General features: G+C 44.4%; 5 protein-coding genes, 1 long non-coding RNA gene and 1 other non-coding gene across 11 annotated transcripts; 1 reads left to right on the top strand and 6 right to left on the bottom strand.

The window, feature by feature from the left end:
• Positions 1-6,981: 6,981 nt before the first annotated feature.
• LOC121581285 (cell adhesion molecule 3) lies at positions 6,982-80,049 on the bottom strand. Of its 3 annotated transcripts, XM_041896803.2 has the most exons (12): positions 79,785-80,049; positions 77,312-77,495; positions 33,339-33,488; positions 31,213-31,365; positions 29,737-29,874; positions 25,060-25,230; positions 19,413-19,503; positions 13,629-13,801; positions 12,711-13,259; positions 12,127-12,147; positions 8,677-8,802; positions 6,982-7,919 (listed from the first exon to the last, which is right to left on the bottom strand). In XM_041896803.2, the coding sequence occupies exons 2-12, from the start codon at positions 77,403-77,405 to the stop codon at positions 7,801-7,803; spliced, it is 1,785 nt and encodes a 594-aa protein (XP_041752737.1). In that variant the 5' UTR covers positions 77,406-77,495; positions 79,785-80,049; the 3' UTR covers positions 6,982-7,800. The 3 variants fall into 3 exon arrangements, with proteins under 3 accessions (XP_041752737.1, XP_041752738.1, XP_041752740.1); XM_041896804.2 differs by lacking the exon at positions 12,711-13,259 and having other exon boundaries at positions 79,785-80,042; XM_041896806.2 differs by lacking the exons at positions 12,127-12,147; positions 12,711-13,259 and having other exon boundaries at positions 79,785-80,038.
• Positions 80,050-81,704: 1,655 nt separating this feature from the next.
• Positions 81,705-81,778, bottom strand: trnar-ucu. Its single transcript has one exon. It is a non-coding gene; the product is annotated as a tRNA-Arg (tRNA).
• A 4,980-nt stretch (positions 81,779-86,758) lies between these two features.
• Positions 86,759-90,804, bottom strand: LOC121581611 (succinate dehydrogenase cytochrome b560 subunit, mitochondrial-like). The gene is made up of 6 exons (XM_041897104.2): positions 90,579-90,804; positions 88,214-88,273; positions 87,977-88,078; positions 87,419-87,480; positions 87,104-87,267; positions 86,759-86,999 (listed from the first exon to the last, which is right to left on the bottom strand). Exons 1-6 carry the CDS (start codon positions 90,593-90,595, stop codon positions 86,892-86,894), a joined length of 513 nt encoding a protein of 170 aa, XP_041753038.1. The 5' UTR covers positions 90,596-90,804; the 3' UTR covers positions 86,759-86,891.
• A 1,857-nt stretch (positions 90,805-92,661) lies between these two features.
• Positions 92,662-124,887, bottom strand: LOC121581286 (sodium/potassium-transporting ATPase subunit alpha-2-like). The gene is made up of 24 exons (XM_045224746.1): positions 124,764-124,887; positions 123,491-123,568; positions 123,176-123,235; positions 122,085-122,288; positions 119,270-119,383; positions 118,660-118,794; positions 118,366-118,483; positions 117,871-118,139; positions 116,870-117,068; positions 116,362-116,471; positions 115,245-115,379; positions 114,936-115,015; positions 113,072-113,181; positions 112,659-112,834; positions 112,066-112,202; positions 111,783-111,933; positions 111,321-111,489; positions 111,068-111,222; positions 108,826-108,949; positions 107,794-107,939; positions 107,323-107,453; positions 106,964-107,065; positions 95,007-95,098; positions 92,662-93,385 (listed from the first exon to the last, which is right to left on the bottom strand). The coding sequence occupies exons 1-24, from the start codon at positions 124,773-124,775 to the stop codon at positions 93,357-93,359; spliced, it is 3,036 nt and encodes a 1,011-aa protein (XP_045080681.1). The 5' UTR covers positions 124,776-124,887; the 3' UTR covers positions 92,662-93,356.
• Positions 124,888-125,255: 368 nt separating this feature from the next.
• On the bottom strand, positions 125,256-137,440 carry mpz (myelin protein zero). Of its 3 annotated transcripts, none has more exons than XM_045224743.1 (6): positions 137,250-137,439; positions 135,242-135,408; positions 134,244-134,457; positions 133,776-133,905; positions 133,140-133,188; positions 125,256-128,877 (listed from the first exon to the last, which is right to left on the bottom strand). In XM_045224743.1, the coding sequence occupies exons 1-6, from the start codon at positions 137,293-137,295 to the stop codon at positions 128,788-128,790; spliced, it is 696 nt and encodes a 231-aa protein (XP_045080678.1). In that variant the 5' UTR covers positions 137,296-137,439; the 3' UTR covers positions 125,256-128,787. The 3 variants fall into 3 exon arrangements, with proteins under 3 accessions (XP_045080678.1, XP_045080680.1, XP_045080679.1); XM_045224745.1 differs by having other exon boundaries at positions 125,256-126,530; XM_045224744.1 differs by lacking the exon at positions 125,256-128,877 and adding an exon at positions 128,930-129,171 and having other exon boundaries at positions 137,250-137,440.
• Positions 137,441-150,098: 12,658 nt separating this feature from the next.
• On the bottom strand, positions 150,099-199,206 carry lig1 (ligase I, DNA, ATP-dependent). Its single transcript, XM_045224940.1, has 27 exons — positions 199,115-199,206; positions 188,706-188,780; positions 187,832-188,015; positions 184,001-184,058; positions 183,424-183,546; positions 183,023-183,334; positions 182,575-182,707; positions 170,739-170,822; positions 170,447-170,503; positions 170,285-170,343; positions 169,841-169,954; positions 169,548-169,723; positions 166,585-166,661; positions 166,010-166,101; positions 165,632-165,731; positions 165,229-165,314; positions 165,035-165,150; positions 160,236-160,331; positions 159,765-159,875; positions 159,297-159,368; positions 156,027-156,171; positions 155,698-155,780; positions 153,296-153,448; positions 153,031-153,084; positions 152,787-152,930; positions 151,796-151,888; positions 150,099-150,445 (listed from the first exon to the last, which is right to left on the bottom strand). The coding sequence occupies exons 1-27, from the start codon at positions 199,204-199,206 to the stop codon at positions 150,371-150,373; spliced, it is 2,964 nt and encodes a 987-aa protein (XP_045080875.1). The 3' UTR covers positions 150,099-150,370.
• Positions 199,207-199,736: 530 nt separating this feature from the next.
• On the top strand, positions 199,737-200,509 carry LOC123492379. Its single transcript, XR_006661753.1, has 3 exons — positions 199,737-199,869; positions 199,984-200,055; positions 200,237-200,509. It is a non-coding gene; the product is annotated as an uncharacterized LOC123492379 (long non-coding RNA).
• Positions 200,510-205,292: the final 4,783 nt, after the last annotated feature.

The raw sequence follows: 205,292 nt of genomic DNA, 5'->3' as shown, positions 1-205,292 counted from the left end.
GTCTGCTTATACAGTGGGGAGAACAAGTATTTGATACACTGCCTATTTTGCAGGTTTTCCTACTTACAAAGCATGTAGAGGTCTGTAATTTTTATCATAGGTACACTTCAACTGTGAGAGACTGAATCTAAAACAAAAATCCAGAAAATCATATTGTATGATTTTTAAGTAATTCATTTGCATTTTATTGCATGACATAAGTTTTTGATACATCAGAAAAGCAGAACTTAATATTTGATACAGAAACCTTTGTTTGCAATTACAGAGATCATACGTTTCCTGTAGGTCTTGACCAGGTTTGCACACACTGCAGAAGGGATTTTGGCCCACTCCTCCATACAGACCTTCTCCAGATCCTTCAGGTTTCGGGGCTGTCGCTGGGCAATACGGACTTTCAGCTCCCTCCAAAGATGTTCTATTGGGTTCAGGTCTGGAGACTGGCTAGGCCACTCCAAGACCTTAAAATGCTTCTTACGGAGCCACTCATTAGTTGCCCTGGCTTTGTGTTTCGGGTCGTTGTCATGCTGGAAGACCCAGCCACGACCCATCATCAATGCTCTTACTGAGGGAAGGAGGTTGTTGGCCAAGATCTCGCAATACATGGCCCCATCCATCCTCCCCTCAATACGGTGCAGTCGTCCTGTCCCCTTTGCAGAAAAGCATCCCCAAAGAATGATGTTTCCACCTCCATGCTTCACGGTTGGGATGGTGTTCTTGGGGTTGTACTCATCCTTCTTCTTCCTCCAAACATGGCGAGTGGAGTTTAGACCAAAAAGCTCTATTTTTGTCTCATCAGACCACATGACCTTCTCCCATTCCTCCTCTGGATCATCCAGATGGTCATTGGCAAACTTCAGACAGGCCTGGACATGCGCTGGCTTGAGCAAGGGGACCTTGCGTGCGCTGCAGGATTTTAATCCATGACGGCGTAGTGTGTTACTAATGGTTTTCTTTGAGACTGTGGTCCCAGCTCTCTTCAGGTCATTGACCAGGTCCTGCCGTGTAGTTCTGGGCTGATCCCTCACCTTCCTCATGATCATTGATGCCCCACGAGGTGAGATCTTGCATGGAGCCCCAGACCGAGGGTGATTAACCGTCATCTTGAACTTCTTCCATTTTCTAATAATTGCACCAACAGTTGTTGCCTTCTCACCAAGCTGCTTGCCTATTGTCCTGTAGCCCATCCCAGCCTTGTGCAGGTCTACAATTTTATCCCTGATGTCCTTACACAGCTCTCTGGTCTTGGCCATTGTGGAGAGGTTGGAGTCTGTTTGATTGAGTGTGTGGACAGGTGTCTTTTAAACAGGTAACGAGTTCAAACAGGTCCAGTTAATACAGGTAATGAGGGGAGAACAGGAGGGCTTCTTAAAGAAAAACTAACAGGTCTGTGAGAGCCGGAATTCTTACTGGTTGGTAGGTGATCAAATACTTATGTCATGCAATAAAATGCAAATTAATTACTTAAAAATCATACAATGTGATTTTCTGGATTTTTGTTTGATTCCGTCTCTCACAGTTGAAGTGTACCTATGATAAAAATTACAGACCTCTACATGCTTTGTAAGTAGGAAAACCTGCAAAATCGGCAGTGTATCAAATACTTGTTCTCCCCACTGTATGCCCCCTTTATTTATCCAACGGTTCTGACTTGGTGTACAAGGAGAATACTGTAAGAACGACGCATGTTTTGAATTATTTCGCTGTACATTTCAAAAGTGCTGAATAAATCGTTATATTGACTACGTCTGTCCTTGCTCGCTCATTGTCTTAATCGAAATTACGGATTGCCTCTTTTATACGCTCGTCGTCCCCTTATGCCATAGTTTGTACATCTCAGTTGTCAGTAGAAACCACATTTGTTTAAGCAAGTCAGCCATATCAGCTATGTTTTTAAAAAGGCAGTAAATGAGGCTGAATGCACTGTTTCACTGCCAGACAAGGCTCCGCTGATAGTCAGGTGTAGCGGTGGTAAGGATTCACTCCATGGTGCTGAAAAGAGAGCTCTGCTGTTGGGACTCCTTTATGTAGGCCCTAACAGAGTGTGGGCACCGTTTGTCAACATTATAGTGCAATTAATGTATTGTTTAGTGTTGTGTTGTGTAGTGGCTTTGCTGGCATGCATCAACATTTTGAGAGACGGAGGGACAGAGAGAAAGATTGAGAGGGGTAGAGGGAGAGTGAATCACTCGGTGGGTGCTTTAATGAACAATACTGCCCTCTGTTGGTTTCTTTCCTACATTCCATACATACAATATATTGGCATATGTACTATAGGTAGGCCCATACCATAGAGAATGATAGAGGCCTCTAGTGGTCAAAAGGCCATTTTAACATGGGCAGAGCCATGGAGGGCTTCCACCATTTTAAAGTAGTCAACTGGGTGGGGATTCTTATGGGCTGTAGCCTCAATTTGCGCTGCCCATGCTGTCACAGACGCTATAACGGCACAGATACAAAGATAAGTCCTCTATCTATCTAAATGGCCCATTCATTCAAGGGCATGTGTAGGTAGGTAGGCCAACATGTACAATTGCATGTTTACATCATTTAGCAGACACTCTTATCCAGAGCGACATAGGGTTAAGTGCTTTGCTGAAGGGCTCGTCAACAGATTTTTCCCCTAGTCGGCTCAGGGATTCAAACCAGGAACCTTTTAGTTACTGGCCCAACGCTCTTAACCGCTAGGCTAACTGCCATCCGTGTAGGTGTGTGTAGGTCAAACCATCCATACAAGACATTGGCATGTGTGGTTGAGCAGCCCATAAATACAATACATTGGAATGTGTAGTTAGGTAAGCCCTGTTTGTCAGTCATCCTCTGCACTACCAATCGTCACAGGAAATCGGTCTATAAATAGATGTTGTTCAGGTGAATATTCATTGTGAAACAAAGGAGACAGAGGGGCCTGTCCCAAATGACACCTTATAGTGAGTGCACTACATTTGGAGAGAGCCCAATAGGCTCTGGTCAGAAGTAGTGCACTATATAGGGAATAGGGTGTCATTTGGGACACACAGAATGTACATAATGCAACATCAATTGTGAGGATTGTGACTGACAGACACAGCCATTGGTTACACAACAAGTGTGATAGGAGGATAGATAATAATTATAATGACAAAATGAAGTTAACCCAAATGCATGTTTATTTGAAGTCAACAACTGAATCGGTATAGTAACAAAAATGCTAATACTGTATGAACAGATTAGAACAGCCAACGGAGACAGAACTCAGCATTATGACATCATCACCCTAGTGCAGTCCTGCCTTGATGACATCATTAGCCATAGTACAAATTAGGTAACATCCATGACAGCACTATTCCCATGTGATATGGATAGTTATTCAAAAGGAAGACTTATCATCCAAAAAGAACGCTAACAAAGTAGACTCGTCATTGAAATAATAACATTTTGTGGAAAATAACACAGATAGTGTCTACGTCCCCAAATGGCACCCTATTTTCTATATAGTGCACTACTTTTTACCAGAGTCCTATGGGAAGGGCTATGAGGCCTGGTCAAAAGTAGTGCAGTACATAGGGAATAGGGTGCCATTTGGGACGCATCCAGTGTCTCCGAAGTCTGTTTGGGTCAATCATTATACACACCTCACACTCATACACAAACACACACACACACACAGGCACGCACCAACACACTGTAGTCACAGACCACATGTACCCCATGCATATGTGTGTGCGTGTATCAGTGTGCTTGTAAAAATAACTAGTAAAGGCAACACTATATACATGAAATTATATAGAAATGGCGGATGTCGAAACAATAAGATACGCCAAACTACTCTCTAACCTTCAAATATTGAACATCTATTCATAAAAAAAGAAAAAAATGATTATCAATTGAATTGAAAGTAATACATTTAAAAGTATGCACACCTTTCTTTAAAAAATAAACATAATTTTTAAATCTATTCTTGAAGATAACATACTACAAAATAAGAAGAGAGAGAGCAGTGGAGAAAGAGATTTCCCCCACCACTGGTACAGGAAAGAGATCAGAAAGGTGGACAGGTGATAGATACCTCCCGAGTGGCGCAGTGGTCTAAGGCACTGCATCGCAGTGCTAGCTGTGCCACTAGAGATCCTGGTTCGAATCCAGGCTCTGTCGTAGCCGGCCGCGACCGGGAGACCCATGGGGCGGTGCACAACAGCGTCGTCCAGAGTAGGGGAGGGAATGGCCGGCAGGGATGTAGCTCAGTTGGTAGAGCATGGCGTTTGCAATGCCAGGGTTGTGGGTTCAATTCCCACGTATGAAAAATAAAAAAACATGGATAAGAGCATCTGCTAAATGACTAAAATGTAAATAGGGGTAAGACAGCGTGGTCCAAAGCAAGAAAAACAGATGCTTGTCACTGACACCTGGTGGCAGAAAGCTGTAACTGCACACATATGCAGTTGTGGAGTGTTCTAGAATATAATAGATGTCTGCAGACTGGGGAGTAGGGAAAGCCCATATGACTAGAATGATTCTAATTCTATGGACAAGCCATCAAACACCTCCATCAGTCGGTTGGTCGTCTCATATAGGGGCTTGTCAACAACGGTTCTCATGGTTGGTCAAAGCTATAGTATGCTCCACCTTTTCTCATGCAGCCTTTTCATGCGATCACATAACTTATACAGCTAGGACAGGACGCTAGATATGAGCAAATACAGGTCCAGTTCGAAACATACAGTAAGTAGGCCTACTATTATCCTTCGTTCAGACATTCCTGGTTCCACCTCGTCATCAGTTAAAAGGTCAAAGGTTACGTAAAATTGGGATTACCTAGAAAATGCAACTCATCAAATGGAAAAAGTGAGCGAGCCAAATAAACGCATTGTGAGTGACTGACACAATGCCCCCATTTCGGTCTGCAGACATCTCTTTCTCTCCCCAGAGGCTGTATACTGTAGTTTATTATGACAAAAGACTCACTAGACTAGCTATTCCCATAGAGATCGCATAGAAATGGATAGAGGGCTCAATGGTGCTGCCCATGCTGTCACAGAAGAGGCCATGGTATAGATAGGATGTGGCTCTATTATCTCTATGGCTATTCCCATTCACAACAGCCCAGTGGCAAAATGGCAATGGGGGATGAGATGGAAGCAATCCCTGATCATTCCCTAGGTGTACAAAACGACCACAGATGGAATTAACTGTCTACTGGTATGACAATTCTATAACAACAGCAACAGAACGGACCCCTGGTGTCCAGCCAGACGTCAGGCTAGCGCGTTGGCAGGCCGCATTGGACAATAGCTCACTGAGCGAGCAAATCTAGTAATGCTCTAGCTAGTTATGACATTATTTAAATGAGTGTGTGTGGGAGACTGGTAAATAAAATTAAGAGAAAGCTCAGAGAGAGAGAGAGAGAGAGAAAGCTCCAGAGAGAGAGAGAGAGAGAGAGAGAGAGAGAGAGAGAGAGAGAGAGAGAGAGAGATGAAGTTCAGTGTCAGTATGTATGCCTGAAGCAGAGAGTGCCCTGCCCACTGAACTGTACCCTGGTTAACTGCTGCCTGCAAACCTGGCTGGCCTCTTTAATTAGATTGCAGGGAATGATGTCATTTTAAAAGGTGCAGTGACTGTATTAGCCTCTTACATTAAGTGATGTCATTACAGCATGAGTTTACTAGCTGGTGGTTGGCCAGAGAGAGCATTCCAGAATGCAGCAGCAGGATAGAAGCGATGTGGTATAATTATATTCATTAGAGCTACTACAGTACCACTCAGTGATAACAACCGAAATAAAGAAAACAGATAGCAGAAGATAGTCATAATCATAATTAAATCATAACAATATGAACTCCTGGACTGACCAACAGACACTGAAAACAGTTAACACTGACAGTAAGTAAACACCAGAACAAAATAATCAAAACAGAAGGATCAAAACAGAATTCATCCAAATATTTGTAGTACTTTTAAGTTTTCATTGCAACATAAATTTTCTGAGATATTGATATTTTTCACTCAGTATTAGTAAAAACAGGCAGGCTTTAGATTATATACTGTACTGCAGTTAGTAACAGAAGGAGGGACATGTAGGGTAGGAGGGGGAGGAGATAGAGCGAGAGAGAAAGAGAGAGAGGAGGGGTGAGAAAGAGAGAGAGAGGAAATTATAGTGTATTTACAGAACACCAAACCTTTTTTTGTTTTCTGAGTAAAAAGAATGCTATATAATTATATATATATATTTATATATTTATATCGGAATCCCGCACTGTGACCGTACAGGGATGCTGTTTTTGCATGGGGTGTGTTGTGTGGTACTGTGTAGGGGTTGTATTGTATTGTATCCAGGGACCCCTTTTGTGATAGCAAATTCATAATCAGAACACAACTCGAGTTAGATAAATTTAGCATACAATTAGTTTTACTATGACTTCGGCAGTGCATGACTGGACGAATCATGTCTCAGGCCCTGGAAAGCAACATTTTAAAGGCCCGCCTCTTGGCATCGGAGAGAAAACATAGCAGTTTTCATGCTCATTTCCTGCAATTCTACACATTTCATCATGGGGCAGAGAGAGTTCTTGCTGTTGCAGCTTTAAATGTAATATCCTGCAATTCTACAAATGTTGACATGAGGCAGAGAGAACTTAGCAGTTTTACAGCTTAAATTACAGTGCATTTATGTAAAAAAAAAAAAAAAAAAAAACATTGGGTGAATACAAGAACTATTTTTGTAGATTCATGAATTGTAGATTCATAATATTACATTGTATTGTATTACACCCTCTAAACTTATTCCACGGATCCCTTGGCCAAAATTAGTTTAATCTGTTGTTGTTAGTAATATTCATACTTTGAGAACCCCTGTTGCATTGTATTGTGATGTGTTTAGATTCTGTTGCCCTCATGTTACAATGGGCCCTGGTCAAAAGTAATGCACTATGTAGGGAATAGGGCTTGTATTTGTCTGCTTGCTTGTTTGTTTGTTTGTTTGTTTGTGTGTGTGTGTGGTAGTGTGTGTGTTTGGGTAGTGTGTGTGTGTGTGTGTGTGTGTGTATATATGTGACAGAGAGAGACGGGAAAGAGAGAGAGGTTATGTACAGCAGTTGTTGATTGATTTTAGACAGATTTCTGAATTCTGAATAGAAGAATGTCGTATAGTGTGTGTCCTGGTCTGTAGGAGTCTATGTGGGGAGTGATAGAATAGAGAGAACGAAAAAGGGAAAATGAAAGACAGATGAGTGGGAGGAGTGGTATGGATAAATGGATGGGGGACAGTGTTTGGGGATCTGAAACTGTATTTCAGCATGACATGCTTGAATGTCAATTACAATTTTGCAATAATATGTGGAGCACAATTTTGCATTTGTGTCACTGACAGTTGAATGTTAATGAAACATGTATATGTACTGTATGTATAAAAAAAATGTTTTTCCTCTTCAATCAAGAAATCGAACATTACTATGCATTACTATGATCATGTTACATGTGTAGGTTTGGATGTTCATGTGTGCATGAATAGGACGTGTGTCTCGTAACAGTGTGTCAGTGAAACGTAACGCGTAGTGTGTGTGTGTGTCAGTGGACATGAGGTCATGTATATAAATGCAAATAATCGCACTTCCCTGTTTTCAATACAGGCCTACCGGGTGAAGCTTTTCTGTTTTTCTTGTCAGTCTCAGTACTTCTGAATCTTATATTTCCTTCCATTTCCCCATTGCCCTGTCTGTCTGTCTGTCTGTCTGTCTGTCCCCTACTCCTCCCCCTCTGGCTGCTGTGAAGAACTGAAGCTTGTGAAGACAAATGGAGGCGCTCCTCTCCCCCCTCCCCAACCCCTCCCTAGATGAAGTACTCTTTCTTGTCCTCCGCTCCGGAATGGCCGCCCTCGGCATTGATGATAGCCGTGTCGGCATCGGGAGCATCGTCGGAGCCCTTTGCCTCATGGGTAAGATATGTCCCTGTGGACACAGACAGACCGTGGGTCAGAGGTGTGTGCGTGTGCGTGCCTGCGGGTGTCCGTGCGTGTGTGTTTGTGGGTGTGCCAAGGGTAAGATATGTCCCTGTGGATACAGACACAGACAGACCCTAGGGTCAGAGGTTACAGAATAAGTGATGTAGGAGTGGAGAGATGTAGCGTATCACAATGGGCTTGGAGTGGAGTGATAACAACCACAGAATTACATATAGAATCTCTGTAATGATGACACTGGGTTTGGAATCAATGGAAGTAGAGTAGCAGTAGCCTGAAATACAGACCAGTTTTCTGCTAACATTCCACTCCTTGTACTCTGTGTCATATGCCAAACATACATGGCAAACATGTTTGCCATGACATGGAGTGGCAAGGAGCAGAATGTTAGCACAAACAGACTGGTGCCCATCCTAGAGTAGCAGTGGAGAGGAAATTGAACTATGGAGAAATAGTGAAATAACTACAATGACTACATTTGAATTAGAAAAGCAATGGTCTTGGAGGGGAATGAGAAGTGATTATGAGTGGGGCAGTGGAGGCTGGTGGCAGGAGCTATAGGAGGATGGGCTCATCATAATGGCTGGAATGGAATAAATGGAACGAAGTCAAATGTGGTTTCCATATGTTTGATACTGTTGCATTGATTCAATTCCAGCCATTACAATGAGCCCGTCCTCCTATAGCTCCTCCCAAGAGCCTCCTCTTGAGTGGGGGTATATGTTAAGGTAAGGGTCAAGGGTCACCTTTGTGTCTGATGAGGTATCTGCCCAAGACGATGAGAAGACAGAGCAGGATGAAGACGATGACCGCCACCACTCCTCCAATCACAGCATGGTCCACTCCTGAAGAGGTAGACATGGCAGTGGGGTCTGAGCGAGAGAGAGCGAGAGAGAGGGAGAAAGACAAGAGGGGGAGAGAGAGAGAGAGAGAGAGAGAACGAGAGAGACAGAATAGGGAGAGAGCAAGAGAGAGAGAGAGAGGGGACGAGAGAGGAAAGAGAGGGACAGAAGGGAGAGAGACAGATATATATAGAGAGAGTGAGACAGAGAGAGAGAAAGGGAGAGGGACAGAAGAGAGAGAAAGGGAGAGAGAAAGGGAGAGAGAAAGGGAGAGAGAAAGGCAGAGAGAAAGGGAGAGAGAAAGGGAGAGAGAAAGGGAGAGAGAAAGGCAGAGAGAAAGGGAGAGAGAAAGGGAGAGAGAAAGGGAGAGAGAAAAGGAGAGAGAAGGGGAGAGAGAAGGGGAGAGAGAAAGGGAGAGAGAAAGGCAGAGAGAAAGGCAGAGAGAAAGGGAGAGAGAAAGGGAGAGAGAAAAGGAGAGAGAAAGGCAGAGAGAAAGGCAGAGAGAAAGGCAGAGAGAAAGGGAGAGAGAGGAGAGATAAGAGGGAAAGACACAGCATTAGTCTAAAAACGGAAACATTACAAACTAAACTAAACCCAAAGAAAGGGATGAGAAAGCCATGCAAAATAAAAAAACGCATGAATACACCAGATGCATTAAACCGAATGGAACATAAAAAAGTCATTAAAAGTATAAAGCACATTCCTTTATGCATCCATGGGGACCTTTGCTAGAAGTTTTCCTCATGTGGGTGATGTGTAATGTAGGCTGCGTCTTAAATGGCACACTATTCCCAACATAGTACACTACTTTTGACCAGGGCCCACTACATAGGGAATTCGGTGCCATTTGGGACGATCCCATAATCTACCAGGCGGAGTGCTTAGCGTATGTTAGGGGCTTATCATCAAACTACACCACTCTCTCTTCCACAGAAAATATGATATTAATTGTATCTGGTAGCTCACTAAACACCTCTTTAACTTTGCATGGCTTTGGTTCAAACCCTCTATCAAACCCACTGTCACGTTGACAGACAGTCACCCTGATGTAGCTATAGAACTGTAAGACCAAAGACTATAACACATAAAGCACAGAGAGACTGAGATACAAAAGGACGATACAGAGGATTCTAGTAAATTGAGTGGCACCACCACACGATGCCTTGATAAGAAACCAAGGGAGAGAGATAAGAGGGACACAGCCAACAGTCTGTGTCACAAATGTCATCCTATTCCCTATGTAGTGCACTGCTTTTGACCAGAGCCCTATGGTGATCCTTATGGGCTCTGGTCCAAAGTAGTGCACTACACAGGCAATAGGATGACATTTGGGACGCAGCCACAGCCAACCAAGAGCCAAACACATGGGAGGAGAGGAGGAGAGAGGGAGGCCCCTGACTGGTAGCGTCCGTCAGAGAGAAGAGAGAGAAGCACGGCAGGGGGGAGACCAGTGAGGAGGTGAAAGAGAGAGAGAGTCCTTGCTGAGGAGGCAGTATTGTGAATTAACACATAAATCCTGCTGTCAGCACCACCAGGGAAATGAGACAGGGACGGTGTCCCAAATGGAACCATATTTCCTACATAATGCACTACTTTTGAGAAGGGCCCATAGGGAAACCCATAGGCATCTGGTCACAAGTAGTGCACGTATCTAGGAAATAGGGTGCCATTTGGAACGCAGCCAGGAACCATGAGACAAGACAGCAACCTCTGAGCCTGGCCCTTGCATATTACACACACACACAGTGTTACAGACTCAGACCACTTAAAGGTGCATGTTTATGTATGTACGGGGTACTATAGAGGGGTGTGTGTGTGTGTGTGTGTGTGTGAGAGAGAGCTGGAGAGCAGGTCAGAGAAAGAAAACAATATGTACAGTGCATTCGGAAAGTATTCAGACGCATTTACTTTTTGAATTTGGGGTGTTTCTCCCATTCTTCTCTGCAGATCCTCTCAAGCTCCGTCAGGTTGGATGGGGAGCGTCGCTGCACAGCTATTTTCAGGTCTCTCCAGAGATGTTCGATCAGGTTCAAGTCAGGGCTCTGGCTGGGCCACTCAAGGACATTCAGAGACTTGTCCCTAAGCCACTCCTGCGTTGGCTTGGCTGTGTGCTTAGGGTCGTTGTTCTGTTGGAAGGTGAACCTTCCCAGTCTGAGGTCCTGAGCACTCTGGAGCAGGTCTCTCTGTACTTTGCGCAGTTCATCTTTCCCTCGATCCTGACTAGTCTCCCAGTCCCTGCTGCCACCACCATGCTTCACCGTAGGGATGGTGCCAAGTTTCCTCCAGATGTGATGCTTGGCATTCAGGCCAAAGAGTTCAATCTTGTTTTCATCAGACCAGAGAATCTTGTTTCTCATGGTCTGAGAGTCTTTAGGTCCCTTTTAGCAAACTCCAAGCGGGCTGTCATGTGCCTTTTACTGAGGAGTGGCTTCCGTCTGGCCACTCTACCATAAAGGCCTGATTGGTGGAGTGCTGCAGAGATGGTTGTCTTTCTGGAAGATTCTCCCATCTCCACAGAGGAACTCTAGAGCTCTGTCAGAGTGACCATCCGGTTCTTGGTCACCTCCCTGACCAAGGTCCTTCTCCCCCGATTGCTCAGTTTGGCCGGGCGGCCAGCTCTACGAAGATTATTGGAAGTTCCAAACTTCTTCCATTTAAGAATGATGGAGGCCACTGTGTTCTTGGGGACCTTCAATGCTGCAGGCATTTTTTGGTACCCTTCCCCAGTTCTGTGCCTTGACACAATCCTGTCTCAGAGCTCTACGGACAATTCCTTTGACCTCATGGCTTGGTTTTAGCTCTGACATGCACTGTCAACTGTGGGACCTTATATAGACAGGTGTGTGCCTTTACAAATCATGTCCAATCAATTGAATATACCACAGGTGGACTCCAATCAACTTGTAGAAACATCTCAATGATGATCAATGGAAACAGGATTCACCTGAGCTCAATTTCGAGTCTCATAGCAAAGGGTCTGAATCTTTATGTAAATATATATATATTTTTTCTTTTCTTAAAACCTGTTTTCGCTTTGGCATTATGGGGTATTGTGTGCACATTGAAGAGGAAAATGTTTTATTTAATCAATTTTAGAATAAGTAACAAAATGTGGAAAAAGTCAAGGGGTCTGAATACTTTCCGAATGCATTGTATGTGGGGGAAGAAGAGTATGAAAGCATTTATTAGAGAGTTCAGTTCACACTGTCCCCACACTACTACTTTCTTTATTTGAGGCAGAGGAAAATGGACAGACAGACAGACAGACAGACAGACAGACAGACAGACAGACAGACAGACAGACAGACAAATTGAGACAGAGACAGACAGACAGGTGACTGTGAAAAAAAATACCTGCAATATTGTCTGGACCATCTCCTCAATAGATGGAGGTGGATGGATGGATGGATGGATGGATGGATGGATGGTTAGACGAGTGAGACATGGACACGCGAGTGTAAGGGGGTCAGAATGAAGGAGGACAAAAACAGGAGAAAAATGAAAAAATAGAAAATATGAAAACAGTGAAGGGGTGAGTGTTGTTGAAAATGAAATGCCTGCTCCGGGGTAAAGTTTCCCCTAGGTACAGATCTAGGATCAGCTTTCCCTTCCCAATCCTAACCTTAGTGGGGGAAAAGTGAAACTGACCCAAGATCAGTGTCTAGGGGGAACTTCACCCTACTCCCAAATGCCCTTTGATGAGAAGTCCTGGTCACATGCAATGTCTACACCTTCCTCAGTAAAGTGTACCTGGTCAATGTTGATGTAGACTCTACAAACTGCATTTCTTGTTTACCCACAGTGCAATTATGATACTATTAGGATCTCTGAGAGTCTATGAATGTGTTTGTTCGTGACGGTACAACTGTTAATGCCAGTGTGTGTGTGTGTGTGTGTGTGTATACATACTGTCTGAGTGTGTAACTGAGATAATTTACCTGTGAAACTGTAAACTCCATTCAGCTGTATGGGAACTGAGGAGGGAGTGAGGGAGACCGAGGAGGGGGGAGCGACAGAGGGAGTAATGCTGGTAGGACGAGGGGAAGAAGAGGAGGAAGAAGAAGAGGGGGAGGAGGAGGAGGAGGAGGAGGATGTGGGGGGAAGGGGTTCCTGAGACAGTGGAAGATCAGGGAAGAGAGAGTTGGAAAGAGAGGTAGATGGAACATTGACAGGAGGAGGAGAGGGAGAGAGAGAGGGAGAGAGAGAAGAGGTAGAGGGGGATGAAGAGGAGGAAGAAGGGGAAGAAGGGGTGATAGTGAGGTCAGATGGGTAAGGGATAGAGAAGGAGAAGATAGCAGGAGGAGAAGTGGCAGGTAGGGACACAGAGTCAGACAACCCAGACCCAGAGCCAGACATTGTTGGCATAAGAGATGGGGATTGAGAGAAAGAATCGTGAAAAAGAGAGGGAGGGGGGGAGTCAGAGGTCGGAGAAGAGGAGGGTAGATAGAAAGAGGTAGGGAAGAGGTAGTTTGAATCATCTGTCAGGTCTTGGATAAAGGAGAAGACATGAAGGGAATATGGAGAGGTAGTTAGAGCGGAGGAGTAGATAGAGAGAAAGAAAGGCGAGACATTGGCACGGTGTACAGGATGGATGTGTAGCAAAAAAGCGAAGGAGTGAAGCGCGAGGTGGATGGTGTGGTGGATAAAGAGAAATAAACAGAAAAGAAATGTAAATAAAATCAGAAAAGAAACGTGAAAGTAAAAGTAGTAGTAGAAACCACACAGCAACAGAAATAAATAAAAAATGATGAAGGAAGAAGAAATATAACATTCTGCCCTGGACAAGCTGCTTTTCTACCATCACCCTCTCTCTCTCCCTTTTTCTCTCTCTCCTCCTCTCTTTCTATGGTCAGTACCTTGCACCAACAGTGTGTACTGTCCCTGCACATTCCCGATGCCATTGTCGGCCTGACAAAGGTACACGCCGTTGTCTGATTTGTTGAGCATCTCAAAGCGCAGGACACTACCATCCACCTTGGCCAGCGGAGGGAGCTCTCCATCCTTCTTCTGCCACACGTACGAGATAGGCCTGAGAGAGAGAGAGGGCGAGATAGAGAGATAGAGAGAGAGAGAGAGAAAGAGACAGACAGACACGACAGACAGAACGAGAGTGGACAAAGAGAAAAGAGATTAGAATTTAAAAAATGGACTGTGGGCAACATACATGCAGCAGAACTGACTGTTTACCAGTCAGAACAAGTGTGATACAGGAATCAATTATGTAATATGAGTATTGTATTACTGGATTTGTTGATGTGATGAATCCATTTTAGGGGCATATGAATATCTACAGAGTTAATCTTTCCCTTATACTTACAGATGTGGTATCTTAATTTGATCACTCTGTTGTTGCTGAGAATTTTCCTGCACCGCAGGAAATTCAAATGAGCCTCATGATTTACATAAATTCATTGAAAACCCGCAGTTCTCTTTCTCTCTCGCTCAAATGCTAAAGCACCAGACAGAATAAATGTCCTTCTACTGTAGGTCCTACTACTGTGACATTGAAATGTACCAGAATGTATCTGAAATGCAGCCATACACATCAACAACCGTTATTTTATATAGCTTAATAACAAAATATATTGGTCTCCCCTACGACATACAAGTGTATCCGAAATGCACCCGTAGGGAACACCTAAACTATTGCCTACCGTAGCCTATCAAAACAAATTTCCTGTTTAAAAAGTATCACTTTTTTTTTTGAATAATCAAATCCTCCTGCTGCAGGATTATTTTACAACTGTGAAGAAACTGGTCAAATTATGATTCCACACCTGTATATGTTGGTACATACAGTGCCTTTAGAAAATATTCACACCCCTTGACTTTTTCCACATTTTGTTGTGTTACAGCCTGAATTTAAAATTGATTAAATTGAGATTTTGTGTCATTGGCCTACACACAATACCCCATAATGTCAAAGTGGAATTATGTTTCTATAATTTTTTTAAAAAACAAATAAAAAATTAAAAGCTGAAATCTTTTGAGTCAATAAGTATTCAATCCATTTCTTATCCACTACTCAGTAAAAGGCACATGACAGCCCACTTGGAGTTTGCCAAAAGGCACCTAAAGGATGATGAAACCAAGATTGAACTCTATGCCCTGAATGCCAAGCGTTACGTCAAGAGGAACCCTGGCACATTTACATTTACATTTTAGTCATTTAGCAGACGCTCTTATCCAGAGCGACTTACAGTTAGTGAATATATATATATATTATTTTTTTCATACTGGCCCCCCGTGGGATGGCACCATCCCTACAGTGAAGCATGGTGGTGGCAGCGTCATGCTGAGGGGATGTCTTTCAGCGGCAGGGACTGGGAGACTAGTCAGGATCGAGGGAAAGATGAATGGAGCAAAGTACAGAGAGATCCTTGATGAAATCCTGCTCCAGAGCACTCAGGACCTCAGACTGGGTTGAAGGTTCACCTTCCAACAGGACAACGATCCTGGCTTCAGGACAACGCAGGAGTGGCTTCGGGACAAGTCTCTGAATGTCCTTGAGTGGCCCAGCCAGAGCCCGGACTTGAACACGATCGAACATCTATAATATAATAATAATATAATATGCCATTTAGCAGACGCTTTTATCCAAAAGCGACTTACAGTCATGTGTGCATACATTATTTAATTTTTTTGGGTGGTCCCGAGGATCGAACCCACTACCTTGGCGTTACAAGCGCCATGCTCTACCAGCTGACCTACAGAGACCTGAAAATAGCTGTGCAGCGACGCTTCCCATCCAACCTGACAGAGCTTGAGAGGATCTGCAGAGAAAAATGGGAGAAACTCCCCAAATACAGGTGTGCCAAGCTTGTAGTGTCATAACCAAGAAGGCTCGAGGCCTTAATCGCTGCCAAAGGTGCTTCAACAAAGTACTGAGTAAAGGGTCTGAATACTTATGTAAATGTATACAGGTGTGTGCCTCTCCAAATCATGTCCAATCAATTGAATTTACCACAGGTGGACTCCAATCAAGTTGTAGAAACATCTCAAGGATGATCAATGGAAACAGGATGCACCTGAGCTCAATTTCGAGTCTCATAGCAAAGGGTCTGAATACTTATGTAAATAAGGTATTTTTTTAATAAACTAGGGAGTTTTTTGGGGATAAAAATAAACGGAATAGATCTAAGCACAGGCAAAATCCTAGAGTTCAACCTGGTTCAGTCTGCTTTCCAACAGTCACTGGGAGACAAATTCACCTTTCAGCAGGACAATAACCTAAAACACAAGGCCAAATATGCACATGAGTTGCTTACCAAGACGATACTGAATGTTCCTGAGTGGCCTAGTTACAGTTTTGCCTTAAATCAGCTTGAAAATCTATGACAAGACTTGAAAATAGCTGTCTAGCAATGATCAACAACTAACTTGACAGAGCGTTTTTTTTTCTCAAGAATAACGTGCAAATATTGTACAATACAGGTGTGCAAAGCTCTTAGAGACTTATCCAGAAAGACTCACAGCTGTAATTGTTGCCAAAGGTGATTTTAACATGTATTGACTCAGGGGTGTGAATACTTATGTAAATGAGATATTTCTGAATTTCATTTCTAAAACATGTTTTCACTTTGTGCAGATGGGTGAGAAAAAATAGCAATTTTTGAATTCAGGCTGTAACACAACAAAATGTGGAATAAGTCAAGGGGTATGAATACTTTCCCTTAGGCACTGTTTGTTCATTACATAGAGTGAATAGTGTGTATGGTTATGTTTCATGTGTGTATATGGATTGAGTGCCAAGTGTGCAATAATGTGCTAAGGCTACACCATGTAAAGCTATCATCTGGGTATAACTGTGTTACAGAATGGACTGAGGTTTATAACTGACTACTAATACGGAAATGGTATGCAATTGCAAGCACTTCAGGGTCTGCTGATCAAATAGATAGGACTGGAACGGAATGTTATGTAATGTAATTGAATGGAATGGAATTCAGCGCGATAGTCCTCCAGTAGAGGGGGTACATTCCATTTTATTTAATTAGAGCGTCTTGAAATAGCTCTTGTTCATCACGTCAAGACATTCTCAGAAACAAGCCGTATCGTTGTAATAAAACGTTTTCTGATTATATTATGCAGTTAAATGTGAAACTTCATCAGCGTCAGTTTGTCTGCGAGAAACGGTGGGTCAGATTTAGAGCAGCAGATATGTTGCCATGGTGATTGTATTTGATTGACAGCTGAGACCCAGACTGTATCTGACTGGTCATTAGTCCTTCGGCCCAAGGAGCTGTGCATGTTCCCTCTTCCTCTACCTCTACCTCTCCCTCTCCCTCTTCCTCTCCCTCTCCCTCTCCCTCTCCCTCTCCAATTCAAAAGGGATTTATTGGCATGGGAAACATACATTAACATTGCCAAAGCAAGTGAAATAAACAATCACAAATGTACAGTTAACATTAAACAAACAAAAGTTTCAAAAGAGAAATACTATTTTCCCCTCCCCCATCCCTCTATCCCTGCCTTCTATGCCGGCCTGTTAGATATTCTGATGTTGTGCGGCCTCTTAGGGATATGCATGTGCTGAGCTCTTCTCCCCTCTCTCTATCTGTTCCCCTGCCACTCACACACCGGCTGTCTATTCAGACAGACTATCCGAAGTACTCTGGGTGCATCCTAAATGGCACCCTATTCCCTAAATAGTGCACTACTTTTGACCAGAGCCCTATGGACCCTGGTCAAGTGTAGTGCATTTTATAGGGAATGGGTTGCCATTTGGGACGCATTCTGTGACTGGAGAGGCTGTGACAGGCTGACGCATAACCTTAAAGGAGAGCAAAGAGAGGAGGGATGGGGGAGGATGGGGGCGGAAAAGGTGCAAAGCAAGATAGAAGAGAATTATTGGTGAGGACGAGAAGGAAGACGGGAAGATTCGACGAGGCTGTGACAGAAAAGACATTGGGTTGAGTGAGTGTGAGTGACAGGGTGAGAGAGAGATCAGTGATGGGGAGATAGAGGGAGACATACAGTGCATTTGGAAAGTATTCAGACCCCTTCACTTTTTCCACATTTTGTTACGTTACAGCCTTATTCTAAAATTGATTACATTAAAAATGTTCCTCATCAATCTACACACAATACCCCATAATGTCAAAGTGAAAACAGGTTTTTAGAAACAGAAAATACCTTATTTACATAAGTATTCAGACCCTTTGCTATGAGACTCGAAAATTGAGCTCAGGTGCATCCTGTTTCCATTGATCATCCTTGAGATGTTTCTACAACTTCATTGGAGTCTATCTGTGGTAAATTAAATTGATTGGACATGATTTGGAAAGGCACACACCTGTCTATATAAGGTCCCACAGTTGCCAGTGCATGTCAGAGCAAAAACTAAGCCATTAGGTCGAAGACATTGTCCTTAGAGCTCAGAGACAGGTTTGAGTCGAGGCACAGATCTGGTGAAGGGTACCAAAACATGTATGCAGCATTGAAGGTTCCCAAGAACACAGTGGCCTCCATCATTCTTGCCAAACTGAGCAATCGGGGGAGAAGGGCCTTGGTCAGGCCTTGGTCAGGCCTTTATGGTAGAGTGGCCAGACGGAAGCCACTCCTCAGTAAAAGGCACATGACAGCCCGCTTGGAGTTTACCAAAAGGGATCTAAAGACTCTCAGACCATGAGAAACAAGATTCTCTGGTCTGATGAAACCAAGATTGAACTCTTTGGCCTGAATGCCAAGTGTCACGTCTGGAGGAAACCTGGCACCATCCCTACGGTGAAGCATGGTGGTGTCAGCATCATGCTTTGGGGATGTTTTTCAGTGGCAGGGACTGGGAGACTAGTCAGGATCGAGGGAAAGATGAACGGAGCAAAGTATAGAGAGATCCTTGATGAAAACCTGCTCCAGAGCGCACTGGACCTCAAACTGGGGCGAAGGTTCACCTTCCAACAGGACAACGACCCTAAGCACACAGCCAAGACAACACAGGAGTGGCTTCGGGACAAGTCTCTGAATTCCCTTGAGTGGTCCAGCCAGAGCCCGGACTTGATCCCGATCAAACATCTCTGGAGAGACCTGAAAACAACGCTCCCCATCCAACCTGACAGAGCTTGAGAGGATCTGCAGAGAAGAATGGGAGAAACTCCCCCAAAAAAGGTGTGCCAAGCTTGTAGCGTCATACCCAAGAAGACTCGAGGCTGTAATCGCTGCCAAAGATTCTTCAACAAGGTACTGAGTAAAGGGTCTGAATACTTAATTTTTTATAAATTGACAAACATTTCTAAAAACCTGTTTTTGCTTTTTTATATGGGGTATTGTGTGTAGATTGATGAGGGATTTTTTTTTTTTAATCCATTTGAATGTGGAAAAAGTAAAGGGGTCTGAATACTTTCCGAATGCACTGTAGGGTGCATCCCAAATGGCACCCTATTCTCTAGATAGTGTACTACTTCTGACCAGAGCCTTATGGGGAATAGGGTGCCATTTGGGATGCAGGGGGGAGAGAGAGAATGAGAGGGGGAGAAAGGGGTAGACAGGAGGACGAGAGGAGAGGAGCCGATCAATAGACTGACTGGTCCAAGGCAGGTTCATCTATAATGCAGCACAGAACCTGCAGTGTATGTTTGTGTATGTGTTGTTCATGAGAGTATGTGTAGGGGTGTTTGCTTGTGTGTGTGTGTGTGTCTTACTCAGGGTTTCCGTTGGCAATGCACTGCAGGTGGAACTTCCCTCCCTCTCTGGGCAGATCACTCTCAGGCTGGATAGTGACATCTGGGGTGACTGGAAAAACAATAATACATCACTGTCACATACACTACCGGTCCAAAGTTTTAGAACACCTACTCATTAAAGGGTTTTTCATTATTTTTTACTATTTTCTGCATTGTAGAATAATAGTGAAGACTTCAAACCTATGAAAAAACACATATGGAATCATGTAATAACCCAAAAAGTGTTAAACAAATCAAAATATATTTTATATTTGAGATTCTTCAAATAGCCACCCTTTGCTTTGATGACAGCTTTGCACACTTGGCATTCTCTCAACCAGCTTCACCTGGAATGCTTTTCCAACAGTCTTGAAGGAGTTCACACATATGCTGAGCAATTGTTGGCTGCTTTTCCTTCACTCTGCGTTTCGACTCATCCCAAACCATCACAATTTGGTTGAGGTCGGGGGATTGTGGAGGCCAGGTCATCTGATGCAGGACTCCATCACTCTCCTTCTTGGTAAAATAGCCCTTACACAGCCTGGAGGTGTGTTGGGTCATTGTCCTGTCGAAAAACAAATGATAGTCCCACTAAGCCCAAACCAGATGGGATGGCGTATTGCTGCAGAATGCTGCTGTAGCCATGCTGGTTAAGTGTTCCTTGAATTCTAAATAAATCACAGACAGTGTCACCAGCAAAGCACCCCCACACCATAACACCTCCTCCTCCATGCTTTACGGTGGGAAATCCGTTCACCCACATCGCGTCTCACAAAGACACGGCGGTTGGAACTAAAAATATCAAATTTGGACTCCAGACCAAAGGACACATTTCCACCGGTCTAATGTCCATTGCTCGTGTTTCTTGGCCCAAGCAAGTCTCTTCTTCTTACTGGTTTCCTTTAGTAGTGGTTTCTTTGCAGCAATTCGACCATGAAGGCCTGATTCACGCAGTCTCTTCTGAACAGTTGATGTTGAGATGTGTCTGTTACTTGGGCTGCAATTTCTGAGGCTGGTAACTCTAATGAACTTATCCACTGCAGCAGAGGTAACTCTGGGTCTTCCATTCCTGTGGCGGTCCTCATGAGAGCCAGTTTCATCATAGCGCTTGATGGTTTTTGTGACTGCACTTGAAGAAACGTTCAAAGTTCTTGAAATGTTCCGTATTGACTGACATTCATGTCTTAAAGTAATGATGGACTGTCGTTTCTCTTTGCTTATTTCAGCTGTTATTGCCATAATATGGACTTGGTCTTTTACCAAATAGGGCTATCTTCTGTATACCCCCCTACCTTGTCACAGCACAACTGATTGGCTTAAACGCATTAAAAAGGAAAGAAATTCCACAAATTAACTTTTTAAGAAGGCACACCTGTTAATTGAAATGCATTCCAGGTGACTACCTCATGAAGCTGGTTGAGAGAATGCAAAGAGTGTGCAAAGCTGTCATCAAGGCAAAGGGTGGCTATTTGAAGAATCTGAAATATAAAATATATTTTGATTTGTTTAACACTTTTTTGGTTACTACATGATTCCATATGTGTTATTTCATAGTTGTGATGTCTTCACTATTATTCTACAATGTAGAAAATAGTAAAAATAAAGAAAAACCATTGAATGAGTAGGTGTTCTTAAACTTTGGACCGGTAGTGTATACTGGAGACGATACATACGTACATTGCACATACACTACCAGTCAAAAGTTTGGACACACCTACTCATTTAAGGGTTTTTCTTTATTTGTACTATTTTTTACATTGTAGAATAATAGTGAAGGCATCAAAACGATGAAATAACACATGGAATCATTCATGTTCTTCATCACTCTTGGCATTCTCTCAACTAGCTTCATGATTTAGTGACCTGGAATGCATTTCAATTAACAGGTGTGCCTTCTCAAAAGTTAATTTGTGGAATTTCTTTCCTTCTTAATGCGTTTGAGCCAATCAGTTGAGTTGTGACAAGGTAGGGGTGGTATACAGAAGATAGCCCTATTTGGTAAAATACCAAGTCCATATTATGGCAAGAACAGCTCAAATAAGCAAATAGAAACGACAGTCCATCATTACTTTAAGACATGAAGGTCAGTCAATACGGAACATTTCAAGAACTTTGAACGTTTCTTCAAGTGCAATCGCAAAAACCATCAAGCGCTATGATGAAACTGGCTCTCATGAGGACCATCATAGGAATGGAAGACCCAGAGTTACCTCTGCTGCAGAGGATAAGTTAATTAGAGTTACCAGCCTCAGAAATTGCAGCCCAAATAAATGCTTCACAGAGTTCAAGAAACAGACACATCTCAACATCTACTGTTCAGAGGAGACTGTGTGAATCAGGCCTTCATGGTCGAATTGCTGCAAAGAAACCACTACTAAAGGACACCAATAAGAAGAAGAGACTTGCTTGGATCAAGAAACACGAGCAATGGACATTAGACCAGTGGAAATATGTCCAAATTGGAGATTTTTGGTTCCAACCGCTGTGTCTTTGTGAGACGCGGTGTGGGTGAACGGATGATCTCCGCATGTGTATTTCCCACTGTATCATGGAGGAGGTGTTATGGTGTGGGGGTGCTTTGCTGGTGAGACTGTCTGTGATTTATTTAGAATTCAAGGCACACTTAACCAGCATGGCTACCACAGCATTCTGCAGCGATACGCCATCCCATCTGGTTTGGGCTTAGTGGGAGAATAATTTGTTTTTCAACAGGACAATGACCCAACACACCTCCAGGCTGTGTAAGGGCTATTTTACAAAGAATGAGAGTGATGGAGTGCTGCATCAGATGACCTGGCCTCCACAATCCCCCGACCTCAAGTCAATTGAGATGGTTTGGGATGAGTCGGACAGCAGAGTGAAGGAAATGCAGCCAACAAGTGCTCAGCATATGTGGGAACTCCTTCAAGACTGTCGGAAAAGCATTCCAGGTGAAGCTGGTTGAGAGAATGCCAAGAGTGTGCAAAGCTGTCATCAAGGCAAAGGGTGGCTATTTGAATCTCAAATATAAAATATATTCTGATTTGTTTAACACTTTCTTGGTTACTACATGATTCCATATGTGTTATTTTATAGTTTTGATGTCTTCACTATTATTCTACAATGTAGAAAATAGTGAAAATAAAGAAAAACCCTTGAATGAGTAGGTGTTCTAAAACTTTTGACTGGTACTGTATGTCCCCTGCAGGTGGCAGTATAGGTATGACCAGCAGTAGGAAAGGCATATGGGTAGGGTTGCCAAGGCAGAAGCTACTCTTCCTGGGGTCCAGCAGATTTCACAACACATTAAGTGTGTACCCTCAGTCCACTACTCTACTACCACATATCTACAACACAAAATCCATGTGTACGTGTGTGTATCGTGCGTATGTTATCATGTATCATTGCTCAGAATTTTTTTTATGTTGTTTAAGTAATAATAAATATCTAAAAAAGACAGGGGTCAAAATTATTGGCAACCCTGTTGTCAATATTACAGCACCCTCCCCTTGCGAGGATAACGACACTGAGCCTTTTTCTAAAATGTTTTATAAGATTGGAGAACATGTTGGGAGGGATCTTAGACCATTCCTCCATTTCCAGATCCTTGATATCCTTCTTGATATCCAACTCCTGGTGTGCATGGTCAAAGAGCTCTATTTTCATGTAATCTGACCATAGCACTGGTTCCAATCCAAGTGACAATGCCGTTTATCAACTCCTGGCGGTGCTATGTTCAGACGACAGAGCTCGTTGGCTACGCACACCAGTGGTGGGTTTGGCATTGAAAAACAGAAGCATAGCCTCCCGAGTTGCGCAGCGGTCTAAGGCACTGCATCACAGCGCTTGAGGCGTCACTACGGACCCAGGTTCGATCACAGGCTGTGTCACAACCGGCCGTGACCGGGAATCCCATAGGGCGGCACACAATTGGCCCAGCGTCGTCCGAGTTAGGGGAGGGTTTGGCCAGGGGGGCTTTACTTGGCTCATCGCGCTATAGCGACTCCTTGTGGTGGGCCAGGCGCCTGCAGGATGACTTCGGTCGTCAGTTGGGCAGTGTTTTCTCCGACAAATTGGTGCAGCTGGCTTCTGGGTTAAGCGGGCGGGTGTTAAGAAGCGCAGTTTGGCGGGTCATGTTTCGGAGGACGCATGACTCAACCTTCGCCTCTCCCGAGCCCATTGGGGAGTTGCAGCGATGAGACTGGATCGCAATTGGATATTACGAAATTGGGGAGAAAAAGGGGGTAAAATACCACAAAAACATTTTATACAAATAAAACAGAAGTATATGCAGAAAGTTATCTCATACCAACGGTAAAATATGGTTGTAGATCTTTGATGTTATGGGGCTATTTTGCTTCCACTGGTCCTGGGGACCTTGCTAATCCAATGAGTCCCACCGTAACGCAGGCTCATTTGGGTTTCTAACCTCTTTTAAACATTGTGTGTTTGAGCTACATTCATTAGTCTGTGTGATTAACGGGGGCTGAGCTAGAGCAGTGTTTGTGAGACAAGGGCGGATCCCAAAGGAGCCCGGGGCCGGGTCTTTTTACAAAAATGTCTGTAGAGTCAGAATGGTTTGAGCTATAAACTATTACAATCTATCTATGAAAAGCTGAGACTCTTACAAGCTACACAAGAGTTGTTAGAAGGTAAGGAGTTCTTCTACATAGAAGATCATAGAAGATCATAGGAAATCCCAGGACATAGTGTCTATAATACTGTAATAAGCTCACATAGTTGCTGTCACAAACTCCAAACTCCACACAGTTGTCACTGACTAATTGGATATTAATTTCCCAGTGAGCAAACCATTTCTGTACTTACTGCATTCATATAAATTCTTTTCTTTGGGACATTTGTCAATAAAACTCATGAATGCAACTGTTTATGTCTAATTTGTGATCTAGTTGTAGCCCTGGTTGTCCTGAAAATAAAATGGTAAAACACTTGGTTGTGAGTCTAAATATAAGAACTGGACATGCAGATAAATGAAAGTCAGATAAATGAAAAGCAGATTTTTGCTGGGATCTCAGGACTAGGGTTAAGGTCAACGGCATCTTTACCAGGACATTTTAGCCCAAAACCTTGACCGCAAGTGAATCTTCCAGCAAGACGACAACCCCAAGCACTAATCAAAATCCACAAAGAAATAGTTAATTGACCAGAAAATCAACATTTTGCAATGGCCATCTCAGTCACCGGACTTGAACCCCATTGAAAACTTGTGGTTTGATTTGAAGAGGGCAGTCCATAAGAGCAGACGAAGGATATCAAGGATCTGGAAAGATTCTGTACGGAGGAATAGTCTAAGATCCCTTCCAATGTTCTAGAAAAAGTCTCAGTGTCGTTATGCTCGCAAAGGAAGGGTGCTAGCGTGTTAAAAACAGAGGTGGCAATAATTTTGACCCCAATCTTTTAGAGATTTGTTTCTGTTATTTGTTAAAATCTCTTTCTCTGAGTAATTGTATAATTATAAAATAATATAATTTCCCACTTTTATTTAGCAAACTATGTAGCTCAGTGTTTATATGATGTATTATTTACAGTCTTTTTTGCTCATCTTTATCAAGGGTGCCAATAATTATGGACCTGAAAGTACATGTGGTTGCAGTGGCAGGCCTTGGCGAGTGGGGGCAGCACTTACACAGGACTCTAATGGGTTGCTCGCTCCTCTTGTCCCCAGGGGCCAGAGAAGGGTGGTCTACAGCACAGGCAATCAGAGCATTGTCGTCGCTTCGGCCCACCGTCAGAGTCAGCTCACTGATCACTGTGTAGGTCGGCTCGTCAGGGTTAGACTCCACCACATCAGGGCGACCTGGATGCACATATGCAGGCACACACAGATAGAGAGATGCACACACACACCACACACACGTAGGGACGCAGATGCACACAAATGAGGACAGACACACACAGATAGAGAGATGCACACACACACACACGATGCAGACACACACATATTGTCACCATGGGTACTCGTTTTAACTGTCATTGCATATAATAATGATGTACTACTTACTACCACTGTATGAAAAGCAATGAGTTTACATTCGAGATACAGTAAATATCACTGGCTGACTGAGTAATATTTCTGTAATATGGAGAATATTTCTCTTTATCTCTTTCTCATTCACCCACGCAGGGAACATTTAGAATCTGTGGATCCACCATAATGATACATTACATTTTAGTCATTTAGCGGACGCTCTTATCCAGAGCGACTTACAGTTAGCGAATACATATTTTTTTTATACTGGCCCCCTGTGGGAATCGAACCCACAACCCTGGCGTTGCAAACGCCATGCTCTATCAACTGAGCTACATCCCTGCCGGCCATTCCCTCCCCTACCCTGGGCCAATTGTGCGCCGCCCATGAGTCTCCCGGTCGCGGCCGGCGGCGACAGAGCCTGGATTCGAACCAGGATCTCTAGTGGCACAGTTAGCACTGCGATGCAGTGCCTTAGACCACTGCGCCACTCAGGAGTACAAACATGTAGATTATGTCTGCATCCCAAATGGCACCCTATTCCCTATATAGTGCGCTACTTTTGACCAGGGCTACATCCAATTCAATGCAGACAAATTGATCCCATCAGCTGATCAATAGCCCTTACACTTACACTACCGGTCAAAAGTTTTAGAACACCTACTCATTCAAGGGTTTTTCTTTATTTTTACTATTTTCTACATTGTAGAATAATAGTGAAGACATCAAAACTATGAAATAACACATATGGAATCATGTAGTAACCAAAAAAGTGTTAAACTAATCAAAATATATTTTACATTTGAGATTCTTCAAAGCAGCCACCCATTGCCTTCATGACAGCTTTGCACACTCTTGGCATTCTTTCAACCAGCTTCACCTGGAATGTTTTTCCAACAGTTTTGAAAGAGTTCCCACATATGCTGAGCACTTGTTGGCTGCTTTTCCTTCACTCTGCCTTCTGACTCATCCCAAACCATCTCAATTGGGTTGAGGTCGGGGGATTGTGGAGGCCAGCTCATCTGATGCAGCACTCCATCACTCTCCTTCTTGGTCAAATAGCCCTTACAAAGCCTGGAGGTGTGTTGGGTCATTGTCCTGTTGAAAAACAAATGATAGTCCCACTAAGCCCAAACCAGATGGGATGGCGTATCGCTGCAGAATGCTGTGGTAGCCATGCTGATTAAGTGTGCATTGAATTCTAAATAAATCACAGACAGTGTCACCAGCAAAGGACCCCCACAGCATAACACCTCCTCCTCCATTCTTTACGGTGGGAAATACACATGCAGAGATCATCCGTTCACCCACACCGTGTCTCACAAAGACACGGCGGTTGGAACCAAAAATCTCAAATTTGGACTCCAGACTAAAGGACATATTTCCACCGGTCTAAAGTCCATTGCTCGTGTTTCTTGGCCCAAGCAAGTCTCTTCTTCTTATTGGTGTCCTTTAGTAGTGGTTTCTTTGCAGCAATTCGACCATGAAGGCCTGATTCACGCCGTCTCTTCTGAACAGTTGATGTTGAGATTTCTGTTACTTCAACTCTGTGAAGCATTTATTTGGGCTGCAATTTCTGAGGCTGGTAACTCTAATGAACTTATCCTCTGCAGCAGAGGTAACTCTGGGTCTTCCATTCCTGTGGCGGTCCTCATGAGAGCCTGTTTAATCATAGCGCTTGATCGGTTTTGAGACTGCACTTAAAGAAACTTTCAAAGTTCTTGAAATGTTCCGTATTGACTGACCTTCATGTCTTAAAGTAATGATGGACTGTCAATTCTCTTTGCTTATTTCAGCTGTTATTGCCATAATATGGACTTGGTCTTTTACCAAATAGGACTATCTTCTGTATACCCCCCTACCTTGTCACAACACAACTGATTGGCTCAAACGCATTTAGAAGGAAAGAAATTCCACAAATTAACTTTTAAGAAGGCAGACCTGTTAATTGAAATGCATTCCAGGTGACTACCTCATGAAGCTGGTTGAGAGAATGCCAAGAGTGTGCAAAGCTGTCATCAAGGCAAAGGGTGGCTATTTGAATAATCACAAATATAAAATATAGTTGGATTTGTTTAACACTTTTTTGGTTACTACATGATTCCATATGTGTTATTTCATAGTTTTGATATCTTCACTAATATTCTACAATGTAGAAAATAGTAGAAAATAAAGAAAAACCCTTGAATGAGTATGTGTTCTAAAACTTTTGACTGGTAGTGTACATACTGTAGTGTACAAGAACATTCATATTTAAAGCCTCTTCACAGCACTTAGCCAGCCATTCTTCTCAATTAAACCCTCTTCAACTACACTCTTTCTACATCTCCCAACCATTTCATCATCCTTCATCCTTTTCCTCCACTGACCCTTCCCTAATATCCCATTTTCTCTCTCTCAGCATCCAAAATGCATTCCATATGGCACCCTATTCCCTATACTGTATAGTGCATTACTTTTGACCAGGGACCATCACCCTATTCCCTGGTCTATGGTCCTGGACAAAAGTAGCACACTATGAAGGGAATAGGATGCCATTTGGGATGCAGACATTTTCTTTTTATCTCTTCTCCTTCATATTTCCTCTCATGACTCTCTCCTAGTATAGCCCTGCCCCTCTCTCTCTCCCCCTCTTCCTCCCTCCATCCCTGTTGAGCCTCTCTAACCTCTGTAAGCCCATCAAAGCAGCAGAAGTGAGTAGCGGGCTATGTGCTCATCTCTCTCAGCTAGCTACTTACAGCACAGCGCTCTATGCCACCCTATAGGCTAGGGTCAATGGTAGTGCACTACATGGGGAAAAGGGTGCTAATTGGAACACAAACTCTGTATGAGAGGGTGTCATAATAACACTTTGACCCATGATGCTCCTCTCCTCGGCCTCTCCTCGCTCTCTTTCTTCAGCCATAATACTGACTGAAGAGCCCAGAATGAGTGTGTGTGTGTGTGAGAGAGAGAGAGAGAGAGAGAGAGAGAGAGAGAGAGAGAGAGAGAGAGAGAGAGAGAGAGAGAGAGAGAGAGAGAGAGAGAGAGAGAGAGAGAGAGAGTGTGTGTCTGTGAGAGTGTGGGTTTTTGGTTTTACTATCTTTATGAGAAGTCCTCACAAGGATAGTAAAACAAGTTTTCGCCGGTCCCCACAAGGAAAAAGGCTATTTTAGGCTTAGGGGTTAGGTTTAGGGTTAGGGTTACAATTAGCGTTAGGAGTTAGGTTTAGGGTTGGGGGTTAAGGTTAGGGTTAGGTTTAGGGTTGGGGGTTAAGGTTAGGGTTAGGTTAAGGGTTAGGGTTGAGGTAAATAGGATTTTGAATGGGAATCAATTGTTTGGTCCCCACAAGAATAGTAACACACACTATATGTCACACAGGGTTGAGTCTCCAACGCGACTGGGATGCTCTCCACTCACTATCTGCGGCTCTCCCTCAGTCTTCTCATGGTTCATCAGGAACCAAGGTCGCTCAATCTATCCTAATAGAACATCCTGGATGCATCCCAAATGGCACCCTTTTGGTATAGGTTATAGGGACGCTTTTGGTATAGGGTACAGGGTTCCATTTGGGACGCAGACCCTCTCTCGCTCGTTTACAGCTTCCTCTGTGTTCTGCCTCATCCCCCCGTGTCCTCGCTTTCAGCTCCTAGCTTTACCATTTATCCCCTCGATCCTTTCTATCTTATTTACTTTTAATCTTTCTATTTCTCTCTCCCTCCCTCCCTCCCTCTCTCTGAATCCCGTCTACACACCCTCTCTCTCCCATCTTCCCTCTCCTCTCCCTCCCTCCCATCTACCCCCCCTCTCTCTTCTCTCTTCCCTCTCCTCTCTCTCTCTCTCCCTCCCAACCACCCCCCCTCTCTCTCTGTTTAGTGTTCTGCTATGTTCTGCCTCATCACCTCCCCTCTAGTTTCTCTAGCTTGCAAATTTCCCTATTATCCTCTCTCTCTTCTTCTTTCTTTAACCTCCATTTCTTTTCTTCTCTCGCTCATTCACATTCTCTCCATCTCCCTCCCCTTCTCTCACACATACACACCTTTCTCTTTTTTTGTCTCTCATGAACTATCACACTCCCCTTCTCTCTCCCTCTCTCTCTCTCCCTCCCATCCTCTCTCCCTCCCCTTCTCTCTCCCTCCCATCCTCTCTCCCTTCCCTCCCTTCCCCTCCTCTCTCCCTCCCATCCCATCTCCCCTCTCTCCCTCCCCTTCTCTCTCCCTCCCATCCTCTCTCCCTTCCCTCCCTTCCCCTCCTCTCTCCCTCCCATCCTCTCTCCCCTCTCTCCCTCCCCTTCTCTCTCTTTCCCATCCTCTCTCCCTTCCCTCCCTTCCCCTCCTCTCTCCCTCCCACCTTTACCTGTGAGTTCCTCCTGGTCCCTGTACCAGCGTAGTTTGGCGGGGGGCTTGCTTCCGGAGCTGGTGCAGGTGAGGGTGACTTTGCCCCCCTCCTGCACGGCGTCCTCATAGCCAGAGATCTGGGGCTTACCAGGGACACCTGACAGAGAGAGAGAGAGAGAGAGAGAGAGAGAGAGAGAGAGAGAGAGAGAGAGAGAGAGAGAGAGAGAGAGAGAGAGAGAGAGAGAGAGAGAGAGAGAGAGAGAGAGAGAGAGAGAGAGAGAGAGAGAGAGAGAGAGAGAGAGAGAGAGAGAGAGAGAGAGAGAGAGAGAGAGAGAGAGAGAGAGAGAGAGAGAGAGAGAGAGAGAGAGAGAGAGAGAGAGAGAGAGAGAGAGAGAGAGAGAGAGAGAGAGAGAGAGAGAGAGAGAGAGAGAGAGAGAGAGAGAGAGAGAGAGAGAGAGAGAGAGAGAGAGAGAGAGAGAGAGAGAGAGAGAGAGCACATTTAACACACAGACACGATGTGCATCCCAAAACGACACCTATTCCCTATATACTGTAGTGCACTATGGTCTCTGGTCAAAAGTAGTGCACTATATAGGGAATAGGGTGCCATTTGGGACACTGCCACAGACTTATTGCAGACATGTATACAGTACAGAGAGAATGTAATACAGCCAGCGGACATACAAACAGAACATTATACAAACAACAGACAGAAAGCAATATTCTGCAATACAGCCTAATGCAATGCAGATTGCATACACATCCACATACTGCATGCTACCGACACTCTGTGGTGTAAAGTATTTAAGTATATATACTTTAAAGTACTACTTAAGTAGTTTTTGGGGGTATCTGTACTTTACTTTACTATTTATATTTTTGACAACTTTTACTTTTACTTCACTACATTCCTAAAGAAAATAATGTACTTTTTACCCCATACATTTTCCCTGACACCCAAAAGTACTCGTTACATTTTGAATGCTTAGCAGGACAGGAAAATGGTCCAATTCATGAACTTATCAAGAGAACATCCCTGGTCATCCCTACTGCCTCTGATCTGGCAAACTCACTAAACCCAAATGCTTAGTTTGTAAATTATGTCTGAGTGTTGGAGTGTGCCCCTATCTCTCCGTAAATAAAAAACAAGAAAATTGTGAATTTGAAATGATTGATACTTTTCCTTTTCCTTTCAATACTTAAGTATATTTTAGCAATTACATTACTTTTGATACTTAAGTATATTTAAAACCAAATACTTTTAGACTTTTACTAAGGTATCTTTACTTTTACTCAAGTATGACAATTGGGTACTCTTTCCACCACTGCCGACACTCAGACAAAGAAATCTACATACAGTACTCCACTACTGTATCTAGCACACAGACTGCATGAAGTTTTCTAATTGAATAAGTTAATACATAATACTGAATGTTAATACTTAATACAGAATAAAGCACGCACGCACACACACACACACACACCCCACACACACCTAGCACAGTGACGGTGGCGCGGGCTGTGCGGACGGGCATGGTGAAGATGGAGCAGGTGTACTCCCCCTCGTCTGACAGCTGGATGTCTCCGATTGTGATGGACAGCTCTGTGCCTGTCGACCGGTGGAGCTGGATACGGTTATCTCTCAGAGCTGGGTGAGAGAGAGGGATGGGAGGGAGAGGAAGAGTGGATGGGGGGAGAGAGAGGTGGTGGCGAGGGGGAGGGAAGGAGGGATAGAGAGAGAGGGAGGAGAGGGGGAGGGAGGGAGAGAATCAGGGGAAGGGGGGGAGAAATAGAGATAGAAAATTAGGGAGAGTGGGAAGGGGAAGGAGAGGGGAGGGGACAGACAGACAGACAGACAGGGAGGGAGGGAAATAGGAGGGGGCAAAAGAAGAAGAAGAGATATAAACGCTTTGTCATCATCGCGGCAGCTGGTAGGGAGGCGCACACACACACACACACAGCGTTTAGTGTAGGTTATGGGAGAATGATGAAATGGTAGGAAACACACGTCCTATCTACGTGATATCTTTGACCTCTATATGTATTCTGATCTGACTCTGTCTGGGCTCTTGGAACACACACACACACAAGCAAACAGACACATATAACCCCTATTCCCTACATAGTGCACTGCTTTTGACCAGGGCCCATTGTAACATGAAGGCAGCAGAACACACATTCACACACAGTCAGTCCTTGGGCCTGTTTATCTGTCTACAGACAGTCATGATCTCTGTCTGTGGCTACTGGGGTATAGTGCAGGACTGTCTCCATATACAATATGTCTCTCTGTCTGTCTTTGTGTATCTGTGTAAGGTGCAGACAAGTGTTTGTACATGTGTGTCTCTGTCCTTATCTGTCTGGATGACTCCCGCTTCTCTTTCTGTCTGTGTGTGTCTGTCTGGCTCAGTCTGTCTGTCTGTCGCTCTCTATCTGTCTGCCTCCCTTTCTGTCTGCCCGACTCCTTCTCTGTCGGTCTCTGCCAGTGCTTAGCATGCCTAACTCTGCCTGTGTCTGTGTCTCTGCCAGTGCTTTGCATGCCTAACTCTGCCTGTGTCTGTGTCTCTGCCAGTGCTTTGTCTTCATGGTTTATCAGTAACCAAGGTCAGTCCATTTGTCTTGATGTAGCTCCTGTGTGTGCTCCCCTGAGTCCCATGGACCCCTTGAAAACTATCTGTCTCCTTAAATGCACTTTTCCTTCCCCTTTTCGCATTCTTTTTTTCTTTCTTTCTCCCTCTCTCTTTCTTGAGTCCTCTATCTTGCTCTCTTTATCACTCTTTCTCTCTCTCTCCCTTTCTCAACCCCCCCATCATCTATCTCTCTTCATTTATCCTCCATTTACCCCTCCTTTCCAAGATATTGTTAACTGGGGGAAGCTTTATTGGGATGAATACAATTAGCAAAATATTGTATTTCAGAAACAATGCTATTTCTACTTACAGAGTAGTGTTATTGATCTAGATCTGAAAATAACATACGCTAAAGGTACATGCATGCACGCACCCCTGGCAAAAAAAGACATCAACATGTCAATACGCCATTAGGTTCACAGATAGTAGGGCAATAGATTACCAGACCTGGCTTCAAGTACTATTTGAAATCCTTCCAATACTTTGAGCGCCTGGACTGCCAGATAGGCGGGGTTTGCAGTTTTGGGATTATTCTATTGGTCCATTAAGCCATGCAACCCGAGTGTGTGTGTGCATGTGTGTGTGTATGTGCACATGTATGCGTGTGATGGGGATAGACTGTGGTCTGAGAGTCAGAGTGCTGGGTCAGGATCTGGTTCTGCTCTGCGGCCCTGGTTGAGACAAGATACCCTCAGAGGGTACTACTAGCACTAGCCAGCCACACCAGTTATTTTGGGCTCTTGATCTCTCTCTCCCTCTCTCTCTCACTTCTTCTCTTTCACACACATACACAAACATACACATCTCTCTCTCTCTCTCACAAACACACAACCCTTCCTTCCTTCCTTCCTTCCTTCCTTCCTTCCTTCCTTCCTTCCTTCCTTCCTTCCTTCCTCTTTTCCCTCCGTCCCTCCCTCTCCCTCTCTCCCTCCTTCTCCCTCCCTCTCTCTCGCTCAATCCCTCAATCACTCCCTCCCTTCCTCTCTCTCACCTCTCTTCTCTCCGAAGTACAGGGTCTGCTGGGCCGTGTTGGACCACTGCAGGGAGGAGTTGTCGCTCTCTGCCACCCGGCAGGTCAGGGTCACCGTGCCGCCCACCGACACCGTCTCGTCCTGGGTCACCGGCTGCAAGGGGTCATCGTCTAGGCAACACAGAGAAGGAGGTCGTCAGATGGAGATGGTCATTTCAGGTACTTTCTGTCAGAGTCCTGGACAGGTGTGTGTCCCAAATGGCACCCTATTCCCTATATAGTGCACTAAAAGTAGTGCACTAAATAGGGAACAGGGTGCCATTTGGGATGCAGACAGAGCCTGGACAGTTAGAGAGGGAAAACAGACAAGAAGATAAATGGTCTGGCAGCAGCCATGGAAGTATCTATGTAAGACTGATGAGTCTATAACCAGCCGGAACATTCACTGGCTGGTTCCCTATATAGTGCACTACTTTTGACCAGGGCCCTATATAGGGAATAGGGTGCCATTTGGGACGCATGCAATGAAGGAGAGGCGTGTTGAGAAGCACAATATGCTGTGTGTGTGTGTGTGTGTGTGGGGGGTGTGTGTGTAAGAGAGAGAGCGAGAGAGAGAGAGAGAGAGAGAGAGAGAGAGAGAGAGAGAGAGAGAGAGAGAGAGAGAGAGAGAGAGAGAGAGAGAGAGAGAGAGAGAGAGAGAGAGAGAGAGAGAGAGAGAGAGAGAGAGAGAGAAATGAAAAGGTCAAAGTGGCAATGGAGAGATGTTACACAGAGTTAATGTTACTGTGTGACCCCACAGTGTTTATAGCGGTGTAATTTGTAGGCATGCATATGTATTTCAGGTTTGAACAAACTCAAATGAGACAAATATTATGGAAATGAGGGTCAGGATGTGAGAATGAATGTGGCCAGCAATAATTACGGGTTTGGCACTGAATTTTGATACTAAAAACCTTAACTGAACTTGATCTGGCATGGTGTTACAGTACAACTCAAACAGTGTTATCCTAATTTGATGTCCCAAATGGCACCCTATACCCTATATAGTGCACTACTTTTGACCAGGGACCCCTTGGTCAAGTGCTATGTAGGGAATATTGGGCCATTTTAGGACGCATCCCATACACAACAGTGACCTTTGCTGATCTACTGTATGTGATTACGCAAATACACAGAAATGTACTTATGATAAGTTATTCTAATACCGTTGATGTGTTGTACATCTGTCTAACCAAATGTTCACTCTCTTTAAGGGGTATTTTATGTCCAGGAACATCAACAAACAGGAGACATGAATTACAGAGAAGGCTTAACTAGACAAAAAATGTATGTTCTGCATCCCAAATGGCACCCTATTCCCTTTATAGTGCACACATTTTGAGTAGGGCTTTCGTCAAAAGTAGTGCACTATGTAGGGAATAGGGTGCCATTTGGGACACATGCCATATATAGTACCAGACATGCCTCAAAGCAAGCTCCTCACCTCTGTAAATATGGCATTTATAAATAGTCTAATTGGAACAGAAATTGTCAGTGGTAGACAGTTTTAAATTCACAGTGTAGCGCTATCACATCCTTGCACCAGCGGTGATATTCCTTTTTTTTCTCACATCTGTGTGTTCTAAGTGTTCCGTAGCGGAACTCCGATCAGGACATGAAAAAGGAAATGCATGCAGGATGTGGCAGGAAGAACATTGGCACGACAACATAACTCAAACTAACCTGAAATGATACTACACTGAAACAACATTACACACTTTTAAGAACTCCTTTAGTATTGCTGTCGAAAACTCCCACTTCCCCCCTACCCTGGAAGAAAGACGTTCTTTTTTCAATTGCTATTATTTCCTCGTGAGTAGACTACGGGGTTGTGTCCCAATAATCTCTCCTTTATATCTCCCAAAGTATGCACTTGTTCACTTCCCTTGATTGATTAGAAAGGAAATTACTGGTGTACAGTACCAGTCAAAGGTTTGGACACACCTAATCATTCCAGGGTTTTTCTTTATTTTTACTATTTTCTAACACGAGCAATGGACATTAGAACGATGGAAATCTGTCCTTTGGTCTGATGAGTCCAAAATTGAGATTTTTGGTTCCAACCGTCGTGTCCTTGTGAGACGCAGAGTAGGTGAACGGTTGACCTCCCACCATGAATCATGGAGGAGGAGGTGTAATGGTGCTTTGCTGGTGACACTGTCGGTGGCACACTTAACCAGCATGGCTACCACAGCATTCTGCAGCGAAACACCATCCCATCTGGTTTGCGCTTAGTGGGACTATCATTTGTTTTTCAACAGGACAATGACCCAAAACACACCTCCAGGCTGTGTAAGGGCTATTTGACCAAGAAGGAGAGTGATGGTGCTGAGAATATTGGGACACACACACAGCTTTCTATCCATGGCTTCCATTGAGGCCCTGCTCACGCTCTTTGCCCCTCTCTCTCTCTGCCCCTCTCTCTGTCCCTCTCTCTCTCTGCCTGTCTCTCTCTCTGCCTGTCTCTCTCTCTGCCCCTCTCTCTCGCTCTGCTCCTCTCTCTCTCTCTTTGTCCCTCTCTCTCTCTCTCTCTGCCCCTCTCTCTCTCTCTCTCTGCCCCCCTCTCTCTCTCTGCCCCCCTCTCTCTCTCTCTGCCCCTCTCTCTCTCTGCTCCTCTCTCTCTCTGCCCCTCTGCCCCTCTCTCTCTCTGCCCCTCTCTCTCTCTCTGCCCCTCTCTCTCGCTCTGCTCCTCTCTGTCTCTCTCTCTCTCTCTCTCTCTCTCTCTCTCTCTCTCTCTCTCTCTCTCTCTCTCTCTCTCTCTCTCTCTCTCTCTCTCTCTCTCCCCCTCTCTCTCTCTCTCGCCCCTCTCTCTGCCCCTCTCTCTCTCTCTCTGCCCCTCTCTCTCTCTCTCTCTGCCCCTCTCTCGCTCTGCTCCTCTCTCTCTTTGCCTCTCTCTCTCTCTGTCCCTCTCTCTCTCTCTCTGCCCCTCTCTCTCTCTCTCTCTCTGCCTCTCTCTCTCTCTCTCTGCCCCTCTCTCTCTCTGCCCCTCTCTCACTCTGCTCCACTCTCGCTCTGCCCCTCGCTCTTTGAAATATTTGATTTTGACGGGGTGTTGTGCTTATTTGATATCTCTGTTTAGAATTTGGTAACATTCAAGTTTGTGATTAAAATGAAATTCGTTTTGCCAATAATTAGTGTATGAATTTTGTAAAGAGATTTCTATTTGTTAGAATTTAGTTATTGATGGTCGAATTGTTGAATTTAGCTGGTGCTTTTGGGCCAATCCTCTAAAGGGTCACTCTCTGGGTTGCGGTGTTTGTATAAGAAAAAAATGTGATGATAATATTCTGGATTACAGTGTGCTAGGGGGAGTGCTTTTGGGAATCTCCCAAGTTCTCGCTTACAGGCTAGGTTTGGGGCATTTATTTTAGCAAAATTCCAGGTGTACAATTTCAGTGGGGCTTTTATCCCATGATGTGTAGTTAAAATGTTAAAGGGCGCCCCAAGTTTTGCTGCCATATAAAAAGATTGGTTATAATTTTAGCCAAATTCTAATTGTAGAGTTAAATTTGTACAATGTTTTTGTAATTGCAAAATATGCTCTGGGTGCTTTATCTGTCAGAGACTTTATGGCCATGTCAAACCGCCCAGATGAACTTATACCAAGGTAAGTATACAGTGCATTCGGAAAGTATTCAGACCCCTTGACTTTTTCCACATTTTGTTCCGTTACAGCCTTATTCTAAAATTGATTAAACTGTTTTTTTTTCACTCATCAATGTACACACAATACCCCATAATGACAAAGCAAAAACATTTTGGGGGGGAATTTTTGCTAATTTATTAAAATAAAAAATATATCACATTTACGTAAATATTCAGGCCCTTTATAAGTATTCAGACACCTGTATTTGGAGAGTTTTTCCCATTCTTCCCTGCAGATCCTCTCAAACTCTGTCAGGTTGGATGGGGAGTGTCGCTGCACAGCTATTTTCAGGTCTCTCCAGATGTTCGATCGGGTTCAAGTCCGGGCTCTGGCTGGGCCACTCAAGCACATTCAGAGACTTGTCCAGAAGCCACTCCTGCAATGTCTTGGCTGTGTGCTTAGGGTCGTTGTCCTGTTGGAAGGTGAACCTTCGCCCCAGTCTGAGGTCCTGAGTGCTCTGGAGAAGGTTTTCATCAAGGATCTCTCTGTACTTTGCTCCGTTCATCTTTTGCTCGATCCTGACTAGTCTCCCAGTCCCTGCCGCTGAAAAACATCCCAACAGCATGATGCTGCCGGGGTTCTAGGAAGATTCTTGGTGGTTCCAAACTTCTTCCATTTAAGAATGATGGAGGCCAATGTGTTCTTGGGGACCTTCAACGCTGAATAAATGTTTTGGTACCCTTCCCCAGATCTGTGCCTCGACACAATCCTGCCTCGGAGCTCTATGGACAATTCCAATCGACCTCATGGCTTGGTTTTTGCTCGACATGCACTGTCAACTGTGGGACCTCATATAGACAGGTGTGTGCCTTTCCAAATCATGTCCAATCAATTGAATTTACCACAGGTGGACTCCAATCAAGTTGTAGAAACATCTCAAGGATGATAAATGGAAACAGGATGCACCTGACCTCAATTTCGAGTCGCATAGCAAAGGGTCTGAATACTTATGTAAATAAGGTAATTTGATTTTGAGTTTTTTTGCTGCCTCTAATGTACTAATACATTTGCGAAAATGTCTAAAAACCTGTTTTTGCTTTGTCATGATGGGATATTGTGTGTAGATTGCTGAGGATTTTTGTTTATTTAATTCATTTTAGAATAAGGCTGTAACGTAACAAAATGTGGAAAAAGTCAAGGGGTCTGAATACTTTCTGAAGGCACAGTAGCTGGTGGTGTATTTCAGGGTTGTTTCTCCTAGGGTGACATGGTATCTACTTTCCAGAGATCTGGACTTTTTCTGAAAGATCATTACTTGGTGACAAGATTGATGACAAGATTACTAAGCCATCGGCATATAAAATAAACATTATTTCTTTGTCTTCTAGGGTGAGTCCCGGAGATGTAGATTGTTCGAATATGGTAGCAAATTCATTTATATAAATATTGAATAAGGTCGGTATTACAACCTTGTCTCACTCCTCTGTACTGACTAAAGATCTTTATTCATTTATTTACTTTTACACAACATTCATTTTCCTTATAAATCACATTAATAATATCATACACCTTACCTCCTACACAACTTTGAAAGGGTTTTAAGAACATACAGTGGGGGAAAAAAGTATTTAGTCAGCCACCAATTGTGCAAGTTCTCCCACTTAAAAAGATGAGAGAGGCCTGTAATTTTCATCATAGGTACACGTCAACTATGACAGACAAATAGAGATTTTTTTTCTCCAGAAAATCACATTGTAGGATTTTTTATGAATTTATTTGCAAATTGTGGTGGAAAATAAGTATTTGGTCACCTACAAACAAGCAAGATTTCTGGCTCTCACAGACCTGTAACTTCTTCTTTAAGAGGCTCCTCTGTCCTCCACTCGTTACCTGTATTAATGGCACCTGTTTGAACTTATCAGTAGAAAAGACACCTGTCCACAACCTCAAACAGTTACACTCCAAACTCCACTATGACCAAGACCAAAGAGCTGTCAAAGGACACCAGAAACAAAATTGTAGACCTGCACCAAGCTGGGAAGACTGAATCTGCAATAGGTAAGCAGCTTGGTTTGAAGAAATCAACTGTGGGAGCAATTATTAGGAAATGGAAGATAGACAAGACCACTGATAATCTCCCTCGATCTGGGGCTCCACGCAAGATCTCACCCCGTGGGGTCAAAATGATCACAAGAACGGTGAGCAAAAATCCCAGAACCACACAGGGGGGACCTAGTGAATGACCTGCAGAGAGCTGGGACCAAAGTAACAAAGCCTACCATCAGTAACACACTACGCCGCCAGGGACTCAAATCCTGCAGTGCCAGACGTGTCCCCCTGCTTAAGCCAGTACATGTCCAGGCCCATCTGAAGTTTGCTAGAGTGCATTTGGATGATCCAGAAGAGGATTGGGAGAATGTCATATGGTCAGATGAAACCAAAATAGAACTTTTTGGTAAAAACTCAACTCGTCGTGTTTGGAGGACAAAGAATGCTGAGTTGCATCCAAAGAACACCATACCTACTGTGAAGCATGGGGGTGGAAACATCATGCTTTGGGGCTGTTTTTCTGCAAAGGGACCAGGACGACTGATCCGTGTAAAGGAAAGAATGATTGGGGCCATGTATCGTGAGATTTTGAGTGAAAACCTCATTCCATCAGCAAGGGCATTGAAGATGAAACGTGGCTGGGTCTTTCAGCATGACAATGATCCCAAACACACCGCCCGGGCAATGAAGGAGTAGCTTCGTAAGAAGCATTTCAAGGTCCTGGAGTGGCCTAGCCAGTCTCCAGATCTCAACCCCATAGAAAATGTTTGGAGGGTCGAAAGTCCGTGTTGCCCAGCGACAGCCCCAAAACATCACTGCTCTAGAGATCTGCATGGAGGAATGGGCCAAAATACCAGCAACAGTGTAGAAAACCTTGTGAAGACTTACAGAAAACGTTTGACCTGTGTCATTGCCAACAAAGGGTGTATAACAAAGTATTGAGAAACTTTTGTTATTGACCAAATACTTATTTTCCACCATAATTTGCAAATAAATTGATAAAAAATCCTACAATGTCATTTTCTGGATTTTTTTCTTCTAATTTTGTCTGTCATAGTTGACGTGTACCTATGATGAAAATTACAGGCCTCTCTCATCTTTTTAAGTGGGAGAACATGCACAATTGGTGGCTGACTAAATACTTTTTTTCCCCACTGTACCTTCATGCCAAAGGCTTTTTGAAAGTCTATAAAACAGGCAAATATTTTTCCTTTGTGAGTTTAGTGGACATGCTTCTTTATCAAGGTGTGGAGAGTATATATGTGATCTGTTGTTCAGTGTTTGGGGAGGAATCCAATTTGACTTTTAATTAAAATGTTGTGTTCACTTAGGAAGGCATGAATTCTGGCATTCATTATGCTACAGAAAACCTTTCCTAAATTACTACTAACAGAGATGCCTCGATAGTTATTAGGGTCAAATTTTTTAATATACAGTTGAAGTCGGAAGTTTACATACACTTAGGTCATTAAAACTCGTTTTTCAACCACTCCACACATTTCTTGTTAACAAACTATAGTTTTGGCAAGTGGGTTAGGACATCTACTTTGTGCATGACACAAGTAATTTTTCCAACAATTGTTTACAGACAGATTATTTCACTTATAATTCACTGTATCACAATTCCAGTGGGTCAGAAGTTTACATACACTAAGTTGACTCTGCCTTTAAACAGCTTGGAAAATTTTAGAAAACGATGTCATGGCTTTAGAAGCTTCTGATAGGCTAATTGACATCATTTGAGTCAATTGGAGGTGTAACTGTGGATGTATTTCAAGGCCTACCTTCAGACTCAGTGCCTATTTGCTTGACATCATGGGAAAATCAAAAGAAATCAGCCAAGACCTCAGAAAAAAATGGTAGACCTCCACAAGTCTGGTTCTTCCTTGGGAGAAATGTCCAAACACCTGAAGGTACCACGTTCATCTGTACAAACAATAGTACGCAAGTATAAACACCATGGGACCACGCAGCCATCATACCGCTCAGGAAGGAGACGCGTTCTGTCTCCTAGAGATGAACGTACTTCGGTGCGAAAAGTGCAAATCAATCCCAGAACAACAGCAAAGGACCTTGTGAAGATGCTGGAGGAAACAGGTACAAAAGTCTCTATATCCACAGTAAAACGAGTCCTATATCGACATAACCTGAAAGGCCGCTCAGCAAGGAAGAAGCCACTGCTCCAAAACCGCCATAGAAAAACCAGACTACAGTTTGCAACTGCACATGGGGACAAAGATCATACTTTTTGGAGAAATGTCCTCTGGTCTGATGAAACAAAAATATAACTGTTTGGCCATAATGACCATTGTTATGTTTGGAGGAAAAAAGAGGATGCTTGCAAGCCGAAGAACACCATCCCAAACGTGAAGCACAGGGGTGGCAGCATCATGCTGTGGGGGTGCTTTGCTGCAGGAGGGACTGGTGCACTTCACAAAATAGATGGCATCATGAGGAAGGAAAATTATGTGGATATATTGAAGCAACATCTCAAGACATCAGTCAGGAAGTTAAAGCTTGGTCGCAAATGGGTCTTCCAAATGGACAATGACCCCAAGCATACTTCCAAAGTTGTGGCAAAATGGCTTAAGGACAACAAAGTCAAGGTATTGGAGTGGCCATCACAAAGCCCTGACCTCAATCCTATAGAAAATGTGTGGGCATAACTGAAAAAGCGTGTGCAAGCAAGGAGGCCTACAAACCTGACTCAGTTACACCAGCTCTGTAAGGAGGAATGGGACAAAATTCACCCAACTTATTGTGGGAAGCTTGTGGAAGGCTACCCGAAACGTTTGACCCAAGTTAAACAATTTAAAGGCAATGCTACCAAATACTAATTGAGTGTATGTAAACTTCTGACCCATTGGGAATGTGATGAAATAAATAAAAGCTGAAATAAATAATTATCTCTACTATTATTCTGACATTTCACATTCTTAAAATAAAGTGGTGATCCTAACTGACCTAAAACAGGGAATTTTTACTAGGATTAAATGTCAGGAATTGTGAAAAACTGAGTTTAAATGTATTTAGCTTAGGTGTATGTAAACTTCCGACTTCAACTGTAGGTGTGATAAAGCCTTGGCTCCAGATCTCAGGAAAGTAGCCTAGAAAAGTCTTAGTTGTTGTCTTGCAATTGAACATTCATTGTCAAACCATATTTCCTTTGGAAGTTTTTTCTTTTTTGATGTTCCATTTTTCACCTTTTTTAAATTAGATTTTCTAGCCAGTTTGATGAATATGTCAATCAATTTATCAGTGGCTAAATTAATGCCATCTTTATCTTGTTAAATAAAATAAATCAAGTTTTCAATTTCAATGCTTTTTAATGCTGCCTCATATTCAACATGGCTAGTTTTTTCCCACTTGTATGTGGTTGGGAGGTGTTTAGGCTCTGGTTTAACATTTTGGGAAGGTTCATCTGATTATTTCAGATAAATTCAAATTTGGCAGTGGTCTGAGAAGGACAGTTGTGGTATGACCATAAAGGCATTAATTTTGTCTTGCTCCATATCTGTTATGGCATAGTCGACTACACTGTTTCCTAGTGCAGAGCCTTAAGTAAACCTACCCAGAGAATCCCCCTTCGTCCTGCCATTAACAATGTACAGACCCAGGCTTTTACAGAGCTGGAGCACTTGCTTCCCATTTTTGTTAACTATACTGTCATAGTTCTGTCTCTGTGTAGTCAGCTGTGATTCATACACAGATGTTTTACCATGCTCATGGGTGTTTCCCTCTAAATCTATGTAGTCTGCTTCTTTACCAGTTCTAGCATTTAGATACCCCATTAACAGAACTTTGCCTATTAACTGAAAATGAATTATATCAGAATAGAGTCTGAAAACAATCTTCATTAAAATATGACGAGTCAGATGTGGGCATATACATTGCACACTTCTAGATGTCTCGATCTGAGCTGACCATTTCTTTTTTGTATCTTAACACACATGTATGTTTTACCCGTCCTCTCTGCTTATATATAATTTGAAAGATCTTCTTTAAATCAGATTATAATCCCTCCCGACTCTCTGCCACATTTTACATGAGGATGTTTCACTGAAGGTACAGCAAACTCCCTGTAATTCATTAGAGAGGATGTTTGTCAATCTCCTCAGCTCCATGTCTCTAGAAGTATAACATGATCTGAACTATGTACAGTATTTACAAAGTATGGGTCTGTGCTTTTCACCGTAAAGGTTGATGAGCACGAACCCTGACTGTTATAGCTGCTAATACCTAAGGATGCTATGTTTGAAATGTTCCTTTAGGATGTGTTTAACCATTTGCTTGATCTGTGAACCAATATGTTATCATTGTGTTATCGTGCATCATGTTATGGAGATAAAACAAATAAACAGTATATAAATATGCATTAATAATAGTAGTTATGTTATCAAATATATAGAAGATCATTTCTCTAGCGTCATTATCTAGGTTACATATGCATACATTGGTGGTTTACCATGGATGTCATCTGTAGTGCATGGATGTTTCTAGTTCAGTATCTTAGAGCAGATTAGAGGCAACAGGTCTCTAATCTGTCTCTGTGCCAGGTGGTCCTGTGCTAGGGACCCTGTTGCAGTCACTGCTGCGTAGCTGTTCTCCTGTACTACCTGTTGCGGCTGGCAGGGTGCTCTGCCAGGGATGACTCGTGTGGGGGGGATGAGGACCAGGAGCGGCATGGTGACTGGGACCAGTGGGGATATGGGCTCTCTGTAGCTTGGGACTCCTTGGACGTTGAAGAGGGGCCCTGGGACTCTTGTAGTGCTGGGCTTGGTGTGGGTATTAGAGAGGGTCCGGTCCAGAGCAGTGTCTTTCAGGGCTTTTTCATAGAACCTGACTCCATTATTGCTGAGGTGCACGTGGTCATAGAAGTGGTTAGGCTGAATGTCCCAGTGATGCACCAGGTGCAGCTTTGTCAGAGGGGAACAGGCCTGTGATACCTCTGTGTTGATGGTGACGATGATTCGCTGGGGTACGTCTAGTCTGGTGAGAAGAGATGCTTCAGGTCAATGAACTTCCCGTTGGAATCACTCGAGTGCAATATCTGGGTTGTTCCTCTTTCTGTTCCCTGGGTCGGTGCTGGCTGGGTCAAGATGTGTGTCAGTGTGAGGGGAGAAGGTGTGGTGTGTGTGATGGGAGGGGGAGAGGGAGGGGGTGGCAGTTTGGTCGGGCTGGTGACTTATGACCTCTTCCTTCAGCTCCTGTAGGTCTTTCTGTAGCTGTCCAGGTGGCTGTGGTCGACAGTGGGGGCCAGCATCTCTCTCAGGTGACGTACTTCCATTCTGAGGGGCTGGTTGTCCTCCTCCAGTTCTCGCATGGCTGACCGTAGCTCCTGAATCTCACTCCACTGCTGTTTGACCTGAGTTACGAGACTGGTCTCCTCCGTTGGCTGCTGACTGCCTCTGCTCTCCTGTAGGCAGGTCAAGGATTTCTCTTTGAACTCAGCAATGTCTCTAACACAGACAGACTGTGTCTAAGCAATTTCATGTTGGAGGAGAGTCTTGGAGAGACCGGGCTGCTGTCAAGGCTTGGAGGGGTCACCTTCTCCTGGGTTTTGGTCTGTGGAGAGACTTTATGCTCCTTCAAATGTAAGGGGCTTTATTGGCATGGGAAACATATGTTTACATTACCCAAGAATTTAAAAAAGTGAAATAAACAATAGAAAATTAACAATATAAATTACACTCACAAATGTCATAATGTCTTTATACAGTGTTGTAATGATGTGCAAATATTTAAAGTTCAAAAGGGAAAATAAATCAACATAAATATGGGTTGTATTTACAATGGTGTTTGTTCTTCCATGGTTGCCCTTTTCTTGTTGCAACAGGTCACACATCTTGCTGCTGTGATTGCACACTGTGGTATTTCACCCATTAGATATGGGAGTTGATCAAAATTGGATTTGTTTTCGAATTCTTTGTTGGTCTGTGTAATCTGAAGGAAATCTGTGTCTCTAATATGGTCATACATTTGGCAGGAGGTTAGGAAGTGCAGCTCAGTTTCCACCTCATTTTGTGGGCTGTGAGCACATAGCCTGTCTTCTCTTGAGAGCCAGGTCTGCCTACGGCTGCCTTTCTCAATAGCAAGGCTATGCTCACTGAGTCTGTACATAGTCAAAGCGTTCCTTAATTTTGGGTCAGTCACTGTGGTCAGGTATTCTGCCACTGTGTAATCTCTGTTTAGCATTCTAGTTTGCGCTGTTTTTTCGTTAATTCTTTCCAATGTGTCAAGTAATTATCTTTTTGTTTTCTCATGATTTGGTTAGGTATAATTGTGTTGCTGTCCTGGGGCTCTGTGGGGTCTGTTTGTGTTTGTGAACAGAGCCCCAGGACCAGCTTTCTTAGGGGACTCTTCTCCAGGTTCAGCTCTCTGTATGTGATGGCTTTGTTATGGAAGGTTTGGAAATCGCTTCCTTTTCGGTGGTTGTAGAATTGAACAGCTCTTTTCTGGATTTTGATCAATAGTGGGTATCAGCCTAATTCTGCTGTGCATGCATTATTTGGTGTTTTACGTTGTACACTGAGGATATTTTTGCAGAATTCCGCATGCAGAGTCTCAATTTGGTGTTTGTCCCATTTTGTGAATTATTGGTTGGTGAGTGGACCCCAGATCTCACAACCATGAAGGGCAATGGGTTCTATAACTGATTCAAGTATTTTTTGCCAGATCCTAATTGGTATGTCGAATTTTATGTTCTTTTTGATGGCATAGAAGGCCCTTCTTGCCTTGTCTCTCAGATTGTTCACAGCTTTGTGGAAGTTACCTGTGGCGCTGATGTTTAGGCCGAGGTATGCATCATTTTTTGTGTGCTCTAGGTCAACGGCGTCTAGATGGAATTTGTATTTGTGATCCTGGCAACTGGACCTTTTTTGGAACACCATTATTTTTGTCTTACTGAGATTTACTGTCAGGGCCCAGGTCTGACAGAATACTGTGCAGAAGTTCTAGGTGCTGCTGTAGGCCCTCCTTGGTTGGGGACAGAAGCACCAGATCATCAGCAAACAGTAGACATTTGACTTCAGATTCTAGTAGGGTGAGGCCGGGTGCTGCAGACTGTTCTAGTGCCCTCGCCAATTCGCTGATATATATGTTGAAGAGGGTGGGGCTTAAGCTGCATCCCTGTCTCACCCCACGGCTCTGTGGAAAGAAATGTATGTGTTTTTTGCCCATTTTAAACGCACACTTGTTGTTTGTGTACATGGATTTGTCGTATGTCTTTCCCCCAACACCACTTTCCATCAATTTGTATAGCAGACCCTCATGCCAAATTGAGTCAAAAGCTTTTTTTTAAATCAACAAAGCATGAGAAGACTTTGCCTTTGTTTTGTTTTGTTAATTTGTCAATTAGGGTGTGCAGGGTGAGTACGTGGTCTGTCGTACGGTAATTTAGTAAAAACCCAATTTGACATTTGCTCAGTGCATTGTTTTCACTGAGGAAATGTACTGCTGTTAATGATAATGCAGAGGATTTTCCCAAGGTTGCAGTTGACGCATATCCCACTGTAGTTATTGGGGTCAACTTTGTCTCCACTTTTGTGGATTGGGGTGATTGGTCCTTGGTTCCAAATATTGGGAAAGATACCAGAGCTGAGGATGATGTTAAAGAGTTTAAGTATAGCCAATTGGAATTGATGGTCTTTATATTTTATCATTTCATTTAGGATACCATCAACACCCAGGGTTTGTATTTTGTCCTGTAGTTATGGAGAATCCAGTGGGTTCTGGTAGTCTTTAATAGTTGATTCTAAGATTTGTATTTTGTCATGTATATGTTTTTGCTGTTTGTTCTTTGTTATAGGGCCAAAAAAATAAATAAATGCACTCACTAACTGTAAGTCGCTCTGGATAAGAGCGTCTGCTAAATTACTAAAATGTAAAATGTAAAAAGATTGGAGAAGTGGTTTATCCATACATCTCCGTTTTGGATAGATAACTCTTGTTGTTGTTTGTTTAGTGTGTTCCAATTTTCCCAGAAGTCGTTAGATTATATGGATTCTTCAATTAAATTGAGCTGACTTCTGACGTGTTGTTCCTTCTTTTTCCGTAGTGTATTTCTGTATTGTTTTAGTGATTCTCCATAGTGAAGGCGTAGGCTCAGGTTTTCTGGGTCTCTATGTTTTTGTTTGGATAGGTTTTTTAATTTCTTTCTTAGGTTTTTGCATTCTTCATCAAACCATTTGTCATTGTTGTCAATTTTCTTAGGTTTTCTGCTTGATGTTTAGATTTGATAGGGAAGCTGAGAGGTTAAATATACTGTTTAGGTTTTCTACTGCCAAGTTTACACCTTCACTATTACAGTGAAACATTTTGTCCAGGAAGTTGTCTAAAAGGGATTTAATTAGTTGTTTCCTAATTGTGTTTTGATAGGTTTCCACACTACTTTCCTTCCATCTATAGAATTTCTTAATATTATTCAGTTCCTTTGGCTTTGATGCCTCATGATTGAGTATTGCTCTGTTCAAGTAGACTGCGATTTTGCTGTGATCTTGATAGGGGTGTCAGTGGGCTGACTGTGAACGCTCTGAGAGACTCTGGGTTGAGGTCGGTGATAAAGTAGTCTACAGTACTACTGCCAAGAGATTAGCTATAGGTGTACCTACCGTAGGTGTCACACCCTGACTCAGGGGACTCATATATGTTGAGTCAGGGTGTGTATGTTCTATGTTGTGTATTTCTATGTTGGTTTTCTAGTATGTGTATTTCTATGTTGGCCGGTGTGGTTCCCAATCAGAGGCAGCTGTCGCTCGTTGTCTCTGATTGGGGACCATACTTAGGCAGCCTATGGGCACTATTGAGTTGTGGGATCTTTTTCCGTGTGAGGTATGTTGTTTGTGTACCGTGGACTTCACGTTTCGTTTAGTTTGTTGTTTTGTCGCTTGTTTATTCGTTCCAAATAAACATGTATGCATATCACGCTGCGCCTTGGTCTGACCCGTCTGTAAACGAACGTGACAGTAGGAGTCCCCTCGAAGCCTACCATTGACTATGTACATCCCCAGCGTGTGACAGAGCGTAGTTGTGTGTAGGGGGCCATATGGGGGAGGGAATGCTGTCACCTCCAGGTAGGTGTTTGTCCCCCTTTGTGCTGAGGGTGTCAGGTACTTGTCCAGTTCTGGCATTTAGGTCGCCACATGCTAGTACATGTCCCTGGGCTTGGAAATGACTGATTTTCCCCTCTAGGATGTAGAAGTTGTCTTCATTAAAGTATGGGGATTCTAGTGCGGGATATACAGTGCATTCAGAAAGTATTCAAACCCCTTCACTTTTTCCACATTTTGTTACCTTACAGCCTTATTCTAAAATTGATTAAATTGTTTTTTAGAAGCAAAGCAAAAACTGTTTTTTAGAACATTTTGCACATTTATTAAGAGAAAAAACCCTGAAATATCACATTTACATAAGTATTCAGACCCTTTAATCAGTACTTTGTTGAAGCACCTTTGGCAGTGATTACAGCCTCGAGTCTTCTTGGGTATGACGCTACAAGCTTGGCACACCTGTATTTGGGGACTATCTCCTATTCTTCTCTGCAGATCCACTCAAGCTCTGTCAGGTTGGATGGGGAGCGTCAATGCACAGCTATTTTCAAGTCTCTCCAGAGATGTTCGATCGTGTTCAAGTCCGGGCTCTGGCTGGGCCACTCAAGGACATTCAGAGACTTGTCCCGAAGCCACTCCTGCATTGTCTTCGCTGTGTGCTTAGGGTCATTGTCCTGTTGGAAGGTTAACTGTTGCCCCAGTCTGAGGTCCTGAACGCTCTGGAGCAGGTTCTCATCAAGGATCTCTCTGTACTTTACTCCGTTCATCTTTCCCTCGATCCGGACTAGTCTCCCAGTCCCTGCCGCTGAAAAACATCCCCACAGCATGATGCTGCCACCACCATGCTTCACCATAGGGATGGTGGCAGGTTTCCTACAGACGTGACGCTTGGCATTCAGGCCAAAGAGTTCAATCTTGGTTTCATCAGACCAGAGAATCTTGTTTCTCTGAGAGTCCTTTAGGTGCCTTTCGGCAAACTGCAAGTGGGCTCTCATGTGCCATTTACTGAGGAGTGGCGTCTGGTCACTCTACCATAAAGGCCTGATTGGTGGAGTGCTGCAGAGATGGTTGCCCTTCTGGAAGGTTCTCCCATCTCCACAGAGGAACTCTGGAGCTCTGTCAGACTGACCATCTGGATCTTGGTCACCTCCCTGACCAAGGCCCTTCTCCCGCTCAGTTTGGCTGGGTGGCCAGCTCTAGGATGAGTCTTGGTGGTTCCAAACTTCTTCCATTTAAGAATGATGGAGGCCATTGTGTTCTTGGGGACCTTCAATGCTGCAGAAATGTTTTGGTACCCTTCCCGAAGTTATGAGATCACTATATTAGTCAAAGGCTATAGGGCTCCTCAAAAGACCCAATCACAAAACTATAGTGTAAGCGTATTTGATTCTGAGTTTGCACATAAAAGTTTGTATGTGAAAACTACTTCTAAGACGCAAACATTCAGTTGTTCCGAACTCACTTCACTCGAGCTATAGAGGGAGGCTCGCTCGGCTGGTGCTAGCACATGCAGATCAAATATACAGCTGGAACGCCATTTAAGGTGTTTACATGTCCTAATAATTCGAAAGATTGCTCAGAAAACCAGGTGTTTTAATCGGCGTAGGCTTACTTCGATTTTGACCTTACGCCGATTACGATAAGCAGAGTAAGGTGTTTACATGACTATTGCATAGTCTACCTACTGCCATATTCAGCTTAATATAAAATTAGTACTGTGCAATGTGTGAATGTAAACTCATTGTCTTATCTGAGTGAAAGGTTTGAGCTAGGCTTTATGGGCAATCCTGCTGATCAAAGTCTACTTCAACACTGAGCAAACAACACACATGCATGACAGGCAGGTAGCTTAGTGGTTAAGAGTGTTGTGCCAGTAACTGAAAGGTTGCTGGTTCTAATCCCTGAGCTGACTAGGTGAAAAATCTGTTGATGTGCCCTTGAGCAAGGCATTTAACCCTAATTGCTCCTGTAAGTTGCTCTGGATAAGAGTGTCTGCTAAATGACTTTAAGAAAACACAAACATGCGCAACCTGACTTTTTACAGGGCTTTCAAACACAACACATACGTATAGCACATGCACACCCTAGCCTAGTACAACGCTCTGGGCAAACGTACTTTAAGGATCTCTCTCTCTCTCTCTCTCTCTCTCTCTCTCTCTCTCTCTCTCTCTCTCTCTCTCTCTCTCTCTCTCTCTCTCGTAGACTAGGTTCTCTAAACCTGGCTGCCATTGAGGTTGGCCTGTTTCACAAGCACTCTTGGCATACCAAATGGCACCCTAGTCCCTATGTAGTGCAATACTTTTGACCAGGGGGAATAGGGTGCCATTTGAGATGCAGCCAGAGTTTGTGGTTGAGTGCTTGGCTCACTCCCCCTGGATTAGTGTTGTCTCTAATAACGTCTAGGGCTAATTCTAATTCTTGTGGCTGATTGTGAGATCTTCTTCTGCTCAGCATAAATGCTTTGGTAAATAGTCTGTCTGTTCCGTCGCCTCAGTTATCAAGCCAACCACAATGGCTGTTTCTATTGTTGAAGAATGGAACAGCTGTATCTAAATACAGAATATATTATATATGTATTCCTGAACAGAAACCTAACCTGTGTCTCTCCAGGAGCTGTACTGACCAATGTTAGTGTTGCAATGACATGAAAGAAGAGAGATTTATCCTTGGTAGACAGGAGTTAAATGCTGTTGCTTTCCTCTCTTCTCTCCGCCCCACAAACCCACACAGCTGTGAGCTTGAGGAAGACATGGGTATTTAAAGAAACACAATTTACACTTTCTCAAAGCAGCGTGAACGAAGTGAGAACCAGGAGGTAGAGAGAGGGGCAGAGAGAGAGAGAGAGAGAGAGAGAGAGAGAGACAGAGAGAGAGAGAGAGAGAGAGAGAGAGAGAGAGAGAGAGAGAGAGAGAGAGAGAGAGAGAGAGAGAGAGAGAGAGAGAGAAGGGGTGAGGTGAGAGGGCTTCAGGCTCAGATATAAAAGAGATAAACTTAATAGACACTGTCCCAAGACCAGACAGTGAAAAAAAAAACAGTTTTTGCTTCTAAAAAAACAATTTAATAAATTTTAGAATAAGGCTGTAAGGTAACAAAATGTGGAAAAAGTGAAGGGGTCTGAATACCTTCTGAATGCACTGTATATCCCGCGCTAGAATCCCCATACTTTAATGAAGACAACTTCTACATCCTAGAGGGGGTATTCAGTCATTTCCAAGCCCAGGGACATGTACTAGTCTGTGGCGACCTCCCTTTCATTTCTCCATTTTCATTTTCACCCATCTTCTCTCCATCCATCTGTCTCTTTCCATATTTTCTTCACCTTCCTCCATCTGTCTTTCTCTTCTCATATTTTCCCTCCAGTCCTCTTTCACCTCTCCACCCTTCTGTCAACCTTTCCTCCCAATCTTTTCGACCAGCCCCAGCCCCCTCGTCAGTTTTAAAACCGACTGTCTGTCTCTCCTTCCGTATCACCTTCGCCTCATCTCTCTAGGAATAATATCCACCATATGGAAAACACTCAAAGGCGAATCCTCATGCAGTAAATGATCACAGCACATTGAAGAGTATGATAAGACACAGTAGACCTGCTACAGTCTAAATGATACCATCCATGACAAAGTTGTCTTTCATGCTTGTGCTGATGCTTAGATTTGGGTCGGAAATACAGCTAAACAGTGTGGCTGTGACAACCTCGTCATATTTGATCCAGCATATAGCAACAATAGCAGCCACACTTCTCTGTCCACCCCCCTCCCCCCATCCCCCTGGGTGCCCATATGCCCTTCTGTCCACCCTCTGCCCTTTACAACCCTTTTTCTCGTGCTATGGTGCACTCCTCCATTCCTTCCATACTTCCCCTTTATTTTTCTGCTGCTCTGTCACCATTTTTCATTTCTACCAAATAGTTGAAAGAATGCCCAAATCAAGACAAGGTCCATCTGTAGTATAAAATAGACTTAATTCATCTTGTTGATTTACTGTATAAAAGAGATTTAGGGTTTCAAATAAAACATTCTGGGTTTGGTCTTTGAAGTCAATCCATTTGGATACTCTATCTGACCCTGGTATTTATAAGTTATATTCTTCAAGAGTCAATGGCTATATATCATTCATTGGATGTACCAAAAATGAACAGATTGCCCCTTTAAGAGTTTTTCATTGAATTTGGTTTGGACCAAAATACTGTACTGCAGTTTTTCCCAATCCTGATCCTGGGGACTGAATTACTTGTTGTCACTAGGGGCAAAAACCAAAATGTGCACCCCTTGGGGACCCCAGGACCAGGATTGGGAAACACTGCTCTACTGTATGTGGGCCCCACCCTGACTCCTATCACAAACAAACTGATTCTCTGTATATCTCTCAATCCCACCTTTTTCAATCCTCCAACCCCTGTGGTTGGCTGTTTCTGTAGCCGCGACCCCCCCCCCCCACCCCTCGCCCCTCGCCCTCTCTATGCCTGTCAAACATCATTAGCTCACAGCCCTGCCCCCCGAGTCTCAAGCATTATGGCGCCAAGCCACCCCACCCAGCAACTAGCACAACTGTGAGTAAGGCGGCAAAATATAGGAGAGGAGGGCGAGATGGAGGCGAGAGAGAGAGGGGAAGAGAGAGAGAGAGAGAGAGAGAGAGAGAGAGAGAGAGAGAGAGAGAGAGAGAGAGAGAGAGAGAGAGAGAGAGAGAGAGAGAGAGAGAGAGAGAGATCTTAATGCCTTGGCAAATATACTTACTGCTCCTGCCAATAAACCACTTACAGAAATAAGAAGTCAATTACTGAGGCTGGAGTTATGAGATCACTATATCAGTCAAAGGCCATAGGGCTCCTCAAAAGACCAAATCACAAAACTATAGTTCTCTCTCTCTCTCTCTCTCTCTCTCTCTCTCTCTCTCTCTCTCTCTCTCTCTCTCTCTCTCTCTCTCTCTCTCTCTCTCTCTCTCTCTCTCTCTCTCTCTCTCTCTCTCTCTCTCTCTCTCTCTCTCTCTCTCTCTCTCTCTCTCTCTCTCTCTCAGAAACATCACACTGATTTGAGGATGCACCAATGACAAGAGGGATGGCCCTATAGACGTCTGAGGAAGGATAGATGCAGACTAGAGGGAGAAACAGACCCTATACCCATAGTGAAGGAGAGACGGGAAATAGACCATATATACATATAGTGAAGGGGAGAGATGGAGTAAGACAGAGAGAGGGGATGACGGGAAGAAGTTAGCAGAAGAGGCAAGGGTAAAGGGGAAGATCCGCTGCAAATAAAATAATTTGGAACAAAAGGGAATTGTTGCCAGGCAACCAGCCAGAACAGGGTTACCAGGGCAACCACGGTGACCTAAAGCTTGACCCCTCCCTGTCAATTAGACCAATTCACACCAATATAAACTGGGTCCGGCTCGACTAGTCTGTAACTTCCGAAACTAAATGGTCAAAAACAACATGGTTAAAATCCCAGTGTTACATTCATAGAGATCTTATCAATCACTATTTCTATAAGAGTTATATATGTAGGCTTAATCATATGGTTACATGCTGTTGTTTGCTCATTAACATGGTTCAATGAATAGCAACATGTGTTACGAATGAATGTGTAACATAGTAGATATCTAGAGGCAATTAAGGTATTTATTTACAAAGAACATGAAACAATGTCAACGTTGATGATGACTACTGTATCCGTAATTATTTTTGCCTCATGTATGTCAGCTTGAATAGACATACGTAGACAGACATGGAACACGTTACAAACATTAGCATCCAGATTATAGGGACGAGACCACAGAAAGAATGCCTCACCATGGCCCATGAGTTATTGCACTCATATATAAAAAACGAAGGAATACCTTTTTCTGATGCCTTTTTAGGATAGGGCAAACCGTAATGTCCCCCAGAGGAAAATGTTCTTAGACACACTAATGCTCTACACAAATAAAAACAATACATACATTGCACGTAAGCCATGTCATGTACATTGCACGCGTTTGTTGAATTGTGTTTTTAATGTTCCAGTGACAATGCAGGTTGGTGTTCTCCAGCTGGAGTCCTCTGAGAATCCCTGGGTCTGACTATTCAGATACATGACACACAAAGGGACCGGAGAGTCCAAAGAGGCTCTGAATGTGTGTATCGGAATGTGTGCGTGCGCGTGAATGGGTGAGTGTGTCTTTGTGTGTTTCCAGACTACATGTAGCTGTGTGTGTGTGTATGTGAATGCATGTGTCTCCATACTCTGTGTGTGTGTGTGTGTGTGTGTGTGTGTGTGTGTGTGTGTGTGTGTGCGCATGTAATGACCTCCATGTTTCATAGAGATGTACCTCTAACAAACCCAACCTTCATGTTCCCCACTGTCTGTCAGAGCCAATCAACTGAGTGGAGATCAATTGGTGGAACATGAGGGGCACCCAGCGCAACAATGGAAATGGACAGGGACAGTAGAACAATAGAAGATGGACAGTGTCTTTCTCTCTTTCTGAGGTTTTGCTGGAATGTGTATGATAAAAACAAAGTAAATGCCTCGGTCGGACCGTGGGTCATCGTTACATTGTTAACGAACAACCTCCTCCTTGGCTAAGTTCCTAATCAGTGTATCAGTCCACATGTTCTTAACCGACATCATGGCCGTGGCCTGAATAGCCGGGTTAACTCTACATGTGCCATCTGGTGACCCAGTTGGGATGAAAACACATAGTCGCTGCTCTCTATACATGTAGATACAGTAACACACACTCCCATTCATTCACACACTTACTCATCTCACCACAGAATCAAATGTTATATTGGGAACCACAATTGCTTAAGAGGAAAGGAGGGGGGCTGAACCGCCGCTTCCTTATAAAAAGGCTGAAGTCATCTTTCTTTCTCACTCTCTCTCCCTCATCTATCTCTTTCTCTGCTCTCGCTGCTCTCTCTGTCTCACTCCCTCTCTTTCCTCTGCAGTGAGAGCATTCCCCAGAGTCTGACAGCAGGAGACTATTACACTCACAGACAGAATCTCTCTCCTCCAATTTCTCAGTCTCTCCCTGCTCTCTATTCTCTTCTTCCCTCCTTTCATCCACTCACCCTCAACAGTCTCCTTCTCTCCTCTCGGTTCCTCCCTCTCTCTTTTTCCCCCCTTTCATTGTCTCTTCTCTCATTCATTTTCTTCCCCCCTTCTTCTTTTCGCTGCCTCCCTTTTCTCTCCCTTTCACTAGGTCTTCTAAACCCCCTCCTCCCCTCCTTTCTCCAGTCAATATAATTGGCATCGCAGGAGCGCTCCCTGCAGAGTATGCTAAAACAGAAGCAAACCAACAGAAAGAGCAGACCCTGGCCACGGCAATCAGCAAAGCACAACCAGAACAAACCAGTCCAACACAGTACAGTGCACCCAGAACAGAGCACGCTGCTCACCCAGTAGAGAATCAGTTCTATACACATCCTTTCCAGTCGACAGCATCAAACCTAGATTACAGCAAAATACTTGCCTAGTACATAAAACCCATACTAGTATAATAGTACTAGTACACAATAAAAACATACTGTTCACCTAAACAACCCAACGAGAGTAAGAAAAGAGCCCATATTGATTTAAATCATACCAGGAGTGCTGATCTAGGATCAGGTTCCCCCTATACATCTTCCCCCTATACATAATCTTGTTCATCATGATCTAAAAGGCAAAACTGATCCTAGATCAGCCCACAACCAGAGGCCACAACCCAGTAAAGCAAAGCAAACCCTGACCATAAACGTCAAACTCCAAAATGTAGATCCTGAGTTAAATCGATAAAGCTATCACAGCTATCACAGACCCGGATGAGAATCCAGAGAAAAGTGAAGTCAGGTAATAAAGACTGAAATGTCAAAACATTTCAAAACAACATCGGCAGCAGCACATCGTAGCAGCAAACAACACAGCCAGAGTTAGGGCTGTCAGCTAGCTAGGCCCTGAGCAGACAGAAGACAACATCACATGGGTTAGACTATAGAACAACCAAGCACCCACAGACTGATCATAACAACATGAAAATAGCTTTGGAGATTGAAAAGTGAAACATGAATAAATCACTATTTTAAAAATAGGAAGAAAAAAATCCAACACAGATAAACTGTCTGCCTTCCTTTCATCAAAAACATCTGCCTAAAGGAAGAATGGTATGGTTGTATCATGGTTGACTTTGTCACGCTCTGGCTCCGGGACTTTGTATTTTGAGCCAGGGTGTGTTCGTTTTGGTTGTGTTTTTGTTTTGGTTGGGTGGTCATTGGTTTTGTGTTTCCCTTATTTGGTCAATGACTCCCAATCGGAGGTAACGAGTGTCAGCTGTCGGCTCGTTATCTCTGATTGGGAGCCATATTTAAACTGTCTGTGTTCACCTTGTGTTTGTGGGATTTTGTTCGTGTGGTTTCATGTTGTACCATAGACGTCACGTTTTCGTTGTTTTGTTCGTGTGTACGTTTAAATAATAAATATGTTCGCTCGTAACGCTGCGCCTTGGTCCTCTCTCATCGACGAGCGTGACAGAAAATCCCACCAAGACCAGACCAAGCAGCGTGTCCAAGAGCCATCGCTAATAGATCTCCGTGGCAGCTTCGATTGGGTCAAGCCCATGGAGGAGCTGAGTGAAGAGGGTTGGAGACAGAGGAGCGAGAGATGGGAGAGAATGTTGGAGGCCTGGAGAGACCCCCAGAAATTTTTTAGGGGGGGGCTCACAACGTCGGGGCAGCAGGAGGCCGCGATGGAGCAGTCCAGCGGGGTTGCAGAGGAGGCCGCCAGGTTACGGGGGCCACTGGTAGAAGAGGGGATGGTAGGTGTAGAGGCACGGCGAGAGGTACTGGCGTGTGTTGCCAGTCCGGTCCGGCCCGTTCCAGATCCCGGTGTAGAGCCAGTGGTGTGTGTCCCCAGTACGGTCCGGTCTATTCCTGCTCCCCGCACCAAACCTACGGTGTGCGTCGACAGCCCAGCCCGGTCCGTTCCTGCGCTCCGCACCGAGTCTGTGGTGCGCGTCGCCAGCCCAGCCCGGCACGTTCCTGCGCTCCGCACCGAGTCTGAGGTGCGCTTCGCCAGCCCAGCCCGGCCTCTTCCTGCTCCACGCACCAGACCTGCGGTGTGCGTCGCCAGCCCAGCCCGGCCTGTCCCTGCTCCACGCACAAAGCCTACGGTGTGCGTCGTCAGCCCGACCCGGCCTGTTCCTGCCACTCGCACCAAACCAGGGGTGCGAGTCGTCAGCCTGGTCCAGCCCGTTCCTGCTACTCGCACCAAACCAGGGAAGCGAGTCGTCGGCCTGGTCCAGCCCGTTCCTGCTACTCGCACTCAAGCCAAGGGTGCGAGTCGTCAGCCTGGTCCGGTCTGTTCCTGCTACTCGCACCAAGCCAAGGGTGCGAGTCGCCAGCCTGGTCCGGTCTGTTCCTGCTACTCGCACCAAGCCAAGGGTGCGAGTCGTCAGCCCGGTCCAGCCCATTCCTGCTACTCGCACCAAGCCAGGGGTGCGAGGCGTCAGCCTGGTGAGGTCCGTTCCGCTCCACGCACCAAGCCTAGGGTGCGTATCGTCAGCCAGGTCCGGTCCGTTCCTGCCTCACGCGCTAAGCCAGGGGTGCGCGTCGTCAGTCCTGATCCAGCCAGCTGGGTCAGATCGGATCGGGGCCGTTATGCGGGGATTGAAGTAGGGTGGTGGTCAAGCCCGAGCCGGAGCCGCCTCCGAGGAGCAACACCCACCCAGCCCTCCCCTATTTGGGGTTTTGAGGCGCGGTCGCAGTCCGCGCCTTTAGGGGGGGGTACTGTCACGCTCTGGCTCCGGGACTTTGTATTTTGAGCCAGGGTGTGTTCGTTTTGGTTGTGTTTTTGTTTTGGTTGGGTGGTCATTGGTTTTGTGTTTCCCTTATTTGGTCAATGACTCCCAATCGGAGGTAACGAGTGTCAGCTGTCGGCTCGTTATCTCTGATTGGGAGCCATATTTAAACTGTCTGTGTTCACCTTGTGTTTGTGGGATTTTGTTCGTGTGGTTTCATGTTGTACCATAGACGTCACATTTTCGTTGTTTTGTTCGTGTGTACGTTTAAATAATAAATATGTTCGCTCGTAACGCTGCGCCTTGGTCCTCTCTCATCGACGAGCGTGACAGACTTTCTGTTATTTAGATAACAAAGAGTACAGAATATAATACTGAAACTAGCTAAGGATACTCAAGCCAGTTCAAGATGATCAAATTAAATGACAGACGTAGAGTGAGTGAGTGAGTGATTAAGTAAGTGAGTGAGTGTCAACAGTAGTGCACTCCCTAGGGAATAGGGTGCCATTTGAGTGAGTGAGTTGAATATTTTGTTATTCACAAAGAGAGATAGTAACTACACAGAGACCAATTGACACTGTAATTAAGGGTTAGGATTTGGAAACCTAGTATCCATAGATTAGAAGCTCTCCTGTTATTAAGAAGAACAATCAAATTACACTTGACATGCTCAAATGGTCCTCTCAATGATTGGAGGCTGCACCTCATCTCACGCTAGTCAATCTTACGGGAGAGTAAATGTCATATTGACTCGTCTATTCAAGGAGTGCATCTGAGTTGAAAAATGAACATGTGAGAAGAAGAGTTGGTCACATTCCAATGAGGACCCGTCCTGCATGACTGTTAATAAAGTATTTGATGAATTCTCACTGTGTAATTTTCTTTGACCGGGTTTTCCTCATCCGACAGAGAGTCTGAAGAGCTTTTTAATTACAATGCACGTCGCGTTGCATCCCAAATGACATCCTAGTTCCTATTAAAATAAGTGCAATACTTTTAACTAGGGCCCATGCACTATATAGGGAATAGGGCGCCATTTGGGACAAAGACTCAGTCTGTAGGAAATGGAACGTCCTAGGACATCAGTTCATAAAAAAACGGACAAGCAAGCACTTCAGTAAATGTTACATATCAAATGTTCCAGTATTATGCACACAGACAGAGAGATGGCTGCCTTGCTTACTCCTGCCAGCCAACAGAAAAGCAGCTGGAATCACATGAGGAATTCTGTTTGAACAACAACAACAAAAAACTAGAGGGCCCGCTTCAAATAGGAAAGTGTGTGAGAACAAGTGTGTGTGTGTGTGTGAGTCTGAGTGTCTCTGTTTGTGTCTGTATAGGGCACACACATTTATGGAATAATGAGCATGTTTAAGCCATTGATACAGCAAGAGAGAGAGAAGGAAAGAGAGGGAGAGGGAGGGTGAGCAAGAGAGAGGGATTCAGATGGAACAAGATAGAGAGACTCAGTCCTTGTCTTTGTGTGCGAGCGAAGAGAGGATTTATAATAGTGTGCCTAGTAGGCTGTGCGAGTGAATAAAAAAGACGTGCGTGCGTGCCTGCATGCGTGCCTGCGTATGAGTGAGTGCTTGCATGTCTGTAGTAGATTCTCACGCAGGGGTATGAGGCTTACGGAAGGAGCATATTCTTTCTAAGTTAATCTCCTTCATTTTAAATAGCTGTATATTTAGTGTGTACACCTGGGATGGATGTAATGCCTTGTACTTTGTGTATATAGTAGGTAGATCAGGTAAGACGACTGGAGGGTGATTTTCACACAATGTCCCTTTTTAGATGGTGTCATACTCCAGAAGAAGATCATAGGAACAACACATACAGTGCATTCAGAAAAGTATTCAGACCCATTGACTTTTTCCACATTTAGTTACGTTACAGCCTTATTCTAAAATGGATTCAATTGTTTTTTCCCCCTCATCAATCTACACACGATACCCCATAATGGCAAAGCAAAAACAGTTTTTTTGGAATGTTTGCAAATGTATTAAAAAATTAAAAAATATATATATATATTTCAAATATCACATTTACATAAGCATTCAGACCGTTTACTCAGTACTTTGTTGAAGCACCTTTGGCAGCGATTACAGCCTTGAGTCTTCTTGAGTATGATGCTACAAGCTTGGCACACCTGTATTTGGGGAGTTTCTCCCATTATTCTCTGCAGATCCTCTCAAGCTCTGTCAGGTGTGCCAAGCTATTTTCAGGTCACTCCAGAGATGTTCGATCAGGTTCAAGTCCGGGCTCTGGCTCTGCCACTCAAGGACATTCAGAGACTTGTCCCGAAGACACTCCTGCATTGTCTTGGCTGTGTGCTTAGGGTCGGTGTTCTGTTGGAAGGTGAACCTTCGCCCCAGTCTGAGGTCTTGAGCACTCTGGAGCAGGTTTTTATCAAGGATCTCTCTGTAATTTGCTCCGTTCATGTTTCCCTCGATCCTGACTAGTCTCCCAGTCCCTGCCGCTGAAAAACATCCCCACTGCATGATGCTTCCACCAACATGCTTCACCGTAGGGATGGTGCCAGGTTTCCTCCAGACATGACGCTTGGCATTCAGGCCAAAGAGTTCAATATTGGTTTCATCAGACCTTTAGGTTCCTTTTAGCAAGCTCCAAGCAAGCTGTCCTGTGCCTTTTACTGAGGAGTGGCTTCCGTCTGGCCACTCTACCATAAAAGGCCTGATTGGTGGAGTGCTGCAGAGATGGTTGTCTTTCTGGAAGGTTCTCCCATCTCCACAGAGGAACTCTGGAGCTCTGTCAGAGTGACCATCGGGTTCTTAGACCATCGGGTTCTTCGTCACCTCTCTGTCCAAGGCCCTTCTCCACCGATTGCTCAGTTTGGCCGGGCGGCCAGCTCTAGGAAGAGTCTTGGTGGTTCCAAACTTCTTCCATTTCAGAATGATGGAGGCCACTGTGTTCTTGGGACCTTCAATGCTGCTGAAATGTTTTAGTACCCTTCCTCAGATCTGTGCCTTGACACAATCCTGTCTCGGAGCTCAACAGACAATTCCTTAGACCTCATGGCTTGGTTTTTGCTCTGACATGCACTGTCAACTTTGGGACCTTATATAGACAGGTGTGTGCCTTTCCAAATCATGTCCAATCAATTGAATGTACCGCAGGTGGACTCCAATCAAGTTGTTGAAACATCTCAAGGATGATCAATGGAAACAAGATGCACCTGAGCTCAATTTTGAGTCTCATAGCATAAGGTCTGAAAACGTATGTAAATATGGTATTTCTGTTTTTAATTTGTAATACATTTGCAAAAATTTCTAAAAACCTGTTTTCGCTTTGTAATTACGGGGTATTGTGTGTAGATTGATGAGGAAAACATTAATTTAATCAATTTTAGAAAAAGGCTGTAACGTGACAAAATGTGGAAAAAGTGAAGGGGTCTGAATACTTTCCGAATGCACTGTATTCAACACATATTCTCTCCAGTCTCTCATACTCACACTCTCTCTCTAAGACTATTCTTTCTTCTTTCATCTCGCTCTCTCTCTTTCCACCTCTCTCTCTTCCCCTCCCCTCCCCTCCCCCTCTGTCTGGGTAATCAGCTTATCCTCTCCTCTTTTGTTTCAGGTTCATTCAGCACAGAGATTAGAAACGCCTATTTGGCTCTTTTGTCTTTAGCAGCTGAGAGACAACGCTGAGTTACACCACACAGCGCTGGCTGTACGGCTGTATTCATCAACATGCACCTCACTGGGTTACAACATAGTGTAAACACGCCATCAAGACTCTCATCAGAGATGTACAATAGTGATGTAAACTACACATCGATGTTCTCATTGATGAGTTACACCATACAGTCATCAAGACTCTCATCAGAAACTATCATTGGTAATTTAAACTACACATTGATGCGCTCATCGGAAAGACATACTGGTGAGTTACACCATACAGTGATGCTTTCATTAAAAAAAGTTGATACATTGATGAGTTTCACCACAAAGCATTGCTTTCATCAGAAAAACATATTGATGAGTTTCACCACATATCACCGTCCTAATCAGAAAGACATATTTGGTGAGTTTATCCAAAAAGTGACGCTTTCATTGAAAAGGCACATTGGTGAGTTACAGCACAAAGCATTGGGTTTAAAAATATCCTGAAGAGTCTATTGACGCACCTGTGCGTCAATCTAGTTAACGTAATAAAAAAATCCCCATCAAAATCCCTCAGTTTATATAATTTGCGTCTCAATCCACCGCATCCGCCTATGTCGGCCTTCTGCATCTGCAGTGGAAAGTGACAGAGCTACAGCGCTGTTTGTCAGAACAAGAGACATCCCGAAAATCGGTATTCTCACGAAAATGTCTGTAGCATCCAAACGGTTTGGCCTACTAACTAATATGACCACTCTATGGAAAGATTAGATTCTCACGACGCCCACACGTGTCACAGGACTCGTGTGAAGGTAATCCGTACAAATGAATGGTATGGAGGTAATTTGACTAGAGCATAGACTTGGCGCCGACGAAGATGGCGGCCTCGCGACTAGCTCTTAGGAAACTTTGCGGTATTTTGTTTTGTAATGTATTATCTTTCGATTTAGGAAGCGCACACACCACCCACCGCTTCCAAGTATACTACTCGCTAATGTTCAGTCTTTGGATAACAAAGTCGACGAGCTCAGGGCAAGGATTTCTTTCCAGAGAGACATCAGGGCCTGTAACATACTTTGTTTCACGGAAACATGGCTCTCTGGGGATATTCTGTTGAAATCGGTCCAGCCAGATGGGTTTTCAGTTCATCACGCAGACAGAAATAAATAAAGCAGAAGGGCGGAGGTGTGTGTTTCATGATTAACATCTCATGGTGTAATTGCAGTAACATACAGGAACTCAAGTCCTTTTGTTTACCCGACCTAGAATACCTCACAATCAAATGCCGACCGTATTATCTCCCAAGATAATTTTCTTCAGTTATAGTCATGGCCGTGTATATCCCCCCTCAAGCCGATACCACGACGGCCCTCAAAGAACTTCACTGGACTTTATGCAAACTGAAAACCACATATCCTGAGGCTGCATTTATTGTAGCCAGGGATTTTAACAAAGCAAATTTGAGGACTAGGCTGCCGTAGTTCTATCAACATATCGACTGTTGTACACAGGCTGCTAAAATCCTCGACCATTGCTATACGAACTTGCGGGATGGTTATAAGGCCCTCCCCCGCCCTCCTTTCGGCAAATCTGACCACGACTCCATTTTGCTCCTCCCTTCCTATAGGCAGAAACTCAAACAGGAAGTACCCGTGGTAAAGACTATTCAACGCTGGTCTGACCAATCGGAAGCAACGCTTTAAGATTGTTTTGATCACGCGGACTGGGATATGTTCCGGGTAGCTTGCGAAAATAATTTAGACGAATACACTGAAACGGTGACTGAGTTTATCGGAAAGTGTATAGGAGATGTTGTGCCCACTGTGACCATTAAAACCTACCCTAACCAGAACCCGTGGATAGATGGCAGCATTCGCGCAAAACTGAAAGTTCGAACCACTGCATTTAACAATGGCAAGGTGACTGGGAATATGGCAGAATACAAACAGTGTAGCTACTCACTCCACAAGGCAATTAAACTGGCAAAACATCAGTATAGAGACAAAGTGGAGTTGCAATTCAACGGCTCAGACACGAGACATATGTGGCAGGGTCTACAGACAATCACGGACTACAAAAGGAAAACACTGACGTCTCGCTTCCAGACAAGCTAAACACATTCTTCGCCTGCTTTGAGGATAACACAGTGCCACCGACGCGGCCCACTACCAAGGACTGTGGGCTCTCCTTCTCTGTGGCCGACGTGAGTAAGACATTTAAGCATGTTAACCCCCGCAAGGCTGCCGGCCCAGACGGCATTCCTCGCCGCGTCCTCAGAGCATGCGCAGACCAGCTGGCTGGTGTGTTTAAGGACATATTCAATCTCTCCCTATCCCAGTCTGCTGTCCCCACATGCTTCAAAATGGTCACCATTGTTCCTGTACCCAAGAAAGCAAAGGTAACTGAACTAAATGACTATCGCCCCGTAGCACTCATCTCTGTCATCATGAAGTGCTTTGAGGGACTAGCCAAGGATCATATCACCTCTACCTTACCTGTCACCCTAGACCCACTTCAATTTGCTTACCGCCCCAATAGATCCACAGACGATGCAATCGCCATCACACTGCACACTGCCCTATCCCATCTGGACAAGAGGAATACCTATGTAAGAATGCTGTTCATTGGCTATAGCTCAGCATTCAACACCATAGTACCCTGCCAGGAAAATAACCTCTCACTCAACATCAACAAAACAAAGGAGATGATCGTGGACTTCAAAAAACAGCAGAGGGTGCACCCCCCTATCCACATCGACGGGACCGCAGTGGAGAAGGTGGAAAGCTTCAAGTTCCTTGGCGTACACATCACTGACAAACTTAAATGGTCCACCCACACAGACAATGTGGTGAAGAAGGCGCAACAGAGCCTCTTCAACCTCAGGAGGCTGAAGAAATTTGGCTTGGCACCTAAAACCCTCACAAACCTTTACAGATGCACAATTGAGAGCATCCTGTCGGGCTGTATCACCGCCTAGTACGGCAACTGCACCACCCGCAACCGTAGAGCTCTCCAGAGGGTGGTGCAGGCTGCCGAACGCATTACTGGGGGCAAACTACCCGCCCTCCAGGACACCTACAGCACCCAATGTCACAGGAAGGCCAAAAAGATCATCAAGGACATCAACCACCTGAGCCACTGCCTGTTCACCCCACTATCATCCAGAAGGCGAGGTCAGTACAGGTGCATCAAAGCTGAACCGAGAGACTGAAAAACAGCTTCTATCTCAAGGCCATTAGACTGTTAAATAGCCATCACTAGCACATTAGAGGCTGCTGCTGCCTATTGAAATCACTGGCCACTTTAAGAAATGGAACCCTAGTCACTGTAATAATGTTTACATATCCTACTCATCTCATATGTATATACTTTATTCTATAATATTCTACTGTATCTTAGTCCATGCCGCTCTGTCATTGCTTGTCCATATATGTATATATTCTTAATTCCATTCCTTACTTAGATTTGTGTGTATTGGGCATATGTTGTGAAATTGTTAGATATTACCTGTTAGATATTACTGCACTGTCAGAGCTAGAAGCACAAGCATTTCGCTACACCCGCAATAACATCTGCTAAACACGTGTATGTGACAAATAAGATTTGATTTGTGCCAACAAAAAAAAGGGGTTAAATATGTGTCCAAAAAACTAAAATATTTCCTGAACTTTCTTGTATCTCCTAGATATAGGACAGACACTTTAAAACCTTATTCCTTATGATAAAACATTTTCACTGTATTTTTTTGCCATTTATGAATTTGTTATTCAATGTGTTTCTATGGACTATAGTAGTAAAGGCCAAATTCAATATATATGTTTGTTTTTTTATATACATACAGGGATCCTAAAATTCTAAATCAAATAGGTTAATGATCCATGGTATGACCATCTTAAAACAATCCCCCCCCCCTAGACTTTTAGAGTTTAAAAAGGCATATTGACAAGTTAAACCACACATTGATATCCTCATCAGAAAAGCACATTCATGAGTGAGTTACCCCATACAACGATGCTTTCATCAGAACAGCACAACAAACCGTGGTAAACAACAACACAGCCAATCATTCATTGGACAGAGGACACACTCAGGGGAACCCTGCACTAACAGAGAAATGCTTTAATCAATATAAACACTGTGCTGTGGTCCACAATACAGCCATCTAAAGACATGGAACCACACACCATGATTGGTTCAGATGAAGTATGCATCCCATATGGCACCCTATTCCCTATATAGTGCACTACTGTTGACCATTTCAGAGTCAGCCGCACCTACAGTGATGGGTTTAAAAGACACATCTCTGGAGTTCCTTCCTGGTTCCTTCCAGCCATGCTTCAACGACAGGACACGTTGGTGATTTAAGCCCCAGAGCAATCAATTTTAAAAAGCCATAAGAGAATTCCTCTGCACCGCAATGGCACAATCAAAGGAAACATTGCAGCATAGCATCCAGCCTGCTGCACAATGACGCTGGTGTTCCAAAAGAGCCACTGATTAATTCCCAGCCCCAGTGTTTCCTTCATCAAAATGCCTTTCTGAACGGTCAGCCAGCTCACAGCTGACAGTTCTGCTAACTCGGCTCGATTTTCTCCCTCCCAAAGATTGGAATGGGCCTTTTCTCATTTGGGCAAAAGTCCATCCTCTGTCCTCTCTCCTCCGTGACCCAGAAACTGATAAGTGGTCTAGAGGTGTGTCAACCCATTAGTAGGCAAGTGGAAGACGGTCCTCCCTTTCACGATAGCCTCCTTTTGGCGAGGAAGCACAAGTGTATTCTACCGCGGAAGAGGTTTGATATCTGCCACACCCCCTTTGAATCAGCTGTTGCATTGTCGGAGGAGAAAATCATGCAAACATTTAAAAACTATATGCTACTTATCCTTTTACAGTTGAAGTCGGAAGTTTACATACACTTAGGTTGGAGTCATTAAAACTTGTTTTTCAACCACTCCACAACTTTCTTGTTAACAAACTATACTTTTGGCATGACACAAGTAATTTTTCCAACAATTGTTTACAGACAGATTATTTCACTTATAATTCACTGTATCACAATTCCAGTGGGTCAGAAGTGTATATACACTAAGTTGACTGTGCCTTTAAACAGCTTGGAAAATTCCAGAAAATGATGTCATGGCTTTAGAAGCTTCTGATAGGCTAATTGACATCATTTGAGTCAATTGGAGGTGTAACTGTGGATGTATTTCAAGGCCTACCTTCAAACTCAGTGCCTTTTTGCTTGACATCATGGGAAAATCAAAAGAAATCAGCCAAGACCTCAGAAAAATAATTGGAGACCTCCACAAGTCTGGTTCATCCTTGGGAGCAATTTCCAACCGCCTGAAGGTACCACGTTCATCTGTACAAACAATAGCACGCAAGTATAAACACCATGGGACCACGCAGCCGTCATACCGCTAAGGAAGGAGACGCGTTCTGTCTCCTAGAGATGAACGTACTTTGGTGCGAAAAGTGAAAATCAGTCCCGGAACAACAGCAAAGGACCTTGTGAAGATGCTGGAGGAAACGGGTACAAAAGTCTCTATATCCAAAGTAAAACAAGTCCTATATCGACATAACCTGAAAGGCCGCTCAGCAAGGAAGAAGCCAGACTACAGTTTGCAACTGCACATGGGGACAAAGATCGTACTTTTTGGAGAAATGTCCTCTGGACTGATGAAACAAAAATAGAACTTTTTGGCCATAATGACCATCGTTATGTTTGGAGGAGGAAGGGGGATGCTTGCAAGCCGAAGAACACCATCCCAACCGTGAAGCACAGGGGTGGCAGCATCATGCTGTGGTGGTGCTTTGCTGCAGGAGGGACTGGTGCACTTCACAAAATAGATGGCATCATGATGAAGCAACATCTCAAGACATCAGTCAGGAAGTTAAAGCTTGGTCGCAAATGGGTCTTCCAAATGGACAATGACCCCAAGCATACTTCCAAAGTTGTGGCAAAATGGCTTAAGGACAACAAAGTCAAGGTATTGGAGTGGCCATCACAAAGCCCTGTCCTCAATCCTATAGAAAATTTGTGGGCAGAACTGAAAAGGCGTGTGCGAGCAAGGAGGCCTACAAACCTGACTCAGTTACACCAGCTCTGTCAGGAGGAATGGGCCAAAATTCACCAAACTTATTGTGGGAAGCTTGTGGAAGGCTACCCGAAACAATTGACCCAAGTTAAACAATTTCAAGGCAATGCTGCCAAATACTAATTGAGTGTATGTAAACTTCTGACCCACTGGGAATGTGATGAAATAAATAAAAGCTGAAATAAATCATTCTCTCTACTATTATTCTGACATTTCACATCCTTAAAATAAAGTGGTGATCCTAACTGACCTAAAACAGGGAATTGTTACTAGGATTAAATGTCAGGAATTGTGAAAAACTGAGTTTAAATGTATTTGGCTAAGGTGTATGTAAACTTCCGACTTCAACTGTATCTATAAAATGTATTGCGCAACGAACTTAATTTGTTTTGATCACTTTACACATTTATTTCAGGATCCACCCTTGTAAACAACGAACGAGTGGAGAAGGAGGTTCTCATTTCATCCACGCACATTTTTGTCCACATTCACTCTCCTCGCCGCCGCTCCTCGATTATCTTTGACCTTTTTCAAAAGGAGGCGAGTGTGTCACACCCTGATTTGTTTCACCTGTCTTTGTGATTCTCTACACCCCCCTGCAGGTGTCGCCCATTTTCCCCAGTGTACCTGTGTTCTCTGTTTGTCTGTTGCCAGTTCGTTTTGTTTCGTCAAGCCTACCAGCGGTTTTCCCCTTGCTCCTGTCTTTTTCAAGTTCCTGTTTTCTAGTTTTCCCGGTTTTGACAATTCTGCCTGCCCTGACCCTGAGACTGCCTGCCGTTCTGTACCTTTTAGACTCTGATCTGGATTACTGACCTCTGCCTGCCCTTGACCTGTCGTTTGCCTGACCCCTGTTTTTGTAATAAACTTTTGTTACTTCGACACTGTCTACATCTGGGTCTTCTCCTGAAAAGTGATAGAGAGAGGACAGAGGAGAGAGGACGCCGGAGTTGAGCAAATCTAACTGAGAAAAGGCCATGGCCCTCCCTCCCTCACACCTGAGAAGAAATTCTGAGAGTGCTCAACGTTATTGCTCGTTCTTGTTATTGTGATGTTGTAGTAAGATTGATTTATTGTGATGTAATCAGTTGTCATGACTTGCCCTCATTGGCTGAGGATCAAAGATTCCTGCTAGGCAAAGGTTTGAACACCCCCTTTCCTGGGGGCCAGTTTTATGACCGGTTGTAAATTCCTTGCAGAGACTATCTCTTCCTTGCCATGAAGTATTGGGAGAAAGGACCCCTTTGTTAACAAAGGAAGTCTTCCCGCTAAAACTCCATCATCCAAAAGTGGATAATGAAACAACATTCCTACTTAAAAGTATGTGGGAAATGGTTGGTGGGGACTTAAAGAACAATCATGTCAAATTCGTTACAATGTTGTGATGTCATTAAAGACGGTGGAACAACATAACTGTATCTCTGGGGGGCTACACTTCCCAGTTATGAGGTTTGCATCTATTTGTTGTATGAAACGAATGATTAAGTATAATAATATTTTTGTGAAGATAACAATGTGATTTTAGCATTCTAGATGAGATGATTGTTTTCCATACTGATTTGTTCTCAGTCAGTGGCCACGCCCAGATGAGCACAAACATGATGGAACGCCCCTTTTACCCCGAGTGCATAAAAAGCCTTGAAAAACAAATCAACCTTTAGATCAGCAGGCGTGAAGCGTGAGCTAAAAGTTGCAAATGGTTGAATTTCTACCAGACCAGGAAGCCCAGAAAACGTGAGACGTTAGTCCACACATTTGAAATGGAGAAACTCTGAAACTCTCAACCTCTACACGAGGTGAAGAAGAAGACAATGCACTAGACCTTATCATTTCAGTGTGCAGCTGACATGTATAGTCGTCGAGAGAACTTTCACTAAAGACACGAGAGGAGGGGACAATCCCTCCCAGACAACCGCTGGTACATCTGAAGTATGTAGTTTAACCACTACTACGACCAGAAACTCTACCAAGGACATTGAGATCTCTGGTGGGCAAACCAGAGTCCTACATCATCAACTCAACTATCGAGGACAGCAACACGTAAATACATGTGCATTTCTAATCCTAATGAGCGTTATTAGGGTGCATAAGTATTATGATTACTGTGAGCATAGTCTCCAAAGTAACTACGATAGTTTGAATCTCTGTCTCTCCCTTCCATTCTGACCCCTCCACTACCCAAGCATGCATGCTATCGTTGGTCAACTAGGGACCTGTTTTCATTGTATTATGTTAGTAATCAATAACCTATGTGTGTTTGTATTGTGTTATTATTTAGTAAGTTACTATATAAATAATTAAGCCAATTTGTGTATTGCTGATTCATCAATAAGGTTAGGGTTCTTGCAGGTTCAAGGATTATGCGACGTTCAGAATGAGACTGATAAAAGGTAATCATTTAATAAGTGACTGTTATCGATATATATAACATGTATATCTTCTAAGAGTTTAACTCGGGAGATGGTAACTCGTTAAACAACTTCTTCCATGGTGCCCCAAATTCCTAATGAGTTAACTGTTACATTATTAATTTAATCGAGTGACAATTAAACAAAGTTAGGTGATTCCATAAATAATAGTCATACATTAAAGTAAGTCATGTCACGACACAGTGATAGACTGAGTTGGTCTGGATTGATGGGATCTGACTTGGATTGATGAGGTCTAATGGGATCTTCTTGTTTAGAACTGAGAACTACTGATGCCTCTCAGATCAGATGTTATTGAAGCAAGTGCATGTCATTTGGGTTCATCTTATCACCGTTTAACTATTATCACACCAGGCCCCAGTGCTGTGCATGGTTGTGAGTCTCACCTACCAGGTTGACTTGCGTATGTGTCAGATACTAACAAGTCAGAGTCAGAGCTGGAAATATGGAGATGATGATAACACTCTGGTTGCATCCCGCATCCCAAATGACACCCTATTCCCTACATAGTGCACTACTTTTGAAAAGGCCAATAGGGATCTGGTCAAAAGTAGTGCACTATATAGGAATTAGGGTGACATTTGGGATGCAGATATGGAGATGATAATACTCTGGATGCGTCGCAAATGGCACCCTATTCCCTACATTGTGCACTACGTTTCACTAGGACCCTATGGGCACTACAGTGGGGAAAAAAAGTATTTAGTCAGCCACCAATTGTGCAAGTTCTCCCACTTAAAAAGTTGAGAGAGGCCTGTAATTTTCATCATAGGTACACGTCAACTATGACAGACAAAATTAGAATTTTTTTTCCAGAAAATCACATTGTAGGATTTTTAATGAATTTATTTGCAAATTATGGTGGAAAATAAGTATTTGGTCAATAACAAAAGTTTCTCAATACTTTGTTATATACCCTTTGTTGGCAATGACACAGGTCAAACGTTTTCTGTAAGTCTTCACGAGGTTTTCACACACTGTTGCTGGTATTTTGGCCCATTCCTCCATGCAGATCTCCTCTAGAGCAGTGATGTTTTGGGGCTGTCGCTGGGCAACACGGACTTTCAACTCCCTCCAATGATTTTCTATGGGGTTGAGATCTGGAGACTGGCTAGGCCACTCCAGGACCTTGAAATGCTTCTTACGAAGCCACTCCTTCGTTGCCCGGCGGTGTGTTTGGGATCATTGTCATGCTGAAAGACCCAGCCACGTTTCATCTTCAATGCCCTTGCTGATGGAAGGAGGTTTTCACTCAAAATCTCACGATACATGGCCCCATTCATTCTTTCCTTTACACGGATCAGTCGTCCTGGTCCCTTTGCAGAAAAACAGCCCCAAAGCATGATGTTTCCACCCCCATGCTTCACAGTAGGTATGGTGTTCTTTGGATGCAACTCAGCATTCTTTGTCCTCCAAACACGACGAGTTGAGTTTTTGTCCTCTGTAGCTCAGCTGGTAGAGCACGGCGCTTGTAACGCCAAGGTAGTGGGTTCGATCCCTGGGACCACCCATACACAAAAATGTATGCACGCATGACTGTAAGTCGCTTTGGATAAAAGCGTCTGCTAAATGGCATATTATTATATTTTGGTTTCATCTGACATTCTCCCAATCCTCTTCTGGATCATCCAAATGCACTCTAGCAAACTTCAGACGGGCCTGGACATGTACTGGCTTAAGCAGGGGGACACGTCTGGCACTGCAGGATTTGAGTCCCTGGCGGCGTAGTGTGTTACTGATGGTAGGCTTTGTTACTTTGGTCCCAGCTCTCTGCAGGTCATTCACTAGGTCCCCCCGTGTGGTTCTGGGATTTTTGCTCACCGTTCTTGTGATCATTTTGACCCCACGGGGTGAGATCTTGCGTGGAGCCCCAGATCGAGGGAGATTATCAGTGGTCTTGTATGTCTTCCATTTCCTAATAATTGCTCCCACAGTTGATTTCTTCAAACCAAGCTGCTTACCTATTGCAGATTCAGTCTTTCCAGCCTGGTGCAGGTCTACAATTTTGTTTCTGGTGTCCTTTGACAGCTCTTTGGTCTTTTGGTCTTGGCCATAGTGGAGTTTGGAGTGTGACTGTTTGAGGTTGTGGACAGGTGTCTTTTATACTGATAACAAGTTCAAACAGGTGCCATTAATACAGGTAACGAGTGGAGGACAGAGGAGCATCTTAAAGAAGAAGTTACAGGTCTGTGAGAGCCAGAAATCTTGCTTGTTTGTAGGTGACCAAATACTTATTTTCCACCATAATTTGCAAATAAATTCATTAAAAATCCTACAATGTGATTTTCTGGATTTTTTTTTCTCAATTTGTCTGTCATAGTTGACGTGTACCTATGATGAAAATTACAGGCCTCTCTCATCTTTTTACAGGCCTCTCTCATCTTCTTGGTTTCATCAGACCAGAGAATCTTGTTTCTCATGGTCTGAGAGTCCTTTAGGTGCCTTTTGGCAAACTCCAAGCAGGCTATCATGTGCCTTTTACTGAAGAGTGGCTTTCGTCTGGCCACTCTACCATAAAGGCCTGATTGGTGGAGTGCTGCAGAGATGCTTGTCCTTCTGGAAGGTCCACAGAGGAACTCTGTCAGAGTGACCATCGGGTTCTTGGTCACCTACCTGACCAACGCCCTTCTCCCCTGATTGCTCAGTTTGGCTGTGCGGCCAGCTCTAGGAAGAGTCTCGGTGGTTCCAAACCTCTTCTGTTTAAGAATGATGGAGGCCACTGTGTTCTTGGGGACCTTCAATGCTGCAGAAATGTTTTGGTACCCTTCCACAGATCTGTGCCCGACACAATCCTGTCTCGAAGCTCTACGGACAATTCCTTCGACCTCATGGCTTGGTTTTTGCTCTGACATGCACTGGCAACTGTGGGACCTTATATAAACAGGTGTGTGCCTTTCCAAATCATGTCCAATCAATTGAATTTAGCACAGGTGGTCTCCAATCAAGTTGTAGAAATATCTCAAGGATGATCAATGGAAACAGGACGCACCTGAGCTCAATTTCAAGTCTCATAGCAAAGAGTCTGAATACTTATGTATGGCTCAATGGAAATGATTCACTATCTATACGTCTGTCTGTTGATTGTCGTTGTGTTCCGTGGAGCTTAATCAATCATCATCATGTAATTAATTAGCCATCATGATAATGAGATATGAGTGATAATTAGGGTATTTTAGTTGCCTAAGAATCTGGTGCAAATAGAGAGGAGTGCTAATCAAAGTGTGCGTCCGAAATGGCACCCTCTATCCTATATAGTGCACTACTTTTGCCAAAGGTAGTGCACTATATAGGATAGAGGGTGCCATTTGATCAGGGGAACAGACAGACAGGTGTTGTAACTGTAACAGGTCAGTTAATCAGCTGGTGAAACAAATGGAAAATCAGCCCAGCCAGCCGCTCTCGTTCTCTCTGCCTCTGTATCGCTCTCTCTCTCTCTCTCTCTCTCTCTCTCTTTCTCTCTCTCTCTCCCACCCCGTCTCTCTCTCTCTCCCTCCTCTTTGTTCGTCTCTCCCTCCCCCTCTCTCCCCACCTCTCTCTCCCTCCCTCCCTCCCTCTCTGTCTGTTCGTCTCCCTCTCTCTCATTCCTCTCTTCCTCTCTGTCTCTCCGCAGCTCTCCATCCAGTTGGACTGCATCCCTTTTCTCCACCGTTCTCTGAAAGTGTACACTTGCACACTACTTCCTGTCATGGGATTCAACAATGGTGGAAACTGCCTCTAGCCAATGATTACGCCAATCCAATGCTTTTAAATCCATGACGCATAGTGTGGAAGTGCACACTTTGGGAGACGGGTGGAGAATCTGGACGCAGAACAACTTTGGATCTTTCCTGCCTATATAACCATATTCATTGTGATCTAAAAGGGCAAAACTGATCCTAGATCAGCACTCCTACTCTGAGACGCTTGATACATACGGTCCCAGGTTTTTAAACCAGTGGCCTGGGCTGGCCCATCCAGAGTAGAGAGAGAGAGTTAGAGGGCGATGTAGAAGCTTAGGCCTCTTAATAATGTCACAGTCACTAGCCAGTAATTCCTTCAGGCTTCTTGTACTCCAGCTTGTTAATGAGTCTGTGCTTATCAGTCAGCATTGTTAACAGGCAAGAGCCTCCCTCCCATCCTCCCTTGAGCCACTCATGACTGTCGAGGTAACAGTCCCAAATGGCACCCTATTCCCTTTATAGTACACTACTTTTGACAAAGGCCCACTATATAAAGAATATGGTGCCATTTGGGACGCAACCAGTCAGTCAGTCAAAAACAGTCAGTCAGTCAAGAACAAACAGCACACAGGACACCAGTCAGCCAGGTTCTGCATCTGAAATGGCAGCCTATTTCCTATATCTGTCCTGGTCAAAAGTAGTGCACTATATAGGGAATAGGGTGCCATTTGGGACAGCGCCAGTCAGCCAGTCAACAATAAACAGCCCACAGGAAATCGGTAGTGTGAGTGGTTCTTTCAGCAGGCCTCTATGCTGCCAGTGCCCCAATCCCTCATTACCTGAGCAGACTAAAGTGAACTGCTGGCACAGCACAGAGACCATCCCTCTCTCCCTCCCTCTCTCCTGTCTGTAAATCTCACCCAAATTAATGATTGGTCTACACCCGCCACGCCGTCCTTTAATCTTTATTCATTATTGGTCACAGCTGGAGTGCAGCCTCTCTCTGCCTCATTCAATCCAGCGGTCCGCTGCCGAGCCGCACGAGATAGAATGCACTGAGGTAAATAAACTATTAACCACGTTGTGTTGTGGTCTTCTCTATGAGACCACACAATGGTTGCATCCCAAATGGCACCCTGTTCCCTACATATTGCTCTATGGGCTCTGATCCCAGATGGTCCTATGGGCCCTGGACAAAAGTAGTGCCCTACATAGGGAATAATGTGCCATTTGGGACGCAAACAATATTCCCTGAGGTCTGTAATTTGGCCTCTGCAGAGAAGGGGCACAGTCAGTGACGAGAGGCTAGAGGCCCAGCGGCCACAATGTGTGTGTGTGTGGACACGACACACTGGCCTAAGGTAACTGGGTTAGCCATACAGAACCAGGGGCCTGCAACCCAAATGGCACCCTATTCCCTATATGGTGCACTACTTTTGACCAGAGCCCTTAAGGAAACCCATAGGGTTCTGGTCAAAAGTAGTGCACTACATAGGGGATGCCATTTGGTACTCATTCTTTCCCAATCGCATTGATCTAATATGTACCCTTCAGAGAGATACTCCATCTGAGCTGCTCCACTGCACATCCAGCTTTGGAAAATGGATATGTCAAATTGTATGCAATTAGAGGCTCCCTGTATGGGGGCACAGCACAGACAAACAGTTAGTGCTGTCCTTTCCCTAGCTTTGACATACTGCTCATATGGGGGTTTCTTCATTCCACATCAAATGTTTCAATGAGCGCTGACATACAATATGCACGCTCTCTCCTGTATTGTTTTGCTAATACACATCATTAATGTGCATTTTGTTTCTGGGCGGAAGAAAGCAAGAGACAGACATAACATGGCGGCTTTGAAAGCTTGAAAACAGCAGTATAGATTTTGAGGCATGTTGTAGTGACAGACAGGCTTGGTGCATCTGATGGTTTATCTGCAGTGCATTGATCTGTCTAGATAATCACTTTTCCTCTCTGATACATAACATTGCATTATTTACGCTAAGTTGGCCCTTCTGTTCAGGGCCTTTTAAAATGAACTCCCCATTCACTGGCCATTATCACCCATTATTTGACCCCCCTCCCCTTCATCTCCCCCTCCATCCATCTATCTAGGTCTCTGTCCCAAATGGCACCCTATCCCCTATATAGTGCACTACTTTTGACGAGGGCCCTATGGGCAATGTGGAACGCAGACTACCACTTACCAGGCTGCACAGCTGTGTCATAGCCTAGGTCGGACACACAACATTAAGCCATGTGTTGTTGTATATCAATAATTTAAGTCCCAAAAATGTATGTACCAATCGCAGATTGCTCCTTTAAAAACCTGATCAGATAACCTAGATTGAATGGCTCCCAGTTGATCGACAATAGTGTAAAACAGCTTTTAGCTACAAACAACAAAGCTCAGTGATTCCATTGGTTGTTCTTGCATGGTCAATTCTCCACCAATACAAACCCTAATCGAATGTGACATATTTCTGAATGCGAGAAGTCCTCTTTGCACTGCAGGTGCAAATTGCAATCTCGGTGTTGGATTGACTAAATAAGCTCCATATGAAGAACCACAATCATTATCAGGTCTATACCCTCTCAATTTCAGAAATCAGGACTTTATCTCATCTCATACATGCTTGAATTTGATGATTATTTTCGATAATTGCAACCCTTATTTCTATTTACCGGGCCTTGATATGATTTTATTAGCATGTGCTCAACACTGACCTCAGATGCATCCCTATGGGGCCTAGTAAAAAGCAGTGTACTATATAGGGAATAGGGTGCCATTTGGGACTGGCCCCTTATCTCAGTAGCAGGAGAAGATTGTTTATCATCCCTACCCCCAGCAGTAGGCTACTGCTTCTCACTGACCATTGACTCACATTGACAACCCCTCCACACATATTTCATATGCAGAAGCACAGAAAATACAATTATGCATAATTCAACAAACAGTAAAAACAGCTGACATAGTTAAAGTAAGTGCGAGTGTTTGCATGCGTTCAAATTTGTGGGGTTCTGCAAGAGTGAGCGCATGGGCATGAGAGAATATAGGCTAGTGTTTTGTTTTATAGAGTCTGATAGTAAGTCTGGGATAGTTACTCTCTGTTATATAGTCTATAACATTACTACTTGCTTGTGTCTTGACCCCCATCGGTCAACAATTATTGCTAGAACAAATCAATACTTAAAAGGTGATTTTCTGCCAAATCTTAGGCTGTTTCATTGAGAGACAGTTAATGATTGATAGGCGTCTGTGTGTCCACTGAGACCAGTGTGTGTGTGTGTGTGTGTGTGTGTGTGTGTGTGTGTGTGTGTGTGTGTGTTGTAGCCTACTGTATCCATTGAGGGCTCTCCCAATGATCAATTTTCAATGTCTCTAATGATCATGAGCATATTGGCCCCACATAATAATGTGTGTGTGTAGCCTATGCATGTGCACATATGGGTGTGATACAGAGAGAGGCATAGCACAGGCCTGCTTGTGCACATGTAAGTCACACACATTCTTCAAAAACAACAGCAGAAATTCAGTTGGAGTTCAGGGGGAGGGGGGAAGTGCCCCATGCGCTTATTATTAATGGCTTAGTGACTCCCTTGTAATCACACGGTAACAAATAAAACGTCAACAGGAAGAGCATCAGATAGTGGAGAGGAAGAAGGGGGAGTGTGGGAGGAAGGGTGAGAGTAGAGGGGGGTGAGAGAGATGCTTACCAAAAACGATGAAGTTGCTCTGAACAGAGGCTCCCAGTAGTGTCAATAAACTCAGAGTCCATAGACCAGGGACTGGGTAAGAAGGGAATGCCATGGTCGGTTGGACACACAGATCCGTTTGTTCGTCTCACTGAATCCTCACGAGGGTAGGCAGAGGAGCACTGGAGTGTTACCGGAGTGTTACCTACAGCAGTGGAGATAAAACAAGACCAGGCCATTCTTGATTCATTGCTTGCTTTCTGATTGGTTGGCCAGTGCTGAATAAACGTTTGGACATCGCTATTCACGCACTGCTCCATGGGTTTTATCAATCTGCCTATGTCATAAAGTACCGGGTGGTGACGCAGTGATCGAGCCTATAGCCTACTGCCATAAAAGGCAACTGTCTAAATCAATAAAGGCGGAAAATCAGTGTCTGCTATCATTACCCTAAATCAGGGGTTCTCAAAGTGGGGTCCGGAGGTACTGCAAGGGGTCCGCGGCCAGATCTATTTTTTTTTTATATGACTAAAAACCGTTTAAACGACTTTTGGCCAAGGGATCCGTAGAATAAGTTTAAAGTGTAATACAATACAATACATTATATGTAATATTATTAATCTACTATTTATGTTCTTACCCCTGGTCTCACAGGGATATTGGTATCCATGGGGCGGCGCACAATTGGCCCAACGTCGTCCAAGGTAGGGGAGGGTTTGGCCGGCAGGGATGGCGTTTGCAATGCCAGGGTTGTGGGTTCGATTCCCATGGGGGGCCGGTATGAAAAATATTATGTATGCACTCACTAACTGTAAGTCGCTCTGGATAAGAGCGTCTGCTAAATGACTAAAATGTAAATGTAAAATCCACAGTACTCCACAGTGTTTTTTACATAAATGCACTGTAATTTAAGCTATAAAAATAGCAAAGTGTTCTCTCTGCCACATGGAAAAATGTGTAGAATTTCAGGATATTAGCTTTAAAGCTGCAACAATAAAAAACCTCTCTTCCCCTTGACAAAATGTGTAGAATTGCAGGAAATTAGCTTGAAAACTGCTAAATTTTCTCTTAAATGCCAAGAGGCGAGCCTTTTAAATGTTCTTTCCCCGAGCCCGAGAACTCCTTTTAGGCTATTTTTATCGCACTTATGTTATGTTCTGATTATGAGGGTGACCCTGATGAATTTGCTATTACAAAAGGGATCCCCGGCCCCAAAAAGTTTGAGAACCATTTATAAGCAGCATTTTTTTGAAAGTCAGTCGGGGTCTCAACTTACTGTTAGTTAGGATAGAAGAATACACAACGTGAAATTTCAAAAATTAGTAGTGCATCAGCAGTTTGTCTCTTGTTGTGTCAGTCACTGACAGTCACTCAATTAGCCCATGTCAGCTAACATTTTCTAGATTGCTAGGTAAGTCTCATGGCAACCAAATCTCGCTTTCATCCCTCAAAATGCTAGAAACTGGGTGGGATGTTTTCTGGGACCAAAACAACTCTTGTTAACTACAAATAACACAAATTAACCAAATAAAATCCCCCTGTTGGCCAAGCAAAACGCAGTAGTGAGCAGCAAGATGCTTGCACCTGTCGCCCGCTGAGAATTGCCTGTCTGTGCTTCACGTGACACAGATGTAGCGCACATTGTGTCACTATAATACATACCCTCAGGCTCTCACACGCACACTCTTAAATAGCCTTACATGGCAGCCGAGGCAAGGCTAGGATCTATCCTCGAAATGCTCCTTCATTGTCACGGTTCGGTTCAGCGGCAGCGCGAGCCATGGCGAGAGAGAGGTTGCCTGCGGGACGGGCGGGCGAATATAGGGCGGGGATAGGATGGGGGGGGGTGGGTTGTTGGATGTTTATTGTTGTTGGAACCATTCGAGGAGTGTGTCAAGAAAACCACAGAACTGATCCGTAGGCTGTAATAACATTATTGCGGATCACCACTAATAATAGCCCTCTATAAGGGGTTGGATAAATCCAATCTAAAGATAGGTATAGCCTACAAGGCACCTGCAATGATGCTGGATGCGGCGTAGAATCTAGAAAGGAGCCCCGGTAGGAGACACCTTTCTCCCAATAAACAAAATTAGCCTAAGTGTGGAGGAAATCAGAGGGACACCAAGTAGCCTATAAACGTGGAAATAAAGGTGAAAACAGCGCGCTGTTGTAGCCACACGACCAGTGTTAAAAGCCGTGCGGAAAAGGGAGGCGAGAGACGGCGGGGCATAACGTAGCTACAGTCCAATAACAAAAAGCATATTCGCACTAAATTATACAGCACGTCTAGCGTTTTATTCCCGGGTCAAGATAACGGTTTACCTCCACCACCTGCCAGTAACCTAGGCTACTGAGCGAGGCGCAAGCAGAAACATTCCAGGACAAGAACGCATCGTATTTACAACAGTGACAGGTGTCTCCCGTTCGTTTACAGCCCGGACACAGCCAACAACAATAATATTCCTAGGGACAGACATAGCAGCATACACACCGATATGCGCCTCTGGAGTCCGGATCCTGCACTATTTGTCGCCGTTGGTTCTGGTCTGGAAGTGGTCCTTGTAATGCAGGATAGCTGGCGCTGGATCTGAGGTCTCTCTGAATATGTCTATATTGACTTTTTTTCTTCCTTCTTCGGCTTCTTGTTTTTCTTGCGTTTTCCCTCTCTCCACGGTTACCGTTCACTGCAGCAAAAACAGTCTGTCTGAAAGACAGGAGGGAGGAGGGGTGGCGAGTGAGGGGGGGAGGGGATTTTAATAAGATTTGGCCCGTACCATTCGGATAACAGGGCCAGCGCATACTGCCTGGGAGATAAGAGACAGATTGAGATATATTTGGAGAGAAAGAGAGACACTGAGATTTCATAGGCTATTCATATAGACTGCATGCCCAGTCATCTCATATTATTGTTCTTAGCCTATTATAGAAAAATGTGAATTGTTATTTCTTAATTTATATTTTATCTTATTATTATAGTTATTTTTATTATAAAAGTTTAGTCATAATAGTCTATAGGTAGAAGTGGTAGTAGGCATAGTCCCCATAGATAACTGATGTAGGCCTAGACCTAACACTTAAGAATCAATGTTTTACTCTGCTTTTTGAACTGGAGTTGGGGGCCTTTTTGGCTGACAGCGCTGGGCGTGGTCTGTCTGAGTTGAATCACCACGCGCCAGGCCCGGCAGACTACTGGTGGGTGTTCAGTGGAGGGGGGCGGTTCAACTCGCGAAGGGATTAAGGATTAGTTTTGCACGCGGATTAGTTCGTGTGTGTGGGGAGGCATGGGGTTAAAACATGGTGGATGGCGGCATAAAAAGCCAAATCACTACCATAGGCGACAAACAGGAGGCAGGAAGAAATCAATGTCAAACTGGGGGATAGGCAGGGGATCACAAAACGGACAACTGTAGTAGCAGCAGGATTGTTTTTACAAATGTAATGTCTCTTAAAATTCAACACATAGAGACACATATGCCTACTCATTGCAGCATTTTATGCACCCGTTATAATTCAAATGTGGCGTTTTAATTAGTTGTTAGAGAGGGACTGAAATAATAGTGTCTCTAAAAAGTCACTGATGGGGCATGTGAGTGCAGGAAAGCTCCAGGTGCTGAAAATAGAAGCATGAGGCCAAGAGTTGACATTGCGCGCATTCCTATATGAGCGCCAGTTGCATAATCAACATACAGTATCAACATGTCATTTGAGCTATTTTGTGATGATAATGTAGGCCTAGGACTAGAATATTTAATTTGTGTAATTGAAACAAATGTGCACACAGGCACGTGCAATGAGTCCAAAGTTCAATTTGTGTTTTTGATGGGGTAAAAAAAAATATATGGCTTATATAATTAAAAGTAGTTGCATAATGTGACACTCATTATTGCTATAAATTAAAATTAGCTTAATTTTCCACTTACTGGCAGTCAGAGAGGGTGTAGCCTATTCTATATTCCTCATGAATGACTTATGGATAAATGTGTGAATGAATTCAGATCACATGAAAGAAAGGATAAGGGGGGGGGTGAATGGAAAGACGGACGGGTGTCTGAGTTAAGATGTCGAGCAAGAACTGCAGTCTTCCAAGGGAAAGTGTCTGATGAGAGGAGTCACTCGGTACCGAGAGTCCCATGCATTGTGCACACATTCCCGAGTACTGCTAAAGGATATCGCGGTGCTGCGATGATAACTGATAATAAATGGCTTAGAGAAAACAAAGCGCATCTGTTCTGGGAATGGCATGTTTCGTTTTATAGAAAAAGTATATTATTTTGCCTATCTCCACATTGAGAGACAACATACACATTCGTATGGACACAATGTTGTAGTGAAATAAAAGGTATGCTTTTTGCTAATTTATACATTCGCTAGGTTGATGTTTCTAAAAAGCCGCCTGGCACCTGATATAGCTCATCTCTGCCGGGACTCGAACCCGGAGCCTCTGGATTAGAAGTCCAGCGCGCTATTCCATTGCGCCACAGAGACTGCGTCACATCAACTAATGAAAACGGGGTTTATATTTACCCCTACCGTATCAAGCATCCTTGCAGCAGCATCACGCAGCATCAGGACCACTTGGCTGCTGTTCACGAACAGACCCGTAGAGGTCGCGCTAACCGAATCACTATGCAGCGCAAGATGGCGATATCAGTCCCTGTGCGTTTCATCTGAGGGATAGGCGAACATCTTTGATTTCATGCATAATTACGCTGAGTAATTATTTGAAAAAATACATAATATTAAGTGCATTTGTAACAATTAATATAACTTGTAAATAGCAGATAAAAGCATCCAATAAAATTATGCTGTCATCATGGAGATTTCCCCCGATCTCGCTTGGTGAATAGAATCCATTACTCTTTCCTTACGTCACCTGTTTTTCTCTATACCATGCGCTCTCTGAGATCTAAAGAGCGTCAGGTAGCCTACTCTTGCTTCTATTGAAAAATAAGAAACTATACATTCTCATACAAAAACATGACAATCTAGGCCTATAAATAGCCCAAGGCTGAACAAATGTCAGCTCTTACAATCTTACAATTGGCCACGCTTGAATGGATAAAAAGAAAATGAAGGAATACAATTACAGTGTTCCAGCATCTTTTATAATACAGTATCGCACGCACCTAGAGTCCTCCCAGTCATTTATTAGAGGGTAAGAATGAAAATCAGCAGTGGAACTGTCTTCAAGGCCCAGATTTGAAAATGGCAGCAGTATTGGAAATTACATTTAGAACATTTAGCACCTGAGCATGCATCTCAAATAGCACCATATTCACTATGTAGTGCACTACTTTTGACCAAAATGTATTGGTCGCATACACATATTTAGCAGATGTTATTGCGGGTGTAGCGAAATGCTTGTCTTCCTCACTCCAACAGTGCAGTAATATCTAACAATTCACAACAATACACACAAATCTAAAAGTAAAAGAATGGAATTAAGAAATATATCAATATTAGGATGAGCAATGTCGGAGCCCGGAGTATGTACAGTGCATTCGGAAAGAATTCAGACCCCTTCACTTCTTCCAAAATATTTTACAATACAGACTTATTCTAAAATTGATTCAATAAAAAAAATTCCTCATCAATCTACACACAATATCCCATAATGACAAAGTGAAAACAGGTTTAGACATTTTTGCAATTAAAATACAAATAAAAAAGAAATACCTTATTTACATAAGTATTCAGGCCCTTTGCTAAGCTCAGTTGCATCCTGTTTCAATTGATCATCCTTGAGATGTTTCTACAACTTGATTGGAAACCACCTGTGGTAATTTCAATTGATTAAACATGATTTGGAAAGGCACACACCTGCCTATAAGGTCCCAGAGTGCATGTCAGAGCAAACACCAAGCCATGAGGTCGAAGGAATTGTCCGTAGAGCTCCGAGACTGGATTGCGTCGAGGCACAGATCTGGGGAAGAGTACCAAAAAAGTTCAGCAGCATTGAAGGTCCCCAAGAACACAGTGGCCTCCATCATTCTGAAATGGAAGAAGTTTGGAACCACCAAGACTCTTCCTAGAGCTGCCCGCCCAGCCAAACTGAGCAACCAGGGGAGAAGGGCCCGATGGTCACTCTGAGAGCTCCATAGTTCCTCTGTGGAGATGGGAGAACCTTCCAGAAGGGCAACCATCTCTGCAGCACTCCACCAATCAGGCCTTTATGGTAGAGTGGCCAGACGGAAGCCACTCCTCAGTAAAAGGCACGACAGCTGGCTTGGAGTTCGCCAAAAGGCACCTAAAAGACTCTCAGACCATGAGAAACAAGTTTCTCTGGTCTGAAGAAACCAAGATTAAACTCTTTGGCCTGAATGCCAAGCGTCACGTCTGGAGGAAACCTGGCACCATCCCTACGGTGAAGCATGGTGGTGGCAGCATCATGCTGTTAGGATGTTTTTCAGCGGCAGGGAGACTAGTCAGGATCGAGGCAAAGATGAACAGAGCAAAGTACAGCGAGATCCTTGATGAAAAGCTGTTCCAGAGCGCTCAGGTCCTCTTACTGGGTTGAAGGTTCACCTTCCAACAGGACAACAACCCTAAGCACACAGCCAAGACAACGCAGGAGTGGCTTCGGGACAAGTCTCTGAATGTCCTTGAGTGGCCCAGCCAGAGCCCGGACTTGAACCCGATCGAACATCTCTAGAGAGACCTGAAAATAGCTGTCCAACAACGCTCCCCATCCAACCTGACAGAGCTTGAGAGGATCTGCATAGAAAAATGGGAGAAATTTGCCAAATACAGGTGTGCCAAGCTTGTAGTGTCATACCCAAGAATAATCAATGCTGTAATCGCTGCCAAAGGTGCTTCAACAAAGTACTGAGTAAAGGGTCTGAATACTTATGTAAATGTAATAAAAACCTGTTTTTGCTTTGTCATTATGGGGTATTGTGTGTAGATTGATGAGGGGAAAATAACAATTTAATTAATTTTAGAATAAGGCTGTAACGTAACAAAATGTGGAAAAAGTCAAGGGGTCTGAATACTTCCGAAGGCACTGTATACAGCAATAGTTGAATAGGATGGCATTGACTAGAACACAGTATATACATATGAAATGAGTAAAACAGTATGTAAACATGATTAAAGTGACCAGTGATTCCATGTCTATGTACATAGGGCAGCAGCCTCTAAGGTGCAGGGTAGAGTACTGGGTGGTAGCCGGCTAGTGACAGTGACTAAGTTCAGTGCAGGGTACTGGGTGGAGGCCGGCTAGTGATGGCTATTTTACAGTCTGATGGCCTTGAGATGGAAGCTGTTTTTCAGTCTCTCTGTCCCAGCTTTGATGCACCTGTACTGACCTCACCTTCTGGATGATAGCGGGGTGAACAGGCCGTGGCTCGGGTGGTTGATGTCCTTGATCTTTTTGGCCTTCCTGTGACATCGTGTGCTGTAGGTGTCCTGGAGGGCAGGCAGTGTACCCCCAGTGATGCGTTGGGCAGCCCGCACCACCCTCTGGAGAGCCCTGCAGTTGCGGGCGGTGCTGTTGCCGGTGACACAGCCAGACAGGATGCTCTCAATAGTGCATCTGTAAAAGTTTGTGGGGGTCTTAGGGGCCAAGACGAATTTCTTCAGCCTCCTGAGGCGCTGTTGCGCCTTCTTCACCACACTGTCTGTGTGGGTGGACCATATCAGATTGTCAGTGATGTGTACGCCGAGGAACTAGAAGCTTTTCACCTTCTCCACTGCCACACGTCGATGTGGATGGGGGCGTGCTCCCTTTGCTGTCTCCTGAAGTCCATGATCAGCTCCTTCATTTTGTTGACGTTGAGGGAGAGGTTATGATCCTGGCACCACTCCGCCAGGGCCCTCACCTCCCTGTAAGCTGTCTCGTCATTGTTGGTAATCAGGCCTAAAACTGTTGTGTCGTCTGCAACTTGATGATTGAGTTGGAGGCGTGCATGGCCACGCAGTCATGGGTGAACAGGGAGTACAGGAGGGGGCTGAGCATGCACCCTTGTGGGGCCCCTGTGTTGAGGATCAGTGTAGAGGTGTTGTTTCCCACCTTCACCATCTGGGGCGGCCCGTCAGGAAGTCCAGGACCCAGTTTCACAGGTCGGAGTTAAGACCCTTTGCCCCGAGCTTAATGATGAGCTTGGAGGGTACTATCTATTGGGGCGGTATGCAAACTGAAGTGGGTCTAGGGTGTCAGGTAAGGCGGAGGTAATATGATGCCACATACGTCTCGTGTCTGAGCCGTTGAATTGCGACTCCACTTTGTCTCTGTACTGACGTTTTGCCTGTTTGATTGCCTTACGGAGTGCATAACTGCACTGTTTGTATTCAACCATATTCCCAGTCACCATGCCGTGGTTAAATGCAGTGGTTCGTTCTTTTAGTTTTGTGCGAATGCTACCATCTGTCCGCGGTTTTTGATTTGGGTAGCCACTATTCAGGAAATAGGGTACCATTTGAAACGCAGAAACACATTAATAAACAGCATGTTGAGACCCACCTTTATATCACAGCCTGGTATTCTCTTTAGACTGCAACAAAACCAAACAGGATCAGGTGCAGAGAGCGAGTGAGAGCACAGCTCCTGTGTGGCTGTGAGAGGTGTAGCCTCAGGCACATTGTAGTTAGTTCAGAAATCATAACTAGTTTCAGACGTAGTGAACGCACATCCAATAACTTGCAGGTGCTCATGAAATAAAGATAGATACACGCATGCACACTGATTAATGCTCCCACAGTTTAATACGTTTCAAACACCAAATCGCGGGAACATTCAGCAGTGTGCGGGGATTCATATATATCTCCGAAAACCATCTCAAGTCAGCTTTCATATCAACCTTCGACCCTGGCTACAAACTGCTATTAATGGTGAGGTGTGACGTGGACACACAAAACAATGTGAGAGAGACAGAGTCCATTATTAGGCTGAGGGTGGGCCACACGCTCCACTCCCGCTGTGGCGGAGATACAGTGGCTGAAAGAGGATACTGACTCAGATCTAGACAAAACTTGGGGCTTGAATAAATAGAACAGATTCCAGTTAAAACACCACACAAGCTTAAGCTCTGACTTGCAAGTGGAATTAATGGTGATTTGAAGCTCTGAGTGATGTAAATGTGGGTCTATTAAAGATAAATGGAAGACATAATAGGAGACAAATGTAGGACATTACCTTGTGAAGAGGCAACCTGTTTACTATATAGTGCACTACTTTTGACCAGAGCCCTATTGGCCCTTTGTCAAAAGTAGTGGATTTCATAGTGAGCCATTTGAGATGGTGACATTATTGTTCAGTTAGATAACAAACAGGGTGCTATTATGGTCATATTTGCATTATTTCAGTTTCATTTTCCCCATCACACAACAATATCCTTTTCTAGCCTTGTGAAACCTGACTGATCTCGCAATAGCTCATATTCTGTTTTACTTACCTAAGTGAAACAAAACGTGAGCGCAGCGGTTAGTCTGACCAGGCTATGCCTTTCCATGATAAAACACAAAACATTTTTTGGTTAGACATATTTGTTTATTTATCCATCAATTAGTTTTTTAACGTATCCTTCATCCCTCGTGTCCATATTGTCTCCGCCCCCTCTCTCTCTTCCTGTCCTCCTTTTCTCTGCTCTCGTCATGCTGCTCACATGTATGCAATGGCAGCAATGGAGGTCAGTATTGACAGCACAATGACCACGTAGCCCGAGCGATACACCTCGGGAATCTTAAATCCCTTACCGCTATCCCAGAACTAACAGAGAGAGAAAGAAAAGGTGGATATTAAGGAAAGACAAAAACAAGGACTGACAGATAGTGTTGACTAGTGTTGTTGTGCGCTGTGGACACAGATCTTACCAGATGGCGGATTCCGTTCAAGGTGTGGTAGGACACAGGGAAGGCAATGCCAAACTTGGCAAGGCTGAGCAGAGCAGGGCCAATGGACAGGGAGTGGATCAGGTCAAGGTAGTATGGGTAGTTACCTGGCAACACCAATGCTAATAGAGCAAATGCTGAGATACCTGCGAGAGAGAGAGAAAGAGAATAAAATAATGAGAGAGAATAAAATAATGAGAGAGAGAACGAGAGAAAGAAAACAATAAATATATGTTTGGAGGTCTGTGATCATGTGGGCCTTTCTACATACTGTACAAGGTTAGTTTATTACATTACCTCCACTGAGCCCCACTCCTGTGCCTCTGTGTGTGATGGACATCATCATAGGCATTGACCACCTGCAAGACACAGGGTACAATGACAACATGGCCATCACACATACAGTATACGAACACAGCATTTGTAGTTCACACTGGATATAAAACCTATCAAGTTCAAATTGGGGGCCTGAGTTTTTCCCGGCCATGTCACCTGACGTTTAATCTAATAAACATCTGTGGCCTAGCTGGTCTAGCAAAAGTGATAAAGGATCATTACATACATAAATGAGTAAATTATCTTGTGAGGAATGGTTGTTTTGTGCTTTACAGGTAGTTGTGCTCCCCTGATCCATAAACAATGTCACAATGCACTGAATCAAAGCTGTGTCTATGGTCTTTCCATGGGATGAATATCTGTGATGGCCTGGAGACTCAATGGAGTGTACAAACAGAATCAAGCAACTCAGACAATTCAAGCAACTCGGCACCATTCACAACTGAAATTCGACACAGACAGCTATTGCTGAGGTGCAGTGTGAGTTTATTTATTCATTATCACACATAGCCTACTTACTTATAGATGGTCAGATGTGGCGACATGGGTCGGTTCAATTTGTTGTTTTTGGCCCAAAACTTGTTCATTTCATCATTTGCTGTGGTTCCCATTGGAACAGCACTTAGAGCCAGAGAGAAAAACTGAATTTAGAACACATGAAGGCTATAGGACACATACACACACAACATAGCATTTAACTACATATTAAAACAACAGACACAAGTGTACACAGACACACTCGGCACATCTACTCACTGTCTGTATAGAATGCCAAACTGAGGGCGGGACAAGCAAGTGCCCTGTCGGGCTAATGTCCTGAGAGAGATGAAGCAAAACACATATAGTAATGTTAGTAATAACAAGGTTTAATGACAAGATTTGTTTCACTGAGCAGGTTCCTTCTTAATTCATTATGGCTTGTTTGACATTGGTGCGAAAGTTGCGCAATGGCTCAATTAACAATACACAAGCAATCATAAACTGTGTGGTCAAAGTTCAACATTTCAAGGAAGTTAATGTTTCTTTCTACAGTGAGGGAAAGAAGTATTTGATCCCCTGCTGATTTTGTATGTTTGACCACTGAAAAAGAAATGATCAGTCTATGATTTTAATGGTAGGTTTATTTGAACAGTAAGAGACAGAATAACAACAAAAAAATCCAGAAAAACGCATATCAAAAATGTTATGAATTGATTTGCATTTTAATGAGGGAAATAAGTATTTGACCCCATCTCAATCAGAAAGATTTCTGGCTCCCAGGTGTCTTTTATACAGGTAACGAGCTGAAATTAGGAGCACACTCTTAAAGGGAGTGCTCCTAATCTCAGCTTGTTACCTGTATAAAAGACACCTGTCCACAGAAGCAATCAATCAGATTCCAAACTCTCCACCATGGCCAAAACCAAAGAGCTCTCCAAGGATGTCAGGGACAAGATTGTAGACCTACACAAGGCTGGAATGGGCTACAAGACCATCGCCAAGCAGCTTGGTGAGAAGGTGACAACAGTTGGTGTGATTATTCGCAAATGGAAGAAACACAAAAGAACTGTCAATCTCCCTCGGCCTGGAGCTCCATGCAAGATCTCACCTCGTGGAGTTGCAATGATCATGAGAACGGTGAGGAATCAGCCCAGAACTACACGGGAGGATCTTGTCAATGATCTCAAGGCAGCTGGGACCATAATCACCAAGAAAACAATTGGTAACACACTACGCCGTGAAGGACTGAAATCCTGCAGCGCCCGCAAGGTCCCCCTGCTCAAGAACGCACATATAGAGGCCCGTCAGAAGTTTGCCAATGAACATCTGAATGATTCAGAGGAGAACTGGGTGAAAGTGTTGTGGTCAGATGAGACCAAAATGGAGCTCTTTGGCATCAACTCAACTCGCCGTGTTTGGAGGAGGAGGAATGCTGCCTATGACCCCAAGAACACCATCCCCACCGTCAAACATGGAGGTGGAAACATTATGCTTCGGGGGTGTTTTTCTGCCAAGGGGACAGGACAACTTCACTGCATCAGAGGGACGATGGACGGGGCCATGTACCGTCAAATCTTGGGTGAGAACCTCCTTCCCTCAGCCAGGGCATTGAAAATGGGTCGTGGATGGGTATTCCAGCATGACAATGACCCAAAACACACAGCCAAGGCAACAAAGGAGTGGCTCAAGAAGAAGCACATTAAGGTCCTGGAGTCAGTCTCCAGACCTTAATCCCGTAGAAAATCTGTGGAGGGAGCTGAAGGTTTGAGTTGCCAAACGTCAGCCTCGAAACCTTAATGTCTTGGAGAAGATCTGCAAAGAGGAGTGGGACAAAAAATCCCTCCTGAGATGTGTGAAAACCTGGTGGCCAACTACAAGAAACGTCTGACCTCTGAATACTAAAAATGGTTTTGCCATCAAGTACTAAGTCATGTTTTGCAGAGGGGTCAAATACTTATTTCCCTCATTAAAATGCAAATCAATTTATAACATTTTTGACATGCGTTTTTCTGTATTATTTTGTTGTTATTCTGTCTCTCACTGTTCAAATAAACCTACCATTAAAATTATAGACTGATCATGTCTTTGTCAGTGGGCAAACGTACAAAATCAGCAGGGGATCAAATACTTTTTTCCCTCACTGTATATGAGGGAGAAATACTAGTAACCTAGCTAGCTAAGTAGCTAGTAGTAAAAGGGTTCAACTTCTATTTGGGCCACACATGAGGAGTCCCTAGCTAACCTCACATCCAAAGGTTGGGACAAGTTAATTTAGTTAGTTACGATACTTCACAAGCAGGCTAACGTTAGCTATCTAGATTGGCCTACGTTACATCCATGGAACTTGGACGCATGGCCCCCATACGAATGTAGAGCTCATTGTAGCGTTTATTAGCTATCAAAATAACATGCACATCTCAAACCTGTCGTCACAGGAAGAGCTAGCTATCTAGCTAACTTAGCATGTGCAGCAAGCAACAATGTTATGACGTTAGTGGTGTGAAGCGAGCTTTCTAGCTAAACGATCTACTTGAACGTCAAATTAATCTAAATGAGTATTACACGTCTAACCAACAAACGAAAGGAACCCCCAAATAAACCGTCTCAAAGTTAGATAAGGTACAGTTAGCTAGTTACTGACCTTAGAAGCAACGCCATTTTTTATTTGACAGCTGGAACAGGATATGGCGTTTCTAGATGTTATGCCGCGTTCTAAACGACTGGGAACTCGGAAATCTCCGACTGGAACATCGGATAAAAACGAGCTCCGACTCGGAAAAATCGTTTTGAAAGGTCATGCAATTCGGAATTCCTACTCGGAAATTCGGGCTTCTTTCCAGAGCTACGACTTTCCGACCTGAAGACCACTGACGTCATGATATGACCTCATTTACATCAATGACCTGGGAATAGTTACAGGGGAGAGGAGGGGGAATGAATGAGACCATTGGAAGCTGGGGATGATTAGGTGGCCATAATGGTATTAGGGCCAGATTTACACAGTGATTAGGATAATTCATGTAGCAGGTTAGGAGACTGAGGTTAAGGTTCGGAAAAGGGTTAGTGTTAGGGAAAATGCTCTCCTAACCTGCAACGAAAATCACTTCCGGTCGTAGCTGTATTGAAGTGGCGTGAAAAGTGTGTCCCCAGGGCGGGCCTGTACTGCCATTTTGAGAAAGTCATTTTGAAGGGTAGGCCTAATGTAACAAATATTTACAGTAAAACTGCATAAAAGCTAGAATCTATAATTGACACAATAACAAAGTGGTCAGCCCACCTCAGTTTTGGAGAAAAAAAAGCTGAGGAATGGGCCTGTTGAAATGTAACCACTCTCAAATTCATAGACAGTTGCAAGGACTGACCATCCATGATATCAAAATGATAGTTTTAACCATGTTTTGAGGCTATACAGTGTGTTTACATTTACATTGTGCACAAACATTGGAGTAAAACAATCTTATATGTTGGGTTCTGATGGGTTACGACAGTTGAACTAAGCTCATGAGGCATTATAATAATAATAATAATAATAATAATAATAATAATAATAATAATAATATGCCATTTATGCCCCACCTCTTTAAGGAATTCCTGGGATAGGATAAAGTAATCCTTCTACCCCCCCTTACCCCACCCCCAAAACATTTAAAAAAATAATAATAATATTGTAAAGTGGTTGTCCCACTGGCTATCATAAGGTGAATGCACCAATTTGTGAGTCGCTCTGGATAAGAGCGTCTGCTAAATGACGAAAATGTAAATGTAGCAGACGCTTTTATCCAAAGCGACTTACAGTCATGTGTGCATACATTTTTACGTATGGGTGGTCCCGGGGATCGAAACCACTACCCTGGCGTTACAAGCGCCATGCTCTACCAATTGAGCTACAGAGGACCAATATATAATAAGTTATATTCTTCAAGAATCAATGGGATGCCTATATATCTTACATTTAAAGGCAGAGGCTACAAATACGGAGTGTTCGCCCCCGCCACGCCCCTCTTGAGACGTATTTCTCAAATCTGATCCGAATCACTTCTGCACACACGTTTAGGCCTACGTTTCTCGCTTTACTCACCATCTTCTGAACCCTCAACCAATTTGATCGATATGAGGATTTAGACTCTCTCTCCGTCTCATATTTCTGAACATCTGCGATTTGAACGAACGTTCCAAAAATATATATTTAGGCTACAACCTTCTCTGTCTGTTGTAACGGATATTGCCGTAGCACAAGCAAGACAGTCTATACATTGCATTTGGGCAAAACAATTAGCGTTTTGTGTGATGATGTGATCATTATAGTTATGCTGCCATATAGCCAGCAGTCGTGGCTCCCGTTTAGCCAATGTTTGCAATGATGATGAAAAAATTACATTAAATCGCTATTGACTGCCTTTCTGTGTCTTGCTTGTTTGGTATGCGGTGTAGGCTCAGTGCCGACCCGTCATTCAGGGCAGGTGTTTTGAGCCCCACCTGTTCAGCAAAAAAAAGCCCCATGGGTGCTGCCGTAGAGTTACATTAGAAGTGCCCATCCAAGAAGGCTCAAGGCCATTTGCCACAGATAAAATGACGTCAAATCACGTTATATCTACCGTAGCTTAATTTGGACTAATCATGTCAATATCACACTTTCAAAATCTTAGCTGGCAAGCTAGACAAGCAGTCATCATCATGAATCACGCGTAATGGGTAACAAAGGAGCAAACAACAACTGCTTTGTTCAGATTAACTTTATTTCATATAGAGATTTTCAGAGCAATTTATTTTCACACAACAAGATTGAGACCCAAATGGCACCCTATTCCCTAATGCACTTTTGACCAGGGCCCATATGGCTCTGGTCAAAATAACTGCACTATGTAGAGGATAGGGTGCCATTAGGGATGGATAGCCTTCAGTCCTGATAATTTCTGCAATTAAATTGACATGATTTTCATTTTGTTTTTAATGTTTTTTGTTGAAGAAAAAAATATTCAGGGTGCATTAGTATGCTACAGGCATTTTGCAACATTTGGGTTTGAAAAATCCTTCTAGTACAATAATTGTCATTTGGAAAACTCAGCAATATCAATCACAATTACAAGCTTATTTGCAGCAGTATTCCCTACAATAACCTGAATTGTGTACTGATAAACTGATCCTTGCAATAATACACAAATTGCCTGGCAGACAAACAAACACACAAACACACACACACTAGCAGGATTTACAGTGGTACTGTAGGCTTATTTTTAAATACTGCAGACCGCCACCCATTGTTAATCCTTTTCAAAGACAAAATTCAATTTGTAAGGTATTTTTGTTGTGCATACACAAGCTATGTTCTTTGCTTAGCTAGACCTTGCATACACACATATACTCACTCATTCACACACACTCACAGAAATTCAAACTCACAATAATAATTTTCTGAATGTTAATAATAAGTCTCCTGTTCCACCCAACCTATAAAAGAGAAAGAAAAAGAATAGTCAGACACGAATACGACTCTATTAGACAATGTCATTATATCCCATTATCTCTTCATCCAAGCGTTTCAATATGAAAAGGCCCTTTTAACTCAGTGACTCTCTGATCCCCAGCACATCAATCTGATTATTAACATGACTAATTACCATGAGCAATTAACTGTCATGATAAATGAACTTTTTAAAATCATAACCCTAACCTTAACCCTTTAACCTAACTCCTAATCTTAAAGCTAACCTTAACCCCTAACCCTAACACCTAGCTAACGTTAGCCACCTAGCTAACGTTAGCGTTAGCCACCTAGCCAACGTTAGCCACAACAAATTGGCAGGGCTTGACAACTATTACAGACTACAAAGGGAAGCACAGCCGCGAGCTGCCCAGTGACACAAGCCTACCAGACGAGCTGAATCACTTCTATGCTCGTTTCGAGGCAAGCAACACTGAAGCATGCATGAGAGCATCAGCTATTCCTGATGACTATGTGATCACACTCTCTGTAGCCGATGTGAGTAAGACTTTTAAGCAGGTCAACATTCACAAGGCCGCAGTGCCAGACGGATTACCAGGACGTGTACTCCGAGCATGCGCTGACCAACTGGCAAGTGTCTTCACTGACATTTTCAACATGTCCCTGACTGAGTCTGTAATACCAACATGTTTCAAGCAGACCACCATAGTCCCTGTGCCCAAGAACACTAAGATAACCTATTAGACAACGTCATTACATCCCATTATCTCTTCATCCATGTGTTTCAATATGAAAAGTCCCTTTTAACTCAGTGACTCTCTGATCCCCAGCACATCAATCTGATTATTAACATGACTAATCAACATGAGCGATTAACTGTCATGATAAATTAACTTTTTTGAATATTTTTGTCTGAGTGACAGACAACCGGCATCTTCTGTGTCTCTGTGTCCCTCTATGGCACATATTCTATGTCACGCTAAGTCACTTTTTATCAGTGGTGGAAAAAGTACCCAATTGTCATTCTTGAGTAAAAGATACCTTAATAAAAAATGACTCAAGCAAAAGTGAAAGTCACCCAGTAAAATACTAATTGAGTAGAAGTCTCAAAGTATTTGGTTTTAAATATACTTAAGTATAAAAAATAAATGTAATTGGTAAAATATACGTAAGTATCAAAAGTAAAAGTATAAATCATTTCAAATTCCTTATATTAAGCAAACCAGAAGGCACCATTTTCTTTTTTTAAATGTATTTACGGATAGCCAGGGTCTCACTCAGACATAATTTACAAACAAAGCATGTGTGTTTAGTAAGTCCGCCAGATCAGCAGCAGTAGGGATGACCAGGGAGTTTCTCTTGATAAGAGCATGAATTTGACCATTTTCCTGTCCTGCTAAGCATTCAAAATGTAACGAGTACTTCTGGGTGTCAGGGAAAATGTATGGAGTAAAATGTACTTTAATTTCTATAGGAATGTAGTGAAGTAAAAGCTGTCCGAAATATAAATAGTAAAGTACAGATACACCCCAAAAACTACTTAAGTAGTACTTTAAAGTATTTTTACTTTACACCACTGCTTTTTTTTATCACCTATGTGTCACTATGTTACTCTATGTCACCCACCTCCAGGACACCTCCTGATGATGAGCTTGCGGATCTCGTCATAGATGAAGATGAGGACACTGTAGGGGAGGGCACAGAACCACCAGGAGACCCTGAATGAGAAAGAGAGAGAGAGTCAGCGACAAGGGAAAGGTGGGTGGTGTATTCATTGTAAAATCCCAGCCTGGTCTCATAGACTAGACATAACATAGTAAAAGCAAATCTGGGACAATTTTAGCATTTTAGCATTTTAGCAACTTTGCAACTACTTACTACTTTTTAGCTACTTTGCAATTACTTAGCATGTTAGCTAACCCTTCCCATAACCCTAACCTTAAACCTTTAACCTAACTCCTAACCTTAACGCTAACCTTAACCCCTAACCCTAACACCTAGCTAACGTTAGCCACCTAGCTAACGTTAGCGTTAGCCACCTAGCTAACGTTAGCCACAACAAATTGGCAGGGCTTGAAAACTATTACCGACTACAAAAGGGAAGCACAGCTGCGAGCTGCCCAGTGACACAAGACTACCAGACGAGCTAAATCACTTCTATGCTCGTTTCGAGGAAAGCAACACTGCATGCAGGAGAGCATCCAGCTGTTCCTGATGACTATGTGATCACGCTCTCCAAAGCCGATGTGAGTAAGACTTTTAAGCAGGTCAACATTCACAAGGCCGCAGGGCCAGACGGAGTACCAGGACGTGTACTCCGAGCATGTGCTGACCAACTGGCAAGTGTCTTCACTGACATTTTCAACATGTCCCTGACTGAGTCTGTAATACCAACATGTTTCAAGCACACCACCATAGTCACTGTGCCCAAGAGCACTAAGGTAACCTGCCTAAATGACTACCGACCCGTAGCACTCACGTCTGTAGCCATGAAGTGCTTTGAAAGGCTGGTCATGGCTCACATCAACACCATTATCCCAGAAACCCTAGACCCACTCTAATTTACATACCGCCCCAACAGATCCAATGATGATGCAATCTCTATTGCACTCCACACTGCCCTTTCCCATCTGGACAAGAGGAACACCTACGTGGGAATGCTATTCATTGAGTACAGCTCAGCGTTCAACACCATAGTGCCCTCAAAGCTCATCACTAAGCTAAGGACCCTGGGACTAAACACCTCCCTCTGCAACTGGATCCTGGACTTCCTGACGGGGGCCCCTCAGGGGTGCGTGCTCAGTCCCCTCCTGTACTCCCTGTTCACCCATGACTGCATGGCCAGGCACGACTCCAACACCATCATTAAGTTTGCAGACGACACAACAGTGGTAGGCCTGATCACCGACAACGATGAGACAGCCTATAGGGAGGAGGTCAGAGACCTGGCCGTGTGGTGCCAGGATAACAACCTCTCCCTCAACATGATCAAGACAAAGGAGATGATTGTGGACTACAGGAACAAAAAGAGGACTGAGCACGTCCCCATTCTCATCGACAGGGCTGTAGTGGAACAAGTTTAGAGCTTCCAGTTCCTTGGTGTCCACATCACCAACAAACTATCATGGTCCAAACACATCAAGACAGTCGTGAAGAGGGCACGACAAAGCCTATTCCCCCTCAGGAGACTGAAAAGATTTGGTATGGGTCCTCAGATCCTCAAAAAGTTCTACAGCTGCACCATCGAGAGCAGCCTGACTGGTTGCATCACCGCCTGGTGTGGCAACTGGTCGGCCTCCGACGGCAAGGCACTACAGAGGGTAGTGCGTACGGCCCAGTACATCACTATACCAGGCGGTGTCAGAGGAAGGCCCTAAAAATGGTCAAAGTCTCCAGCCACCCTAGTCATAGACTGTTCTCTCTGCTACCGCACGGCAAGCGGTACCGGAGTGCCAAGTCTAGGTCCAAAAGGCTTCTTAACAGCTTCTACCCCCAAGCCATAAGACTCCTGAACAGCTAATCAAAGCTACACAGACTATTTGCATTCCCCGCCCCCCCCCCCACCCCACCCCAACCCCCTCTTTTACGCTGCTGCTACTCTGTTTATTATTTATGCATAGTCACTTTAACTCTACCCACATGTATATATTACCTCAATTACATTTACATTTACATCATTTAGCAGACGCTCTTGTCCAGAGTGACTTACAAATTGATGCATTCAACTTATGATAGCCAGTGGGACAACCACTTTATTTCTGTTTTATATTTTTATATGGGGGGTTGGGGGGGTAGAATAATTACTTTATACTATTCCAGGTATTCCTTAAAGAGGTAGGGTTTCAAGTGTCTCCAGAAGGTGGTCAGTGACTCCACTGTCCTGGCGTCGTGGGGGAGCTTGTTCCACCATTGGGGTGCCAGAGCAGCGAATAGCTTTGACTGGGCTGAGCGAGAACTGTGCTTCCGTAGAGATAGGGGAGCTAGCAGTCCCTCGTTTGGGTGTAGGGTCTGATCAGAGCCTGAAGGTAAGGAGGTGCCATTCCCCTCACAGCTCGGTAGGCAAGCACCATGGTCTTGTAGTAGATGCGAGCCTCAACTGGAAGCCAGTGGAGTGAGCGGAGGAGCGGGGTGACATGAGAGAACTTGGGAAGGTCGAACACCAGACGGGCTGCGGCGTTCTGGATAAGTTGTAGGGGTTTAATGGCACAGGCAGGGAGCCCAGCCAACAGCGAGTTGCAGTAATCCAGACGGGAGATGACAAGTGCCTGGATTAGGACCTGTGCCGCTTTCTGTGTAAGGTAGGGTCGTACTCTGCAAATGTTGTAGAGCATGAACCTGTAGGATCGGGTCACCGCTTTGATGTTAGCGGAGAATGACAGGGTGTTGTCCAGGGTCACGCCAAGGTTCTTTGCACTCTGGGAGGAGGACACAATGGAGTTGTCAACCGTGATGGCGAGATCATGGAGCGGGCAGTCCTTCCCCGGGAGGAAGAGCAGCTCCGTCTTGCCGAGGTTCAGCTTGAGGTGGTGATCCGACTTCCACACTGATATGTCTGCCAGACATGCAGAGATGCGATTCGCCACCTGGTTATCAGAAGGGGGAAAGGAGAAAATTAATTGTGTGTCGTCTGCGTAGCAATGATAGGAGAGACCATATGAGGATATGACAAAGCCAAGTGACTTGGTGTATAGAGAGAATAGGAGAGGGCTTAGAACTGAGCCCTGGGGGACACCAGTGGTGAGAGCACGTGGTGCGGAGACAGATTCTTGCCACGCCACCTGGTAGGAGCGACCTGTCAGGTAGGACGCAATCCAAGAGTGAGCAGCGCCGGAGATGCCCAACTCGGAGAGGGTGGAGAGGAGGATCTGATGGTTTACAGTATCAAAGGCAGCGGATAGGTCTAGAAGGATAAGAGCAGAGGAGAGAGAGTTAGCTTTAGCAGTGCGGAGAGCCTCTGTGACACAGAGAAGAGCAGTCTCAGTTGAATGACCAGTCTTGAAACCTGACTGGTTTGGATCAAGAAGGTCATTCTGAGAGAGATAGCAGGAGAGTTGGCTAGAGACGGCAAGCTCAAGAGTTTTGGAGAGAAAAGAAAGAAGGGATACTGGTCTGGAGGAGGGGTGCAACTCTCGCTCTCTTGAAGATGGAAGGGACATGGCCAGCGGTCAAGGATGAGTTGATGAGCGAGGTGAGGTAAGGGAGAAGGTCTCCGGAAATGGACTGGAGAAGAGAGAAGGGGATAGGGTCAAGCGGGCAGGTTGTTGGGCAGCCGGCCGTCACAATTCGCAATATTTCATCTGGAGAGAGAGGGGAGAAAGAAGTCAAAGCATAGCGTAGGGCAGTGTGAGCAGGACCAGAGGTGTCATTTGACTTGATAAATGAGGATCGGATGTCGTCAACCTTCTTTTCAAAATGGTTGACGAAGTCATCCATAGAGAGGGAGGAGGGAGGGGCAGGAGGAGGGGGATTCAGCAGGGAGGAGAAGGTGGCAAAGAGCTTCCTAGGGTTAGAGGCAGAGGCTTGACATTTAGTGTGGTAGAAAGTGGCTTTAGCAGCGGAAACAGAGGAAGAGAATGTAGAGAGGAGGGAGTGAAAAGATGACAGGTCCGCAGGGAGTTTAGTTTTCCTCCATTTCCACTCGGCTGCCCGGAGCCCTCTTCTGTGAGCTTGCAATGAGTCGTCAAGCCACGGAGCAGGAGGGGAGGACCGAGCCGGCCGGAAGGATAGGGGACATAGAGAGTCAAAAGATGCAGAAAGGGAGGAGAGGAGGGTTGAGGAGGCAGAATCAGGAGATCGGAGGGAGAAGGATTTAGCAGAGGGAAGAGATGATAGGATGGAAGAGGAGAGAGTAGCGGGAGAGAGAGAGCAAAGGTTGCGACGGCACATTACCATCTGAGTAGGGGCAGAGTGAGTAGTGTTGGAGGAGAGCGAGAGAGAAAAGGATACAAAGTAGTGGTCGGAGACTTGGAGGGGAGTTGCAGTGAGATTAGTAGAAGACCAGCATCTAGTAAAGATGAGGTCAAGCATATTGCCTGCCTTGTGAGTAGGGGGGGGGGACGATCAGCGGGTGAGGTCAAAAGAGGAGAGGAGTGGAAAGAAGGAGGCAGAGAGAAATGAGTCAAAGGCAGATGTAGGGAGGTTAAAGTCACCCAGAACTGTGAGGGGTGAGCCATCCTCAGGAAAGGAACTTATCAAGGCGTCAAGCTCATTGATGAACTCTCCAAGGGAACCTGGAGGGCGATAAATGACAAGGATGTTAAGCTTGAATGGGCTAGTGACTGTGACAGCATGATGGGTCAGGGAATAAAGAGAGAATGTCCACTTGGGAGAGATGAGGATTACTGTGCCACCGCCGCGCTGACCAGATGCTCTCGGGGTATGCGAGAACACATGGTTAGACAAGGAAAGAGCAGTAGGAGTAGCAGTGTTTTCTGTGGTAATCCATGTTTCCGTCAGCGCCAAGAAGTCGAGGGACTGGAGGGTAGCATAGGCTGAGATTAACTCTGCCTTGTTGGCCACAGAACGGCAGTTCCATAGGCTGCCAGAGACCTGGAACTCCACGTGGGTCGTGCGCGCAGGGACCACCAGATTAGAGTGGCAACAGCCACGTGGTGTGAAGCCTTTGTATGGCCTGTGCAGAGAGGAGAGAACAGGGATAGACAGACACATCTTTGACAGGCTACAGAAAAAGGCTACAATAATGCAAAGGAGATCGGAATGAAATTAACTAAACATCTGGGAAAGCGAGAGCGGGGCCTCCCTCACTTAGGTTTCACTGAAACACTCAAATATATCTCCTAACTTCCACTTTAGAAATTATAATTGTTGTAAACTACAGCGGTTTAATGTTTTCTAGGAATCTAACTAGTTTATTCAGCTAGCTAACTTGGTACAGTATTCTTCTGTGAAAACCGTCTAGGGCACCGAATCCTATGACGCCAAAGCCAACTAGCATGCCAGCCTCCAATAACAAGGTTTAGCACCAATACTCGGTTACAACAAACCACCAGTGTGTTAACACACAAAGCAGATCATTCGTGTCCGTGTTGTGTAAAGTTTTGGGTTCGTTTTGACAGTTTGAGTGAGTACGTCGTCAACTTATTCAGCCAGTTAGTTAGCTAGAATAGTTAGCATACTAGCTAGCCATTGCTCTCTGCCAACGAACGAACACCTCCTCCCATGGCACGAACACACAGAGAGCCATGCTAACGTTAACTAGTCACCCATGTCCCGAATTCCCTTGAACGACTCTTGTTACCAGTATGTAAAAACAAAACAAAAATAAGTGTAGGTTATAAACTTACCCTTAGTAGCTACTGTTAGGCAGTTAAGTGCAAAGCTAGCCACTGAATCGATTCAGCCAGTTCGTGTCTGTCCCAACGGAGAGAAAGCGTCTCCAAATATTAAAGCTAGGTCGTTCCAGCTATTGTTTGGTTAGCTATCCAATTACCTCGACTAACCGGTGCCCCCGCACATTGACTCTGTACCGGTACCCTCTATATATAGCCTCCCTACTGTTATTTTATTTTACTGCTGCTCTTTAATTATTTTCTATTTTCTATTTTTTACTTATCTATTTTTTTCTTTAAAAACTGCATTGTTGGTTAAAGGCTTGTAAGTAAGCATTTCACTGCAAGGTCTACATCTGTTGTATTCGGCGCATGTGGCAAATACAATTTGATTTGATTGGAATTCGTAACATATTGTACAAATTGCAATTCGTAACATATTGATAATCCATGCAGATTCACCCTCAGAATCATTGGGGTGATACGAGGATGTGATGAGGGTGTGAGGAAATCATTTGTGGGACATGTGTTAGGCCTACTGCTGCTAGGTAGCTCTCTCTCTGCTCTCCCCCTCCCCTCTGTCTGTCCTTGATTGCAGGAGTGAAGTCTGGTGTGCGGGAGTCAGGGTTCCAGCTGCAGCTCATTCACCATAATCACCTCAGCCTTTAAGACCCGGTCAAACTTTCCACTCATCGTCAGATCATAGTCAAGACAACCATGTTAGTCTCGCTGCCGACTCAACCTGTCTGTTTTCGCTCTTGTGTTTTTTGGACTGTTTATTTACTTTTTCTCCTGTGCCACAGATATTTGGAACCTGACTCCTGCCTCCGCTTCACTCCTGCCACCACCATCCTGCTCTCCACTATCGGGCCTCTCCTTTGGACTCACCACGGACACTAGGACATTACGGTACCACACCTGCCCTGACCTGGATCTGTACCCTCCCTGTAACCTGGACTTGCTCTTCCCCATTTATTGGAAACCTGGACTATTGAACATTATAATAAACCTGTTAAAACTTCTCTGGCTTGGTGTACTTGTCTGCATTTGGGTTCTATCCAGTTAAATCATAACAGTATGATCTGACCAACATGAACCCAGCAGACAGTAGCTCGGATACCACCCCAGAGTGCACTCAAATTTGGACTGCCATAGCCAATCAGGGCATTCTACTTGGCCAACATGATACCCTGTTTAAGACGATTGCTGAGGACAGTCAGGTGCTGCTTAATCAGGTTCAATTACTCACCAATCAAGTGTCTGCCCTTACTACCCCGTCAGCCCAGATCAGAGAGCCTTTTGTTCCTGCTCCAGAGCGCTATGACGGGAACATGGGAACCTGTGGCGATTTTTTGACTCAATGCTCGTTAGTGTTTGAACAACAGCCCCTCACCTACGCCTCAGAAAGAGCCCGTATTGCCTACCTTATCAACTCTACTATCGGTTCCGCTCGTGCCTGGGGATCCGCGGTCTGGGAGAGTCAGTCGGACATTTGCAACGCTTACGTGGCCTTCACCACGGAGATGAGGAAGGTTTTTGACCACCCCGTACGAGGCAAGGAGGCTGCGAAACGGTTGTTTTCTCTTCGGCAGGGGGCTCGTAGTGTGGCGGAGATGGCAGTGGAGTTTCGGACTTTAGCAGCAGTGAGTGGTTGGAATGACGAGGCATTACAAGGAGTGTTCATCAATGCTTTGTCGGAGACTTTAAAAGATGAATTGGTGTCATATGATGAATCGCCTATGCTGGATAATCTTATTTCACTCACTATCAGGTTGGATAATCGGATTCGGGGAGCGCCGCCGGGAGAGGAGTGTTAGTTCCAAGCAACCTGTCTGTCATCAACAAACTCCTCCCTGCATCGTCCCTACGGAGAGAGCCGTGTCTTCCCGAGTCGATACGAGGAGCACTGGAACCCGAAGCCATGGAGGTGGGTCGTGCACGGTTGTCCTCAGAGGAGCGTGCACGTCGTATTCAGGCTCGGGTCTGCCTGTATTGTGGAGAAGCTGGTCATTTCGTTCCTTCCTGCCCAGTTCGTCCGGGGAAAAGGGCCGGCTCATCATTTATGGGAGAAGTTTTGGTGAGCCGAGCAGCGGATTCTTCCTCTTCTCCCCGCATTCTGCTCCAGGCATCCCTCCAGTGGCAGTCCCAGAATTTCTCTGTTAGTGCGCTGATTGACTCTGGTGCCGACGAAAGCTTTTTGGATAGAGAGTGGGCTCAACAAATGGATTTGGAGACTGTTCCTATGGACTGTCCGCTGCAGGCTAAGGGTCTAAATGGACAATTGTTGACCCGCATTACCCATCAGACTGTTCCTGTTTGTCTTAGAGTGTCGGGAAATCATCAGGAGAACATTCAATTCCATATTATCGACTGCCCACAGACTCCCCTGGTCCTTGGTATCCCCTGGCTCATAAAACACAATCCACACATTGATTGGGTGACAGGTAGCATTGTTTCATGGAGCACATTTTGTCATGTGAATTGTTTGTGTTCTGCTCAGACTCCTGCCAGTACTGTGCCTCAACCTCCACTGGAGTCCATGGATCTTTCTGCTGTTCCTGACGTGTATCATGACCTGGCATCCGTTTTCTGCAAACACAGAGCTACTTCTCTTCCTCCTCACCGGCCTTACGACTGCGCCATTGACCTCCAGCCAGGAGCCCCGCTCCCCCAGCAGTCGCCTGTACAATCTCTCCCGGCCGGAGACGGAGGCTATGGAGAACTACATTCGGGACTCCTTGGCGGCAGGTATTATGCGTCCTTCCTCGTCACCTGTAGGAGCGGGATTCTTTTTTGTTGCTAAGAAGGATAAGACCCTCAGACCCTGTATTGATTACCGTGGACTTAACAACATCACCATTAAGAACAAGTATTCTCTGCCTTTGATTAATTCTGCTTTTCCCCTCCTTCATGGTGCTACCATCTTTACGAAACTGGATCTACGAAATGCGTATCACCTGGTGCGCATTCGTAAGGGGTGATGAATGGAAGACTGCCTTCAACACACCCTTGGGACATTTTGAGTATCGGGTTATGCCTTTTGGGTTGTCTAATGCCCCTGCTGTTTTTCAGGCACTAGTCAATGATGTCCTTCGGGACATGTTGAATCGGTTTGTTTTTGTCTATCTGGATGATATCTTGATTTTCTCAGAGTCCTCCCAGGAACATGAACTGCATGTGCGCCAGGTGTTGCAAAGGTTGTTGGAGAACAAACTGTTTGTGAAGATGGAGAAATGTGAATTTCATGTGTCTGAGACCTCTTTTTGGGTTACATCATAGTAATATATAATATATAATATAATTAGTCATTTAGCAGACGCTCTTATCCAGAGCGACTTACAGGAGCAATTAGGGTTAAGTGCCTTGCTCAAGGGCACATCGACAGATTTTCACCTAGTCGGCTCGGGGATTAGAACCTGCATCATAGCTCAGGGGGAGCTGCGGATGGACCCAGCTAAGATCTCTGCTGTCACGGACTGGCCAGCTCCCTCTACCCGCAAACAACTTCAACGATTCCTGGGGTTTGCGAACTTCTATAGGAGGTTCATCAAGGACTACAGCCGCATTGCGGCGCCACTCACCGCTCTCACCTCCATCTCACGACCGTTCGCTTGGAATGAAGGGGCCGAATCAGCGTTCGAAGAACTGAAACATCGCTTCGCCTCGGCTCCCATTCTGATGCAGCCGGACCCCGACCGCCAGTTTGTCGTGGAGGTGGATGCATCCGACACTGGGGTAGGTGCAGTGTTGTCACAACGTTCTCCTGAAGATAACAAACTGCATCCCTGTGCTTTTCTCTCAAGGAAACTTTCTCAGGCAGAGAGGAATTGTGATGTTGGAAATCGTGAACTGCTCGCCGTTAAGCTGGCTCTCGAGGAGTGGCGACATTGGTTGAGGGGGCGGAACAACCCTTCATCGTTTGGACGGATCATAAGAATCTGGCTTACCTCCAGTCAGCGAAGCAGCTCAACCCCCGTCAAGCCAGGTGGGCACTATTTTTTGGGAGATTCAATTTTTTCTGTCTTACCGTCCTGGGTCACGCAACGTCAAGCCTGACGCCCTGTCTCGTGTTCATTCGGCTGTTGATACTGGTAGTAACCCTGAACCCATTTTGCCTCCTACCTGCAGTATTGCAGTCATCACATGTGACATCGAGGGGATTGTTAGACAGGCTCAACATCATCAAGCTGACCCTGGGAGGGGTCCTCCTAACCGGATGTTTGTCCCTGAGTCTGCTCGCTCCCAGGTACTTCAGTGGGCTCACTGCCTCCCCCTTACCTGTCACCCTGGAGTTTCGCGGACCCTTGACTTTGTGCGACGGAAGTTCTGGTGGGCCACGATGGAGGCGGACACTCGAGCCTTCATTGCTGCTTGTACGGTATGTGCACGAAGTAAAAACTCCACCCAGGCCAGCGCTGGTCATCTACGACCTCTACCTATACCCAGCCGGCCCTGGTCGCATATCGCTATGGATTTTGTCACTGACTTCCCCCTCATCTGGTAAGACTGTCATTCTTACGGTGATTGATCGTTTTTCTAAGTTCGCTCATTTTTTTGGCCCTACCTAAACTGCCCACTGCCAGAGAGACGGCTGATATTTTGGTTGAACATGTGTTCCGCTCTCATGGTCTACCCACGGATATTGTCTCTGACAGGGGTCCCCAGTTTGTCTCCCAGGTGTGGAAAGCTTTCTGTAAAGCTTTGGGCATTACATCCAGCCTGTCCTCTGGATATCACCCCCAGACCAACGGGCAAGCCGAGAGAGCGAACCAGGAGATGGAGACCGCACTTCGCTGTGTCACTGGGTCTAACCCTGGGTCATGGAGCTCCATGCTCCCCTGGGTGGAATATGCTCATAACACCTTGACTAACGCTTCCTCTGGTTTGTCTCCTTTTCTGTGTGCTCTGGGTTATCAACCTCCCCTGTTCCCTTCCCAAGAGAGGGAACTTGCGGTACCCTCGGTGCAGTCCCACATGCGCCGCTGCTGCAAGGTCTGGAGGAAGGCCAGGGTAGCTCTGTCCCGAGCTTCGGCGTACATGCAGAGGCAAGCCAACCGTCACCGGTCCCAGGCTCCCGGTTACTCTCCTGGTCAAGAGGTATGGCTGAAGTCACGGGACCTTCCATTGAAGGTGGAGTCGAAGAAGATGGCGCCTCGTTTTATAGGACCGTTCAAGATACTGTCTATTGTTAACCCCTGCGCGGTTAAGCTACAGCTTCCTGCCTCCCTACGGGTTCATTCCCACCTTTCATGTTTCCCAGATTAAGCCTGTGTCGGTTAGCCCTTTGTGCCCGCCCTCTCGTCCCCCTCCTCCGCCCAAGATCGTGGGTGGGGGTCCGGTCTACACTGTCCGGCGACTTCTGGATGTTCGCCGCCGGGGTCGTGGTTTCCAGTACCTGGTGGATTGGGAGGGTTATGGTCCTGAGGAACGTTCCTGGGTGCCCAGGAGCTTCATTGTGGATCCTGCTCTGGTTCGTGAGTTTCATAGGTTACATCCTGATAAACCCTGTCAGCCGCCAGGTGGCGTCCGTAGAGGGGGGTACTGTTAGGCCTACTGCTGCTAGGTAGCTCTCTCTCTGCTCTCCCCCTCCCCTCTGTCTGTCCTTGATTGCAGGAGTGAAGTCTGGTGTGCGGGAGTCAGGGTTCCAGCTGCAGCTCATTCACCATAATCACCTCAGCCTTTAAGACCCGGTCAAACTTTCCACTCATCGTCAGATCATAGTCAAGACAACCATGTTAGTCTCGCTGCCGACTCAACCTGTCTGTTTTCGCTCTTGTGTTTTTGGACTGTTTATTTACTTTTTCTCCTGTGCCACAGATATTTGGAACCTGACTCCTGCCTCCGCTTCACTCCTGCCACCACCATCCTGCTCTCCACTATCGGGCCTCTCCTTTGGACTCACCACGGACACTAGGACATTACGGTACCACACCTGCCCTGACCTGGATCTGTACCCTCCCTGTAACCTGGACTTGCTCTTCCCCATTTATTGGAAACCTGGACTATTGAACATTATAATAAACCTGTTAAAACTTCTCTGGCTTGGTGTACTTGTCTGCATTTGGGTTCTATCCAGTTAAATCATAACAACATGTTTTGGAGGTGTTGAGGCTGGGGATTTTTGAGTGACTTCAGGGGTAGTTCATTGTAAAATCCATGTATATGAGAAAGTGTGATATGAGAAAGGCACGTGAGGGACTTAGTAGTTTTGGGGTAGAATGAAAAACGGGGGTGTTGGGGATAGGATGTCATTGCTTTTAGGGTAGGGTGGAGAGTGTGTTGTCTATTACTGACTTCAGGGGGTACATGCGGAGGGCGATGTCCATTCCTGGGCAGTAGGACAGGAAGGCAGCCAGAGCAGTCTCAGCAAACAGGCCAAAGATCAGGATACGATTCCTGTTAAGGAAATGGGGATGGAAGAGGTGAATACAGGAAATAGTTCAGCAAGAAAAGGGCACAATTTTTAATAAATAACCATAAGCCTACTACTTATACAAAGTCAAAAATCATCTCTTACATTGTGTGTGTCCCAAATGGCACCCTATTCCCTATATAGTACACTACTTTTGACCAGAGCCCTATGGGCCATGGTCAAAAGTAGTGCATTATATGGGGGATCGGGTGCCATTTGAGACGCATCCTTTTCCACTTACTTCATGCCCTGCTGGAAGACAGAGTTCCTCCTGGTCTTGCAGATAACCAGATCAGCCCACTGCACTACCACGATGCTCGCAAAGAACGAGGTATGACAGGTGAACTCAATGATCTTTCGCTGCTCATAGGTCTGCAAAAGGAAACACATCTTACACCTGTTGTAGTCAATAAAAAGAAAAACTCCAGCACACAGGTAATTTTGATGCATCCAACCATTTAGATCCATTCAATTGTTGGAAGCATCAAAATTACCAGTGTGCTGGAATTTTTCTTTTTATTGACCACCATGACCACAATTTTTTCTCCATGCACCTGGTAGTACGTCAAGGTGTGCAAGTTTACGTAACAAATAAAAACTGTTGTAGTAACTTGGTGTGGCTCTGCTTAAAATATAGCTACTGACTGCATGGACCTTTAACCTTTCGCTCCAATCCGTAAGTGCTATGTATGTTAAACCCTCTCATTCTCACCCACTGCTGTCCATAGCTGTCCTCCACCTCGTTGTTAGCACGATCATCCCAGTTCAGACGGATGCCAAGGAGGGTCCCTGGCCAGAAGCCATTCTCAGCCAGGATCACAAAGTAGGTGAAGAAACCTGCTACGGCCTGGATCATACCTGGAGAGAAAGAGACAAGTCCATCAGCACAATATACACTGAGTGTACAAACATGACATAGACTGACCAGGTGAATCCAGGTGAGAGCTATGATCCCTTATTGATGTCACTTGTTAAATCCACTTCAATCAGTGTAGATGAAGGGGAGGAGATAGATTTAAGAAGGATTTTTAAGCCTTGAGACAACTGAGACATGGATTGTGTATGTGTGCCATTCAGAGGTTGAATGGGCAAGACAAAATATTTAAGTGCCTTTGAACGGGGTATGGTAGTAGGTGCCAGGCGCACCGGTTTGAGTGTATTCACGCTCAATAGTTTCCAGTGTGTATCAAGAATGGTCCACCACCCAAAGGACATCCAGCCAACTTGACACAACTGTGGGAAGCATTGGAGTCAACATGGGCCAGCATCCCTGTGTAACGCTTTCGACATCTTGTAGAGTCCTTGCCCTGACGAATTGAGGCTGTTCTCAGGGCAAAAGGGGAAGCAACTCAATATTAGGAAGGTGTTCCTAATGTTTTCTACACTCAGTGTAACTTTCAATAACTGGCATGAATAACAGAGGGTAAAACGGCAATCTGTGCATCTGAAATGGCACCCCATTCACTATTTTGTGCACCACTTTTGACCAGGGCCCATGATAGGGGGCCATTTAGGATGCATACAAAATCATTTGTTACACTACATCATAGTATTTGTGTAGATTTGAGTTCCACCGTTGATGTGTGTGTTTTAGTTCATTTTATAGGATATCATATGGTGGACAGACACAAGGGTGGAAACCTATTCCCTATATAGTGCACTACTTTTGACCAGGGCCCATGATAGGGTGCCATTTAGGACACAGACCCATGGATGAGCCTGCAAGGGGAGGAGGTATTCTGACCTATCTGTCCGTAGGCCATGCTGATCAGTCTGTCGTTCACCAGCTTGTCCGTCTTTGGGCACCGGGGCTGACGCTTCATGATGTCACTCTCAGCCGTCTCGTAGGCCAATGAGATAGCAGGAACCTGGACCCAGACAGAGAGGGGGGAGGGAGAGAGAGGGGGGAGAGGAGAGAGAGAGAAAGAGACGGAGAGAGAGAGCAAGGGAGCGAGAGAAGGAGAGAGAGGAGTGTGAGAGAATGTATGACAGACAGAACAATGTGATACAGCTATACGCAGCAAACATGCCCACATTGGCACGATGTGGGCCCAATGCGGGCTAAAATATTGGCCCCATGTAGGCTGCCAACATTGGGCCAATGCACTTTTTCTATTTAATAAGAAATGATTTATAATTTATTTGTGACACTTTCAATTCAATGCTTAAAGTGCATAATTTATTAGCCTTAAAAGGTATTTAGGGAAAGTAATACATTGCATCAGAAAGACAACCAAGTTGTTACTATCATACATATATTTTTTACAAGAGAAACTGCTAAGTTTCTCATATGTCACAAGTATTTTTAAAGACGTCATCATTGGCATTGTACAAGATCACCAACATTTGGGCATCACATAACAGAACCCTTAAACTGGAATGACACTCAGTAACAGTTGCACAAAAAGAACTATGTGCAAATCACGGCCCCAAATATTCTAATGAGCCCCCGCCTCTAGCTGGGTTTGGTGTGGGCTAGCCCGTGCTGGGCTTGGTGTGGGCTAGCCCGTGCTGGGCTTGGTGTGGGCTAGCCCGTGCTGGGCTTGGTGTGGTCTAGCCCGTGCTGGGCTTGGTGTGGGCTAGCCCGTGCTGGGCTTGGTGTGGGCTAGCCCGTGCTGGGCTTGGTGTGGGCTAGCCCGTGCTGGGCTTGGTGTGGGTTAGCCCGTGCTGGGCTTGGTGTGGGCTAGCCCGTGCTGGGCTTGGTGTGGGCTAGCCTGTGCTGGGCTTGGTGTGGGCTAGCCCGTGCTGGGCTTGGTGTAGGCTAGCCTGTGCTGGGCTTGGTGTGGGCTAGCCCGTGCTGGGCTTGGTGTGGGCTAGCCCGTGCTGGGCTTGGTGTGGGCTAGCCTGTGCTGGGCTTGGTGTGGGCTAGCCCGTGCTGGGCTTGGTGTGGGCTAGCCTGTGCTGGGCTTGGTGTGGGCTAGCCTGTGCTGGGCTTGGTGTGGGCTAGCCTGTGCTGGGCTTGGTGTGGGCTAGCCTGTGTTGGGCTGGTGTGGGCTTGATGTAGGCTAGCCCGTGTTGGGCTTGGTATGGGCTGGCCCGTCTTGGACCGGTGTGGGCTAGCCTGTGTTGGGCTGGTGTAGGCTAGCCCATGTTGTGCTGGTGTAGGCTAGCCCATGTTGGGCTGGTGTGGGCTTAGTGTGGGATAGCCCATGCCCACCTTGTCCACTGAATATCCACGAGGCCAATGGGGTCATGTTTGCTGGGTAGGTTCCGTAATAAAAAAGCCCTGACTATTGGTTGAAGGTATTACCAGTGAGGCAACAACAGGGCAATGTGTGTGAGTTAAGGTGGGAAATGGACATGTGAGATCAGAATCCACACAGCAGAGTGGATACAAATCCAGTTTGCTTTAGTGGATTTAGCAGCTCTCACCCTGACCCAGGGCAGGGCAGTTGGGACTAATAGATTGTAAGGTAGTGTATGATCAAGCTAAGAGAACGGCTGGTCGTGACTGTGAGTGTCAAGGAGTAGAGATATGATGCCAGTCATAGAATCAAGAATTCGCATGCTCGACTCAATAGTTCATAATCAAAAGTCTTTGGGTGCAGGGTTTAAAAGGCAGATAAAACTGTGAAAGTAAAACTCACACTCACTGAAATAGTTTTAATGTTGTTTAGCAGCAGCAGAAGAGATCAAATAAACTGACTGCTAAAGAACATTACAACTATTTCAGTGAGTGTGGGTTTTACTTTCACAGTTTATCTGCCTTTTAAACCCTGCACCCAAATACTTTTGATTATGAACTATTGAGTCGAGCATGCAAATTCTTGATTCTATGACTGGCCATGTTGACTCATCATATCTCTACTCCTTGACACTTACAGTCACAACCAGCTGTAAGACTAATCCTGGACTAAAAATTACTTTCAATTGAGATTCAACATGGTTTTTAGTCCAGGAATAAGGATTAATCTGTGTCCGGGAAACCGCCCCAAGACTATTTCAGTGCGGGTTTTCCTTTTCCAGTCAGCATGGCAGGTCCTCACCATGTCAGTTCCCAGGTCGATACAGAGGATGGTGACAGTGCCCAGGGGCAGGGGAATGCTGGCGATGATGAAGAGGAGGAAAGGGCTGATCTCTGGAATGTTACTGGTCAGGGTGTAGGCAATGGACTTTTTCAAGTTATCAAAGATCAGACGGCCTGTTTGGGATTGAATAAGAACAGATAAGTTGATTGAATTACAGTATTTCACTTTTTTTCACTTTCTTTCTCTCTCTCTCTCTTCCTTCCTTCCTTACCTTCCTCCACTCCTGTGACGATAGAGGCAAAGTTGTCGTCCAGGAGGATCATGTCAGCAGCCTGCTTGGAGACATCAGACCCAGCGATCCCCATGGCAACCCCAATATCAGCCTTCTTCAGGGCAGGTGAGTCATTCACTCCATCCCCAGTAACCGCAACGATTGCCCCCTAGAACAAGAGAACAAAGGGTCAGGAAATAAGAAATATTTTAGTTCACTGCTGTGAATGGGAGATAAATGCAGTGTTTGTCTCTGTCAATTTTGGAGCCATTTTCCCATCAAATACTTTTCTATAGAATAATAGCCCCACAATATCAAACTCTGAACAGGAGAATAGATTCAAAATTCCTAACTCCAAACCATGCTTTAATTATAAAGTGACTCAAACACACACACATACACACACACACACACACACACTCGCATTCACACATGCACACACGCACACAGACGTCCTTTCACCGTTCTCTGGCAGCCCTCTACAATTATGAGTTTCTGCTGAGGTGAGGTGCGGGCGAACACTATCTCAGTGTGGTTCCTGAGCAGGTCATCCAAGTATTCTGCGCTCATGTCCTTCAGGTCCCCCCCGTGCACCACACAGGCCTTGGCATCCCTGGGGGAGAGACACAGATACAAGCCGATAGTGAGAAACAACACAAATACACACACGAGCGTGTGCAAAATCACACATGAGCGCTCGCACACAGGCGCACACACACACAGGCACGCACGCACACGCACACACCTGGGGTTGACTTGGCTCAGTGGAATATTCAGCCTTTCAGCGATGTCCTCCACAGTCTCGTTGCCCTCGGAGATGATGCCCACGCCTTTAGCGATGGCTTTAGCAGTGATTGGATGGTCGCCTGTCACCATAATAACCTGGCGGCATAGAGGACCATTAATAGCACATCATCACAACTATAAGCACAACATATATCATCGTTACCTGTCACCACATACAACAATCTGTTGTTGTTTTTTTCTCTGTTTTGCTCATTTATGACATTCGTGCCTGTGCTAACTTATACACATTGCCATCTTTTTTGCTTTCTGTTTTTCTCATTTATCATGAACATGTATGTGTTAGCCTAACATTATCGCTCTTCTGATTGGACGCAATGAGACATGTTTGGATGTGTTGGCTGATTGGTTAATTGGTTGTAGGGTTGCAAAATTCCAGTAACTTTCCCAAAATTCCCAGGTTTTCCAGAAATCACGGTATGAGGATTCCTAGATTTCACGCTTATTCCGGGACTCTTCCGTGATTTCTGGAAAACCTGAGAATTTTGCTAAAGTTACAGGGAATTTTGCGACCTTTCTTGGTTGATGACTCACCTTAATCCCGGCGGAGCGGCACTTCCCCACAGCGTCGGGCACGGCAGCGCGGGGAGGGTCAATCATGGACATGAGGCCCACGAAACACAGCCCCTCCGTAGGGAAGTTGACCTCCTCACAGTCGAAGGTGAACCCCCGAGGGAACTGGGCCGGAGACAGTGGCAAGTGACAGAACCCTGAGGGAGAGAGAGACAACAGACAGAGACATTTTTTAGATATCAAGGTTCAAATCTGCTTTTGTATTTGATTGAGTTTCTATGACAGGAAAGATGTAAGGAACAGATAGGGAGATACAGATTGAGAGGGGACACATATAGGAAGGGCACAGACAACGACCAGGGGGCATGTGTGGTCTGGAGATATAAAACATAGTTGAGTCCCAAATGGTACTCTTTATACTGTACTGTACGTACCTAGAACTCTCTCTCCCAGCCCTCCCAGCTCCATGTAGGCACTCTGGAAAGCTTCGTTCCAGTTGGCATCCATTGGAACCTCCTGACCGTGGATCATGATGGTACTACACCTAAGAGATGCACAAACACATAGGAGTTATTCACCTGTTGTTGTCAATCAATGAGATATGTACAGTGCATTCGGAAAGTATTCAGACCCCTTCCCTTTTTCCACATTGTTACATTACAGCCTTATTTTAAACTGGATTAAAATTATATATATATATCCTCATCAATCTACAAACAATACCCCATAATGACAAAGAGAAAACTGGTTTTTAGAATTTCTTGCAAATTTATAAAACCTAAAACACAGAAATACTTTATTTACATAAGTATTCAGACCCTTTGCTATGAGACTTGAAATTGAGCTCAGGTGCATCCTGTTTCCATTGATCATCCTTGAGATGTTTGTACAACTTGATTGGAGTCCACCTGTGGTAAATTCAATTGATTGGACATGATTTGGAAAGGCACACACCTGTCTATATAAGGTCTCACAGCTGACCAAGCCATGAGGTTGAAGGAATTGTCCGTAGAGCTCCGAGACAGGATTGTGTCGAGGCACAGATCTGGGGAAGGGTACCAAAAAATGTCTGCAGCATTGAAGGTCCCCAAGAACACAGTGGCCTCCATCATTCTTAAATGGAAGAAGTTTGGAACAACCAAGACTCTTCCTAGAGCTGGCCGCCCGGCCAAACTGAGCAATCGGGGGAGAAGGGCGTTGGTCAAGGAGGTTACCAAGAACCCGATGGTCACTCTGATGGAGCTCCATAGTTCCTCTATGGAGATGGGAGAACCTTCCAGAAGGACAACCATCTCTGCAGCACTCCACCAATCAGGCCTTTATGGTAGAGTGGCCAGACAGAAGCCACTCCTCAGTAAAAGGCACATGACAGCCCACTTGGAATTTGCCAAAAGGCACCTAAAGGACTCTCAGACCATAAGAAACAAGATTCTCTGGTCTGGTGAAACCAAGATTGAACTCTTTGGCCTGAATGCCAAGCGTCACGTCTGGCGGAAACCTGGTACCATCCCTACGGTGAAGCATGGTGGTGGCAGCATCATGCTATGGGGATGTTTTTCAGCGGCAGGAACTGGGAGACTAGTCAGGATCGAGGGAAAGATGAACAGAGCAAAGTGCAGAGAGATCCTTGATGAAAACCTTATCCAGAGCGCTCAGGACCTCAGACTGGGGCGAAGGTTCACCTTCTAACAGGACAACAACCCTAAGCACACAGTCAAGACAACGCAGGAGTGGCTTCGGGACAAGTCTCTGAATGTCCTTGAGTGGCCCAGCCAGAGCCCGGACTTGAACCCGATCGAACATCTCTGGAGACACCTGAAATAGCTGTATAGCGACGTTCCCCATCCAACCTGACAGAGCTTGAGAGGATCTGCAGAGAAGAATTGGAGAAACTCCCCAAATACAGGTGTGCCAAGCTTGTAGCGTCATACCCAAGAAGACTCGAGGCTGTAATCACTGCCAAAGGTGCTTCAACAAAGTACTGAGTAAAGGGTCTGAATACTTATGTAAATGTGTTATTTCAGTTTTTTATTTTTAAGAAATTTGCAAGAATTTCTATAAACCTGTTTTTACTTTGTCATTATGGGGTATTGTGTGTAGATTGTTGAGGGGAAAAAAACTATTTAATCCATTTTAGAATAAGGCTGTAACGTAACAAGGGGTCTGAATACTTTCCGAATGCACTGTATTTACCACAGAGTTGGATAGAGGGCACATCTATGTATCTTTGGCATAATGGCTTCTGTGACTATGGTATTTACCTATTGAGGGACACACAGTTTTGATGTAAATAAATACCTGTCCAATATTCTCTCAGGTGCTCCCTTCATAACGAGTAGGTGGCCATTTTCATTGTCTTCATGTTCATGAATGGAAAGCTTTCAGAAGGAAGTTAGAAGATAAGAGTATATATATATACACGTTTTACTCTTTTATCATTGCAGTCATTAAATATTTAGTGGTTCTTGTGGTTCAAAATACTTCTGAATTGTAGATTGTTCTGTAGGTCTGTTTGTACAACAATTAAACATTTTTTGTTTATGCAGTTGTGTCTTTGCTGTATGTTTGGTGTTGTAAATGGCCACGTTATAGGGGGTAATTGTATACCTGGTACTTGTTGGTAGAGTTGAAGGGAATCTCTCCCACCTTGGGGTTTCTGTCTCTCATAGAGCGGACACACCCACAGGAGAGCTCGATACATTTCAACAGAGCAGACTCTGACGCGTCGCCAGCAGTGTCCCTCTACAAAACAACACAACATCAAACAGTCAGCAGGAGACAGTCTATTCACGTTGTCAGAATGGGTTGCTGACTGAAAATTGGTTTAGTATGTGACTACCCACATGAAAAAATACTATAGCATACAATGGTATAAATACTATAGTGTTCACTGTAGTGTTTTTGCGGACTTTAATGTAGTATTCACTGTAGTATTTACAGTTAACTATAGTATAAAAACTGTAGTAAAAGAAAACTGTAGTATATCCTATAGTAATTAATGTAGTGTTTTTGCAGATTGTAGTATACTGTATTATTTACTGTAGTGTTTTTGAGGGCATTACTTTGGTATTTACTATAATATTTTTGCTTAATTATCTTTGACATAGAAGTGGAGGCTTCTCCTTCAGAACACCTACTGGAGAAATACTAAAAGGGCACATTTTCCATAACTTGTAAGTAGGTAGAACACAATATGGCCTATAATTGGCATCTAGGTTTCTCAATTATGTCTGGCACAAATTATGATATGGGGGAGGGCAGGGTATATGCAAATTAAATACTGTAGTATTTACTATAGTCAAAAAAGTGTAGTGTTTTTGCAGACATTACTGTAGTATTTACTATAGTATTCTACAGTATACTACAACATTCTATAGTAAGTACTGCACATGATTGGAGGGATACTACAGTGTGTCGTATACTATTCTACCGTATACTATTGAACTATATAGTAAGTACTGTAGTATTCTATAGTAAACTGTAGTATTATTTCATGTGGGTATTGCTATTGTAACAGTTAGGAGGAATGAGTTTTGTGTTGTTAGATAAAATGTGGCCAGGTGTGTCTAAATTACACTTAGTCGCATGGTTAATGGTCATTGGGGCCCCTTTAAATCGGACGACAGACTCATACTGGATCAATCATTCCATTCCAGTCATTACTATGAGCCATCCTCCCCTCATCAGCCACCGCTGGTATGGGTGTATAGTGGCCATCCCCTACCTTGAGGATGGGGAACTTTTCCTGCCCAGCTTTGAACTCAGCGCGGTTGCAGAGCCCAGCCACGCAAGACAGTGTGTGCCATGTAGCTGAGCTCTTGTCAAAGGTGGCACCTGAAGGAAAACAGGAGATGCATTAGACTTACAGAGGGATGATTAATCTTTTCCAAAATTCCCAGAAATCCTAGTTGGAAGATTCCCAGATTTCCTGTATATTCCATCCTGATTCCGTGATAATTCAACCGGATTTCTGGAAAACCTGGGATTTCTGGAAAACCTGGGAATATTGGGAAAAATACCAGAATTTTGCAACCATAGATAATGTGACAGAGCTGAATTTGTATCTTTCTTCAGGATATTGTATAGCACACAGTATAGTATCTCTATTCATTTCTAGTATCTCTATTCTAAATTATTATATCAAAGCTCATTTAACAGAGCAGAGAAGCCCACTAATTCAACGGGTCTGGTTGAGTGTAGAAGGGACAGATGATGTCTGTTGGTGGTCTCACCAGACTGGTCCTCCGTAGTGTCGGCCTCATGGATCATGTTGTCAAACCACATGTGGGCCACGGTCATGCGGTTCTGGGTCAGGGTCCCTGTTTTGTCTGAACAGATGGTAGAGGTAGAACCCAGGGTCTCCACAGCTTCCAGATTCTTGACCAGGCAGTTCTTCTTTGCCATACGCTTGGCAGTGAGGGTGAGACACACCTGAGAGACGGAGGGAGGGAAGGAGGGAGGGAGAGTGGGATGGAGGGAGGGAAGGAGAGAGAAAGAGAAAGAAAGAGAGAGGTGGGAGGTAGAGGAGAGGAAATGGACGCAGATGGAGACAGACTGAAGGACATTACCGAGTCACCTTACCCCTATACATATCTACCCCTACCACTCCAGGATCCCTACATATTGACCCTGGAACTGACCCTGTATATAGCTCAATTACTTTCTCATGTTCTTCTTATTTCTATTTCTCATGAGTTTTTGTTCTACTTTACCTTATTTTATAGTACTACTGGTATTGATTACTGCATTGTTGTGAAAGAGCTTGCACGAAAGGCATTTCTGCACACGTGACAATAGAACTTGAAACTTGAGTAATGACAGAGTAATGGTCAAAGATGGACATATAGATGCAAAATCCTACTACAGAGCACAACTTTCATAGACTTTGGTGTAAATTATGAGATTTAGCAAGAGATTTGCATGGAGATTTAGAATTATAATTTGGCCCATATCCACAATACCAGTCCGTGGCCTGGGGTGGTCTAACGGTCTAGGTCGCTGCCTCTAGCACACATAAATGTACCACTGCCAGCATGGGTTTGAATCCGGCCCACTGCTCTTTCACTCACCAACTACAATAGTAGTCGGACTCACAGTGGCGGTCCCTGCGTCCTGTCCAGGGGGTGTACTTCAACATCAAGCACATCAAGCTGCCTCACTTAACAGAAACAGGAGATAGGCTACTGCCCTAGGCTATGGGCCATTCTGACTGGGACATTCAAGGCTTACTCACAGTGACGGTGGCCAGCAGGCCCTCTGGGACATTGGCCACGATGATGCCGATGAGGAAGATGACAGCCTCCAACCAGCTGTACCCCAGGATGATGGCCAGGATGAAGAAGGACACCCCCAGGAACACAGCCACGCCCGTGATCAGCTGGATGAAGTGCTCGATCTCCATGTTGATGGGAGTCTGGCCCGTCTCCAGCCCAGAGGCCAGGGTGGCAATACGACCCATCACTGTATGGTCACCGGTACCTACTACTACACCGTGGGCTGTGCCTGAGGGAGGGAGGAGGGAGGAGGAGGAGGGAGGGAGGGAGGGAGGGAGGGAGGGAGGGAGGGAGGGAGGGAGGGAGGGAGGGAGGGAGGGGAAGCAATTATTTAATTGAAGAAATAGGTCAGGTCCCCCTTCTAAAGAGGTCTTCTGACCTCAATGAGACTCTCTCGATAAATAAGTTAAATAAAAATAAATGAATGAAAAGAGGAAAGGATTTGTGCTACTGACCCTCCACACAGTTGGTTGAGAAGAAGGCGATGTTTCGAGTCTCCAGGGGGTTTTCATGGGTGAACTCTGTGGTACGTGTCTGAGGCTCTGACTCCCCAGTCAGAGAGGAGTTATCCACCTTCCCACACAGACAGAGGAAAGTTATCCAGTTGGACAGAAAGAAAGACAGACAGACAGACATAGAAAGACAGAGACAGAGAGAGAGAGAGATAAAGAGAGACAGCAACTAAGTAATCAACCTGGACAGATAGTAAGAAAGTGACCCTTGGACTCCCTCTCGTCTCCTCTCCTCACCTTGCAGCCCGCAGCGGAGACAACTCGGAGGTCGGCAGGGATCCGGTCTCCTCCTTTGATCTCCACCAGGTCTCCCCTCACCAATAGCTCTGCATTGATTGTCATCTTCTCTCCTTCCCTGATCACCAGGGCTTGCTGCCAGGGATGGAGGGATGGATAACAGAGAGGAGAGATGAAAGAGAGAGAGACAAAGGGGAGGATGAAACTATTTTAGACAAACATTCATTGGCAAATCCAAAGTTGGCTCAAATTATTAGTTGTGTTATGTTGGGTAAGCTTATTATGCTTCTCAAGTCAGTGTAAACCCACTTGAGGCACTCAAAGGAAATGAAATAACTTGAAATCGAAGAATATCTAAGCGATTTAAGCCTATTATAGCCTTTACACACTGTTGCGATGACCAAGCCATTGCTTGTGTCCCAAATGGCACCCTAATCCCTATATAATGCATTACCTTTACCAGGGCCCTGGGCTTGGTCAAAAGTAGTGCACTTTAAAGTGAATAGGACCCTGGTCAAAAGTGCACTATAAAGGGAATAGGGCCCATCTCATAGGGTGCCATTTGGGACGCTCACAAAGCAGTATACTGTGCTGTCTCAGCTCAGCTCACCTGAGGAACCATGTTCTTGAAGGAGTCCATGATTTTTGAGCTCTTGGCCTCTTGGTAGTAAGAGAAACAGCCAGTGATGATGACCACAGCTGACAGAACCACTCCCAGGTACAACTGTTATGGGAGAGGGAGGGAGGGAGGGAGGGAAAGAGAGAGAGGGAGGGAGAGGCAGGTAGAGCAGAATTAGGCCAATACCCGCTAATTATCAAAATCCAGAAAAGAGCCGTTAAATTCTATAACCACTTAAAAGGAAGCGATTCCCAAACCTTCCATAACAAAGCCATCACCTACAGAGAGATGAACTTGGAGAAGAGTCCCCTAAGTAAGCTGGTCCTGGGGCTCTGTTCAAACACAAACAGACCCCACAGAGCCCCAGGACAACAACAACAACAACACAAGTAGACCCAACCAAATCATGAGAAAACAAAAAGAGAATTACTTGACACATTGGAAAGAACAAACAAAAACACAGAGCAAACTAGAATGCTATTTGGCCCTAAACAGAGAGTACACAGTGGCAGAATACCTGACCACTGTGACTGACCCAAACTTAAGGAAAGCTTTGACTATGTACAGACTCAGTGAGCATAGCCTTGCTATTGAGAAAGGCCGCTGTAGGCAGACCTGGCTCTCAAGAGAAGACAGGCTATGTGCACACTGCCCACAAAATGAGGTGGAAACTGAGCTGCACTTCCTAACCTCCTGCCAAATGTATGACCATATTAGAGACACATATTTCCTTCAGATTACAGTGATCCACAAAGACAACAATTTGGATAAACTCCCTTATCTACTAGGTGAAAAACCACAGTGTGCCGTCACAGCTGCAAGATTTGTGACCTGTTGCCACAAGAAAAGGGCAACCAGTGAAGAACAAACACCATTGTAAATACAACCCATATTTATGTTTATTTATTTTCCCATATGTACTTTAACTATTTGCACATTGTTACAACACTGTATATAGACATAATATGACATTTGAAATGTCTTTATTCTTTTGGAACTTCTGAGTGTAATGTTTACTGTTAATATTTATTGTTTATTTCACTTTTGTTTACTATCTACTTCACTTGCTTTGGCAATGTTAACATATGTTTCCCATGCCAATAAAGCCCTTAAATTGAAAAATTGAATTGAATTGAGAGAGGGAGGTAAAGAAAGAGAGAGGGGGTAGAGAGAAAGAGGGAGGGAGAGAAAGAGGGAGAGAGAGGGAGGTAGAGAAAGAGAGAGATGGGTAGAGAGAGGAAGAGGGCTGTAGAGAGAGAGAGAGAGAGAGAGAGAGAGAGAGAGAGAGAGAGAGAGAGAGAGAGAGAGAGAGAGAGAGAGAGAGAGAGAGAGAGAGAGAGAGAGAGAGAGAGATAGAACAAGATGACTAGATGAAGGTTATTGGTGTTGCACTACAGTATATGGCATACAGTATATCAACATAATTGTGTGTGAAGGTGATGTTGATGATGATGATGATTGTTTTATCTGTGGTTGTATGTAGTATGTTTGCAACCAGGTTGCCAATGATGATGATGATAGACAGTGTTAGCTAATAACTGGACTGTAACTGTATAGCCTGGGTGGCAGTCTGTCTGTGCTATAACATGCCAACACCTTGTCACTCATTGCCAATTAAGGCCAGGGCAACTCTATGCAACCATGTTTGCTGAAGACACAACTGTTTATGGACCAGGCAATTCTGCAGGGCAGCTTAAAGAGGCTATTAACCAATGTCAAATGGGATAACCCAAAATAAATAAGTGCTAAAAAACTAAGAAAACCAAGGCAATGCTAATATGTACAAAGGAGAGAAGTAAGAAACAACCCTCCTTCCAGCTGACATTTGGCGGGACACCATTGTAGAGGTTTCAGAGGCTGTTAGGTGTACCGCCAGACATTCTCTCTTGGTTATCACACATTTCACCTCTGCAACAAAATCATTGGCATTCCCGTATGCTCAGAAGGATTGCGAAATATACGCCAGGGCAAATTCTAAAACAACTCTCACAAGCTCTCATCCATAGTCAAATTAACTACTGCTCTGTCGTCTGGGGTAATGCATGTGTTGGTTACCTAAAGAGCCTGCAAATAGCGCAAAACAAGGCAGCCAGAATGGTTCTGCAATGTGGTTACGAGAGGCCCTCCATAGAATTGCATACTGCACTCAAATGGCTGACTGTCAAGGAAATGATAGAAAACAATATACTAACTAACCCTTTTTAATAAAATTCACCACTCTGAAAGACCAACCACTATATATGATAAACTGGATATGGTCATAGACAAACACTCTCGTAACACACAGAGCAGAACCAAGGCCACGTATTGACCACCAATTCCCAATTTAGAGCTGGGCAAAATTGCTTTTAGTTTCAGGACAGTGAAATCCTGGAACTCTTTGCCAGAAAGTTCCAGAAACTTGTCAAATAGTTATTTTAAAAGAATAATTCACAAAGCACATTATTGAACAACTAGAATGGGTCTAAGAGGTTATTATGGTATGTGATGTTGTATTTAAATTTAAATTAATATGTGCACATGAGGTATGTGGGTGGGTGGGGGGCAGAGGCTTGGCGGGTGTAACTCGTAATATGTAAAGCTAATAGGAATGTGGATCTGTGTCTGTGTTTGCTTTTGTTGTTTTTCTGAATTTCTGTATGTTTTTTACATTTCTTAAGAACTCTTGGAAGACTAACCCTTGGTGGGTCAAACGAGATCCTAATAAAATTAAAATGAATCAGCACACACAGATCTGGGACCAGGTTGGTCATTGTGTAGTTAACACGACAGATGTTATACAGCCTAGCCTTGAGGCGGTTCTCACATTGTCATTGGCTGGCTCGTCCTCAGTGGCCACTTGGATACTGTAAGCCAGGAAGCAGAGGATGGCACCGATCCAGAGGAGCAAGGAGAAGCCCCCGAACAGCTGACGGCAGAACTTCACCCACTCTGGCGTGGTGGGAGGGGGTGTAAGGACGTTGGGCCCATCCCTGGCCAGCACCTCCAGAGCCTTGGCATTGGTCAAACCCTGGAAGACAATGAATGAATACTTTAATGTCCCGTAGGGAAATTTGCTTGGCAACATTACAGTCATTCCTGGCATACAAATAATACATTGCAAGACATACAACACTTCATACAACATGTATCACAGTCACTGATACAATCACTGTCCGTCAGCCAGCAAACAAACCATCACTACGGAGACAGTCACAACAACAAAATCATGTTTTCCGTTTCTATGGCCATTTTGGTTGTCATGTGTAGTGGGGCAGCTAAAGCATGGGATTCTGCCTTTTGTGATAGAAGCACCACATTTCACACACATCTAGGGCATGTCTGAAGAAGGGCGGCAGATAGCCTAGCGGTTAAGAGCGAATCCCCGAGCCGACTAGGTGAAAAATCTGTCGACGTGTGCTTGAGCAAGGCACTTATTGCTCCTGTAAGTCGCTCTGGGTAAGAGCGTCTGCTAAATGACTAAAATGTAAAATAAGTATTACAGTGCCAGTATAGTACCATTGCAGATTTTGTCCATCACCCCCTGGTGGCCATTCCCAATATGACAGCAAAACAACATTTTAGTTCTGTCTGAGAGAAAGTCAGTAGGATTAAAGATTAGATAGATAGACATCTCTCCATATGGGACCTATATTACTTAACTGATATTCACTGTAATACCATTGAACACCAGTAATAGAGATAGCATGTGGGGCTCCCATGTGGGACAGGGATGAGAACCCTATGGACTCAACTTGGACAAACATGGACCAAAGTAACAGTTGGGGGGGAGTTTATGTGTGTGTAGCATGGACAGAAAGCAGTAGTTAAGTAGAGATTAGATCAAGGCTGGGAGATTAAAGTGACTGGGCAGAGCAGAAGGGAAGGCAGCTGTATGTATGTGCATGTGTGTGTTACCCGAGCCAAGTCGACTGTGTAGCGTCTTTCCAGATCGTCTAATGATATCTTGTGATCATCCTGTGAAAGAACAGAATGATCTGACTAACTCAAATAAACCACAACCAGAAGGTCATTATTCAATATAAAAACGTACTGCACTGAGTTATTTACACGTGACAGCCTGACTACGTCCCAAATGGCACCCCTGGTACCCAGGCTAATTTGGCGCACTATTATTGACAAGTGCCCTATGGGTCCTGGTCAAAAGTTGTGCACTACATAGGTAATAGGGTGTTATCTGGGACGCACCCATAGACCGCCAGTTACACTTACCATGGACACCTCCTTCTTGAGCTCATCCAAGTCCCTCTCCTTCTTCCTCTTCTTTCCTCCTCCATTTTCGGCACCACTCTGAGGAATGAGGAGATTATCACATCAAACATAAACCCTTAACTCAAACCTCCCACATACAGAGGGAGAAGTATACATATAATTACATATAGCATGCTATAGAAATCATAAATAGAATGAATTATAGGATCCCTAGGGAAGTATATCCATGTTTATATTATATATTCATGTTCATCAAAAATAAACATTTCACTAATGTATCACTTGTAACAGTAGGATATCGTTATTCTGTGTGTTGGCTACTTTGTTCAAATATGGCGATGGAAAGTCTGAGTTCACATTAGTGTGTGTGTGTGTAGTTCAGATTGGAACAGTCACTGTTGAAGAATGCAGCATCATGGAAATCATCTGCTGCTGTCACTCTTTCTTTCCCAGCAGAACGTGTGAACGAGTGAAAGAGCGACAGAGAGAGTGAAAGAATGAGTGTGTGGGAGAGCGACACATTGAAAAATCAGTCGAAAAGAGTTTGAGAGTAGAGAGCTGGTGTAGTGCAGGAAATGTGCCCGATTTAGAGGAAATTGCTACTGTATGATATAACAGATAATCGCCAACACCTGCTAAAAACAAAAGTCAGCTGGAATTGAACAAGTTATACAACTGGAATTCTGTAATATGTGTGAATAGAGCTTTTGATAAGATATTGATGATATTAGTTATCTATGCTCTAATCCTACTTTCCAATGTGGTCACAAAATGCCTCAACACTGCGGCATATAGAACCGGCACCGACGTCACTGCAGACACTGTTCGAAAACCAGCTTAGATTTTCCATGATGTCTGTGGCTGTATGTGACATGTCTAGGGTTGCAAAATTCTGTTAATTTTCCCAAAATGCCCAGGTTTTCTAGATTTCCTGGTTGAAAGATTCCTGTAATCATACAGGAATGGAATAAGCAGGAAATCCCGAACTTTTTTGGAAGTTACAGGAATTAACCCCAACTCAACCATACGTACAGTATATTCATATGACAGACTGTGTATGTGTGTATAAAGCAGAGTTGAGGTCAATTCCTTTTCAATTCAGTCAATTCAGGAAGAAAACTTTAACTCAAATTCTCCTCAATGTTTCACTGTGAGAGAAACATTTTAATTTCAGTTTACTTTCTGAATTGAAATGGAATTGACCCCAACCCTGTTATGAAGGATAGAAAAATACCCCTCTATATGCATGAATAAATAAGTGAAGAGAACTTACCCCTTTCCCCATGCTTTCGGCGTTTCAACTCTAATTTGAAATGTGAAGGGCAGACCGTTCGTCCTGACAGACAGGTGACTGATCTCTAACACGTGGAAAAGACACTGATTACTTTTTTAGTGACTGGGACTGACACCCACCCCCCACTCCGCCCCTCTTGTCTCTGTCAGGGTAACCTGAATCTCCCCAGCACTAGCACCTGGAAACACAGAGGGGGCTCTGTTGTGGTACCTGCACCTGCTGCCCCCTCTGTGAGGAACAACCCCGAAGAGCACTGTTAAGGGCTAGCCCCTCTACTACCACTGCAAACAATAAGAAACAAACTATATTAACCTCATATGTACCATTAATGAAGAACCCTATTTTACAGTGATCATTTAGGACTTAATGAACCGGGCACTGAGCATAGAAAATATGACTTTCATCAAGAAGTAGATTACTTCAATTACTTTTCAAAATATATTTGAATCGAACAGACATGGAGAACACTAGTCATTTTCATATGGATTTATTTTATTCTCCTTTTACAACCAAGATGTGTTTGATGCTTTAATTTTTATTTACCTTCCCTTTACAACACATTTTACATAACAATCAAATGTGTATGATTAGTATAAGTATAAGCATTAAAATAAACGTAAACATTTAAGAGCTTGAAATTTCAAAGAAAGGAATGTTATCTAACAACCAACATAATACATCCAGTACACAATGCAGACAAGAAAACATTGTAAAGACATTTTAAAGCAGTTTGTTTTATGTCAGGAGTCCATGTGGCTGTACTGAGAAAGGAATGAAAGAAACATTCAAACTGATCACATCTGATGATGGATAGTTGGTTAAACAGCGATGGGGTGAACAGAACTATCTATTTTCTATTGGCTTAGTTAACCATGGTGTGGTTTTAACACACTCCATATGACCACAGTTAAAAGAACAAAAACACATTCAACACTAAACACTACACTAACCACCTCGCATAGCCTGTCAAGCATTCAGATCAGAAGCTCAGGGTAAGGACCTTGAAAGAGAGAGCTTTAGGGAGATATGAGCCATATCTTTAGCGATACATATAGACTTTGGCTTGGCTTAACACACAAGTCAAGTCTCTCTCTCTCCAAAGTATCTTCATCCCAGCAACAACCTGTTATTTTTTCCAATCACATTACCACCAGCAACATCTGGAGTTAACCTCCCTTATCCTCCTCATCATCATCTCCCTCACTGTGCGAGTGCCTCCTGTAGCCCCATGCAGCTTGCAACTTAAATGAAAAAATATTTATTTTCCGCCCCTGGAAAATATGCACCAAAAGAAACAGCCACACAGATCCCCCTCCATATACAAGGGCATCTATGTGATAAAATGTCATAAGAAGATACTATCACATATCTGCCTCCCATGTGTTTTTGTGCACTTCTTCAGTAAAATGTCTAATTATTTGCTTTACTTTAGAGTGACATACATGTACAGTGTTTATAATCTTTTGTTTGAAATAACAGTCTGACTAGACACACAGACACACACAAAACACGCACCTTTGCAACCGGCAGAGAGCTATAGCTAGATTAAAGTCTTCAATGAGAACTATTAACATGGATGATTCTGCCCAGTTTCCATCCCTGGCCAATAGGGGGCAGAAGAGAGCGACGTGGCATTCCAACCAGCAGAAAAGGTGGGTGAACGAACGTGCAGGGGTGTGGTGGCTTTGGTGGGTGAGTGAGAGGGACGTTGGTGATCAGGGGGGTGGAGGAGAGATGTGTCCATCACTGAGTTTGAAAAAGAGGGAGGAGGAGGAGGAGGAAAGAAAAGAAATAAAGAATTGCTGAGTTTGTTTGAGATGGGGTCTGGCTTTGTCTGATAGAGCTAGATAGAAGAGGCTTAAGTATAGAGTGGATTGGGTAGTCTATGAGGGAACATAGCTTAGCGTCACTAAAGGACACAGAGAGAGAGAGAGAGAGAGAGAGAGAGAGAGAGAGAGAGAGAGAGATGAGAGAGAGGGGGCTGGAGGGAGAGAAAGACAGTGTGTGTGCGTGAGAGAGAGATCGAGAGAGAGAGAGATCCAGTTACCAGCAAGTGCTAAAATAGGGGGGAGAAATGTGCAGAAGGGATTAACGGGACCAAAATAACACGGAGGAGTAGAAAGGAGGAGTATCCCTTTGTTGTCAGGGCCTGAGAATGTCCACTGGCTGTCAACGTGACGTCATGTCAAGGACTCAGTCACAGAAGTCAAAGCAGTCTGCGTCCAAAATGGCACCCTATACCCTAAATAGTGCACTACTTTTGACCATAGCCCTATGGGCCCTGGTGAAAAGTAGTGCACTATATAGGAAATAGTGGGCCATTTGGGATGTACTCTCAGACACAAACAAACAAGTATTTTCCTCCTCTGCTTTAAATTGCAGCTGTTACAGTAAGCCTGTATCTACTACACCCTTATAGACAGGAATAACCTAACCTCCAGCTTGCAGTGACAGAAATGCAGTGACAGAAAGGCAGCACAGCACAGCGGTCTCCATTAGCTGAAATATGAAGGGAATGAATTACCCGGTGATATGAACTTCGATTTGAACCCATCTACACAAGCTAAGAGCTAGGAATCATATTTCTCTCACTCACTATGATTCGTCCAGTGCAGGGTGCACTCAAACTCTTCACACCACTCACATTTGATCTGATTGAGCACTGACCAGCAACCAGAAGCAGGAAGCATTAACAGAAGTTTCAGGAACTATCTATGCTCTATACATTAGCCTGGTGGATCCGTATGTTACACTGCATGTCTATGCTGGGTCTGCTCTGCTTGATGCTAGCTGAAGGGGTTATGAGTATGTTCTGCCTCATCATACAAAACACTGAACTTGGTAGGACTACTCTTTTATAGGCAGGACTTAATGAGATAATGAGATAGGAGAAGTGCATCAAGAGGTGGGGCAGAAGGAAAGGGGTGTGGTCTAAAGGGGTGTGACTTATGGAAGCTGAAGCAGTCGAGTGGGAGGAAGTCAAGTCTTTGAGAAATAAGATTCAGAAAATCTATGAGAGAGATAGGAAAGAGAGGATTAGAAAGAGTTAGCATTAAACGTGCTCCCAGTGAAAGAGGAGAAAGAAGAGAGAAGTCAGTGTGAGGGCAAGTCAAAGTTTGACAGATCATAGGGCTCAGGTCAAAGTAGTGCACTATGTATAGAATAGGGTGCCATTTGGGACACAAACAAAAATAACACATTGGGTGGTCCCTGTAGCCAGGACTCTCTGATGTGTGTCGGACAGGCGTAGTAGAGAAATACTGCCTTGCATCACATCTAAGATGTCAGAATGAACGGGCAAACTTGTGAATAGCTTTTAAGATTTTGTCATCAAACCAGCAGTCAGATGCCATTTGATTTGGTTCAAATGGCATGTTTCATGACCTGACAGTAGTAGTTGGAGTGCTTTACTTCCATTGATTGAGTTATCATATTTTTTTTATCACTATTGTGTCAATGTTCACCCCAGTGTGGCATTGAGATCATGATGAATATACTTTGGAGTTGTAAAGGCTTAGATCTTGTGGGAAAGAATATACTGTTATAGACAGACTAAGGCTGCCTCCGAAATAGCACCCTATTCCCTATTTAGTGCACTGCACTACTTTTGACCAGGGCCCATAGGGCTCTGGTCAAAAGTAGTGCACTATGTAGGGAATATGGTGCTATTTGGGACACAGCCTTACAGTTCTTTGAGACTGCCTCTTTAAGGTCCTCCGCTGCCTCCCTCTCCAGTATGATCCTCATTCACTTATTTCAGGGTCAGTTTTTTGGAGAGCTGGGACAGGGATAGGAAACTGGTTGATTTGGCCGAGGCGGACCCACCCCCTTTCCCCTCCCCCTCTTTTTCCCACTTAGAGAGCTCCAGCTCGATGGTCATCAGCACCCTCCCAGGCCCTTCCCCCTTGGGTGAGTCCCCTCCCCCTGTTCCTGCTCTCTCTGGCTGTCTCAATACTTTGGGCAGGGCTGTGTGTTGGGACTCTAGCTCTCTGCTCCCCGTATCCTATTTCTTATCCTTGCGCGACTCCTGCTTCTTCTTTTCTGAGGCGGCGGCCTTCAGCTTGGACGGGTCTCCGATGGAGAGAGTTGGGCCCTGTGGAGAGGAGGAGGGAACAGGGGAGGAGAGGAGTCACTTCAGGAGGAAAGGAGGAGGGTGAGAAAGGAGAGAAGGGGAGAGGGAGGGGGAGAGAAGTAGTGTTAGCACGGGGGAGATGGGGGAGATCGATGGGCATGTTAACAATGATGCAATAGATGGATTAGGATTGAAGGAGGGAGGGAGGTATTTACATTAGAGCAGAGAGAGAGAGGTACATTTAGGAGAAAAAGAGAGAAAGAGTCATATTTAGGAGGTAAGGGGGAGGCAAGTGACGGGTGGCGGTCTCCAGGGCTGCAAGGGGTGACAAAACAGGCATTGATGAGTTAGGGACAGAGTGACAGGACTGCTACAGTCAGATCTAACATCTGACACAGGACTGCTACACATCTATTTCCAACATAGCAGGCCCTCTTAAAATGCAGCTTTGAGTCACTTTTACCAATCAACACCCAGACATGCACCAATCACAGATGCATCAGTTCACACATGCATTGCCATCAGTTCACTCAAACACATTCATCTACCGAATGGACCATGACAATTACAACCAATAACATCTTTCTGCAAACCCTCATCTTACTGGAGCTAAGGACGTGGGAGCAAGGGAGTGGACTGGGAAGGTAAGGGCTCAGTAGAGAGGCCACCTGCAAGAGGAAAGTGGCCTCTGAGTTAGTGAAAAGGAAAGGTCAGAGCAATCTAATGTAATTACTTCACTGAAAAGCAAGTGCTAACATAAAGAGGCACTGGGCTGCTATGGAAAGGGTAAACGGTCAAGTACATGGCTCTAGCTACAGTGCCCATGGACAGATATTACGTCCAAAATGGCACCCTATTCCCTATATAGTGCACTACTTAGTCAAAAGTAGTGTACTTCATAGGGAATAGGTTGCCATTTGGGACGTAAACAGAAAAGGGGGTTAGGAGCTAAGCTAAGTTCCTTACTAAATAGAGATAGAGACCGGTAGAGGTAGAGATTGATTAGAGGATGGATCAGTTAAACAGAAACAGATCCAAAAACTAACAACTGGCTGTTCACCTGTGGAGAGAGAGACAGAACAAGAAAAGACAGAAAGAAAGGAAGAAAGAAAGAAAGAGGGGCTTCTCACGGCCACCCGGATGGAGAAGAGGAAGGGTAGACAGACAAGAGAAGAAGGAGGGAGGACAAGAAAGAGGATGAGACTGAAAAGAAAGGGGGAGACCGGGACTAGATGAAGGGAATGTGAGTGAGCTAGTGAGTGAGTGAGAGGGAGGAATGGAGAGAATGGGTGGGGATGGTTTGTTAGCTGGGATCAATATTGAGTGCACTCTATTATCATTCCAGTACAGCCTGTTGTGTGCTGTGTGCTGCTTCAGGCTCCAGTCAGCTACCAATACTCTCTCTCCCACTCTGCCTCCCTCCCCTAATGGAGTAATGGTGAACGAAGATGCCACACGATGGTGGTTTCATTCTAAATGGCACCCTATTCCCTATATAGTGCACTACTTTTGACCAGAGCCCATAGGGAATAGGGTGCCATTTGGGATGCATGCAATGAGATTCTCGCAGCTTTGTTGTGCAAGCCCAGCAAATAAAAATAACCCAGATACAGTGGCTGATACAGATTGTGTGGAGTCAGCGTAGCACTAAATAAGGCCTGTTCGATCAAACGGCATGTTTTACAAGTGCAAGTAAACCCTATATATGAAAACCCTGTTTATGTCCCAAATGGCACCCTATTCCTTAGGACTACTTTTGACCAGGGCCCATAAGGCTCTGGTCATAAGTAGTGCACTATGTAGGGAATAGGGTGCAATTTGGGAAGTAGATAAGGCCTGTTTGATAAAACAGCACATCTTACAAATGTAAGTTAACCCTATATATGAAAACCCTGTAAACACGTTTACACACTGTATAGTTTAAAATAGAGGAGCCATAGTGAGGAGAAGGCTGTTTTGATTTTATTTTTTTCGCACCATGAAATTAATTGCTCATGGTGAATATGTGTATAAGGCAACTCCGTCAGAATTTCAGCAACTGTCCTTTTGACTGTGAGCTATATTATTAATTTATGCACCCAAGCTCCATGCAATTTGTGCAACTGACTGCAACTCAAGTGCAACCTGACAATCAGTCATTTGACAACGTGTGCATCCCAAATAGCACCCTATATAGTGCACTACCTTTGACCAGGACCCTTGCCATTTGGGATGCAGACATTACACTACTTTTGACCAGGGCTCTGGTAAAAAGTAGTAGTGGACTATATAGGGAATAGTGTTCCATTTTGGACACAGTCAGTGAGAGCTGTGGGGAGAGGAGAATGAGAGTGCACTCTAATGCTGAGGTAAACCCTGACTCTAATCCCTGACCTCTGACACTGTACAGACCCCCAGCCACACGCCACTGACACAGTAGCTGCATACCTGATTGATTCCTGAACAATACTGTGAGTAAACAAACTACACACCAAACTGTCCCTTGTAGTGTTGCAAAATTCCGTAAACTTTCCCAAAATGTTCAGGTTTTCCAGAAATCCTGGTTCTGGAAAACTTGGGAAAGTTACCAGGATTTAGCAATCCTAGACCCTTGGCTACTTCCATTAAGATGTCTTAGTGAATTGATCAATACCTTAGGATGTCATTTACCAGCATACATCATCATTCTATTTGACATGGAATATCTCTCTCGCAATATAGAAAATAATTTAACTTAATTTGCCCTGGGAGGAACCACCGGTAATACCAAAAGCATACAAGAAAGAATGAATGTTATATTAATCAAATACTAAGGCCGCATCCCAAATGGCACCCAATTCCATATAGTGCACTACACTAGTCAAATGTAACACACTATATAGGGAATAGGGTGCCATTTGGGATGCATCCACCCCCTTGCCTTGCACTTATCCCCAGTGTGACTGTGTGACTCAGTGTAATTTGGGATATCTGTGAGCCAATAATAGGGCCAGTGATTTTCATTTGACTCACAGGAAGTAGAATCAGTAGGTCTCCCTCTGTCTCTACTTTCTCTCCCACTGAGAGCAACTCAGTTCCATTCACAGGGAATTGAATTACTGTACAACACGACCTTGCTGCAGCCATTTCACAAGTGTGGCTGGTGTTAGGTGAAGTTCACCCATTTTTACATGTGGCCTTTTCACTCTTTCTGTTTCTTGTAGTTGATTCCCCAAACTGTTTAATATTTTGTTTCGTTACAGAGAAAATTAGTAGACACATTTTGCTGAGATCACTTGCCATTGACTACAGTGCATTGTGAAAATGTGTCCAAATCATTCCATTCTGAATGCTGTCTCTGCACTAAATTACGCCCCCCCCCCCAAAAAAAAAATAACATCACTGTCCCATAAATCCATAGTTGCATCTTTTTGTTGTTGTAAACAGCATCATTCAAACATGGATTTATGGCACAATGGATTTATTTTTCTCAAAAATGTTGCGCAGAGACATTATTCAGAATGGGATTCTGATGTATTATGAGTTGGTGTGGAGTGTTTTAGAATGTTTTATAATATGCTTTAGAAATATTTGCATATTGCATTATAAATCAATATAGCAAGTGGTGGTTACATTTACAAGTGGTGGTTACATTTACATTTTAGTCATTTAGCAGACGCTCTTATCCAGAGCGACTTACAGTTAGTGAGTGCATATTTTTTTTGTTCATACTGGCCCCCAGTGGGAAACGAACCCACAACCCTGGCGTTGCAAGCGCCATGCTGAGCTACACGGGGCCTTTCACACCAATTTTCTCTGTAATTAAACAAAATATAAAAAAAGACTGTATGGGGAATAAACTACAAACACAGAAAAGTGAAAATAAGGCCACGTAAAAATGGGTAAACTTCCCGACTATTTACCCATTGTATTGTGTTTGTTTAGCCCTTGAGGAGGGGAGGGGCGGTAATTTAGCTCTTAAGCTTTTGGGCGACTGGCTGTGGTTTTAAAGCGTTCCAACACTGATGACTGTTTCGTTTAATAGCAGGAGAGGACTATTAAATGTGTTTGCTTTGGTGGCGCAATAATGCATTCCTCTTATGTTGATTCCGGATTGAATCGTTTTTGCTCTGTGGCAGTCTTACTAACAATACTGCTCTGCAGTGTGGCTCAGTGGCTGTGTCTAACCAAGTTGCTATGGTATGAGCTGTCATATAGGTGTTGTACTCTTACATGACTTGAGTTGTACGGTACTTGTGTGCTGTAGTTGTGAGCTGCTGTTGTCGTTGTGTGGTTGTGAGTGAGCCGACGACGAGAGGACTTGCCTGTCTCTGCTGTGATCCCTCTTTACCCTTCCCTTTCTTTCCATGTTTGCTGGAGGAAACAAAAGAGAACAGTGTCAAGTGGATGTCACACCTCTCCCTCTAGTGGCCAAAGCGATATACTGCTTCTGTTACAGTATACTACTCCTTTTTAATTTCATCACAGATAACCGAACAGCACTGACTCTCCAGGTAGGTTAGGAGACAACGTCATAGATACAGAAGTAGAATGGAACTAAATTATCATGGAAATGATGCATTGCCGTACCAGGCTAGCCATAGTGAGTGTCCCCATGAGTACCAGTCAAATTGCCATGGTCAGAGGTTCCAAGTCTGTTCTATTTATATGATCATAGACTGACTGTAAAACTTGATTAGTGGTCAACTTAGTGCCACCTGTGGCCTGGGTAGTGTAGCGGTAACGCCGCAGCCTCCGGCACATGTTTGACACAACCACTTTCCCCACTGTCATCCTCTCTCTCTCTATCAGTTCAATAAAATCTGAAAAATACCTTAAACAATATATTTACTAACAAAAAAAAAAACTTTGTGCCACCTAGTGCCAGCTAAACCATACAGGTGTCCAGACCGGGGATGGGCTCAGGCTTTGGCCACAGACCCAGGCACAGGGGCACTGACCTGACACTGAGGTTGAAGACTCTGCGGGCCACCAGGAACCTCATGAGATAATAAATTACAACGATGAGCAACAGCAGACCCAGCACTGCACCGATGATGGACCCTGTGATCACTCCGGCCTGGATGGGAACTGAGAGAGAGAAGGGAAGGGAGGGAGAGAGAGAGAGAGAATGAGGGAGAGGGGAGAAAGAGAAAGATCAGGAGGAAAAAGCAGAGGAATGAAGAGGAAAACTACAAACAAAGAGAAAGCAAGACAAGGACAGTCTACTTGCCATTCTAGGGATTCTATATGTAATTATATAGCCTGGTCCCTGATCAGTTTGTGCCATCATGCCACTCCTTGTCATGCCAAACATGCTTGGCATGACAAGGAGCGCATGCATGACAAGGAGTGGCAAGGAGGGGCATGGAAAATGGCATGATGGCCCAAACAGACCGATACCCAGGCTAGTAATTCAATGCTCTCACCCTTCTCAAAGACCAGCAGTCTGACACTGGAGGCGCGTCCCACTATGTCAGGTGGGTTCTTGGCGTCGCAGGTGAAGGTGCCGTTGTCTCCGAAGTCTAGGTTCTTGAGCAGGATGGATCCGTCCCGGCGACCAGGGTTCCCCACAAACTCCAGCCTGTCTCTGAAGGGTCCCTTGTTGTCTACGTAGGGAGCTCCACCGGTGTAGTGGAAGATCTGTAGTACGGAAGACCGGAAAAGGGATTCAGTTTCTTGTCTGCTTTTATATCTAGGCTAGCCTGGATGCCAGTCTGTTTCTGCTCTCTTGCCAACTCCTTATGGAACTGTCATGCCAAAATGTTGTTGACAAGAGAGCAGAAACAGATCTGAGACCAGACTACATCTAGGCTAAAGATGACATGAATTGTTAGATACGGTACAGATGAAATGTGCTAAAATAAACAACTGTGTTAGAGAGAAAGGGACAGGAGGGAGAAGGAAGGAAGGGGGTGATATCGTTTCAGAGGGAGAGAGGCAAGAGGTGGATGAAGGCGGAGGAGAGAAGGAGAGTGAGATAATGAAAGTAGGAGAGAGGGACAAGGGGGATATGGGAGGGTGAGATTGGGGGCCAAGGAGGGCAAGGCACAGCGAGAAGAGAGAGAGCTGGCACCAGGTGAGATGAGGGGAATGAGAAGGAAATGAAAAAGAAGTGATAGGTTAGCATCCCAAATGGCACCCTATACCCTATGTAGTGCACTACTTTTGACCAGGACCCATAGGGTGCATTATATATAAGGAACAGGCTCATAGGGCTCTGGTTAAAAGCAATGCACTATGTATGCACTCACTAACAATGAAAAATGTATGCACTCACTAACTGTAAGTCGCTCTGGATAAGAGCGTCTGCTAAATGATTAAAATGTTTTTTTTAAATGCACTATGTAGGGAATAGGGTGCCATTTGGGACGCATCCATAGAGGAGGCTAGAGGAGGATAATGATAGAGGAGAGTATATATGTACAGAGATGGCGTCCCTGGCACCGTCGGCCCGGTAGCTCCAGGAGAAGGTGACGTCATCGGAGGTCCAGCGCCAGGAGAAGAAGGAGCAGGACAGACGGATGTCGGAACCCACCAGGGCGTGCCGCTCCCAACCCGTGTAGATGACGATGGCCTCGGACTGCTGGGGCACTACAGGGGTTAAGACACAGGGTTAAATAGGAAAGATCAGCACCCATGTGGTCCATCATTACCTTCTTCACACTTCCTTGTTTGAACTATTACCATTTGTTACCTCCAAAATACCATTGTACCATTGCCTATATGTACGTTTCTACCATTGTAAATGTTTATGGTGGTTTCAATAAAAATATATAAACACGAAAGATCATCACTGCATGTTTCAAAACTATTCTGGGGATATAAAGGATTTACGTACTATGAAAACAGACAAGAGGATAGAATGTACTTGGGCACACATGGTTAAATAAGAAACATATGCATTACACACTTAAAAAATGTGCCCCTGGGATGTAAGACAGAGACAAGGGTTTTCATTTTCAGTTGCAAGGGTTTCTTCCAGACTATGGTTCCAGTAGACTATTGTGGAGTCTACCATTAAACAAACACAACCTTCAAAACTATTCTTCTGTCGATGTACCATTTAATTTACTATGAAAAGACAGTCAAGAGGACAACATGTTCAAGTTCATTTCAATGTCTTTCAGTTGCAAAGCCTTAAGTCTTTCATTCGATCCCTTTTGTATACACTTCAAAATCCATACCCACACACAACCACTATTTATCCAAGGTTCAAATGAGCTATGAACATGTGCAATGATGGCATGCAGCAAGGATTGGCGCTGATAATATCTAAAAAGTACAACATAACTACCCACAGATTATAAATAGCTTATGTTATGTCCTTGAAATATGAAGTTAAATTCTATATTTGCCATAAAATCAATATATCACTTCCATCGTAAATGCAATTAGTACTGCAGTACAACAACCACCACCAATGATGTAATGGCATCTACAAACATTGCTATCATCAATTATTATCACTAGTATTTTGGGGTATTTGGTATTCCGTTTGATTCAAGATTTTGACCCAAGATACTGACTCACACACAAATCACATTCAAATATCTAAAGATGCACATTTCAAATTTTCACATGTAGAAACCAAAACTCCAGCGTCCTTGAATAAATGATGTCAGCCAACATAGAACTTGTCAATGGATTAAGACTTGATGTTTTTAATTACATTTTGACAAAGCTGCAACAATCGGGAAAGGAAAGAAGATGATCTCTGCTCAAGTGTAGAAATGCTGTCAATACACTGTCTGAGTGAGTCCCAAAATTGATGCCCTCATCTTAACTTTGTGAGCCTTACGGAATGAACTCTGTATAAGAGAAACACGGATGAAGAACAAGATGTTTCTGTAGTTATAACAATAATAGTCACAACAATATAACATCCGTATAACAACGTATTACAAGACTAATCATCTGCACAGGTTCTTTTACTTCCTTTCCCTTTAATTAATTAATTAATTAAGTAATGCACCAATAACGCAGAACCCAGAGTGAACAAGATTCAGTGACCCACGGGATTAGTTTAATGTACAGCTGTGAATGAAATACCAAGCATGTATATAATGCTTTTTATAAGAAAAGAAAAGAAAGCATACGAGATCATTCATCATAAATGTTATTAATTCAAATTGTATCACCGACACTATGTGAACTTTAACCTTTAACTCAAGATGATGATAAAGATAAGGCAACATTTTTCACATGCAACTTTAAAGCAGATCAGAAGGTTTAATCATATAATTAACATATTAGAAGTATATTTTTAACCATAAATCAAAACAATTATATGCGGTTACAATTTACATTACAGCGGACTTATTACTGTGTAGTTATTCCTATAATTACAGTGTAGCAAGTATTGTAATGAACCATGGTACTTAGGGTTAGGACTAAGGTTAGGGATATATTAAGAAAAATTAAATACTTTTTACCTATTCCCAGGAGTACGACCGACGCTAGCGCCAAAATGGTCAGCATGGTTCCTGACTCTTTGGGTTCCTCAAGTGATGTTGCAGACCTCACTGGATGCTGCAGAAGAGTCCCACTATGAAGTGATGGCGAGTTAGAAGGACAGAGGGGTGCAGGGTTCCAGGACAGAGGGCTTCACAACAGGACAACAGTGTCCCAGGGTTTATAACCAACCACACCCCTCGCTCTCCACGGCCCGGCCCATTCCTCCCTCTCTCCACCTCTTTCTTTCTCTCCAATCTCATTGAAACAAATCAAACAATCAACCCCTTTGAAGACCAAAATAAACAACTTTTACATTCAAGAGTGATATTAAGATGCAGTGAAAAGCAACATACTGTATAAAGACACTGATCAAATTCACTGAAGTAGCAGTCAAAGCTTGAGTCAAATTTACACAAATCTGCACTACTAGATGACACCATCGTGTATATTCCTGAATATCATTACTTTATTTTCTTACTAGCACTGATTTTGCTGATAGCTGCTTCATTGTGGAACGTTTTTTACGTGCAATGACTGATATGTGGTTGTCTTGCCTACCTTAGTTGAATGCACAGACTTACTGAATGACCAAAATGTTCATGACTTGTGTGTGATAGCATAGGATGTATGCACATTATACGGACTGTATTTCTAAAGGGCTGATGTGATGTCTAAGATGTGATGTGTGAATACACATGGATGGAAACGTGTGTGTGTGTGTGTGTGTGTGTGTGTGTGTGTGTGTGTGTGTGTGTGTGTGTGTGTGTTGGGGTCCTGTCTTGTCCTCTCCTCCCGTCATCCCCGTCTCTCCTTTCCCTGCACTTTCACCGGGATGGAGAAGGATGGAAAACAAAGGCCCAAGTCTTCCCTCTCTCCCTTTCTCTCTCCTCCCTCTCTCCGGATTCCTGCCTGTTTGCTGACGTCTAGCAGTCAAACAATGGAGGGAGAGAGGGACAGGGGCACAGGGGGTGACTGGCGTGTCTCTGTCTGTCAATGGTGCTTTCTTCCTCTCCAACCTCCTCCCTCTCTCTCTCTCTCTCTCCATCCAGACAAAGCTCTGTATTCTCCTCCCACCTCCCTCTGCCGAGTGCCTACTTGGCTTATTCCTGTAAAACCGACACAGAGAGAGAGAGTGGGGAGAGACCAGCTACACATACATACACATACATATACATATATATACAGTGGGGAGAACAAGTATTTGATACACTGCCGATTTTGCAGGTTTTCCTACTTACAAAGCATGTAGAGGTCTGTAATTTTTATCATAGGTACACTTCAACTGTGAGAGACGGAATCTAAAACAAAAATCCAGAAAATTACATTGTATGATTTTTAAGTAATTAATTTGCATTTTATTGCATGACATAAGTATTTGATCACCTACCAACCAGTAAGAATTCCGGCTCTCACAGACCTGTTAGTTTTTCTTTAAGAAGCCCTCCTGTTCTCCACTCATTACCTGTATTAACTGCACCTGTTTGAACTCGTTACCTGTATAAAAGACACCTGTCCACACACTCAAACAGACTCCAACCTCTCCACAATGGCCAAGACCAGAGAGCTGTGTAAGGACATCAGGGATAACATTGTAGACCTGCACAAGGCTGGGATGGGCTACAGGACAATAGGCAAGCAGCTTGGTGAGAAGGCAACAACTGTTGGCGCAATTATTAGAAAATGGAAGAAGTTCAAGACGACAGTCAATCACCCTCGGTCTGGGGCTCCATGCAAGATCTCACCTCGTGGGGCATCAATGATCATGAGGAAGGTGAGGGATCAGCCCAGAACTACACGGCAGGACCTGGTCAATTACCTGAAGAGAGTTGGGACCACAGTCTCAAAGAAAACCATTAGAAACACACTACGCCGTCATGGATTAAAATCCTGCAGCGCACGCAAGGTCCCCCTGCTCAAGCCAGCGCATGTCCAGGCCCGTCTGAAGTTTGCCAATGACCATCTGGATGATCCAGAGGAGGAATGGGAGAAGGTCATGTGGTCTGATGAGACAAAAATAGAGCTTTTTGGTCTAAACTCCACTCGCCGTGTTTGGAGGAAGAAGGAGGATGAGTACAACCCCAAGAACACCATCCCAACCGTGAAGCATGGAGGTGGAAACATCATTCTTTGGGGATGCTTTTCTGCAAAGGGGACAGGATGACTGCACCGTATTGAGGGGAGGATGGATGGGGCCATGTATCGCGAGATCTTGGCCAACAACCTCCTTCCCTCAGTAAGAGCATTGAAGATGGGTCGTGGCTGGGTCTTCCAGCATGACAACGACCCGAAACACACAGCCAGGGCAACTAAGGAGTGGCTCCGTAAGAAGCATCTCAAGGTCGTGGAGTGGCCTAGCCAGTCTCCAGACCTGAACCCAATAGAAAATCTTTGGAGGGAGCTGAAAGTCCGTATTGCCCAGCGACAGCCCCGAAACCTGAAGGATCTGGAGAAGGTCTGTATGGAGGAGTGGGCCAAAATCCCTGCTGCAGTGTGTGCAAACCTGGTCAAGACCTACAGGAAACGTATGATCTCTGTAATTGCAAACAAAGGTTTCTGTACCAAATATTAAGTTCTGCTTTTCTGATGTATCAAATTGTCACGGTTTCGGCCGAGGCTGCCTCTCTCCCTTGTTCGGGCAGGCTTCGGCGTTCGTCGTCTCCGGAATTCTAGCTGCCACCGTTCTATGTTCTGTGTTTCCTGTTTGATTAGTTTGTCTGTTAGCCACACCTGTTTTGTGTTAGGTCTCATTATGCACCCTATTTAGTTCCCTGTTTGTGTGTATAGTGTTGTGTGTAATTGTCGCTTGTCAGATGGTTGCGTAGCTGTGTTATTTTCCAGTACGCCAGGATTAGTAGTGTCCTCCTCTGTTTAGGAGAGTTTTGCGCACTGTGTTTTCGTGCGATCGTGTGTTGACGCCTGTGCGCGTCTGTTTGGCCTCCTGCCGTTTGTGGATTATTTTTGCATAGTAAAGTCTTGTTGGACTGTACCTCTGCTTCTGCGCCTGATTCCCCACCACACCATCACTACATCGTTGACAGAATTACACACCACAAACATGGAATCAGCGGGAGCCGAAGCAGCGCCGACGAGACTGGAGGTCCAGGTTCGGGAGCAACAGGAACAGATCCTCCAGATGGGAACCGCCCTGCAGGAGGTAATCACCACGCTCCGAGGCTGGGGCGCACCTCCAACACCTTCCTCATCGCCAGCCCAGCCAGCACCATCGGCCAGCCTGCCCATTCCAGCGCCAGAACACCGAGGGATCCGACTCGCTCTCCCGAGGGCCTACGACGGAACCGCGGCTGGGTGTCAGGGATTCCTCCTCCAGGTGGAGTTGTACCTGGCCACCGTACACCCGGCACCCTCGGGGCATGAGAGCGTGTCTGCCCTGATATCCTGCCTGTCCGGGAAGGCGTTGGAATGGGCCAACGCGGAGTGGAGGAAGATCGACGCCGCGAGTATCACCTACGACGAGTTCTCCCGCCGCTTTAGGGCGGTGTTCGACCATCCCCCGGAGGGAAAGCGGCGAGGGAGCGTCTGGTCTTCCTCCGGCAGGGAGGAGGAGTGCTCAGGAATTCGCGCTTGAATTCCGTACTCTAGCGGCTGATGCAGGGTGGAATGAGCGGGCCCTCGTCGATATATATCGATGTAGCCTAAGAGAGGACGTCCGTAGGGAGCTGGCCTGTAGGGACACCAGTCTCTCTTTCGACCAGCTGGTCGACATGTCAATCAGGTTAGATAACCTATTGGCCACCCGCGGACGTCCTGAGGGGGTCCGTCCATTTCACCCTCCAGCGCATCCGAGCCGTGTCCCATGGAGCTCGGGGGCGCTGGCGCTAGAGATAGGAGGAGTCGGCAGGTGAGGGGTCCATCCACTGCACCAACTGTGGTCGGGGAGGACACACCGCGGCTAGGTGCTGGGGATGGCCTCCTCGGGGAGATGACGACAGGTCCCGCACTGGGGATTCCCTCCAGGTGAGTAGGCGCCCCACTCACCCAGAGCTCACTGTTGCCCATTTTTGTATGCCTGTGCGTTTTCCGCAGGTGGCACCTCATTCCCAGTATAAGGCGCTGGTAGATTCAGGCGCGGCTGGGAATTTTATTGATAAGAAGTTTTGTTTAGAGTTAGGTTTCCCCTTCTCCCTGTTGATGTTCCTTTTCCCGTTCACGCCCTAGATAGTCGTCCGTTGGGTACGGGCTTAATCAGGGAGGTCACGGCGCCACTTAGGATGTGTGCGCAGGGGAGTCATCAGGAGATAATTCAACTGTTTCTGATTGACTCTCCTGCGTATCCGGTGGTGCTGGGCATGCCCTGGTTAAGTACCCATAACCCCGTTATTTCGTGGCAGGAGAGGGCTCTGATGGAGTGGTCTGCTCAGTGTGTGGGTAGATGTTTGGGCGTTTCCATAGGGGCTACCTCGGTGGAGAGTCCAAACCAGGTGCCCGCATTGCACATTCCACCTGAGTATGGGGATTTGGCTATTGCGTTTAGTAAGGCGAGGGCGACGCAGTTGCCACCCCATAGGCAGGGGGATTGTGCGATAGACCTTCAGGCAGGAGCTGCGCTCCCACGGAGTCATGTGTATCCTCTGTCTCAGGAGGAGAAGAAAGCTATGGAGGTTTACATAGACGAATCACTGAGACAAGGATACATACGGCCGTCCACTTCCCCCGCGTCCTCGAGTTTCTTTTTTGTGAAGAAAAAGGATGGGGGTTTGCGTCCGTGCATCGATTACCGTGGTCTCAATCAGATTACGGTGAAGTATAGTTATCCACTCCCGCTGATTGCGACCATGACTGAGTCGTTGCATGGGGCGCGTTTCTTCACGAAATTAGATCTCAGGAGCGCGTACAACTTGGTGCGCATCAGGAAGGATGATGAATGGAAAACAGCCTTTAGTACCACCTCGTGCCATTACGAGTATCTAGTCATGCCGTACGGGTTGATGAATGCTCCGTCAGTTTTCCAATCATTCGTGGATGAGATCTTCAGGGACATGCAGGGACAGGGAGTCGTGGTGTACATAGATGACATTCTCGTGTACTCACCTACCCGTGTCGAGCATGTGGCCCTGGTGCGCAGGGTGTTGCGGAGGCTGGTGGAGCACGACCTGTATGTGAAGGCAGAGAAGTGTCTGTTTTTCCAGGAGTCGATTTCCTTTTTGGGGTATCAGTTGTCTGCGTCAGGGGTGAAGATGGAGGTAGACCGAGTGTCAGCCGTGCGTAATTGGCAAACACCAACCACTGTGAAAGAGGTGCAGCAGTTTTTGGGGTTTGCGAATTACTACCGGAGGTTTATCCGGGGTTTTGGGCAAGTGGCAGCTCCCATCACGTCTCTCTTAAAGGGGGGCCCGGTGCGTCTGCAGTGGTCAGTCGAGGCGGACAGGGCGTTTGAGAAGCTGAAGGACCTGTTCACCTCGGCTCCGGTGCTGGCGCATCCGGATCCCTCTTTACCATTTCAGGTAGAGGTGGACGCGTCTGAGGCCGGTATTGGCGCCGTGCTTTCACAACGGTCAGGCGCGCCACCTAAACTCCGCCCCTGTGCCTTCTATTCCAAGAAGCTCAGCCCGGCGGAGCGAAATTATGACGTAGGGGACAGGGAGCTGTTAGCTGTGGTACAGGCCCTTAAGGTGTGGAGGCACTGGCTTGAGGGGGCTCAACACCCTTTCCTCATTTTGACGGACCACCGTAACCTGGAGTACATCCGGGCAGCGAGGAGGCTGAACCCTCGACAGGCTAGATGGAGTATGTTTTTGACCCGTTTCTCTTTTAAGATCACCTACATCCCTGGGTCACAAAACGGTAAGGCAGATGCGCTGTCTCGGCGGTATGACGGGGAGGAGAGGTCCGTGGAGCCCACTCCCATACTGCCGGAGTCGTGTCTAGTGGCACCGGTGGTGTGGGAGCTCGATTCTGAGCTCGAGCGGGCATTACGCACCGACCCTAGTCCACCACAATGCCCGGAGGGTCGGAAGTATGTTCCGCTCGAGTGTCGGGATCGATTGATCTATTGGGCTCACACGTCACCCTCCTCTGGACATCCGGTATCGGCCGGACAGTGCACTGTCTTAGTGCCAAATATTGGTGGCCTACGTTGGCCAGGGATGTGAGGGTTTATGTTTCCTCCTGCTCGGTGTGCGCCCAGTGTAAGGCGCCTAGACATCTGCCTAGGGGTAAGTTACTGCCCCTGCCCGTTCCACAACGACCATGGTCCCACCTCTCGGTGGATTTTATAACTGACCTTCCCCTCTCTCAAGGGAATACTACACTCCTGGTCGTTGTGGACCGGTTCTCTAAGGCCTGTCGTTTGCTCCCCATGCCGGGTCTTCCTACTGCCCTACAGACCGCCGAAGCACTATTCACTCATGTGTTCCGGCACTACGGGGTGCCCGAGGACATTGTGGCTGACCGGGGTCCCCAATTCACCTCCAGAGTCTGGAGAGCGTTTATGGAGCGGTTGGGGGTCTCGGTGAGCCTCACCTCGGGTTACCACCCGGAGAGTAATGGGCAGGTGGAACGCGTAAACCAGGATGTGGGCAGGTTTCTCAGAACATACTGCCGGGACCGGCCGGAGGAGTGGGCGAGATATGTGCCCTGGGCCGAGATGGCACAGAACTCTCTCCGCCACTCCTCCACCCAACTAACCCCTTTTCAGTGTGTTTTAGGGTACCAGCCGGTTCTGGCACCATGGCATGAGAGCCAGATCGAGGCCCCCGCTGTGGATGAGTGGGTGCGGCGCTCGGAGGAGACGTGGAACGCTGCACACGTCCATCTGCAGCGTGCCATACGTCGACAGAAGACGAGCGCCGACCTACACCGCAGTGAGGGGCCTGTGTACGCACCTGGAGATCGAGTCTGGCTCTCTGCCAGAAACCTGCCCCTCCGCCTGCCCTGTCGGAAACTGGGTCGGCGGTTTGTAGGGCCATTTAAAGTCCTGAGAAGGTTGAACGAGGTTTGTTATAGATTACAGTTACCAGTGGAGTATAAGTGTATTAACCCCTCGTTCCATGTGTCCCCTTCTCAGGCCGGTGGTCGCGAGCCCACTCCAAGAACATGAGATCTTGGAGACTCCCTCCGCCCCGTTGGACATCGAGGGGGCACCGGCGTACACCGTGAAATCCATCTTGGATTCTAGACGTCGGAGGGGGGTCTTCAGTATCTAGTGGAGTGGGAGGGTCACGGTCCGGAGGAGCGGTGCTGGGTGCCGAGGAGAGACATTTTGGACCCGTCGCTCCTGACGGAATTCCATCGGGGGTATCCGACGCGCCCTGCGCCGCGGCCTCCGGGTCGTCCCCAAGGCCGGAGTCGGCGCGCGTCTGGAGCCGCGCGTCAAGGGGGTACTGTCACGGTTTCGGCCGAGGCTGCCTCTCTCCCTTGTTCGGGCAGGCTTCGGCGTTCGTCGTCTCCGGAATTCTAGCTGCCACCGTTCTATGTTCTGTGTTTCCTGTTTGATTAGTTTGTCTGTTAGCCACACCTGTTTTGTGTTAGGTCTCATTATGCACCCTATTTAGTTCCCTGTTTGTGTGTATAGTGTTGTGTGTAATTGTCGCTTGTCAGATGGTTGCGTAGCTGTGTTATTTTCCAGTACGCCAGGATTAGTAGTGTCCTCCTCTGTTTAGGAGAGTTTTGCGCACTGTGTTTTCGTGCGATCGTGTGTTGACGCCTGTGCGCGTCTGTTTGGCCTCCTGCCGTTTGTGGATTATTTTTGCATAGTAAAGTCTTGTTGGACTGTACCTCTGCTTCTGCGCCTGATTCCCCACCACACCATCACTACATCGTTGACACAAATGCTTATGTCATGCAATAAAATGCAAATTAATTACTTAAAAATCAGACATACATATACACACATACACACATATATATATATATATATATATATATATATATATATACACACACACATACATACACACACACACACAGATAGGTTGACATGAGGACATTAAGACACAGACATGAGCGCAAACGGCAATAGAGGGAGCGGGAGAGACAGAAAGGGAGAGAGGGCGAGACAGAACACCAGAGAAGGGGTTTCTACGTATGAGACCAAGCCTTCCACTCCAGGAGGACCCACAATCCATCAACCTGTCATATGACAAAAATATGCATTTGTTTATCTATGGTGGGTCGATTGAATCTATGCTGAGATTATTGCTTAATGTTACACTCCTGTTATCCGCTGGGCCACTAGCTCTCCTCTTCATATCAGAACATTTGGTCTTTCCATCAGACCAGGGTTGCGTCCCAAATTGAACTCTATTCCCTATATACTGCAATACTTTTGACCAGGGCCCATAGGGAGAGGAGAGCGACCTAGTGGACCAGCAGATAGAAGGCTCTGGTCAAAAGCAGTGCCCTATATATGGAATAGGGTTCCATTTGGGACGCAGCTTCTGTAGAAGATCGGCAGCATGCAGTCTAAACTCAGTTACACATTACAAGGCTACTCTTTGTAGGCTAAGCTTAAAAACCCGAACACCATGCTGACGGATCAATTTAACTACGATAGACCATCTGCCAAACTGTTGTTGGCAGACACTATCTCTGTGTATCTCCTAAATGATTAAGGCTTGCCATAAGGCAAAGGAAACAGGATATATTTTATAAACCTGGCAGGTGGAGGGAGCGCGTGGCAAACTTCCAAAGTCTTCAGCAGTGGCAGGACAGAGATTGCCTTGGCAAACAACTGCTGTATTGAGAGAGAAAAGCCCCTCTCAGCTGGCAGTTATAAAACCACTTGTGGTAAAGAGAGACCATCAACCGCTAAATAACACAAGAGAGAAGAGGTAGGGCTAACTCTTAGTCTGCATCACAAATGGCACCCTATTGTTTATTTGACCAGGGTCCTAGTGTGCCATTTGGGACCCATTTTTAGGCCTCAGCCCAGATAGAAGAGAAGAGTGGATTACGGGAGCAGCACCCTCCTGGGTTCTACTGCTGTGTGAATAAAATCAGCTCAATAGGCCCGCCATCTACGGTGTCCGTGTGTAACAGAGCTAGACAGAAGGATAATTACCAGGCATGTTGGCAGATGAGCACCAGTGGAATGTCTTGGACTGGCCGGGGTGGAGGGATCTGGGGAGCGTCTTGAGGGGGCTGGTGGGTGGTGGCGGGCGGGAGGCTGAGCCTCAAATGACATCCTATTACCAATGCAGTGTACTACTTTTGACCAGGGCCCTGGTCGGTGGTAGTGCACTACATAGGGAATAGGGTTCCACTTGGGACGTAGACAATACTCTCTGGCCATGAGGACAGAGGGGGAGACAGAGGCCAGAGAGACACAGCACTCATTAGGTCATGAAGCTAATGGCCAGAGAAGTGATCCAATGGAGCACAGCAGAGCAGACAGTCCCTTAGGGAGAAGAGAGGAGCAGCAGTGTGGGCCTAAGCCAACCAGCACTGCGGAAAACAACCACTGCTGTAGACCAATCACAACACAAACGCCATAAACACCCTGGGCCCATATTAACAAAACGTCTCAGAGTAGGAGTGCTGATCTAGGATCAGTTTAGCCTTTTAGATGGACAGGGTGGACCTGATAGTAGATCCTTACTCCTATTCTGAGACGCTTTATGAAGAGGCCCAGATTCTGCTCCAAAACTGCAGCTAAAGGGGGAGGCCACAACCAGCCAAGACAAACAAACAGTAGGCAACTCCAGAATGTCCCCCAGACAAGAGACTGCAAGTCAGGCTTAAAGCCCAAGTATTTGAATAAGTGTACAATATGAATAGGAAGTGGCTTAATATGGTCTTGGTATAATTACAGAAAAAGTGCCAGTGAAACATGTCAGGGGCTGTGCTCATCCCAAATGGCACTCTATTCGCTATATAGTGCACTTGCCGGGTTGGAGGGATCTGGGGAGTGTTTTGAGAGCCGTAGGGCTCCAGTCAAAAGTACTGCACTATGTTGGGAATAGGGTGCCATTTGCTACTTAGCCAGGGTGATAAAACTGGCCTGACATCATCAAATCCATTATCCAAAGGTTACTGGCCAACGCTCGGTGGTCCTGTGGCTCAAGAAAAACACAAATGATATTCCGTGGGTTCAGTTGAGGACAATGGCCGGTCCTGTCCCTCCCTCTCTCCCTCGTGTCCTTGCATGGCCGAGATGTCACAGAGAGCACCAAACAAGGGATGGAGGGGTAGACAGGGATGAAAAGAGAGGGCGCGATGGAGGAGAACAAACACATTATTCAAGGTTGAGAAAAGGGGTATTGTGTGCAAGACAGATAGCTGGGTGGGAGAAAGGGAGGAGACAAAAGGACAGAGAGGTGAAAACCGTTATTTGTCAAGCACCAAAAAAAACTAAACCATTTGGGGTAATCCATAACAGTGTTCACGAGGTTCTGCATTTCAGCCGATATCTCAGCCGATATATTACTACCCGGCCTTACCGCTATTTCTTTCTCTGAACCATGGGGAATACAAGCTACTGAAACAACATTTCCATTTAATTTTATGCCTGTGAGCAGAACTGAGCAGTGATGCGATTTGATGTGTCAGTTGCTTTTCCTTTACGTCAGGGATGTAGGCATGTAGCTACTCCATCATGTGTATCAACAGACCATAATAAACAGCGGTGAGAGGCAGGAGGATTCCCAAACGACACCCTATTCCCTATATAGTGCACTACTTTTAAGCTTTGTTGGTCAAAAGTAGTGCACCATTAAGGGAATAGGGTGTCATTTGGGACACATGCTGGGTTCGGTTCAGCAGCTCCTAGGTGCGGGGGACTCAGTGGAGCAGGTTAGTTAATCTGAACCAACATCAGGCAGATGCTATAAGTGGAAACCAGGGCAGCGTCCCAAATGGCACCCTATTCCCTATGTAGCTAAATACTTTTGAAAGGTAGGGCACTATAAAAGGGAATAGGGTGCCATTTGAGACATCCACCCAGGCCTCTGTAGAGATTGAGGCCACAGCAGAGCGCTACTCTGCCCTGCAGGCACATGATCTGAGCCAGCTGCCCCTCGGTAAACACTAAACACCAGCTCCAACTCCTCCCCTCGGTCTGCAACACCACAACAACACACTGCTGCTGCCTTGAAACAACACAGGAGCAGAGAAGTCTACAGCTCATATTCTACTGTGCAAACGTTAGCTACTTCATCTTCCTAGTTTCAGGTATTATTTTTTAATTATCAGAAGCGACATACAACAGGGGCGTGTATAAATAGCTAATATTCTACCGTGCAAACATTAGCTGCTTCTTCCTTGCTTCTGCCATTTATTCGCGATAGAGCTAGCTAGGAAAGGAATGCCACATGGTGAGACATGCAGAGAAAGAGGAGAGAAAGAAAGAGGAGAGAAAAAGGGAAAGTTGTGGAGATGAGTAGAGGCAGAGAGAGAAAACACAAAGACATAACCAGATGGGAAAGGGCAAGAAAATCTAAATTTCCCAATCCCAGGCTGGCACAATGGAGCCCTTCTCCTCCCCCTCCTCCCTTGCAGAAGCAGACACTGAAGCTCCAGCACAGGTCACATCACAGCCCACTCACTTCCACATGCACGCCACAACACTCTCTGGGTGGGTGTCCCAAATGGCACCCTATTCCCTACATGGTGCACTACTTATGACCAGATGGGCTCTGGTCAAAAGTAGTGCACTATATAGGGAGTAGGGTGGCATTTCAGACACATACAAACACAACCACCACGTATGGCATCTCACTAGCTTCACAGAACTCTACAATCCGCTTTCCTTCCTATAATGACCATATGTCCTTGACTGTCTTCTCTGACCTGAGTCTTCTTGTAGTGGATTGATTCCCGATTCCTTCTACTGACTTTTGGATTTTCATCGTCTAATGCAGGCTGGGAAATGCGTTTTGTACTGCTACTTGAGCTGTCAACACGTTTGCATTTTATAATATACCAGGTGCTTGTCCTTGTTCTTCTGCATATACACAGTACATTTAGAAATTGTTTTACAACGATATTCTGCATAATAACATGTCTTAAGGAAATCGCATGCAGTGTTTTGCAACGTTTCTACAGGGAAACTTGCTTTGTGTGGGAGCGTTAAATTGACTTGCTGGTGAACTGTTGAGATGTCACAGTGTACTGTTACACATTGTTACAGTGTAGTGTACTGTCAATATTTGTAACCTAGAGTCGTGATATTTTTGTAAGGCCTATTGGGTAGAATAAAAATAACCTCTTCAGTTCCAAGGGCACAATCAATGTGAGCAGCAATGTTAAGAGTTGACCATGCCCATATGGGCCCTGGTCAAAAGTAGTGCACTATGAAGGAAATAGGCTGCCGTTTGGGACGCACCCCATACTGAACTGAAGCTGTAGGAATGAGAGGTGCATAGGGGGCAGTTAAAGCTTTTTGTTTACTTCTTGACTGTATTCAAGTCTCTGTGTACTGCTAGGATTATGCAAGTGTTATTCAACTCTTCATCATTATTGCACCAGCTGGCTCATAGGACACCTACAAAGGGATCTCCATTTCACTCACTGCATGAATGATAAACCTTAAAACAAAGGATAAAGGCTCATACAGTTATAAAGCATACCTGCAAGTTTCAGGTAGTGTTACTGAGATATGCATTACAACTGAATCTCAAAGATGCAAGTCTTCAATGTCTTGGTGTTCTTTATATTGTATCGGACGGTTTCCTGGACACAGATTCAATTTAGAACTGGACTAAAAAGCATGAGAGTGGTTTTTAGTCCAGGACTAGGCTTAATCTGTGTTCGGGAAACCAACACTATCAATTGATAAAATGAAGCTTAGGCTCAACAGGTTAAAATCAACACCCATTATGTTTGATATTATAAAATTGGCAAAGCCTTTATTCACATTGTCATTACTGTGATTTGTGTAATTGAAAACTCTGGAACACATCCTTTATTCATACTGTTAAGTATACGTTTACAAAAACAAGCCTTAGGCTCAACACCAACAAAAATGTTGAATATCATGACATTGGCAGAGCCTAAAACCAGCACTTGGATCTAGACACACTGCTGTACAGACGGTATTTATTTTTTGCGTCGACAGTGCCTTGTTCACCATAAAAATAAAAATAAATTGTACAAATTGAGATTTCACCCGAGTCATTGGCGACTGGATGGTCCATTGATGAGGTCAGTAGTAGTCCTCAAGGTCAGCTTTGTCTCCCTGGTTTTGAACAACCTGCTGCTTCCTGTACAAATCAGCAATCTGAATGGAACAGAACAAAGAAATCTGTGATTTCATACCCTAATTTTACCAGATAAGTGAACTGAGAACATATATTTTACAGAAACAACCTGGGGAAGAGAGGGGGGGGATGAATGAACCAATTTGGAAACTGAGGATGATAAGGTGGCCATGATGGTATGAGGGCCAATTTATATCAAATTACAGGGGGATAAACACAGAATACCAAAGTGGTGGAATAATATGGACTGTGTGTAATGTGGGAGAAGCTGAAATACAGAGGGGAGGGGGGAGAGGGGATCCTTCAAATAGAGAGTGAGGAAAGCATAGATATAAAATGATGTATTTCTATGAAAGAAAACTGCCGTCAGACAGAGGGTGTGTCCAAAAGGCACCCTATTCCCTATTTAGAGCACTACCTTTGACTTGGAATAAGGTGCCTTCTGTCTCTGAAGGCAGGTTTCTTCTATAGAACAGGGTGTCCACCAACTCCGCCCAGTGGGTGAAAACGCGCTTTGGTGATGAAATTTCCCTTCCTTATTTTATAAAATACATTCTACCAAGACAATTATGATTAGAAAAGTTCTGAATCATTAGTGGGGTCTGTCTCTAACATTTCATTAACAGTATATCCAAAAAGGCAGAATTCATAACCTAATACATCCGATAACAATCACCGAGCTCTGTTGAAAGAGCATGCAGCTTTCTCGCAGCAACTTGAGGATTTTACATGTTGTCGTTCTCGTCTTCAAAGTTGTTTCCGCAGGTCGCAAAAAGCTAAATTAGCATGACACGAGCTGAATTAAATGTAAAAGGCGTTGAAAATCAAAAGCTTGCTGTACACTCAGTGCTCTGTTGACATTTCATAGATACGCTTGTTTTTGTGAGAAATCTTCAAAAAAATAACAGGAATTTCGCATGAATATGAAAAGGGTATCCTAAAATATGAAAATACTACATATCATGTCTCTAAACCGATATACATCTTATGTCTCAAAACCGATATACATCTTACATTGTTTTATGTCCTGCGGATTCGAGAAGATGAGTTCAACGGGAAAGTGATCCTGTCAAGTAGCCTTTATTCTCGCATAGCATCTAGCCTAGCAGATGCTGTCCACTTTTCCTTATTTCATTTTCTTTTTGATTTAGTCACCCTAATTTTGGCCATCCTACAACGGTAAAAACTCCAATAACTTTTGAATGGATTATGATATGGACATGAGGTTTGGACCATTGATTTTACCCATTGGTGAAAATATGCGTTTTTGATTGGACACCCTACATAGAAATACATTTGGGATGGAACCAGAGAAACGTTATACTACGAGATATATCACTCCAGTCCGTCACGGCAGTGTCTTCATGTACCTGTCCTCCTGAAGTTGCGTCCTCTGGCTTTTTATCATCTCGGATCCTCAGGAAGCGTGGGAACCGAAGAGAGATGCCCTTCTCTGGGTCACACTGGGAGAGAGGATCAAAGGCATGAATCATCAGTAACACTTTATTTGGATAGTTCCAAATAGATGGTTTGTCAACAACATTTCAACCAACTATCCATTAAGCCTAGCCCTTACCCTAACCTGAGCAAGCGGTTGAAGCTCTTCTCTGGGTCACACTGGGAGAAGACCAGAGAGGGCCAAAGAAAAGCTATGAATCATATTTTCACCTAAACTTGTCTGTTGAACTTCTGCTGCTGCCAAAGACATTACAACTCAGTGAGTGTGGGTTTTACCTTTCACAGTTAATATGCCTTTTAAACCCTGCACCCAGAGTTTTAAGATTATGAACTACTGATTCGAGGATGGCAACTCTTTATTTAATCTAACATAGTACCATGATATCACAGCTTGGTTGAGTACTAATGCGAAGCACAGATTATGACCCATATCCACAAAGAGCTTTGGAGTAAGAGTACTGAATAGGATGTTAGGACAGCACTGCTACTCTGAGACGGTCCTGAGATTTTGCCTAAACATTTTACTTAGGCCTATACGAGTATGTTTTTAAGCTATGGGTAACATGGTGGCTTCATGGTAGGTCTATTAAATAATATCATTTTGAAGGGGAAGCAAAAAGTGGCATGATCCTCACGAGATTTTGGAAATATATATATTTTTTAATGTTGCGGAGAGATTTAGCAGCATCCTGACACCAAAACAGATGGTGAGAATTAACACATTTTAGATTTGCAGAAGGGATTATTGAGTTAAAGATTCTGTTGTGGTCGCGTCACTGTCGGCCCTCAAAAATGAAATTGCATTGAATCAAATTATTCACTTCCCAAATTACTTTAAACTGGCCTAAAATCAAAATATCATTAGTACTGATGAGCCAGTGTACAAGGACGAGTTCTACTAACCAATCCCATGCCAGCCTTGTAGATCGGCGACAGCGATAGGTCGGCACACTTTACTTCCCATACTTGCACGGCACCGAGCCACACATCGGGCTCTGTTGATTGGTCCACACGATAATAGGGGCGGGGCTTGGGCAAAATGTGCTCCTGGAAAATACAATGTGTTCATAGTTAATTGGGTCTAAAGACTTTTGGCAGATTCGCTACACAAGCGAGCATAGAACACAGAAACGTCTCTGTACTGTACCGTTAAGAATTTGTAATGTTGCTCCAAATCTTCATCCTTGAAACCTGTCCCGATCTGCAAAGACAAAAGAACCGGAAAAACATATTCCCGTGGTAAGCCAGATGAGACATTTAGCAGAGCCGAATAACAAAGAATTGTGAAAGAAATCCCTGTGCAAAATGCCTTTATCCTATTTGGCCTGAGGCGCTGTATCACCTTTCAGAGACACAAACCAACAGAGACAGACAAAAAGTCACCTCCTAGGCAAGGAGGTACACACACAGACCTTGCAGACTGACTGGAACTCTTCATTGTCCTCATCGTAGCAGGCGAGCAGGAAGCCTCCATAGGTCCCGGTTCTCTTGCCCTTCCCCAGATACGCTCCAATCACACACAGATCCACCGTGTCCCCCACCCCATCCAGATAGTCCTTCTTCAGCTAGACAGAGAGACAGGGATGAATGGTAGGTATTCATGTGAGTAGTTATTATGAGAGCGAGTGTGAGTGTATACACCAGCGGTTCCCAAACTAGGGGTCGCAACTCCATGTGGGGTCGCCAGATATGAAAATGGGGTTAGCAGGAGAATTTCCAACTCCCCATACTAAAAAATATAATATCATCTTCATTTCTCAAAATCATTGTAATGTGGTTCATCTTAGAAATCGATATGAAAATTATTAAAATCTAAAAGATCAAATTCAACCAGAGCGCCCTTAGATAATGGGAAAAGGCTGCACTTGACCGTTGCACTTGAATCATTCCCACGGTGAATGGCTAGGCCGACTACGCTATGAAACCATACACTATTGCAGAGACTTCGATATTACCGGCCACAATTGATACGGTGAAAACAATGTGTGGGGAGGCAGAGTCACAGAAACTCATATCAATACCTTTGTCAGGTAACACTGTTAAATAATTTATGCTATTGCTAGCAATCAAGAGGAAACTGACTGAACGACTCAAACTCCAAACGGACGTTAGCTGTGAGGGCCGAGATGCCTATGCTTTGCCTTTGTTTACGATACATATCGGGGGATGCTATTCACAAGGACATATCGTTCTGTCTCACGATTCCCGAGCATGAAACGGCATATGGGATGTTCAGTGTGCTGTGTGGCTATATTGACAAAAAACAGATTCCATATGGGATCGAATGGTGGGCTTTTGCACAGATGGGGCTCCATTTATGGCGGAACAGCGGGCAGGCCTCTGCACTCTAGTTATGAATGTGTCTCCCTCTGCCATATGGACGCATTGTATGATACACCGAGAGCAACTGGTGGCAAAAGGAGCTGAGTACAGAACTCTGAGATATACTGCAGCAGGTAACTTCGATTGTAAACTACATCGAACCACGTCCACATCCTGTTCACAAAACTATGTGGAGATATTGGATCAGAGCATGACAATGTTCTATTTCATACAGAGGCTTGGTGGTTATCGAGGGGGAGTGTTGGAAAGATTTTTCACATTGAGAGAGGAACTGTCTTCATTCACAATGGTTGTAAAAAAAACAGACTTGGTTGACTTTCTGTGGAGTGAAAAGAAATGTGTCTCCTTGCCTATGTAACAGACATATTTGGGAAACTGAACGAAAGCATGGAGGGGAAATAGAAAAACATTCTACAGATGAGTGACCGAATCAGTCGATTCATAGGAAATAATTCTTATTGGAGAAAGAGTCTTTCAAAAGCAAACCACGCCCCCTTCCCTCGGCTGTGCATGTTTCTAACAGGAAACAGCATCAATAAGGTGTCCCACACGAGTGATGACTGCTCACCTCCAATGCTTGGAAGAGCACTTTGGGACCAACTTCCCAATCTGTTTGACTGTGATACTGGCTCAGTTGACATGCCGGTAAGTGAAATCGAACAGCTGATTGAGCTGTCATGTGACCGAATGCATTCAGGGGTCACTACAGAGGAGTTTTGGTTCTTGACTCAAAAAAGGGATACCCTGCAGTCTCCCTCTGAGCATTAATGCCGTTTCAAAACAACTGGCAACTGGAAACTCGGCAATCTCAGACTTCAGTGCATTCAAGACAACTGGGACATCGTAAAGAAACGGGCACCGACTGGGAAAATAGTTTTGAACGGTCATCCAACTCGGACTTCCAACTCGGGAACTCAGGCCTCTTTCCAGATTTCCGACCTGAAGATCACGGACGTCATGATTTGACCTCGTATTTTTCAGAGTTCCCAGTTGTCTTGAAAGCACCATAAAACTCATGGTACCATTCGCCAGCTCATATCTGTGTGAAGCTGGATTCAGAGCTCTTGTCTGCATTAAAACCAGAGATGAGGTGCGCACTGTAAACCACGCCCCCTGACTTTGAGAAGCGCCGACGCGACATGCATCAAGCACACCCATCATTAGTGGTGGTGACATAAGATACATTATGTCAGACTAATTTGCAAATGATTGTCATAGCCCCACATTAAAAGTATGTGATGGGGAGTTGAGAAGACAATCAGAAATACTGTTAGAATGTTTTTCAATTGACTGCCATAGCCCCAAATAAAAAAGTAAACATTGTCTGTTAATTACATAATTTGGTTCACATGGTTGGGGTGTGAGAATTTTCAGATATCAAAATTGGGTTGTGGGTCAAAAACGATTGGGAACCCCTGGTGCATACGTGTGTGTGGTTTGTGTATGTGTGCGTGCATGTGTGTGCGTGTACCTTGAGCCAGTTGTGAGAGCGTTTGGCGATTTCATAAGTGGCATCTTTCTCCAGAGTCTTCACCATTAGTCCCTCACAGGAGTCTGCGGATTCAACCAAAATCACACACAGAAGAACATAAAATTAAGTATGCGCCCAAATGGCACCCCATTCCCTATATAGTGCAATACTTTTGACCAGGGCCCAAGACATTCATTAATAAACAACTTCAGGAGAGAAGGAGATCAGAAGACAGGATTGACCTCCCACACAAACACATGGTTGGCTCCTGTCTCTCTCACACACACACACACACAGCGAATAGACTGCTCCCACACTGACACACACACCTCGAACAGACTGCTCCAGGAACTCGGCGATGGTGTCTGTGTTGTCTGAGTCAATAGCGCGGGCGAACACAAACTCTCCCTCCTTCTCCTCGAAGCTATCCTTCAGAAGAGCCCTGCGACGGGACAGGGGCTGCTTTACCAGAGACTGAGACACACACACACACCACTACCACCACTGAAATGACAAACATTACAATCAATGTCTAATGATTCAATGTCTAATATCTAACACTAGCATCCTGTCCAGGGGGTGTACTTCAGTGTTCATTTCGTCAATGAAAAGTGACGAAGATATTAGTAAAAAGATGACCAAATAGAGCCAGAATAAAATATAACTAAATGGTTTTTCATTTCAGTTGACAAAAACAAGATTAGACTAAATTATCTCTGTGATTAAAATCTGACTAGTAAGTGGACTGAACAAGAGTTTTTGGAGAGAATGAGAGCTTTTTAGTGTCATTAGTTTGGTGAAATCAAAAGCATGCATGACATTAGTAGAATTGTAAGGCTTTCTCATTGCAATGTTGCAATGCTGTTATTGTTGTAAAATAAATACCATGCCCAGGTCATTCACGAGTCACCTCTCTGCCCGGCAACCGTTCTCCAATCTGGCGGCAACAAATCATTGATGCAAATAAGACACACGCCATGGCTACTGTCCCGTTGGTACAAGCTGCCGCTAGAAAAAGGGCCGACCTCTGGAGCCACTTTACTTATCGTTTCCATTCAAACAAGACCGAATGTAACATTTCCACAGAAGACAGCATTTTTCACCAACACGTTGACGGGGAAAAATATAATACCAACCTCAAGACTGAAAGTGATTCATCCCAATATACACGCTCAGGTAATTGATAATGCTAGCTAGTTAGTTTGCTGCAACCTATCAGACCACTTCTTATGACAGAACTTTGATTACAATATATCTACAGTATGTCAAGAGGCAGGGCTCCAGACTGTGACTATTTAGTCTCATTTTGCGACCCTTTGACCTGGCTGTGCGAGTTTTAAAAAAATGTATTGGTCGCATCAGTGCGAGCTGAACATTCATTACATGGTCTTAAAACGTCTTAAACGTCTTATTTTTTGGCAACTAAAACCATGATTTGGTCAAACAGTAAAGTGCATTATCCTCATGATTCCACTAATGAAATTGTCTGCCCAGCACCTGGGCCTGTTTCACTGGGGCCTGCTGCTGTGATGAGCGAGCCACTTGATGTGCGCTCCGGGAGAAAGAAAAAAAGGCTTCTGATTGTCTAACATTTCAAAATCCAATTTGGGAAATACATAGCTTTGGAAGCAACTACTGTTCTCAGCTTTCTGTGGGTATAATTTTTATTTTTCATCTCTTAATATTGAGCTGAAAAGCAACTATTTTACAACCAAGATATTTGGTATGGCTTTAAGATGCGAAGCGTGCAATTGCGAGTGCATAGGGTCGCAAGCTACAACGTTTTTTTTTTAGGACATTACATTTAATGTCCAGAGCATACATTTTCATACTGGTCCCCTAATGGGAATCAAACCCACAACCCTGGTGTTGCAAGTGCCATGCTCTACCTAGTGAGCCACACAGGACACTAGCAGTGGGTATTATACTTAGGGTTAGCAATCTAGCTAATGTGTTTTGAGTTCACTTCCTGTGGTGAATTAGCCCCAAAATAAATTAGCCTACGATATTAGCGCACATAAAGATCAAACAAAATTCCAAACATCCTGGAGCCCTATTTTAACAGTAAAATATAACGCCCTATTGTCAACCCACAATTAATGACAATCCTTGGATTAGGTAGCAAATCAACATATTTTGAATCATGCATTCCTGCTTGGACGTTAGATGAAACAACTTATTTATTGAATAGCCTACCATCTCAGTAGTCTATTACACAGTCTAAAGCACTGTGAATGACTTTATAAGGCGATTACAAAACATTTCTATTGAAAATTGGTGCGAATGATGGGCTGGTGCCACCAACTGAAAAAGTTAGGGGAAATGTTAGTCTGGAGCACTGACAAGGGGTGTGATTTTTTTATCTGCTGCAGATGAATGCGTTCTTCTGGCAATTTGTCTCCCGAGTGGCGCAGTGGTCTAAGGCACTGCATTGTGTTAGCTGTGCCACTAGAGATCCTGGTTCGAATCCAGGCTCTGTCGTAGCCGGCCGTGACCGGGAGACCCATGGGGCGGCGCACAATTGGCCCAGCGTCGTCCAGGGTAGGGGAGGGAATGGCCGGCAGGGATGTAGCTCAGTTGGTAGAGCATGGCGTTTGCAACGCCAGGGTTGTGGGTTCGTTTCCCACGGGGGGCCAGTATGAAAAAAAAATTATGCACTCACTAACTGTAAGTCGCTCTGGATAAGGGCGTCTGCTAAATTTTACATTTACATTTTAGTCATTTAGCAGACGCTCTTATCCAGAGCGACTTACAGGAGCAATTAGGGTTAAGTGCCTTGCTCAAGGGCACATTTACGTCATTTAGCAGACGCTCTTATCCAGAGCGACTTACAAATTGGTGCATTCACCCTATAGCCAGTGGGAAAACCACTTTACACTTTTTTTGTGGGGGTAGAAGGATTACTTTATCCTATCCCAGGTATTCCTTAAAGAGGTGGGGTTTCAAATGTCTCCGGAAGGTGGTGAGTGACTCCGCTGTCCTGGCGTTGTGAGGGAGCTTGTTCCACCATTGGGGTGCCAGAGCAGCGAACAGTTTTGACTGGGCTGAGCGGGAACTATGCTTCCGCAGAGGAAGGGGAGCCAGCAGGCCAGAGGTGGATGAACGCAATGCCCTCGTTTGGGTGTAGGGACTGATCAGAGCCCGAATGACTGAAATGACTTAAATGTAAATTTGGCTGTTGGGAAGAAAATCATGCAATAGTTTGTTATGCAGAAAAATATGTTGGTAGGACACGACTATGCATGTTTGTGCACATGGAAGTCAGTGAATTGTGTTTACTATAAGTTAATGAGGCATTAAAAATAAAAGCTGAGTGAAATGGTCAATTTTTGTCATTTTGACAATAACTAGATTAAATCATTATTCAAATGACCAAAAAATGTGACTTAATGATATTTCAGTCAAAATGACTAAGACTAGACAATCTAAAAAAAGAGTGGCAATATTAACACTGGTGTACTTAAACATCAAGCTGCCTCATGCTACAGAAAAGGGGTAGGCTCCTGCCCTATGGGCCGTTCTGGCTGGAACAAGGTTTACTTACTCTGTACTTACTAATGTCTACCAGACTCCATAACTCCCATCCTCATCCAACTCACCTCTCCGTTGAGATACAGCAGGTCAAAGGCGTACACACACACTTGGACCTTGATATCAGCTGCATCCACGTTCTGTAAAAAAATTCAACAAGTAATTTAACACCAACATAACTAAACATGACCATACACACACACCTACCTACCTACTAAAAAGAGCATTCAAAACCTATATCTTTTGGCCCCTGTACTCAGTATATTGTCGCAGTCAGGGGGCTTGTGTACCTCAACGGCCACCTCAGAGGTAACTCCCGGCAGGTCTAACCTAACAGCTTGAGGATGAGGGGTCAAACAAAGCAGTCCACCTGATGATCATAGCGCATGGTAGGAAAGTAATCTACTACCACTGTGGACAACTTGTGAACACAGCTGCCTGGGTAATCACCCCATCCAGCTGTCATGAAAATGATTACAGAAACCAAAACCATGGATCCTGAGTATGTTTCCCCCCTTATTTCTCTTTCCTCTCACCTTTCTCTTCCGTGTGGTGAGCACCTGGAATGGCTGGATCTGTTGCTTCTCTCTGTCCCAAGCCACAGCCTCAGAGTCAAGCACACAGGACACCACAGACTCCTTCTTTACCTGAGAAGGGAGGGAGGGAGGGAGAGAGGGAGGAGGGGTGTGAGAGAGAAAGGGGGGAGGGGAAGGCAGAGAGGGAGGTGAGGGGGAGAGAAAGAGAGAGCGAAATAGAGGCGCGAGAAAGAGAGGCATTGGTATTATTCATGCAGTGAGCTTATGACCATGAAGGGGCTAAGATGCTGCCTGAAGGGGCTAAGATGCTGCCTGAGTGTGCATCCCAAATGGCACCCTATTCCCTATGTAGTGCACTACTTTTGACCAGAGCCCTATTGGCCCTTGTCAAAAGTAGTGCACTATATAGGGAATAGGGTGCCATTTGGGATGCATCTGGAGTGTGCTAGTATTTTAGAGGGTTACTATTACCATGGAAATGTGAGAGATGATATCGGGATATTTGCTTGTATTGTCTTCCTGGTTGCGACTGAAAATATGCACGTCCCCGTTCTCCAGAATATGGATCTACCAAATACAATAAACAATAGTTAGCATTCAACCAATAACAGTGAGTGAGTTTCCTATCGTATCTAGAGAGTAGGGAGACAGGCAGTGTCCAAGGCTTTTTCCTCAATTGATTCTTCCTCGATTCCTCGCATCCGCTCTTCTAGCCCCCTTCAAAAAACCCACTGGAGAAGAAGGTCAGAGGGGAGGGGCCTTGGCTCTTCTGCTCCAATATGGTTGAGAAGAATTTGAGGAGATAGGATCCGAGGAATTACAGAAAGACCAATTGAGATAGAGCCCAACTATTTGAGTAGACAGAAGCTCCAGATGCCAGCATCTTAGAGTTCCATCTGGTGGCCGTTTCAGGACTCACACCACAGTTTAAAGGCACAGAGAATAAGAGGTGTCGCACTGCTCCCTGGGTGAATCTCAAGTGAATTTCTATTGTATTTTCCTGACTCCTGGCCTCTCTCTTCTCGGCCTCCTCCTCAAAACGCATTGGAGAAGAAGGTTCTAGGGGAGGAAGACAGATCTTCTGCTCCAATGTGCTTTGAGAAGGTGAGCAGAGAGGTTATGAGAAATTGAGGAAGGATGAATAGAGAATGAGAAGAGACGTCACACTGCTCTCTCCAATGCCTCCACTGGGAGGGGCTCACACAGCCAACAGCCTGAGACAACAGCATCATGTCTGTTTTCTAATAGGGGAAACAGTTGACAAACATACACACACATACATATAAATATACACACACACATATACATATACACACACATATACAGTTGGAAGTCGGAAGTTTACATACACTTAGGTTGGAGTCATTAAAACTTGTTTTTCAACCACTCCACAAATTTCTTGTTAACAAACTATAATTTTGGCAAGTCGGTTAGGACATCTACTTTATGCATGACACAAGTAATTTTTCCAACATTTGTTTACAGACAGATTATTTCACTTATAATTCACTGTATCACAATTTCAGTGGGTCAGAAGTTTACATACACTAAGTTGACTGTGCCTTTAAACAGCTTGGAAAATTTGAGAAAATGATGTCATGGCTTTAGAAGCTTCTGATAGGCTAATTGACATCATTTGAGTCAATTGGAGGTGTAACTGTGGATGATTTCAAGGCCTACCTTCAGACTCAGTGCATATTTGCTTGACATCATGGGAAAAAAAATAAAATAAAATTGTAGACCTCCACAAGTCTGGTTCATCCTTGGGAGCAATTTCCAAACGCCTGAAGGTACCACGTTCATCAGTACAAACAATAGTACGCAAGTATAAACACCATGGGACCACGCAGCCATCATACCGCTCAGGAAGGAGACGCGTTCTGTCTCCTAGAGATGAACGTACGCTGGTGCGAAAAGTGCAAATCAATCCCAGAAAAACAGCAAAGGACCTTGTGAAGATGCTGGAGGAAAAAAGGTACAAAAGTATCTATATCCACAGTAAAACGAGTCCAATATTGACATAACCTGAAAGGCCACTCAGCAGGGAAGAAGCCACTGCTCCAAAACAGCCATAAAAAAGCCAGACTACGGTTTGCAACTGCACATGGGGACAAAGATTGTACTTTTTGGAGAAATGTCCTCTGGTCTGATGAAACAAAAATAGAACTGTTTGGCCATAATGACCATCTTTATGTTTGGAGGAAAAAGGGAGTAATTGCAAGCCGAAGAACCCATCCCAACCGTGAAGCACGGGGGTGGCAGCATCATGCTGTGGGGGTGCTTGCTGCAGGAGGGACTGGTGCACTTCACAAAATAGATGGCATTATGAGGAAGGAAAATTATGTGGATATATTGAAGCAACATCTCAAGACATCAGTCAGGAAGTTAAAGCTTGGTCGCAAATGGGTCTTCCAAATGGACAATGACCCCAAGCATATTTCCAAAGTTGTGGCAAAATGGTGTAAGGACAACAAAGTCAAGGTAATGAAGTGGCCATCACAAAGCCCTGACCTCAATCCTACACAAAATGTGTGGGCAGAACTGAAAAAGCGTGTGCGAGCAAGGAGGCCTACAAACCTGACTCAGTTACACCAGCTCTGTCCGGAAGAATGGGCCAAAATTCACCCAACTTATTGTGGGAAGCTTGTGGAAGGCTAACCGAAACGTTTGACCCAAGTTAAACAATTTAAAGGCAATGCTACCAACTACTAATTGAGCGTATGTAAACTTTTGACCCACTGAAAATATGATGAAAGAAATAAAAGCTAAAATAAACCATTCTCTCCACTATTATTCTGACATTTCACATTCTTAAAATAAAGTGGTGATCCTAACTGACCTAAGACAGGGAATTTTTACTAGGATTAAAATGTCAGGAATTGTGAAAAACTGAGTTTAAATGTATTTGGCTAAGGTGTATGTAAACCTCCGATTCACAAGGTCCTTTGCTGTTGTTCTGGGATTGATTTGCACTTTTCGCACCAAAGTACATTCATCTCTAGGAGACAGAACACGTCTCCTTCCTGAGCGGTATGACGGCTGCGTGGTCCCATGGTGTTTATACTTGCGTACTACTCTTTGTACAGATGAACGTGGTACCTTCAGGCATTTGGAAATTGCTCCAAAGGATGAACCAGACTTGTGGAGGTCTACAAAACATTTTTCTGAGGTCTTGACTGATTTCCTTTGATTTTCCCATGATGTCAAGCAAAGAGGCACTGAGTTTGAAGGTAGGCCTTGAAATACATCCACAGGTACACCTCGAATTGACTCAAATTATGTCAATTAGCCTATCAGAAGCTTCTAAAGCCATGACATAATTTTCTGGAATTTTCCAAGCTGTTTAAAGGCACAGTCAACTTAGTGTATTCTGACCCACTGGAATTGTGATACAGTGAATTATAAGTGAAATAATCTGTCTGTAAACAATTGTTGGAAAAATTACTTGTGTCATGCACAAAGTGGATGTCCTAACTGACTTGCCAAAACTATAGTTTGTTAACAAGAAATTTGTGGAGTGGTTGAAAAACGAGTTTTAAATGACTCCAACTAAGTGTATGTAAACTTCCGACTTCAACTGTACGTGTGTGTGTGTGATAGAGATATATATATATACACACATACACACATACACACACACATACATATACACACACAAAGTATTTGATCCCCTGCTGATTTTGTACGTTTGCCCACTGACAAAGAAATGATCAGTGTATAATTTTTATGGTAGGTTTATTTGAACAGTGAGAGACAGAATAACAACAATAAAATCCAGAAAAACGCATGTCAAAAATGTTATAAATTGATTTGCATTTTAATGAGGGAAATAAGTATTTGACCCCCTCTCAATCAGAGAGATTTCTGGCTCCCAGGTGTATTTTATACAGGTAACGAGCTGAGATTAGGAGCACATTCTTAAAGGAAGTGCATCTAATCTCAGTTTGTTACCTGTATAAAAAGACACCTGTCCACAGAAGCAATCAATCAATCAGATTCCAAACTCTTCACCATGGCCAAGACCAAAGAGCTCTCCAAGGATGTCAGGGACAAGATTGTAGACCTACACAAGGCTGGAATGGGCTACAAGACCATCGCCAAGCAGCTTGGTGAGAAGGTGACAACAGTTGGTGCGATTATTCGCAAATGGAAGAAACACAAAATAACTGTCAATCTCCCTCGGCCTGGGGCTCCATGCAAGATCTCACCTTGTGGAGTTGCAATGATCATGAGAACGGTGAGGAATCAGCCCAGAACTACACGGGAGGATCTTGTCAATAATCTCAAGGCAGCTGGGACCATAGTCACCAAGAAAACAATTAGTAACACACTACGCCGTGAAGGACAGAAATCCTGCAGCGCCCGCAAGGTCCCCCTGCTCAAGAAAGTACATATACAGGCCCGTCTGAAGTTTGCCAATGAACATCTGAATGATTCAGAGGAGAACTGGGTGAAAGTGTTGTGGTCAGATGAGACCAAAATTGCTGCCTATGACCCCAAGAACACCATCCCCACCATCAAACATGGAGGTGGAAACATTATGCTTTGGGGGTGTTTTTCTGCTAAGGGGACAGGACAACTTCACCGCATCAAACGGACGATGGACAGGGCCATGTACCGTCAAATCTTGGGTGAGAACCTACTTCCCTCAGCCAGGGCATTGAAAATGGGTCGTGGATGGGTATTCCAGCATGACAACGACCCAAAACACACGGCCAAGGCAACAAAGGAGTGGCTCAAGAAGAAGCACATTAAGGTCCTGGAGTGGCCTAGCCAGTCTCCAGACCTTAATCCAAGGAAAATCTGTGGAGGGAGCTGAAGGTTCGAGTTGCCAAACGTCAGACTCGAAACCTTAATGACTTGGAGAAGATCTGCAAAGAGGAGTGGGACAAAATCCATCCTGAGATGTGTGCAAACCTGGTGGCCAACTACAAGAAACGTCTGAACTCTGTGATTGCCAACAAGGGTTTTGCCACCAAGTAGTAAGTCATGTTTTGCAGAGGGGTCAAATACTTATTTCCCTATTTTTTTGCATGCGTTTTTCTGGATTTTTTTGTTGTTATTCTGTCTCTCACTGTTCAAATAAACCTACCATTAAAATTATAGACTGATCATGTCTTTGTCAGTGGGCAAACAAACAAAATCAGCAGGGGATCAAATACTTTTTCCCCCTCACTGTATACACACACACACACACATACATATATATATATATATATATATATATACACACACTGTAAGTGAGCATGTGAGAAAACAGACACACACACCTGTGCTCTTTCTCCATCATACTTGTACTCGCAGGTGAAGGCGGCTTCATCGAACCTCTTCATCACCTCTCCTACACCTTTGGTGGGGTGAGCCAGCATGGGCCTCAATGGCACACCTGAGGAGGGGGAGAGGAGGGTGTCAGAAATCAGCACACACACACACACACACACAACCCTGACATTCAGTACTGTACCTGGGGTGAGTTTGCAGTGTTTGGGCAGTTCATCTATGCCCTCCTTCATCAGTACTGGGATGATGACATCATAGTTGGGCATCTCACTGGAGTGGACAAATAAGAAAACATCACCAGTAAGAGTCAGTCAATAGAGTGAATCAGTGTGTCCCAAATGGTACACTATGGGGCCCTGGTCAAAAGTAGTGCACTATTGTGCAGTGGTTCTCAACCAGGGGTACTAGTACTCCAGGCAGAGCTAAATTCACATGGTTTGTACAGTACCCAAAAAAGGTTGACAACCACTGATCTAGGTAAAAGGGTGTTCATTTGGGACGCAGCCAGAGTCAGGGTGTAGTTCTGGTGGTATTTAGGGAATGTACTGTGAGTGAGTATATACAGTGGGTTTAGATGTGTACAGTACCAGTAGGTCTGTTTAAGGATAAGGCTCTTCTCCTCTATCCAGGCTTTCTGTTTTTCTGCACTCATTCCTTTCCCTGCATCGATCACCGCTGGAGGGAAGTCTAGAATTACACATGAACCAATGTCTCAGTCACAATAAAGGAAGACATTTATCATATGTAGGGGTTATATTGTAATAATGTTGGGGCAATGTTGAGTGGTAATGTTGTGGTAGTATTGTGAAAATGTGGCGAAAACATTGTGATATTGTGAAATCGTTATAATTTTGAAGTAACATTGTGAAAAGGTCATAAAGATGGAGGTAATGTTGTGTAAACATTGTGATGATGTTGTGGGGGGTCATGTTGTGTGAACATTGTAAAAAGGTTAGCTGGCTCACCTTGTCCTGGAGGAGTCAGACACACAGCCTGACTCAGGGCAGCCAGTACACTCTGCTCAGCCAAGCCTATCCTCAGCTTCCCTACCAGAGACCTGTCAATCAATCAACCAACCAACCAATACAGACATGACAATCTGAAATTAGACTTTGTTTTTAACATTTATTGATGTTGTGCTGCTTTGACGGTGTCCTTTTTGGTGTATGTACTGTGTATTAGCTGGTAAAAAAGCTAAGTACCATCTTAATCTGTTACTGTGACGACCAGCTGCTTGTGAATGGACAGACAGGTGTAATACAAGGTTCAGATTGACTAGTGAAGGAAGAAAACATGCTCCACTCTAAATCCTCTTGTCTAAACCATTAAAAGGATCGCAAACATTTTATCAAAGGCCTGTACTCAATGAGTACAGACCGACAGGTGTTAAGTTCATCCCAAATGGCACCCTATTCCCTTTGTAGTGCACTGCTTTTGGCCAATAGGGCTCTGGTCAAAAGTAGTGCACTATATAGGGAGCCATTTGGGAGACATCATCAGGTTGACCAGTAGTAAAGTGAAGGCAGTGAAGTCACATTACCTGACAATGTATCTGGCCTCAGAGAAGCGGCAGGCTACAAAGAGACCTTTGATGGTGTCAATCTTCTTATTCATGGCCTGCAGAGAGAGAGCGAGAGAAAGGGCTGAGAGATTCAGAGGTAGCTTGGAAAAGGAGAGGATAGGAAAGGAAAGAGGATACAGAGAAAAGGAGCAAAGAACTACTACAGGACTAGGGCTTGTGTCCCAAATGTCACCCGATTACCTATAGCGCCTTCAGAAAGTATTCATACCTCTTGACTTATTCCACATTTTGTTGTGTTACAGCCTGAATTCAAAATAGATTAAATTTAGATTTTTTTCCCTCACCCATCTACACACAATATCCCATAATGGAAAATGTAAAACACGTTTTTGAAAATTTGTGCAACTGTTGAAAATGAAATACAGAAATCTCATTTACATAAGTATTCACACCCGAGTCAATACTTTGCAAAAGCACCTTTGGCGGCGACTATAGCTTTGCGTCGTCTTGGGTATGTCTATCAGCTTTGCACATCTGGGATTTGGGGATTTTCTCCCATTCTTCCTTGCAGATTTTCTTAAGCTCTGTGTCATGTAGTGCATGTCCGTGACTTATAGACAATGAAACAAATTATTGGTTGGAGAAAGACTCTTTATTTTATCTCTTCAAGGTATAGCCAAGAAACCTGAAACAAGAGAATAAGTTGGTTAGAGTTGCGTATTCCGTTTGCCAACAATACTTTGACATAAGGTGCCAAAGTCAAGTGTTAGTTGTGCACGCCAGTTACTAAAACAATGTAACTTGTTAACCATGTTTCTACCGTGTATAAAGCTGCCCATTTAAAACGTACATGCTCCAGCAATGTAAATATATTATTACAATAAAGATCGAAGTGTTACTAGAAAATAATCATAAAATATTACCTACCTAATGTGTTTGTTTGAAGCTCCACGCTGAAGTGCCGGTGTGTATTACGCATGACACAAATTAGTCTGAGTCGTCGAGGAACATTTATTGATTGATGGGAATAACCAAAGTGATGAATTATCCCGGGTGTGAATTACTTCATGAATGTGTATTGTGTGGTTATGGCACAAGTTCTTGAAGTGTGTGTTTATGTAAAACTGTTGTTTAGGATGTTATAGGTCCATGGCAAATAACGCATTTATAGTAGAACTGTGTTTTGGGGCTATCATGATAGAACATTCCTAGCGGAAGGGAGTTCCTGGAAAGAATATTTAGGCGCTCAGTTGGCCTTTTCCTGAGGGACAGCAGGATGGGCAGGTAACAGGTTGGTTAGAGTAGAGCCATACCTGAAATGTGTTATAGGCAAATAGTTGTTGCCGGAATAGTTTATACTGAGAATATCTGATTTATTAAAGTCTGTCAACGTCCTGTTTGTTATTTTCTGTACAAAGTTTATTGGCCAATTCATCCTGCACCTCTTAATATTGTAAAAAGCCTCTAAGAGAGGTGAGCACCAGAACATCCTGTCTGTCTCACTGTTCGATCCGCCGCGTCGGCTTCTTCTTCACACTCTTAAGTTATATGGGGAGCGGTTTACAGCAATCTTCCACAGATTTTCAATGGGATTTAAGTCTTGGCTTTGGCTGGGCCACTCGAAGACTTTCACATTCTTGTTCTGAAGCCATTCCAGCGTTGCTTTGGCTGTATATCTTGAGGTCATTGTCCTGTTGGAACATAAATCTTCAACACAGTCTAAGGTCGTTTGCACTCTGAAGCTGGTTCTCATCAAGGATTTGCCTGTATTTGGCTCCATTCGTTGTTCCCTCTAGCCTTACCATTCTCCCAGTCCCTGCCGGTGAAAAGCATCCCCATAGCATGATGCTGCCACCACCATGCTTCATGGTAGGGATGGTGTTAGATGGGTGATGATCTGTGCCTGGTTTTCTCCAGACATAGAGCTTTGATTCGGGCAAAATAGTTTAAAAAAAGAAATGGTCTTTCACGTGCCTTTTTATAAACTCTGGGCGTGCCAGCATGTGCCTTTTTCTAAGGAGTGGCTTCCGTCTGGTCACTCTCCCATAAAGCCCAGATTGGTGAAGTGCTGTAGAGACTGTTGTCCTTCTAGCAGGTTCTCCTATTGCAGCCAAATAACTCTGTAGTTCTATCAGAGTGGTCATTGGGTTCTTGGTCACCTCCCTAACCAAGGTCGTTCTTGCCCGGTTGATCAGTTTGGTCGGACGGCCAGCTCTCGACAGAGTCTGGGTAGTTCCATATTTTTTCAATTTCCCAATTATGGAGACCACTGTTCTCTTGGAAACTTCCAACACTCTAGAAATAGTTTTATACCTTTCCCCAGATAGAACTGTGATGAGGCATATATCTCGGAGATCTACGGACAGTTTCTTGGACTTCATGGTATAGTTTCTGCTCTGACATGCACTGTCAACTATGGGACCTTATATAGACAGGTGTGTGTCTTTCTATATCATGTTGTAGTGACATGAAGGATGATCAAAGAAAATTGGATGCACCTGAGCTCAATTTGGAGTACCATAGCAAAGGGATTTTAATACTTATGTAAATGATATTTCTGCATTTCATTTTCAATAAAGTTGCTAACATTTATAAAAACATTTTCACTTTGTCATTATGGGGTATTGTGTGTTGACGGGTGAGCAAAAAACTATCAATTTTGAATTCAGGCTGTAACACAACAACATTTGGAATAAGTCAAGGGGTATGAATACTTTCTGAAGGCACTGTATCTAGTGCACTACTTTTGACCAGGGCACATAAGGCTCAGGTTAAAAGTAGTGAACTATATAGGGATGCACACTAGATATTAGTATCTAACTGATGAAAAACGTAAAGGAATTCATGCCTTTTCATCCAATTCTAGACTGATTACAAATCAACTCATCATTCTATTCCCTGGACAGTGGAAGACTGTGGTTTTTAATCAGTAAATGTATCAAAACATTGAGAATGTTAATGTAAAAATCACACACAAAGACAGGCAACTCAGAGTTCCCACTCATGTTCCCGATGTCTTTCAGTTTGTTGAACACGCCCCCTGCCGTCAGATTGGCTGGCTGGAACATCATTCTCTGGTTGCTACGGGAACTCTCAGCCACCAACCCCAAGTCGCCCTTCTCTGCAGCCTCCGCCTTGATTTTGTCCAACTGTCGCCCTGGCAACAAGAATAATAAAAACAGTCAGATGTGACAAGAGTTCCAAGCCCGAAAGCAAAGTAAGAGAATTAATAACAAAGCTGTGTGTGAGTGGGTGTCATACGTATGTCCCTTACCAGTTGCTTGGCCAACAGCTTTCATGAGTACAGTTTCTCCCACTCCCAGCTCCAGTCCCAGGTAAGCAGGACCCAACTGATTGAGACACAGGTAAACACAGCACAGCAGGTCCTCTGAGGAAGAACAGAAAGATAGAAAACTCTCAGCACACACATCCATCGGACTCATCTACACTCTGGCAGCATCCCAAATGACTCCCTATAGTGCACTACTTTTGACCAGAGCCTATAAGCACCCTCTTCCTTATATAATGCACTACTTTTGACCAGGGCTCTGGTCAAAAGAAGTGCACTATGCAGTAAATACGATGCCATTTGGGACGTAGACCATCTGACTCATCTCAATACGTTAGGTTGCATCCTGCAACTGGGCCAATAGCTAATGTAGTTGCTGCCAGCTCCACATACACAAACATTAGGGGAAAAAACAAAAAACTATTTCACCTGGAGAGAGGATGATCACAGAGCGTAGAAGATTTGATAATGTTTCAATGTTCCTCAATCTGGCAAAAAAAGGAATGCAATTAGTACGTAAGATGATGTGCATTTTTTTTTACCGAAGAATAAACAAAGTCACAACTTCGGAGGTATATTGAAATCTCTTACCTGCCAGAGTCTTCCTCAATCTTCTCAAAGGTACGTGCAACAGCTAAATAAGGGACCCTGTGAAAGAGAAAATGAGTCAAAACAACTCCATTGAAAGACTGATTAACAGTATATAAGTCTTGTGCAGGTTGTTCAACGTTTAATATTTATAAGAGCACACTGTAACAAGCATTTGTTGGACAAGTTCAGGTAGTCCCTCTCCGATTCGTCCCGTTTGGTGCCTAGTGAACATGACCCAGGTTGAGGTATATAACAGAGGGGTGTGGCCTTGTGACAAGGGGGTTAGACGTACCTCTGTCCCCACCCCCAGCAGGCGTGGTCCACCGGGTGGTAGTTGGGTCTGGACGGGTCGTACTGGGCCTGGTCCGTCTTCTCTCTGGGGGGAGAAACCACTGACATTAATACAGTATACACCGCACTATTCAACTCAATGAAGAAAACATTCAGGTTCAGTTCCAAATGGCACCCTTTTCTGTATATAGGGCACTACTTTTGTCCAGGGTCCATAGGGCTCTGGTAAAAAGTAGTGCACTTTATAGGGAATAGGTTGCCATTAGGGAAGCACCCTGAGAAATGTACATACATATAGGCCAAAATATATGGCCAAAATATAATATCACGGTATAAAAAAAAAAAAAATTGGACGGTATTTTATGTTTTTGAATAATACAAGTTCTACATTTGCTTTTTGAGTAGTGTGTGACCCTAGGGTGGCAACACATACAAGTGATTTCAATGGCTCTTTCTCCATTCTGATTGTTTTATACTGTTCAATTCAACCCAAAATACATTTCAGCACTTATCCATTTCTGCATTTCCTGCACTCATTTGAGAATTTCCACACTGCCACATAGGGCTGCAGGATATGGGCAAACAATCTTGGCCATATTTTTAACCAAATGTTGCAATTGCAATTTGACTTGAAATTTAGAGCAACACATTTGGGTGAACTGTTGGAATCATGGAAATAGAATGATTATTCTAATTCTACAGTTAGAATATAATAGTGGGCACTTTGAACACAGTGTTGTTTGACATGACAACGAATGAAAATGCCAAGGAGGAGTTATTGTGAAAGGGTAGGAACCAAAGTGTTGACAAGTGTTTCCTATGGGACCCTATGATCTTTGGTTAGTTCCTCACAGTATTTGAAAAATCTTTCCAACACTCTCCCGGCCTCGATAATAACCAAGCCTCGGTGTGAAAGTGCAAAATATCATGATCTAATGATCCCATATCCAGTGGAAACGTCATAAAATACCTGAACACTTTTCCCTTTCGCAAAAACAGCGGTCTGTCCCGAGCTCACTGGTGCAGGAAACTGCTGGCCCGGAATAGGCTAGTTGATACAATGTTACAGCTTCGGGTAGGACCCAGTTGATTGATTTGACACAATGTTGCACTTCCCTAGCTCAAGTCATGACAGATAGAAAGGGAGGCAGACAGGCGGAGTAGAGATGAATGCGATTGAAAGAAACGTAATTTTCATCAGGACATTTTCTACCGTTTTTATTTGTTGGCTTTAGGACCATGTATTTTACTTAGCTGACGATTGAAGTTAGGCTTGGATGGTATACCGTATATCAGGGTATTTGGAAATTGAATAGCCACATAATTATTTTTCAATAACGTTAACTATTTATTTTAAGTTGTTCAATACATTGTAATATTCGTAGCTACTTTAAGTAAATACCCGCAGTCAACTTGTGCAATACTTTAGGAGATAAAGCAGATAGTTCCTCATTTCACCTGTCACATTATTTTACATTATGAAGCTTACCGTAGTTCCCCAGAACAGTTGAGCCAGTCATGTGTTTGTAAATGGCACAATGGGAGAAAGCGGGAGCAGGTGAGTCTAGCTGTGTATTGACAGGAGTCGCGTTTCATATTAAAGTCACGTTTTTTTTGCTTCAATAGAGTGTTCAGGGATGTGCAACTATAGTTTTCCTTCACAGAAAATATATTCGTGCAACACATTCGGCAGAAAATAGCTTCATTTTCATCAGATGACAAAAGAAGTGCAATGCTATTTGGCTGGCAGCCACACGTAAATGAGCTTACAATGAAAAATGTATTTTATTGCAAAAACTATTAATGGTCATCATGTCTGATGTTTATCATAAAATAATGTAGCCAGCTACATTTCCTAATGTTTTTCTTAAAAAGGTACACTTGCGTTTTACCAGAGAGAAGTAGGCAGGCTACCCCGAGAACCGTACTGGAGAAAAGTAGCTACACAGTCAGAGCGCTGTCTGCGGATAGAATGCCCCATTTGTGAATTCTCATCTGAGTGGAGAAGTGCAACTGAAGCACGAAATTAGTCTGATGCCGAGCAGAAATTACAATAAGAAGCATTTTACATCTGTTTTAAAAAAAATATTTATTATGCGTTCTTTTTTTCCCTGCGTGATAAACGCAGAATTCTGCATTAATGTAACCCCTAAATTTAACTTGCTAGTTAATCTAATTAAGTGGCTGAATTAATAAGGTGACGGGGCATCATATTGTGTTAGTTTTCTGCCATGTTTGAGAAGTCAAAGCCCTTTGGATGAGTTATTTGTACAGCTGCCACTATCTTGATTTCCTTGTGATTTTTCTCCTCTCTCAGAGCAGGCAGGTCCATTGCCCTAGCGACTCCAAACTAGGGCTGTTAAGGTGACTGTATTACCACTACACCTGCAGTCAGGAGTCATGACCGCAGTGAAATGCCACATGACCATTGAGTCACAGTAACTAGGCTTCTCCAAAACTGTGCTCTGCCTCTGATGCTCGTTAGTAGCCTACCAAACTTGCTAACAGCCAGTCGCTAATGGCCGGTACTCGGCGCTCTATTGTCCTTCTAATCACTCAGACATCAATACAAATCAAATCGAAAATCAAATCAAACACTTCATGAGAGCCCTGGTATTCAGAGTTTGAGTGGACTAGGATCACCTGTTGCGCAGCGAGAGCCAGCTCCTCATAGCTGGTTTATGCATGGAATTAAATAAGTGTGTGTTGCGCAACATTTCTATAGGCTATGCTATGCAATTGCGTGAGAAAAGTGTTGATGGCCTCTATTAAAAAGAGGATCCCATCAGCTTTCTATAGGCTAGGCCTCCTATATTTATTTCTTAACTTTCCATAGATTAAGCACATTGCTTTGCTTTACAACTGGAGTAGCCTACCTGGCTGGCATGAAAATTAACCGCGGGAAAAGCATCCTCCATTTGCTATGCAAGTGCATCCTGATTGTCTTTTTTTACCCTGCCCCTGTTCAGTCAGGTGCATAATAATGGCCCATTCGAAATCAAACATTTTTTCACACATTATTTAGTATATGTAAAGACAAGATAAAATTGAGAAAAGTCTGAATGGTGAGAATATTATCACTTGTGAATGATGCACAGCACATGCCTTTTTTTGCAACTTTTTCAAAATCAGTCGCATGCATCATGTAGCCTAGCCCATAGGCCTATATGTTTTGCTAAGGTTTGTATCACAAAACGGTGTAGCCTACCTGGCATATTAAAAAAGTAACTTCACATAACTTCCATTCGTTATTTGAGTGCAGGCTACGGACAATTTTTGTTGTTGTGGGCCATTCTAAATCAAAAATAATTCCACACATATACAGTGGGGAGAACAAGTATTTGATACACTGCCGATTTTGCAGGTTTTCCTACTTGTAAAGCATGTAGAGGTCTGTAATTTTTATCATAGGTACACTTCAACTGTGAGAGACGGAATCTAAAACAAAAATCCAGAAAATCACATTGTATGATTTTAAAGTAATTAATTTGCATTTTATTGCATGACATAAGTATTTGATCACATACCAACCAGTAAGAATTCCGGCTCTCACAAGCCCTCCTGTTCTCCACTCATTACCTGTATTAACTGCACCTGTTTGAACTCGTTACCTGTATAAAAGACACCTGTCCACACACTCAATCAAACAGACTCCAACCTCTCCACAATGGCCAAGACCAGAGAGCTGTGTAAGGACATCAGGGATAAAATTGTAGACCTGCACAAGGCTGGGATGGGCTACAGGACAATAGGCAAGCATCTTGGCGAGAAGGCAACAACTGTTGGCGCAATTATTAGAAAATGGAAGAAGTTCAAGATGACGGTCAATCACCCTCGGTCTGGGGCTCTATGCAAGATCTCACCTCGTGGGGCATCAATGATCATAAGGAAGGTGAGGGATCAGCCCAGAACTACACGGCAGGACCTGGTCAATGACCTGAAGAGAGCTGGGACCACAGTCTCAAAGAAAACCATTAGTAACACACTACGCCGTCATGGATAAAAATCCTGCAGCGCACGCAAGGTCCCCCTGCTCAAGCCAGCGCATGTCCAGGCCCGTCTGAAGTTTGCCAATGACCATCTGGATGATCCAGATGAGGAATGGGAGAAGGTCATGTGGTCTGATGAGACAAAAATAGAGCTTTTTGGTCTAAACTCCACTCGCCGTGTTTGGAGGAAGAAGAAGGATGAGTACAACCCCAAGAACACCACCCCAACCGTGAAGCATGGAGGTGGAAACATCATTCTTTGGGGATGCTTTTCTGCAAAGGGGACAGGACGACTGCACCGTATTGAGGGGAGGATGGATGGGGCCATGTATCGCGAGATCTTGGCCAACAACCTCCTTCCCTCAGTAAGAGCATTGAAGATGGGTCGTGGCTGGGTCTTCCAGCATGACAACGACCCGAAACACACAGCCAGGGCAACTAAGGAGTGGCTCCGTAAGAAGCATCTCAAGGTCCTGGAGTGGCCTAGCCAGTCTCCAGACCTGAATCCAATAGAAAATCTTTGGAGGGAGCTGAAAGTCCGTATTGCCCAGCGACAGCCCCGAAACCTGAAGGATCTGGAGATGGTCTTTATGGAGGAGTGGGCCAAAATCCCTGCTGTGTGTGCAAACCTGGTCAAGACCTACAGGAAACGTAAGATCTCTGTAATTGCAAACAAAGGTTTCTGTACCAAATATTAAGTTCTGCTTTTCTGATGTATCAAATACTTATGTCATGCAATAAAATGCAAAGTAATTACTTAAAAATCATACAATGTGATTTTCTGGATTTTTGTTTTAGATTCCGTCTCTCACAGTTGAAGTGTACCTATGATAAAAAAATTACAGACCTCTACATGCTTTGTAAGTAGGAAAACCTGCAAAATCGGCAGTGTATCAAATACTTGTTCTCCCCACTGTATTAGTAGGCTATACAGTTGAAGTCGGAAGTTTACAAACGCTTAGGTTGGAGTCATTAAATCTTGTTTTTCAACCACTCCAAAAATGTCTTGTTAACAAACTCTAGCTTTGGCAAGTCGATTTGGACATCTACTTTGTGCATGACACAAGTAATTTTTCCAACAATTGTTTACAGACAGATTATTTCACTGTATCACAATTCCAGTGGGTCAGAAGTTTATATACACTAAGTTGACTGTGCCTTTAAACAGCTTGGAAAATTCCAGAAAATGATGTCATGGCTTTAGAAGCTTCTGATAGGCTAATTGATATAATTTCAGTCAATTGGAGGTGTACCTGTGGATGTATTTCAAGGCCTACCTTCAAACTCAGTGCCTCTTTGCTTGACATCATGGGAAAATCAAAAGAAATCAGCCAAGACCTCCGAATAAAAATTGTAGACCTCCACAAGTCTGGTTCATCCTTGAGAGCAATTTCCAAATGACTGAAGGTACCACGTTCATCTGTACAAACAATAGTACGCAAGTATATACACCATGGGACCACGCAGCCGTCATACCGCTCAGGAAGGAAACGCGTTCTGTCTGCTAGAGATTAACATACTTTGGTGCGAAAAGTGCAAATCAATCCCAGAACAACAGCAAAGGACCTTGTGAAGATGCTGGAGGAAACAGGTACAAAAGTATCTATATCCACAGTAAATGAAGTCCTATATCGACATAACCTGAAAGGCCTCTCAGCAATGAAGAAGCCACTGCTCCAAAACCGCCATAAAAAAGCCAGACTACGGTTTGCAACTGCACATGGGGACAAAAATCATACTTTTTGGAGAAATGTCCTCTGGTCTGATGAAACAAAAATGGAACTGTTTGGCCATAATGACCATCGTTATGTTTGGAGGAAAAAGGGGGTGGCTTGCAAGCCATAGAACACCATCCCAACCGTGAAGCACGGGGGTGGCAGCATCATGCTGTGGGGATGCTTTGCTGCAGGAGGGACTGGTGCACTTCACAAAATAGATGGCATCATAAGGAAGGAAAATTATGTGGATATATTGAAGCAACATCTCAAGACATCAGTCAGGAAGTTAAAGCTTGGTCGCAAATGGGTCTTCAAATGGACAATGACCCCAAGCATACTTCCAAAGTTGTGGCAAAATGGCTTAAGGACAACAAAGTCAAGGTATTTGAGTGGCCATCACAAAGCCCTGACCTCAATCCTATAGAACATTTGTGGGCAGAACTGAAAAAGCGTGTGCGAGCAAGGAGGCCTACAAACCTGACTCAGTTACACCAGCTCTGTCAGGAGGAATGGGCCAAAATTCACCCAACTTATTGTGGGAAGCTTGTGGAAGGCTACCCGAAACGTTTGACCCAAGTTAAACAATTTAAAGGCAATGCTACCAAATACTAATTGAGTGTATGTAAACGTCTGACCCACTGAGAATGTGATGAAATAAATAAAAGCTGAAATAAACCATTCTCTACTATTATTCTGACATTTCACATTCTTAAAATAAAGTGGTGATCCTAACTGACCGAAGACAGGGACTTTTTACTAGGATTAAATGTCAGGAATTGTGAAAAACTGTATGTAAACTTCCGACTTCATCTGTATGTAAAGACCATTTCAAATTGAGAATACTGCTTGAGAATATGATCAAGTGCTTGTCAAATTGTGAATGAGAGACTGATTAAGTCTGTGCAGCCTGCACAAGAAACAGAGCGCTTCCCTTTCATGAGACTTTTTTCAAATCGTCATTCATCTCATCATGCAGCCTTAGAATGTATTAGAAATCAAAACATACAGCTTAACGTTTCTATCAACTAAAGTTGCATAAATAACTAAATTAAGCATATAAAGAGGACCTGTTTCTTTGGTAATTGCTCAACACAGCATAGCTGCATGTGTGTGCACTACCTCGAAAATCATTTGGGGAAAAATATCCTTTCTATTTTATTCAGCTATGTTCAATTGTATTGTTGTTACTATAAAATAATGCCACGGGAATTATAAGCAAATCATGCCTGCTAAATGAACTAGCATAGCCCACAGCCATATGGCATAGCCACATCAAGGCCTAACATAAGGACTCAGAATATGCTGTTCTTCTGAAATAGGCTACATTTTCTTAATATTATAAATGTTTCTTTAGACCTGCCTAAAATAATGGATATATTGTGATGGTGTAGGCCAGGGTTCTTCAATTCCGGTCCTGGAGGGCCGAAACACTTCTGTTTTTTTATTTCTACCTGGTAGTTAATTGCACTCACCTGGTGTCCCAGGTCTGAATTAGCCCCTGATTAGAAGGAGAGGATGAAAAACAGAGGTGTTTCGGCCCTCCAGGACCGGAATTGAAGAACCCTGGTGTAGGCTATATTAAAATAGATTTCAGACATTTATAAAATGTAGATGTTCCAAAAGTCCTCAGTGGCTTGTAGGCTATGCGTGGAAGCCTGAGATGCTAAATGTGTTTGTTAATTAACGTCAATTACCGTGAGACCGGCAGTTATTTGAATGACAAAATGTAATGACCGCTACAGCCCTCCTCCAGACTCCACAAAGACATGTACATGTAGCCTACACATGCTACTTCAGATCCAGTACTGTTCTTCCTTCAGACAAGCATGCGTCAAAACGTTGTTCATTTGCACAATGTCTCTCATTCACATTCGTTTGTAAATGTCCAAACTCACCAAAAATGTATAATTTTATGAGCTGGATTGCCGGCCTTTGAAATTAATTTATTTTTCCGTTTGCGCTTGTTAGCATATTTAGCTAGCAACCTCTATTGAAATTCACTATGACTTTTGTTAGCATTCTGGTAAGACGCCCAATGGGTATTTCTTGGCACCCCTTGTGTACTAAACTGGTAATCCCGTATATATCCCGGTATGAGAGAAGGACAGTATGATGATATGAAAACCTGGATACCGCCCAACCCTATTATAGGCCTAATAACTATGTTATTATTGAAATAATTGTTCCACGAAAATGCGCATATGAAAATCATAACTGGCATGCAGATCGGTAGAAATGGTAGGGTAAATTGTATGTTTCCCCAAATTTGAAACTCATGCGCCGCCTATGGTCTTTACTATAACACCGATTTAAAAACAAACTAAAAACGTGCCCCCCTATGGAAATCAAATGCCCATCCAACTGATTTGTTCTGATTTCAGATAAAAAAGTGGGGGTATAAAAAGCATAAATTGTCGACCCCCCCCCCCCTAATCTGATAGTGGTAGATGCTCAGTCAGCCCTACATCTCAGCTCAGGTACCTACACACACCATATACCAAGAGTGTGCAAAGCTGTCATCAAGGCAAAGGGTGGCTACTTTGAAGAATCTCAAATATATTTTGATTTGGTTAACACTTTTTTGGTTATTACATGATTCCGTATGTGTTATTTAATAGTTGATGTCTTCATTATTATTCTATAATGTAGAAAATAGTAAAAATAAAGACAAACCCTGGAATGAGTAGGTATGTCCAAACTTTTGACTGGTACTGTATCTAGATGCGTATCGAATTGTGCTTGAAAGGAAAGATTCACATCCCTAATACCTACTCCTTCAAAGACATGGTGTAAACCAGTGGTCACAAAAACCTTTACATTTAAGTCATTTAGCAGACGCTCTTATCCAGAACGACTTACAGTAGTGAGTGCATACATTTTCATATTTGTTCGTATTGGTCTCCCGTGGGAATCGAACACACAACCCTGGCGTTGCAAGTGCCATGCTCTAGCAACTGAGCCACACGGGACCTTTGAGTCAAAATGCAAGCAGAGACCTACCGCTCAGATTTAATTTAATTTTAAACATGACTTAAACGTAAGCCTATGCAACATTAACCAATTAAAAACAGTTCTGTAGCAATGAAGTTTGCAGTAGGCTATAGGCCAAATACATTATCACTGCATATTGACTACACTTCAATTGCCCTGCCAATGTTGTTCTTCTCAGACCATATTTCAACATTTTTGGTATATAATCACACTTGTAATTGACCATTTGAAGTACTACTTGTGAGGCACAGCTGAGTGAGCATTATATATATATTTTTTTTACTGGACTGATGGCCTGCATCTAATTGTCAGTCTGAGGGGAGGGAGGGAGCAACGGTGAGGCTGCCTCTCACCCGACTCACCAACCTTCCCTCTGCTGAGAAAAGGGGACAGTCTTCCAGCTGATGGTGACATTTATTTCTGCCTCATGCACCAATTCATGTTGTTACTCCTATGACCAGAGAAAGTGAAATATTCCTCTATTAAAAAAGAAACAAGCCGCAAATAATAACGCAAGCTTATTGAAACAATTTGCTATACTGGTTAATTAATTGAAGCTGCAGTGCTGGTTGTAGCTTGAGTGGAAGTAGGGAGAATTCGCATTTTATGGCTTATAAAACTGTTGAACCAACTGACAGTGCTGAATAACAACTTACTCATAAAAAAAGCAGCTCTTTGATGTATTCGTTCAGTCTCTCTCTCACATTATCAACTTTGCCGTGCGTTCTAGGCTTCTTTTTACATGAGTCTATGGAGCAAAGAAACTGTGCAGACACGGTGATATGAGCTATCTGATTGGCCAGCCAGCGTTAGGCCTATACAGTGAGGGAAAAAAGTATTTGATCCCCTGCTGATTTTGTATGTTTGCCCACTGACAAATAAATGATAATTCTATAATTTTAATGGTAGGTTTATTTGAACAGTGAGAAACAGAATAACAACAATAAAATCCAGAAAAACGCATGTCAAAAACGTTATAAATTGATTTGCATTTTAATGAGGGAAATAAGTATTTGACCCCTCTGCAAAACATGACTTAGTACTTGGTGGCAAAACCCTTGTTGGCAATCACAGAGGTCAGATGTTTCTTGTAGTTGGCCACCAGGTTTGCACACATCTCAGGAGGGATTTTGTCCCACTCCTCTTTGCAGATCTTCTCCAAGTCATTAAGGTTTCGAGGCTGACATTTGGCAACTCGAACCTTCAGCTCCCTCCACAGATTTTCTATGGGATTAAGGTCTGGAGACTGGCTAGGCCACTCCAGGACCTTAATGTGCTTCTTCTTGAGCCACTCCTTTGTTGCCTTGGCCGTGTGTTTTAGGTCATTGTCATGCTGGAATACCCATCCACTACCCATTCTGAGGTTCTCACCAAAGATTTGATGGTACATGGCCCCGTCCATCATCCCTTTGATGCGGTGAAGTTGTCCTGTCCCCTTAGCAGAAAAACACCCCCAAAGCATAATGTTTCCACCTCCATGTTTGATGGTGTTCTTGGGGTCATAGGCAGCATTCCTCCTCCTCCAAACACGGCGAGTTGAGTTGATGCCAAAGAGCTCCATTTTGGTCTCATCTGACCACAACACTTTCACCCAGTTCTCCTCTGAATCCTTCAGATGTTCATTGGCAAACTTCAGATGGGCATGTTAATGTGCTTTCTTGAGCAGGGGGACCTTGCGGGCGCTGCAGGATTTCAGTCCTTCACGGCGTAGTGTGTTACCAATTGTTCTTGGTGACTATGGCCCCAGCTGCCTTGAGCTCATTGACAAGATCCTCCCATGTAGTTCTGGGCTGATTCCTCACCATTCTCATAATCATTGCAACTCCACGAGGTGAGACTTGCATGGAGCCCAGGCCGAGGGAGATTGATAGTCTTTTGTGTTTCTTCCATTTGCGAATAATCGCACCAACTGTTGTCACCTTCTCACCAAGCTGCTTTAGTGATGGTCTTGTAGCCCATTCCAGCCTTGTGTAGGTCTATCTTGTCCCTGACATCCTTGGAGAGCTCTTTGGTCTTGGCCATGGTGGAGAGTTTGGAATCTGATTGATTGATTGCTTCTGTGGACAGGTGTCTTTTATACAGGAAAGAAGCTGAGATTAGGAGCACTCCCTTTAAGAGTGTGCTCCTAATCTCAGCTCGTTACCTGTATAAAAAAGACACCTGGGAGCCAGAAATCTCTCTGATTGAGAGGGGGTCAAATACTTATTTCCCTCATTAAAATGCAAATCAATTGATAACATTTTTGACATGCGTTTTTCTGGATTTTGTTGTTGTTATTCTGTCTCTCACTGTTCAAATAAACGTACCATTAAAATTATAGACTGATCATGTCTGTCAGTGGGCAAACGTACAAAATCAGCAGGGGATCAAATACTTTCTTCCTTCACTGTAGGTGCACTTGATTTGCTCTCTGGGCCTGCTGGGTCGGCGGAGTTCTACCTTCAGACACATGAAATGGTTCAAAATGGGAACACTTTGCATGCCCGGCGTTAGCGCTGCTGAATCAAGTGCACATACTGCCAGCAGCGTTGTTGTTTTTTACAGAAATATTTGGTGATCAACTAGAAATGGCTTGGAGGGCCTCCCGAGTGGCGCAGCAGTCAAAGGCACTGCATCGCACTGCTTGAGGCATCACTACAGTCCCAGGTTCGATCCCAGGCTGCGTTACAGCCGGCCGTGACCGGGAAACCTGTGAGCCGGCGCACAATTGGCCCAGCGTCGTCCGGGTTAGGGGAGGGTTTGGCCGGCTGGGATTTCCTTGTCCCATCGCGCTCTAGCGACTCCTTGTGGCGAGTCGGGCGCCTGCAAGCTGACTCCGGTCGCCAGCTGAACGGTGTTTCCTCCGACTCATTGGTGCGGCTGGCTTCCGGGTTAAGGGAGCAGTGTGTCAAGAAGCAGTGCGCCTTGGCAGGGTCGTGTTTCGGAGGACGCATGGCTCTCGAACTTTGCCTCTCCCGAGTCCGTAGGGGAGTTGCAGCGATGGGACAAGACTAACTACCAATTGGATATCACAAAATTGGGGAGAAAAAGGGGTAAAAGTACCCAAAAAATAAAACATAAATAAGGAATGGCTTGGAGATCGGTGACCACTGGTGTAAAGTAAATAAATTTGCATTATCGGCAGTTGTCGCTCGCTTACCCTTTCTTGTCTTTAACAACCTCAGTGATACTGGCCACCTTTTCCTCTTCCTCCTTCTTCTCCCCGCTCAGCCTTCTCCCTTCCACGCTTTTCTCCTCTGGTTTTTCCATCTTCACAGCTGCTTTCCTGGGAGCTAGAGAACAGAGAAGTACAAAGCATGTTACATTTACTTGTTCCACTGCCATCTCTGCAGCTTATAAGCCTCTTACACCACTTCAGATTTCTTCTAAACTTCCCAAAGCAAATTGAGGTTGAGGCCCGAATGGCACCCTATTCCCTATATAGTGCACTACATTTGACAAGGCCCATACGGCTCTGGTCAAAAGTAGTGCACTATAAAGGGAATAGGATGCCATTTGAGACACACTTACACTCCTTCAGGTTTCTTCTAAACAAACTGCAGAGAGCAAACTCATTCATAGAGATGTAAGTGGGGGAAAAATCTCACCAAAGAAACTGCTGATGGGGGCTTTCTTGGCTTGGGGCCTTTGTGACACTTTGTCCTCAATTTCTTTCTCATCCTTTACCGCCTTCTTTTGAGTTTTAGGACTTTTTCCTTTCTCTTTTTCCTCTTTCAACTTCTTTCCATCGTCCTCTGCCTTCTCGGTCGTGGTCTCTTTCACATCAATTTCTTTCTCCTTTTCGTCGTCTTTAGTCTTCTCTTCATCCGTCTCATTCTGCTCCGTTTTTTCCGCCGCTATCTTAGGCTTATCCACACTTTTTTCCTCTCCTCCCACCTGCATTGCTTCCTCTTCATTCTCTACAGAGAATGATAGAAATGGAGTGATGCAATCCATGAAAGAAGGGGTAGGAATGAACACACTTGTAATGGAGGATAGAAAACCTTACCTGTGCTGTCCTGTGTTTTGTCAACCCTAGCTCTTTTATTCTGCAGTCCTTGTTCCTCCTTCACCTCCTCCTCCTCACTGCCACTCCTGCTGTCCAGTTTTCTCTTTGGGAACTGCTTCCTTGCTACAGAGATGACACAGAAAGACAAACAGTTAGAGATGCATTACTACTGAACACTTATGTGAAATTAGTGCAATTATGCAACCAAAAACGGTGGTGTTTTTTTCAAACAACTTGTGTGCGAGCTTCTTTTCTTTTAGTAATAATTCCCACGCACCTGCAACAAGTAAGACCAGATATGACAGTGTTTTTCATATTTCATATAACAACTTTGAAATTGCAAGCTGCATTAGATAAGATAGTTAACAGCGTGTTAGTAGAGGCTGATGGACTTGTTTAACTTGTGGTCCTCTGTAGCTCAGCTGGTAGAGCACGGCGCTTGTAACGCCAAGGTAGTGGGTTCGAACCCCGGGACAACCCATACACAAAAATGTATGCACGCTTGACTGTAAGTCGCTTTGGATAAAAGCGTCTGCTAAATGGCATATTATTTATTTTATTTTAGCTAGAGACTGACCGGTCCGGCTCTTGAGTATTCCTGAGGGTGAGGTGGACGTGGGACTGTCGGGTGGCAGCTGGGGTCACTGGTGTAGCAAGAGTGACGGGGGCAGCAGCGGGGGACAAGGGGGTGGGGACTGCCTTGAATACTTCATTCTGTGGGGGAAAAGACAATGCTTACTCAGATCTATATATACAGTGCATTCGGAAAGTATTCAGACCTTCACTTTTTCCACATTTTGTTACGTTACAGCCTTTTTCAAAAATTTATTAAATAAAATGTTTTTCCTCATCAATCTATACACAATACCCCATAATGACAAAGCTAAAACAGGTTTTTGGACAATTTTGTTACTTTATAAAAAATTAAAAACAAACCTTATTTACATACAGTGAGGGAAAAAACTATTTGATCCCCTGCTGATTTTGTAGCCGTTTAAAGGCACAGTCAACTTAGTGTATGTAAACTTCTGACCCGCTGGAATTGTGATACAGTGAATTATAAGTGAAATAATCTGTCTGTAAACAATTGTTGGAAAAATTACTTGTGTCATGCACAAAGTAGATGTCCTAACTGACTTGCCAAAACTATAGTTTGTTAACAAGACATTTGTGGAGTGGTTGAAAAACGAGTTTTAATGACTCCAACTAAGTGTATATATATATATATATACACACACACACACACACACACACACACACACACAAAAGTATTTGATCCCCTGCTGATTTTGTACGTTTGCCCACTGACAAAGAAATGATCAGTGTATAATTTTTATGGTAGGTTTATTTGAACAGTGAGAGACAGAATAACAACAATAAAATCCAGAAAAACGCATGTCAAAAATGTTATAAATAGATTTGCATTTTAATGAGGGAAATAAGTATGACCCCCTCTCAATCAGAAAGATTTCTGGCTCCCAGGTGTCTTTTATACAGGTAACGAGCTGAGATTAGGAGCACACTCTTAAAGGGAGTGCATCTAATCTCAGTTTGTTACCTGTATAAAAGACACCTGTCCACAGAAGCAATCAATCAATCAGATTCCAAACTCACCACCATGGCCAAGACCAAAGAGCTCTCCAAGGATGTCAGGGACAAGATTGTAGACCTACACAAGGCTGGAATGGGTGTGATTATTCGCAAATGGAAGAAACACAAAAGACTGTCAATCTCCCTCGGCCTGGGGCTCCATGCAAGATCTCACCTCGTGGAGTTGCAATGATCATGAGAATGGTGAGGAATCAGCCCAGAACTACACGGGAGGATCTTGTCAATGATCTCAAGGCAGCTGGGACCATAGTCACCAAGAAAACAATTGGTAACACACTCTGTCGTGAAGGACTGAAATCCTGCAGCGCCCGCAAGGTCCCCCTGCTCAAGAAAGCACATATACATGCCCATCTGAAGTTTGCCAATGAACATCTGAATGATTCAGAGAAGAACTGGGTGAAAGTGTTGTGGTCAGATGAGACCAAAATCGAGCTCTTTGGCATCAACTCAACTCGCTGTGTTTGGAGGAGGAGGAATGCTGCCTATGACACCTAGAACACCATCCCCACCGTCAAACATGGAGGTGGAAACATTATGCTTTGGGGGTGTTTTTCTGCTAAGGGGACAGGACAACTTCACCGCATCAAAGGGACGATGGACGGGGCCATGTACCGTCAAATCTTGGTTGAGAACCTCCTTCCCTCAGCCAGGGCATTGAAAATGGGTCGTGGATGGGTATTCCAGCATGACAATGACCCAAAACACACAGCTAAGGCAACAAAGGAGTGGCTCAAGAAGAGGCACATTAAGGTCCTGGAGTGGCCTAGCCAGTCTCCAGACCTTAATCCCATAGAAAATGTGTGGAGGGAGCTGAAGGTTCGAGTTGCCAAACGGCAGCCTCGAAACCTTAATGACTTGGAGAAGATCTGCAAAGAGGACTGGGACAAAATTCCTCCTACAAGAAATGACTGACCTCTGTGATTGCCAACAAGGGTTTTGCCACCAAGTACTAAGTCATGTTTAGCAGAGGGGTCAAATACTTATTTCCCTCATTAAAATGCAAATCAATTTATAACATTTTTGACATGCGTTTTTCTGGATTTTTTTGTTGTAATTCTGTCTCTCACTGTTCAAATAAACCTACCATTAAAATTATAGACTGATAATTTATTTGTCTGTGGGCAAACGTACAAAATCAGCAGGGGATTAAATACTTTTTTCCCCTCACTAAGTATTCAGACCTTTTGCTATGAGACTCTAAATTTATCTCAGGTGCATCCTGTTTCCATTGATCATCCTTCAGATGTTTCTACAACTTGATTGGAGTCAACCTGTGGTAAATTCAATTGATTGGACATTATTTGGTAAGGCACACACCTGTCTATATAAGGTCCCACAGTTGACAGTGCATGTCAGAGCAAAAACCAAGCCATGAGGTCGAAGGAATTGTCCGTAGAGCTCCGAGACAGGATTGTGTCAAGGCACAGATCTGGGGAAGGGTACCAACATTTTCATGCCAGCATTGAAGGTCCCAAGAACACAGTGGCCTCCATCATTCTTAAATGGAAGAAGTTTGGAACCACCAAGACTCTTCCTAGAGCTGGCCCCCCGGCCAAACTGAGCAATCGGTGGAGAAGGGCCTTGGTCAGAGAGGTGACCAAGAACCCAATGGTCACTCCAGCAGAGCTCCAGAGTTCCTCCATGGAGATGGGAGAGCCTTCAAGAAGGACAACCATCTCTGCAGCACTCCAACAATCAGGCCTTTATGGTAGAGTGGCCAGACGGAAGCCACACCTCAGTAAAAGGCACATGACAGCCCGCTTGGAGTCTGCCAAAGGGCACCTAAAGGACTGACCATGAGAAACAAGGTTCTCTGGTCTGATGAAACCAATATTGAACTCTTTGGCCTGTATGCCAATCGTCACTTCTGGAGGAAACCTGGCACCATCCCTACAGTGAAGCATGTTGGTGGCAGCATCATGCTGTGGGGATGTTCTTCAGCAGCAGGGACTGCGAGACTAGTCAGGATCGAGGGAAAGATGAACGGAGCAAAGTACAGAGAGATCCTTGATGAAAACATGCTCCAGAGCGCTCAAGACCTCAGATTGTGGCGAAGGTTCACCTTCCAACAGGACAATGACCCTAAGCACATAGCCAAGACAATGCAGGAGTGGCTTTGAGACAAGTCTCAATGTCCTTGAGTGACCCAGCCAGAGCCCAGACTTGAACCCGATCTAACATCTCTGGAGAGACCTGAAAATAGCTGTGCATTGACGCTCCCCATCCAACCTGACAGAGCTTGAGAGGATCTGCAGAGAATAATGGGAGAAACTCCCCAAATACAGGTGTGCCAAGCTTGTAGCATCATACCCAAGAAGACTTGAGGCTGTAATCGCTGCCAAAGGTGCTTCAACAAAGTACTGAGTAAACGGTCTGAATACTTACGTAAATGTGATATCAGTTTTTTTATTTTAACATTACAGTATTGTGTGTAGATTGAGGGAAAAAAACAATGTAATACATTACAGCCTTATTCTAAAATGTAACAAATTGGAAAAAGTAAAGGGGTCTGAATACTTTCCGAATGCACTGTACACACGCACACACACATACTTTGCCTAGTCTTTAATTGCATAGACCAGGTGCCATTTGTATCATGGTCTTAAAGTAGGAGTGCTGATCTAGGATCCGTTTTGCCTTTTAGATTCTAAAGAATAAGATTACATGGCCAGGAGGGGACCTGATCCTACTTTGAGGCGCTTTGTGAATACAGGCCCAGTGCAGGGTGTGCAAATAATCTCCTGATTAGAGATGGTTTACATAGAGAAGGAAATGTGATGGGAAATGTAATAGCTACCTTTTCCTTCTTGGGCAGGACAGCCTTGTCGTCTTGTTCCTGTTTGACTGCCTGTTCTTTCACAGCTGGAGCCTCATCATCGTCACTGTGCAGGATCTGACGACTGTGTTTCCTGAACTGTTTTACTGGCGAATCAGGCTCATTGTGGACTCCATTCTGCACTTTGAGAGGACTTTTGACAGGTCTAGCAAGGATAAGAAAAAATATATACATAAGACAGACACTGCAACAAATTGTAATCATATCATCCTAGACCAGTCTGTTTGCTTTCGCCATAGCTAACTGCTTTGTCATCCAAGCCACGGATATGTCCCAAGTGGAACCCTATTCCCTTTATAGTGCTCTACTTTTGACCAGGGCCCATAGAGTTGTGGTCAAAAGTAGTGCAGTATGTAGATAATAGGGTGCCATTTGGGACGCAGAGTACTCTACCACAAACTTCAAAAACAGGTTATCAGTTTCCTGTATAGATAGTTACACCCGGTGAAAACCCTGCAATCTTCACCTCCGGCCTTAAAGCTAGAATCTGCAGTTGAAACAATAATAAAGTGGTCACCCTGCCTGTTTAGGTATAAAGCTGAGGGATGGGCCTGGAGAATTGTAACCACTCATTCATAGACAGCTATGGATGCAATGACATATCAAAATTATAGTTGTAACCATGTTGAGGCTATACAGTGTTTGTTTACATTTAAGTTCTTTACAAACATTGACGCAAAAAAGCGTATATTTTGAGTTCTGATGGGGTACGACAGTTTAAGCTCATGAGGCATTTCCAAGTTATATCCTTAAAGAATCAATGTGTATGTAAATCTTTAATTTATAAGTCCAAAAATGTATGTAGAACCTAAGGATTCTAGCTTTAAACACTTACTCTGGTTTCTCTTTCACTGGTCCATCACTCTTTTTGCTTTCCTTTTCTTTGCCAGTTTTGGGCAGGAAGAAAGCGCTTTAGGGCAAGAGAAAATTGAAGAGAAGTCAAACAACAAATATGGACTGTAAAAAGGCAAAGGTATCCATACGGAGTCTAATAACCGGGCTTCTGCGTTTGGAGACGCTTTCTCTCCGTTGGGACAGACGCGAACTAGCTAAATTGATTCAGTAGCTAGCTTTACACTTAACTGCCTAACAGTAGCTACTAAGGGTAAGTTTATAACCTACACTTATTTTTTATTTACATACTGGTAACCAGAGTCGTTTAAAAGGAATTCAAGACATGGGTGACTAGTTAACGTTAGCTTGGCTTTCTCTGTGTGTTTCATACCATGGGAGGAGGGGTTGGTTCGTTGACAGAGAGCGATGGCTAGCTAATATGCTAACTATTCTAGCTAGCTAACTGGCTGAATAAGTTGATGACGTACTCACTCAAACTGTCAAAACTAACCCAAAACTTTACATAACGTTAGACACGGATACGAATGATCTGTTTAGTGTGTTAACACACTATTGGTAGTTTGTTGTAACCGAATATTGGTGCTAAACCGTGTGTTATTGGAAGCTAGCATGCTAGTTAGCTATGGCATCATAGGATACGGTGCCCTGGGCGGTTTTCACTGAAGAATACTGTACCAAGTTAGCTAGCTGAATAAACTAAGTTAGTCTATTCCTAGAAAACATTGAACCGCTGTAGTTTACAACAATTATAATTTTAAAGTGGAAGTTGGGAGAGTTATATTTGAGTGCTTCAGTGAAACGTAAGTGAGGGAGGACCCGCTCTCTCGCTTCCCCAGATGTTCGGTTAATTTTATTCCGATCTCTTTTGCATTATTGTAGCCTTTTCTGTAGCCTGTCAACTATGTGTCTGTCTATCCCTGTTCTCTCCTCTCTGCACAGGCCATACAAACGCTTCACACCTGCACGCACGATCCACGTGGCGTTCCAGGTCTCCGGCAGCCTCTGGAACTGCCGTTCTACGGCCAACAAGGCAGAGTTAATCTCAGCCTATGCTACCCTCCAGTCCCTCGACTTCTTGGCGCTGACGGAAACATGGATTACCACAGAAAACACTGCTACTCCTACTGCTCTTTCCTGGTCTGATCATGCGTTCTCGCATACCCCGAGAGCATCTGGTCAGCGCGGCGGTGGCACAGGAATCCTCATCTCTCCCAAGTGGACATTCTCTCTTTTCCCCCTGACCCATCTGTCTATCTCCTCATTTGAATTCCATGCTGTCACAGTCACTAGCCCATTCAAGCTTAACATTCTTGTCATTTATCGCCCTCCAGGTTCCCTTGGAGAGTTCATCAATGAGCTTGACACCTTGATAAGTTCCTTTCCTGAGGATGGCTCACCCCTCACAGTTCTGGGTGACTTTAACCTCCCTACGTCTAACTTTGACTCATTTCTCTCTGCCTCCTCCTTTCCACTCCTCTCCTCTTTTGACCTCACCCTCTCACCGTCCCCCCCTACTCACAAGGCAGGCAATACGCTTGACCTCATCTTTACTAGATGCTGTTTTTCTACTAATCTCATTGGAACTCCCCTCCAAGTCTCCGACCACTACTTTGTATCCTTTTCTCTCTCGCTCTCCTCCAACACTACTCACTCTGCCCCTACTCAGATGGTAATGTGCCGTCGCAACCTTCGCTCGCTCTCTCTCCCGCTACTCTCTCCTCTTCCATCCTATCATCTCTTCCCTCTGCTAAATCCTTCTCCCTCTGATCTCCTGATTCTGCCTCCTCAACCCTCCTCTCCTCCCTTTCTGCATTTTTTGACTCTCTATGTCCCCTATCCTCCCGGCCGGCTCGGTCCTTCCCTCCTGCTCTGTGGTTTGACGACTCATTGCGAGCTCACAGAACAGGGCTCCGGGCAGCCGAGCGGAAATGGAGGAAAACTAGACTCCCTGCGGACCTGTCATCTTTTCACTCCCTCCTCTCTACATTTTCTTCCTCTGTTTCTGCTGCTAAAGCCACTTTCTACCACTCTAAATTTCAAGCCTCTGCCTCTAACCCTAGGAAGCTCTTTGCCACCTTCTCCTCCCTACTGAATCCTCCTCCCCCTCTGTGGATGACTTCTTCAACCATTTTGAAAAGAAGGTTGACGACATCCAATCCTCATTTATTAAGTCAAATGACACCGCTGGTCCTGCTCACACTGCCCTACCCTATGCTTTGACTTCTTTCTCCCCTCTCTCTCCAGATGAAATCTTGCGACTTGTGACGGCCGGCCGGCCTCCCTCCCAACAACCTGCCCGCTTGACCCTATCCCCTCCTCTCCAGACCATTTCCGGAGACCTCACCTCGCTCATCAACTCATCCTTGACCGCTGGCTATGTCCCTTCAGTCTTCAAGAGAGCGAGAGTTGCACCCCTCCTCAAAAAACCTACAATCGATCCCTCCGATTTCAACAACTACAGACCAGTATCCCTTCTTTCTTTTCTCTCCAAAACTCTTGAGCGTGACGTCTCTAGCCAACTCTCCTGCTATCTCTCTCAGAATGACCTTCTTGATCCAAACCAGTTTTGTAGGTTCATGCTCTACAACATTCGCAGAGTACGACCCTACCTTACACAGAAAGAGGCACAGGTCCTAATCCAGGCACTTGTCATCTCCCGTCTGGATTACTGCAACTCACTGTTGGCTGGACTCCCTGCCTGTGCCGTTAAACCCCTACAATTTATCCAGAACGCTGCAGCCCGTCTGGTGTTCAACCTTCCCAAGTTCTCTAATGTCACCCCGCTCCTCCGCACACTCCACTGGCTTCCAGTTGAAGCTCACATCTACTACAAAACCATGGTGCTTGCCTACGGAGCTGAGGGGAACGGCACCTCCTTACCTTCAGGCTCTGATCAGACCCTATACCCAAACGAGGGTACTACATTCATCCACCTCTGGCCTGCTAGCCCCCCTACCTCTATGGAAGCACAGTTCCCGCTCAGCCCAGTCAAAGCTATTCACTGCTCTGGCACCCCAATGGTGGAACAAGCTCCCCCACGACGCCAGGACATTGTCTCCGTGCTGCTGTGCTGTTTGTTGCTACTTGGCTACCTGCCAAACTATTCACGTTTTACTTTTAATAAACGTTTAATCAATCTCTGTGTTCAACAAATTTACCAACTTTTTAGTTTTGTCCTCACTCATCTTTTTTCGTTAAACTTTTTCACCCCGGACGTTTTATCCCGAGACAGAAGAGTCCTTTTCCTGTGCGTTTTAGCTGCCAACTTTACTTTATTTTCCTTTCTTCCATCGCAACTTTTTTCCCTTATTCAACTTTTTCACTCCGGACGCTTTATCTGGACATGGTTCGTCAACATCTTCAACAGCCGAAGCTAAGTAGTAACATTAACATGATGTCTTCTAATTGCAGTCGCTGTACTCATAATATACAGGAGAACGATCGCCTTACGGCGAGAATAGCTGTGCTACAAGCCCAGCTTCAGACGCAATCGTTAGGCAAGGGTAATTTCAGTGTAGGAAAGGAAGAAACAGCGTCTGTGCCACCAGTAAGTACAGACAGTAACGTTAGTATAAATCCCCCCGCACAGTCCCCGCAGCCGGACAACTTTCTCATGGCTTCTGGAGGGAAATACTGTTGGAATGCTCAACCGGTGTCGCTCATTCAGCCGACAGAAACCTTCAACCGGTTTTCCCCATTATGTAGCGAGTCGGAGTCTGAGTCTGAGTCTTCTCTTGTCTCTACTCCTCCCGTTACGGGGTCTGAGACGCCGAAGGCTCCCACCATTAGCTCTGACAAATTGAAAACCCTAGTCATTGGCGACTCCATTACCCGCAGTATTAGACTTAAAACGAATCACCCAGCGATCATACACTGTTTACCAGGGGGCAGGGCTACCGACGTTAAGGCTAATCTAAAGATGGTGCTGGCTAAAGCTAAAACTGGCGAGTGTAGAGAGTATAGAGATATTGTTATCCACGTCGGCACCAACGATGTTAGGATGAAACAGTCAGAGGTCACCAAGTGCAACATAGCTTCAGCGTGTAAATCAGCTAGAAAGATGTGTCGGCATCGAGTAATTGTCTCTGGCCCCCTCCCAGTTAGGGGAAGTGACGAGCTCTACAGCAGAGTCTCAGCACTCAATCGCTGGTTGAAAACTGTTTTCTGCCCCTCCCAAAAGATAACATTTGTGGATAATTGGCCCTCTTTCTGGGACTCACCCACAAACAGGACCAAGCCTGACCTGCTGAGGAGTGACGGACTCCATCCTAACTGGAGGGGTGCTCTCCTCTTATCTACCAACATAGATAGGGCTCTAACTCCTCTAGCCCCACAGTGAAATAGGGTGCAGGCCAGGCAGCAGGCTGTTAGCCAACCTGCCAGCTTAGTGGAGTCTGCCAATAGCATAGTCAGTGTAGTCAGCTCAGCCATACCCATTGAGACTGTGTCTGTGCCTCGACCTAGGTTGGGCAAAACTAAACATGGCGGTGTTCACCCTAGCAATCTTATTAGGATAAAGACCTCCTCCATTCCTGCCATTATTGAAAGAGATCGTGATACCTCACATCTCAAAATAGGGTTACTTAATGTTAGATCCCTCACTTCAAAGGCAGTCATAGTCAATGAACTAATCACTGATCATAATCTTGATGTGATTGGCCTGACTGAAACATGGCTTAAGCCTGATGAATTTGCTGTGTTAAATGAGGCCTCACCTCCTGGTTACACTAGTGACCATATTCCCGTGCATCCCGCAAAGGCGGAGGTGTTGCTAACATTTACGATAGCAAATTTCAATTTACAAAAAAAAATGGCGTTTTCATCTTTTGAGCTTCTAGTCATGAAATCTATGCAGCCTACTCAATCACTTTTTATAGCTACTGTTTACAGGCCTCCTGGGCCATATACAGCGTTCCTCTCTGAGTTTCCTGAATTCCTATCAGACCTTGTAGTCATAGCAGATCATATTCTAATTTTTGGTGATTTTAATATTCACATGGAGAAGTCCACAGACCCACTCCAAAAAGTCTTTCGGAGCCATCATCGACTCAGTGGGTTTTGTCCAACATGTCTCTGGACCTACTCACTGCCACAGTCATACTCTGGACCTAGTTTTGTCCCATGGAATAAATGTTGTAGATCTTAATGTTTTTCCACAAAATCCTGGACTATCGGACCACCATTTTATTACGTTTGCAATCGCAACAAATAATCTGCTCAGACCCCAACCAAGGAGCATCAAAAGTCGTGCTATAAATTCTCAGACAACACAAAAATTCCTTGATGCCCTTCCAGACTCCTTCTGCCTACCCAAGGACGTCAGAGGACAAAAATCAGTTAACCACTTAACTGAGGAACTCAATTTAACCTTGCGCAATACCCTAGATGCAGTTGCACCCCTAAAAACGAAAAACATTTGTCATAAGAAACTAGCTCCCTGGTATACAGAAAATACCCGAGCTTTGAAGCAAGCTTCCAGGAAATTGGAACGAAATGGCGCCACACCAAACTGGAAGTCTTCCGACTAGCTTGGAAAGACAGTACCGTGCAGTACCGAAGAGCCCTCACTGCTGCTCGATCATCCTACTTTTCCAACTTAATCGAGGAAAATAAGAATAATCCAAAATTTCTTTTTGATACTGTTGCAAAGCTAACTAAAAAGCAGCATTCCCCAAGAGAGGATGGCTTTCACTTCAGCAGTAATAAATTCATGAACTTCTTTGAGGAAAAGATCATGACCATTAGAAAGCAAATTACGGACTCCTCTTTGAATCTGCGTATTCCTCCAGGGCTTAGCTGTCCTGGATCTGCACAGCTCTGCGAGGGCCTGGGATCGGGAGAGACACTTAAGTGTTTTAGTACTATATCTCTTGACACAATGATGAAAATAATCATGGCCTCTAAACCTTCAAGCTGCATACTGGATCCTATTCCTACTAAACTGCTGAAGGAGCTGCTTCCTGTGCTTGGCCCTCCTATGTTGAACATAATAAACAGCTCTCTATCCACCGGATGTGTACCAAACTCACTAAAAGTGGCAGTGATAAAGCCTCTCTTGAAAAAGCCAAACCTTGACCCGGAAAATATAAAAAACTATCGGCCTATATCGAATCTTCCATTCCTCTCAAAAATTTTAGAAAAAGCTGTTGCGCAGCAACTCACTGCCTTTCTGAAGACAAACAATGTATACGAAATGCTTCAGTCTGGTTTTAGACCCCATCATAGCACTGAGACTGCACTTGTGAAGGTGGTAAATGACCTTTTAATGGCGTCAGACCGAGGCTCTGCATCTGTCCTCGTGCTACTAGACCTTAGTGCTGCCTTTGACACCATCGATCACCACATTCTTTTGGAGAGACTGGAAACCCAAATTGGTCTACACGGACAAGTTCTGGCCTGGTTTAGATCTTACCTGTCGGAAAGATATCAGTTTGTCTCTGTGAATGGTCTGTCCTCCGACAAATCAACTGTACATTTCGGTGTTCCTCAAGGTTCCGTTTTAGGACCACTATTGTTTTCACTATATATTTTACCTCTTGGGGATGTTATTCGAAAACATAATGTTAACTTTCACTGCTATGCGGATGACACACAGCTGTACATTTCAATGAAACATGGTGAAGCCCCAAAATTGCCCTCGCTAGAAGCCTGTGTTTCAGACATAAGGAAGTGGATGGCTGAAAACTTTTTACTTTTAAACTCGGACAAAACAGAGATGCTTGTTCTAGGTCCCAAGAAACAAAGAGATCTTCTGTTAAATCTGACAATTCATCTTGATGGTTGTAAAGTCGTCTCAAATAAAACTGTGAAGGACCTCGGCGTTACTCTTGACCCTGATCTCTCTTTTGACGAACATATCAAGACTGTTTCAAGGACAGCTTTTTTCCATCTACGTAACATTGCAAAAATCAGAAATGTTCTGTCCAAAAATGATGCAGAAAAATTAATCCATGCATTTGTTACTTCTAGGTTAGACTACTGCAATGCTCTATTTTCCGGCTACCCGGATAAAGCACTAAATAAACTTCAGTTAGTGCTAAATACGGCTGCTAGAATCCTGACTAGAACCAAGAAATTTGATCATATTACTCCAGTGCTAGCTTCCCTACACTGGCTTCCTGTTAAGGCAAGGGCTGATTTCAAGGTTTTACTGTTAACCTATAAAGCGTTACATGGGCTTGCTCCTACCTATCTTTCCGAGTTGGTCCTGCCGTACATACCAATACGTACGCTACGGTCACAAGACGCAGGCCTCCTAATTGTCCCTAGAATTTCTAAGCAAACAGCGGGAGGCAGGGCTTTCTCCTATAGATCTCCATTTTTATGGAACAGTCTGCCTACCCATGTGAGAGACGCAGACTCGGTCTCAACCTTTAAGTCTTTACTGAAGACTTATCTCTTCAGTAGGTCATATGATTGAGTGTAGTCTGGCCCAGGAGTGTGAAGGTGAACGGAAAGGCTCTGGAGCAACGAACAGCCCTTGCTGTCTCTGCCAGGCCGGTTCCCCTCTCCACTGGGGTTCTCTGCCTCTAACCCTGTTGCAGGGGCTGAGTCACTGGCTTGCTGGTGCTCTTTCATGCCGTCCCTGGGAGGGGTGCGTCACTTGAGTGGGTTGAGTTACTGACGTGATCTTCCTGTCTGGGTTGGCGCCCCCCTTGGTTTGTGCTGTGGTGGAGACCTCTGTGGGCTATACTGGCCTTGTCTCAGGATTGTAAGTTGGTGGTTGAGGATATCCCTCTAGTGGTGCGGGGCTGTGCTTTGGCAGAGTGGGTGGGGTTATATCCTTCCTGTTTGGCCCTGTCCGGGGTTTCTTCGGATGGGGCCACAGTGTCTCGGACCGCTCCTGTCTCAGCCTCCAGTATTTATGCTGCAGTAGTTTATGTGTCGGGGGGCTGGGGTTAGTTGGTTATACCTGGAGTACTTCTCCTGTCTTATCCAGTGTCCTGTGTGAATTTAAGTATGCTCTCTCTAATTCTCTCGTTCTCTCTTTCTCTCTGAGAACCTGAGCCCTAGGACCATACGTCAGGACTACCGGGCATGATGACACCTTGCTGTCCCCAGTCCGCCTGGCCTTGCTGCTATTCCAGTTTCAACTGTTCTGCCTGCGGTTACGAAACCCCTACCTGTCCCAGACCTGCTGTTTTCAACTCTTAATGATCGGCTATGAAAAGCCAACTGAGAGACCTGAGCCCTAGGACCATACGTCGGGACTACCGGCCGTGGTGACTCCTTGCTGTCCCCAGTCCGCCTGGCCTTGCTGCTATTCCAGTTTCAACTGTTCTGCCTGCGGTTATGGAACCCCCTACCTGTCCCAGACCTGCTGTTTTCAACTCTTAATGATCGGCTATGAAAAGCCAACTGAGATTTATTCCTGATTATTATTTGACCATGCTTGTCACTTATGAACATTTTTGAACATCTTGGCATGGTTCTGTTATAATCTTCACCCGGCACAGCCAGAAGAGGACTGGCCACCCCTCATAGCCTGGTTCCTCTCTAGGTTTCTTCCTAGGTTTTCGCCTTTCTAGGGAGTTTTTCCTAGCCACCGTGCTTCTACACCTGCATTACTAGCTGTTTGGGGTTTTAGGCTGGGTTTCTGTACAGCACTTCGAGATATTAGCTGATGTAAGAAGGGCTATATAAAATAAAATTGATTGACAGCGGAGTCACTGACCACCTTCCGGAGACACTTGAAACCAGTAATCCTTCTACCCCCCATTTAAAAAAAAAGGGGGAAAAAGGAGTGGTTGTCCCACTGGCTATTCTAAGTTGAATGCACCCATTTGTAAGTCGCTCTGGATAAGAGCGTCTGCTAAATGACTTAAATGTAAATGTAATAGCTAGATATATATTTAGGTAGGTGTCAACTTGAATTTTGAAACAGTCAGTATTGGGGTGTTAGGTCTAGTGACAAAACCTGGACGCTGAGCGAGAATTCTGTTTGACGATGGTGCTCACTTTATAAATCATGATATTTTGATCAACTGAATTAAATTGAAATATTTTTGCATAAATATCTTCCTTAATATGTTGTGAATAAGGTATGTTAATGTTGTCTGATAAACCGTTTGCGAGAATTTCTCTATCTGGGAGCTCCCTCAAATCAGTGGGGCCAGAGCGGTTTGATGCTTCGTCCATTTCGGGAGGTGTTATCTTGTCCAATCATAAACAATTTGCCTACCAACTCGAAGTATACAAGTTGACTGACGTCTGGAAGGAGTTTTGTGGAGCAAGCTCAAAAATCGCCAGAGTGATAAGGTAGGCAAGCTTTCATCTACATTGACCATATGCATTTGACGCAAAAACATATATCGCCAGGTAACGCGTTATGCCCCGTGTAGATTAGCACGCGGTAAATTGCTGTGTGCCGCGTCAGCCGCCCAGTGTGGCTCGCTTGTGGGCGTGCTGGCAGCACATTCGATTGTGCATCAAGAATTCCACATAGCAAGTTTGTATGAAGGTCTGGTTATTTACAGGTAAATAGTAATATGTTCTAAACCGCTCTGGTAACAACCAAACTTTGCTGCCCTGTTTCCAATCGTAAGTAAATACATTTTGAAAATGTAAAAAAAACTATGTATTATTAGCTAACTAGCTACAGTGCATGCTAACTCAAATGAGCTGCTAACGTACCTAGCCAGCCATCTAGCCAACTTTACTTACTGTATAGATAGCTAGCTAAGTGAATTCAGTTTGACCAGCTAGCTAATTTGAAGTTAGGTAGCTATCTTGATGTATTTATCATTGGAAGAAAAGAAAAACTCCAATTGCATTTGTATGTAGCTAGCTAACAGCCATGGAGGAGGGTGAAAGGATAGCAGCCCCATCTGTCAAAGTGAGAGAGTAGGCTATTCTGGATAGGGTAGGTCCTTTTGTGTAGTTCCAGTCCCTAGAAGTGAGGACGGAGATAATAGTAACATAATATTCAGTGCGGTCTAATTTGAGTGTAATGAAGTCTGTTTCTTGTGATGTTTTCTGTCCTCAGATACAGAGAGCTGTGAAAGCCTGTCTGCAGTTGAAGAGGTCCCAATGAAGAGCAGTGGTTCTCAGTCCTGGTCCTGGGGACTCAAAGGGGTGCACATTTTTGTTTTTGCCTTAGCACTACAAAGCTAATTCAAATGATCAAGTCATCATCAAGCTTCAAGTGGTATTTATGTATTCATTTGTGATGCTATCCTTGATATGATCCTGCTATTGTCACATGCTACACATGCACGCGTGTGCACATGCATCTATCTATCCAATGTTATCATTAATTGTTATAAGGGATATTATACTTTAGTAATCCACAATGACCTGGTGATGTAAAAGTAGAATAATGACATTCTTCCAAATTCCTACAGATACCTTGTAATTGGAGATTCCTTCAAAATGATTGCCTACAGTTACCGTGTAGGGCACTGCAAGGTTGGGTGACCAGAGCCATCTGGGACTGTCTCCTGGGGGAATTCAGGCGTGTGAAGGCTACCTGTGTCCTGCATAACTGCATGAGGATGGACACGAGGACCAGGAGGGGATCTGCAGCTTGCCGCCGTGTGCCCGATGAGAGGTCTACTGCCCTGCAGGATGTTTCAAGGATGGGGGCCAACAACGCAGTACGGGAGGCAATCCATGTGCGGGAGATCTTCACCTCCTACTTCTTTGAAGAGGGTGCTGTTCCCTGGCAACACCACAGACTACCCTACGCACAACCAAATGCTCTTTTAAGAGCCATCCACATGGCAATACGAGTATTCTTCTATTTACTTAGCTATGTCAACTGCAGTTATTACATTCCCAGTTTCTCTCCCTTTGATTTCTACTTCTCAGGTGAGGGTGCTGTTCAGGTAAGGGTGATGTCTGTACAAAAACAAAACAGGCTCTTAAGAGTCACCCATATTGACAACATTTAGAACAATTAGACACCCTATAGCCCACACCTACACACGTGTATCAATCTGATTGATGGATTGTGTTGTGCAGTAAGCAAGCTCAGGTGTATAACTGTGGCTCCTTCCACCTTCAAAGAATAGGCGAGAGGACCAACCATGGAGAATAGTAAGACACTTCATTATTTCTATAACTACGCTATATTGTTTGTCCTCATGTGTCTGTGCATGTTTTTCAGTATAAAGTACTCTGCAGCCACTTAGTGTGGACACCAGGTGAGACCACACACAGATTCCCGTTGAACATTCTCTTTAACTACCTTATTTTCTCAATAACAGTCTCTCTCCTTCACTTCATCCCTCTCCCCCCCTTCTCCTTAAATCCTCTAGGTTATATCAGCTGTGTTGGTGAACCCCTCGCGCATCTGAACTGGCTACACAGAGGGCACAGCATGATCAGAGGTGAGAGGTCACTTGGTTGGGTCAACAGGAAGTCATATTAAAGAGATGCTTTACATTGAAATACAGAGAGATGTAGTAGTCCCAGAGTTAATGATACACCTCCTGATGATTACTGACAGTGTTAGAATAAAAAAACAGAAGGCTTAATCATGCTCTCTCTCCATCCGTCTCTCGTCTGCAGGTATATTTTGAAGTAAACAGAGGATGCCAACCCCCAGTCCCGTCATCACCATCTCACCCGATCTTAAGATAACCTGTGGGCCAACTGGGAGCCCAAGGCTGTTAGGAGACACCGCTAGAGACACTTATGTAATTGTGATGAACTGAGAGAATATTAGGGTAGCACTGTAATTCATTAATTAAATGCTGCCTTCCCTGCTCCTGTGTTCTTACCTCTTTCCCTTTCCCCTCTATACCCACCTCCTCTTTCTTCCTCTGTTTTTATAATGCTCACCAGATGTGCATTGAAGTACAGATTGAACTTGTATTTAGAATATGATATTACAATTATAATATCTATAATACATGTATTATGTATTTGCAACACTTGGATAATTAACTTCTTTCAATAAAGCGTTTCACATTCTCTTCTGGTTGAAATTAAGTCTCTCATTTGATGAAATACTACACCTATCCTGTGTCTTCAGATCAATGCAGATGAAGGAAATTAGATAGTGAGATGAACCGGTTTTAGAGTATTTACATGATGCATAGGAAGTGTAGTGTACTGTTTAAAATTCTGTTTCTGTATATATGAATTACAAATCAGCCTTTAACTAGTTATATCAAGTTTGTAGTCTATTGCATAGTTACAATGTGTAACCATTGATGTCCCAGGACCAGGATTGGTAAACACTGTTGAAGTGTATAATTGTAATACATACATGCAGACAAAGTGTTAAAAGACTGGAGTTTGATACTCCTGGTATTGGATATGACTGAAAAAGAATGTCTCACAGACATTCATACCTGAACTGCACCTTTATTTGCCAAGGTAGAGTACATGATCAGTGAATATATTAAATGTACAGGCTACAATGTGGGGATCTCATGCATGGTCATAACTACATGTATATAGGACTTGCATCCCTGGCACAAAGTTATATTATATTCTACTCAATCCATATGGTTCATTAATGTCATTCAGACTGTTTTGAAGTTGATACAACCGGCTATGATAGCTGAGGATCATAGTTTGGTATAAATATTAGTTCAGAAGGTTTTAGGGTCCATACACAGATTGGCTACATAGCTAGCTACACATCCATAGGCAAAAATGTATTTTTTAATCCTCCACTGCACAATAAGCAAGAAAAGTTGGTAAAAGTTTAACTTCACCGCCTCCCACGCCACCCTCTCCACTTTCCTTCCATTGAAAATGAATGGGAAGCGGTGTTTCACAGCGTGCTAGTGTACACGGGGCATTACACAGCTCAGATTCTTTGGAACAGTTTGCTTGCCCCTATCAAGATTGCATGCGGAATTGTTGAAGCTACCATAGATTTACTGCGAGTAGGTCGATATTGTTTATTGTATAACCGGTGAAAATGTCATGTTAATAGTTCATTCCGATCTTGATACGAGTTTGTTTGTTCATCGGAGTCCACCTGTGTCATGTTGGTGCCATTTTTGGAAAAGGCTTTGCCATTGACCTGTGCATTATCTCCCGCGACCTTTTGACCCGGAATTCGGACACACAAATTGTAATATTTCACCAATACCTGGTAAGGCCTACAGACATGAAACAAAGTGCACTGTACTTCTGGGAGTCGATTGTATCTCCTGAGTCGCGCAGTGGTCTAAGGCACTGCATCGCAGTGCTAGCTGTGCCACTAGAGATCCTGGTTCAAATCCAGGCTCTGTCGTAGCCGGCCGCGACCGGGAGACCCATGGGGCAGCGCACGATTGGCCCAGCGTCGTCCAGGGTAGGGGAGGGAATGGCCGGCAGGGATGTAGCTCAGTTGGTAGTGCAACGCCAGGGTTGTGGGTTCGATTCCCACGGGGGCCAGTATGAATTTTTTTTACAACTGTAAGTCGCTCTGGATAAGAGTGTCTGCTAAATGACTAAAATGTAAATGTAAAATGTATCATTTGGTACACTCAGTTCAGCTCTAAAAGCTGTTTATTTTACCCCAGTAACACCCTAGTTATATGATCAACACAAATGTGCCAATGGAGCATGACCTGTCGTGCATTGTTCACATCTTTGCAACCATACAGAAGCCAGTTATCTAACTTGGATAGTTAATTGTTCCTATTTCCTAAGCAAGTTAGATGGCAAGGAACTAATTTGACAGTGTACCTACCTGGCTGTCTAGCTAACTGGTTAGCTAGCTAGCTAGCCAGTTTCGCACAACATGCAAGCTTGAAGTTACTTGGCTAATAATGTCGAAGTGACTGACTGTACTAAAACGTTAAAGTTACTTACGCTATGCTTCGCTGCATGCTGTCTTGCAGTTTTCCGTCGTGGTAAATTGTATTTAAATGCAAATGCCTTGCTATAAACTTGGTGGCTAACAACAACACACAGACAGTAACCGCGATTGAAATGTTCCGCGCCAAAGTGACGTCAGACGTTTCGTCTTCTTCTGTGGATTTTATATGGGGGTTGGCAACCAACTTTAAGGTGCATTACCGCCACCAATTAGACTGGAGTGTGGACCAGAGACGGTGAAGGTCTAAATCAGCGTTGCCCAATCCTGTTCCTAGTGAGCTACCCTCCTGTAGGTTTTCGCTCCAACCCCAGGTGTTACTAACCTGATTCATCTTATCAACCAGCTAATTATTAGAATCAGGTGTGCTAGATTAGGGTTTGAGCAAAAACATTTACATTTTAGTCATTTAGCAGACGCTCTTATCCAGACTGCCCAACCCTAACTGTAAGTCGATAATTTTTTATATTTTTCATACGGGTCCCCCGTGTGAATCGAACCCACAACCCTGGCGTTACAAACGCCATGCTCTACCAACTGAGCTACATCCCTGCCGGCCATTCCCTCCCCTACCCTGGACGACGCTGGGCCAATTGTGCGCCGCCCCATGGGTCTCCCGGTCGCGGCCGGCCACGACAGAGCCTACAGGACGGTAGAGCTCCAGGAACAGGGTTGGGCAGTCCTGGTCTAAATTCTACCCAATAATCTTGTCTCCCTAAGGAAACGAAATACATAATTAAATACTACATCCCCTGAAGATTTCCCCAGCAGTTCACTTAATCCTGGCTCTTCAACCCCGTTATTCCTCAAATCTAATAACAATCGCTCCCTTTCTCTCACATATGATCACACCTCCAAGTCGGATGTTTCCCCTGTGTGTCCCAGTCTCAGCCTTTTGACTACACTTTCCTCCCTTCTCTCTCGGCCTGAGGACCTCCCTGCCCCCACCTTTTCCTGGATCTTATACAGGTGTCTTCCTTTACTCTCCCCGTTCCACAACTCTTGCCACTTATTTTTTAACCACTGTTCTTATTAATCCCTTGCCTTCTGTTTTACTGATTGACAATTCCATCTCAACATTAGGACGTTTAAGAGCCTGCTTGGCAATGATATCCACTTCCTCATTCCCCTCTACTCCCACATGATCTGGTACCCAGAGGAACATCACAAATACCCCATATGTTTCAACCTATACAAACACTGCAAAACCTCATACAATACATCCTGTCTGCTCTGAGACACATTAATTTTAGCTCATCAGTGCTGCACTGGAGTCAGAGTAGATCGGCAGACGTTTCTCCCGGGGACAAAATATTTGTTGTTAGTGTTGTGTTGAGCCACCGGCAGCTGCGATACTGTCGCTACAGTAGGTTAGTGACGATGATGGGGATGTCTTATGAGTCTTTAGGTAGACCAAATAGTTTTTTTTATATTCAAAAAGTACAGCACAACAATTTGACAACTGAAATATTTTATAATACACAACTACATCTCTGGAGAAGATTGTTGAGAAAGTAAGTGCACTGTTCATACAATTCATCATACAATTGCAATTTATCTGCTCTATACATGAAGTGCTTTGTACACAAAAATATTATAAAACAACCTCAAGAGGAACAATAATATTATACAATTCTAATTTCAATAACAGGCTTATTTTTCTCCCAATTTCAATTTTGTCTCATCGCTGCAACTCCACAACGGGCTCGGGAGAGGCGAAGGTCGAGTCATGCATCCTCCGAAACATGACCCGCCAAACCGCACTCCTTAGCACCCGTCCACTTAACCCGGAAGTCAGCTGCACCAATGTGTCGGCGGAAACACTGTTCAACTGACGACCGAAGTCAGCTTGCAGGCGCCCGGCCCGCCACAAGGAGTTGCTAGAGTGCGATGAGCCAAGTAAAGCCCACCCGGCCAAACCCTCCCTTAACCCGGACAACACTGGCCAATTGTGTGCCGCCCTATGGGACTCCCGGTCATGGCCAGTAGTGACATACAGTGGGGAGAACAAGTATTTGATACACTGCCGATTTTGCATGTTTTCCTACCTACAAAGCATGTAGAGGTCAAATTTTTATCATAGGTACACTTCATCTGTGAGAGACGGAATCTAAACCAAAAATCCAGAAAATCACATTGTATGATATTTAAGTAATTAATTTGCATTTTATTGCATGACATAAGTATTTGATACATCAGAAAAGCAGAACTTAATATTTGGTACAGAAACCTTTGTTTGCAATTACAGAGATCATACGTTTCATGTAGGTCATGACCAGGTTTGCACACACTGCAGCAGGGATTTTGGCCCACTCCTCCATACAGACCGTCTCCAGATCCTTCAGGTTTCGGGGCTGTCGCTGGGCAATACGGACTTTCAGCTCCCTCCAAAGATTTTCTATTGGATTCAGGTCTGGAGACTGGCTAGGCCACTCCAGGATCTTGAGATGCTTCTTACTGAGCCACTCCTTAGTTGCCCTGGCTGTGTGTTTCGGGTCGTTGTCATGCTGGAAGACCCAGCCACGACCCATCTTCAATGCTCTTACTGAGGGGAGGAGGTTGTTGGCCAAGATCTCGCGATACATGGCCCCATCCATCCTCCCCTCAATACGGTGCAGTCGTCCTGTCCCCTTTGCAGAAAAGCATCCCCAAAGAATGATGTTTCCACCATGCTTCACGGTCGGGGTGGTGTTTTTGGGGTTGTACTCATCCTTCTTTTTCCTCCAAACACGGCGAGTGGAGTTTAGACCAAAAAGCTCTATTTTTGTCTCATCAGACCACATGACCTTCTCCCATTCCTCCTCT

This window comes from Coregonus clupeaformis, chromosome 14 (genome assembly GCF_020615455.1).
Source record: "Coregonus clupeaformis isolate EN_2021a chromosome 14, ASM2061545v1, whole genome shotgun sequence".
Classification (NCBI taxonomy): Eukaryota; Metazoa; Chordata; class Actinopteri; order Salmoniformes; family Salmonidae; genus Coregonus; species Coregonus clupeaformis.
This window is presented reverse-complemented; position numbering and strand designations above follow the sequence as displayed.

Excerpts from the sequence above, each read along its gene's own strand:
- LOC121581286 (XM_045224746.1), bottom strand. Across the intron at positions 119,384-122,084 it reads ACGAGCCAGCCAATGACAAT|TTGTACCTGGGAGTGGTTCT; the intron begins GTGAGAACCGCC and ends CTCCCATAACAG. Across the intron at positions 116,472-116,869 it reads CACTACGGAGGACCAGTCTG|GTGCCACCTTTGACAAGAGC; the intron begins GTGAGACCACCA and ends GTTTTCCTTCAG.
- LOC121581285 (XM_041896803.2), bottom strand. The coding sequence starts at position 77,405 with ATGGCATTCCCTTCTTACCCAGTCCCTGGTCTATGGACTCTGAGTTTA. Across the intron at positions 31,366-33,338 it reads GTACTTCGGAGAGAAGAGAG|CTCTGAGAGATAACCGTATC; the intron begins GTGAGAGAGAGG and ends TCTCTCACCCAG. Across the intron at positions 12,148-12,710 it reads TGGAGTTTACAGTTTCACAG|ATGGTCCAGACAATATTGCA; the intron begins GTAAATTATCTC and ends TCTATTGAGGAG.
- mpz (XM_045224743.1), bottom strand. The coding sequence starts at position 137,295 with ATGCTGACCATTTTGGCGCTAGCGTCGGTCGTACTCCTGGGAATAG. Across the intron at positions 134,458-135,241 it reads GTGCCAGGGACGCCATCTCT|ATCTTCCACTACACCGGTGG; the intron begins GTACATATATAC and ends TCCGTACTACAG. Across the intron at positions 133,189-133,775 it reads GTCTTCAACCTCAGTGTCAG|CAAACATGGAAAGAAAGGGA; the intron begins GTCAGTGCCCCT and ends TGTTTCCTCCAG.
- lig1 (XM_045224940.1), bottom strand. The coding sequence starts at position 199,206 with ATGCAGGACACAGGTAGCCTTCACACGCCTGAATTCCCCCAGGAGACA. Across the intron at positions 165,315-165,631 it reads ATCCTTAAACAGACCTACTG|TGAGATGCCCAACTATGATG; the intron begins GTACTGTACACA and ends TGTCCACTCCAG. Across the intron at positions 151,889-152,786 it reads ACAAGGCTGGCATGGGATTG|TGTGACCCAGAGAAGGGCAT; the intron begins GTTAGTAGAACT and ends CCTCTCTCCCAG.
- LOC121581611 (XM_041897104.2), bottom strand. Across the intron at positions 87,268-87,418 it reads AGGAGTGGGGCTCAGTGGAG|GTATCTCAGCATTTGCTCTA; the intron begins GTAATGTAATAA and ends TCTCTCTCGCAG. Across the intron at positions 87,000-87,103 it reads TGAACGGAATCCGCCATCTG|TTCTGGGATAGCGGTAAGGG; the intron begins GTAAGATCTGTG and ends TCTCTCTGTTAG.